The sequence below is a fragment of the Mytilus galloprovincialis genome, chromosome 2, assembly GCF_965363235.1.
Source record: "Mytilus galloprovincialis chromosome 2, xbMytGall1.hap1.1, whole genome shotgun sequence".
Lineage (NCBI taxonomy): Eukaryota > Metazoa > Mollusca > Bivalvia > Mytilida > Mytilidae > Mytilus > Mytilus galloprovincialis.
In genome coordinates, this window is record NC_134839.1 from 107,966,786 (window position 1) to 108,248,119 (window position 281,334).

At 32.1% G+C, this 281,334-nt stretch overlaps 6 protein-coding genes and 2 long non-coding RNA genes across 9 annotated transcripts; 3 read left to right on the plus strand and 5 right to left on the minus strand.

Annotated features, from left to right (window-relative positions):
• The first annotated feature begins 9,010 nt into the window (after positions 1–9,010).
• Positions 9,011–48,288, plus strand: LOC143065312 (RNA-binding protein 24-like). The gene is made up of 11 exons (XM_076238818.1): positions 9,011–9,109; positions 26,439–26,561; positions 26,803–26,894; positions 27,211–27,268; positions 27,726–27,809; positions 28,777–28,795; positions 34,277–34,407; positions 36,028–36,114; positions 36,535–36,585; positions 38,615–38,779; positions 42,337–48,288. The coding sequence occupies exons 1-11, from the start codon at positions 9,107–9,109 to the stop codon at positions 42,724–42,726; spliced, it is 1,203 nt and encodes a 400-aa protein (XP_076094933.1). The 5' UTR covers positions 9,011–9,106; the 3' UTR covers positions 42,727–48,288.
• On the plus strand, positions 19,966–22,057 carry LOC143065311 (uncharacterized). The gene is made up of 2 exons (XR_012975441.1): positions 19,966–20,835; positions 21,639–22,057. It is a non-coding gene; the product is annotated as an uncharacterized LOC143065311 (long non-coding RNA).
• A 3,310-nt stretch (positions 48,289–51,598) lies between the features above and the next one.
• Positions 51,599–158,262, minus strand: LOC143065315 (dynein heavy chain domain-containing protein 1-like). Its single transcript, XM_076238822.1, has 99 exons — positions 158,158–158,262; positions 155,736–155,908; positions 154,345–154,446; positions 153,940–154,027; positions 153,364–153,465; positions 151,212–151,382; positions 150,469–150,559; positions 147,034–147,107; positions 146,599–146,697; positions 146,014–146,163; positions 145,318–145,487; positions 144,812–144,922; positions 144,033–144,080; positions 143,689–143,772; positions 143,244–143,333; positions 142,578–142,658; positions 142,129–142,286; positions 141,532–141,697; positions 140,676–140,908; positions 140,160–140,313; positions 138,848–139,022; positions 137,833–138,051; positions 137,359–137,481; positions 136,742–136,903; positions 135,761–135,826; positions 134,420–134,521; positions 131,671–131,868; positions 130,601–130,789; positions 128,388–128,631; positions 127,880–127,951; positions 126,073–126,108; positions 124,444–124,604; positions 123,275–123,409; positions 121,207–121,302; positions 120,338–120,698; positions 118,955–119,128; positions 118,142–118,361; positions 117,542–117,696; positions 116,701–116,898; positions 115,974–116,230; positions 115,455–115,587; positions 113,769–113,881; positions 111,853–111,966; positions 111,162–111,300; positions 107,911–108,107; positions 107,190–107,327; positions 106,413–106,518; positions 105,757–106,037; positions 105,317–105,517; positions 103,968–104,003; positions 102,209–102,403; positions 100,971–101,238; positions 98,268–98,433; positions 97,809–98,035; positions 96,423–96,588; positions 96,061–96,250; positions 95,442–95,540; positions 95,041–95,257; positions 94,655–94,786; positions 94,083–94,261; positions 93,474–93,657; positions 92,815–92,994; positions 92,357–92,472; positions 91,774–92,026; positions 91,152–91,301; positions 89,997–90,065; positions 88,467–88,499; positions 87,078–87,158; positions 84,975–85,150; positions 84,644–84,737; positions 84,065–84,207; positions 83,011–83,106; positions 82,080–82,251; positions 79,770–79,937; positions 79,125–79,282; positions 78,496–78,705; positions 77,929–78,099; positions 77,474–77,569; positions 77,004–77,066; positions 76,034–76,179; positions 75,150–75,420; positions 74,727–74,849; positions 73,161–73,962; positions 72,383–72,527; positions 70,726–70,916; positions 70,153–70,338; positions 69,288–69,472; positions 68,527–68,839; positions 67,978–68,222; positions 67,179–67,280; positions 66,823–66,921; positions 66,271–66,439; positions 65,260–65,474; positions 64,841–65,021; positions 63,470–63,594; positions 62,749–63,036; positions 61,833–62,002; positions 61,088–61,643; positions 51,599–52,590 (listed from the first exon to the last, which is right to left on the minus strand). The coding sequence occupies exons 2-99, from the start codon at positions 155,891–155,893 to the stop codon at positions 52,228–52,230; spliced, it is 16,458 nt and encodes a 5,485-aa protein (XP_076094937.1). The 5' UTR covers positions 155,894–155,908; positions 158,158–158,262; the 3' UTR covers positions 51,599–52,227.
• A 136-nt stretch (positions 158,263–158,398) lies between these two features.
• LOC143065314 (uncharacterized) lies at positions 158,399–180,272 on the plus strand. Of its 2 annotated transcripts, XM_076238820.1 has the most exons (5): positions 158,399–158,550; positions 163,315–163,578; positions 163,917–164,449; positions 169,169–169,186; positions 178,217–180,272. In XM_076238820.1, exons 2-5 carry the CDS (start codon positions 163,331–163,333, stop codon positions 178,360–178,362), a joined length of 945 nt encoding a protein of 314 aa, XP_076094935.1. In that variant the 5' UTR covers positions 158,399–158,550; positions 163,315–163,330; the 3' UTR covers positions 178,363–180,272. The 2 variants fall into 2 exon arrangements, with proteins under 2 accessions (XP_076094935.1, XP_076094936.1); XM_076238821.1 differs by lacking the exon at positions 169,169–169,186.
• LOC143065313 (uncharacterized) lies at positions 166,825–174,238 on the minus strand. Its single transcript, XM_076238819.1, has 12 exons — positions 174,118–174,238; positions 172,839–173,269; positions 172,425–172,625; positions 172,093–172,194; positions 171,500–171,868; positions 171,015–171,187; positions 170,602–170,732; positions 169,855–169,974; positions 169,431–169,585; positions 168,652–168,852; positions 168,231–168,329; positions 166,825–167,652 (listed from the first exon to the last, which is right to left on the minus strand). Exons 2-12 carry the CDS (start codon positions 173,265–173,267, stop codon positions 167,449–167,451), a joined length of 2,184 nt encoding a protein of 727 aa, XP_076094934.1. The 5' UTR covers positions 173,268–173,269; positions 174,118–174,238; the 3' UTR covers positions 166,825–167,448.
• A 5,370-nt stretch (positions 180,273–185,642) lies between the features above and the next one.
• LOC143065316 (uncharacterized) lies at positions 185,643–188,732 on the minus strand. The gene is made up of 2 exons (XR_012975442.1): positions 188,642–188,732; positions 185,643–185,975 (listed from the first exon to the last, which is right to left on the minus strand). It is a non-coding gene; the product is annotated as an uncharacterized LOC143065316 (long non-coding RNA).
• A 33,615-nt stretch (positions 188,733–222,347) lies between these two features.
• Positions 222,348–233,737, minus strand: LOC143065318 (uncharacterized). The gene is made up of 5 exons (XM_076238825.1): positions 233,602–233,737; positions 228,421–228,598; positions 225,738–225,886; positions 224,750–224,870; positions 222,348–222,602 (listed from the first exon to the last, which is right to left on the minus strand). The coding sequence occupies exons 1-5, from the start codon at positions 233,642–233,644 to the stop codon at positions 222,434–222,436; spliced, it is 660 nt and encodes a 219-aa protein (XP_076094940.1). The 5' UTR covers positions 233,645–233,737; the 3' UTR covers positions 222,348–222,433.
• Positions 233,738–266,215: 32,478 nt separating this feature from the next.
• Positions 266,216–277,558, minus strand: LOC143065317 (uncharacterized). Its single transcript, XM_076238823.1, has 5 exons — positions 277,445–277,558; positions 274,871–275,048; positions 270,281–270,429; positions 267,866–267,986; positions 266,216–266,486 (listed from the first exon to the last, which is right to left on the minus strand). The coding sequence occupies exons 1-5, from the start codon at positions 277,482–277,484 to the stop codon at positions 266,312–266,314; spliced, it is 663 nt and encodes a 220-aa protein (XP_076094938.1). The 5' UTR covers positions 277,485–277,558; the 3' UTR covers positions 266,216–266,311.
• Between the last annotated feature and the right edge of the window lie 3,776 nt (positions 277,559–281,334).

The following is a 281,334-nucleotide window of genomic DNA, read 5'->3' on the forward strand; positions in this document are numbered from 1 at the left end:
TGTACAGAGATTTTTGCCTTTTGTTTAGCATGGGATCAACACAAGGGTAAATTATCCTTAAAAATCTATTTAAAAGTATTTGAAACTAACGTTTGCTTTGTTAATTGTGCCTTCAATTTCAAAAATTAAAATATCTCGTAACTTCATACTACTAATTGAGTATAAAACAAATATATAAGTTTAAAAAAGAAATTTTTAAATTAAACACCTAGATTTAACTTTAAAAAGTCATAACAGTTTAAAACAATACAAATCTACACACACAAACAACTGGCTTAATTTCAACTGATTTTCAACCCGAATCGCTATAAGATCATATATAAGCTCAACTGTGTCGAGGGATCGTATGAGGTTCATTTATTGTCTTGGCGTCCGTATTACAATGACCAAATGTTACCAAATGATTTTTCAAGAGTGAATCTAGGAAAAACAATATTCATCAACAAACCAGACCACTGTCTGTTAAAATGTATTCGAGTTTTTAGTTACAGCCGATTCCATTGAGTATGTAGGCAAAGGTTATATCTTTGGTTAGCTTGCTTGTTAGCTAAACCGTGAAGTCATTGTTAGGTAAGGTCTATACCCTCCTTTCGAATTAGCCTGGTCCTACAGACAGAAAGATGTGTCATTTGTCGGACTAGTCTACTCTTAAAGTAGGGTAGTTTACATAACCTAACAATGACTTTTCTGTTCAGCAAGCAAGATAACCAAAGATATTCCCTTTGTCTACACGCTCATTGAAATCGGCTTTAATATTGCAAATGTTCAAGCAATTAGGGCAAAACTTAGCGAGTAAAAAAAATCAAAATGTCTATCTACCTTGCACTTTCAGAAAATTCAGATCAGATAACGAAACTGGGTCCAGCAACATTTATAAGCAATTTAAGATTTTGACCCTCACAGTTTCCATTCACCACAAATATTCTCGTTACAACGAATCAAATACCAGTTGCAGCCTTTTGTTTATCTATTAATATATGTATACGGATAAAGTTATGAAAGGTTGCAGGGTCACCAGGGTGAGGAGTCCATGTCATCTGAAATAAATGCTAAGCATAGATCTAGAAATCGGCAGATAATCATGACATTAAAAAAAACTCTCTTCTTTTCGACTTTTTTCGAACAAATTGACACATAAAATTAATTATATAGTATTTTGGAATTTTTAACTTGTGTTCAATTCATTGGTTACACCTTTTACTAGGATAACAGTCCTGTCAAGTATGAGCTGGGTAAAATATTTCAGAAAAGAAGATGGAAATGTGAAAGTTTCCGTGCGTCAGGTGCAACAGCATACGAACAGCTAACATGTCTCGTCAGGGTGGAAGCTAAAAAGTCCACGAAAATTTGATTTAAAACCTTTATTCGTTCCAACAAAGATATTGAGATTTTGTTGAGGATTTAACCATCTACGACAACAAAATTTCTTTTTTTTTTAGAATTTACAGCTCTTCTATAAATATATGCAAAGCAAACCATTGATTAAATTGCTTGCTATGATTGTTTGGATGTTTGTAAACGTCAGGTTAGTAGTCTGTTTACTATATACTACAATTTGTTTGGAAAATAAACATTAACTTCAATTCCTGTCAGTTTGTATTTGTCCAATCAAATCCCAGTATGTATTGAAACTCCGCCTACCTATTGTTTGAAAACATCCAAGCGAACATAGCAAGCACGTCAATCAAAGTTTTTTTTGCATGCTTTTATAAAAGAGCTGTACTATATAATGCAAGGAAGCGTTTAAGTCTTTCGCAAAAAAATACTATCAATTTCTTTTTGTCCTATTTAAACTTCCGTACCATTTCCTTCCATTCATGATCATTAAATTGAACTGTAAAATATTTCTTGGTACCTTCTTAATTCCTTTATGAGTCTTATGTAAACATAATTATGACAATAACTGTTGTGAGAACAAGATTCACTGCACACTTTTAAAGTTCTGCTTCATCAAACATTAAAATGTGAACTTAAGTTTTGAGACTTTTTTAATCTACACGATTGGATTTTTGTATATGAGAACATGGTTTATCTATTAGTTGAAAATGCGGCTTTGAACTAACTTTCAGTACCTGTAAGCATTCGTTATTCAATAATGTGTGTCTTTGTGTTATTATTTTATGTAATAAATTGTTGTGTTGATACACCACTGTAACAATGAAGGAGGAAATGAGGAGGGTTGGTTGGGTGGAAGTGGGGAGGGGTATGCGGAGCGCTAACAAACATGTCTATGCGGCATTGGCTTTGATCATTGTTGAAGCATCAATGTAAGGGGCATTTAAAATATCTTAATAAAACTATTCTTATTTTAGATACTATATATTGTTATCTGATATTGGACGAAAGATGTTGCCCTTTTATGTAATTATTTAATACAAGTTACGATCATTTCAAAACACATATTAAACAGCCAAATGGATGCACAAGAGCTAAAATAGGAGTCATAGATCCTATTGACAACAATTATCTGCCCAATTTTATTGATTTTGTAACATTTGTTTCAAATATGACCAACTTCTTATCCAAAATCACCAGCACCGTATCAGGACCCACCAGCACAATGACAGGACCCACCAGCACAGTATCAGGACATGAATAAATTGAGAAAATGCTAAATTTTAATAAATTGCAATGTTTTTTCACAAAATAGTTTTGTCGCGTGGATTGCGGTATAGAAAGCGGACTCTATGAGCATTTTTGTTTTATTTTTTCAGTTCGAGATTTTCTGAAAATGAGCATTTCTGTGTTACGCTTACTGAAAAAGTTTAGAGGGTCAACTTTTTAATGGTTTACATATGAACCCATAAGAAACAAAATTGAAAAATCTCAACCGTTTTCTTCCATTTTTTATGAGTGAAAACGTCAAAAATCATTATTTTCGTCTTTGTTTACATTTTTTCATTGATCACCAGCACCCGTCAGGACCAAATCACCAGCACAGTACGTTCTCTCGCAGGACAACCATACCCACCGTGATATTTATCGTGACCGTTTCACATGAATATGATCATATTCACGGTGGGTATGGTTGTCCTGCGAGAGAACGTTCTGTGCTGGTGATTTGGTCCTGTCAGGTGCTGGTGGGTCCTGATTCTGTGCTGGTGGGTTTGTTTACATTGTATCAGAACGGCAATAAAACGACTGTTTTGTTGCTTAATTTTTCTCTGATGCGTCATAAGTACCATGCATAGTATATTACAACAATAATATATTGCAAAAGTCGTGCAAGTTCGTTAAACGGAATTGTCCTGACGCTGTGCTGGTGATAAGAAAAACGGTCCTGGTTCTGTGCCTTTATATTTTAGTTAAAAGTGGCATATATTCAAGATCATTGATGCTGTACTGTTATTGACTAATTAACTGTTGTCAGCTTTCTTGAAATTGACATTGTTGTGAATCTGTTTACTGTTATTATGAGAGAAAAAAATACCCCTATTTTTTATTTTTTTTTAAATTAACTGTAATCTTATTTATTGGCCTATTAATGGAACCCTTCTTGCCCCCTTTTAAGATAAGAAAATATGTTTACGATTTTCGGGATTGCGATCATTTTGCAAGATCACCAAAATACGTTGTAATTTATACAATACTTATATAAAGTAGATGATGTGGTATGTTTGTTGTCAATGGACAAATTTCCATAAGAAACCAAAGGAAGTATGTGTCAACAACCATACGTCATCGTACGACCTTCAACAATAACCCATAAAATAAAAATGTAAAAGGTTTTGCATAAAAATGGAGAGCAAAAATATAGAACAAAGGACTTTCTGAGCGTTTGAATCATACGTCTTTAGCAGCTTAAAACACATTTGTTTGTGAACAATTAAGTGCTGACTATAAGAATGACAATAGTATTGCGGGTTTGTTTGTTTGGGTTTTTTTTTTGGGGGGGGGAGGGATGGGGGATAAGTTAGAGCGAGGTTAGAGTGAGAGTTTTAAGCTTGGAATAGTTTCCCGTAAGATTTAAAAGTTGTATTTTAAAAGAAAAATGTATCTTATAGCTATTAAGAATCACTTGCTGTATCTGTAAGATTTTTGCAACATATTTTTTTTGTCTGAACGGTTATCAGGTATTTTTTTCGAAAGTTCGATAGAACACTAAAAAAAAATTCACTATTTTATGAAAGGGCAGACTAGAATATGTCAATTTCAAAAATTAAAATATCCCGTAGCTTCATACTACCAATTGAGTATAAAACAAGTATATAAGTTTAAAAAATAAATTCTTAGATTAAACACCTACATTTAACTTTAAAAGGTCGTAACAGTTTAAAACAATACAAATCTACACACACAAAAAACTGGCCTAGTTTCAACTGGTTATCAACCCGAATCGCTATAAGATCATATCTAAGCTCACCTGTGTCGAGGGGTCGTGTGAGATTCATGTATTGTCTTGGCGTCCGCAATTACAAAAAGATCTTTTCTGACATTACTTGACCAAATGTTACCAAATGATTTTTCAAGAGTGAATCTAGGAAAAACAATATTCATCAACAAACATGACCACTGTCTGTTAAAATGTATTAGAGTTTTTAGTTACAGCCGATTCCATTGAGTATGTAGGCAAAGGTAATATTTTTGGTTAGCTTGCTTATTAGCTAAACCGTGAAGTCATTGTTAGGTAATGTATACTTCCCTCCTTTCGAAGTAGCCTGGTCCTACAGACAGAAAGATGTGTCATTTATCTGACTAGTCTACTCTTAAAGTAGGGTAGTTTACATAATCTAACAATGACTTTTCTGTTCAGCAAGCAAGATAACCAAAGATATTCCCTTTGACTACACACTCATTGAAATCGGCTTTAATATTGCACAAGTTCAAGCAATTAGGGCAAAACTTACCGAGTAAAAAAATCCAAAAGGCCAATGTCTATCTACCTTGCACATTTCAGAAAATTCAGATCAGATAACGAAACTGGGTCCAGCAACATTTATAAGCAATTTAAGATTTTTACCCTCACAGTTTCCATTCACCACAAATATTCTCGTTACAACGAATCATTTTAAATACAAAAATACCTGTTGCAGCCTTTTGTTTATCTATTAATATATGTATACGGATAAAGTTATGAAAGGCAGCAGGATCACCAGGGTGAGGAGTCCATGTCATCTGAAACAAATGCTAAGCATAGATCTAGAAAGCGACAGATAATCATGACATTAAAAAAACTCTCTTCTTTTCGACTTTTTTCGAACAAATTGACACATAAAATGGATTATATAGTATTGTGGAATTTTAAACTTGTGTTCAATTCATTGGTTACACCTTTTACTAGGATAACAATCCTGTCAAGTATGAGCTGGGTAAAATATTTCAGAAAAGAAGATGGAAATGTGAAAGTTTTCGTGCGTCAGGTGCAACAGCATACGAACAGCTAACATGCCTCGTCAGGGTGGAAGCTAAAAAGTCCACGAAAATTTGATTTAAAACCTTTATTCGTTCCAACAGAGTTATTGAGATTTTGTTGAGGATTTAACCATCTACGACAACAAGAATTTTTTTTTTTTAGAATTTACAGCTCTTCTATTAATATATACAAATCAAACCATTGATAAAATTGCTTGCTATGATTGTTTGGATGTTTGTAAACGACAGGTAAGCAGTCTGTTTACTATATACTAAAATTTGTTTGGACAATAAACATTAACTTCAATTCCTGTCAGTTTGTATTTGTCCAATCAAATCCCAGTATGTATTGAAACTCCGCCTACCTATTGTTTGAAAACATCCAAGCAAACATAGCAAGCAAGTCAATCAAAGTTGTTTTTTTTTTGCATGCTTTTATAGAAGAGCTGTACTATATGATGCAAAGAAGCGTTTAAGTCTTTCGTCAAAAAAATACTATCAATTTCTTTTTGTCCTATGTAAACTTCCGTACCATTTCCTTCCATTCATGATCATTAAATTGAACTGTAAAATATTTCTTGGTACCTTCTTAATTCCTTCATAAGTCTTATGTAAACATAATAATGACAATAACTGTTGTGAGCACAAGATTCACTGCACACTTTTAAAGTTCTGCTTCATCAAACATTAAAATGTGAACTTAAGTTTTAAGGATTATGTACCCTTGTGTTGCTTCAATGCTAAACATACGGAAATTTTATAGAAAATCCACAGCCTTCATCCTTCTTCTATCATATTTGGCAATCTGATGACCGATAGATATAGGATTATTGCATGCAGTGCTAGCATTGATTTCCTTAAAACAAGTTTATTAATGTAGTTATTGGTTAGAACAAATAAAAATATGGACCAAATCAAGTACACCTTTTAGGGTGCGCTCGACTTTAGTTACTCTGCACGAGGTATTTTGGAATTTAGAGGTTGGTTAGAACTTTTTGTAAAAAATAAACACTAGCACATTATAGAAAAGCAAGTGAGTAATCTATGTTTCAAATTTTATAACAAAAATCTCTTTATTAAAGGCTGTGGATTTTCTATAAAAATCTTGGTTTATTTGCCACAAAGTACTCTTTTTCTATTGAATGTAATGCAACAGTAAATAATAATGCTTTGCATCAAGTTTCCCCCTTGTATATGTTCAAAATGGCCTGTCTCTATTATTCATTATATCTGTAGTTTTGATACAATTGATGCTTAAAAAATTCGTACAAAAATGGCTACAGAAGGGTACTTAAACCTTAAGACTTTTTTAATCGACACGATTAGGATTTTTGTATATGAGAACATGGTTTATCTATTAGTTGAAAATGCGGCTTTGAACTAGCTTTCAGTATCTGCGAGCATTCGTTGTTCAATAATGTGTTTCTTTGTGTTATTATTTTATGTGATAAATTGTTGTGTTGGTACACCACTGTAACAATGAAGGAGGAAATGAGGAGGGTTGGTTGGGTGGAAGTGGGGAGGGGTATGCGGAGCGCTAACAAACATGTCTATGCGGCATGGGCTTTGATCATTGTTGAAGCATTAATGTAAGGGGCATTTAATATCTTAATAAAACTATTCTTATTTTAGATACTATATATTGTTATCTGATATTGGACGACAGATGTTGCCCTTTTATGTAATTATGTAATACAAGTTACGATCATTTGAAAACACATATTAAACAGCCAAATGGATGCACAAGAGCTTAAATAGGAGTCATAGTTCCTATTGACAACAATTATCTGCCCAATTTTATTGATTTTGTAACATTTGTTTCAAATATGACCAACTTCTTATCCGAAATCACCAGCACCGTATCAGGACCCACCAGCACAATGACAGGACCCAACAGCACAGTATCAGGACATGAATAAATTGAGAAAATGCTAAATTTTAATAAATTGCAATGTTTTTCACAAAATAGTTTTGTCGTGTGGATTGCGGTGTAGAAAGCGGACTCTATGAGCATTTTTGTTTTATTTTTTCAGTGCTAGATTTTCTGAAAATGAGCATTTTTGTGTTACGCTTACTGAAACAGTTTAGAGAGTCAACTTTTTAATGGTTTACATATGAACCCATAAGAAACAAAATTGAAAAATCTCAACTGTTTTCTTCCATTTTTTACTGAGTGAAAACGTCAAAAATCATCATTTTCGTCTTTGTTTACATTTTTTCATTGATCACCAGCACCCGTCAGGACCGAATCAACAGCACAGAACGTTCTCTCGCAGGACAACCATACCCACCGTGATATTATATCCCACCTGTACAAATTTCATAGAATTCCATTAAGTAGTTAGTATTTTTTCTTCGTTTATATTTGGATGGTTAGTAATTGTTGTTACGTCTTACACGGCAAAAATGGCATTGTGAACACTGATTTTTTGCTTAATTATGTAATAATACATAAAAAAAATAATTTTTAAATCAGGTTTATTTAATTTTGATTCAAATAATGAATCAAGACAAGTATTTATTTAATAAAACGCAGAATAGATTTTGTTTTTTGTCCTACTCATTCATCAAGAAATGGTCAAATGAAAAATAGACCGAATACCGTGCGTAACGTCAAAAAAATTCAAACGAGAAAACTAACGGCTTTATTTATGGAAAAAAATCAGAAAAAAATGAACGAAAAACAATTATGTAACACATAAAAAAACAACAACCACTGAATTACAGGCTCCTAAGTCAGGACTGAGGTTTTGTGTGTGTAAAACTGAATACTCCTTGCTTTCATTAGGAAAGTTATACCAGTGAATGCAATTACAACCGGGTTATCAAATTATGAGTGATCATGAGTTCCCGGGCCTTTCGTGTGGTGGTTATGTAACAATTTTTTCACGGGCGGTTTTGGTTGGGAATTAGTATCGGTCCACTCGATTAAGTTCAAATATTTATTTTGAGTGTATACGAGTCGGGACTCATTGATGATCGGTCAATGTCGACACGAATTCCTCTGGAACCATCTTTCGGTTGTCCTCTGACGAGGTTGTACTTTTAGTAGTATTTTACAGAATACCCGCAAGTCGTCCTCTTCCTCTAGATTATTGTGATGACCAGGACAATCCCATGACTTTTTAATGTACCCCCTTTTTTTGCATGGTACTGTTATAAAACATAGTTTTTGTTTAATTTATTTACGACTTTTAAAAATGGGACATTTAGAAACATTCTTGTATGATCTTGTGTTAGAAAACGTTCAACTAAAATACGTTAGTTAGTAAAAGTATTTTATTTAAATTAAATCATCCTAATATCATATTCGAAACCGCTTTAAGAGTGGACTATGTAGTGGATGGATATTGCCAGGGGAGTTCACTGCATGGCACCTGGACAATTTTGGGGAATGATAACTGCTCAGCAGGCGCGAAATCATCCGTCACTTAGGATTAGATTATTCCATTTATGATGGGATGGTGGTGGTTTGTTATTTCAAAACTAGTAAATATGGAGGTTCAAAAATAAAAAGGATATTCAAATATCATGATTATTGCATAAATTTTGTCATGATTATTTTTACAAAGTTCAACAGTTTTCCTTTTTTACGTATTTTAGACATACTAAAATGTTCTGAATGACACATCGCCCCTCTTTTAGTTTGGAATATTCCAAAAACTTTTCTTGCACACATTGATTAGATTCGGCTGCAGATCATCGGCTGTTGTTGACTTAGAATCAACTTGGAAAAGTTAAAAGATCACAGAAAATGGTAAGATTTCACTTATAAATAACCTTGATTCATATATATTGTGATTTATAGAATTCATTGGTGTGGTACTTTAATTCAAGAAAAAGTGTAATTTTCCTTGAAAATGAAGATTTACACATTGGAATGTCGTTTATTTTTAACATGGTAATCGTTGAGTGTCAAGAATCTGGATGCTCAGAGAGTTTTTTTCTCGACAAAAAACCTTTATTTCCTGACATAGAAGTGATAGTCTATATATCCGATGTTATTATTTATTACATGGTTTCTAAATGACAGCTACTGTGCATGCTCTCTTTCATATTTTTATGATCAAACGCTTATGACAAGCCCTGTGATTAGAAATATATAGAATATAGTAGCAAACCATTATATTACACCAGACTATGGTTTATTGGCTATTTAGGACAAACTATTGAATTGTGTTGCCTTGTACAGCCTTGGAACCCCTGGTCCAAATAATTGTGACCTGTCAAGGCTATTTTATTTTTTTTTCTGGGATGCCTTTCTTAATATAAAATAGCCTTGCCAGACGCAAGGAGGTACAACTAACATATGTCCTTGCCGTAAGTTGTGATTAAATTTATTTGGACTAGAACTCCCCCCTCAAATGAGGTATATCCCTTAAACAACTTTACGAGGGCCTGTCCCTCAGACAAGGGGTCATTTTGCTGTTGTAGAAAAAGAAAAAATAAGCTTTTATAACTTTAAGGGGGGGGCGAATTTTCAAAATATTGAATATTTGGAACTTTTCTGAAACAGAGATTCACTTATTTTTAATAAGATAGAACTTAAAATAAGTCCGGGATATTATAAATTTCTTGGACATGTTTTGACCATATCATATGCATATAAACCAGATGCATGTGTAATTCTTTGGGGAAAGTTTCTTCAAATAATATATTAAATTATATAAATAAAAAGTGTTTTTTACAACAAAATTTTTATCACTTGAAATATACCCCATTACATTAAGGGGTTACCCTTCATTTCAGGGTTGTTCCCAACCGGTTGACTGTTGTACAAATTGAATAGAATAGAATGGAATATTTTCATTCACCAAATAATGTCAATTTGGGGTCCCTGTTTTTTGAAAATAACATGTTATAACATGATACATGTGATATATCTGTTCAATATAATCGTGTTGTAATATTCGTGAAATTTCTTAAATAATTGATCCAGATTGTCTGATAGGGTTTGGTCATTGGACCACTGCACATTTCTGACACACCCCAAAAGACCACCAACCGCAAGGAAAACAGGATTTTTGCAGAATAAAATGATGAGATTGATTTTGAATTTAGAAGTAAAAGTTTTCATTTTTGTTGAGCCTTAGACTAAAGTGCCAGTGTCAACAAATATTCACTCTGTGGTTTATAAAGTATTTCAATTTTTAATAACTTTCTTAAACTATCCCAAACTTAGACAGAGGTAGCACTCCACAGTTAGGTGTGTATTTTTCAAATATGAGTGCTAGTGTGCAATAAAATTCATTTTTGGATAGCTGAGTATCAAAATAGCAGTCTTCACGACGAGTGGCAGCCCGGGCGGCCCAGGCTGGTAAAATTGCTCTCGGGCCTGTAAAAATCAGACCTACAGGCCAACAGAATCTAAGGCCAAAAAAAAAAATATGTGTGTTTCCTGTTGCATGCCCCAAAAAATTAGGGTCGGTAGGTAGGTATTTTTTTTTTTTTTTTTTTTTTTTTTTTTTTTACTGGCCTGCTTTGGTTGTTTTTTGTGTAGAATTAGAAAAAGGGGCTATTATACTTTTTTTCTCGTTCCTGTGTGGACACTCATCGATTGTTATTGATAACACACTTTGACTGATGGCCATAGCAGAAGACATGCCGTTGTTTGACTTCAATCTGTATCACACAAATGCTTACTGTATTAAAATTTTATTTGAAATCAAACGTTTAAAAGATGCCATTCAAAGGCTATACTAAACAAAAACCGTTTCTGGAAAAAAACGAAAAAAATCCGGATTTTTTTTTTTTTTTTTCCGGGAAAAAAAAGTTAGGGTCGGCGCCAAAAAATTAGGGTCGGTCGGGCGACCGGAAACGCACCTATTTTTTTTTTTGGCCTAACTAAAAATTTTCAAAAATTGAGCTGCGGGCCTGTAGATTTAGCAGTTCAGCGTGAAGACTGAAATAGCCTTCGTATTGGGTAACAGGGTTTATATGAACATCAAGGTTATGTTATAATGTATGTAATATAGGCTGTTTTCTGTATAACAGTCCGTATTTGCATGTCCATACCATACATTGGTCTGGCAATTATCAATGTTTTTTTCCAACTTTTTATCGCACGAACTTTGTGATTAGATTTTACGAAAAAATGAGGTGAAAGACACCCATTTTTAAGCAGTTAAGCTGCTTTATGCGAGCACCCTAGATTTATGTTCTACCCAATAAATGCTGAAATATGTGCCACTTTTATTATCTGGCTGACTATCATGTTATTTATAACTAATTGGACACTTTTGTCATACTTTTTATTCTGGAATATAAAAAATACTATCATAAAAACATTAAATGGTCGTCAATTTTCCCAAAAGTTTTGAAGTTGCACATCGGAAGTAGTGCTCGATAGAAATCCTTCTATAGTTTATTATCCCCTGTGCTGTTGGCTAAGATGCCAAAGAACAATTATATGAAATATTTGGTCGCCAAAAATCTATAAAGATGAGTCGTTTACATTTCCCAAATGGCAAAAGTCGTAGGAATATTGTTTGTCATCGATACGTATTACATACGTCAGTAATCTATTAATAAGTTGGCGGCAATTTCAAATTACATAGAAGACGAAATTTACGTACCTTTTAAATTGAGAGGATTCTGATGATCAGGGCTTTCGGTGGCTTCAAGTGCCGACTACTTCACTGACAAAAATATAAATTCAAAAAGATAAAAAATATCTTTTTCAAATGTTTACAGGCAGCCGAGAGACATGTTGTCGCAAAGTCGCGGTCACGATAAGGCTTAAATTAAAATATTGTTTGTTTGCAGTTTACCGACCGACCCTTGAAAATCCTCCCGACTGTGAAAATTTTATTGCTTTAAATTTGAAGAAATTTTTTTTAATACTTCTATTGACGCGATCCGGAACTTTGGGTCCTTTCCGAAATGATTTAAAATCTGGGTCAATTACGCATTTCAAGTTCGGTTTTTCTTAGCTTCCCGTCAAGCGTTCATGTGACCATTTAATGATAAAGCACATGGACATTGTTTACAGGTATCCATGAAGTCACGGAGGAGTACTTTACGCTGTCATCTCTTTTTAAGACAGATAACAAACAAAAAAGTTTATTAGTAAACTGTTTATACAGATTCAGGCACATGTAATGATGTGTGATGATATCATTGACGATGATGCAGTGGATATTCATAACTGACACGATAACCATTCTGTCTCAAACAAATCGGGTACAGAATCTGTGGAGCCTGACTTTATGGAACCAATTTCAGTGGTTAAATAATTCGACAGCAGCTTGAAGTATGGCATATTTTCTACAAATCGTTGTGAAGACGACAAAGATAAAACCACTCCTCCTTGACTTTAATCTTCATGGATATCTGTAAACACGCCTGTACGGAGGAAGGGCTCATTTGAAATGTTAATGGATATAGATCATGCCAAATCAATAAGAAGCAACCCTAACTACACAAAGATGTAGAGAAAATGAATGGTTAGCTTGAAAAATAAATATACTCTATATTAAATCTATCTTCGATTGCAATGAGTATGCTCCTTTAGGATAAGGGGGGCTGCCCCACTCATTACAATTATTCTCTTTCTTACAATATAAATATATCCAAACTGTGTGGCCTGTGTGAAAACATGTCCTTAGCAGTGGCGGATCCAGAAATTTTCATAAGTTGGGCCCACTGACTGACCTAAGAGGAAATAATAATAATAATGAAATAATCGTAGAAAACTTAGCAGAGTTAAGAAAACATGCTGATTGAAGGAGGTATATGACATATCGTCACTTCGGATTGAAAACATAGCTGTTCGACTGGGTTTAGGTTATTTGAAAGAATCTACTGGTTTTTGGAATATTCTATATTACTATATCGCTTTGAAAAAACAAAACAGGTTTACTTTTGGGAACAGTCTTCGTTAATATCGCGGGGGGGGGGGGGGAAAGGGTACAAATGGGATTTTTTTTTTACAGTCGCCAGCTGGGCGATCAGGATGACTTAATGTATTCGCCCAGCCGAAAATCTGGTCGCCATGGGTGACTGGGCGAGCGTTAAGTTTATTCCCTGTTACACTGTTTGAAAATTATGTATTAAGATATGATGATTGTCTTGATGTGTAGCTGTAAATTAATTTTTAGAAGTTACTGTTTATTAATATTACTATTAATTTTAATGATGACTGTATGTCATTTTATATTTTACAGCGGATTCCATTGAGTGTGTAGCGAAAGGTAATATCTTTGGTTAGCTTGCTTGTTAGCTGAACCGTGAAGTCATTATTTGGTCAGGTATACTACCCTCCTTTCGAAGAAGCATAGTCCAACAGATAGATCGATTGGTTTTCTGTCGATCTAGTTTATTTCTAAAGTAGATTGGTTTACCTAACCTAACAATGACTTCATGGTTCGGCTAACAAGCAAGCTAACTAAAGAAATTACCTTTGGCTACACACTCCATGGAATCCGCTGTAATATTTTATGAGATATTTAAATGAGTAGTTATTGTTGCCCCACTCTATTAGAAATTTGAATTGAGATTATTTTTATGCAGTTAAGCTGCATTATGCGAGCACCCTGGATTTGTGTTCTACCCAATAAATCCTGAAATACTTGCCATTGTTATTATCTAGTTTGTTACTGTGTTATATATAACTAATTTAACACTTTTTTAATACTTTTTATTCTGGATTACAAAAAAAATGACCAGAAAAACCTTAAATGATCGTCGATTTATCCAAAAGTTTTAAAGTTACACATAGGAAGTAGTGCTTATTAAAAATCCTTGTGTAGTTCATTATGACTTGTGCTTTTAGCTAAGATGTCAAAGAACAATTATATGAAATATTTAATCGCCGAAAATCTCTTAAGACAAGCAGTTTAGATTTCCCAAATGACAAGAGTCGTAGGAATATTGTTTGTCATCAATACGTAGTACAACTACGTCAGTAGTCTATTATATAATTCAACTGTTCATGCTGTTGGCGGCAATTTCAAATTAGAAAAAGAAATTTTTGTAGCTTTTCAATTTGGAGGCAGGTGTGCAAATAAGGGGTGGTCCGAGACCTTCCACTTTTGCAAGCGGAATTTCGACTAGGATAGTTGGTTTCTAGCTACGCCCGACGTAGTCTCCTTACATTTGAAAGAAAATAAGAAATTACTTTGCAAACCTTTTCACCATGTTCACCAAAGTCTCCAATTAAACGAGCTAAAAAGTTATTTTTATCATTATTATTCATGACGGCGATGTTCATTTTGTTCAACCGCTAGCTTTATACAGAAAATCGCCGACAAATATTGTATAAATTCGAGTAAAATCGTATCTGATTGACAAAAACAACATTGTAAACACATAACAATGGCGGCCGTGAGGACAAAATTTTACAAAATCGGATCCGATTCCGGAAGCGGATAAGGGTAATTCCGGGTTTGACGATCATTTACAAAATAAATCCAAGCAGGTGAAAAAATACATCTATGCATGGTAAATGAATAAAAACACTAGTATTGTAAACCGAAAGATATATGTAAAAGAAAGAAAAAGCAGAAAAATATTTTATTCAGAAACTAAAAATTACTTTTTGATAAATTTTAATTTAAAAATCCAATACAACGTGACAGCTGGGAACAGTATATCTAACAATATACATGTTCATGGTCACAGTCTAAATTTTCTTTATAAATGATAAATGATGATAATGCATGTGAGATGCTTTTAAAGTGTATACATATTACTGCAATTTCGAGGGGTTATTTGTTTTTTTCTCAATTTTGAAGGGTCAATTAAAGTAGCTGAAAGTTTCATTCTTTATTTTCACAAATTATGCAACTATATTATATATACCTTAATGTAAGTAAATCATATGATATATAGGTGGCATTTTTTGGGCCACTCTACCCCCTCCTGTTTGATAACTTGGAAACGGTCGAGGTCCCCACCCCTAAACCATATGAGAGGCAGAACCAGGATTTTAGGTTAGGAGGGGTGCAAACTTAAATTTCGCCGAGCAGAGCGAGGCTAAAAAAAAAATTGAGGTAAAATTTTTCGGAATTTTCTTTATTAAGCCGAGAACAACCCATGCTTTGCAAATTTAAGGGGGTGCAAGCCCGCAACCCTCCCCCGTCTGAATCCGCCCCTGCATATATTCAAGTATAGGACAATATAATAAATAAAAAATGAAATATAGGGGGAGTCCCTGGAGTTACCCCACCCCCTCCTGTTTGAGAACTTGGAAACGGTCGAGATCCACACCCCTTAACCATATATATTCATGTTTGTGACAATATGAAAAATCAATGAAATATAGGAAGAGTCGCTAGGGGTCACCCCACCCCTCCTGTTTTAGAATTTAAAAATGGTCGAGATCCCCATCCCTAAACCATATATTTTCATGTATGGGACAATATAACAAATCAGATAAAGATTGGGGGAGTCCCTGAGGTCACTGTTCACCCTCCTGTTTGAGAAATCGGAAATGGTCAAGATCCTTACCCCTAAACCATATATACTCATGTATGGGACAATATAACAAATCAATTGAAATATAAGGGAAGTCCCTGTGGTCATCCCAACCCTCCTGTTTGAGAACTTGGAAACGGTCGACATCCCCACACCAAAACAATAGATATTCATGTATGGATCAATATAACTAATTAAATGAAATATAGGGGGAGTCCCTTGGGTCACCCTACCCTTCCTGTTTGAGAACTTGGAAACCAATGAGATCCCCACCCCTAAACCATATATATTCATGTATGGGACAAAATAACAAATAAAATGAAATGTAGGGGAAGTCCCTAGGGTCACCCTACCCCCAGTGGGGGATCCAGAAATTTTCATAAGTGGGGCCCACTGACTGACCTAAGAGGGGCCTGCTCCAGTCACGCTTCAGTGATTCCCTATATAAGCTACCAAATTTTTTCCCTAAATCCTCTGCCTACCCCTACCTGTTTGAGAACTTGAAAACCGTTGAGATCCCCACCCCTAAATTATATATATTCATATGTATGGGACAAAATAACAAATCATTTACATTTACTATGGGCAAGTCAGTCAGACCTCATCTTTGATCCCTGTTGTAGTGAACATTTGTCTGATTCGTGTCTCATAACTTTTGTACTATAGAACACAAACTCAGTTTTCTTTCCAGGGAAACCAGTCCATTCATACTATTACATGTTCATACTACGTCAAATTGAACTTCTAGCAGTCAAATAAAACCAAGGTTAACTACCAAGTAGAACAACTGCAATCATTGGGAACTTGTACCACTGCAGACTCACCATGAAAAATATACATTGATATATGCATTGCTTTTGAAACCTTGATAACATATAAATTATTTGCCTTAATAAATAAATCATTAGATAAACATGAATGTAATATATATGACTGTTTAATGTTGAGGCAACATTGCCACAGTTTTCATAATTACAGTTGCCTTGGTTTTTGGTTAACTGCCTTCAGCGCTTACAGCGCTTTGATTTCAATAAGGAAACAGGGGAGGTGAAAAAAATGTGGGAGGGGGTAAGGGGTAGGGGTTTAAATTTCTTCTTCTTTCAGATTTCAGAAATTAAAACAAATGTTTATTCTGAACAACAGCATGTAAAATTTGGTGTCCCCCAAGGTTCTATACTTGGTCCCCTATTGTTTGTACTATTTATAAATGACCTTCCCTTATGCATTGAATATTGTGAAACAGACCTATATGCTGATCACACAACTCTTCATAAATCTGGGAAAAACATAGAAAACATACATGATGATGTTCAAGAAGATTTATACAGGGTTGAAGAGTGGTGTAAAATAAACAACATGTTCATTAATGCAAATAAAACAAAATGTTTGGTTACTGGAACAAAACAGAAACTATCAATTCAGACTTATCAACCAAACTTGATAATAAATTCAAAAGTATTACAAAATTCTTCATGTGAAAAATTATTAGGTGTTAAAATTAACACACTTAACTGGAAAAATCAAATTGACCAAATTTGTGCTAATATATTATCCAGAATATACCTTCTTTCTAAAATAAAGAAATTTTTAGATATAAAACCATATATGAAAACATATTACAATGGGTATATTCTTCCCTTTATTGACTACTGCTGTATTATTTGGGGTGAATGTAAAAATGAAGGGATAACAAGAATTTTAAAACTCCAAAAAAAAGGGCAGCAAGATTAATTCTAGATGCAGATCCTTTACCCCCTCAGCCCCCTTGTTTAAAAAACTTGGTTGATGACAGTTGACAATAGAATAAAATACCACAAATATTTAATTTGATATAAATGTATGCATATGGAAGCACCAATGTACCTAGTTGAACTGTTCAAAAGTTGAAACTGAAATCAGATACCTTAAGTGGTGTCAGTCAAGGTAATCTGATGGTTCCTAAGCCAAAAGCTGAACTTTTTTAGAAATCCTTTGCTTATTCTGGATCAGTATTATGGAAAGTACTACCACACAAAATGCGTAAAGCTCAAAACACTTTTACTTTTAAGGCCAAATAAAAAAGTATGTGTGGTTCCAGATTCTGGGAACGGATAAGGATAATTCTGGGTTTGCCGATTAAATACAATAAGGCCGTTTTTATTTAATAAGTTGGTTTACGGACATCAGCCCAAAAAACTTCGGGTAGGAGGAGGGGAAAAAAATAAATTTAAACTAGATCTTTCCAGTTTTTGTTTTTTTACTTGGTTTACGGATATCAGCCACAAAAAAATAGGGTAGGAGGAAAAAAAAAATAATTTAAACTTGATTGAAAAGACTTATTTATAGTTCTGTAAAACTTGAAAAGCCTTTTGATAATACCTTTTATTCAGCATCTTTTGTAGGTTTTGTGGAATAAATAAATGCGACAACAAAAACACATCACATAGAACAAGTCAATATTAAAAGACAAAGGCAAATCTAAGAGCATATTGCATGTCAACACCTATAAGGACAGAGCATATCAGACAGTATTTAAAAGTATAAACAGAAATTTACTGTCAGGAGCCTGAAATTCAGTGGTTTAATATTGTTTGTTGGTGTGTTACATATTTGTTAATTTTTTTTAGTACATTTTTTTTCATTTAATTAGGCTGTTTGTTTTCTCACGTAAATTGTTTTACATTTGTCATTTTGGGGCCTTTTATAGCTTATGCGGTATGGGCTTTGCTCATTGAAGAAGGCTGTACAGTGATCTATAGTTATTAATTTCTGTGTCATTTGGTCTCTTTATGAAAAATCATCTCATTGGCAAACACATGTATCAACCCTATAAACATACATCTGACAGACAAAGATTTGTATTAAGTGAAATATGCAATTGATGAAAGCAGTATACATGTTTTTAATTATTAAAAACAAATGTAAATTGTTATTTTTTTCTTTTTTGCCCGACTTTGAGGGCATTTCTGGTATTTGGAATGTTTCCTTGGTCCAAACATGATTGGCATATGGGACGAACAATTCCATACTGGCTTGACCTATGGTTTCATGACGAAGGCATTTCACAAATTTTTTGTATGATAATATTGAATTGTTTAGGACGTCCACATCCAGATGGATGTACACTGGTTCATTCATAGTAAACAAACCATGCCCTGATATCGTCTGGTTCCTAAACGGAAGTCAGGGTTTAAGGATGCGCAAACACGTGAACAGCTAACCAGTCACGTTTCCGGTGCACTGGTTCACGATTTTTTAATGCAGTAATAGGAACCAGAATTACGAAACGTAAACACAAAAATACCGTTTAAAATTTTCTTAGTAAATCGATAAATATGAGGTCGGCGGAAATAATTTTTAAGGGCAAATGTGCGTTTATTTTTATTTGAATTAGCGAAAATTCGGGTCGGCAGATCCGTAAACCAACTTATTTAAAAAAAACGGCCTAAATGAATAAAAATCCAAGCAGATCACAAATTTAGCTATGAAATATAAACACTAGAATTGAAAAACCAAAAGATATATGAAAAAGAAAGAAGAAACAGGAAATAATATTTTATACAGAAACTCTAAATTATGTTTAGTTCACAAACATTGTTATTCCTAGAAACTTATTCCTAGAAAAACTCGTATTGTCAAATTCTTGTACAATATTGAAGTACTGAAAACATAGACTATGCAATTTTCAATACATTTTGCAAGAAGTCCTTTTCATCTCAAACTGTGCCACTTTCACTATACATTTTCATAAAAATAATCCTGAAATGAAAAGTTCACATGCACTACCAGTGTTCTATGATTTTAATAAGGAAAGTTGTTATCAAAAATTCACTTTCCAACAAGTTTTATGAACTTTTCCTGAATTTTAGACTATTATAAAAATGTTTTCACAAACTTTGTTATTCCTTTAATTGCATGTATGATCATGTAGTCAGCATGGTCATTGGACAAAATTGAGTTCCAACTCAAAAAATGTCATATTTCAACTGGAATCAATATAAAAAAAAAATACAATTTACTACCAAGTAACTTCATGACTGATTTACATTATATAAATACCATAACATATAGAAAGTTTTAAAGTTTGTTGTTTATTTGGTGACAATACTATTCTACAGCCTCATTTCAATTTTCTGACAAGTAGCACGAGAACACAATGATAAAATATAATTGGAAAAGTTTGCTATTTATTCTAACCAAATTAAAATCGTTAAAATTTGCATTTTTAAAGGCAGTGCTTTAAGGCCTGACTTTCAAGTCATGAGGTTCATCTTTTCATACGCAATCTATGCAGGGGGTCTTTTGGCCAGAAATAGATCCGGAAATGTTCGAATTTCTCCTCTTCTTTTTATGGTATGATATGGTTTTTGTTTCTTTCATTTACATTGGGGACTAAAGAAACGATCAGTGTGTATTGTTCGTTTTATAGAACTTGTTATTAATGTGTATTTTGCATTATAAGCAGTCAACCTGACTACAAACTATCATTATTTGTATTCCGTGTGGAAAGAGGTCGGGTCAATTTCGAGTGTTATCTGACATCTAAAGATTTTTTAATTAGTTCAGACGTTGATATAACAATGAAAAGTCGACTGAACATGATTAATATTGCATCTTCTATAATTCAAAGCGGAATTCGGTTTATAAACGAGAAACCGTAAAGCGTTTTCAATTTCGGTATTAGTTATGTATGTTGTCTACGTATTATGCTGGTTCCCGGTACTACGTTCCGGGTATTAGCTATTTGATATATCTGATGTGTAACATTACGATCAGGTACCAGCCAATCTACGTGTGTATGTGTACATGATTTCCCGCCAAAATGACCGACTTACAGCTATGGAAAAATAGTCCATAAACGTTCCGTATAATGATATGCAAATTCATAATTAATCGTAACTTTTTTTATCTTTATATAATAAATATAACAAAATGGATTCCACAAAATTGAAAATAGCATTATTTTACGAGGATTTCTAATATTTTTTTAACTTCCGGGCGCAGTAATACGTATGTTTTGAAGAAGATCGAAGAAATTGACAAAGTGAATTGAGAAGGAAACGGATAGATATACCTCCTTGCTATCAGGTAAAACAATTTAAATGTACAGAAAAAACACATTTACTTCACACAAATAGTACAGGCTTAAGCATTTTATTGTCTTATACACGACTGTAGTCTAGTGTTTTTTAAACGACGGCGGTGACCTACAAGGTACGGGTCATACTGGGTCAAGTCTAAATATGTAAACATATCCACGTGCTATTAGGTAGAAAGCATCGTAATGCAATATCTACAATTTTGTCCTCCTTTATACGCCGTTTAACCAGATATATTTCTCTTTCAAATACACTTAAACACGGGTTGTATGTACGTATCTTTTCTAGTGTTTTCTTGTCCTTATTAAAGTTCATTTGTTGATGTTTAAATATTTTTGAACGACTGAACACAGTAGTGAATGAATGCAACAATTATATATACTGAAGACTTGGGCTGTACAATGATAGTGTACGTATATCATACTGATAATTATTCTAGCAGTAATTATGTTAATTTAGGATGTAATGACAGGAATTCATGACCTATGCCTCAGGCTTTCTGAAAAAATATCAATCAGAGGCGGATTTAGAGGGGGGGCCCGGGCCCCCCCTTTTTGGGGAAAAATTTGGTTGCTTATATAGGGAATCATTGAAGCGTGACTGGAGCGGGCCCCCTCTTAGGTCAGTCAGTGGGCCCCCACTTATGAAAATTTCTGGATCCGCCACTGTCAATGACAATGTAAACAGGAACAAAACATTGACACGAATGATGCTCTCTTCTATGTTATAGTTATTTAGGTATGTGTGTTGCACAAGTTTCAAAAAAACTTAAGTTATAAAACTTTTTTTCAGGGCACAAACCCACTTTAAAGAGACTTGTCTACTGCCATACCCATCCTATGTTCATGCACCATTTGCAAGCAAGAGACTGAATGGTTTGCAAAATTAAAAATCAGGACGGTGTCCAATTAAACCAAAAGAACTAAACTGGATGAATATTGTAGGAGAAATCTAGAGGAAAGTTTTGATTTGTGAAATTGGTTTTCCTGAAAAGTCATTCATCCTAGCCTGCAGAAAGGAACTATAACTGTCCACCACCAACTGACGAGCTAATGTTGAGCTTCACATATGGAATTACTCAAATACCATCAATGTCTATGTTTTCAGCACAGATTTCACAAGTTATGACACAGCTGTGCTTTTTTTTTTATACCTGTTAAAGAGTTGTATACTAAATTTTATTTTTTTATCAATAAATATATCTTGTGTCATTTAAGAACTTGTATTTTGCCAAAAGATGCATACTAGTGAATGAAAGTGGTGCAGTTCATTTTGCTTTGGTATTTAGAATTGAATTACAATTGTTCATGTTATTGGAATGCATATAAAAATAAGGAGATGTGGTACAATGTATATACATGATATTTAGTGAGTTAATCAAGCAAAAGTGAATAAGAAATGGGTATAAGCAGTTACAGGTACTATTGTACAATCTCAAACAATGAGAAAAACTCATACCGTAAAGAGAATTTCATATTTACAAGTAAGTTTTGTTTTTGCGTTGAATAATTTTTAGCTCACCTGGCCGAAAGGCCAAGTGAGCTTTTCTCATCACTTGGCGTCCGGCGTCTGTCGTCGTCCGTCGTCGTCCTGCGTTAACTTTTACAAAAATCTTCTCCTCTGAAACTGCTGGGCCAAATTTAACCAAACTTGGCCACAATCATCATTGGGGTATCTAGTTTAAAAAATGTGTCCGGTGACCCGGCCAACCAACCAAGATGGCCGCCATGGCTAAAAATAGAACATAGGGGTAAAATGCTGTTTTTGGCTTATAACTCAAAAACCAAGGCATTTAGAGCAAATCTGACGTGGGTAATATTGTTCATCAGGTCAAGATCTATCTGCCCTGAAATTTTCAGATGAATCGGACATTTCGTTGTTGGGTTGCTGCCCCTGAAATGGTAATTTTAAGGAAATTTTGCTGTTTTTGGTTATTATCTTGAATATTATTATAGATAGAGATAAACTGTAAACAGCAATAATGTTCAGCAAAGTAAGATCTACAAATAAGTCAACATGACCAAAATGGTCAATTGACCACTTTAGGAGTTATTGCCCTTTATAGTCAATTTTTAACCATTTTTCGTAAATCTTAGTAATCTTTTAGAAAAATCTTCTCCTCTGAAACTACTGGGCCAAATTTAACCAAACTTAGCCATAATCATCATTGGGGTATCTAGTTTCAAAAATGTGTCCGATGACCCGGCCAACCAACCAAGATGGCCGCCATGGCTAAAAATAGAACATAGGGGTAAAATGCAGTTTTTGGCTTATAACTCAAAAACCAAAGCATTTAGAGCAAATCTGACACGAGGTAAAATTGTTCATCAGGTCAAGATCTAGCTTCCCTGAAATTTTCAAATGAATCGGACATTCCGTTGTTGGGTTGCTGCCCCTGAAATGGTAATTTTAAGGAAATTTTGCTGTTTTTGGTTATTATCTTGAATATTATTATAGATAGAGATAAACTGTAAACAACAATAATGTTCAGCAAAGTAAGATCTACAAATAAGTCATCATGACCAGAATGGTCAGTTGACCACTTTAGGAGTTATTGCCCTTTATAGTCAATTTTTAACCATTTTTCGTAAATCTTAGTAATCTTTTAGAAAAATCTTCTCCTCTGAAACTACTGGGCCAAATTTAACCAAACTTAGCCATAATCATCATTGGGGTATCTAGTTCAAAAAATGTGTCCAGTAACTCGGCCAACAAACCAAGATGGCCGCCATGGCTAAAAATATAACATGGGGGTAAAATGCAGTTTTTGGCTTATAACTCAAAAACCAAAGCATTAAGAGCAAATCTGACAGGAAGTGAAATTGTTGATCAGGTCACGATCTATCTGCCCTAGAATTTTCAGATGAATCGGATAATCGGTTGTTAGGTTGCTGCCCCTGAATTGGTAATTTTGAGAAAATTTTGCTGTTTTTTTGTTATCTTGAATATTATTATAGATAGAGATAAACTGTAAACAGCAATAATGTACAGCAAAGTAAGAACTAAAAATAAGTCACTATGACCAAAATAGTCAATTGACCCCCTAAGGAGTTATTGCCCTTCATAGTCAATTTTTAACAATTTTCTTAAAATTTGAAGATTTTCAATAACATTTTCAACAGGAAGTACTGTTATAGATAGAGATAATTGTAAGCAGCAAGAATGTTTAGTAAAGTAAGATCTACAAACACATCACCATCACCAAAACACAATTTTGTCATGAATCCATCTGTGTCCATTGTTTAATATTCACATAGACCAAGGTGAGCGACACAGGCTCTTTAGAGCCTCTAGTCTTCTATTGTTTTAATTGCAAATATGGGAAGTGGTTAAAATGCTAATGAGACAGCTGTTATTGCCACAGAGCCTTAATTGAAAACTTCTTTTTCATTCATACCGGTAGATTTTGCCTGGAGTTAGAAACATATCTGCCAACTTTTCAAAATGCACATGGGGGTTTTACGTGAAAGATGGTTCATATAGTCATACAAAACCTTCAAGGGGACCTTCAAATGGAAGCAGGACAAGTCGCCCCACTGGCTAATCGCCCACTTTTAAAAAAACCGCCACAAACTGATTTATCAAATCGCCCCACATGTGAAATTGGTTAAATCATGTTAAATATTACTCCTGCCAACCCGCCCTACTTATAAAAAAACGGTAATATTTAGATTAATATATATATATATAATTAAAAATAAAAACTCGCACCACTTTAATGAAAACTGATCAATACTAATCTACACAGAATACAAACAAACCGAAAATTTATTTAATTACTATTATTGATATACTGAAATTATAATTCTAAAAAAAAAAATGTATTGTTGAAGAATAACTAAGTTTTGAAGCTTGGTTATTTGCATAACAATTGAAAAGAAACCTGTTAATTGTATCATAATGCAATATAAGGAATTTAACTTATATTCAACGGGATAACATCTTTTTCCATAAGTGGGGAGAGTTGGCATTACTAAATTCATCCTAGTTAATAATATATTTATCTAGATTTCACCGATTTCCATTAGGTGGGACCAGTTAGCAGGAGTAATATTAACGGAATTTAACTTGTATACAACGGGATAACATCTTTTTACATGAGTGGGGCGAGTTGGCATTAGTAAATTCTTCCTGGTTAATAATATATTTATCTAGATATTATCGTTTTCTATTAGGTGGGGCAAGTTGGCAGGAGTAATATTAAGGGATATAACACATTTCACAAGTGGGGCGATTTGGTTATCCAGGTTCGGGCAGTTTTTTTTTTAAGTGGGGCGAGTTAGTGAAAGTGGGGCTATTTGCTAATGGGGCGATTTGTCATGGATTCCCTTCAAATATATTCTAATGTGGTTTTTGGCTTCTTCGTGCATAAACAAGCTCATTGCCATTGTTGAATTAATTGTTTTCTTTAAAATAGTCGACAAAATTGCTCTTACAAAATTTCCATTTGGGAGCCTCGAGCTCGATGGGGGAAATACTCTGCAAATACTGACAGTTGGCAGGTATGGTCATCAAAAAAGTTGATGTGTTACTATGTACATATACCATTATGTTACTTGATGTTCTTGCTATACACACAGTACAGAGACTAGTCAATCTTTGTGAACTATTTTTTATGGGAGTCATAGAATATGCGTATACAATCAATAATTAAAAATAGTCTATTTATATTGAAAAAGAAAAGTTCTTATATGTCTAAAGAAGAGGGACGAAAGACACCAAAGGGACAGTCAAACTCATAAATTTAAAGCAAACTGACAAGGCCATGGCTAAAAATGCATTTCATGGCGAGGCACAGAAAATATACTGTAAACAGTAGACTATAGATATAGGTGAACTAGGTACAAAAGAACTCTAAATCTTAAATTCTACAAACCACCTCTGTTCTATGGAAGATAATGATATAACTGGACTAGAAATACACACAACCTGTAATTAACTGCCTTTACAGCGCTTTCGCGCTTTGATTGTTTAACCCATCCAAAAATGAAAATAACTTTCATGAAAATTAACATGAACAATAAAACTTCAGACATTTGAACATCTTATGGTGTCTATTGTATTAAATCACTCATACTTACTTGGTAATATATTCTTGAAATATACTGGTTTTAGTTGAGTGGGATAAATTGGCAGTGGAATCTTCCCATTAAGCCAAACAAATTAAAAGGAAGGCCTGACCAGTCCTTTTCTGCAAGATATAATTGACAGATTTTGTAGGACTGACATAATATTGCTTTGTCAGTACTATGACCAAGATGACTGACAGGTCTAAAAAAGTTTTCTTCGAATTGGCTTATTTTACACTTCTAAAATGGAGTCAAGTGTCAAGCTCTTTGCCAGTGGGGCCAATTGTGTTGTATCTATACATTCTTGATTTTTTTCTGGCAGATTAGATGATTAACTAGATGTCCTCGATTGTAATGCTACCAACACTTCAGGCTGATCAAACATCAGACTTTTCATAATTTACTGGCCTTACTATTGACATTCTTGTATATACTTTTTGTAGTACATTTGTACAATGTACTTGAATCCTACATGTTATTAAACATGTTAAATGCACTAAATTGGTTTTTTTTTCAATTTCAGTCAACTTCAGCAGACATATCCCCTTGCATAACCCCATCAACAACACCTTTGAGTGGGACACATGCTCCAAAATATGGGACAGTGATTCCAAACAGGATATTTGTTGGTGGCATAGCAGCAAATGTAAGTTAATCTATAATTATTGTAATTTAAATTGCTTTCTCCATTTGTTGATATTTTTTTACTGATCAAATGGTCTCATTAGTATACCTAAACATGTACACTTGATTTTGTAGACCTACAATATATACATTTTATATATGTATAACAAGTCCTATTGATATGTTTAAGTCATATAACATAACATTATATAAACTGGACATGATTATTCTATTAAATGCACAAGTTCACTGATTGTTTACAGACAACTGAAGATGAATTAAAGAATTTCTTCTGTGCTTATGGAGCGGTCAAAGATTCAAAGATTATTGCTGATAGAGCTGGAGTTTCTAAAGGGTAAGTAAGAGTTACAAAATATATAGTTTAAGCTCTGTCATGCATATATTCTTATTAAACAAAAGTTCTGGAGTGAAAACCTGATTGCATTTATCACATCAAACAACAAATAATAACACATTGTGCAGATAAAATGAATTGTTACAGGCACAAAATGTAGTGGTCTGAAAATATTCTGAAATTCTGCCAGAATTAAAGCATAGATATTTTAATTGTAAGGTTGTATTTACATGATTAAAATTGTTGTTAAAACTCAAAAATGTGTTCTGTAAGAGTAACTGAAGTTATATGTACAAAGAATTTGTTTTTAACATAGGTATGGTTTCATTACCTTTGAAAACCAGGAAGATGCTGACAGAATAATTAAAAATGAAGTAAGTGGACTGTATATAGTTGGAATATTTCTTAAAAAGAAATCATTGCATTAAAGAAAACTTTTGAAATGTAAAGGAGAAGAAATCTATATTCCAGAATAATTTTTTGTATATATTTATTGTTCTAACAATGTTTTAACAAATGCAAATTGTAGTTGTCAGGAAAATGATTGAAATAGAACTGCTTTTAGTGTGTATGTCTATCCATCTGTTCATCTTGTAGGTCACTCATGCCTACATGTTTTGACAAAAAAAGAAAAAAGATTAAAAATTGTGACAAGACTGAAGAGTTTATATAGCCCAGTTAGTAGTATTAGTTACATTCAAAATTGTCCTGTTTTTTGCTTGCATGCCTTCATTTCTAGATACTTTCTATAAATACTATTGAAGTGTTGCAGCAGGGTATAATGCTGTTCTTATATTCTATTGATTACCTTGATATTGTTCTTTATTTTAGTCAGAGAATTTGGTATTTAGAGACAGAAAGTTGAATATTGGACCAGCAATAAGAAAACAAGTCAGTTTGGAACAAGAAGCTGTGGTTAGTTTCTTTGATATGATTTAAAATGATTTTATGACAGGATTTTTAAAGACTTGTCTTTATTGCAGCTATTGATGCAATATTAGTTACTGACATTATCTGATATCTGAGAGCAAATTCTGTTTTATCATGTTTTTTTTAGTCTTTAATTATTTCAAGACTTATTTTATAATGAACATTTCATCATCTATTTTGTTCTGTTCGTAATTTCAGTATTTAAAAGAATTGAAATTTAAAAAATTTGCTATTTTTCATTTTCGAGAAAAATTACCTACTTAGTTATTTTCCTAATGATGGGTCTGAATATTGTAGCCATCAGAATTTATTATATGATTATAAACATGATAAATGAGGAATGAAAACCAACAATCAATTGAAAGTATAATTTCTTTTTTATAATTTATACTTGTTGTGTTTTTTAATATGACAGATAATAGTTTTCTTGATCAGTGCTATTTATTTTATAATTATTTTGAGGGTCAAATCTTGTACTTGAAAACTAAGGGGAGGCTTGCATGCATGTGTACTGCATAGTTGTTAAAAGCAAAAGATGTTTTATTGCATAAGTTTTAAATTTAAAACCTGGGCTTTCGATAGACTTATTGAAACTTTTTAAATGATGTGAATTGTCTGCATTTGAGCAATATGACATTCAAGTGTAATTCCATTAACATCAGAAATGAAAACTAATAGTCCACAAACAGTGAGTAGATGACAGCTGCTTTCCACTGTCTCAATGTTTTCATGTTTAATTGGCACACGCTTGAAAAATTAAAAGAAATTGTTACCAACATTTTGTTATAGAAACATATTGAGATACTAAACAAGTTTTAAAATATAAATCAATTATTAGTGCCTTTCAAAACGATGAAATATATACTGATCATCACTGACAAAACTTCAAACAGTGATGGTGGTTATTTTTAATTAGAAAGTTGTTATATAATTTGCATGCTTTTTGTTACAGATAATTCCCCGAGCCTATGGTAAGTACAAAGAAGTTTAATGCACACCAACACACTGTGACAACATACTGCATGATCATTACACCTGAGTGGTAACAAACATCTATAAATAGATACCTGATGATGACTTTTACAGATTACTTCTAGATAATAATGATGAAGTGGTTTACCTTGGAATTTATTTACCTTCTATTACATAGGAATAATATCAAATACTAAGTGGCAATAAAAATTACTATTGTAAGAAGCAGGGGTATTGCTGCATTTAAGAAAACTCATTATGGTATAACAGACTTTCTCCTTTTCAAAAGTCCTTGATTTTTTTGCCCCACCTTACCTACGATGGTAGAGGGGCATTATGTTTTCTGGTCTGTGCGTCTGTCGTCTGTCTGTCCCGCTTCAGGTTAAAGTTTTTGGTCAAGGTAGTTTTTGATGAAATTGAAGTCCAATCAACTTCAAACTTAGTACACATGTTCCCCATGATATGATCTTTCTAATTATAATGCCAAATTAAAGTTATGACCCCAATTTCACGGTCCACTAAACATAGAAAATGATAGTGCGAAGTTCAGGTTAAAGTTTTTGGTCAAGGTAGTTTTTAATGAAGTTGAAGTCACATCAACTTGAAACTTAGTACACATGTTCCCTATGATATTATCTTTCTAATTTTAATTCCAAATTGAAGTTTTGACCCCATTTTCATGGTCCACTGAACATGGAAAATGATAGTGGGAGTGGGGCATCCATGTACTATGGACACATTTTTGTTTTTTGTGATTTCACCAGTTACTGACAAATTCATGAACATAAACTGCAACTAAATTTGGCAATTTTTGAGGCAGAGCTATTATTTTGGGGGTATTACTCTTCTCATTTTGATTTATGAATTCAGTAAACACATACTGATAAAATAATTATAAGGGCATGTATCAAGATTCCTATCTGAATCAACATTATTCAGTGGTTACTGAAACTCCATGATTTTTATTATGTCCCGTCTTCAAATGTAGGGGAACAATATATTTTCTGCTCTGTGTGTTCATCTGTTTTGTATCATGTTAACTTTTTGGCTAAATTGCCTTATTGGTCAAGTTTGAAATTATTAAGCTTGAACTTAAATTTCCATTCCTAAGATACCAATAGCAATGGGTCAACTGTATTTGATGATTGTAATGATTGTGCAGTGTACATGTCTGTCTTTCTAATCTAGTCAGGTCTGGATCAGAAGTTGTGTTATTGGATACTTGCATTAAAGTCTTGCAAAATAAATTTCAATCATAATCAGTAAAGCAGGCAAGGTATTTTGGATATTGCACTCTTCAGTCTCTTATTTGTTGTTTACTTTGGTGTTACATAGACTTTGTCATCAATGCAAAGTTCACATGTGTATCCCTGTTTTCTAGACCCTATAAATCAGAGTTAATAAAACTTTCAGAATTTTCAACATTTTATATTGTCAATGTGCACCTCCTATTTTGTTTTTTATTCTGATTATTTTTTGGGTGGAAACATGGATTTTTCAAGGGGTGTGGATGACATTTTATAAGATTTGCTTGCTGTTCTTAAGTTGATGGTTGAAAACATGTGTTTCTATGATTACACAATTTTTTTTTATGTCCTGCTCCATTGTATTAATTTGAAAACAAGATTTGATAGATTGCCATTTAGATCATTTTCATGGAAGACCTAAGGCAAAGCATATGAACAACTACAAGAAACACTTAAGTTATTCAAAAACTTGTACAGTCAAACCTGATTAAACCGGACCCTGAATAAACCGGTTTCCTGTCCATTCCGGCCGAAAATGAAAGTCCCATATTTTCCATTCAAAGTCTTTGATAAAATACCCTTTGTAAACCGGACCTTGTGTATTCCGAATTCCTGTCTAATTATGAAGTCCCACTACTCTTAATGACATTAATTATTACCTGTCAAAACCGGTTTGTCTAATTAATTTCAATGATCGATATGCAATCAAAACATATTTTTTTTATACAATATGGCTTTTCGTGATAATCAATTAATCAGGTGTCAAACTGTGAACCTACAATCGTACAGTAGTGAGCTGTATTATTTATTAAAACATTATAAACGTGTCAATTAAACAAAAAGACACACCGAATATATCTCGGATTGAACTTACGTTTTAACTTGGATAAACAAATTTAAATCCCGGAGTAAGAAATTCACATCGTGATTTCAAAATCCTGGGTTCCCTGTTGTGTACCCCTAAACAAATGACCTTGATAATGAAAAACACCCGGATGACAACAATCAATGGATATTGTACACTGTACGACAACGTTTCGAAAGTGATGAAATTACGTTTGATAACATTCTGGCTTTTTAATCGGCCATTCCAACATTTCAAATTATTGATCATTGGAGTAATTCGAAACTCTCATCTTACAATCCTAAGTCCAAACAACACGAGCATTATGATGCAAATGCAAACAATGAAAAACGAAGTGAAAGTGTTTTAATTTATCAGATATAATTTGCAATCAGAGAGAACTTTCACATGCAAAATGTCGGACGTCACAAGTCATTATCTTCCGGTCAAAACGGAAACCTGAATAAACCGGCTCACTGTCCAAACCGGCCCTTTTTCATAGTCCCGTAGCCGGCCGGTTTATACAGGTTTTACTGTATAGGAATTTCAATATGAAAAAGAAGATGTGGTATGATTGCCAATGAGACAACTCTCCACAAGAGACCAAATGACACAGAAATTTACAACTATAGGTCACCATATGGCCTTCAACAATGAACAAAGCCCATACTGTATAGTCAACTATAAAAGGCCCCGAAATGACAAGGTAAAACAATTGAATTGAGAAAACTAAAGGCCTAATTTATGCACAAAATTTGAACTAAAAACTAATATGTAACATGTAAACTGAATTACAGGCTCCTGACTTGGGACAGGCACATACATACAGAATGTGGCAGTGTTAAACTTGTCAGTGGAATCCCAACCCTCCCTCTAACCTTGGACAGTGGTGTAGCGGTACCAATATAAGAACAAACTATAAAAACTCAAGTCTATTTGAAGCCACTATTTCAATTCACAGTTTAAAACAAACCCTCTTCTTTTATTCACGCAAATGAAAATTTCAAAATATAAGTATTTCAGTTGGAGAAGGGGTCAATATTTTTTTTAATTTCGATGCAGAAATGGAATTTATTTGTGATTGATTGATTGGTCCTTGCTGTAAGTCACCTCATTAGAAGTCTGACCTTTTACAATTTTCTCACTGTTGAATTTTCCAACTATTGGTATGTCATGGGAGATTATTGAGATACTTTATAAAGGAATATACTGTAGATTGAAGACTGGTTATGTTTTAATAATATGAGTACCCAAGTTCTATTTTTATTTTCTGAAAGCAGAACTTAACTAAAAAAAAGCAGATAGTATTTATGATTTGGGATTTATAAGTTATTTAAGATGATCTCCAACGTTTTTAAGATAAGTTGTTTGTAACTTGGTTACATTTTAATAAGTTTCTATATTAAGGAGTGATATTATTTTTTTGTATGAAAACTTACAATATTTTGTTATACAGAGTTACTTGATTTTAGATATCAGGACAGTCACTTATTGTTAAATGATATTTAATTTTGTTATTGTACATGCTAAGCATGTTTTTTTTATTGTATTGCACCTGACACTTTTCATTTTTGCTCAATTACACAAAAAAATACAGTACTTAAATTAGAATGGACTAATGGTGAGGTCTGTTAAAGTAACTATTTCTATGAAAAGTTACCCTTTTTCTTCAGCTTGAAGACAGCACCCAAGAGTATATAAGGTAGTTGATGCCTGAACGTTCAAGCCTGCTGACTGATGTTACTTTGTTTCTGTTCTGTACACACAAAAACACTACCGTTATCTTTTTTGCAGTTTTTTTTGGCATGCAGGGTGCACTATCGAATTGAATTAGTATTTTATTATTCATTATACGATTTTCCCAGGTAAAGAAGACAAATCTAAAACTTTTGGCTATTTTGAAATTTATCTTCTCATAGCAAGGCATTGTAATCATTTATAAAGGAAAATGACAAAGACTTTATTGAAATGATGCATAAAGATTGTATACATTTTATATGATTTACATGTACATTGAGTGCATATATTTGGCAGTTTGGTTTTATTTGAAATTATTTTTAAAAAATGTATTCGTTGAAAGCCTTTGGACTTTTAATTGTATTATTGTAAATTACATGCATACTTCAATCTTTTATGCATCCAAAGCACTTCCATAAATCTTTGTCATGAGTGTCCACACTGCAAAACAACAAATATTTTAGTTATCTTGTGTTGTTAGTTTTAACTTTCAATATTTTCAGTTGCAAAAATTTTTTTCTAAACTAAGAACTGGGGAAAGCGCCATAACAAGTAGTTGTCACTTTTTGGATATAAACTGAAGTTTATTGCATTTTAAAATTGTTGGTTATTACCCATGTTTTATTATATAATGATGTAATCCATGTTGTTGTTTATAGCAGAGTTAGCATGAGTTGGACACCCAACCTTAGCGTAACAACACTTCACTAGTTTGTGTTAAGTCCATCAGAAATCAGTCATACAAGTTCTCTCTAATCCTTTTGATATACTAAGAAAATGTTCTTATTAAACTTTGTCAAAGTGTATTTTATGCACCACACCCTTTTGGTTAGTGTGTAGTATATATAAATTATCTGGTAATATAGACTTGGTCCATCTACTGGGAAAACTACTGTTACGTTGGTAGTTAGATATGTATGACTGGTTTTAAATGGTTTTGAAATTATCTGCATATTGCAATCATGCTAAATATACATATACTATTTGATTTTACTGTCGGGTGCAAAAGGTCAACATTACACAAATGTAAATAGAAAAGTATTTTTTCTTAAAAATATTGTTTTGATAAATAAAGGTAATTGTAAGGTAATCCCCCATAGTTGTAATTTTATTGCATTTGCAACCGCCTCAAAATGAAATTAATTTTATGTGTCTGAAAAAGAGAGGTGAAAACACCAAAGGGACATTTAAATCTCGCAAGTGCTTTTCTGGACAAACCCTCATCAGAAACACTCAAATCTGAACATGTGAAAGCAAGGGATGAGTAAACGGCCAAAAACGTAAAATACTTGTTAAATTTAAGATTTTGATTACACATTTTTTTTCTCAAAAAGACCACCATTAACAAATAATATCTTTCTGTAATAACATTTTGTGATGCAAGAATAAAACGCAGCATTTAATTTTATAATGCCTAAAAAATAAATCTTCATTTGAAGTTGTTTTAATTTATCAGTGAGTTACCCTTGCAACAATTTAAAAAAAAAAATCTGTTAACAACATTAAAGACATAAAGTTTGTTATAAATATTTAAAATTTATAGATAAGCACTTGACAGTAAAATCTGCACCATAAAGCACAACCAATATATATATATAATAGTTTGAATGTATATATATATTGTATGAATTGCTAGCTAACTTTATTTGTAGATCCTACCCTTCCAGCAGGATCTGTCATGTACTCTAATGGCATACCATATACATACCAGAATGGACTTGCCATATTCCAGCCCCCAACAGAAGGAGGCTACCCTATACCTCAGCCACAGGTACAATCACAGGTAAATATTTTCCAGCAGGGGCAGAACTGAATCTAATGCTATACTTTAAAACATTTTTTTTATCATCCTGGACTAATATTTCAGTCCTTAAGGAGGGGAGGTTCCAAAGTCCAATTACAGGTTAGTATTGACTATTCCAAGTATCTGACATTTGCCATTTTTCCTTCATCACATCCATCTGGGGTTAAGTTTGCAGGTTGATCATAAGTAACTATACATGATAGGCAAGGGTCCGGAAACGGTCATATATGCCAGACATGACCGATTCGGAAACTCAAAAGTCCTAAATCATTTATTGGGATTTAGGTCAAATTTTATTTTTCAACAGAAATAATTTCGGTCATTTCGTTGAGATTGAGTTTCAAATCGCCATTTTAAACATATTTTTGTTTTGTTATCGATTTTATGTAATTGAACTGCCACTCCAGTAAAATGTTATAATCCTGAGGGCCCTCCTAATAACTATATTAATGCCTCGGGGAGCTATTGACTAATGATCGCTAATCTCTTTACCTGTGTTTTTAGTTCACACCTGGCTATTAATCACAAGCTTCGAACTAATATTATAAAGAAATTAAAATTCTATACCAACTGTCTTCATTATTTAATTACTTTTCAGCTAAGACAATTGTCAATAATGATTTAAAATTAAATTAAAACTTGATTTAATTTACGGAGAAAAAAGATTTTTTTCACTACTAACACACATGCTTTGTTTACTATGATACGCATGCCTGAAATTCTCTTCCGCAGATTTGACACTAAATCGTAAATTTAAAATGATTTCTTGCTAAATAAAGCAAGTGCAACTATTTTCATTAATATTCTTACACTATTAAAGGTAAATATTAAAAAAACGATGTTTTCCTGTGAATTTGATAAACAAAACTAATCCCGGAAATAAGTCCGGAATTGTTCATTTTAGTATTGTCGCATTACATCCGGTTTGAATTTCGACTTCAGAATCGAAAGAAACGTAAGCGATGACTGAGAAAATTACGATTTTGAGTCATTAAAATCATTTTATTCTTAAACTGTTGCCTTGCCTTAATTGCTTTTGATCGATTTTAGGAAAATGGTAGGATAAATCATGAAGTAATCGCGATCCAACAGTAAAACAAGTTCGTTGATGCTACGAGTATGAGCATACTCGTGCAGTAATGAGATTTTGACAATCTGTTTTTGAAAATGACCGAAATTAGGTGAACAAATTTCCGGATCCTTGATGATAGGTAATTTTTTTGAATTATCAAATGGTTTATAAAGGACTATTGTGTCAGTGTCAATTACCTATAGGCCTTGACCTTGTGGTGATGTTCAAAGTGGTTGGTTAAAAAATGTATAAACCATAACCCTAAGGCCCAGGCCAGTATAAAATACCGTATGTTGGTAAAATTTTCCTGCAAAGATGCTTTGCTTTGCTAGCCATGTACAAATTTCAATAAATTTTATGAAAGACTAATTTAGCGGGCATGCAAGTAAAAAAGTTTTTGATACATGTTGTTTAGACGGGAAAACTGAGTGCTTCAAATTGGTAAGCATTTGTTGCTTCACAAGTTGCACCTGTCACATTGCTCATGCCAGAAGAAGATTTCTGATTGTTATTTTATTTATCTCTAGGCAGCAGCAGCAGCATACTCTACTCTAATGTTACCACAGGCTTCACCACAAGCATACTATATATCGCCTCAGTATGCATATCAGCCAGTAAGTATTTTAGAGGATCTTAAGTCACCAAGTAGATATCTTCTCAAGTCACAATTTGTAAATTAATAGGTCAAAGTAGTCTTGAATAACATTTGGGGGTACAATAAGTCACCATAGTGTCTGGGTAACATACAGGAGTACACAAATTTTGTCTCGATAATATTTAGGAGTACGCAAGTAGATTATTGTAATCATTGCAACTGTGCAAACCAAAAAAGTATTTTCTGGATCTGAAAAATATGAAATAAATCCAGAATTTAATTATCATACTCCACAATCTTGATGGCATGAAGGCTGAATGCTGTAAAAAGTGTACCATATTTCATCTGGAATGTTGTCAAAACTTTGGCATTGTATATATTGGCAGGAAAAGCCCAGAGTAAGTCGTTCACTATTTCATGTACATTTTTCATCTTGTAGGTCACACCACAGTGGGCAACAACAAATGCTCAGTGGAGATGGGCACCACAGGTAAGATTGACCAAATTATTTTTATGACCCATTTATGGCCATTATGTTTTTCCGTCTCGTGGTCCGTTTGCTGTCTAGGTTTAAGTTCAAGTTTTTGGTACAGGTAGTTTTTGGGATACAATTGCTTTCAAGCAATCTGTAGACTTATACCAGTGGCTCAGGACAATGCCCTCACGTCAACCGTTTTATTCTAAACATTAAGGACCATCTCAGATTCTTATGATTGTCTTGGTTTAAAAGGTAAAAACAAACAAAGGGATTGAACTTAAACAACTTTCCTATAATGTTATTTTCATAATCTTTATGTTTGATATTTCCCTTGCCTTATATGCGTGTTTTTAACAACACAGAAAATCAGAATCAAGCAGTATTTATATTTAGTGTTTTTATAAATTTAGAAACACGTAAGAGGGAATTCCCCAGTTGTGATAAAAATGCGAGAGTTCTCTGCATTCCGATAAATCTTATTTCTGTCATATAAAAATGAAGTGGAGTATAACTTATATGTCACCGTTATTAAACTGATATTTGATATTGTACTTCCATAAAAAATAGAGACCCAATTAGGTTTAATATACGTTCTTACTACAGGGTTTGTTAAGGTAATTATGCGTATAGTTTTCTTGACTTCAAGGGGTACTAGGTTAAATGGTTGCTGTGGATTCCCCACTCGATTGATTAATTTATAACTCATGGGATCCTTTCTATGTATGTGTGCGATTGAGGGTTATTGTTGTTGCATAATTTTAAATCATATGCATCATTTAAATTAAAATAAATTAGTCCACATCGTTCAGGTTTATATTTTCAACACCCCTTCAGGCGAAATGGAGTCTTCCATATTATCGTTTCGAGTTGTCTCCCTTCCGGAAGTCACTTCTGTGAATTCTGAATCGAAACATTATGTTGAGAAAAATTAACTCGTTCTGTCAATAAACGTCGTATTATATTAAAAACGATTGCAATTTAAACCGAGGAATGTGTACGGAAAGGAGTCATGATCACTGACCCAAAGGAAATTAAATATTTAAAGAGATAGGAATAGGGTTCCTCCTAGAATTAACGTAGGAAAATTGGTGATAAGATACGAAGTGAAATACTTCTCTCACTCTGAGTCTCAGTGACTGCAGTGGAAAGTAAACATGGAATAGTTAGTACAAAAATAAAACACAATAGGCCTAAGTACATTGTCACACACTTTTAACCAGGCTTTGGCTATTTTGTAACTATTCAGATGACGTAAATTACAGTTTACATGTGCAGTTGAATTAGTTGTGAAAATAATATTATCCAGCTACATGTATACATGTGTCAATGAAAACAATGGCAATTGTATCCCTCAGAGCAATCTGCTCTTTGATTGATGAAGTTGAAGTCAAATCAACTTGAAACTTGGTACACATGTTCCCTATGACTTGACCCCAATTTAACAGTCCACTGAACATAGAAAATGATAGTGCGATTTGGGCATCAGTGTACTGTGAACACATTCTTGTTATTCAACAATTGGCATAAAGGACTTTAGTAGCTTAAAAAAATGCTTATATGTAACACAACACAAGATAACTAGATTTTATCAATTTTTACCTAACTGTCTATATTTAGTCTATTCAAATGGTTAAAATGAACAAAAGTATTTGTCAAAAGACAGCAACCAAACCAAATATAAACAGAATACATTTAAAGGGCTACATAGTCTTTAACAAAAGAATTGTTTTTATACACTGTCAAATTCCCCCAGTCTAGAAAAGATATGATTATATTTAACAGAAACAATTGGAGATTGCCATTATCTAAAAATTATTTGTGAACATTTTGATTATGGAACTTTATCAGTTCAATGGGTATGTGTATATTTTTCAAGAAAGGAATTTTAAATAGCAAAATAGCATCAGAAATGAAAATTTGCCTTAAATTTATGACTAGTGAAGGGAAAAAGAAAACTAGATCTCATATTTATTTATGAAAGTAATGTTTATTTTAATATACATAGTGACTTGTATTAAACTTTTTGTTGAAACTTTTGTAGAGTCCAACCCAAGCAATGACTGGATCTCCAGCTTATTACTACACAACTATGCAGACTGCCTCACCTGAGCAGCTTATGTATGCCCATCAACAGCCACAGTTAACCCTCCCGACAGGTGAGGTGTCTGATCCTGGCACTGCACTGATAGACGCTTCCTCTATGGAGGTAATCCCTCACTATGCATATTAATCCTTTAACCAAGTTACAGAACTTAGAGTCCAAATGTAAATGGTATATGCAGTAAATTAAAACAACTTGGATGGAAAAAATCTCTCAGTAGTATCTCACAGTTCTGTAACTAATTTGCATAATTCATTGTTTCATAAACAAGTGATTTGTATGTTGTAAGTTGTTACAAGCTGAGAACTTCCAATGTTATGTCAGACCTGAAGTATATGTGTATCTGGATATTGTTGTTATTGATACTATTGTGTAAAGCAAACATTACATAAAGCAAGCTGTCCTCTAGGAATGCAGTGGTGCATGGTCTGATCATTCCATTATTATTTATTTCCTTTCGGGTTTGATTGTGATTAATTTGTGATGCCTGCTTGTGTGTTGATTGATATAACTAAAAAGAATATATTTATTTACTATTTATTTATTTCAATGTTAAGTTTATTTTGAGTGTTTGAGTGAATATATTCCTATTTTTGTTTTAATTTGGTTTCCTCCTTGCTTTTAATTATCCTTGGGACATTTTAAGAATTGGATTCAGGATTCTGGATGGTTTTAAGTTTATAGTTTATAGAATCTACTGAAGATGCTATTCTTGATTTTTATTGAGATTTATGTTTGAAGTTTTAATGATGGACAGAAGATGGTTGGGTTGGTGAGACTGCATGTGTGTAATTAATTTCTTCACTTTGTAGGTACGAGATGCTAACCAAAAGTGTGTCATGTCCTACCCATCCATGATTCCAAGGCTATTTACATAAACATGTATTATGCATTTATAAACAATAGTGCATGGTGGTTAACTTTATTGCTCTCTTTGTAGCTTAGTGTAGATTTCTTGTAGTCATATATGGTATTAATCATGTTAATTGCATGAGTTTACAAATATTAGTGCTTAGATATATATATGCAATTTAAAAAAAACATACTTTTTGAACAAAGTTTTGGAAGTAATTTGATGTTCTGGTTGTGATGTTTTGTTTGGTTCAGTCATTAGTTTAATTGAATTGTTGGTTTGTATTTTATAAAACATTGAACAGCTTTTGGGAAATCCAACTCAGTTTAACTTAGTGGTATTTACAGCATTTTTAACCACATCCTTTTTGCAAAACTAAGGGATTCTATTTGACAATGGCTGTGTAAACTGCTTGTATATGGTAATATATTTCAGAAGATAGAAGACCTAAATACTTCATTCCTTGTATACTTGCCTCATGTTCTGAAGTTTCCATCTGTTACATTTTCATTGACCTCATTTTCTTGGTTCAGTAACTTCCTTAGTTTTTTATCACATGCATTTTTTGCACTAATAAGTAATAGCCAGGATAACTATATTTGGTATATTGGGATCAGTACAAGATTTAAATGTCAAATTTTAATGGTTCATTGATCCATGTAAAGCATAGGTCATCTATATATGGTGTATAGAATGATTGTCAAGTGTACATGTCCATCTGGCAAAGTTCATCTCATTTACTATTATTATGGATAATGTTTAGCTTATGTAATACTTATTTTAAAAAAAAGTACCCAGCAAAAAGTGTTTTTATTTAAAGAATAATTCATACAAATTTGTTGCTCTTATTTCTTTCAAATAGTTTTTAAGGAAGGAATAAATGTTGAAAACTACCAAAAGAACATCTGCCAGCTGTCTGTCTTATTGGTGTATATATATATTTTGATATTCTGCATATTGTTTCACCTCACTAACATCTAATATCTTGTCATCAACTGCATATACCATTACTTAAATACATAATGAGCTTTAATTTTGTTTTTCATTAGTGATTTGTTCTTCACAATTAGTATTGCACTAGAGTTTAATGGTGAATATATAGCAAAAACAATTTCTTAAAGATCGTTAACATGAAAAGGCAAGATTATAGTTGATGCTTAGTTTAAACAGCTTTTCTGTTCACATTCATTGTGTGAAATATGTACTACTTGCTGAAGGACATTTGGACAGTGTAAACTTTTTTCTAGGTATTTGTTATTTAAATAATGGTTGAATATACTTCCAAGTAGATGAGTTATTAGGGATAACCAAGGAAGTTATATGAAAAGGAGAGTGAACACTCTGCTTGATACAAAATAAGCATCCCCAGGATAGCAGTTCGATCAGAGAAAAATGATAAAATTATAAAGAAACCTACATGTTTATCACCCATTTGACATGGCCCTCTGATGTACCGGGCTGTTACCGCGAGCAGTTCGGACTATTAGAAAATTGCGTATGTCACGTGATTGTTATCAGTGACTGGGTCATTAAAGTTCAGGTGTATTTTTGGTAACAATGCAGTGTAGAGGTGTTTATGATATGGAAAAAGATTTGACGTGCAATTTCAAAATCAATCGTCTGTCTATGGTGAAAAAAGATAAAGAAATGACAAAGTTATGAGGGTTTAATGGAAAGTTAGTGTGCGATTTTTATTCAACACTGCATTGCTTTAAGCAAAGATTTTCGCTTCACCTTTCAATTTCTGTTGATGAGAATTGGCAGGTAATAATCATAGAAAATATACGATTATGCAAAGTATATTAGTTACGGTGACCGGTAACGACTGGAAGGAATATTTAAATATTAATTGAAACAGAGAAATTTATCGGGAACAACGTAAAAGTGACTTTCTGTTGATATAAACATTGACGACAATAAGACGGATATTCGTTTCATTTCTATGGTAATAAGTTTACTTTTAACATAAAATTTAATTTTTAATTACTGAATAAAAAATATCACAAAAAATCTTATTAAAATGTCAATAATTGTATATCTGGTCAGTTTATGACACTTGGGTGTTTCCCTTCTTACTCGGGTATGTAACTAGGACAAAGTCTCCTTCTGTGACAGAGTCGATCTCAACTAATTAACACCCCCTTACAGAAAAGTCCATAACATTTTATGTGTAATTATCGTCTTCCGTCCTCTCCTTCTCATATAATCTCCTTGGGATAACTATGCAAATTAAATTACAATTTGACAAAAGTTTCAGGGCTTATAATCAAGATATAAGATGCAGCTCAGACAGTTACTTGTCTGTTTATACTAATTAATATATACAAATTTAAAAAATGTGGCTTTTGGAGAAAACAAGATGCAGAAAAAAGCCACTTTAATTCACCAACTATTTAAAAAAAACATTTTCAGGTTTCAGCATCATTGAACATTACAACTGAGTATAATCATTCAAAGAATTTCTGTCTGCCTAGCTTATTTACATGTCCATGAGTTTTTTTGGGGAAATAATTTTTAGTTATTTTCACTACTTTGGTTATAAATTAAGTAAGTCATTTATGCCGACCAAAAAAAAAAAGGCAAACAAAATAATTATTAAATTAAGTAAGTCATTTATGCCGACCAAAAAAAAAAAGGCAAACAAAATAATTATTCTATCAAAAACAAAAAAATAATTTCTGTTCTGAATTAATGAAAGCTTATATATAAGACTAAAAATTATTTGGCAACAAAATATCAGCTAGTATATATGTATAATTGCATGTAATATATTGACACATTAAAGCTTGAGGAATGCACCTTGTTTCAGGGCAGCTTAGTCCCGGTGTGCCCTGCAGACCTGCCCCGCACATATGTCTCTGATGTGCCTGTAGACCAGCCTGTGAGCACCACTGTACCTGTCTATCCGTCATCAGTCTGTTCTTCAACACTGCCCAGTAAGTCTACCACCACTGTACCCTCTGTTGCACCTTACACGAAGAAAACCGTAACCACAATCCCAAGAAGGACATTCAGCAGTCCTACAATCCTTGTAAAGCATGGTCACAAAGTTCAGAGAGTGATGATGCCTGCTAAACCTGTTGCTAACACTGGAGCTATACCTCTATATAGACCTGTTGAGATGGGGGCTGGGGATGCATCTGATGCATGTGCTCAGTACAGCTACCTTGCAACTTCACCACCTCCAGAGTTCAAATGAAAGATACTAACAATTCATGACAATTTTATTTTTTATATGCAGCATGTAATATAATTATCAGGAAAGAAATTTTAAAAGTGGGTATTATTGGTACAGTTTGTTACATGCATATGACTTCTTTTATCCAATCCATAATCATCTTGTTTATTGCATTAAGAATCTCTTGTACTTTTAGAAATGCTTGGTTAATCCTCAAGTTAAGGCCATCTTTTTTTAAACATTTTCAAGAGATGCATGTATTTTTTTTCTCGTTCAAAGAAATTTTTTTTTGGATAAAATAAATGGAACTATTTTTCTTATATGTAAAAGTGTATTTGAAATTAAAAAAAAAAACGGATAGATTATTTAAAGTTGATATATTGTGTAAAGTGTTTTTTTAATTTTCTCATTAGAAGGTGGTCTTAAATTGTAGGTTATAGCATGTCCATGTTTAGAAAATGTCTATAAATGGTTTTCAGCTTTTAATGTCGACTCATTTGATCTCAAGTTTATTGTGTTGTTCATTAAATGATTGTTTGAAAATATAAATGATTTAAATAAGGTTGTATTTCCTAAACAGAATTTATGTGTTATACTTTGTATTGATTAATATTTCGAAAGCTATTGACTGACCGCCTAACCTCCTTCCAAAAGACTTTACTCTTTTTTAAATGTAAACTGCAAAAAAAAGTGGAGCTGAAAGCCAAGTATTTAATTTCCATGGAACATATTAATTTGCTGCTTTTAAAGAAATTGATGAAATGGCACAAATCCTTTAAAGAAGCATTACAATAAACTGCCAGTGCATCTTTCTCACTTTTTTGTTTTACAAATAAAGACCTTGTGATTTTTTTTGGAGTTGTTTCTTTTCATGTTGTCATTTTTTTTTCAGTAAATAAATATTTTCAAAGTTATGAAGATGTTTACATTCATGTTCATGGTGAAAAGAGCAAAATTGCATTTTACAAGTTTTTGTTATAATATTCTTCCACAATATTAATCTGCCCTTAATTTAACTAGCATTGGATTATTCTCTTGTTACTAATAAAAATGTAAAAAAATCATCATAAAAAATTTTGGCTAAAAGAAATAACTCCAAAATAAACTTGCTAGCAGTTTGATTTATGTAGTGAGTAGATGGGTATAGTGTTTGCATCGTAATATTTTAAATGTTCTACATTATTTCATTGATGACTTGGGGTGTAATAATAACATGTACTATAAATTGTTGAATTTTATGTATTTAGGGATGGAAATAAATGCTCCGTTACCTGCAGTGAGCAGAAATTGTACTTGGCTACCTGTTGATAGTCAGCAACATGTCTGCTTAGCCACTGTTAAGAATAATCTTGTATCTTCCCCCGACTAGTACACTAAAGGCACAGCATTAAACACAAACATTATAAAATGTTCTGCATTAGTAAATTTAACAATAGTCAATCATTTTATTTGTTATACTTGTAAAACTTGTGCATTTCATTTGAAGAAAACTTGCTTGTCAATAGATCTTGGAATTGAACCTTTTTTAAAGGATTTTTTTCAACACTAAATGATTTTGCTGCTGTGCCTTTATTGTGTAGGAATGTAAATTATTTATGAAACTCTTTCTGTTTTTTTTTTTTTTTTTTTTTTTATTCTTTTCAAATTCATGACAGCATAATCCAGATTGTTTGGTCTTATGTTAAACATCTTAAAAGTTATGATAAACTGGAAGTTAGATTATTTTAAATTATAGACCAATAGCAGATTTTTATGTAACTTTTATGCTGTTGTTATTAAATTGTTGACTTTTGTTTAAAGATGTGAGATGTGAAGTACATTTTGTACTATATCTGTATTGAACCTTTTAACCCAAAACAAATTTACATACAACGATCATGTATTTTTTACAAATTGTTGTTTGATACATCATTTTTTCTGTAAAATTGTTATTATACAACTAGCTATACAAATGTTTTAATTATTGTAATCGGATATGTTTGTTAATGTATGTTCTTTACGGATAGAAATATTTTATAAGAAAACAAAACTTGTTCCAAGCTTAATATTTTTAATTGTGAAAATTATTAATTGTTTCCTGAGATGAGGTCCTCATTAAAATTCTTATTTATCTTCCCTATTGGAATGAGTGAAAGGAAAAATAATCAAAAACTTGTCTAAAGTAAATTCTGAATTTTAGAAGGTATTGTTTTTGCAGGCAGTATGTTTCATTTTGTCATGGGTTCATCAGTTTTGAAAAGAACTTGTATATTTATATAACTCTTCTTGATTGTCATTTTTGTGTCTTACAAGATCATTCCCATTTTTGTACGTTCATTACAATGCTTTAAAAATTGTTATGTACATTATATGATTCTATGCATAATGGAGAAGTGCCTTGTATAACATGTAAATTTACAGAAACTTTGTACTTTTGTATGATATGATTGTTTGATGTATGTATTGTTGGGTATCAGTGTCATCTTTTTATTTTTGAGATTTCAAATAAATGCATTACAAATGCTCATAGTGTGTTGTAACATTAAAATATATGAAAAATTTGAAGAAAAAAAATGTAGAAAAAAAAATGATGGAATGTAACAGTAGACTTAATTAAGATTGTATTATGTATAGTTATTGACAATTATTATGAATATAGACCACTGCATGGCAGCTACACTGGATATTGGTTCTAGCTGACACGGAGAGAGGTTGTAAAATTTTGTAGTGGAAAATTAGATTTCAAATTTTATTATTATATGTTGGGAATTGACCTGTTTCCAAAAAAGTCTAGAAATGTTGGTCATAAGAAACCTCAAATTAAAAAAAATAATGCATATGGTTTTTTTTTATAACTCAATGGATAGTTTTCATTATTAAACTTTCTACATATATTTTTTTCTAAAGAAAATTCTTTAATTTGTTCATATTTAGAAGAAATTTACTTTATTTTAATTGCTTCTTTTCTAGGAAGCAATTCCCTGACATATTTTCCGTATGCAAAGTGACCTCAGTGTGACCCATCTAGTAAAAATCTGCATGGATGACCTTAAAATAAACTTTTTATCTGATTGTACATGTTAAACATGTGCTCAATATCCATGCTTTTTTGTTGTTGTTGACAAACAGGTGACAATCGTTAAACTTTGGCTTCAAAACACGAACTTTAATTACCTGCCATATTTTCACAACAACACTGACCGATTGAAAAAAAATTTGACAATTATATGAAATTTATGCAAAAAAAAAATGATAAAATCGTGCACAGAAGACTTAAGTTTATGATGTTTGTATGCATTGATTCAAGAATTGGAATAACATTATTTTTCACTGGTCACTCGTTTATCATAACTTTAAAGAAGATTAAAAAAACTACCATCTCATACAGGAAAAAAGAGTTATTGATTACTTTAGTTTAAAAAAAAAGAGTTGTTGAGTGGATATCTCAAGCAATTATTCAATTATGACCTACTATTACAACACCAGACCATAATTTTCAAGAATTTTGTTTTAAAAGTGAATCACAAATACTGAGTTTTGACAGTGTATGACAACTAATTCATTGATGTGTATGGCAGCCTGCATTTACAACCTCTGCTTCAGCTAGAACCACTATCCAATGTCACTCCCATACAGTGTAGATATGTTTTACACAAATAATGTCAGAATTGAGTTTAGCTATTCATCAGAGATTTGTTTTATAGTATTAAGGTGTTAAGATTATTGTCTAGTCCATTGTTAAGGTGCTATTTTAAGTTTGGAAAATTTTCTGATGTTGGGAAATATATATCAACCGTCCAAAAAGACCAGCAATTGTTTTTGTTGCATGGACTTTTTGAACCGTCCAAAATCTGACAATCAAACTATATTAAGAATTTATATTTTTTTTTTATTTATATGTAGTGTTAGTATACCTCTGGTTTATGAATGCTTGTTGTGTGTGTAATTGTCTCATTTCATGAGAATATAATCTTGTCCTTTTTTACTGAATAGATAACCTCCAAACAATTGAATTGGGTTAGACTTTCTTCTAAGATTAACTGTTTAAAGAGTTAAGCCCCTTGGAAATATTAATTATATATAAATTTGCATTAAACTTACATTTCCAGTTGGTTTGTTATGAAATTTTTACCATAGGTTCAGTGTTCATCCATCAGAAATAGGTTGCTCTTTGACTAATACAATAAAATGACATTATGGGTAACATGGTCTCAACAAGCAATAATGATACATCTATATTCTTCAATAATTGATTATGCATCCAAAATACCTCACTGGAAACTGATTTTTGATTTTAAATAGTTGAAATAATAATTAGTGATGTGGGCCACGTCGATAAGACAGTAATTGAAAGTCGACATCTTTTTTTAACCAACTTTAGTTAGCTTCTGCACTCTCTTGACAAATATTTTAGTGTGCATGGTTAAGCTTTAAATTTCAAGATAAATCTACTTTAATGTGTCCTTGAACCTCAAGTACTGCAGTCAAAAAAGCATTATTTTGTTCAGTGAAATTGGACATGTGACACAGTGAGCTAATTGAATATGGTTCATTGTTCAGTTTAGATGAGGGTTTAATTCTGTTATGGCATATAAACTCAGGGTTTGTCTTAACTAGAGGTATAATATTGGTTGTGTGTTGTTGTGTTTGTCATTATTTTGATGTATATTTTGGTTTAAGTTATTTTGTTGGCATAATTTATTACACATTTTGTTTTTTTCCCTTGAATGTGAGATATCCCATTCATTCATTTATATTTTTTTATATTTCATGTTTTTAAAAATGTTTAAACATATTTTTTTTGTTTTAGAAAATATATTTCTATATATACATCCTCCTCATATCTATTGACCTTAATTTTTGTTAAATTTGATGAAATTTCCACTATTATACAAATAAAGAGAAAAATATCATTTATAATCAGTTGAAGCAAGGCCTGACTTGTGCTGCAATAGCTTTGTCTGTAAAGACAGCCTTCTAGCAGACAAAAATAATTTATCAAATCTTTACCTCTACTATATTTAAGACTTTTTAGGGTAAAATTTTCCTTCCAATAAATTTTTTATTACCGAATAATCAAACACCTGAATCATATTTTGAAAGGAAATAGTGCTTGGTAATATATTTTGTAATTTGTATCTAAAGAAAGGCAATTGATTAGGGGGTAACTTTCATATAAAGAAACTAAGTGTCTATTAAGATTGGTGTTTTACTTATTATACTTTTGTGCTTATACAATGTCTTTGAAATCCTATGTACATTCCACATTTTAATGATAAATGTATAAAAACCATAATAAAAATATTTTGAAATTGTATTTCAGTGTGAAAATCAGTATACTATGGAGAAAAACAATTGTCATTTCTTTGCATTTCGTATAAAATCATAAAAAAAAAAAAGATTTAGTGTTATTATGATGGGAATTGCACCTTGATTAAAAGAAATGCTCAGAAATTTTCTTTTTCTTCATAAACTGAGTTGTCTTGTCATATTGTCACAGGGTATCATTAGCCTTACTTGCACATCTTATTGCTTAACCCTGTTTGTGTGAAAATCATGTGTATGTATGTACTATGTATGGTCAAGTAATAAATGTCTTGTCTATTTTGTTTGTTATCACTAAAGCCATTAGGTCTAAAAGAACAGCCAACTAAGGTTAATTTTGCTGAAGGAACTGCAACTTTGGCTTTAGTGCACTTGACAAAATAAAAAAAGAACGGAAATTTACAGAACAAAAATGTATTTTGCCAAAAGCAAATCAAACTATTAGGTATGATGGACCACCAGCTTTTGACAAATATTCAAATCATTGACTTTTATTAGGTAGGATTGACCTCCAGCTGTATTGGAAAAAAAATGTAAGAAAACATGTACATTATTTCAGCATGAATCACACAGCATAGTTTAATAAACTTGAATAAACTTGCATCAGTTAGACCTGTGACTAGAAGCTTGTAAAATATAAAATTGACCAGTCAAGACTGTTTTGTGGTAAATATAAAAAATATGTGGTGTGATTGCCAAAGAGATTACTCTTCACAAAAGACCAAATCTCACTGTATGGCCTTGAACAATGAGGAAATCCCATATCAAAGGCTGCTATAAAAGGCCCTGAAATGACACGTAAAACAAGTTGCTGCCTTGGCATTGGAAGTGGCAAAATACACTGGGTATAATTTCAGAGGGTTTTCCATTGCAAATGAACTTTATATCAACTATTTCATGAAGTCTTTAACTATGAATATTTGACATGCTTTACTGATTGTCAATGAATTTAAGATTGAAAGTCAAACAGTTCAAGGTTTCCCTACAGCTACATGCATCCAACAAAAATGAGGTAAATGTCAGATGTCAAATGAGTGCACCTTGCACTTCACAACATAGCTTTTAAATTTGAGTACAAAACAAATTTAAGATTGATTACCTTCAGTGTTGTTGAGAAACTGATTGAATATGAAGAACGATATAAATTGATAAATGGGCCATTATAGTTGGGTCCAAGGTATAAAGAATGATATAAATTGATAAATGGGCCATTATAGTTGGGTCCAGGTCAATTCAACCCATTCATGACTTTCAAACCTTTTGCAATTGAATCTATAGACAAAATGTAACTGACTTCCAGTAAATGAAAAGGGTGACATGAACCGAAAATGTTCTTAAATGAACAATAAAATTTAGGTCAATGCCAGCTGAATTCTTAATTGAATAATGCGGTTCTTCAGAATTCTCTCTTGTGCATCTTGCAATGGTTCTAATCACTAAATACAATACCTATAGTAAATGGGGAAGACAAAAATTGAATTGAATTGAACAAAGAAAAAGGTAAAAGACATTATAGAGTCACCAATTTGAGAGAAATAACTGATTGTAAAGTGTAAGAACATTTCAATTTCACAATAAATCCTGCAAATAGAGCCACACAAACCTGATCTAAAACCAAAGATGAACTTTGATGCTGGTGTGTCAGTTCTAACCCCCTGGCTAAGAGTATGCTACAAATGGAGCACCAGGAAATGTATACCATTATAAATGCATCATCCTAAATTTGATCACAACAGTGAGAATTAACTTAAAAAAACTACTCAATTTCACAAATTTCACAGATAAAATTGAGAATGGAAATGAAGAATATGACATGACTTGATTATGCAAAAAACAGTTACTGTCGAGCGTGCCACTTTTGTTGCAGAAAGCTTGACATAGGAATAGTCATCAGGCGACAACTTGCTTTTTAAAATCTTTACATTTTAGAAGGTGGAAGACCTGGATGCTTCATACTTTGTATATAGATGCCTAATGTTACGAAGTTTCCGCCAGTCACGTGTCCAGATTTTCATGGTTCAGTGACTACTTGAAAAAATAGTGTTTTTGTAATGTTAAATTCTTTTTTATTATAAGTAATAGGATAATTCTATTTGGTATGTGCGTACCTTGCAAGGTCCTCATGCCTCAGACAGTTTTCTCTTGACCTCGACCTCATTTCATAAATCTGTGACAAGGTTAAGTTTTGGTTATTAAGTCCATATCTCAGATACTATAAGCATTAGGTCTAGTATATTCTGTGTATGGAAGGACTGTAAGGTGTACATGTCCAACTGGCAGGTGTCATACGACCTTGACCTCATTTTGATGGTTCAGTGGTTATAGTTAAGTTTTTGTGTTTTGGTCTGTTTTTCTTATACTGTATGCAATAGGTCTACTGTATTTGGTGTATGGAATGATTGTAAGGTGTACATGTCTAGCTGGCAGGTATCATCTGACCTTGACCTCATTATTATAATTCAGTGGTCAAAGTTAAGTTTTGAGTTTTGGTCTATTTTTCTAAAACGATATGCAATAGGTCAACTATATTTGGTGTATGGAAATGTTTTATGATCTATATGTCAGTCTCACAGGTTTTATTTGACCGTGACCTCATTTTCACGGTTCATTGCTCAGTGATAAGTTTTGTGTTTTGGTCTGTTTTTCTTGGCAATAGGTTAACTGTGTTGTATGGAAAAATTGTTAGCTGTACATGTCTGCCTGGCATAGTTCATCTGACCTTGATCTTATTTTCATGGTTCATTGGTCAACAATAAATTTTCTTGGTTAATGTTAAGTTTATGTTACAGTTGTAATAAAGCCTATCAACATAATATTAATGATTAGTAAAGAAGGCGAGACATTTCAGCGTGTACACTCTTGTTTAGCTGATTTACCTAGTTCTTATGTATCGTTACCCCACTGTCACTGGTTTAAGAGCATTCTCATATACCAACTACATTTGTACATTCTTTATATGTCTCATGCCAGAAGGTTGTGTTCCAATGACTGTAATTGATTATTGTTAACCACAGTTGTTTTTGTTTGATTGTTAAATGGTCTTTGCTTAAATTATGCCACTGTTTTTTTTCTTAAGGTTTTCTTGATATTCTATAGTTTTTTATTAAACAATATAGGTTTTGCTTAATGCTGAAGGTCATAGAGTGACCTATACTAGTATTTAGGAGATAACAGTATTGTATTTTAAGCTCCGACGGCATCAATTGGGGATTTCATGGTCGCAAATTAAGTTTACTGGCGACGCGTTAGCGGAGACAGTAAACGGGTATTTGCGACCATCAAATGCCAAATTGATGCTGTCGGAGCTTAAAATACAATATAGTTATCTCCATTCTAATGAAACTGACAGAAAACAACGTTAAAACATGTATTTAAAATCTGTCATATGCCGTCTGCGTTTGCGTGTACGTCCCATAGCATCAATTGTCAATTGATGCCAAGTAAGAAAGTGACGTTATCCAATCAAAATGAACGTTACAAACGTTGTTGCATTAGAATATACATCCTTGTCCTTGGAACTTTGTTGGATAGTTATCACATTGGCGTCACATCTCCTTCATTTTATTATATTAAAGCAAAATATACAACATATCTTTCATATTTTATTGTCTTAAATAAAACACATCTGATATCACAGATAACCAGTAAATATTATAACTCAAAAACATATCACAAGTTGGCACCACGTTTGGTTCAGCAGGTTGGAATGAAAATGTTGGTTATATATAATAAAAATCAAATTCACATTACAGTACATTACATATAAAAAAATATTGTGTATCCGACTTAATATGTAAAATATTTTAAGTAATGATAAAAAAATAATAAATAAACAAATAAAAGATAGTTTTCAACAAACACAAAATTCAGCAGTATTAAAAGACATAAATTTACAAGATCAGACTATAAAGTTATAAACAAGTAAAGCTATCACAGTTCAGCAGGAATTGTTTGTCATTAAGCACAATTATTACATACAATTTTGTTTTCTATTTAGAAAGGCTGGTTTACAAAAAATCTTCAAAATGTCTGACTGGAACCCAGTTTACACCTCTTACTGGAGGGTCAAGTTTTAACTGTTTTAAGATTTACATTTTATCCTTTCATAAAGATTTAGAACTTATCACAGAGTCAATCCAATTCTTTTTTTTCTATTTTGCATAAACAGCAGTGAAAAATACTGAAATCTTCCAAACTTATAAACTAATACAAATATCATTATTTCTGATTGCTGCTCAGACTACTTGACAAAAATACTCTATGCTGGCACCAAAAACTTGCTGGATCGAATGTTGGTAAAGGCAGATTTGTTACCAGATAATTATCACCATGACTACGAGGATCATCAGAGCAGTAAACTGGACAGTCATATAATGCATATTTTCTTGTAAACTTGGACGGAGAACTGACATCAACTGGTTTTAACCAAATATAAGGCATACTATGAGCTTGTTGATTTTCAGAATCATTTTCCATTAAAATGGCTCGTGTGGAATCCCATAATGCATTGTGCAATCGTAAACCTGTGATGTATACCCCATCTTTAGGTGGTACAGAAGGTTTAATTCCTGTTGGCATCACCTGGAAAAGACAAAAAATACTTTTGAGATGTTTGGATTTAATACTATAATTACCATTGTTGTATATTTTATAGTAATTCCTAAATTGTTAAACAAAAACTAAATGAAGAATGTGTCCTTGGAACACAGATGATGCCCCTGCTTGCATATACCATTATAAAGGGACATAACTCAAGTGAAAATGATACAACCCAAATTTGAACTTGATCTGTGTTTTGTGGTTATAAGCATGGTGTATAAATTTCATAACATTTGGTTGAGGCAACTGAAGTTAGAGACTAATTTTGAGACATACCCATGCAAAAACTTAATACATTTCTGTTGTGGCTAGGACATACAAATTGAGTGTCATGGGAAAATACTACTTTTTGCACAACTCACAATTATATTTTCCCATTTCAATTCTCAATTTTATTATCATTCCCATGACAGATATCATTCTTCTTCTCTCATTCATGTAAGAGACCACACACTTTGTAGAGATACTCAATTAATTTTAGAATTAGAGGAGGATGTATAAACAGTTTCAGTATTTTTTTTCAAAATTTGTAATAATGGTAAAAACATAAAAAGTGATAATCTATGTTTTCATTTGACAGAACAAGAATTTTCCATCACTTCTTCCTATACATCAATTGTGTATCATCCCTGGAGACACTACATTAGATATAACAGCCTCATATACATGTCTCTGGTTATAACTACATAACAATATATCAATTATCTGGAATTGTCATTTAGTTTTCTCTCCTTTACAAAGTGTCTATTCTATTTATTAGATAGATTTGATATAAGCATTATACCTATGTTTTTTGGCTACAGTGTGTATGGTATAGCTGTAAGTTTTGTGTAATTTTCTGCCTCGTTATGTACCTATTCTTATCGTTGGGAATTATGTACCTAGTCTAATCACTGTGGATTAATGGGAATCTATTTTACAGTTCAAGGTTAACTGTCATGGACTTACAGAATTTGTGCCAAACATCATCTGACAAGCTTCACATTCTATATAGGAATATCTATTGGCTTGTGTTCTCATAAAATGTTCAGAAACAAGAATGTGTCCCAAGTACATGGATGCCCCGTCCCCCCTATCATTTTCTATGATCAGTGGACCATGAAAATTGGATAAAATCTCTAACTTGGGATTAAAATTAGAAAGATCTTTTCAAAGGGAACATGTTTATTAAACTCGACCAAAAACTTTCACCTGAACCGGGACGAACAGACGAACGGAATAAGGGATGAACTAATGGACGGACTAACGGACACACAGTCACAGACCAGAAAATATAATGCCCATAAATGGGGCATAATAATAAAAATAATCCTTGCATTTAAATTTGTCATGCTTGTATTCTAGTCATTCATACTCATTTGTCCCAAGTTTCAAATATAAACAATGTTTTAAAAGAATATTGATGGGGTAAAGTGGATTTAAGAAAGGGGGAGGGGGGCGGTTTTTAAAAGCACATTTAGAAGAGGTTATTTGATGTCAAATAGGACTGGAGTATTGCTGTCTGTTAAAAAATATATGGGTTGCATTTAAATATCTACATTATAGACAGACAGACTTCAAATTTTATCAAGATAACCATCTGTGGCCTGCACATGATGTATGCTTAGCTTAGAGGCTTTAAGACTTTCCTAGAATGTATCATCAGCTGATCCATGTTAAGAAATAAATTTGTTTCACAATTTTTCACAATTGGTCCATTGATAAGCACAGTTAATGATTAATACCAAATGACATGTTGATATTTAAATCTATGACACTACTGTAAAGACAAACAAAACCTATTGTTTGATCACTAAAGCAGTATAGAAAACACAGGTTGCTTCACTATGTAGTACACTATAAATATGTAAAGTGAAAGTTCTATAACATTGTCTGGTGTAATCATAACAAATAAAAACTTATGATCAATGCTGTGTGGGAATAATTAGATTAACAGATTCTTTGTGGTTTAATAATAGAACAAGGAACAGAAGATAAAATGAAGTAAATAATCTGATGGTAGCTATTGTTAGGACAAGCAAATATTTTTTTCTGGTATCACATCATTATCTGATAATTACTTTTCATTGATTCTAATGTTAATTAATCTTCAATTTGTTCAACTTAAATTGTTTAAATCCACTTCATTTAATTCTGTTGCATAGGATGTCTCACTGGCATCTATACAAATCTGACCACATCTCCTTATTTTATAAGTATTCTTTAAAAGTAATTTTCATTACTGTAAATAATATACTAGGTAAGCATAAGTATGTTTATTAAGGAAACATAATTTGAACATGTTTATTAAAACTTAACTTTAAGGTATCTGTATATGGCATGGTATTTGTAGAATACTTTTTTTTTTTAAATTTTGTTGGAACCAGAAAAAAAGATTTTTTTAAATGACACCAATTGGTAACAATAAAGTTCAACAGTTTGACAAAAATCCACATTTTATGGAAAATGAAATTTTATGAATATTTTCTTATATCAACAGTGGTTTTGTAGGTCTGGTGAGTCGAAAGACAAAAATGCAACCAAGTTTAGTTGTTTGGTAAGAACATCATTTATGATTTAGAAATTCAAATGTTCATTGTTACTTAATAAGAATATTAAAATTAAATTAAATTTCAATTATAATGGAGTTCTGAAGAGGCTTTATTTAAGTTATACATGTAGTACCGGGAAATCATCTATGTAAAATCTGAACAGAGAATGAAACCATTGAAGTATCCTGGATAAAGTTCCTGCTGTTTCCTGACAGACAAATTAAGTGACAAAGCATGTACTGAATGTAAACATCATTAAACAAATCTGTAATGATTATAACAAATTTATAGAAATACCAAGACAATGTTCACCAACAATTGATGATGATGCTTACAACAATGTACCTTTACAAAAATAATACAACAATTGTAATCTTGTCTTGTTTCATTATTTCTTATGTTTCTATGATAATGATCTACATATCTGTCTCCATGGGGGATCTACAGGAGATCGTTTCTCGAAGTTAAATATAAATTTATTTCTTCACAGAGCAGGCTATCAGTTGGAGTTATATTAAAGAGCTTTTAATAGCATATCTCATAACAATGCATCAACTTCCCCATAAAAAATTCTGTTCCACTAAAATTCTCATAAGGAATACTGCCATATAGAACAGTCTTATAATTGATTGACCATACAAATAGATTTGTGCTTAGATAACTCAATATTGTTGAAATCATTAACCCTACTTAGACCAGAATAATTTTCTTCAAAAATAATCTTGAATTCAGCATACAAGTAAAAATTTCCATCAAATTGCTAACAGGACTGGTACATACAATGAATGCCCTTGTCCTTCCTGGCTTCTTTCATGATGAGTACAAGTCAGGTATGAGGAGTAGTTTTTGTACAGCCTTAAAATGTGTTATGAGAGGGAAGGATTTTATAAAAACTAATTTTATGAAACAAACCTAAACACATTGACTACAGGTATTTAAATTGATTACAAGATAAGTCACCAAGTTATACTTCAATCCAGTTTACAATGCAACAGTTATATCAAGAAAATATACGTTCTCATTTAATCAAATCAAATTTTTTGTTAAAGAAATTATTGATGAAATCTTTGTGCAATTGCAATTTAGAACTATGATATTAAAGTGAAATAAGAGAAGATGTTATCTTTTGAACTTTTCAAGATTAACATATAAACGTTTTAGTAGAGCTGGCAAATTGATATAACAAATGCTTCTTAAAATAAGATACAATTCTGAAACTTTTTTTCTCACTATTATATAAATTATCTATTTTAATTGAAATAACAGACTTTACATAAATACTTCAAAGTGTTTAAAGTGTTCCGAGATATAAATCTTCTTTCTTTAATCTGTACAAGCAGTGATGTAGTGATCTGGTACTGGCTAATTAAAGATCATCCAGTAGAATTGTTAAATAATCACAAAACCATAGATCAGAAACACAGGGAGGAATGATTGAAAAGCATAAGAATAAATGCTGAGATTGAAAAGAAATTTATATATTTTGTGTCTTTCTCCTTATCAAAATTACTTTTATTTAAAAAAAAAAAAGAACTCAAAATATTTTTTTTTAAATTGAAAATGAAATAATAATAGTCCACTAAGAATTATATCCAATTGCTTGAAGTTATTCTTACTGACTACATGCAGTAAAGAATCCAATCATTTCTAAAACATCTAACAGTTCTGACATTACGACAATAATTGAATTACACAATAATTTCTATTTACTGTAGGGGAGGGAAGTAAGCTTGGTTAATAATCCAAGTATAATCATTTTCTTTGACTAATTGTTTCTAGATATTTTCTCTAATCATGTTATCAAAATATTGGAAAGAGGTAAAATCTTTATGTCAATCCAAACTGAACACTTCTTTTTTATAATAAAATACCATTTTGATTACACAAACAAACACTTCATGTCTATTATCTATCCTATTCCTGGGAAGTATCAGTCATATAGGGAAGAGAGGGATAAGTATAAGCTATAATTTCTGCATTTTTGGGCATTTTTTTATGTTTAATATTTCAAAGAAAAAACTAGTTTGAATCATTATTAATTATAATTTTAATCAGAATAATTTTTTTCAGAAGTGTATTTTCCCTATACAATGTAGTTATTTTGCGAAATGTGACTATGGTGACGTTACATTCAAGTGATTTTTTGCAAAAAAAAACAAACAAAAATCAATAAGGCTGTTAGTTTTTTTGTTTGAATTGTTTTTCATTGTTATTTCACAGCTTCTATAGCTGACTATGTGGTATGGGCTTTGCTCATTGTTGAAGGCCTTATGGTGACCTAAAGTTGTTAATTTCTGTGTCATTTTGGTCTATTGTGGAGAGTTATCTCATTGGCAATCATACCACATCTTCTTTTCTTATATTGTGATATTCAGATATCATAATCATATCATATCATTAATATTTAAAGTTTTGTAATGAAAAAAATAGTGAAATATATGTATATATATGAGTGAGTGTAAGGTTTGATGGGAGCATTGATAAGCAGACATAAAGCCAATGGGAGATAATTCTTATTGTTTGTATTTTTTTTGTTCAAAAAAGTTTAATGGGAGCATTCAGACAGAAAGGCAAGTAACCAAGTTTTTAATGTTTGTAATTTTTTTATACGACCGCAAAAATTAAAAATTTTTTGGTCATATATTGGTATCACATCGTCGTAGTCTGCGTCATCATCAGTGTCGTCCGAAGACGGATTGTTTCCGGATAATAACTTTTGAATAAGTAAAAAGAAATCAATAAAATTTTAACAAAATGTTTATAACCACAAAAGGAAGCTTGGGATTGATTTTGGGGGTTATGTTCCCAAAGGTTTAGGAATTAGGGGCCCAAAGGGGCCAAAAACAGCATTTATCTAGTTTCAGGACAAAAAGTTGTGTATTAGTATTCAATTGTTCTGATATTGTACCACAATGTTTAATACCATAAGTAGAAGGTTAGGATTTATTTTAAGGGGTTATTGGGCAAACAGTCTAGGAATTAAGGGTAAAAAACGCATTTTTCTAGTTTCAAGACAATAACTTGTGTGTAACTGTATGAATCTCTGTGACATTGTACCACAAGGTTCCATATAACACAGGGAAGGCTGGGAATCAGTTTGGGGTTAATGTTTCCGAATATGTATGAATAAGGGGCCAAAAAAGGGCCAAAAAGAAGAATTTATCTAGTTTACAGACAATAATTAGGGACCAAAAAGGGGGACCAAAATAATTATTTTTGTAGTTTTCAAAAAATAACTTATGTTTAAGTGTATGAATCTCTCTGAAATTAAACCACAAGTTTCCATACCATGAAGGGATGGTTAGTATTGACTTTGGGGGGTTATGGCTCAAAATGTTTCGGAATTAGGGGCAAAAAAGGGGAAAAACTAGGTATTTCTAGTCATTGGACAATTAAGACAGTGTAAGGGAGGTACATGTCTAATTCTAAAACATTTAACATACAATGTTGGGTAGTTCAGATTTACCTCCCTTACACTACTTGTATATTATGTATAAAGAAATGTCAGGTTTTGGACTAATTGCAAAAAAAAGGGGGTGGTAGTAGTTGTTTTCAATTTTTTTTTTCAAATTTCTCAAATTCTAAATTTTTTGAAAAGTTAAATGAAGAAATCTTTCATTGCACAATATTGCGCAATAGATTTGTAAGATCTTGACATTTGTTTTGTGTCAGAAACTCATATTATGTCAAAAATAATCGCAATGCAAATTCAGAGCTGTATCAAGCTTGAATGTTATGTCCATACTTGCCCCAACTGTTCAGGATTTGATTTCTGTGGTCATATAAAGCTGCGCCCTGCGGAGCACCTTGTTATATTAAAGTTTAATGGGAGCATTGACAGGAAGACAAGTAACCAAGGGTGGATAATCCTAATAGTTTGTAATTTTTCCATTCAAGTTGTAATTATTTGTAATTTTTATATTAAAGTTTAATGGGAGCGTTGACTGGCAAACAAGTAACCAAGGGGGGATAATCCTAATAGTTTGTAATTTTTCCATTCATGTTTTTATTGTTTGTAATTTTTATATTAAAGTTTAATGGGAGCATTGACAGGCAAACAAGTAACTAAGGGGGGATAATCCTTAGTTTGTAATTTTTCCATACATGTTTTTATTGTTTTTAATTTTTATATTAAAGTTTAATGGGAGCATTGACCACTGTGTATCATCGTACAGCGGATATAGGTACTAACCAAGCGGATGTGAGCGATTTTGATCTTACACGGTAACGACAATTTTTGTTTTGTTCACATAATATCAATGTGTACTTCAATCTAATCATAATTGCTGTTTTAAGAAATGATTTGGTCGTAGGTTGATGATAAGAGATGTCTCATTTTTTTCTCAAAATAAGAGGGATTACTTAAACATTGTAAAAGCATGTGCAAATACTTGTCAAAGAAGTTGGCTCTCTTCTCATCCGATATAATTCTATATTCCTTGCAACTCTTTTTCTGATAGAAGGTCAATGTGTGTGTGTAATAAGTATAGCTGTTTCAATAATTGGCATTGAAATCTTTCATACATATGTTATTTTTCGATATTTTATCCCTAAAGAAGCGTTGTGTACGGTGTTTAGCTGACCACATAAATCCTTATGTACGGTGCATAGTTAAGTTGTTGTACACCGTACACAAAAACTTGATTTTCATACTCGTTTATTACCAAAAAAGTTTCAAGGAATGAGTAATCACAGGTAGTTTTATGATTGGTAACTATTACTTTTGCCCTGTATTAGGTTTCTTTCAGATAAAACATGTAAATGTCTCAACAACTGTATCGAAATTGAAAGTTTGTGTTGACATTCACAACTATTTGCGCATGTACAAGTTAATTGTTCTTACTAGAATATCAAAGTTGTTTTATGAATAGGAAAAAATCCATGCGAAAATTATTTGGAGCAGGAATTTCAAATGTTGAGAAATGTACATTGAATATTGATAAAGCAAAACAAAGTTACAGTGTAAGGTCAAAATCGATCATGCCCGCTTGGTTAGTACCTATATCCGGTGTACTGATGATACACGGTGTTGACAGGTAGACAAGAAACTAAGGAGGGATAATCCTAATAGTTTGTAATTTTTCCATTCAAGTTTTTATTGTTTGTAATTATTATATCAAAGTTTAATGGAAGCATTGAAAGGCAGACAAATTACCAAGGGGGGATAATCCTAATAGTTTGTAATTTTTCCATTTTGTTTTTATTGTTTGTAATTTTATATTAAAGTTTAATGGGAGCATTGACAGGCAGACAAGTTACCAAGGGGGATAATCCTAATAGTTTGTAATTTTTCCATTCAAGTTTTTATTGTTTGTAATTTTTATATTAAAGTTTAATGGGAGCATTGACAGGCAGACAAGTAACCAAGGGTGGATAATCCTGACTGTTTGTACTTTTCTGAAATTTCAGAAAACCACCATCCAGTGCAATGAGCTTGTAAATAGAGGACTGATGTTCAATTTGAAAGAATAAATTAATGAATGGTTTTTGTTAAAGTTAAAGCCTTTATCAGAAACACAGCTAATAACTGACTTACAATAAACATTCTTCAGCAGAAAATTGAAAGGGTCCAAAGACTCAAAACCTTCCATTGTAGTCATAGGGCACCATAATCGGTTTTTTTTGACAATAGGGACTGCTTTGATATTGCTTCATATTCACATATGTTCAAAAAAACTTTACTTTAGTTAGGAAATGTAGTTGACATGCTCCAGAACTACTTCATGAAATAATCAATATGTAGTCAAGATAGAAAAAGACAAAACAATCGTATAGTAATTAGTTGTTTTTGGTAACAATTGCATTTTAAAGTGCATTTTGAAATGAAAATAACAGCTCTTTAAAAATCAAATTTTAGTCAGAAACCTTTGTAGGAGTATGATCAGATTTCTTTTTATCAATAGATAACCAGGTATGCTTCTTGTGTTTTTAAGCTGAATAATTCTTACCTGCAATTCAAACTCTACTGAGTTGATATCAACAAAATGTTTTCTGGCAAAGGTCTGCTTGATTGCCTCTATAAATCTGTCAGGCCTGAGAAACATGGAGAGATTGTAAGCAACAGGAGAGGGATCATTCACTAAAGCAGACATGATTTGGATCTTCACAGGAAGTTCTTTTATCCATTTAGTCAGACTACTGCATGATGGGAAAGTTTGAGTTAGCCACAACTGTGGTACTCTATCTCTGTTCATTGAGTGAATGACATCATCATAATGTGATGGTGTAATTATTTCACCTTTTGACCTCCGCTGAAGTAACAACAAATCTGATTGAACAGTCTGAATTATAGTTTTATATCCCTCCACTTCATAATGAGTAAAGACATCAATAGGATACATTTGATTTTTGTTTGTCTCTGGTAATACAGAACATTTCTGTAAAGTAGATATTAGACTTGGTAATATACTGTCAACAGATACTTCACGATAACTAATGGCCGTGTTCACACGTAGTAATAACTCAGGAGCTCCAATCACTTGGATCATATCCTTTATTAGTACCCTGAAAATAAAAAAACAAAACATTTTTATGAAAGCTAACTGATTGAAAGAAGTGTAACTCTATTTATCAACTATTTGTTTCATGGTGATGAACTTGTAACTATTTTTATACTTAATGTACTGTAATTTTCATTTAAAATCTGCTTACATCAAATGTGGTGGTGAATGTGAAGCTTTGTAAACCACTAACCTGCTGTGAGTATACATGACATCTTTATCAGCTGTTTCAGGGAGACCATAGTTCTTGGCTGTCAGTTCCTCCAGTGAGTCAACAGCTTTCTTTAGAGTGAAGTTCTCTGGGGATTCCATCAGTAATGTACTCAGTAAGCCAACAATGTCATTGGACTTTTTCTCTGGGATCTGAAATATCAATAAATTTATAAATGTCTAACCAACTACTGTGGATTCAGTTTTTTTCGTGGATACCAATTTTTGTGGATTAAGGAAAACTTGAAAAAATACTTGTGGATATTTAATTTCGTGGTTTTGCCTAAGTCTGCATAAAAGCCTAAAGAAAATATGTCAATCGTTGAACATTCAATTTTGTGTTTCACCTGTACCCACAAATCCATGAAAATTGGTATCCAACGAATAATAATGAATCCACAGTAACACGAACATTTTATGCCAATATCATTTTATATTTATGAACAAGAATGTGTCCATTGTACATGGATGCCCCACTCGCACTATAATTTTCCATGTTCAGTGGACCGTGAAATTGGGGTCAAAACTTTAATTTGAAATTAAAATTAGAAAGATCATATCATAGGGAACATGTGTGCTAAGTTTCAAGTTGATGTGACTTCAACTTCATCAAAAACCACCTTGACCAAAAATTTAACCTGAACGGATGCACGGACGAACGAACGGAGGCACAGACCAGAAAACATAATAATGCCCCTCTACTATCGAAGGTGGGGCATAGAAATAACATATCTTCAGATACTACCAAGATTGTTACCAAAGACAAATCATTATTTACTTATATAGCTCCACAATATCCAAATTGACCTCTTTCTATGTAATAATCGTTCAAATAATGGCATTACAGCTGTTGTCAAATTGTTTGAAAGTGTAACTTTGAGTAAGTTAAACTGACTAACCTGTTTGCCAGTGGCATACTGAACCAGTATACTGACCAAGGACTGGACAACCTTAGCATCAGTACTATCAGTGCAATGGTCAGAGTAAGCTTTAGCCACCATGTCCATTATTTTTTCTGTCGATGTAGACTTTGACACCACTTTCTTAAAAACATCAACAGCCATGGCCATGTCACTCAAAGTCCAATGGTGGTCATTGATAAATGCATTACGACCATAGAAACTTTGTTGTAACAAGAGAGAATGGAGCAAAGCCAAAGGCATTATTTTGTTTTGCTTCCCAGAAACCTGTAACAGATTAAAACAAATATTAAGTTAAGAACTTTCATTTTAACAAATATAAACTAGAACACACCCATGATATCGCAGGTATGACTGAATTAAAGTATATAACTATGTGTAAGCCTTATTTTAGCCTGGATTTTTTGTATTGGTATTGTCATCTGATAAAGTTATGTTGATTATAAGATGCACAGTTTTCTCTGCTTTCAAAATCTTTCTGTTTGAACCTGCGACCTGGAACCTATCAATTATTGGTAATATTAATTATTAAGAAAACAAAGGGCATGGAATGAAGTAATTTTTAATCAACAGCATTGTCCTATATTAGTCATAAATAAAGTTGAATTCTTTGACTCACAGTTTTACATCATGCTGGCTAACTAATTGGAAATCACAGCATTGTCCTATATTAGTTATAAAGTAAAGTTGAAAAACTTACACTGTCATTAATATGTTTCCAGTTCTGTAGAAGGAATGCCACACTCCTGTATGATTTCTGCATGGTAGATTTAAAGTTACCAGTCTTCTCACATGTCACTTTGATACCATACTGTACAAGAACACCTGCAATTCATATTAAAAAGACATTATAGTGATAGTTAAAACAAATAATGTTTTTTGGCGTAAGATATCATTGTTCCACAGTGAACAGACTAGAGAGCATAAATATTTAGAACACACAATTGTCTTATAAAGCTCAAACAGGACTCACATCTATCAAAATTATAATGTGTCCGTAAAAATTATGTTCTCCTAAAAATCCAAATATTGGCATTCATGAGAGAGAATAAAATTTGTGAAATAACTTGTAACGGAGAAAATATCACTCTTATAAAAAAAAAACTCATTCAGATGTTTATAAGACATTAGACTGATTTTAATATATTAAGCTACTTTTGATTTTAAATTTGCTATAAAGTTTAAAAACCTGCTATAATAGCCTTATTTTGAGATCTTGTTATTAATATTAAAACATGAGCCACAGCTGCATTTTGTTTTGTTAATTAAGATGTTAATGTGTGTTTAAAATTTTTGGGTAAAGCCTGTGCTCAAATCAATTTTTGTTTCCTAACTATGATAACATCATCATGCCTCCTCCTCTATTGTCTGGTTTTAGTGAAGTCCTAATATTAGTCATATGCTTTGTGCAGATTAGTATAATCCACAATCTATTTGACTGATTGATAAATTAGCATTAACAAAATGTCTAGTGAAAAATATCTCATACATATTAAGGGCAATAAACACAATCTGAATGTATTGTGGATATGTTGCGGATAAGGTGTTCCTACTTGGAATGAGTCTACAACTGTCTGCCTGTGTAGTAATCCACAACCTAAATGTATTGTGAATGTGTAATTTTTACCTGGAATGAGTCTACCACTGTCTGCCTGTGTAATAATCCACAATCTAAATGTATTGTGGATGTGTAATTTTTACCTGGAATGAGTCTACCACTGTCTGCCTGTGTAGTAATTCACAATCTAAATGCATTGTGGATGTGTAATTTTTACCTGGAATGAGTCTACCACTGTCTGCCTGTGTAGTAATCCACTATCTAAATGTATTGTGGATGTGTAATTTTTACCTGGAATGAGTCTACCACTGTCTGCCTGTGTAGTAATCCACAATCTAAATATATTGTGGATGTGTAATTTTTACCTGGAATGAGTCTACCACTGTCTGCCTGTGTAGTAATCCAAAATCTAAATGTATTGTGGATGTGTAATTTTTACCTGGAATAAGTCTACCACTGTCTGCCTGTGTAGTAATCCAAAATCTAAATGTATTGTGGATGTGTAATTTTTACCTGGAATGAGTCTACCACTGTCTGCCTGTGTAGTGATCCACAATCTAAATGTATTGTGGATGTGTAACTCATTGTCTTCATCTCCAGTTTTAGAGAAAGTAACCAAGCTATTTACATCATCAGATATATCTGTTTTCTGTCTCTTTCTCTCTTGTTTTATCCATTTACTGTATATAATATCCTGTTAAAAGTAAAGTTACAGGGATAATATATACTACACAAAGATTTAAAATAGCTGGAAAAAAATGTGATTGGAGAAAATTTCAGTTTCTGAAATTCCTAAATCACAAAGTGGTCTGCAAATTTCATTTTTGGATATTTTAATTTTTCAGTGAATTTACATTCTATACAGTCAATCAAAATATGAATAATCTGAGAGAGATTTGTTCAATTAATCATTTATTTTTAAATATATTTACCTTCAGCAAAATATAAAATTCTTGCTCTGGTTCCTCAGCTAGATGATAATTCTGTAAAAGTAACCAGTATCCATTCTGTATACAATCCTCTAATGCATGTCTCACTTCACACATCTGACCTGGTACCCCGAAGTTCATTACTCTTACTTTACCTTCCATACCAATTTCCTTAGCTAACCTCTTCACCTCATGAGTGGGACTAACATAAGAATAGCCTGAAATAATTATAATATAAAAAGACCTGGAATAATTGTAGTATATCAAAAGACAATTACCAAATGAGTATGATATACCTCTGCATATCATTATTTACCCACAAGGAATTGAAAACAGAATTTTAATAATCTAACTGCCAAATGTTTAACCTTTATTTTTTCTAGAGCTTTTGTTTCTTCTAAATTATTTTTTACTTTAAAACAAGTTATAAAAGAGAGGGAACAGGAACATTAAAACTAAAAAACAAACTGCCAAAACGACCTAAAGATACACACAGTATAAACACATCATAGTAAAATAAAGAGCAACATGAACCCCACCAAAAACCACTGGTGATCTCAGATTCATGAACCCCACCCGAAACGACTGGTGATCTCAGATTCATACAGATCCTGCTCAATATGATGCACCTGTATGTTGCTCATATTAGTACAAATCCAGTGATAAGTCTAAAATAATCACTTTTTTAGACAAATGAAACTTATTCTTGAGTTTTGCAACCTTGTTCTGAACACCTATTTAAACAACATCATCATTTGATACAGTACAATCATGATTTCTTCAAATCTGTATTATGGTCCTATTTCCCTGCTTCGTCATTGTTTGTTAGGCATATCATCTTTAACAATGGAAAAGGGGTTAAGTAAAGAAATTAAAACAAAAATGCAAGACCATTGGCCAGCTTTTAGTAAATGTTTAGTCTAGTTGGTTGGAAAAACCCAATGAGCAAAGAATATTTAAAGGTATTATAGATGAGAACAATAAATCTTGTGAGTAAACAACCTATATACTGACCTTTTGTGGCAGATGATGATCCTTTATCATGTGATGTATTTGGCATCATAAACACGACTGGTGTAGTATTGTTAGTGTACGCATAGACATCTCTTATGTTGTAATTGTCTGGTAAACTTCGTACACTACCCATCTCATATAGGGTCATGGCGCTTGCTAACTCACACAGCTGTAAGAAAACATAGTAAAGTATATATTAATGTCACAATCTCTGGCTTACAAGGCTCATTATGAGCAAAGTTCTAAGTCTGAATCTGTGTCAACTGTTTTATATATTAAAGTTTTTGTCATTTGGGAAAGTTAATGTCTTCAATAGTCTTTGTTAAATTGACAAACAACTTTTTTAGGCTACTACCAAATAGTGCTGACATAAATATGTGAAAACCATTAATATTGAAATACTTAGCGATCTAGGATTATGTTATCATTACATAATAACATTTTTCAAAGAAGCTGCTGAGCTCACAACAAATGAACTTAAAATCTTGATTTTACCTAAAGTGATACAAAAACTTCATATAAATATGTGAAAACCAATAATAGACTATTTACCCTTTGAGGTGCACAAATTTTCCACAGAATACATTTCTGGAATACTGATAATTCCTGCATAGTCATACCAGGCACTGGGTTCATTATAGCAATGGGATGCTAAAAACAGTGTAAAATATCATATACATTCACATTAATCAAGACATATAAAAGGTTTACAAAGAAACTGTTGACATAAGAACACAGAAATAGTAATGGTTTGAAAATAGAGATTCTTCATCAAATGAAGAAGGATTTTTTTTTTTTGTAGATGAATAATTTCTCATGTTAAACTTCGTGATATCTAACTTTGGTAGTTATAAGTCTTAGGATTAAATAAGAGCACATGGTAATAAGAAATGATAAGCATCACCTACCTGGAAGTACTCCTGCCACTGTATACCATTCTGTATCAAAGACTTCCTCAAACCATGATAACAATGGTGAAGCTGTTCTAGCACTAAACAATCGATCCATATCTGTAATGAAATTTAATGTAAGCAAAATTAACAATCTATCCATATCTGTAATAACAATTTAATGTAAGCAAAATTAACAATCTATCCATATCTGTAATAAAATTTAATGTAAGCAAAATTAACAATCGATCCATATCTGTAATAAAATTTAATGTAAGCAAAATTAACAATCGGTCTATATCTGTAATAAAATTTAATGTAAGAAAAATTAACAGTCGATCCATATCTGTAATAACAATTTAATGTAAGAAAAATTAACAGTCGATCCATATCTGTAATAACAATTTAATGTAAGTAAAACAGTCTATCAAAATCTGCAATACAGTAACAATGAATATTATTAAAAACAGAAAACAAATCAGTTTACTTTATATTAATGATATCAGCAAAAGAAATCTGAACTTTGGTAAACAACAAATAATATTTCTATATCTCATTTAAAATATCAATATAGGTTATCTGAACTAAAATAGGAGTTTCTTTTACAATATAACAAAAAATACAATATCATTGTAAACCAATAGTTCATAATACACATGTACCAACTATAGTCACAAAAATTGAAAAATGCAATTATTTGTCACTTATAGATGTTTGTTAGTTATACTAAAATGATCTCCTGAGGCCGGATGTAACAACATCATTTCATTATAAAATTTAAACCCTCATACTTCTATACTTGTGCATGAATCCCTACCTGTCCTGCCATCCAGCCTGGTTTACTATCCATCAAAGATAGCTCATCTATTCCTTGTTTATCAAAATTATTAATAAACAAGCTTAATTCCTTGGTTGTGGCTTTCCCAGACATTCTTAACCTTTCCATGGAAACCAGTAACTGAAGCAATTGATAGTGCTGTTCAAACATCATCATAGAGACATATTTAAAGATGGCTGCCGATGAAGCATCTGCTAACTCTTGTGCTCTGGCTTGAGGTGCTCCTGTGTTACAAAACAATATTACAAATGTGACATAATTTTGACCAATATAGTACTGATAATTATACAATGGTTTCTACGTAGTGCAGAATCTGAAAATCTTGTTATAGCAGTAGTAAATGATAAATAGAAGCAATGTTTCGAAAAAAATAGAGTTTACCAATAAAAAACAATCTTAATCTGCATAAAAATTATGTATTTAAAATATATTTGTTTTTTTTGATAATGCAGACCAATAATTACAATATCTCTAGTTATCATATAAAATGCAAAATAATTTCAGGGTCAAAGGTTATAGTTTACTTACCCACACTTCCCTTGCCCCTGTCCCTACTTTTCATCACACAACTAAATATCTCCACAAATGTACTGAATGGTAGATAATAATAAGGATGTAGCACACACATCTTCTTTATCATGTTGTATAAAACAGTTATGTGTGTGATCATTATACGATAGTGTGCAAATTTCTCCTCCAAGTGGTCTCCCATGAAACGAGTTTCTTCTAGTATTTGCTTGTTCTTATGAATTTCCTCATGGCAAGCTAGCAGAGAATTTAGCATGGTCTGATCTTCCAGCAGTGGTCCATCTAAGTTTAAGGTCTTCTCTCGAATCAGTTCCTGTATAGAAAATAGAGCATGATATCTATATTTAAATATATAGCAAGTATGATGTGTCTTTTGGTTTCTTGTGGACAGTTGTTTCATTGACAATCATACCACATCTTCTTTTTATATGGCAAGATGTTTGACAGTTACCTTGTGCATGTTGTGGGACACATAATTTATAAAAAAAGAAAAACTGTTCTTGTAAAGATTTCAATTTTTAAGACAAAAAGGATAACAAAACTATAAATTTCCAAATAGTAAATATCTAGGATTTGTTTTTTGCCTTGTTTGCTAATGGCAATTCACCACAAAATTTACCATACATGAACATTTCACTTTGAAAGTACAACAATAAAGAACACAATAGAGATCTATATCAATCTTCTCCAACACACCTGACCCTAAAATAATCTGAAAAATATAAGCCTTCTACAACCATAGGCAGAAATTAACAACTTACATGTTCTTTAGCTAGCCTTTGTCTGTGTAAGATAATGTCATTTTCATTGGATCGTTTTTGTCCCTCAAATTCTTTCTTCTCTACTTTCATTGTTTCACTGAGTAGGTGGTTCATTATAGCTTCATCACTGAGGGCCATGTTTATTACACACATTCTGTGTATTGGGATACTGTGCAATCCATCACCTACAATATCATATTTATGTGGTAATTAATGAAATTCTAACTGCTGTTTTGAGACTGAAAAATTCTTCTTGTCACTGAAATTTTTTACTGGTCACTTTTAGCATTCAAATACAATACAGTTTTTTATACAATTGGAGTGTATGTTTAAGCAAGGATTTGTATAGATCTTTCTATACAAATCCTTGGTTTAAGGTAGTCTTACTAAATTACAAACATTTTTTTTGTGCTAATTTGAGAAAAATGTGATTCATATAATGCTTTTTTAAAACTATAACATAAAGTATGCCTATAGACCTTTTTTTTCAGGCTACAAGTTTTTGCGAAATGGTCAAATGTTGAATAAATTATACACGAACAAGAACACAACTTTAGTGTGATAGAAAGATCATTACAAGATAGAATTTTAAGATAAAATATCTAAATGTAAGTTATCTCCCCTTATAAACAATGTTGAAAAATTTGAATCATACAAATGTTCTAAATTTTAAAAAAAATGATGTAACAATAAGATAAAACACATAATTTTCTTTCTATAGATGATGTCTTCAGAATGAGTTACATTCCTCACTAAAAATTTGAATACTTTATTACAGTTCTAGATTGTTGAAGACATCCTATTTACTAATACAGTTGTAACATACTATTACTAATAAGTTATCTCCCCTTTCTATTATATTTACCTTTGAGGAAGAGTGGAACAGATGTACTAAGATAAAGTTTGAAGTTTGGATGATATCTGAACTCATATGTTCCAACTTTGATGATTTTATTTCCTTCTTTGTCAACAAAGAAATGCTTCAGCAATAGTCCTCTAAATACTGGATCTAAGGATTTCCTCTCAATATGTGTAATCAGAATTGTTATACCTATAAACAACAAATACGAATGAATTCTATTATAATGTATTAAGACTTTCTCTTTATATTTCTGGTTCTTTTTTTTTTTGTCATATTAGTTTTGTTAGCATTATGATTGACATTCTAACAGCTTATAGGATCAAATATATACAATTCATGTTGTATAACAAATGTATGTAAATTTATACACAAAATAAATAAAATACTGCAAAAAGTACTTTAGTTGAAAATATGGTCATTGTTTTATTTTGACCAGGAGTAACTGCTGTACTTTTTAAGATGTCAAAAACAAAAGTTGAGTTCTGTGACATAAAAAATCTCTACTGACCATGTACAATGGCATTTATAAGTTTACTGTCCAGTGAGGGATCATCAGCTTCTATTATCTCTACTCACCATGTACAATGGCATTTATAAGTTTACTGTCCAGTGAGGGATCATCAGCTTCTATTATCCACAAATTACTGTCCGGGCGATCTAAGTTCTGTTCTGTATGGAGACTGAAGTTTTCCCAACTATTAGTAACAGAGGTCACAGGTCGAAGTTCCTCACTGTTCCATGTGTTACGAGAATGTCTTCCCATTGTGCTGCAATCATAATAAATCAAACTTTTGTCAAATCAAGTGGGTAATGCCAGAGAAAATGCTTGGAGGAGTAATACTAAAATAATGCTTCATAAAATTAGTGAATCAGAAATGCATTTCTGGATTTACCATCATCAGGAACTCTCAAAAGCTAAAAATTACCAGACAAGGATTAAAAATTTCTTTAATACATTTGGAGCTTTAAGACCAAAAAGAGACATAAGAAGAATGAAAAAAGAGGGGCCTACAGTCAACTTTGCCAGTGAGCGTCAGAATATAAGTTTACATTTTTTTTTAACTACAGATGCTTTTTATATAGCATAATTAATGACTACAAAATATTAGCTACTTGTACATCTTTGAAGGTAAACCAGCCAACTAAAGACAATCACACTAATTAAGTTTACACATCAAGACAAGTCACATGAGAAAATATCAGGTTAATAAAAAGATGAATGGTAAACTGACTGAGTTTCAATGAGAGTGAGTGATAAGTAAACATGCTAATGATTTAAGAAGCCTTTAACAAGAAATAATCATTCAAAACAGATTTCTGAAGGTAGATGCAGTATATTGCTGCATTGCTTCTTATAAATATTAAATTTGATTAGCTGAAAACTACTGAATTATAATCCTACTACAAGAAAGAGAGCGATCAGCTGACTTACGACTCGTCTGATTGAAAATGAACTCTAACACTGTCATCTCTGAAATACATAACTTTTCAAATTGTATTTAATCTGCAAACTTATTTAATCTATTATGTTATTCTCATACTTCATCAACTTCTGTCTCATTTATGAATTTAAAAAAAATAATTGTTTCTAAAATAATCTGGAATTCAGGGGATGGGGTAATCAACAATTTACACACTTTTAGTGACATAATTTTAGAACAAATAGATAGGTTATTTAACTTTTTCACTTCTTGAAAATCAACCAACAGAAATAAATCCCCAATAATAATGAAATATTCCTAAAATTAAAACTATGATCAAAATTTTAATAAAATTTGAAATATATTATACATTTATTCTTTTAGGAAAATATTAGCAAAATCTTCATTGAAATGACTTAGGTATTTATCTACCTCAGAGCTGTCATTAGTTTTAAAATATTTGAAATCTAATCATTCTTAAAAAGCTAGGAGATCCTTAGGCAAATATATTTTTCAGGTTAGGTGAAATATTCTATCACTATATTAAAACAATTTCATGATTAAAGAAAAGGTTACCTAGAAAAATCTAGGTAGAAAATAAAATAATGCAAATCAGGTTACTTTTAATGGTTGCTAAATTATCTGGTCTATTTAAATAGCAATGAAGGTAAAACTTATACATCCAGGACCAAAATAAAAGACCTAGATCTTTCTCAACTTCAGACCCCAAAAGAAAAAGTAACAAACTTTTTCATTTGTTATCAAAACCTTTGACAAAATGGATTGATAATAAATGTAGGGTGAGATCTTACCTCTTAGTATAATCTGTAGTAGTGAGAGTATTGGTAGATGCTGTACGGTCATCAGTATACACATCAGAGTAAGTCAGAGTTGTTCCACGACTAGGTGGTAACTGACCAGAACTACTCTTACTTCTGTTGGATTCAAGAGGAATGCCTTAAATAATAAATATCATTTTATAAAATCAGTCAAAAATACTTAAGGAATACTGTAATATTTTTCTGTCTATGTATAACATCAAAAATGTGGTGCACAATAAATAACCTGCGTAGCAGATTATTTTAGTGTGAACCACATTTTTTATGTTACTTGGAATAGAAATAAAAAATATTAGTTATTTCTTATAATTTAAATCTAAATTCCATTTTAAACCGGAGTAAACCATAAAAAAAAACGTTGATGACGTCACAATATTAAATTATGTCTATAAGATGATAAACAAAACAACGTCAGCCAATCAGAAGATGAGTTACATCCAAAATTAAATTATTTCTTAATAGAACAAAGCAAAACATTTCAAGGACAGCTATAATTCTTTTTGTGGAAAGATTTTCTTAATCAAAATAATCTAAAACTTACCAAAATATATTTTACAATTGAGAATGGAAATTGGGAATGTGTCAAAGAGACAAAAAAACAGAAAACTTAATCTTTCACCATCTATCTAGCTTTTAACAAGAACAAATAAATAAAACTGACAATTAAAAAGATAAATAATTATTAATTATTAATTCTAATGTTTTGGCAGAATCTAAACTTGAAAAAATCTGGAAATAATTTTGCACTCACCATCTAATTCATCAGGAGTACTCTCTTGTACATCTTTCTCTGTAAATACATTTTTACTATTCTGAACTGTCTTTACCCATAATTCAGCCTGATTGTCTGGATCAATCAACATTGGCCAGCAGTGCTTACGATTGTGACAACTCACTCTCATCAAAAGTGCATTCTGTATGGAATGTAGGTCAGTTGGTAGATTGGACAGACGCCAATTACTCAACTCATCAAAATCACTGAGAATCTCTTGTAGAGTAAAATTATTCCTGTTCATTAATGTGCTCTGCTCGTCTTCATCATCAGAATCTTCGAACTCAATAGTTTGTGTCTGATCATACTCAAAACTTTCTTGTTTCTTCAGTTCTGATTTGTAATATTTACTGGTATCGTAGACAGCAGGTGGGTATTTATATGTCTTTATTTCTGGTAGCGATGGCATGTCCAGAGTACTCTCACTACCTACACTACTTTCTGTAACAGTACGTGACATACTGCTCGTTGTGTCAAACTCTTTATGTCCATCAAACAAACCCTCTAAGTTTGAACTTAATGGGAAAACGTCTTCTCCAAGTTTCTTTGTCATTTTGTAAATTCCATGTTTTGATCTGTCCTGCCAATCATGCAGAAGTTCTGCCCGCCATTTATCCTCCAGAGGGCCATGATAACAGACACAAGCTGCTGTAATCAGAGCATCACCAGGTGATGTGAGCACATTACGACGGGCCTTTCTCAGCTCTGATTTCCACAAGTAATGCTGCATAGACATATGTTCCATCAGATTCACAGCTCTGGCTATCTTTCTCTCTATGGCCTATAACAAATATCTCAGTGCTAACATATATAAAAATATGAATAAAATAAGATGTATTTTCACTTTTTCACTAAAAATATGGAGATTTTGGTTTCAAGAATATCACAGAACAATATTGAACTTTTGTTCTCAATTTAGCTGTATTTTTTTCCCTGACAATCCTGCATACCATCTGGTATCTACTTTTAAAAGGGAACGCTAACAGCACAAAAATAATGGAGTTGGTTTTGGCAGTTCTTTATTTCTTTTTTTTAAATATCAAATTATGTAAAATATCAGCTGTCTCTTAACCTCATTTTGTTTACTGCAGCAATTTGAAAGCCTGAATACTTCAATAATTGAAACATAATTTGTCAGTCCCCAAATCCTTTTTAGCAATCAAATATTACTACAAATCTGTCAGTTTGTCTACATGTTCATTCCATGATTCTAAACATCACTATGAACTGCATTTCCCAAAAGTAAAATAAAAATCTTTCTTGCAGTAAATTTTACTATATCCCAATTGAATTTCTTCCCCATTGATAAATATCTTGGTATCCCTCAAATATCTTACAACATTACTGTTTAGAAACCCAAGAATTCAATGTGACGTTTTGCAGACGTGGGTAAGGAACTTCTATTGTAACATCATTCTATTGTGTTGTTGGTACTTTATATCTCAATGTGCTACTGCAATACAATTATACAGCTTACAACTTTAGTTTACTTTACAATATTATGGTGCCGTGACCAGGAAACTAATTCCCGAATTACTCACTAACCTGCATATGCCTCTCTATTGTCTTTGCTCTCTTGACAGCAGCTTTATGTGATGTAATCACCCTCTCTAGGGCACTCTTTATTCTGTTAGCTTCCACTCTCAACTGTCCTAGCTTAGCTTGGGCCTAAAACAATAAAGCTGTTATTATTATTTTGCAATGCAAAGACAAAAATTACTGTCAGTTAATTTTAAATATGTCAGGTAAAAATAGTCAAGCTTTGAGAAAATAATGCCTTTAAAGAATTTTTTATCTCCCAAATTTTAACCAAAACAAATCAATTTTGTTATTTTGTAAGTTAACAGATTTTTTTTACCATTATGAGAGATTAAATGATTAAAAATATCATCTTTCAGACTTTGCCCAGTGAACAGATCTAACAAACAAAAAAGTATTTTGTGCATACTTAGCAATTGTTTAACAAACCTGAGTAAATTTATCCTCATGTTCCAGTAAATTACGTAATCTTGGCTGCATGTTACGATGTATGTGTGCATATTTATATACAGCATGTACCCAGATACAAACGTTAGTCGCTGACAGACTGACTTGTTTGACTAAGTCAGGATCAAACAGAGGATTAAAGACAAAAGTCTTCAGTTCTTCAAAGATGTCATTTGGGATGTGGTCCTTGTCAAAGAACATCATCTCTTCCATAAAGTTATCTCTAATCAATAATAACTTAGCATTCTCCCAACTGTAAATAAATATATACAAATATAAATGTCATATTTGACATAAAATGTAAGCCACATTTAAAATCTTCCGGACAACTGTATTGATGGACAAGTGAAAATAATTGGCATATAGACAATCATACCACATCTTCTTGTTATATAGAGGAAATATAAAATTTAACTGTAACCTCTTTCGATTGAGATATTATGCACAAATGAAAGTAATGCAAATGTGATTAAATTTGTAGCATTTACAAATGGTATTCCAAAATGTATATGGTGGGAGATTTTCAGAGCAAATGGTCATAATTTTATTTTTGATTTTAGCTTGGAAGTGAAAAATATAGACCTTATTCATACTATAAACCATATTGATCTCTTAAAGAAATGCTGGTTATGACCTTTAAGAATCTTCACAGAAATCATGTTGGAGAAAATGAGTATGAGAATTGAAATTTAATTATAAAATTAAACAAAATCATTAAATAAGAGAAATAACTGTTTTCCTTTCTGACATCTTATCAATACTTATATGACTTCCAGTAACTTTGAAAAAAAGCTTTAATGACAAAAATGTTCAGCTACTCACTATGGACAATACAGAAAATCTTTGATTATAAAATAAATACTTACTCTTGTGGTACTTTGAATAACAAACATAAAGCTTTGACAACAAATTTGACGAGTTCTGGTGGTTCTCTGAAAGACTTGACTTCCTCCAGATCATTTCTATTGATCACATTAAGGGCTGTCAGAGCTGCTTGGTAGTTAGGGTTCACCTGTTCAAATTCAAAAATTACATGTAAATTGTTTTGTCTGGGTTGTTTCTAAGTAAGGTTATACTGATTCTGTTGTAAGTTAGTTTTAGGAGATAACTGTATTGTATTTTAAATTCTGACAGCATCAATTAGTGATTTGGTGGTCGCAAATTAAGTTTACAGGTAAACAGGTATTTGCGACCATCAAATCACCAATTGATGCCGTCATAGCTTAAAATACAATATTGTTATCTCCTTTCTAATGAAACTGACAGAAAAGATGTCAAATCATACATGTAAACTGAACTTTAAAAACAATGTTGCATTAGAATATGAAATGATATCTTTAATAATTAATTGATATTCATGTAGATATGTCTTTCTATCAATAGCAAAAATATGGAAAAATAAAAGAAGAATAACATGAAACTGGGTTAAAACTATACATAATTATAAATAAACTCAGATGGTTGATTCTCTTTTTTGTGCCACCTCTGCCTTGGATTGCAGCATTCAAGATTTGGTCCAAAGTGTGATCCCATGTTATGGTACTGTATATCCATTTTAAGTCTTGTGTTTGAATCAAATTCCAACTATATGTGCATAATTTCAACTAACTCAAATCACACTAATTTATATAATAACCACTGATTAATTTGGATCAACTAATATAACTGTGGTTTTGTAATAAAGCCATATAAAATGTGCAGGCAATATGCATTCAGCCAAAGCTCACTGAATTCAAATATCTATTTTTTTCAAATACTCTACTAATTGTGGAACCAATATACCAGTGACATCATATTCTAGCAAAATAAACTACACACAAAAAGTTATAATTTTACCCTATACTGTGTCGCAGTGAAATATTCAACAGACTCCGAACTAGGAGATCTCTTGAAGAACGACTGAAGAAAAAGATTTACATGGTACTAGGTATAACTTAAATATGAAATAGTTTTTATTTGCCTGTAAGTCCATAAATGTACAGTATTTCTCATATTGAGTCCATTTAAAATTGTACATTATTTTTGTATTTCTGCTGAATATGTCAGATATCCAGAAAGCATGAAAAAGTTGCACAGAAACAACAATACAGTTTGAAAAAAGAAAAGCATAGATATATGTCCCTTTGCTTATCATCAAGATGTTTAGGTTCACTATTCTAAGGAAAAATTTTGCAAAATAAGAGAAAGCAGAAGAATCGGGATATCACTTTCAGGGCAAAATAATTGATAAAATCAGATTATATACAAATATGACACTAGCAGTTATAAATAGATAAATATCAGATACAATGTAAACAAGTTCTTACCCTATCAAAATCTGTTTGTGCCTCTTTTCTCAGTTGTTCTAGAGGTCCCTGTAAAGCTTCAATTTTCTGTTCTTGGTCTTTACATCTATCCAAGGCCTACAAAAATACAATTTTAACATAGAATCTTTACTTATTGTTACACTTTCCTGCATCATTACTTCTATTAGTAAAACAGTGAGCCCACATATTCTAAGTCTTTCTTTCTTTCTTTAAATTTACATTAAATTATTATATAGTTTCTAGATTTTGGGTTAACATACTGCTGTGCTTATGCTAATTATACTGCATACCAAATATCATTGTCATATCATTAGTGGAAAACCTTTAACTCATCAACACTAACATTGTTTTCAATTGAATTTCTGATTAAAAAATTATGAATGAATACTCCAAATCACATCCAAACTTGTTAGTACAGTAAGCATTTATTCTAAACTTGAGTATAAGATATTTACAGCAATATATTGTTCTTTCTGGTCCTCAACTCTGGCCACCAGATCTTTGATTTCATCTGTAGCAGATTTGTACTTTGGTGTCAGTTCTGAAACTTCTCTTTTGTATTCATTTATGCTTCCAAATGCTTCATTCACTTTACCTAAAGCTTGCTCGTGTTTACCTATATTCTCCTACAAACATTAAAACAAGGTTTAATATGTATACCAGAATCTTATGAGAATAGAACAAGAACTGTCATCCTGATATTGGATACATATAATAGAACAAGAACTGTCATCCTGATATTGGATACATATATTTGCAGGCAGATTTGACCCAAATCACAATGTCTAATCTGACATTTTAGTCCATGTTGCATTTGTATATTTAACAGCATTCTTTGGAAAATAGATTTATATCATTCTAAAATATCAGAATTTTTTTTCAAAAATATAAGCTATATAACTTGATATCTATTATAGAATAAGAAGAATAAGAATATTATATCAATGGTTATTTTAATTCCTTATCCTATTTATGTGTTCTTTATATGTATTAAATAATATCTTATAAATGGCAACACTCACAATTTCCATTTTGACTATATGAGCTGATATTAATCTGAACAAGTGAACAAACTCCATGAACGTCAAAGGAGAATAGAATCTCAGTGGCTCCCTCTGGTGGCAGAACTGTCTTTCTATTACAGCCTTAGATGAGAGGTGCATGTAAGCCATAGCATGGGCTGTCAGTGAAATCTGGTCCAACATTCTTGTAGGATGCCATGGTATAGGTACCTGATGATCAATTATAAAATTCTTGTTAAATTTTAGCCAGCAACAAAATAGATCAGACAAATATTGTATACTTGAATAAACAAAGGATGACACAATAGTTACAGTTTATATATTGATGATACCATGTCAATAGTTACAGTTTATATATTGGTTGGAACATCAATTGCCTATTTGATATAGGTAGACTAACATTTCACATTTTCAATCCACACTTCTGCTAATGAACTGTGAGCTCTAAACATGTGCAGTATGATCTTACTTTTGACATTATCTCTTTATGACAACATATCTTTCTGTAACCATGACTTTTTTGTTAAACATCAACTTATTTTACTAGTTCAACATGGATTTCTGATATATTTGACTCCTGACCATTAATTCATGAATCAAAAATTATCATTTTGATCTTTGCCCCTTACCTTTGTCCTCTGATCCCGGAGCCACACTTCAGCTATCTTGACATAAGCTTCAAATGTCCATGGCTTGTACAGGTCTACAGAAACTGCATGTTTTACAAGTCCTGGATATTCACTAAGTTTACTGTGTAAATTATTGAAATTACTGGAGAAACTATTTCCTGGAGAAAAGTAATAGAATTGTTATTGAACTCACGGTTAGTTCAAAACTTTATCCAGCTGATTCTTGTAATAAATATCACATATATATTTTTTATGCAGAATTCTAAATGTTTGAAAACACTGTCATTAATCTCATTATTCTAATATTTGTTCATATCTTAATAAACTGCTTACAGTTTACATTGAAATAAAAAAATAGTATTTGAAAACAGAATATATCAGGTTTTGAAAATATTAAAACTGTGTTCAAATTCAAAGGAAATTTAACCAGAATTGAAGGCTGCAACTGTTGCCATTTAGGAATTTCCATATAGTAAATCTCATCCTCAGTTTTAATAAAAGTAAGTCAAATGAAGGTGATACCCAGGTGACAGAAATAATTTAATATGTGTTCCCTTTAAAAAAAAATAATTTAAGATTTTGTTCAGAGTGAACAAGGAGAACTGAGACACACAATCAAACAGTGTCAATAGATGATGTTATTACCTTTACTACTGAGACAAACAATCACATGAAGGTTATGTCTGACTTTCTTCAGGAATCGTTCAAATGCTTGTTCTATCTTATCTACTCTCTTGGTCTGGACCCCACCAGGCATCATGTGGGAGACTATAGACTGTATCTCATCTTCATTGTATAGTCCTGGACTTGTACCTAAATTATAAACAACAATAAAGTTAATAAGTTATAAGGGAGACTTTAAAATGTATTATATCGGCAGCTTGACTATTCTTGATAAAAAAAAACCCAGCACTGTGGAAAGGCACTTTATCCTGTCATGATTTCAGACAGTAATGTTGTCTAACAAAAAAAACCAAACTATTTTTAGTTGCTATGACCCTGATCTTAGGTCAAAATCATATGTAATATTACTTTCATAGCATTTCTTTGTATAACAAGAGGCTGTCACAACAACAGCAAACCGGATTTATTAACATTTATTTGTGTCCTGGTAATATCACAAGAACCATAACTGATGAACAGTGAAAGTGAAAATCGTCAATATCAAATTTGACCTCCATTTTCTCATCAGTATCAACATATTAAAATTTGAAAGAGCTTAGGTCGAATGGTTCATGAGTAAATGCAACAACATGAATGGAAACACCATTTTTTTATCTTTCAAGAACCATAACTCCTGAACGGTAAAAGTCAAAATCGACATTATTGAACTTGACCTCCATTTTGTCATCAGTAACAACATATTAAAATTTGAAAAGCTTTGGTTGAACAGTTCACGAGTAAATGCACGGACACGACTGGAAACCCCATTTTTCAATCTTTCAAGAACCATAACTCCTGAACGGTAAAAGTCAAGATCGTCATTCTTGAACTTGACCTGCATTTTGTCATCAGTAACAACATATTAAAATTTGGGAAGCTTTGGTTGAACAGTTCATGCGTAAATGCACGGACACGACTGGAAACGCCATTTTTCAATCTTTCAAGAACCATAACTCCTGAACGGTAAAAGTCAAAATCGTCATTCTTTACCTTGGCCTCCATTTTGTCATCAGTAACAATATATTAAAATTTGAAAAGCTTTGGTTGAACAGTTCATGAGTAAATGCACGGACACGACTGGAAACGCCATTTTTCAATCTTTTAAGAACCATAACTCCTGAACGGTAAAAGTCAAAATCGTCATTCTTGAACTTGACCTTCATTTTGTTGTCAGTAACAACATATTAAAATTTTAAAAGCTTGGGATGAACGGTTCATGAGTAAATGCACGGACAACATTTGGTTGCCGCCTGCCCGACCGACCGCCCGCCGTACATCCCAAATCAATAACCGACATTTTTGTCACAAAAATCCGGTTAAAAAGGTTGCAATCCCAAAGTGGGTGATCAAGCACCTGAAACCCCATAAGACTGGTTGACTGATGGGATACAATCTGTATACTTTTAAATTGTAGTATGGGGTATGAAAATGAACTATGAATATGATTTAATAAAAAAAACAGTTGAAACTCATCAACCAAACATGGAAATTTAATCTAGTCTAAACAAAATAATGTTCCTTGACCCTGAATCCTAAAATACAACCTTTGTTGACATATCTCTATGTATACTTTTCAATGAACCAGAATGTGTACTTTATTATGGAACATTACATGCCACAACCATCAACAATTATGTCTTTTTAGATGAAAACAATTTTAAAGATTGTCAATGAAATGTGTATGCATCTTCAAATCTTGTTCTCCTGTCCCTATCTATTTTCTTAAATAAAAATCTTGGAATCATTTACACATGCATCACTTGATATCTTAATTTCTTAGTACTAATACAACACAGTATTGACAGAATTTTGCCATTGTTTAAAGTATTCAACATGAAATATATAAGTTTCCCATGTATAACAAAATAAGGAAAGATTGTAATATAAAACAAACATATAAACATGCAAAATATGTGAAATGAAAGCGAACTTTGTTTGACTAATAATGATTTGTCTGCACATATGGTATACTTCTCTTTTGATGTATACAGTCCAGGGCAAGTACCTACATATCAATATAAATACATCTAGTCTGAGTAAACACTATACTGTAGTTTCTCTAAGATTGCTCAAATAAATTCTTTCATTTAATATTATTTTAACACATGATAGGAAATACTTGTCTATTTATATTATTTTCTGAAAAGAATTATAAATATTATATCAAAATAACACAAAACAACATCAAATGGAAGCAATTCAAATTTTGATGATAATTAATGAAATTTACTAGATAAGACATTCATTTAAAGATACAAGTTCCTCATCACCATAGAAATAAAATAGACATACCATCAGCCATAACACTGCATATATCTTGGAGACATTCTGATCCCAAGTCTTCGTGTACCAGTAGAACAGAAGGTTTACCCAAAATTCCACTGTGGTAACATGATCTTTTGATGTGTTCTCTTACTATCAATAAGTTTTTACTAGGATCAGACTGGGACTTTGGTTCAAATAGCTGTAAAGAAAGTGTTATACAAAATTATGCTTTAGAAAATATTTGTAGTAATTAATACTGTTAATTCAGAATGTAATGAATAACTAGATATTAATGTGATATTATGCGAGCAACAGTAAAATTAGTTTTATTAATGTTAGTAATGTATGTTACTAAAAAAAAAAATATGCAAGTCTTGAATAAATATTGCAACATTCATCTTTTTAAATTATTTTCTTAAATGGCAATAAATAATGGAAGTAACAAATTCATTTCACCTGTGATACAATTCCCCAATTGTGTAAACAAACAATAATACCTTCACCAACAAACTATCTACATTCTCTTTCTTGAAAAAATCAAACCAATTCCTGATCACCGCCAGTACAAATGTACTAATATCATCAACCTGTGATGTGTTTATCAAATCTGTGACACGACCACATGTATAACTTACCCCTTTACATCTCTTTCTACAGCAGTCGGCGGGCGCTTTCTGATAAATTATATCTTGGGGTTAAGTATTGCCCAAAGTAATTTTATTTTTTTCTATTTCTTATGTGACAAGTGTATATTTTTATTTCATATTTCAATGTATCTCACTTGTAGTTCTAATTGCTTTGGAAAACTCCTTTAACTCAGAGTTTATATTTTCCTTTTAAAGTGTACAAACTATAAAGATTTCATTTGTGGTAAATCGTTTTTCATGAATTATGCAGAGGTATCACAAGAGATGTCTTTAGTTATATAAATATATACTTTAATGATAGGATATCTTACCTTACAGTGAGCTATATAAGCTGCCAGTCTAGCAAGGGTACATCTTCCAGTAGAATAACTCATACCCAACAGAACAGCATGGCCTCCTTGTATTGCCTGTAAAAAATATCAAAATCATAACAACATTTCTAATCAAATTTTGTAATTTATCAGTACCCTTTTAAAGCCTATATATATAGCATTAATCATTCCCAGCTAGATACTGCAAAGGTAAAGTATTACTATTGCTATTTTACTCAAAAACAGTTAATTACCAAATCTTTGAACTAGTCCTACTTCCAAGGAAGGGGGATAACTCTTTCATTTATTTATAATTAAGAGACGAAAGAAATGAATAATTAAGAACAGAAAGAACTTATTTTTCATGTTGCACATGTACTAATTTTGTGTCATGAATAGATACCCCATCAACTATGTTTTTCTATTGAACTATTAAACTCTCAGACTGTAGTTAGTGTTGTTATTTTGCTGGGATGTACAATTACTTGTCCACATTCATTCTGTATGGTTATTTTTAGATGTATTTCTATTTGTATACATCTGATGAGTTTAGCCTTTTTCACCTGATTTTTTTATAGTTTGTTTTTATGTTGAATTGTTACACCACTGTCCCTGGTGAAGAGGGGGCTTCAAACTAGTTTTTACCCTGCCACATTCTGTATGTGCCTGTTCCAAGTCAGGAGCAGGTAATTCAGTTGTTGTATGTTGCTGTGTTACATATTTGTTTTCGTTCAATATTTTATACATAAATTAGGCTGTTAATTTTTCGTGCTTGAATTTTTTGGCTTATTGTTGATGGACGTATGGTGACCTATAGTTTTTAATTTCTGTGTCATTTGGTCGCTTGTGGAGAATTGTCTCATTGGTAATCATATATCTTTTTCTTTCTTGATATCAACAGAGGTTTTCATTGACAAAAAAAAAACAAACTCACATATTTCTAACTGCATGTCTGATGGCTTCAGAAAAAAACACTGTACTTTCAGCAACTTACTGCCTAAATGTAAGTCTGATAGCTTCCGAGAAAACACAAAACCTAAATTCTGTAACTTACCAATACTCTACTAAGCCTAGCTGCATGTCTAACAGCTTCAGAGAAAAACACTAAATCAAGTCTCTGTGAAGTGCCAGCATTATATACATTAAGACATGTAGATAAGGCCTCAGCTAAACTCTCCTCTGTCCCGTCCATATAAGCTGAAAATATTGATTATGTTATATTTATATATTATACATTATCATGCAAGTAAGTTACTTTCTGTTTCACTTGCTTTGGAAATTACATTTGATTTTACAACAACGGTTGAGCAGAGGTTTTGATCTTGAATTTTGCATAAGTTTTTTTGCTAAAATTAAAAGAATCAGCATCTCCATTAATTATGGATTTTAAGGTATAATGTAGTGTGATGAATAATATTTGGAATAAAAGAATTCAAATGAAATCCTATAGATGTATTTCCTGAAATATTGTCTGTGTATCAGTCATCTTAACAGGACATTAATAAAAGATCTTCATAATTGACACCTTCAGAATGAGAAGAAGATTTTTAACAAGTGATGCATCATTTGACAGAGAACTTGTATTCTAGTGAGATATCAAACTAAAAAACACTACACAACATCAGAAAATTACCTTTTTCAATGGCCATTCCAAGTGTTTCTGTATGAGTTGTCATATAAAACTTGGAGAAAATAAAATCAACCAAGCTGGTTGATGATCCTTTCAACTGTAAAAAAAAATTAGAATAAAATGGATAATTCATAACTAAATCCTATTTATTTCAAGACCATAAAAGAAATCTGCTCTGTGATAGCTTTATTTGATAACAGAAAAGAAATAAAATGATAAAGAAAAGTATCAATAATTTAGCTGTAAATTAACAATCTGCTCAAATTTTAATTCATTTGTCATTTTTGAAGGATCTAATTATGTTCATCTTTGTGTAAATTTGTCTTTGACCTACCTCATCCATACTCATTAAGGGTCCAAAGTAAGCTTCATGCTCCCAATCAGCTAGTAGTCCAGCTTTAAATGTTACAGACTTGGAGAACTTGAGACTTCCCTGGCTGGACCTGACTTGTTTCAGATTGATCTGACTTCCTATGTTACCAACTCTACTGGTTAAAGGTGCACCTTGTACTATAATAAAATATCAGATTCAAAACAACAATGTAAAAAAGTTATTATGTATTGAAAGACATTCCATCAATTACTTACAGTAAGCCAGAAAATGAAATGTAGGGTTAAAAATATGACAGGCAACAGTGGACTTCTGATATATCTAAAATTTAAACTAGAGGCTCTAAAGAGCCTGTGTCGCTCTCACCTTGATCTATGTGAATATTAAACAAAGGACACAGATGGATTCTTAACAAAATTGTGTTTTGGTGATGGTGATGTGTTTGTAAATCTTACTTTACTAAACATTCTTGCTGCTTACAATTATCTCAATCTATAATGAACTTGGCCCAATAGTTTCAGTGGAAAATGTTGGTGAAAATCTACAAATTTTATGAAAATTGTTAAAAATTGACTATGAAGGGCAATAACTCCTTAGGGGGTCAACTGACCATTTTGGTCATGTTGACTTATTTGTAAATCTTACTTTGCTGAACTTTAATGCTGTTTACAGTTTATCTCTATCTATAATAATATTCAAGATAATAACCAAAAACAGCAAAATTTCCTTAAAATTACCAATTCAGGGGCAGCAACCTAACAACGGGTTGTCCGATTCATCTGAAAATTGCAGGGCAGATAAATCTTGACCTGATAATCAATTTTACCCCATGTCAGATTTGCTCTAAGTGCTTTGGTTTTTTTTTTGAGTTATAAGCCAAAAACTGCATTTTACCCCTATGTTCTATTTTCAGCCATGGCGGCCATCTTGGTTGGTTGGCCAGGTCACCGGCCACATTTTTTTAACTAGATACCCCAATGATGATTGTGGCAAAGTTTGGTTAAATTTGGCTCAGTAGTTTCAGAGGAGAAGTATTTTGTAAAAGTTAATGACGGACGACGATGACGGCGCCATACGCCGGACGCCAAGTGATGAGAAAAGCTCACTTGGCCCTTTGGGCCTGGTGAGCAAAAAATATACTTGTCAAAAATTTAAAGAAATAACAAAGATTCAATCAAATTTTTGATTGATGTTGTTAAAATATGGAGGTTACTGGACAAAAGTTTACTATGAAACGGCTAAAGGAGGACAGAAATAGAACATCAAGTAATTAGTCAATTCATCAAGAAAATACAAAAAAAATGCATTTATCATAAAGAAGCTGTTTTCCATTTTTCATAACATTCCATGAACGTTTGACAAAGTTATTGATGTCTTAAAACCATTTCTAACCTCAGATTGAACGTAGATATTGTTGCGGTAGACAACAGAATGTAGGATCACTATGTTATAGCTTCCATATCCCAGCAGAGGCAACAAAATGAGAGATATTACAGAAACACTTAACTTTCCAATAACCTATAAGCAAATATATATGCTTCTAGTTTACATGTGATGGTCTTTATCACTTGTAAAGGAGACATACAAAATACAATGCTTCTAAAACAAAACCATTATTCTTATTTTTAAATTTAAGCTCTAGCAAAACACAACTAACAGAAATAATAAAAGAAGAAGTATAGATGTCTAAAGAACTACAGAGTATAAGAAGAAGTTTAATCTACTTTTCTTTCATCACAGTAAGATCTATGTATAGTCGATTCTACGTTCACAAATTTGTTTTCAAGCTCTGTGATATTCTAATGAACTGTAAAAATACTGTTAGAACATGGGTTTATTATTTTAGGAAAATTTAACAAAGAAAAAGGAAATTGGGAAGGACATCAAACTAGGAATTCCAGTAATAACATATGTAAGTAAGCAGGGATAGTTCAAATTTAAAATTATTTTACAATAAAAAATTTTGTTGACTATATCTTATCAATGAGATTCAGTCAAAACATTACCATTCAAATATGTTATCATCAAAGCAATGAACAACACTGTATCTAAGTTTCTTCGTCAAAGGGAGTTAACAATTTTTATCCTTCATTTTATTACAGTTACCTGTTTGATCTGTGGGAGGGGCAACTTTAGTCTTAGCCACACCCATCTGCTCATGCTCAACACTGTCTGTACCGCTTGACTCTGTATGGGGAGAGGTTAAATGTCAGAGGTTATTAGTATAAAAGTTGGAGGTAAACAAATAAAGGAACGCTTTAAAACCAGTTCTATATGATTCTGAATGTATATAATAAAAGTTAGACCAAGTTATTAAAAGTACATACTTGTTAACTTCAAATTGCAGCTTTGGCAATGATCTATGCAATTCCAATATTAGAGAAAATAAGTGTGTGGGGAGATTTTTATTATCCTTGAAAGAGATCCACACATGTGGGTGAGACAAGACAAAGTGAAGTCTTATTCATATTGTTGGGTGTGAGAGGAAACATTTAATTTTGGTTTTCATCATGGGCCCAAAACTTATTTGTATGTACTTGAAATGTTAGAATCGGTCAGTTAATTCTTATGAATAATAGAACTGGTTTCAAACGTTAACATAGAATCTGAAAAAAAGAGGTAATTAAAATCCTTGCCAGAAAAAACAAGTTAAGAATTAACTTTTTCAATCTTCTCTGGAATATCAATATGAAGTTTTCTATTCATCATCACCACATTATATCAAGGCTAGATGTGAGTCAGATTCTATAACAAAGGTTTTCTAGCAAAGAGAAAATGAGAATTGAGTTCTATAATTCAGAATAGACAAATATAAGTTCCCATTATATAGTTTTAGCCATTCATAATATTCAAACTATTTTCTAAGGAAACAGAAATGTATTATATATCATTACAAAATACTGTTCTGAAGTTTCTAATGGCAGTGAAGGTACACTAGCAGCTACAGTTAAACAGAAATCTTATTGGGTAGATATATAAAATGTTCAATCTGTAGTGTGTATTGGGTAGATATATAAAATGTTCAATCTGTAGTGTGTATTGGGTAGATATATAAAATGTTCAAACTGTAGTGTATACTGGGTAGATATATAAAATGTTCAATCTGTAGTGTCTTTTTGTTCTTTTAACCGTCTCTCAATTTCATTAAAGAATTTTAGTACTTATATTTGATATAAGTACTTTTATGTGCAAGTTTATTCTCACTATTGGTAAATTTCAAATATATTTTCATGAACTTCAAGTACACTTAAATTCTTTTATAACAATAGCGGTACTAATAATCATTTGTACTTTCACGAAATAACCGTTCATGAAATGAACTGAAAATAAATAATTTACTCCAAAAACAATAATAATAATCTCTCATCTTTTCCATTTTCAAAAAGGATGATGCTAACAACAAGAGTGTGATATTGAGGTGCATTACAAAATATCTACCCAAAAGGTTAAATGAAGTTAAACAGCTACAATCAGATAAGGGGAGGTCAATCTTACCTTTGTTAGTATTGACTGTTATTCGAGTACTGGCTGGTAAAATGGAATTAAAATGGAGGATTATATATACATGCATATTAGATCACATAAACAGTAATGTTACTAAATGTATAAACAGCTAATTAAGTAAAAACTATTACAAAGTTAACTTTCTACACACATTTTTTAGTTATGTGTTATTTGTTTCTCATGCAAGTAGGTGTTAAAAAACATTACAGATGAAATATACAAGTTGTTCATTTGAAGACTGTTCCTTAGGTAGAAATCTTGAAGCAATGATTCTATTAAATAATTTATTTGTTTCAAAAATTCGTAAGGGTTCCACGGAACCCAGTGTCTCGCCTACTTTTGCTGTTAATCGCAGACTGAACAAAAATGAGGAAAACCATCAATAAAAATTTCCCTCTCGATACTGTCTTTTGATTGAAAGAAGCTTCCAAGTTTGGTAAAAAATCCAGGATAGTTTATGAATCTAATAAATGTTTTATAAACTTTAACTGCAGACTGTATGTAATGTTAACTGGAAGAAAAACTAAGTCCATTTATAAGTAAAATATGGAAAAAGTAAATTTTGTAAAAAAAAAATTTACTTCTGAATAATATCTTATGATCAGAAACAAGCTTTTGTCTAAGTTTGGTAGAAATCCAGGATAGTTTAAGAACATTATAAAAATTTTAAAAACTTAAACCACAGAGTGAATGTTTTGTGTCTGGCAAAAAAACTAAGTCCATTTATAAGTAAAATAGGGAAAAGTGGAAATTTATTTTTACAAAATTTTCTTCTTGATACTATCTTATGATCATAAACAAGCTTCTGTCCAAGTTTGGTACAAATCAAGGATAGTTTATGAAAGTTATTAAAATTTTAAAAACTTTAACCACAGAGTGAATGTAATGTTTCCTCGCAGAAAATCTAAGTCCATTTATAAGTAAAATACGGAAAAGTGGAAATTTATTTTTACAAAATTTTCTTCTTGATACTATCTTATGATCATAAACAAGCTTCTGTCCAAGTTTGGTACAAATCAAGGATAGTTTATGAAAGTTATCAAAATTTTAAAAACTTTAACCACAGAGTGAATGTAATGTTTCCTTGCAGAAAAACTAAGTCCATTTATAAGTAAAAAACGAAAAAAATGGAATTTTATTTTTACAAAATTTACTTCTGGATACTTTCTTATGATCATAAACAAGCTTCTGTCCAAGTTTGGTAGAAATTCAGTATAGTTTAAGAAAGTTATTAAAATTTCAAAAACTTTAACCACAGAGTGAATATTTGTGGACGCCGCCGACGACGACGGAATGTAGGATCGCTTAGTCTCGCTTTTTCGACTAAAGTTGAAGGCTCGACAAAAACCATATCATAATATCAATGGTGTAAAGGTTTATGTTTGCTAAAGGCCCAGTTAACCTTGTGAAAAAAATGAAAATATATAAAATTTCCTACAAACTACTCTGGACATCAAAATATCAATCTACATAAAAGCATAGCTAGTAATTGGGAATAAATTGTGTGAATGTTAAAAATACCTGTAAAATAAGACGATGCTCTGCTTTCTGATTGTTGTTTAGACACTTCTGTAAGTGGTGTTTTTTTAGCTGTAAAACATGGATTAGGCATGCAGTTAAGGTTAGATTATTGTGTTAGCTAACAAACAACTATTAGTTGAAATAAATTTGATATAAGTAACACTCTTGGTATTAAGTATGGTAAAAATTAAGTATTATGAACAAATAAATCAAACATATACTGTGGATTCATTATTATTCGTTGGATACCAATTTTTGTGGATTTCGTGGTTACAGGTAAACCACAAAATTTAATGTTTCACGAATGACAAATATGCTATAGGCGTGTATGTAGACTGCATCAAAACCATGAAAATAAAGATCCATGAACCAAGTGTTTCCCTAATCCACGAAATTTGGTACCCACGAAAATAACTGAATCCTCAGTAACAGGAAATATAGAAATCCAAAGAGACCCTAAATACCAGCTAAAAATATTTACAAACATATATAATTGCCCATTAAAAACTTTGATTTCAAGTGTTTCCACTATGTTTTATATATAGTAAAAGTTGCTACTATGTCATACATTTACTTTCAAGAGTGTCAATTTATATCAAGGGGACATAAATCAAGCTAAGATTATCAATCAATCAAATGCATGATTGTGGTAAAGTTTATCTTACAATTTGTTCTGAAGGGAGAATATTTATAGAGAAGGTTTATGGTGCCATGTGACAGTCTATGAAAGAGAAACTAACAATGCAAAGGAAAGAAAAAATATCTCAAAGGTTCATTCAGCAGGTCAGCTAAAAATAAGATTTCTCTGTTTTATACAATATAAGAGAATAACCTTAAGCTAGTAACATACTGACAACAACAGGTTAAAAATTATAGTTTATTGTCCAATATTAGTTTGTTAAACATTGCACACAGCCATTCAGAAAATGATTTGAAATGACCACAAAAATAGAAACTAATCTAATGTTTCAAATTGATATGTATCATCCCTTACCAAGTTCTAAGCATTCTTAATATTACAAGGCTACAAAGAAGGATTACATGACTAATATCCCATACATAAGGTCAAGAAATTCTTCTTTGTACACAAATAACTACTGATTTTGCTATAACCATAACAAAATAAACAATGCTTGTCCTTGAACTATAAAGTACCTCTGGCTGTATCTATTGTTTCTGTTTCTGTCTCGTCCATTGAATCATCTTCACTACTTTCACTTTCCTCAGACGGGTCTGACTCATACTCCGACTCCGATGTAGGATCAGCATTAGTTGTTCTATTGGTTCCTAACTCTGTATCAGCTCCTAGAAAACGTCAAAGCAATAATTATTAGGTTAAAGCACTGGACTGATGTTCCCTTGTTTCTTTCCAAATTCTATTAGTTTGATGTAATGCAATTGACAAATAGGAAAGAAATAGTACATGAACTGTCCAGTAAGTGGAATCAATAATCTCAAGGTACTGAAAAACCTTAATGGTATATACTATTCACATCTGTATATAAGGACTAAATAATGTTACATGGTCTAGATATGTTAAAAAAAAATAAAAAAAAAAAAAAAAATTGTAAGTTAGGATTACAGTTAAAATATCTCATGCTTCAGAACAAAATTAAACCCAGATTTTGCTTATACCAACCATAGGCCCCAGCAGTATAAACAATGACTGATTAAAACAAAAAATCCTTTAAAAATGTTCTAAACCTACCTGAAGACCTAGTCCTAACTATATCTGGAGATCCCCTTGGACCACCTCTTAAGATTGATATAAACCTACCTGAAGCCCTTGTCCTTACAGTATCAGGAGTTCCCCTTGGCCCGGGTGTAGACTCAGCAGTTCTATGAGTAGATTCTCCTAGAGGTACAGGTGTATCCATGGGTGTGACGAGTTTCTCTGAAGACGTGGTAGTCTGGTCATCGTTCTCTCTTGTTGTAGATACTTCATCTACAGCAGTCAATTCATTATCTTCCTCCTCGGATTCTGGTTCTGATATAGGTGGAGAGGTTGTGGTCTGGGGAGTACCACGCCCCTGTTATATAATATTTAAATGCATATTTAATAGATAATTATTGATGTCAATTTTTGTTCTTTGAGAAAAATTAGTTGATATATTGGATTCACAATTTTACGTTTCATTCATTTGCACTTTTCAAAGTAATTAAAAATGTACCTTTCTTCCCATATTCAATTTTGTAGTTTACCAAAAATAATATTACAAGCCACATTCGATAGTTAAAATTATAAAAATTTTAAAGTTTTGGCAAGCTTGGAATTTTCAACTTTGTAAATTTAACTATCTTGATTGGATACATATACTAAGCAAAAATGTGTTTTGACAATTTTTTTCATTAATACTTACAGTTTGTGAATGAGTTTCTTCAGAAATGGCAGCCATCTCTGATTTGTGATCATCTCTGGGCAAACAGAAATATTTCAGAGCTGTCTCCTCTAAAGACTTTGAAAACCAGTTGGAATCTATAAAATATCAAGAATTTATATGATCTTATTTATATTGTATCAATACGTGACATCTATATATACAATAGTTAAGTATCTATCAATCCATTATATGATATTAGAAATGATGCAGCTATGTACATCAAGAATATATTAATATACTTCATTTAAATATTACTACAAACAATATATCTGTATGGCCTCGGTCATACTTACATTGACATGAAGTATGAATATTACAAATAACCTTGAACTCACAATAACAAATTAGTTTGTCTTTAAGCAGCTTATCAAAATTTAAGAATTTACAAAGTTTCTTCTGCATAAAGTAGCAAAACAAAACTTTGAGGTTCAACCCACCATCAGGAGAAACAAGTCGGTCAGCAAACATCCTAGTACATTCATGACACCAGAGTTGACCTATGACCTTCATCATAGGAGCAGATGACCCTCCCTCTATAACATATCCACCGCTGGCTCCACTGACTGTCCGAGACTTGGACTCTGACCATGATGTCTGTCGGGATACTCTACTGCTTCCTGAGGAATAACACAAATCTTTTCTCAAAATTCTCCATTGCAATTTACATACATACATTGTACATGTCATACAACAATTCTAGTCAGAAGTGGGCCAAAATTTGTCTATCTTATTATAAAGTTGTCATGTATATGAACAGTGTAAAATATTCATAGCTCAAATTTTATCATAGATTTTTTAAAAACATTTTAATGATCTTGATCATATTTCTTTCTTCTTCTTTTTTTTTTAATAATATTATATATTTATTCACCAAATATGCTTGTTACACCAAGAAACCAAGCTTTTCTTGATGTATCCTGTTATATTCCACTGATTACCCAGGTTAGTAATCAGCTGCTGGTATATATGTATATATTATAATAGTATGTATAAATTTCTTGAAATACAATTGTATACCATTTTCTACTCTTTTTACAAGTTATTACTGAAAGCAATGTCCAAGGAGTTTATCAAATTAATGAAAAAATTATCCTACTTGAATCTCCATCCTTTTTCTTTCTCAACATTTTCCTTGACCTTGACCTTGGTGACATCAATAGAATACCATGAACAACTCTGGCCACATCATGCAAGCTAAATAAATAATGGGCATTGGTTGGTGTAGGCCGGAGCTTTTCCTTTATACGACCATACAGGTCCAGCAATCCTAAAGTCATTGCCTAAAACATATAATTTTTATTTATCTAAAATAACATTGTCAATGCTAAATAAATAAAAAAATAAAGTGAGCGAACAGATTTCAATATAAAGATAAGTATTAAAACCTGTTATTATTTTTATTATCAACCAGAATGTCTTTTTCTCTATAAGTTAAATGAAAAATAAGTTTCTTTAAAAGTTCATTAGAAAGTCTTTTCTTTGTGTAAATTTACATACTTTTTGTAAATGCACAACGCTATACACTTTAACAGAATACTTATTCTGGACATAGAAATATCTGCTAACTTTTTCAACTTTATAGTTTTATAAATATACAAAGATCTAAGCAATACACAGTTTTATAAGTTTCTACAATAATATAATAATAATGAGATGTGGTACAATTGCAGATGAGACAACAGTAAATAAACTATTGGTAACATACCCTGGCAAATTCAAAATGGTGCTCTACACTATATGTGGGAAATTCTTCTAGCCAGTTCTGTAATGCTCTACCATGCATACTGAGGAGGGTTTCAGGTGCAGGAGTAAACACGGTTAGATTGACAAAGAGGCGTGTCAGTCTAGTCGACATCACATGACTTGCTTTCCCTAATCCATACCCTGTATGAATAAATACATTTAGATATACAGATATACTCTAAAAAACATCCCTTTTATGGCAACTTAAAAATAAACCAATAGGTCATATGCAAAAAGAAATGAACAAAAAATTCCATGAATCCATTTAGCATTGGAGAATTTACAAACTTCTTTTTGAACAAAACATCCTATGACTTTGTCAATTTCTATTGGCAAAGTTTGGTTGAGTAATTTCTAATTACAGAACATTCCACAAAATGATAAACAAATTAGAATTATTGACCTTTTATTAACCTCAAATGCAGAACAACAAAAGATACAATAAAATCCCTTTCCAAAACAGCTGCTTCCATTGTCCATTATACTGTAGTCCAGTGAATAATATTTCAACTTTCAAGAGTCAAAAAAGTTTACCTGCTACACTAGGTGGCGTTGTAGAAGCTAAAAACATGGCCTCTTCCATGTCCTGGAATTCTTTTCTCTGTCTGTCATAACATCCGCGTTGAGTTAATATTTGACGTAACAATTCCAAAGGTGGCTGATACCCTGTATACAGAAAGAAGTATAACATGAAAGAAAAACATATTGAACTTCAACAAAAATTGGAAAATTCCTTTAAAATGTTTCAATGGTAATTCATTGTAAGAGATTTTTAAACAGCTAAATGATAATTAACTTCATTGCTTCCTATGACAAGGCTTAAAAAAATTAATCAGTAAATCTCTGGAAGTTTAGAACAATAATGACAATAAACTTTAATGAAATGAATAACTACTAACAAGCTTATAAAAGACACTTACCTCCTTCAACATTGGTAGGTGCTGTATTAAGATCATCTATGTAGAACAGATGTGTATGTTTTCCTCGTCCAGCAGTTACTCCTGAGGTTGGTAGGCTGTTAGCTATCTTATGTTTTAGTTCTAAGATATGTGATACCATTGTATTCTGGAAGATTGAACTGGTCATACCTCTGGACATCAGGATATTGGTACTGGTCTGCTTAGACAACACAGTATTCTACAATACAGATAGGAAATGAAAAGAACATAATATGTGACAAAGATTTCCATATAACAATTGACTTTGTAAGTGTTAATCTTTGTTTTGCAATATGAAATGATGAACCCTAACATAGGCCATTTACTGTGCCAAAATATTTGTCTGTAATCAATTATTATTTCAACTTATTCATAATAATTACCTGTATTAGAGTAGTCTTGCCAACACCTGGTAGTCCTGTCAGTAACACAGGGTGTTGAGCATTCAGCATCAGTTCTATTAAGTAATTATACTTCTCAACCTACAAAGTAATTCATGTTTATTTTGATATTAAAAGTTAAAGATTGATTTAACATAAAATTCCCTAAATTGTTACCAAATTCTAAATATTTGACACCTTGATATTAGTTCAATGTATGATTCAAACGATATCATCCAGAATCAAGATTTTTATCAATTTAAAACTGTTGTGATTTAAATCTTCAAACTATGGACTAATAATCAAGAATGGTTGTTCCAAAGTTTGGTTATGATCTAAACAGAATGTCCAGAAACTCAAATTATTGAAACAAGGTTGAGCATTCATTATAATAGAAGTCCGACAAAATCACAAGAAGGCTTTAAAGTATATTAGACATTTGAAGTCAAAACATAGGTTATGGTTCATTAATATTTTTTTCTATTGTAAAGTGGATTTTATAATTTGATTGTTTGTCCTTCTGATTCTCGGTGGTAATAGCTATACACTTATTGATTTGTTTGTTTAAAAATCTTGATATATTGTTTCAGTTACTTTGTAAGCAAAAAACCAAGTAACTTACATCAGGAGTTATCATATAGCCTCCTGCTAAAATCTTAGACCTTTCTTGTTGTTTCTCTCCCCATCTCAAGAATGTGCCTGTGGTTTCGTCTAAACAATAGTCAAAGACAGTCGCTGGGAAAGGGATACGAATAGGATGTGTTGCTCTGTACATGGCATCATGGGAAAACTTGCTGAATTTATCCTTGAATCTGTCATAAAAAAACAAATAAACTCGTAGATGTAAAAATAAGTATAAAAATTTCCTAAATTGTGATGTTTATACAGTAATATGGATTGCAATTTTTTTTTCATTTTCCATTTCACAGCAGAAGAGCTGAAATCCAACATAATTAATACAAAATGTCAGACATTTTAAATCACCTTTCATGTATATGTCCTCCAAAGCTCCAGATGTAGGAAAATGCAAACATTCCTTTCAGAATTTCCAAATAATTTGGTAAGAGGTGCTCTATTTGAGAACTACTTGTCATACGGCTGGTTGCCTGTCGAGACGGTGCCATACTGCTTGGAGTTTTACGATTATCATCTTTAAATAAACAAAGGTAAAACATACTAATTTTTAAGTAATTTCTTTTCTTCAGATGCAAGACAGTTCAAGACATACCCCTTTTAAAGGCATAATATGCATTACTTTATTATTCAATATATTTTAAATCAATTTGAACTAGCAACATGTATGCTTGAGTTAGTAGCATCATAACTTGTTGCTATATTCGTCTGCTGAAACTATTCGGTGTATAATATTTGTTTGACTGTTGAATTTGTTTTTGTAATCTTCCCAGTACTACAGCTTGTTAAGTGGCAGAACACTTGAGTACTACTTGTGCTAACCAATCACAAAATCCGTGTTTCATACCTTAATTGAGCAATAGTACATTTTAAGTTTTATGATTTATAAAATCTTGTGTTTTCATCAATGATCATCATATGCCGACCTTTACATGTTCATTTTTATGTCAGGTTGCCACAGACATTTACTCAATACCTTTTTTTTATATCTTATTTCTGTTTCTATAAGAAAACTAGACCAAAATATGTCAAAGTTTAGTAGTAGTATTATTAAAGCAAAGATAAATAATATTGGAACTATTTTCACACCATCAAGTTCCATTTTATTAAAGCAAAGATAATAGATAATATTGGAACTATTTTCACACCATCATGTTCCATTTTATTAAAGCAAAGATAAAGGATAATATTGGAACTCTTTTCACACCATCAAGTTCCATTTTATTAAAGCAAAGATAAAGGATAATATTGGAACTATTTTCACACCATCAAGTTCCATTTTATTAAAGCAAAGATAAAAGATAATATTGGAACTATTTTCACACCATCATGTTCCATTTTATTAAAGCAAAGATAAAGGATAATATTGGAACTATTTTCACACCATCATGTTCCATTTTATTAAAGCAAAGATAAGGGATAATATTGGAACTATTTTCACACCATCATGTTCCATTTTATTAAAGCAAAGATAAAGGATAATATTGGAACTATTTTCACACCATCATGTTCCATTTTATTAAAGCAAAAATAAAGGATAATATTGTAACTATTTCCATACCACCATGTTCCATTTTATTAAAGCAAAGATAAAAGATAATATTGGAACTATTTTCACACCATCATGTTCCATTTTATTAAAGCAAAAATAAAAGATAACATTGTAACTATTTCCATACCACCAAGTTCCATTTTATTAAAGCAAATAAAAGGATAATATTGTAACTATTTCCATACCATCCTGTTCCATAGACTTCTGTTTCTTCTCAAAATCATCCCTGAGAAACATTTTATCTAATAGAACTGATAAGATCTTTAGGAATGAACTGATTTCCTGTATCCCTGTGTTTACTTCGTCTGATACGGAACCAACATCTGTCATTAGAGCTGAACAACATTCATTCTTAAGAAACTTTAATGTTGGAGGAAATATGTCTCTGCCTAACTCTTCCCATACTTTAAATCTAAACAAAAAATGCAATGTATATAAATAAAAAACCTCATAGACTATCAATTTATATCTTTAAAATACTTACCCAGAAATTTTTTGTTTTTTCTTAAACAATAGACTTTTGAACATTAATGGTTTTTCTTTTACCCCATTTTATTTTGTATTACCTTTTAACTGATCTGATGAACTAAATAAGAAATTAAATGATTAAATAAATGCATTCTAATAACATAGAGAAAACATACGCTGCTGAGGTCAGGACCCATCTTGACTTAGCAGTTGTTCTCCAGGATTCAAACAATGAATTCCAATGCACAGTGTCAGAACCAAAGTTTATAATAACACAACGAGCCAGAGTTGCTGGAGAGGCATCAGATAGATAATTTGTCTCATAAATCAGTGCTGTTGTATCTGGAAAGAAAAATTACATGTTACCTCAGAAAATACTGACTGCTTTATCGATAATCAGATACATAGCAAAATGCATTCAATAAAATATGCATTCGTCTATAATGACTATATATTGTCCATGAAACTATTTTTTTCCCTTTGAAAAAGGCATTATTATGTTGAGAGAATTTCACAAAGGCAGTTTCAAAATCAGATAAAATGTCTTTTAATAATATAAAACTTAGGTGTAGAGGCTTATCACTTATTTACAACAATAATAAACTAACAAATAAGATAAACTGATTGAAATAACAAGAGCTGTCAAAATGACAGTAAACCGGATTCTTTAACATTTATTTGTGTTCTGGCATTTATCAATATTACAAGGACCAAAACTCCTAATAGGTAAAATTTATGATTATCAATATCAAACTTGACTTCCATGTTGTCAACAATAACAACATATAAAGCAGATAGAAAATGACCCTCTAGCAGGACAAACTGTGTGCCCTTAATGCATAAAGTAAGAAAAAATTACTAAGTCCACCTACCTAGGATTTTGAAAATATCTAAAAAAATGAATGAATTGTATGGTTTTCAAATGGAAAGGCAAAAATCAAGCTTGACCTGTTTAAACTTTCAAGAACCGTAACTCCTGAACGGTAAAAGTCAAAATCGTCATTATTGAACTTGACCTCCATTTTGTTGTCAGTAACAACATATTAAAATTTTAAAAGGTTTGGTTGACTGGTTCATGAGTAAATGCACGGACACGACATTTTTTAAACTTTCAAGAACCGTAACTCCTGAACGTTAAAAGTAAAAATCCTCATTATTGAACTTCACCTCCGTTATGTTGTCAGTAACAACATATTAAAATTTTAAAAGGTTTGGTTGAACGGTTCATGAGTAAATGCACGGACACAACATTTTTTAAACTTTCAAGAACCGTAACTCCTGAACGGTAAAAGTCAAAATCATCATTATTGAACTTGACCTCCATTTTGTTGTCAGTAACAACATATTAAAATTTTAAAAGGTTTGGTTGAACGCTTCATGAGTAAATGCACGGACAACATTTGGTTGCCGAGCGTGCCCACCCACCCGCCCGGCCCCCGTACATCCCCAAATCAATAACCGACATTTTTGACACAAAAATCCGGTTAAAAATCATTTAAAGGAAAGGTTTCTATATGTAAGTTTAAACTAGATGATAAATAAAATTTCAATTATTTTGGTGAAATGTTATCTACAGAAAAACCACTGCCACATAAAATAAAATAATCTGCACTTTCCTTTTCAATATAAGTTTTCCTAGAAATAAGTTAAAGTTGAGCTGTGAGCCATTTCTCACAAATGATACCCCTTGTATTTGGTAAACAAAAAAAATCTGGTGAAAGTTTAGTAAAAGTAAATATTTTTTATTGAAATAAGAAAGTACCTTAATACTGTCCTTTCTCATATATTTTTTTAATTCAAATATAGCATCATTCTACATTATATAAATATATACAACAACTTCTAATATAACTAAAACTAAACTGAATTGTAATAAAATATAAACATTACTAATTTCACTTATTACTGTGCAAACCAAGCAGCTATCAGAATTTCAGGATATCTGGTTCCACAAATATGTCTCAAGAAAAATCTCAAATCTTCATGGATTTAAAAGAACTAATGCAAGTAAGCTTAATACAATTTTACTCTATTAGCTAAACTGAAATCTAGTAAGAAGGTGTAAGTTTGAAAATTTCCTAAAAATAAAAAATGAGTACTAAAGAAGAGTATCTCATTAGGTGATAAACACATTAGAATGAAGCTCATAAAAGATGGCTTCCTAATAGTGGCTGAAGCTAAAAATAGCATGCTATGGTTGATTTACACAATAACTAACTAGTCACTGTACCTTCCAATGGTGGCCACACACGTGCCTGTTTATGTCCGTTACGTTCTAAATATAAAGTCATCTTTTTCTCAATAAATATTATATATAAAACCCTAAATCATGTAGGAAACCTCTAATAAAAAATATGTGGGGTAGTCATAACGAAAAGATAGAACTTCTGTTAATGTTTTAATGTTAAAGTGAAAAATATTGAAAGGCAAGGCATTACATTGCCTAAGACCTAGCATTTAGATTCTATTTGTTTTATCTGCATGGTACATTTGGAGATGTAAAGTTAATCTCAAACTTTAAGCATACAGGATCAACAAAATTGCCTTCATAAATGCAAATATGAATTTACAATTTATATCTGTCCGGTTAGAAATGAGGAAAGGAAAAAGTGCCAAATATGATGTAAATGAAATGATAATGGTCAAGGAATGCAACCACAGAAAAAGAAAGGTTTTTGTTCAGTGGAATAAAGCTATCAAATAATTATGAAATGATATTTGTAAAGCATGAAGTTTGTCAAGAATGACTGATTTTAACTCTAAAACATTTGATATCACAGATGCAAACAGAATATCTCTGAAAACAAGGACTTTTATCAACAGAACTATCCCTGTCTGCTATTTTTTGTCATAGCTTATGTTCTGCATATCAATCTCACCTTGCAAATCAACACTTCCCCCATTGGCCACTGATAGTTTATTTTCCTCATCAAATAAAGTATTGATGCTCTCTGTCCAAACAGGGTGCATAACTCCGTCTAATACAATCCAACGTACTAACACTGAAGGGAGATCCTGTCCTTTATTTTTCTTGTCCTTTAAACCACTGATGTAATTTCTTACTGCATCAGATAGAAATGATGAGTCCTTTAGAATCTTGGGAAATAGCCCACCCTGCCATATCCCATCAGAAAAGGCTCCAAGGAACTACAAGTAAAACATTAACACTAAAAACACAGCCAGTACGGAGCAATAATGTCTCAAATCTTCTCTAAATTCTTGGTATAAATGGCTTCAAAACTTGAGATAAGGAATATAATTCCCCCCCTTGTTATCTTTATTGCATGTCAATTGTATTTTTGTGTCATTGAATTAGCTTTGCTCATGAATATATTTTTGGTTAATGCAAAAATATAATACATAAAATTTGCTATCTTAAAAAAAACAACAAAAAAAAAACACTACAAAAATATCTTATTATTAATCAAATGAATGTTTTGTGTTTATCATCTAACTAAATGATGAACAAGTTTGTGTTATTATCACCGCCATCTTTTTTACAATAGTTACAGAAAGTAGTTCAGACGTCATCAATCAAAAAAAAAATAATAATGTCAAGACCCACTACTGAAAGCCCTCTTGACCAATCATATAAATGTATTCCCTAATACTTAAATCATATAAGAATTATTTATTCATGGATCTTTTTTTTTTAATTAATAAGGGGACAACAGTAGAAAAATCAATATAAAATATATATATATATATATATATAATTTCTAATGTACTAATGAACTCAAAATCATTAACATTTTTTCTGACTTTTTTATTTTCCTGTATTTGCTCAGAAACCTCTTTCCTTCTTCCGGTCTCGTTTGTCCTGAGACTTTGAGTATTCGCAACAACAGGACCAACATAGGAAACGTTCAAGTATTTTCATTTTTAAAAATTTTTTTTAACATTAAAAAATGTAAGATTGAGAAAAAAAATAATTGATACACACTTAGTTCCCTTTCACAGGTAATGCCTGCCTCATATTACTATCATACAGTTAGGTTATGGTTTTGAAAGGAAGTTTGACTGATTATCATACAGTATTGATATTGTCGCATACCTATCTGTGGTTTGATATTGGTGAATGACAACGGTATGTCTAACAACCAAATGACTTTCTTACCTCCTGAGGGGAGACTGCTGTTGGATTCAATGTAACAACATCAACTTTAGGATATTCTGCTACTTCCCGTATTTTGTGAACTGCTAAATCTTGAATGGCCTCGGTCACTTTTCCTATGACATTTGTCATCCTCTTTAACTTCCTGAAATTAGTCTTGTCTGCTTTGGGTTCTGGGGCTGATAAGGCTGACAAAAACTGAAGAAAATTTCAATCATAATGAGGATGTATCTAGCAGACTTATAATTTCTTGATTAACCTTCTTTAAATTTACATTTTAAATTTATTTATGTAAAAAGGCTCCCAAATTAGCTTAAGTTCAAAGGGAAAATAGAATAGTACAAATTATTTTTCACAGTCTTACAATCCAGAAAATTATGCATTCATGAAGATTAATTTTACTAATATTTAACTAAAAAAATAGTTTTGATAGATCCTTTATAAGCAGTAGACTTCCTAGGACATCTCTGAACTGGCAGATGAAAAGTTATAATAGAAATAAAAAGCTTAAAAAAACAATATAGCAAAACTATAACTATATTTTACCATACAGATATAAGAATACAGTTCAACAGAAAGATCATTCTGAATAAAGATATACCAATACAATACACTAGTACGAAAATAGAATATAAAGAGCAACGAGTTAGAATATTAAGAGAGAGTAAAAAGCATCTAGCCAGTAATTCTACAGCATGTAACATCTGCATACAAATACAAAAAGCTAATAATACTGGTATGGAACACATTTCAAACTTTAGAAGTTCTACAATTTCATGACATTTCCATTTGCATTTTCCTTAGTTATGACAGTTTAAAGGGCATAGAATGTATTGCTCTGTGACAAGATATGTTTTGTATGCAGCAAAATTTTACAGGAAAGCTTTAAATATCAAAATAAGAAAATGTTGTATGATTGAACCAACGTCACCAAAACACCAAAGGACACTTAGGACTACAGGTCACCTCACTGTGTTCAACAATCAGCAAAAGACCAAGCCTGATGTTATATGATATAAAAGGCTTAGGAATGACAGTGGAACAATTCAAGTGATTTCCAATAATGACAAAAAAGGTCTACTACAATCATAAAATGCCATAGATATCAGGTTTAACTTTACAAGCAGAGGAGAAAATAACATACCACTTACAATCAGATCCCAATAAGCTTACATAATTTACTTAGAAAGTTTACCACTGAAAATTAAACATTGTTTTTTGTACTATGAAGCCCTGACAAACCATCAATGGATTATCCATCTCTTTTAACTTTTAAAATACAAATACTTAGTGCAATGCCCACTGCTTGATTGTCTCCAAATTTGGAAAAAGTGTACAAATTCAGCCAAGTTTAAATGATTGAGGGGGAATCATCACTCTTATTTTTAATTGTCTTTAACTTCCTTAACCTTATGGAAAGAACTGAACAGATCAAAAACATGGACAAGAGAAGGACCATGATGACTAGGAGGTAATCAAAATAATTACAAAACAATAAGGCATATACCCTGGGATAAAAATTGTTGAAAAACTATAACAATCAAAGAATGTGGACAAACTAGTTCACTACAGACACTAGCAAACAATTTACAAGATTTGAGAACATTCTCTTCATATAATAATGATTCAGCTAAAACATTTCTGAATTTATACTATAAAGCTAAAAGAACAAATGTTAAAGAGTATAAAATAGCTAGCAGCAGGTTACAACACATATTATAAAGTTAGTATTGATCACATGGTCAGTCATGTGACAACTTACTTCCTCATCAAGTTCACCAACTTTATCTAAGGTTTCCTGTTACATAAAAAATTACAATTAAATCCTAAATATGCCTACAGTATTGAATCTTACATATATGTTCATTTAAATAAATTTTTATTAAACTGCAATTTTACTAGCAACTAGAACATATATGTACAGTGCATGGGTTAAATCTGAAATATTGGTTTGTTATATATTGAGATTGTAAAAACAAAAAGATATAAGAGTCAAATTAGAGAAGATTTTTCAATGTGTAAAAAATATACAATAATTCACAACTTTAAGCGATAACTAACTTCTACTACTTCAAGCACTGTGACATTAATTTGTAGTTATATATAACTATTGTGTCAGATCACACTTGTGTCAGTGAAAAAAAAATATTCTTAATGTGAGCATGTTTAATTAAGAAATTGACTCAACATATCATATTTAAACTAAAATGTTTTAATGAATAAAAAATTGATTTTAGGATCCAACCAAAGACTAAGTAAATAAAAATATTCTGTTACTCTTCTTCATGTAGATAATTATGTCATACAAAAAAAAACCAAAAACTCTCCAATGTATTGAAAGTATTTACAAAATTTGTCATCTTTAAAATCCTTAAAAAATTTAAATTTATCAGTAGCATTGATTCTATAGACAGTAACACAGACATAAATATAAAGAATTCTAATTATATCAATATCATTCTATGTTGCTCTGATATTACTATACTCTACACAAACCCCCCCCCCCCCTTTTCTTCTTCACAAATCACAAAGGAAAATCGGTGATAATATTATAATGATATTATTCATGCTAGTAATCTGTGTCAATAGTTAATTTCATGCTATCGATGAAAACGAATCTGTTATATATGTACGAAAAGGTCACATGTCTATCATGTGACAACTTACTTCATCACCCATTTCATCCTCACTACTGCCACTTTCATTTTCCTATACGTTAAAAAGTTTGAAACAATTATCAAAAGTGAAATGAATCACCTGAAGAAATTGTCTCCTAACCATTAAACTCAGTACAAAAAAGAATAAAAAATAGAACTTAACATTCACAAAAATGTTGCGCTCCCTAAGCTTTAGCCTGAATGTCAAGATAGGGTGTCAGATATTGAGTAAAATAAATTTTGCTCCAGTATGTATTGTTCTGTCATTAATGTTACCTGTTTTTTATTTTATTTATAAAAAAATGATCTTTTTAGGGTTTCGTTTTTAATTATACACTGGATAAATGAGTATACAAGAAAAAATTATATTTTCATATTTTGTCTAAGATGCTCACAAGTTTAGAAGTTTCTTATTTGGCTTATCTTTTTAATTCTTGTAGAATGTTATACAAACCTTTAGCTTTTTCTTCTGATGGAAGATAAGGTCTCTGTCCGTAGCTAACTCATCTTTGGAATGATCTGGAGCAAACAGGAGATAATTGAGCCTGTTGATAGCTCTGGATAAGGTTTGAGTAGCTGTTGATTTACCACTACCAGATGGTCCAGAAAGGATAATACCCTTTCTCATCTCTATAGCAGAGTTCATATGTAACATCTGAAATATAGGTTTTATGGAAGAAATCTAGTACTATTTTTTCAAGCAAATCCATTTCATTAATTGTCATATAGAGTTCAAACTAAGAAAAATGTATTGCTTATGAAAAATTTAAGCACTACAGTTTTCATTCACAAAATAGTCATCTGGAAAAATTTAGTAAATTGAGATTTGAGACATTTAAAAAATATCCATTGCAATTGAAAACTATATCATTGTATAAACAATATATTACTTACCCTAGCTATCATCTCTTTAGTAAGAACCATATTATCTTCCTTGAACTGTTCCTTCAGAGATTTGACCAGTTCATGGTTATAAACATGTTCTGATGTTCCTCTTGAACTGGCACACATTGGGAACGTATCTCTAAGATGGTTCATAAACACAGTTCTATCATCCTCGTCCTCCAGACTAGGAGATATGACAGCTTTCAGAGAGTATACCATACAGTGTTCCTCTAATGATTTATCTACATCACGTGAAGAATCAGAGCTAGGGATCTCACCGATTTCCCCTTCTGAAAAGTCAAAAATGGCATAAATCATTTAAAACATTTCAAATTTTTATGGTGAAACCTGAAATTTAGCATAAAATGGAATGAATTATACAAATATAATACTTTGAATGAAAAGACATTCTTATGATTTTAAAACATTACACTTTCTTAACAGCAAGGTTAAGTGCAAATGGAAAGCAGCAGTTATACAAACTGGCAACAATGTTTTGTTCATGCATGACTGAGGTCCTCACTCAAATTGAAACTGATTTTAACTACAATGTTTGTGCACTTCTCTGGTCTGTAAACATTTGCAAAGAGAACATTTTGTTAATGTCAGCTGCACATCTTATTTTCCATAGCATACTATATCTTTTTTTTATAATATATCTATACCTCTGAGTTCTTCAATAAACCTTTCATCCCTCAGTTTTGCAGTAGCAACTTCTGCTAAGTTTTTGATGTCCTTTAATCCAAACTGATACTGGGTTTTTCTTGGAAGCTGCAATATTCATCAATAATGGTTATGATCAAATGAGAAATTTGGTGTTACAAAATACAGACAGCAATGCAACAACATAATCAACCATGGAAAGACATGAAGTTAATCAAGTAATAAAGTCATACAACCACCATTTATATGTTTATCAAGGAATGAGCTGTCAAATTGATAGTAACTAAGTTTTCTATATTTCGATAGGCGCTTTCTGGATTATTTGATATGCCATATTTTATTCCTATCTTCCATGCAATCTATCAAGAACCATAACTCCTGAAGGGCAAAATTGTGAAAGTCATTATCAGACTTGATCCCGATTTTGTCATCAGTAACAGCATACTAAAACTTTAAAAGCATTGGCTGAAAGGTTCATTAGTAAGTACATGGAAACAACATAAAATACCATTTTCAAATAAAACAAGGACCATAGCTCTTGAGCATTAAAAGTGAAAATTGTCAATATACAACTTGACCTCCATCAGTAACAATTTAACCTTTATAATCTAAAAATCATAGGCAGAAAGATTCATAACTAAGTTATTAAATTGAAATGACGTAAAGTGCTAAGAACCCTAAATAAATATCTGAGGAAGCATGAAGGACTTTAATATTCATGTCTAGGAAAGCATATAACAGTATCATGTCTTAAATGTTGTATTCATTATGATGTTTACCTGATTTTTTAACATCTTGAGTATAAATGTGATTTTTCTGGCCAGAGGTTTATATTCCTGGAAACCATGACAACACAAAGTTGTTTCTGTTATCATGTAAAAATCTGGTACTATAAGAGCACAAGGTCTCAACAGATTCTGTAATGGAAACAAACAAACAAACATTAAAGAATATGTTATTAAGAAGTTAAATATGAGAGAGTTATAGTGTACCTGCCACATTCCAAAACTATAGGCGTTGGTGCAACAGGAAATCTATCTGCTGTTAAATTGAGATTTGAATAGAGCAAATTTGATAAAATGTTGGTCATCACAAATGAAACACAGTCACAATCTGTAACTGACTATTACACACTTGTTAATTTAACCAAAATTCACCCCCAAGTCTACTACTACCTGTCAAATATGAATAACTTAAAATATATTAAAGACAAATGAGATATTTATATTAAGTTGATTAACTGATAACATATACCTTCTCCCCATTTCATTTATTCTATATAGATTATAAGACCAGACAGCAAAAGATGCCTTTTTCTCTACTGCTGACTCTAAAAATTTCAAAATTGAAGCTTATTAACATTAAAAAAAAAAGTGTGCCCTGAATTCATTTGTAGGCAACAACAAAACCCAGCACACAGAAACATACTTCTGTTGTATGAAGCTTAAACTATCATCATCCTCAGACAGACAGATATTATAATTGGGTTTTATATCATACCTTAAAAACTTCTGGTATATCCACATAAGCTGGATTGCTTGTATTTATGGACATAAAACACGAAAAGTTAGCACTGGCTTGGATAAGCTTCCCATTGAACATGATGTTACCAAGCATCTGCTGCTCATATTCTGTTTCCTGGAGAAGCTTGCTATAATCTGGTGCTGTTGACCTTTTGTTTTTACTTTTAACATGTTCTGAAATAAAACAGGAGTCAATATAAGGTCAGTTATAAATAACATACATGATTCAAACACTAGTTAACGAAAATGATTGAATTTTACTTAGTCAAAGCAGTTCAGAAGATATGAGAATTTTTGGTTCAGAATAATCCTAATTAATATACATGTATCACTTCTGTTTATTTAGAAATGTGTTTATGATGGAAATCCTTTGTATTGTTTTTCAATAAATATTCCTTTTTCCAATGTTGAATTGAAGTCCATAGAAACAATACTGTAAATTTAGAAATTATCGAGATTTTTTTTTGGATGTTACAATAATCGGATCTCAGATTTGATATGTGATACATAAATCTGTATGCTGCTTTTCTTGAAATCACAATAATTGCAATCGCAATAATCAATCTCACTTTTTTACCCATTCTTTGAAAAAAGAATTGTACTCAATAATTTCATTAAATGTTTAAAATCTGCTTCCAACGTTGAAGTCCATAGAAAAAGGTATAATGACTTAGTTATGAATATTTACAGAGCTATCTACAAGAGTATTTAACTCAGCATATATTATTTTTAGGAGTGAAACATTTTGGTTATAGAAATAAAATAAAACTAAACAGTAAAGACTGATCAATAAAACAATTTTAAGACAAAAATGCCACATAAGATAAAGTCAATAATTCAGCAATTAGTAAACGAAACAGACATATACAGGTCGGTTGTTATTATATATTGTGTGCAGTTTTTAGATGTGCATCAATAACAACAAAGTGAAGGAAACAATAAGGTTATGGTAATTCAGGGTTGGTTCTTACCTAATATTTCATCTAGAAATAAATATAACTTGTTGTCAATCAAATCCCAAACACAATATTGAAACATATGGTTCAGAAATATTTGTTATATGAAATTTCAATTGATTTAAATCAACAAAAGGTGATATTGTTTGAATAAAAGCCTTCTTGAAATATGTAACGTATTTATTTCGCTTAAAATCATGGAATACAAATTTCTTGCTCAATAGCTATATTATGGATAACAAATGTTTTCTGGTTTCGATAACAACACAGAGATGTCAGTATATATTTAGGAAAATGCTGAAAATAATTGGAACCTCAACAATGTCGTCATGACAAACATGACAGCAAGTTACAAAATCCTTTGCATATGCGGAAAATATATATACTGCATTGCGAATGTTTAACAAATATCTTATGCAGGAAAAAACATTAATAATGATGGGGTAATCAGTAATATATGCGAAATTCATGTTTCAGACAGGGTATATAATGTGACATTCCAAGATAAGGGTTGACATCCCCATTGCCTTCGACTCAGTGAATATAAACTCTAAGCTGGGAATGTCACATTACATACTCTGTCTGAGACCTGATGTACACATTATCTTCCAAATAATCCATATGCTATGACAGGTCCAGAGCAAGAAGTTCAGAAATGATCATCCTAATCTAATGGCAGCATCTATTTATGTTTTAAGGAGGCTTGCGGGTACAAAAATTTCAGCGAAAAATTAAACATTTGTTTTTTCATTACAAATTTTATTTATTACATTATTAGTTATTACTTTATGATATGGTAATAATTGTAAAATTTAAGCGATTTCTGTAATTTAGTTCTTTTTTATTTTGATATTACAGTAAAACCTGTATAAACTGGCCGGCTACGGGACTATGAAAAAGGGCCGCTTTGGACAGTGAGCCGATTTATTCAGGTTTCCGTTTTGACCGATATTTTGCATGTAAAAGTTCTCTCTGATTGTAAATTATATCTGATAAATTAAGATACTTTCGCTTCGTTTTTCATTGATTGCATTTGCATCAATACACTCGCGTTGTTTGGATTGTGAGACAAGAGTTTCGATTTACTTCCATGATCATTAATTTGAAACGTTGGAATGGCCGATTAAAAAGCCAGAATATTATCAAACGTAATTTCATCACTATTGAAACGTTGTTGTACAGTGTACAATACCCATTGATTGTTGTCATCCGGGTGTTTTTCATTATCAAGGTCATTTGTTTAGGGGTTCAGAACAGGGAATCCAGGATTTCGAAATCACGATGTAAATTTCTTACTCTGTAATTTAAATTTGTTTATCCAAGTAAAAACGCAAGTTCAATCCGAGATATATTCGGTGTGTCTTTTCGTTTAATTGACACGTTTATAATGTTTTAATAAATAATACAGCTCACTAGTAACTGTACGATTGTAAGTTCACAGTTTAACACCTGACTAATTGATTATCCTGAAAAGCTATATTGTATAAACAAATATGTTTTGATTGCATATCGATCATTAAAATTAATTAGACACACTGGTTTTGACAGGTAATAATTAATGTAATTAAGAGTATTGGGACTGCATAATTAGACTGGAATTCGGAATACATAGGGTCCGGTTTACAAAGGGTATTTTAACAAAGACTTTGAAGGGAAAAAATGGGACTTTAATTTTCGGCCGGAATGGACAGGAAACCGGTTTATTCAGATCCGGTTTACTCGGGTTTGACTGTACCTCTATTTCTCCTATTAGTTCAACAGAAAAAAGGACATTAACAAAAATGTATGCTTCTTTGCAGATTGTGAGCTTAAATGAACGGTGACCCATTTTTTTATTTCATTTTTCTATTAAGTATATGATAAAGTTCATTTATAAAAAAATATAGCGAATCCTATATTAAATTTTTTTTTTTATTTATACTCCCCCTTAACATCACATTTAACCTAGAAAATGGTAAAATATCCAAATAAAATAAAAATACAACAAAACACTGTTGATGGCTATGGAAAAACACATTAACACCAAAACATGTTATTATATAAACTATATAAATAGAATCTTTCATACCAAACATTTATTTCTTAACATTATCTCAATTTTGAAAACATTTTGTTTCTTATATAAACAGTAGCATTTTCTTCAATCACACTATAATATTTGAATATGTTAAATATCAGGAAGTCAACAAGTCAAAAAGTAGACAGGTAAACATTTCTATACAAATCCCTTTTGATCAATAATAGACATGTGAGATATAAAATAGTCTTATACCATAGAACAATGGTGGTGGTCTGTTATTCTTGTATAAATCTGATTCTTTGATCTCAATTTCTTTCTCTATTGAATGTCTTCTTCTTCTGTCTTTCTCTGAAACCCAGGCATCTTCAAAATATGTCACTAGACCTTTCTCCTAGGGAAAATTAAATCAAAACATTAAATGACAAATAATATATAGATGATTGTTTTATATTTCTGTAATTTATATTTGTAAGAGAAATGATTGTAACACAAATTATCCTTCCTCAAAAGAGCCTTTGAACATACATAAAAAAAAATAGTCATTGGACTCTCTAATGTTTATTCCTCATATGATATATCATATCCCTTAACCATTTCAACTTTATGTACCACACATAATCAATTCTGTATCCCACTTGAATAATAGTAAAACAGTGCCTAAACTGGAACTGACATCATGTTACTGTTCATAATAGTAAAACAGTGCCTAAACTGGAACTGACATCATGTTAATGTTCATAATAGTAAAACAGTGCCTAAACTGGAACTGACATCATGTTAATGTTCATATATTAAACACTACAGTTGTTGTAAAACAGTATTATAATAAACAGTATTATAATACTTTTACTATGGTAGACTTCTAGACAGGGAATGATACAGTTTAAGGTCTTATTATATGGTTAAGGGAGTAGGCAAGAGATAAAGTATTCTAGGTACTTACATTGAATCCATGAGGCACAGTATTTTGTCTCTCTGTTTTCATAGAGGCTGTAGGCAGGGGATGAAGTGTTGTCAAAGAATTTCTGCGTATAACTTTGTCACCAATGCCAGCTTTCTGTAAGTATCAACCAGTATAAATAAAAAATCTCATAAATATATGCTAATTTGAGATTCCAAAAGAATAGTTCTTTCAAGTTTGCTGAAGATATTAATCCATTATTTATTTTATCTCATACTATATATTATTCATTAAATTCTATCAAAACAAATATTCTAAGAATGTTTTGTTTTGTTTTGGAAAAGCAGTTATGTTTCTTAGATTAAATAACAGTATGTTGCATGAGCCAAAAGAGCTTGATCTCACTGAATCAATTGTAGGCCATAAACTATTGACAACATATTATATATGGTAAGAGATCATTTTACTAAATCAAATTGTACACAAAAAAATAATAAGGGTTTTCTGTGCAACTTGCAGAAGATTTATGATGTTTTAATTCCCTACAAATATATAAGAAAGTCATACAGTTTGAGAAGCTGTTCACTGTAAAAGCAAGCTAGCTAGCATTATGGTGATTTTGTAGGCTAAATATATCATTTATCTATCAGCGCAGAAATATTTGTTACAAAATCTATGTGTGATAATATCTCATAGCATGAATTTAACACTGCTGATATTGTCTATTTGTGAACTCAAAAATCAGTTTTGTCATATCATGCATAAGGCCAATTAATATTAATGTTTTAAAATTTCCTTTCATGGTTTTATCTTTACCACCCTTACCTTTATTTTTAAGTCCATTCCCCTTTTTAAAATCATTTACAAGAGAACAAATTTAACTGTAAACCATTTTTTTGCAAGTGACTGATACTATTAAGATTGTTACAGGAACATTAAACTGTGATAGCTGTGAACATATTGAAATCTAAATTGTCCAGAACAAACATTCTTTGGTGTAGTTACCTCATTGTTGACTTCTAATTATTAATTTCAAAATTTCACTTGCAAGAACACAGGTTCAATGGTTTCTGTTGAAAAAGTTACTGTAGGAAGTGTAAAGTAAAAAATGTCAAAATAAGCTGACTTTAATATTCCTTGGCCTAAGCAGTAATGCTCAATCTGGCTGTTCTAAATAAGGGAGATAACTTGCAATAAAGCTGATATCCTACAATAAAACACTGACATACCACTGAATACATCTGTAAATCAAATCAGTTATAAATGTTATACGGGGAGATAACAAAGGTTACTAAGTTAGTCAATATCCAGGAAAAAATGGATATATTAAAAAATTAAAAACTGCTACAAAAAAGATTAACATAGGAAAAAATAGTTCTGATTTATATCAATGGCATAAATATTATGGAAGCAAAAAGGAAACTGAATAAATTAAAAAACAAAATGGTTATGCATTTCAACATGTTAAATAATTATAAGGAAATAAAAAATAAGCTTAAAAAATATGTATTACAGTAAAACTTAATCTCAATCTCAATGTGATGGACATGTAATATCAACAAGGATGAAGAATAACCCACAATTCTTATCAGTAATTAACTAATTTTCTTTTACATGTGGGTATACAATATAAAGAAGTTTAATTCAATCAGGAAATTACTGCCCGGCAGATTAAAACATTGCTTACATGATACAACTAAACATTTTATTATAAGTTCTTGACCAAATATCAATTTGTCATTCCGAAAAAGCTGAGTAATATGTTATAAAATGTACGGAAGACAATGTGGATAGACTGAGCAAAGGGACAAGGGTCTTATCCTACCAATACAATGAGTGGAGTTAAAATATTTTTAAATTATAATTAGTATTACAGGTATTCCAAGTTTTACTGTAATTTCTTTGTTAGTAGAAACATATTTTATCGAAGCAGTAAAAGTGGATATTTGAGCACTTACTTTATCAAATCTTGGTTGACCTCTAATCTTGTACTGGTTTTCACTACAGACTTGTAATGTCTTCAGGGCCGTCCTGATGTAGTCAAAGTGTTGAGCTGTTACAGACATTAACCCTGTCATATACAAAATATGTGTTGAGCTGTTACAGACATCAACCCTGTCATATACAAAATATAAATTAGTTGCTGCATATCAAGTTATTGTGTGCTTGTTTGTCTTGAAAGACAAAATGCTGTTATATACTGAAAACACAATAATCTTCAAATGAATAACAAATGTATTCTTATTTCTAATTTAGGAATTTTTTATTTTCTATACCTTGAAAACCATCTGACTATAACTGGTTGAGGGATAATTATTTTTCCATGACTGTATTATGCCTTACCTCTAGTTAGTCTGTCTGTGTCATCAAACAAGACGCCAGTCCCTGACTGTACCATGCCTTACCTCTAGTTAGTCTGTCTGTGTCATCAAACAAGACGCCAGTCCCTGACTGTACCATGCCTTACCTCTAGTTAGTCTGTCTGTGTCATCAAACAAGACCCCAGTCCCTGACTGTACTATGCCTTACCTCTAGTTAGTCTGTCTGTGTCATCAAACAAGACGCCAGTCCCTGACTGTACCATGCCTTACCTCTAGTTAGTCTGTCTGTGTCATCAAACAAGACACCAGTCCCTGACTGTACCATGCCTTACCTCTAGTTAGTCTGTGTCATCAAACAAGACACCAGTCCCTGACTGTACCATGCCTTACCTCTAGTTAGTCTGTCTGTGTCATCAAACAAGACACCAGTCCCTGACTGTACCATGCCTTACCTCTAGTTAGTCTGTCTGTGTCATCAAACAAGACGCCAGTCCCTGACTGTACCATGCCTTACCTCTAGTTAGTCTGTTTGTGTCATCAAACAAGACGTCAGTCCCTGACTGTACAATGCCTTACCTCTAGTTAGTCTGTCTGTGTCATCAAACAAGACGCCAGTCCCTGCCTGACTGTACCATGCCTTACCTCTAGTTAGTCTGTCTGTGTCATCAAACAAGACCCCAGTCCCTGACTGTACCATGCCTTACCTCTAGTTAGTCTGTCTGTGTCATCAAACAAGACGCCAGTCCCTGACTGTACCATGCCTTACCTCTAGTAAGTCTGTCTGTGTCATCAAACAAGACACCAGTCCCTGACTGTACCATGCCTTACCTCTAGTTAGTCTGTCTGTGTCATCAAACAAGACACCAGTCCCTAAATGTACCATGCCTTACCTCTAGTTAGTCTGTCTGTGTCATCAAACAAGACGCCAGCCCTGACTGTACCATGCCTTACCTCTAGTTAGTCTGTCTGTGTCATCAAACAAGACGCCAGTCCCTGACTGTACCATGCCTTACCTCTAGTTAGTCTGTCTGTGTCATCAAACAAGACGCCAGTCCCTGACTGTACCATGCCTTACCTCTAGTTAGTCTGTCTGTGTCATCAAACAAGATGCCAGTCCCTGACTGTACCATGCCTTACCTCTAGTTAGTCTGTCTGTGTCATCAAACAAGATGCCAGTCCCTGACTGTACCATGCCTTACCTCTAGTTAGTCTGTCTGTGTCATCAAACAAGACGCTAGTCCCTGACTGTACCATGCCTTACCTCTAGTTAGTCTGTCTGTGTCATCAAACAAGATGCCAGTCCCTGACTGTACCATGCCTTACCTCTAGTTAGTCTGTCTGTGTCATCAAACAAGACGCCAGTCCCTGACTGTACCATGCCCATCATGTATTGGGTCATCATCGGCAGTGTTATGTCTTCATTACAATTGACAGTTACAAGATTTCTACCAAATAACTACAAAATATTTGAATGGTCATTTTTTTATGCATGATTTCAAACAATATGAAAGAAATTTATCAACACAAGTGCACACCCTGAAATGTCTGACCTAGACCTCAGTAAAGCTAATGATCATGGTTGAAAAAAATATATATTTTCAAATGTTTGCTCCAGATGCAATCTTTTCTGTCAAAGCCGGCAAAACTAAAATGCTATCACTGCCTTTAAAAATAAATAATACTTATGAATCATAACTTTGCTTAAATAGTTCATTGTGAATTTCAGATATTGCAGATTAAAAGACCTTTACAGTATAACTTCATTAGTTAGAGCATCAATAAAATAATCTCCCTTCATCAGTTTTCCAGAGTTTATATGGACATAAAGTTAAGACAACATACCTTGATCAGTTCCTTAACTGTTTCTGATTTGCCAACACTAGCTGGTCCGATCAGGGTGGCACATTGGAAGTATTTAAGGGCTTGTGTCAAAGATAAGAAGGCTCTGTCAGTCAATGGTGTAAGAACCAGTCTCTGTATTGGACCTTGATATTCATAATCATAACTAAACTGGTTCCCTAGTTGTTGGAGATAACACAGACTAAAATGATAATCTGTGGATACAGTCGTCTTAGTCCTGGTCAGCATTGGTGGTTCTTCTACAAAAAAAAATACACTTATGCTTCAAAATTTTATAAACATTTATATGTTGAAAATGCTATCAGTTTACACTGGATCAGTGTTTTTTTTTCTGAACTTATAGTTTACCAGCCATGTTTTCAAATTCCCCATGTGAAATTTCAAGCACAAGAGGACCTAATGCATTCTGTCTTAGTTTTCATTCCTTTGAATGTTTGTTTAAAGTACTATTCACAAAATTAATTAAATTGGCAGATTCAACCTAATCAATTATCATATTAATGATGTTTTATAAATTTGGTTTATATGAATTCCTTGTGCAGCCAGGCTATACTTAACAAATGAAAGTATCAGATAGACAGACAGAAAAACTGGTGAACAGACAAGATCTTTGAAGTAAATGACCCCCTTCATAAGTAAGCTATGATAAAAAAAAAGTTTTTCAATAAACTACTTGACTTAATTATCACTAAATAAGTGTAGAACAAACCTATGGTTGCCTCAACTCTTGGTTTGGCAAGAGTTGTCTTTCTTACTCTACTTCCTTTCCTTCCTACTTGAAATGGTAGTATCTCTACATCTACAGCTTCGGTCTTAGCTCGAAGGACAGTGTGGATGTCCATACGATACCTCAGACTGGCCTGCCATTCAAAGTTGCTTTCATCATCAGTTCCATCAGCAATCATTTCTGCAACAAAATAATGTATTGTATGTAAACACACTGGGAATAAATACAATTGTAGTGTATAGATGACCGAGATGACGCTCTGTATTGTTCACTTTTTAATTAAGGTAATCATTATTTTCATGGTTTGTTTGCAGGCTTGTTTTGTCTATTCTCAATGATAAAGAACTTCCAGTGAAGATGCCAAAAAATAAAATAGTCAAATAAATTTGTATTAAAATAAAAATTGAATACACAAATGATGTTAATTATTCTCACTAAATATGAATACAAGTGTTATTTTTTTCTATGTCAAGGTGAAAATGTAAAAACAAGCATTTAAAAATGTATGTATCATATGTATGCTACAACAGAAGGCACATCAAAAAGATTTTCATTCAAAGGGCTATAACTCTGTTAAAAGCCACAATGTCAATATGACATATAAGATTTTTCAACAAGGCTAATTAGCTGTTTTTCAGACTACATTAGTCAACTTGAATGTAGCATTTAATTGTTAGAGAATTCATATTAATGTTTTTTTTTCAAGTGGCCATATTACAGATGTCATTAAGGTCTCCTCAACAACTGAAAAAATCAGAGAAGATTGTAGAACAAATGATATATGTAGACCAGTTTGTGAATCTTATATAAACCAGCAACTTACTATCTAGCATATCTCTCTGATGTAGTGTCTGTTTTATCAGATTACACAATAACACACTCAACCGTTTCATGACATCTTCTGCAACATTTCCCTTCATACCATACGTCTCTCTAAGGACTTCTACATACTGGTCTAACTTGGAGGTGGTATTCATTCTAGCATCACATAAACATATATTAAATAACATTTTTATGGAAGTGGAGTTCATATCATCATGACATTGTGAAGTTACATTAGAATAACAATTTCATAAATCACCCCAACCAGGAGACAGTATTCATCTTATTATAACACACAAAGTTACATTGAAACAATAATTGAAAACCCTGGTATTATCATATAAATATTTCAAAACAGTGTAAATATCATAAATTTACCAATTTTAATCCTTTTCTGTTAATAGTATGAAAAAAGCAAATATAATAGTTTGCAATAATAACAGAATTAATTTATCATTTAGTGATTTTAGACGTTGACAAATGAAACTATGAAATTTATACATCTATTGAACAATACAAGTAAAGTACAGTTAAACAAAAGCTTCATTACTTTCAATTCTAGGATTCATCTAGTAAAAATATTAAATGATTAGTGCATTACCTTAAAAATTTCATTTCCTCAATGTCTGCCTTCTCAAAACATTTAGAAACTGATCTTGCCCAGAGGATAGCTTCAGACACAAGGACACACTGAACAGGGAAACGTAACAGCCAGTGACGGAAGGTCTGTTTAATGTCCGTTGTTATCTCATGTTCTCTAGGTGTTAATGGTTTATCTAACTTGGCTAACTCCTCTAACAGATGAATTGGCTGTCGAGATCCTGAAGACAATCAGATATTGTGTCAACCTTCATTTTATGTTTTCTATTCATTGTAATTTGAGTACATGAACATTTTATTTATATTACTTAATGACTCAGTCTAAATTTGCACAATAGGAAATGTCTGTTTTGGGACATTTTTTCTCTCTTTCTCATTTACTGAAATATAAGCCAAACTTCTCTGTAAGGTAATATTTCTAATTCTAGAAAAAAGTTATACAAAAGGAAATCTTTTGTACTGGAGACCTTGTCATGATTTTGATGAAACTAATTCCTCTACCATTTGTTTCTTAGGAATTTGTAATTTTGTCATATCATATGTTTTCCTTTTCATTTGCCAGATTTTATGAGGTGTATCTTGAGCAAAGTATTTCAAATGATATTTACAGGGTTTTTTTAACATCTAATCAGGTAAAGTCCCTTTACAATAAACAATTTAACCCTTGGTCAGATATCTACAGAAAAAAATATATGGAATGGGTTACACAAAAAGTTATATTTTACTAGAAGTTAAACATCCTGATCCTGGCATAAAAACCTCCATTTTGGCTTATATATAAAATGATATATTTTATAACAATCATCTTTAATACCTTCTTCCATCCTGGCTTGTACACAGCATTGAAGGATAACAGTCATGGTATTCTTCATGTTCTGTTCCAGACATTTAAGCCATTTGGTTGCCTTCTGATGTGCCTGTACTCTGACAAAGAATGGTACATCTTCTTCCAATAATCCCTTCATTCCAGTTAACTCCAGTTTGTCAGCTGAAATGATAATAAAACGACTTTTTGAAATGTGAAATCCCAGTTAATGTTAGATCAAAATGATTTTAACTGTATCTAAATAATCACAATTATCTTTTGACTCTTGTCTTATGTGACTTAAATCATCTTACCTACTGGGTCTTATGTGACTTATATCATCTTACCTACTATGTCTTATGTGACTTATATCCTCTTACCTACTGTGTCTTGTGTCACTTATATCATCTTACCTACTGTGTCTTCTGTGACTTATATCCTCTTACCTACTGTGTCTTATGTGACTTATATCATCTTACCTACTGTGTCTTATGTGACTTATATCATCTTACCTACTGTGTCTTCTGTGACTTATATCCTCTTACCTACTGTGTCTTGTGTCACTTATATCATCTTGCCTACTGTGTCTTATGTGACTTATATCATCTGACCTACTGTGTCTTACGTGACTTATCTCATCTTGCCTACTGTGTCTTATGTGACTTATATCATCTTACCTACTGTGTCATATGTGACTTATATCATCTTACCTACTGTGTCTCATGTGACTTACATCATCTTGCCTACTGTGTCTTATGTGACTTACATCATCTTACCTACTGTGTCTTATGTGACTTATATCATCTTACCTACTGTGTCTTATGTGACTTACATCATCTTACCTACTGTGTCTTCTGTGACTTATATCATCTTACCTACTGTGTCTTATGTGACTTACATCATCTTACCTACTGTGTCTTATGGGACTTATATCATCTTACCTACTGTGTCTTATTGACTTATATCATCTTACCTACTGTGTCTTATGTGACTTACATCATCTTACCTACTGTGTCTTATGTGACTTATATCATCTTACCTACTGTGTCTTATGTGACTTACATCATCTTACCTACTGTGTCATATGTGACTTATATCATCTTACCTACTGTGTCTCATGTGACTTACATCAACTTGCCTACTGTGTCTTATGTGACTTACATCATCTTACCTACTGTGTCTTATGTGACTTATATCATCTTACCTACTGTGTCTTATTGACTTATATCATCTTACCTACTGTGTCTCATGGGACTTATATCATCTTACCTACTGAACTGAAATATATTGTTATGTTCCATTATTATGTATTAACTTTTTTAATTATTTGATAATTTGTACCTGTAATAAACATTCCTAAATACAGAATTTATTTAGACAAATAATCTTTACCATTCAATGCAAAATCCAAATTAGTATTCATGCTTGCTATGCCAGAGGGTAATGCATAACTAAGATCTTGTATTCCAGGGAAAACTTTCATAGCACAGTCCTGCAAAGCTTTTGGGTTTCTAGATATACCCAGAACCTCCACTAGTTCTTCATTGCTGATGAAATAAAGACGTGGGAACTCCATACGAGAGAGTCCCATAAGTGTTTCTAGGTCCTTTAATATTTCTTCTTTAGACTGAATCAAACCAAGAAATAATGTGCGGAGGTTATCTCCCTGTAATAGTCGGTAGCCTTTCTCTCCACGCTTTCTGTTGACAACAGTTAAAACTTTGGAATCATTGGAAACTACTCTCATCCAATCCTAAAATACAGTCATTTAAATGCTTAAAGATTTTCATTATACAATACTTTTATTATAAATTATATGTATGAATTTCAGTGGAAAGTAAAAAAAAACCTTGTTTAAAGTCATAGGTTTACACAAATGTTACCGTCGGTCAATTGCCATCATCCATGCACATTTTATAGAAAAAGGAAAAATAAAACCAAGAGTAAGCATTTCACAAAGGACTGTATGTATACAGACCTCTATAATATTAATAATAATCTCAAGAGGGTAAGTGTACAAACACTATTCTCCTTTGAGGCTTTCACAATAAACTCATCTGATGAACCATGTCTGTATAAACAAACATTATATATATATATAATTCTACAGAAATTTGCACTGCATGCAAATATTGTAAATCTATATTCACTAAAATTGAATTTCTGTAATAATAGTAAACTTTGGACGGAAAATATATAACATCAACAAGCTCTAATGCATTGAAACAATACTCATATCATTATAAAGATAAATAACTTACTTTGAACTGTTTGTGAACATTCTCAAACTTTGAATTCTGTCCACCAAATTTTTTAAACAAATCAGGCCTTTCAAATACTTTGAGAAGGTATAGCCACTGAAAAAGAATTTATAAATTCTGTAAAGTATCAATTAAATTTGTAAGTGTTCCTACTTTTGCTGTTAGTCGCAGGTTCAACAGAAATGGGGGGGAAAAAATATTTAAAATTTTCCCCTTTTGATTGTAAGAAGCTTCTGGTCAAGTGTGGTAAAAAAATCATACGGACCGCGGAACCCCGTGTCTAGCCTACTCTTTCTGTTAATCGCAGGCTCAACAAAAATGAGGAAATAAATCAATAAAATATTCCTGTTGATACTATCTTTTGATTGTAAGAAGCTTCTGTCCAAGTTTGGTAAAAATCCAGGATAGTTAATGAATCTAACAAATGTTTAAAAACTTTTAACTGCAGACTGAAGGTAATGTTAAATGGAAGAAAACAAAATTTCCTTGTAGATACTAGCCTTTGATCATGAACAAGCTTCTGTCAAAGTTTGGTACAAATCCAAAATAGTATAAGAAAGTTATTAAAATTTTAAAAAGTTTAATCACAATGTGAATGTGTTGTTTCCTGGCAGAAAATCTAAGTCCATTTAAAAGTAAAATATGGAAAAATGGATTTATTTTTTTACAAAATTTATTTCTGGATACTATCTTATGATCATAAACAGGCTTCTGTCCAAGTTTGGTACCAACACAGGACAGTTTAAGAAATTTATTAAAAGTTTGAAAACTTTAACCGCAGAGTGAATGTAATATTTCCTGGCAGAAAATCTAAGTCCATTTATAAGTAAAATAGGAAAAAATGAAATTATATTTTTACAAAATTTACTTCTGGATACTATCTTATGATCATAAACAAGCTTCTGTCCAAGTTTCCTAGACCTCCAGGATGGTTTAAGAAGGTTATTAAAATTTCAAAAACTTTAACCACAGAGTGAATATTTGTGGCTGCTGCCGCCGATGGAATGTAGGATCGCTTAGTCTCGCTTTTTCGACTTAAGTCGAAGGCTCGACAAAAACCAGGATGGTTTATGAAAGTTGTTAAAATTTCAAAAACTTTTTAACCACAGAGTAAATATTTGTGGACGCCGCTGCCAACAACGGAATGTAGGATCGCAATGTCTCGCTTATGCTACAAAAGTCACAGGCTTGACATCGTCAAGTCAAGTCAGGAGCCTCTGGCCTTTGTTAGTCTTGTATTATTTTAATTTTAGTTTCTTGTGTACAATTTGGAAATTAGTATGGCGTTCATTATCACTGAACTAGTATATATTTGTTGAGGGGCCAGCTGAGGGACGCCTCCGGGTGCGGGAGTTTCTCGCTACATTGAAGACCTGTTGGTGACCTTCTGCTGTTGTTTTTTCTATGGTCGGATTGTTGTCTCTTTGAAACATTCCCCATTTCCATTCTCAATTTTATTGACAATAAAATGTGTTTAAAGTTCTATAATATTTGAAATATTAACATTAATGTATTTATAGATTAACGTTGATCATTTCAACGAGATTGATTTTCTCGCTTGAGCCGGTATGGCGAAAATGAGAAAAGCAATCGACTTGAGATGATGACCAATGATAATCTATTTATCGCTATTTTGCCTATGAAGACGATGTCAATTTCCTTAGCAATGCCACTTGCCTTCATAATTTCTACCGTTATTTTCCATCTCAAGCTAGTAGCATGATACGAAAATTATCACAAAAAAAGATCAAAGGAAAATGCACAAAATAGCGATAATGTTAAACAATACAATTAAGATATTAAACTTTTCAAAAATAGTCACTTGCTTCTGACAAAAAAAATATGTATGCAAATTGGATTAAAGATTTCAAAGTGGTTAGGTTGCAGAAAGTAGATAAATCTTATTCATCTATCTATAATCTAAAGGGTGAGCCATAGGTCTTCAATATCTTTTTTCTACAGGTAAACCACTTTTAAATTATTTCATACGTTTCTTAGCCAGATGAAACACATGACAGATATTAATTTTCTTGGCTGAAATGTGTAAAACAGGCCTATCATATCGTACCTTTTTCTGACAGGTGAACCAAAGGTCTGTAATTTCTTCCACCTGCTGTAGAGAACTGTTCCAGAATTCTACTGAATGTCTCATGTCTCCCAGATAAGGTGACTGCATCATTCCCTTTATACTGATACGAGTATCCTACAACAAAGAGTCAATATGTTACTAATATAAGTCCATTTTTTCTATCAAGTGGATAGAGTCTGTTTTATGTATATTTACATACACAAATGTAGGACAGAAAATCACAGGACAAAAAGTTACCTACAAAAAGTCATGGACAAAAAGTTACCTACAAAAAGTCATGGACAAAAAGTCACAGGATAAAAAGTCAAGGTTTATTTTTCTTTAAATAGGAAAACACTTGTTCAAATAAAAGAATTTTTGAATTTTTCTTGAACTATAATATATACATCAGCTTTGTAACTAAAATTTATTCAATAAATATTAATAATGATCAAATAATTGTTAAAAAACAAAATGTCAAAGTGGACTGATACTTAAACGGCTTCATGGTGCCAAGAAATATATCCTTTGTATGTTTAACATTGAATAAATTTTCATTTATCAAGGCTAATTAACAGTTTCACAAGACTTTTTGTCCTGACACATTTTGTCCTATCTGATTTGTGAATTTATGTCCTGTGACTATCTGTCCATTTACCACATATAAATATAATATCAAAATATTCAATTAAGCTAACTTTGCTGAAATAAAGGAAGTAATGGTATAAAATACTTAGGCCAAAAAGCAAACATCTTTGAATGACTTAAAAAACTATTCCTCAATAATAAATATGAACTGACAAACTTAAAAGTGGTATTGCAAGAGGTTTTGTAATGGGGTATCTTCATGACGAATAAAGGTAAAAATTGTTGCCACATGACTTTCTAATTTTTGGTGCATGACAATAAAATGTACACTTTCTTTTATAAACAATCGACTGGTTTTGACAAATCACGTTCATTTTTCCAAAATTATGGTAATGATAATTATTAGAGACCTCTGATGAATCATGATAAGGATATTTTGACGAATCATAGTAAAATTTAACTAATTTTCCTCTAACAGTAGTCGTATGACCGTTTGACGCCTGACGGTAAAGGGCATTACTACCCTCTTACAATGGTGGCATGGCACACTTTTTCTATCTTCATAATTGAACTTTCCTTACCTGTAACTGATATTTGAGCTCATCTACTTCAATAAGTTTATAGAAATCATCTTCAGCAACATTCATTCCTTTAGGGGTTCCTGCCAAAGCAGCAGCTCTTTCTTGGCGGTACTTCTCTAACTTTGTACGCCTACGTGGACTTGATGGCTTCTTGGGTGGTTCTAGAATAGAACAAATACTAAAAGTTATTTGGAAGATTCAGAACGATTACCCGTTAATATCAGAGTTACAAAAGAATTATCCAGTATGTGAAAATACAAGTTAAAATAAAGAAAGATATGGTAAACTAGAAATATTCCAAGTATAATTAGATGATCGTTCCTAAATAAGTTATAGAATATACAGAGAAATAAAAGCAATATTAACATCTTGGTATCAATATCACACAATAAACTTTTAAATGATCTGAAGGCAGTTAAATTAAGTTATTTCTGTTCTCTACTAAATGTTTATACTTTATTCATAAGTTTCACTTCATATAAAATCTTTTTTTTTATTTTCTAAAATGTGAATGGAATTGAAATTGTACTGGGTCATTGTCCTGTTACCTTTCCATATTGTATGATTTTTAAAATGGTAATGAATTATTAGTTTAAACACAAATCCATCCCAAATTCATAAATATTAAAAAGCCCCATTTACAAACGGCATACACAATTAATTGTTGTGAAATTTCTTTTTATATAAATGGAAAAAATAAATATTGCAATACATGGCTTTCATTGGAATGTTTCAATTATGATTATAATTACTTATTTGAAAAATAAAAATACTGAGTTATCAATTCTATAATTGTTTTGCATTTCATAATGAAATTATTGTTTTAATTTTTTGTACCAAGAGTAGCTATTTAATAAGTTATCTAAATCTAAGTCTCTAACAGCAAGATAAAGTAGTACACTATTTGCATAGTAAGTCAAATTTAAAAAAAATATGAACAGACAAACAAAGAATATCAAAGTTAGATTTAGAAAAAAAATCAGACAGAAAACGATAAGAATTTTTAATTGTGAACAAAACAGTGCCATAATAAATTTTATCTATAATTTTTTTTCAACAAGTTTTTTTTATTTTATGAGCAAAAGTAATTCTATATGCCCCAAACATACTCATGAATGTGTTCATACAGAACAACTCTGGACAAAACATATCTCATTATCATTTAAACAGCAAAATGAAGGCTTTTTTCAAAAGATTTTTTTAAACATAAACTGTTATAAAAAAATTGGAAAAATTTATCTTGGCACATAAGGGACGACATCAAAAAATCAATGAAGGATAAAAAACTTAATTCAAATAGTTTAAGGGTGGAAAGGGGGGGGGGTCCTATTGCTGCAAGTTTTGTATAAATTGACATCGATTTTACATATATCCTTATTGGTCAATCAATTTTTCCCAAATTAAGTTAAGAGTGGGGTAGGGGGGGTCAGTGAAAAAACTATATGAATTAAGTTTTTTATCTTTCATTGAACTTTTGATGTCGTCCCTCAGATAAGAGTGTTAACAAAATCTGAAACAAAACAACAATGTACATAAAATAATTCTTGTGACAACAATAACAAATGTTTATGGGATTATACCTACAACCTGGTAATATTAAAAGGGGGAGGGATATCACACAATAATTACCAGCAATGCTCTGAAGGTCCAATTCACGTTCAGCTTCTGTTAGTAACAAAGTAAAACTACACTATGTACAATTACAATTATATTATGTATCTAATACACATTCATTCTTCATACTTATATTATGTATCTAATACACATTCATTCTTCATACTTATATTATGTATCTAATACACATTCATTCTTCATACTTATATTATGTATCTAATACACATTCATTCTTCATACTTATATTATGTATCTAATACACATTCATTCTTCATACTTATATTATGTATCTAATACACATTCATTCTTCATACTTATATTATGTATCTAATACACATTCATTCTTCATACTTATATTATGTATCTAATACACATTCATTCTTCATACTTATATTATGTATCTAATACACATTCATTCTTCATACTTATATTATGTATCTAATACACATTCATTCTTCATACTTTTGATGGTCATTATTCCTCTATATCTACTTTTAAATAAAGTACCAATCATACTGGATTTTCATATATAGAACTTTTTATTTAAATGTATTAAAACTCTTTGAAAATAAAATCTCCATGCATCCTTCTTAAGTCTTAAATACATATAAATTGTTGCCAAAATATTTTTGTTTTCAGTGACACTTTAAAGAAATATTTATGTTCAGCATTTTTAGATGAAATGTTACCAACAAAATTATTTACACTGAGCTGTTTTTCTTGATCCTATACAATAAAAATCTACATCTATGTATTTTATTAGTATTACCCAGAAATCTAATATTAACTGTGCAAATACTGCTCTATACCAAGCCCCAAACTTTTCAAAACCTCAATCATACCAGAAAAGAGTAACCTTTTGATATGATAGCCAGTGAATTATTCCTGTATTTTCATTTATCAGTTAAATATTGTTCACACTTCCCCATCATAGCTGTGCATGCATATTTTGAAATAGTATGTATGTGGTCCAAATACTCATATAGTCTGGAACAATAAATACTGTCATACATATATATTACCAATTTGATACAACATACATGCAATGTTTGCCTTGAAATATATATATACTGGTCTTAAATGCTTTATCTATAGTCCTCAACAACATCTACATATTACTAGGGAAATCAGCAAAAATAGGCAAATTTTAATCCAAATTATGTTTTATGATTAAAATGAAAAGCTGAGGTATTTTCTATATACATCAGAATATCAATTACAAGAATACTGTGAATAATTATAAAACAAATTTAGACCCTGTATTCATCAATAATAGAAACATCCGTTTAACAGCTAAAGATATTAATCATATTAATAGTCTTGAAAGAGTCCTAGAAATGAGAGTTCTATTGAAATTTTACTTGTGAAATATATTTTTTGCTGAAAACCCTTTCACAACTACTATCAAAGTTTGCAATTTTGAATTTCTGAGAGTGATAAGTTATACTATTTAAAGTTGATATTTAGTAAAACTTACTTGATAGAAATAGAAATTCTTTATTTGACCAATCATGGATCCTTGTCGTTTTTGAATTTTATTCAATAATTTTTTTATAACAATAAAATGATAAAATACAATAATATAATACTTTTTTCATATATGAACTCATTTTATTGCAAACTAACCAATAAAAAAAATGATATATTCTATTTTCAAAACTTCAGAAAAATCAAAATTGTAAACTACTGTTCCCTAGGTGTTTATAATCTCCTGCAACTAAAGACAAGGTTTCCCATGCATGATTTACCAGTGGTGACTACTTAAAGCAACTATGATATATAGAATAGCCTCCGTGTTGCTGAGTGCATGCACTTTTCTTACCTGTAGGTGGAGTTTGAGCATATCGTACAGTATCATTTTGCATTGTGTACCAGTTTGAGGACAACTCTGGTTCTATAGGTCAATTAAGAAAGGCGGTAAAATAGATAGGTCATTTATATGCAAGTTGAATGGGAACATGAAAATGGGGAAGTGATTTTAGTATACAGATTATAATTACCGGTAATATTATTTCTTATTTGTAAATAAAACCTGTCCAAAAGGATTAATGTTAAATGTAGTGGAGGGATACTGTAGGGTGATTCCTTCTTTTAAAGAAAGTTCAACATTTATATGATCACAACACAAATATCCTAAAAGAATCACACTCTTAAAAAAGGTTAAAATGCTTTCTAATAACAAAGTTCAAACAAAGACTAATCATCTCAAAATAAACATACAAAATTCAATAAATTTAAAAAAGAAACTAAAAATCCTTCACCCAGTAAGAATTTCTACTGAAAACTGAAACAAGGCATAAAACCATGGTAACAGCTACAGTTCGTTTTACCTTTTGAACTCAAGACGCTATCTGGGATATGTTTGGCTAGTTTAAATTCTCTCTCTTCCCAGAATTTACTTATTTGATTGATTTTCAACTCAAGGTCATATTCTGCTATAGCTCCAAGATAGATTGAATGTATTAACTGATCATTCTCTTCCAGGTCATAGGTCAAGAGATCACATACTGTGAACTGTTTGTCTGAATCATATGATTCATTCATGCCAACAAATATGGCCTTCCAATGTCTTTCCTGAAAAGAAGAGGAAAATATTGTACAAAAGTGGCATCTAAACAAGGCAATGTACAGAAAATAAACTATGTACAAAATTAAACCATTTACTATCTTTTACATATTTAAAAAAAAACTTATTATTAGAATTAAGGTTTGAGGATCTAAATTAAAATCCATAGAACTCTTCTATAATTTGTCAAAATGTAATTTATATCATACTTTTATATATTTTTTTAAATTTTAATAAAAAGTAAGGGTCACTGGGCTTTTTTTCACACTACAGGTTGTACAAAATTGTTAGATTTGTATAGATTATACATGAAAAACACAATTTTGTGTGATGAAAAGAAAACTACATCCATAATAGATTTTTAAAAATAAAACAGTTAGGCCGTGTTCACACCAAACGCCATGTACAGTAAACTTGTTTACAATTAGTTTAACGTACTGGCCATTGGTTTCACATTAAATTTGTTCACATCTATACACCTTGTTTAATTACCTGTACATAAGATTTGTTCACATTTGTAAACTCTATGTCATTTAAATGTTCATTGCGTAGTACCGAAAGTAAAGTTTTCGGACAACTTTTCTAGCAGTAAGGAAACGACCATTTGACTTCAAATCAGGGGGAAAGGGGGGGTGTATCGATGGAAATATTCTGAACCCCAATTGGATAAAAAAAGGTCCCACAGATGATACAAAAATATTCTAAATCAAGAGTTTCCCCCATACATTATAGTGTTAAATGTTGAAAAAAAAATTGATTACCAGCATCGAAAAAAAAACGGAATAAAACGTTTGCGCGGAAAAATTTCTGGCTCAGATAAATTATCAAAATACACCCCCCCTCCCCCCTTTTCCTTTTTTTAAGTTAAGTGGTTGCTTCTTTATGATTTGCAGTAGTTTAAAAATAATAAAGATGGTTCGTTTAAGCAATAGAAAACGTAGGCTGCAGCAGCGTGCTTACAGGCGAAGAATATATATTTTTATTCTCATAAAGCCAATGCATTACATCGGTACAGAGATTGAAGGAGAAGAAGGAATGATATATTAGGGATCACTATATTCCTATTTGTTCTGTTTGTTTCAAATGGTATTTCTTCTCCAAGGAGTATTTGGCAAAGGAGGGGGTAATGTTTTTTTTTTTTAAAGGTATTTAACGGATCCGAAATACATGTACTAAACAAACAATACATTTACCTCACACTTTTTAAGTAATGCATTTATGAGTGAATCGTTGTTTGAGTAGACCAGTGGCAAACATTTCTGTGCAAGTCAAGTCGATTCGGAAAGAACTTAATTTTCAAATGAATTATGTGTTCGGCAATGATGCTGCTTTGAGTCTTGATAAGGGCTTAATAAAGGTACGTTAAGTTTAAAAAAAACAAATAAATATATCAAGTTTAGACAAATATTTCCGTAAAGAACTTTATTAATAATTGTTATAAATATCAATTTTATTCAAAAATTGTTTCTTCCTTAAATATACGTGGTGAAACTAATGTTTTAAATGCCTAGTTTTGTGTACACTTAATCTACACAAGGCCTACATCGAGTATAGACTGCATGTAGACAAAACATGTTTTACACTACATGTAAACATTGAATTTTATCAATGGGAACGTAGTTTTGTTTAATTTACGTGTGAGTTACACTTACACAACACCGAGTTTAGGTCAATGTGAACACGGCCTTAGATTCACAACACATTCTATTACAATAATAACTGTATCAGAGTTATCTCCCCTTATATCTGAGTTCCCTCACTATCTGTGGTAAAGTTGACAAAATGCTTATTCATTAAAGATCTAGACCGATTGTTATCTGCTTTTTAAAAACCAAAAACGGAGTAAGCCACCTGAAGTTTTTGCTTATTCACCATTTTAAGACTGACAAACTACCTTTAAGGCATAATTCTCTAGTTTATGAATTATTGATAAATCTACATATGTCTAAGGCGTCATTAATTAGTTGATCTACGTACCTTTAAGGCATCGTTGGCTAGTTTATGAAGAATAGGTAGATCTTTCTTGAATTCATTGAGTGATGTAAACCAATGACTCAGTAATTTTTCTGCCTCTGGCAGTGATGATTTTCTATCTAGATAAGGTTTAAGTTGAGCTGCTGCAGCTTGCCATTCAATCACTTTCTCTAAAGCCTTCTTTATATTCATCTGTAACAATAAGAATAAATCATGTAATATTTTTCAAATGTTTGGAGGACAAATGCATTTATTAAATTTGTTTTTCAAAGTATATAATAACCCCACAACATAATCATGTGCCTGTTAGGAACCTTTGTCAGTAGTTGTCTTGCAACATATCTTAGTGTTGTTTTTTATCATTTCAAGATTTTGGTGTTTTTGGCGGATCTTTTGATATCTATTGTTTAATTTTCCCCCAAGGCTTTCAGGAATCAGGATGATTAAGTGAGTTTGACATTTTGTATAGACATTTGTCTTTCATTGAAGACTATGTTGAACTATGTCTTTTGGTTGCTTGCATTGTTGGTTTTCTGCCTCATTGACATATACTCTACATCCCCTTTTATTGGTATGTATCAAGGGGGTCTCATTGGGGGGTTCTGATCCCGGATCCTGCTTACTGTTTTGTCAAATTCCCGTATCCCCGCTTATACTATACATGTAAGCAATTCTCATTTTTTTGTAATTTCCCGTGTCCTGCTAGACATTATTTCCCGTTTTCCTGCGTCACGCTTACAAAAAATCGACAATCCTGCGACACGCTTAGACCCCAATGAGACCCACTTAAATATGGCCAGATCACAGTACCTTTTACTTTTGATAACAACTTATTGATTAATAGTATATTTTATAATTAAAATTGTAAATAATCCTTTTTCTAAACAAAATTTCTCAAAACATAAATGATATCCTGTTAAAAAAAGATACAGCACATATTTTGTGTTGAAATATTTCAGCAATGATTAATTATTAAAAAAAAAATATAAACAGAGAGAAAAAAAGTACTAGTTTGTCTTTAAATTCTTCTACTAGTTTAGTTCCTGTTGAACATAACTTTTAGAAGATCTCACCTTTTTGAAAAGCATTTGTTTCCAGTCCTTGATAGCATGTCTTGAGACTTCAATATACTTCCATAATTCCTGCAGTACATCTATATTGACTGTGATCTCATTGAGGAAAGTCAAATCATATGGTTCACCTACAATAGCCTCTCTCCACTTACTAGCCTGGTGTAATTGTTTCTGGACATGGTAAAATTTATCTCGGATCTGTCAATATAATACATGTATTAATGAATATGATGTGGTATGAACAGAAATATTTGTATCTGTTAACTTAATTAATGAAAATTTAATACTTTTGCAGATTTCCATCCTGTTTATATATTTTATCACAAGAGTACACAAGCTGATATGTCTCATCTGCTGTTCTTATAATTGAATGAATGTTGAAAGTCTGTTTTAATATTGTCAATGATCCATGAATATGAGGTTAAGGTCAAGTAAACCCTGACAGACAAAGCCAGGAAAACTTAATATTGACCAATCAACCATGAAATGAGGTCAAGGTCATATGAAAACTGACAGACAGATATGAAAACCTAACAATAGTTTGAAGGCCTGTGTGAAGACAATGTAGATTGCAGTTATAAGTTTAAGACAATGTAGATCACACAAATCAGTGGGAAGACAATATGGACTACAGAAATCAGTGGGAAGACAATTAGACTACAGAAATCAGTGGGAAGACAATATGGACTACAAATATCAGTGGGAAGACAATATGGACTACAAAAATCAGTGGGAAGACAATATGGACTACAAAAATCAGTGGGAAGACAATTAGACTACAAAAATCAGTGGGAAGTCAATATGGACTACAAAAATCAGTGGGAAGACAATATGGACTACAGAAATCAGTGGGAAGACAATATGGACTACAGAAATCAGTGGGAAGACAATAATACTACAGAAATCAGTGGGAAGACAATTAGACTACAGAAATCAGTGGGAAGACAATTATACTACAGAAATCAGTGGGAAGGCAATTATACTACAGAAATCAGTGGGAAGACAATTAGACTACAGAAATCAGTGGGAAGACAATATGGACTACAGAAATCAGTGGGAAGGCAATTAGACTACAGAAATCAGTGGGAAGACAATTAGACTACAGAAATCAGTGGGAAGACAATATGAACTTCAGAAATCAGTGGGAAGACAATATGGACTACAGAAATCAGTGCAGTCTTCACGCTGAGTGGCAGCCCAGGCAGCCCAGGCTAGTAAAATTGCTCTCGGGCCTGTAAAAATCATATCTACAGGCCAACAGAAACTAACTAAAAAATTTCAAAAATTGAGCTCCGGGCCTGTAGATTTAAAAGTTCGTCGTGAAGACTGTCTGGGAAGACAATTCGACTACAGAAATCAGTGGGAAGACAATATGGACTACAGCAATCAGTGGGAAGACAATTATACTACAGAAATCAGTGGGAAGACAAAATGGACTACAGAAATCAGTGGGAAGACAATTAGACTACAGAAATCAGTGGGAAGACAATATGGACTACAGAAATCAGTGGGAAGACAATTAGACTACAGAAATCAGTGGGAAGACAATATGGACTACAAATATCAGTGGGAAGACAATATGGACTACAGAAATCAGTGGGAAGACAATTAGACTACAGAAATCAGTGGGAAGTCAATATTGACTACAGAAATCAGTGGGAAGATAATATGGACTATAGAAATCAGTGGGAAGACAATATGGACTACAGAAATCAGTGGTCAGTGGGAAGACAATATGGACTACAGAAATCAGTGGGAAGACAATATGGACTACAGAAATCAGTGGGAAGACAATATGGACTACAGAAATCAGTGGGAAGACAATATGGACTACAGAAATCAGTGGGAAGACAATATAGACTACAGAAATCAGTGTGAAGACAATATGGACTACAGAAATCAGTGGGAAGACAAAATGGACTACAGAAATTAGTGGGAAGACAATTAGACTACAGAAATCAGTGGGAAGACAATATGGACTACAGAAATCAGTGGGAAGACAATATGGACTACAGAAATCAGTGGGAAGACAATATGGACTACAAAAATCAGTGGGAAGACAATTAGACTACAAAAATCAGTGGGAAGTCAATATGGACTATAAAAGTCAGTGGGAAGACAATATAGACTACAGAAATCAGTGGGAAGACAATATGGACTACAGAAATCAGTAGGAAGACAATTAGACTACAGAAATCAGTGGGAAGACAATATGAACTTCAGAAATCAGTGGGAAGACAATATGGACTACAGAAATCAGTGGGAAGACAATATGGACTACAGAAATCAGTGGGAAGACAATTAGACTACAGAAATCAGTGTGAAGACAAAATGGACTTCAGAAATCAGTGGGAAGACAATATGGACTACAGAAATCAGTGGGAAGACAATATGGACTACAGAAATCAGTGGGAAGACAATATGGACTACAGAAATCAGTGGGAAGACAATATTACTACAGAAATCAGTGGGAAGACAATATGGACTACAGAAATCAGTGGGAAGACAATATGGACTACAGAAATCAGTGGGAAGACAATATGGACTACAGAAATCAGTGGGAAGACAATATAGACTACAGAAATCAGTGTGAAGACAATATGGACTACAGAAATCAGTGGGGAGACAATATGGACCACAGAAATCAGTGTGAAGACAATTAGACTACAGAAATCAGTGGGAAGACAATAAGACTACAGAAATCAGTTGGAAGACAATATGGACTTCAGCTATTAGTGAAATAACATACTCTTCTCATTTCAATAAGGATCTTTGAAGCATTTTGTTCTGGGTCTAGGAAGTGTTCTGATGTTGCCATCTTAGCTAATTCTCTTGCTTCCATATCCAGTTTCTGAAAATAAAAAATAAATATAAGAGACACAATTTATACTGTTAATTCTGAATGTCTGAAATGAATAGCTTCTACTGATGTAATGAAGTAAAAATACTTTTCAGTCTAACTTAACTACTTATAATAACCTGCAATAAGCATGCCATCAGGAAAGTAAAAAAAAAAAAGAAAGAAAAAAAAAAAAAAAAAAAAAAAAAATAATTGCAACATATTCCCTGTCCTTTATTCAGAGATCTCAAATCCATTTTACCTAAAAATAAATTAAGAAATGATAATTCCTACTGTTTTTTTTTTAATATTTGATATTTGCTGGCATTATAAGTTTGTATAATTTTAAAATGACAATTGTAATGATTAATTCACTCTAACACATAAAGTCATGTTAATCAGTGACTAAATTTTAGTTTACTAACAATAAATTCAAGTTAAGGCAAAAAACATCTGTTCAAAAACATCACACTCACAGAATATTTGTTTTAATACCAAACAATGAAAAAATCCAGAGCAACATCTAACAAGGCTGAGAAGAGGTAAAATTATATGAATTTATTAGATCTCAATACAAAATAGAAGAACTTAAATGTTTGAAATCTCAGAATGGTAATACACTAAAAACTTTTGGGGTTTTTGATTAATTATTCCAACACATAAAACAAACTTTTTAAAAGTGATCCTTATATCAAATTAAAATGGTCTTGTTAACCTTAAAGTAATATTTATATGTAATATAAGACAAATTATTGGTATTTTAATTCATAAAAGATTAAACAGGAATCAGTCTTTGTCAAATTCTCATAATAACATCAATAAAACCACAAATAATTTTCATAAAATATTGTCTATTGATTTTGCTTCTTTTTTCAGATCTAAAAAATACACCACAGGGAAAGCCAAAAACATGAAATAACCTCCTATTTAAAAATACGACAATGAAAACAATATTTAGTGTACCAAAAATCTTTCTCTCATAGCACTCTACAATGTGAAAGGAGAAAAACAACAGTATTTCCTTAATTGTACATCAACAACACTTTGAGACATGCTAAAAATAGATTAAATCTGTGACTGTTAACATCATATACATTCCCATATCTTGTACTTTTTTCATACATTCCAGTAAACAACAAACCACAACAAGATTTCACCACAAACCTCAAATGTATTAAATGAAAGGTTATTTAGCTAGCTGTAAAGACAAACATATGATTATTAAAGCTGTTCTCATCTTGTCCACAATACCATATAAAGACTGGGATTTTTCAAAGCTCTCATTTTCTGTTTCAAATTCTTGGCTCTGGAAAGTCGCTGTTTAGATATATACATATTTATCAATACAAAACAAAACTATCATTTTTATTCAGACCATTGTATCAAAATTATATTTTGTCTTTTCTTCTTTTTCTACATCAAAGTAAAAAGAAATTTCCCTCCATTCTGATCATGTTAACAGATTTTATAAAATAGCCAGTATCAGTTGAATACCTGATCTATTTACAATTAGATCAATACTTTAAGGTTGTTGGTAAAATTGTATACAAGTTTTGTCTCCCTCCTCCAAATGTCCCACTTGTCTTTTCTATGAAACAAATAATGTCACATGCTACTGGCGGATAACCTCATTATTTTCAATGGACTCAAGCTAGAAGATATCTAACTTTTTCTTTAAAGTCTGGAATTTAACATGGTTATTTCTCAGTAATGTGTTTTGTTGCACTGATAAATAACAAAGAGTGTTTGGTCACTGCTGAGTAACGAGTTAGTGCTTTGAGGATATCTAAGTGCAATGTTTAAGTGGTGCATCATACCTGATGTTTATTTTCTAACTGGTGAGTCATTAGTGAGTCATCAGTGGTGTTTTATTGATTTTTATGTGTGGTACATCATACTTTCTCAGAGATCTCCATGGATGAAATTAAAAGATGGAGGAACTGGTGAGTCATGAGTAGTCATGAAGGTTTAAATGATTTTAATGCATGGTAATCATACCTTGTGTGTATCTTCTAACTGGTGAGTCATGAGTAGTCATGAGAAGGTTTTAATGATTTTAATGCATGGTAATCATACCTTGTGTGTATCTTCTAACTGGTGAGTCATGAGTAGTCATGAGAAGGTTTAAATGATTTTAATGCATGGTAATCATACCTTGTGTGTATCTTCTAACTGGTGAGTCATGAGTAGTCATGAGAAGGTTTTAATGATTTTAATGCATGGTAATCATACCTTGTGTGTATCTTCTAACTGGTGAGTCATGAGTGGTGTTTTAGTATTGACAAATACTGCAGCCTCCTGCATGGTTAACATGAATTCATCCCAGCGGGCCCGCACATTACTGTCATCTCTTTCTTCCTCAGGTGTTAATTGTCTGTACGTCATTCTAACCACCTAGCAAATAAAGAGAGATAATATACACGTATATTGTCATTTTTCAGAAAAAATCTCAAGAAAAATAATTTTGAGACATATCAGCAAGAATAGTGTAGATTTATTAATATTATTTCAATGTGTGTTTCATTTTTTGTTGATTGAGGGAAAAATGTAATTTGATTCACAGAAAGGAAATTCTCCATGAGAAACAATGAATTTATAATTCCATTATTTAAACATTTCAAACTGTAACAAACTGTAACAAATGCCGAAACTAAAAATGTTTGGACAGGCAATTCGGAAAATGTACGAGCAGTTTGAAGAAGAAAAAATCTGTGTGAAAGTAATTTTTAACGTGTATACTAAATAACCAAACATATTGGTATGTTTAAAGTGTATACTAAATAACCAAACATATTGGTATGTTTAAAGTGTATACTAAATAACCAAACATATTGGTATGTTTACTATACCTCAAACAGCAACTTAACATATTCACATCTCTGTTGATATATAGGACTGTTCTTCTTATACAGGGTAAAGTTTTTAGCATATGTTGCAAATGCATTGATCTCATCACTTTTATCTTTCAAACTCTGCAAAAACAAAACAAAAACATCTGAACAAAGGTTTCTGGTTGTGGAAGCACCTATCATGTTTCTGATCAAATGTATAAACAAGGAGCGTACAAAATTGAGATGAAGAATTTCTTGGGAAATATTTTTTTTTAAAGAATCTTATTACACCTAAAAAATCTATTTCTAAAATCATTATTATACCAAAAATTGTTCCATCATAACTATAAGGTACCTTCAACAATTAAAAGTATTTCATACTGTAAAACTAGCATTCATAATACAGATCTAATGTTCTAAGTCGTTATAAAAATGTCTAAAGAACAAATCACTACCTTAACCTGTTCAGAGAAGATAAGAAATATATGTTACCTCAATTGTTTCTTTCATTTCATCACAGAAGTTATTAGCGAGAGTTGTAGCTTCCTCAGCGACAAACATTCCTACTTCTGTATAGATATCATTCAGCCTTGGTATTAAATAATCATGTACAGCTAAACAGTCCACATAAAATAAACCATTCTCTGTGGTGAAGTTTCTCTCAAATATCTTCACTTTCTCTGACCAACTTCTAATGTCATTCAATTTTTGCTGCAATGAATCAGAACAAGTTCAATACAAATATCAAAATACCATTTCAGTAATTATTTTTTCAGCTGAGCTATAAAAAATTGATCCAAGGAGCTTCCACGATAGGTATATTTTTATTTTACCTTACATTACCTTACATTAGCAAGTATCAAAAACAACTATCAAATAACAAATATGTTACCTCAATTTGTATGGAACAACAAATGTGTCACCTCTATTTGTATGGAACAACAAAAATGTCCTTTTGTATGGAACAACAAATGTGTTACCTCAATTTGTATGGAACAACAAATGTATCACCTCTATTTGTATGGAACAACAAATGTGTCACTTCTATTTGTATGGAACAACAAAAATGTCCTTTTGTATAGAACAACAAATGTGTTACCTCAATTTGTATGGAACAACAAATGTGCCACCTCTACTCTATTTGTATGGAACAACAAATGTGTTACCTCAATTTGTATAAACAACAAATGTGTCACCTCTATTTGTATGGAACAACAAATATTTTACCTCTATTTGCATGGAACAACAAATATTTTACCTCTATTTGCATGGAACAACAAATATTTTACCTCTATTTGCATGGAACAACAAATATTTAAGCTCTATTTGTATGGAACAACAAATATTTTACCTCTATTTGCATGGAACAACAAATATTTTACCTCTATTTGCATGGAACAACAAATATTTTACCTCTATTTGCATGGAACAACAAATATTTAAGCTCTATTTGTATGGAACAACACATATTTTAACCTCTATTTGCATGGAACACCAAATGTGTTACCTCTATTTGGAATGCTGGAACTCCTTTGATCTCCTTTAAAGATTTATCACTCCATTTTTTACAGAAGTGATGTATCTCACTAAGCCAGCTATGATGTTTACAGTACTGGTCTATCTCATCTAAAGCTTCTAACATCATGTTTTCTTGAAACTGTATGGCAGCTGAATAAACCTTACTGTAAAAAAAAACCAAAGTACTTATTTGTAAGTGGGGAGATGTGATATGATAGCCAATGAGACAACTAGCCTCCAAAGTCAGAAGGACCAAGTCTGTAAACAACAACAAGCCACCACACAGCCTCCAACAATGAGCAAAACTTAAATGAATTATAAGCTTCATTTCAAAATAAAAATTATATGGTACGTTAATCTTCTTTGATCATAACACAATAGGTCAAATTATCTTCATATAACTAACATTAATATTTTCAGAAAGAGATGTTTTAAGCAATAGATAAGAAATTTTTTTTTTTATCAAAAAAGATTTCTGTGTGCTTACTCTTGTTGTAATTTCTCCTCTAGATTAGCCTTAGTCAGATGACTGTATTGTCCCATAAAGCCTTCTCTTCTAACCACTAGCTGTGTACTTACTCTTGTTGTAATTTCTCCTCTGGATCAGCCTTAGTAAGAGGACTGTATTGTCCCATGAACTGTTATCAAAGAGATATGTCTTGCCTTTTAGTAATTTTGATAATGCAAACCATTTAAAGTCAATAGACCATGACTGAGGGGGTGAAGCCAAATAATCTCCATGGCAATGAGATGTGACAATGCTAATACATCTGCATACCAATTATCATTGACGTACCACAAGTGGATCCCCATAAACTGACCTAATCATAAATTAATATATGTAAAGTAAGCAAACCATTCAAAGCCAATAGACCATGACTGAGGGGGCGGAGCCAAATAATCTCCATGGTAATGAGATGTGGCAATGGTAATTCATCTGCATACCAATTATCATTGACCTACCACTAGTGGTTCCCCATAAAACTGAGCTAATCACAAACTAATACATTGTTGACGCCTTTGCCGCCATCGCCGAAAACATTACTATGTCTCGCTTTTTGACTCCGTCAAGGCGAGACAATAAAACCTTCTCCTCTAACCACTAGCTGTATACTTACTCTGTTGTAATTTCTCCTCTATATTAGCCTTAGTAAGAGGACTGTATTGTCACATAACACCTTCTCCTCTAACCACTAGCTGTGTACTTACTCTTGTTGTAATTTCTCCTCTAGATTAGCCTTAGTAAGAGGACTGTATTGTCCCATAACACCTTCTCCTCTAACCACTAGCTGTGTACTTACTCTTGTTGTAATTTCTCCTCTAGATTAGCCTTAGTAAGAGGACTGTATTGTCCCATGAATCCTTCTCCTCTAACCACTAGCTGTGTAGAATCATCATGAAGTACCAAGTCTGGGGTTGCAATACCTAATTCATCCTCCTCTTTAGATTTTATATCTGCAAAAGAGAATCAGATTATCCTTTATGAATTCTTGTATAAACAAATATAATTTACAATTTTTTTTCAGGGGTGAAGAATTTTATTACGATTTTAAAGTAGGAATTTGTATCACAATAAGTCAACATCAAACATGTTGAACAGGCTTTTCTCTTTTTAGTATCTAAATAATTCCTATAGGGACACTATCACATATGCAATGTTAACTCTCTAAACTATCATCTATCAGATCATATACATATTGATACACCAGGTTATAATTAAACATGAGCTCAGGCAGTTCAAATGATGCCATCTTACTTTCCATTGAACATGAGTGAGCATGTGTACTGAACTTAATATCTTAGATTAGTCCACTTACCGGGCTGAGGTAAATCAGGTACACCAATACCCTCATCATCTCCTCCTGCTATAGATTTAGTAACCTGATTCTCCTCCTCTTCTATAATGGTATCACCTGCCACTGTTTCCCCTGCCTGTGACTGAGCTGGTAACACACTGTCCCGTCTTTGTGAACTTACTGTTAGGGTAGTTAAACTCTCTCGTCTTAAAGAAGCCATAGTGGCAGCAGCTGTACTCTTTCTTCTCTCATGCCTATAATATAATTTGATTGAAAAATTAAGAATAAACAGAGAGTATTTAATTCAAATGGCAAATTAAAACCAAAAAATATTAAATCAAATTAAAAACAACATATTTCTTAAATGTGAAATTTAGGGTAAAGGTCATATAACATATGTCTAACGTTTGTATACTACTCACAATTAATCCTCTTTACAAATTTTGTTGTTCTTTTATATATAGTGAGTTAGGTATAGACCTGATCAGGTACATTTGACCTGAGAACTGAAGCATGAAAAGAGGGTCAACATCAAGTGATAATGACTAGCTGATAAGGTCTTATCATTGATGCCAAATATTGCTAACCTGTAATGCACAGCTGCCAGCTACAGAAAAATAGATCACATCCTAAAATTTATCTTCACATTAAATGAAATTGATGTCTAGAAGGGTAACAAGGTCTTAGCATTAACATTACTTGAAATTGATAATGACTAAAGATATTTCTTCCATAAATGTGTTAGAAGGAGAAAAAAACACTTTTCAACTATTGTACATTAAAAATACAATAAAAACATATATCATAAAACACAGAACTTACTTACAAAACAAAACATAATTAAATAAACTACTGGATTAATCATCTCCTCACTTACTTTTCAGCAGCTTCAGACTTAATATGATCTGTTTCCTCAGAGTGATAATCAGGCAGGGAACCATCTATAGGAATTGCATTAGAGCACAGCACCTTAGGAATGCCCTTCAGAGTACTAGATAATGCTTTTATTAATTTGTCCTTACTTGGTGACAGTCCGAGTGTATCTAAACAAAAATATATTATCTATATAAATTTTAGAACAAGATAAAATTGCATGCACCTTTAAAGTTTGTAAAAATATCTTAACAAATATTTTCATATATTATTCCTCATGGTATATAGGTATTTACTTTACGTTATTTTATTTTGTTCAGACACCTGTCTAATATTGAGGACTATATATTGACCTCTAAATGTCTGTTCTTGTGGTGCTGCCTCATGATATATATTATATCATACATCTCCTTTTATTTATATGCATATTTGTTTGATCCAAAACTTCAGTACCTTTATAAGATAACTTTTCATCACCATCAATTTTCTTTAATCAGACTTTCCAAATCCTGTAATATTCTAACTATCAAACCCAGTTACCAGTTTATCAATAAGAAATCAACTATAAGATCATAAGGTATAATACTATCTGTTTACTGACCTTGCTTTGTAAAAACCAGGAAAACTTTGAAGAAACCTTCTGTTTCTGAATGGTTCTTCAACACTTCATTGACAAACTGTATAACTTGTGTTTTACAAATCTCATACATATGTTCTACAATCAGCTGATCTGTAAGCTTGACAAAGTTACCAAGACGTCTGAAACAAAATACAGAATTATACAAAGTTACCAAAATATCTAAGGAGGTTGGGATGCCAAAAACTTTGAAAAATACTTAGACACATAATATTTGAAATCGAGAATAGACAGAATTTCCATGATTTTAGAACTTTCATCAAAAGTATAAATAAATTATATATAGCGGATAACTTTTGCCTCATGTCAAATTATTAAAGTGATAATTAATTAAACATTTGTAATGGTTATGTATTATAATGTCAACAGTCAATCTTTCAAGTCTAGAAATTATCTAAAAAGAACACACATACCCTGTTTCATTCCTGGCTTTAATAAGGTTAACTTGTCTTTGTTCATGCTTTATCCTCTGCAGGTGAAGGGAGTCTTTAGAACTGGAATATTTAAATATCTCATTAGTATGGCACCTATTACAAACTAAAGAAATCTGACTTTATATTTTATTTTATGACTTTAATATCTACCAAAACAATATCCCCTATTTTTCCTTAGTAATAAATGATATACTTCTTTAGATATCCTGAATCCTTTCTTAACATTTATGTTTAAGTTTAACACATAGCAATTCTAATATTAATCTTATCAAACAAATTATTTGTTCTGTTAAACAACATGGAGAGTATACGTAATTTCAGATTAATATAGTCATCAGGAATCTGATGTTCAGTAGTTGTTCTTTGTTGTTGTAGTTCATAAGTGTTTCATGTTTCTGTTTTTTTTATATAGATTAGACCGTTGGTTTTTCTATTTTAATGCTTTTTCACGAGTAATTTTTGGGGGCCTTTAATAGCTTGCTGTTTGGTGTGAACCTAAGCTCTGTGTTCAAGACCGAACCTTGAACTATAATGGTTTACTTTTATAAATTGTGACTTAGATGGAGAGTTGTCTCATTGGCATGCATACCACATCTTCCTATATCTATACTAATACCTGTTGATATATATAAAGAGGTTACTTACAATACAGCTTTCTTTTTGACTTGTTCTTCACAGTGATGTAGTTTCTTAAATGAAGCTTCAGCAGTAACATCCACCATCATCTTACAATATCTGTAATGGTAATATATTCTATTCAGGATTTCTACAATATTAGTTATGGCGGAAGGTTTTACATTCTAAACATTTTTATGATTTCCTTGCAATCTATTGTTTTAAAGTAACAAAGACATTTCCTACATCGATCTAACTGACATTTATCACATGAAGTCTAGAAATGTAAAAAGAAGTTTACAACCAAAATTATTACAAATACGTGAATCAAGGATTTTGAAAAAGTAGGGGGAAGGAAAGTAGACAATGTTAGGAGTAAAACTTGTAATCTGCCCTTTGGTATCTTATGACACCAGAATTCTGACAGTAAAAGTCAATTCTCTTCAATCAATAAATTATATAATTTTCTACTTACCCAAAGAATTTTTCTATTACTTTCTCTGCTTGCATGTTCTTGTAGTTGACTTCACTCTCAAATTCTGGTAATAAGTATACTTTACTGAAAGACAAACATAATTGTTAAATACAACAGTCATAAAAGAAATTGATTTAAGGATATTTGCTGCTGAAACTAGAATAAATATCATTTCCAGGACTGAATTATTTGTTTTCAATAGAGGATGTGCAACATCTAAAAAGTATGGAAATATATGATAGATTTGTGAATATTTGTGAGATATTTTCCTATGTAAGTAGATTACATTCCTCCTCATATTTAATATATATATATATATATATATATGGGCATTGTGTACTTACTCTTTTTCAATGGGTAAAAATTTAACAGTGACAAGTTCTTTTAGTAACCTGTAAAAAAAATAAACGTTGTAATCTCCAGCTAAAAGGTATTATATCATTAACACTGAAATATACAATGGTAAAATTACAGACACAAGTTTACAGAAGAAGTATAACACCACCCCTGACATAAATTAAATACCAATCCACAAATATGTTAAATCCAAAACCTCAAATGACAGATATGTCAAAATAATTTAGTCAAGCTAATTGTTATTTTGTAATTTATATCAATATGAGTGTTTTACAGTATACCAAAAGAAAAAATATTCACATAATTTTTCATTTTTGAAAAAATAAAAAATATAAAAAAGCTGTGCTTTTTCTATGAATACAGGCATTTTTTTCTCATTTAGCGCTCATGTCTTTTGCAGCCAACATTACAATATGTGTTTTTCTTATTGTTGAAGGCTGTACGGTTACCTTAAATTGCTAACATTCACTTTACTTGAACTTTGGTGGATAGTAGTTTCATTGGCAATCATACCACATCTCTTTATCTTAAATTGGTTTTTTTTTCTAACTATCAGTATACATGTATATATATATAAATTTATATGAATAAAAGCTGATAAATGAATTTATTTTTTGTTAAACTGTCAGATATCCATTTGTTCAAGAACATGTTGTATGTAATTGTTTCTGGAGAATATGTGAAAGTGAACTAGATTTTTGTGGGTTTTTTTTTCTCCATTTGGGTCTACAAGTAGATAACTTATAGAATGACACTCCTCCATTACCTTGAAACCTGTATGAGAGCAGCACCAAATGCAGGAACAGCTTGCAATAATCTATTATTCAGTTTTTCTCTTTTCCTCATAAAATCTAAAGTATTTCTATTGTATCTCCATCTACAAAGGAAACCATCTTATATCAGTACAAAAAACCTATTGCGTTTAAAATAATAATAATTTTTAACAGATTTATATAAAAAATATGTGCCCCATCAACAAATCAACAAATATCATGCAAATTGAAAGCAGAAAAATCCTTTCAACTATAAGGAATGAATGCATTAAAATGTTTGAGAACACAGCTTAAACTTTCTTACCAGCATTTGAAATCAACTTACATAGTAAAATCTTTAACATTTTCTGAACAGTATATTAATTTTTGTACAGATTTTAATCTTATTTATTACACTCATTGCAAAGTAACATCAATAAGGGTACAGAAAAAAGTTATCTCTGATTTTTTTAACTAATTATTTCATTATTTTCTTCTTCATCTAATAAGAAAAACCTACTTTTGAAACATCTTCATGACGAGAAAGTTTTTGAAGAAAGGTATTTTAGAAACAGCGTTCCAGAGGACTGCTTCTCTTTGCCAATCAGATAAACTCATAGTTTCTGAAGGTTGATCTGGGTACACATGTAAAACTCCAAATGTTGAGAATACATAATGTTCTGTGTTCACCTGTAAAATATAAACAAAAATAACATCATGTGTCTAGTATTATCAAGTAGAAAGTTTTACTTCTAGAGATTCTTTGCTTGTCAGCCAGCATTGTTTGAAAAAACAATCATATTATTGATCTATTATTAAGAATGTTTGCATATAATTAAGTTTATTATAAACTGTCATATTTTCATCTTTAAACATCTTTTTGGCTGTTATTCTTTCTTCTTACACACGCATATTTCTTTAAATACAAATTATCTCCCCTTGGGAATCTAAACTGTTGCCTAGAATGCCTACATTTACATATGTAAAAGAGTTCAAAACTTATTCAAAACACACTTCTTCCAAAACAAAAACTTTTAAACTCTGAAAGTGAGCTTGAAATGGCTGTTGTTATAAAATATGTTCCAAGTAAATGTACATGGTTCTGTGGGAATGTTCTTCATTAAAGTCATTTTTCAGTTACACATATCTTTAATTTAAAACAACACTCGATTACAGAAGTATATCAGGTTATAATGTCTTAATAGATATAATTTACCTTGTTTTTCTGTACAGATATCAAGTCATAGGGATTATAATGTCTATGTGGAACTATGTTAAAATGAATTGATTCTATTTTTCCCACATGATGAAGTTTAGCGAAGTATTCTACAGCTTCTCGTCCAGTCATCACAAGTACTTTCTCCTCCTGTAATAAACAAATACTGTTAATCTTTGTCAGTGTATAATGAATTTTTCCTCAGAAAATGTATATAACTGTAAGTATAAAGGTTTTAAAATTCATTTTGAAGAATTTGTCAAGCAGGGTCTTTAAAACACATTAAAATGTTTTTATCTATTACTTTTTCTTCTGAAAATAAAAAGGTTTCTTAAAAAAAACACATATACTAACTTGCTATTGTTGATTTTGAAATTTCATTCACCATGCATATACATTTGTAGAAGTATTCATAAGTTTAATTATGATTTAAACAGCTAAACATCCAGTATATAATAGCACTATGCCGTATAAAATTTTGATGTGGCATGTGTCCCCAGAATTTTAATTAGTTGTCATTATTTTATCTTAATTTAGTTAGATTTCGAAAAATCTTTCTCATAATATTTATGTGTTCCAACTGACCTCAATTCTAGGAGTCTTTTTCTCTTTCTTTCCGTACAGAGACGTCAGAGAACTCCTGGGCGTTGAAGCTTTTGATACTGGTTCCTTTTCAGGTTTTTCCTACAAAGTTAAAATCAAATGATTAAATAATCTTCTGATTAAAAATAAGACTTTGGTCAAATTAAATGGCATACAAATTGTAACATTTTTGTGACTGAAAATCCTCTCCTTTCAATCAAAGAAAAATGCTAGCTTTTTTATATAACTTATTTTTTATGTAATGTAACACAATTGAAATAAAAAATATAACATAGTTCAGTCCAACCTAAGACCACAAGAATAATGTTGGCCTTTACATTAATCCTCCAATATTTCTGAAATTATTAACTAAATACCAATATTTGACCCCTTGGCCACTAACTTATGTAGCATCCTAATATACTTTATAATACTAACTTCATCATCTTCTGGTATTTCTGTCCTTAGTGCCTGTGTTACTGTTCCATAATGCTGACTCCAAATAGACTCTCCTATTTAAAAATAAAATTCTTGTTAATAGGATGTCAGATATTGGGAAACATCATGTTTTTTTTTCTTTTCTGAAAGTGTTTTCATTAAAGAAAGTTAATTGAAATTGAGAATGGAAATGGGGAATATGTCAAATAGACAACAACCCTACCAAAGAGCACACAACAGCCTAAGGCCACCAATGGGTCTTCAGCACATACTTTAATTTAGAGAAGAGATAAAATTGAGAAAGGAAATGGGGAATGTGTCAAAGCAACAACAACCCTACCATAGAGCAGACAACAGCCGAAGGCCACCAATGGGTCTTCAAGTAGCAAGAAACTCCCGCACCCAGAGGCATCCTTCAGCTGGCCCCTTAAAAAATATTTATACTAGTTCAGTGATTATGGACATCATACTAAACTTAGAATTATACACAAGAAACTAAAATTAAAAATCATACAAGACTAACAAAGGCCAGAGGCTCCTGACTTGGGACAGGCGCAAAATTGCGGTGGGGTACAACATGTTTATGAGATCTCAACCCTCCCCCTATACCTCTAGCCAATGTAGAAAAGTAAACACAGAACAATATGCACATTAAAATTCAGTTGAAGAGAAGTCTGAGTCCGATGTCAGAAGATGTAACAAAAGAAAATAAATAAGATGACAATAATACAAAAATAATAACAGACTACTAGCAGTTAACTGACATGCCAGCTCCAGACCGCAATTAAACTGATAGAAAGATTATGTATTTATCATATAAATATCAGGCACAATCCCTCCCGTTAGAGGTTTAGTATCATACTATCATATAAAATATATGAGAAGAACATAGCCCATGTCATGCCAACAACTATGTTTTAAATAAATGTATTTAGTTCTGATGCGAAGACCCTATAAGTGAATCAATATTGAAGCCAAAATATGCAATCTTTAATGACCTGACAACAGTATCGTAACTATATCCCTTCTTAATAAGTCTGTTTAAAACATATTTAAAACAAAGTAACTTAATAACAATACACAAACCCCTACAAATTTGCAAGAAAATGCTGTTTAAAACTATCTGAAATATAAGCAAAAAAAGATGAAAGGTATACATTCTAGATACAGAAAATGAACAAGCCAGAGAACCAAGAGAGTATCTTCAAGCCCCAAGTCATCACACAAAACAAGAAAGTGACTTCAAAATATGAAACAAAATTCTCAAATGAATAAGTTTGTTAATTTCACATTAAACAAGACCACAAGAGTGCACACGCTGAAATGTCTCGCCTTCTTTACTAATCATTGATATATTGTTGATAGTCCTAAATATAAAGCTTTATTACAACTGTCACATAAACTGAACATTAACCAAGAAAACTAAACATTGACCAATGAACCATGAAAAAGAGGGTAAGGTCAGATGAACCATGGCCAGCATGTACAGCTAACAATTCTTCCATACAATAAATATAGTTAACCTATTGCTTATAGTTTAAAACAAAAAAGACCAAACCACAAAAACTTCACACTGGGCAATGAACCATGAAAATGAGGTCAAGGTCAAATAAAACCTGCGCAACTGACATATACATCATAACATATTTACATACACCAAAAATAGTTGACCTATTGTTTATAGTATTAGAAAACAAGTCCATAACTCAAAAACTTAATTTTGACCACAGAACCAAGAAAAGGAGGTCAAGGTCAGATGACACCTTCCAGCTAGACATGTACACCTTACAGGCATTCCATACATCAAATATAGTAGAACTATTGCATACAGTATAAGAAAAACAGACCAAAATACAAAAACTTAACTATAACCACTGAACCATGAAAATGAGGTCAAGGTCAGATGACACCTGCCAGTTGGACATGTACACCTTACAGACCTTCCATACACCGAATATACAAGACCTTTTGCTTCTAGTACAATGTATCCGAGTTATGGACTTGACCACCAAAACTTATCCTTGTTCACTGATCCATGAAATGAGGTCAAGGTCAAGTGAAAACTGTCTGACGTGCATGAGGACTTTGCAAGGTACGCACATACCAAATATAGTTATCCTATTACTTAAAATAAGAGAGAATTCAACATTACAAAAAATTCTTAATTTTTTTTTCAAGTAGTCACTGAACCATGAAAATGAGGTCAAAGACATTGGACATGTGACTGACAAAAACTTCATAACATGAGGTATCCATATACAAAGTATGAAGCATCCAGGTCTTCCACCTTCTAAAATATAAAGCTTTTAATAAGTTAGCTTAGGTAGCAATACACAGTTAGAAGTTTAGTTTCGCATTATGGCCCCTGTGAATTTTTTAAATATGAAAGTTTTTGTACAATAAAATTGATTTTTAGATAATTGAAGAATAATATAGCCTTCTTAGTGGGTTTATATGAACATTAAGATTGTTTTTAACATGTTTTATAGGCCATTTATATGATTGACAGTCCGTATTTTCCTATCCGTACCGTTCATAGGTCCATACATTATTGTAGTGTTTATCAACAAAGATTTTGCGCTCGATCTTTTCAATTCAATTTTATGGAAAAACGAGCAGATAAGCATATGATTTTTTTGGGACCACTTGATAGATATAAACCTATGGATTCAGGAAAGGTATTACTGTAATTGATTGAAATTTTCCTTTAGACCAAATTTTGGAGACTTTTGTGACATGTTCACCCCCCTTTTTTGCTATATTTTGTATCTAAGAAATGCAGATTGTTGCCATGGTTACACCCAAGAGGGATTATATTTCACCCTTATGACCATTAGAAATCAAATCTATGGAAGATTCTCTTTCTATAAGTATATACATGCATAACACACATATAAAGCCTTCTTTGTTAGACAGGAGGGGAAAGAGGGTGTTTAACAATTATGAGTGTCAATTTTAAGTTTTTTTCCTAACTGTGTATTGCTACCTTACGCCGCTGCTGCCCCACTGCCAGATCACTATCCCCAAGTCAACCTTTCTGCGACAAAAACCTGGTCACATCCTGTGTGAGTGCATGAAATTGATTGAAATAACATGTTTACTGAAGCACAACTGATCCTTTCCTTTCTTAATTAGAGACCAAATAAATCTCCACAGCATAATGAGTAATGTAAAATTTCAAATTATCGACAAAAGGGAAGTAAATGCACAGCTTTCATAAAAATTGCCTACTTGCTACAACTCAAAATTATCAAGCTCAAGATCAAATATTTAACCATTCCCTTTGATAGAAGCCAAGAAAAGTTTGACAAAATTATCCTTGTACAATGAGTGTTGTAAAAATTTACTAGACCTGCTTTCTCCTACAGCAAGGCAGGTATAAATGTTAAATTTTGAATGCTTTTTTTCCCCAGCAATATGAGATTGTGTACTTACGAGCAGCTAACTCTGCCGCTACATCTGCAATTGATCTGCTCATATCTCCTATTGTTAATGGTTTAGCCAGCATATATTTATCTTCTCTGTGCTGAAAATATGCAATGTAAATTTTTATTTCTCTGCATGTTGAATGTCTACATCACTTTGGTGTATATATTACAGACAAAAACGGTAAATTTTACATGTTTTATAGAACTAAGATCACGATGGAAAGAAAAACATCAAGACACTTCAGAAATGCAAAATTTATAAGTATTTTTTTTTTTCATATACTATAGCAAGGTTGATACCCCTGCTGGTGGGCTGTCAGTCCATGGAAGTATCATCTTCTCAGTAGTCAGTATTTTAGTACTTACATGATTTATAACATATTTTTCTAAATTCTGTCCATAAATAAAGAAATTAATAATTATGTTCTGTCTCCCTGAGTATGGTTGATCTTTGATTAATTTTTAAATTCTTTTTGATCACATAGTGCTTCACTTGTTTTGGTATTTTTACATTTCTTGCTTTTAAATGTTTGGGTTATACTATTTCTGATGAAGGTTAATCAAGAAAAGCACTTCTGATGCAAAAAAATTATGAAGTGTTCTTTTCATTTGCATTAAAGGTGACTTTTTCCTATTTTCCTAACAATTTTTTCACTAGATTAAGCATGAAGAGTGAAAGTTTTCTTTTGGTCTTTTTTTTTAAATCGTTACAATTATACAAAGAAGTTACAAAACTTGAGGACAACCTACCGAAACATGAGTTTTATACGGATTTGTTCCATCAGGAAGCTGGAAATATGCCCTGGGTGATTGCATGGACTTTTTAGGAGAACCAGCACTGATTTTCATAACTGGAGCTGGAGGAACAGCACAATAATTCCTGGCAGGAAAGGCTCCAATTTGTCGAATCTTATCTACTTCCTAAAAAATAAGAAAATAAAAAATTACTAAAAATTGTACAAAGAAATTGGATATGCAAAAGTCATTTTTATGGGCATTTAATATTAAGTGATGATGGTATTCTTTTCCTCTGTCTGTAAAGATGTTTTTAACATTGAATCAAACCTTTTATAATCAAATATCAGACATGTGACAGAGTTGTCAAGCCACAACTGGAGATTTGGATATTTTCAGCTGGAGTTTGGGCTTCATAACTGGAGATTTTTAATCAACCTTTTATCGACGCACGCAATGGTTTTTTTTTGTGTGTTCAAATTGCATACATGGCATATATCTTCTTTTTTTGTTAACACAGCAATGATTCCATACCTTTCAACACCTGCATAGCCATTTTTACTTGAAAAAATAGAAGATAAGGGGTTTTCAAATATTTATTACTTTGTATAGTTCAAGAGTAAGTGAATAGCCATGATACATAGTTGGCAAAAAGTATCTCTGCTTAAGCTACATTGTCAACTTTTGGTACCACTACTAATCATGCTAGTAACAGAAGGTGTTGAAATGATAAACATTTGTTGTTGGCTTTCTGTTGGGTAGCTGTATCCATATTTGGTCAAGTCATTAGGGCCACCATAGACAGTTTTGCATGAAGTGTAGTAAGCATGGTCTTGACCTTAGGCAATGGACTTGCACCATTTGAACTCAGATCTCCAGGCAGAGTTGAATTTGGTTAGATAATTGGTCTTCTTTAATTTGCTGCTTGAGTATTTGGTGATAACATACGGTTTGCATTTTGTCAAATATCAAAATTTTAGAGGTGTCCAAGGCTATTAACATACTCATATTGGTATTCCATTAGCTTGGATTCCTGGCTTGGATAGAATACAAGCCATAAATATCATATTTGAGTTGATTTCATTTGTCTCTGAGATTCAGTAACTGATCCTTGCAGAATTGCTATCAACAGCATCAAATTAATTACAGCATAAAGTCGTTGTTTATACAACTAATCTGTAGTCAGTATTTCACTTTTTATCATCCTGGTATGTATTAAACTAGCTAGTTATCACCAGGTATTGCCAATTGTCTTTTATTGTTGTATACACAGTGTATTTCTTAACACCTTCATTGATTACAGGACGCTAATTGCATTTTTATCTTTGAAACAAAATCAAAACAGGAAATAGTGTCTTCCTGTTTTCTCAGACTTTTCCGATATCAATTTTGAGTTTCTCTGACTTTTTCTCTGTCTGTTATAAAATTTTGTAAACAAAAATGTCTACTGAAATTTTCGAGGTTGACATATTCAAAAAGTGGAAGATTTCAAATTTTAACGGGAGGGACGGAAGAGGGTCTGAAAAGCGGGAGATTTTGACTCCCGCCGGAAGAATCACATGTATGAAATATGTATATTTTATGGCAAAATGTTCAAAACTTGGTTTTTAGTAGATAGTTGATACAGATATCTCCTTATTTTCATACTAATGGTATGCTTGTTTTTAATATTTGGATGAATGTTTTTGACAAGGAATCAGAAGTTTGACTGGTCAGTTTCCAGTAGGGCTATTTTTGACAAGAAACTAATTCAAAAAGATAAGTTATCGGTAGAAATATTTTTGACTAGGAATCAGCTCAGAGAAGTTACCTGTGACAATGTTAATGACCATGTATCAGTTCAGATAGGGTGGGTTAACTGTGAGAACATAACCAACAAGGAATCAGCTCAGACAGAGAAGCCCCATGCATTTGCATGTTAAAGCATATTCAGAGGTCTATAGGTGGCCTGTTGTAAGACCAAATATCCGTCCCTGTCTCTATCAAATATAATACCAATTTTCTTGTGTCAGTCCAAATTTCCCGACCTTCATCTGTTGCAGCTCCTATAACAGAACCTTTGTTTTGTATTTGTTGTAAAATTTTTCTCATTCTGAACTATGAAATATTTGCTAATGGACATTAAGTAACCAACTTTCAATATATCAGCTCAGAGAAATAAAAATACCTTTGAGAATATCTTTGACAAGGAATCTGCTAACTGTAGATCAAAAAGTTTTTCTTTGTTGTTGTCAGCATGGTGAATCAGTCTTTCTATGTAATGGTACATCTGAAATTAAAAATATTGAAGACGGTTTAATTATGTGGTACTGGTCGCACTGTTTTTTTTTATCTGTTGAATGTTCTTTCAATTCCCATTTCCTTGTGACAATGGTCATAAATGGTGCTTTTGAACTTCCTACATCTTTGTACTTAAGTCAAGTTTAACCCTTCCAGATACATGTCACATAACATTATATTTCGAAACTAGCTTCCAGACGAATTTTTGGCATATTGCATGGTTTTCTCATGGACAAGCCCTTAACTCATTGGCAAAAAAACCAAAAACACACAAGCAAGGCAAAAAATGAATGATGTGAAACCATAGCATCATAATAATATTTCAAAGTCTCTGTCTCGTTACCATTAAGGATGCCTTTCTCTAAATCATCTTGTATGTTGTATTATTGAAATGTGAAAAAGGTTATAATTCCATTTATTTGTTATATCTTTCTATCTACCATAAATATAAAATACAACTTACTTCTGTTTTAAGGTCAAACTTCTCGAGATATACTTTATAAGGTTCTACAATTCCTAAAACTTCATGGAGATAAACCCAGGAATCTCGACTACAACACATAAATATTGTATTAACTCTGTATTAATAATTAAACATGATTTCACATTTAAATCATTTAAAAATATATTTAAGTAAATATTACGTCATTTTAATTTGTTATGTTTATTTCATACTTGGTAGTAAAATACAAAAGCAGATATGTTTATCTGAAAGTAATAAATTTGTGTAAATGTCATATCATAAATAATCTTTCAATAATGTCACTTGTTAACACATTAAAATATTTCTTATTAAAGCCATTACTTCTTTGACAAGACGTACCAGTATAGTATAGGTCATAGTTCAAGGTTGTATAAATATTATTACCTGTCTTGTTGTAAAGCAGTTATAAAAACTGCCACCAGGTCTTTCTTTAACATTAAAACATCTTCTTTCTTCACTTCATTAGCCTCCATACATTTGTTGATTCTATTAAAAGAAAATGAGTTAGTTATACTCTAATTCATATTTCAATTATGACTAGTGTTGTCAACTGTTAACTGGTTGAAGGACGGAATATCGAATACCAAAAATGTTAACCGGTTAACAAGACTTTTTTTCAATTTTGATATATTTGATATAAATTTGTATTTTCTTCTCTACTTCTACCAATACGCTGCCAGCATCAATTAGTTGATTTATTTGCCACTTTTGAATACGCATTTAAAATTTAGACAAGAAATAAGTATTGAAATCATTAAATAGCTATGTTTTATTTAAAAATTGTTGTTGTGGTAATTAATTTGACAGATCAATTGTCCAGTATATAAATTGCTAATGTTAATCCAAAAAACATAAAATTAAGTAAAACTTATCTATCAGCTCAGGGCAAGATCTAAAGAATTCATAATTAGTATACATGTTTTTTTTATCAGTAACTTTAAATCAGTAATACGATTAAATTTTACGATTTACTTCATTATGTCATATTAAAACACTCCACATGATTTTCGTAGACAACAAGAGAAAATGATAGAATCTTCGGTTTCAGACATATCCAATTCTACGATATCAAGACGTTTTTTTTTTAATATTTTTTCAATCTGAAGTTACATGTAGTACAAACGCCATAGTTGATATGGTGTATTTGATTATTAAAAGTCAAACTTTGCCAGGAATCCTCTTAAACAAGCCTTATAATATCAAAGGACAAACATCGATTCATCATATCATAAAAACGTAAATTTATGACATGGATGTACGGTTGTCACATTGATAGGCATACCACATCTTATATCTATGTGTAGGGTACTATCAACTTAAACTACCTGTTAACCGGTTAATCGGTCAAACGATTATCCGAGTAACCTGTTAGGCAAAAGTGTACGATTTGACAACACTAATTATGACTAATTTTACAAATAAGACAACATATATATAATGAAAATTTAAATATGATACTACATCAAGCTTTAGTCAAAATCTTAAAAAGTAAGCTCCAATCCCATGCAACTTGGTCCTGGAATTGATTTAACCATTTATCCTTCAAACTTTTATTTTATTTGCATTGTAAATTTCTGTCTATAGATCCTAAGTTACTTATAATGACTATGAACTTATACATTGTGACCTCATATTAATAGTGATTGTCCATTATATGTGACATATTCAAATAAAATTGAAAACCAATTTTAAAAACTTTGTAATGTAAAGTATTATAATTTATAATTAGTTGTGTAATGTTTGGTATCAAAGAAACCTTATCTTTTCCAACAAACCTGTGTCTTGTTTCTAGTGCCCATTGTGATGCTTTCTGTCTAGGTGTGACTGATTGTGGACCATGCAGGGGTGCTATCAAACTGCTTTGTCCTTCCCTCAAAGCAGGAAGAGAAGGGGTTGTCCCTTTTTCTAAGGACATGTCCACCTTAGAGGTCATGGCTACCTGTTAAGTCTGGCAAATAAAAAAATGTTATATATAGGTCAACAGCAATATTCTAAGACAACAATTAAGCATCATCATAAATAACAGTTTATATAAAATTCACTAAAAAGAAATAAGCAAAAACCAATTTCATACTGTACCATATTTGTTCATATACTACCAGCATGTTTGTCTAAAACTTTTACAACATGAACTTCTGTTAATGCTTTGATATATTACATTGTAAGTGTAACTCATTCATTGCAGGCAAAAACAAAATTAAACTGTATTGATATAATGTATTATCTATTATGTAATAGTTTGCATATATTTTATGTTGATGAAATTATAAAATAAGTATCCTGTGAATGTGTTCGAAAAAAGTATAACGGGACATGAATCTGATAGGCTTATGTTTGTATTTTGTTATATATATTTGAACAGAGCCTGCAGGGAACAATAAGCTATAAATTTGTCATTTTGACTTTTAAATTATATACTTTTTACAGACTTGCGAAATTTATATTCAGCATTAAACACCATTTGACATAAGTTTGGAATGGTACGAAATTAACTGTGACACAAATTTGCTTATAATGTAATGAGTTTACAATGACACAAGATAACTATATATGTACATTTTTGTACATGTAGATAATAAACTTTTTAAAATATTGCTATTTCAGAATCTGGTACATTTGAAATTTGAACTATTGGTGTCATACAAAAATCACCATGATCACATTTCCTTTGTGGCATCAGGCATTTTTATTGTGACCAACACATTGTAAGGGAAACTTTGTGAAGTCCAGCTATGGCAGAAAAATAGAGATATTGCTGATCACATTTATTCAGTTGAATAGCACTCAACCAGATGCTTTCAAAAAGGGGGTATCAGGTCTGTACACTCCAAAACACAAATGCCTGCCGTGTCCATTTGCACCAAATTTTTATTGAATTATCAGTTGAATTATTACTATTAGTTGGGTTTTTAGATGCATATAAAAAAATGTTTATTAAATTATCAAAAGAAGTTTAGGTTTTCAATAATGTATTGAACAGTTTAGACAGTTTAAAAATTACCATTCCCAACTTATGTCAACTTTCTTTAGCAAATGAAATATTTTTTTGAACAGATCCAGAGTGGGAACGTATCTCAGGTGCAAACAATGTGGTGTGGAAGTGACAGGGGGCAAACAAGAATGGAACGAACATCTGTTTTTTATGTACGGCCCCATATTCAGCAGAATCCGGGTCCGTTCGCGCCCATTCACGTTCGCACCCACTCATGTTCGCCCCCTTTCACTTTCGCACTCTACATGTTCGCACCCAAAGTCCGTTCGCACCCTACATGTTCGCGCCCAATTTTAACTTTGTAATTAAGTAGTATTCTTATAAGTATTATTGTTTTCATTGTCTCAAAATAAAGTGATACAGCATTTTTTTATGTTGAATAAATCTTAATTAATCATGTTTTGGATAGTGTAATTTGTTATAAAAAATAATATTCCTTTCTAAATAAAGTGGGATTCTGTCAACGTTTTCTTTTGTGTTGAATAAGTCTTTATCATGTTTTGGTTAGTGTATTACTATAACTTTGTTTCATTGACTTGTTTCAAAATGAAGTGAGATTCTGACTACGTTTTTTTTTTAAGTCTTGAATAAATTTTATCATGTTTTGGTTATAATAGTGTATTGCTATATTTTATTGTTTCATTGTTTCAGATCAAAGGGACCAAGCTGTTAAAAACAATTATTTTTTGTGTTTTTCATTTATAATCTTCAATCTTTTACTCATACCAAGCTATAAATACATTCAGTATTTACACGAAAGCAATTAAAAACAACAATGATGATTTTCCAATTATTCAACTGGAATTTGAATTAAAATTAGGCACGAACGTGTAGAGTGCGAACGGACCTTGGGTGCGAACGTGCGAGGTGCGAACGTGTAGGTTGCGAAAGTATATTGGGCGCGAACGGACCTGATTACCTATTCAGCAGGGGTAGAGCTGAAGATTGAAGCATGCCACCTTACTGCTATAATTTGGAAATCTCCCCAGGACAATCTTCAGCACTTGAACTATTGATGTCAAACAACAATCTTTTTCCATTATAGCGTCAGATATTTGGTGATATTATTATAGTAAAGTATAAAGTGGCAATGCCAATGTCATGGCAGGTGCTTGTCACTGTCAGATTTGAGTAAATTTACTCTACAATACACCAGAAATATGTTTTCATGTGGGGGTCATATCATTTCATTAATTAATTCGTACCCAAACATAGAACAAGGTAAATTGTCCTATCGATATTGTCCTTGTTGTTAAATTTTCGCGTCTGTTGTCAGGTCGCCATGTTTAAAATTTTAAATTTACAGGGTAGCAGTGAATATTATTTTTATCTATATATTGTAGATTCGTTAGAGTTCTCTGAATGCATTGAAGGTATTAATTTGAAAACATTTATTTCGTAATAATTTTTCTTAATCCTGAGTGTTATTTCAAAATTTGATCCAATTAGACGCTGCGAAATTGCACTTCCTGTTTACCCTAGCGCCAGATGAAAATCTAAGTTTTGACTTGCGAATACAAAAAGGCAAAAGATAAATTCTTTAAACATTGAAAAAGAAGAAATTTGAAAACATATTTTCCTGCAACAACCGAAAATAGGTAGCCATAATTTAGCATTAATTCATTTAAGAGAATATCGAGAATGATCCACTGTCTCATTGCAAACAAGTCAAAATTTTCAGTCAAAAATGATATAGTACATATAAATTGCAAATTTATGCAAGCCATAATCTTGCCGGCAAAATATCAATTTCAGAGAGTACGAATGCCCATTACTGTATGGCGTCAAACGGCCATCTTCAGCTAACGTTAGCGTCAATCTGGTTTAAATGTTATCGTGATTGGTCAAAATATCCTTATCATGATTAATCTTTAATTAGTTTGAAAAATTATTAACATGATTTGTCAAAATCAGCTGATTTTTTTATTGTCATTTTATAATCATGCTAAAAAAATCAAGAATTTTTACAGTTCACGCCGTTACTTAAACGCTTTCGGGTCGATCCGGCCCCACGCCAATCATGCCCATATGTAAAGTCGATCAGGCCCCATGTCAATCCGTCCCATATGTAAAGTCGATCTGGCCCCAATAAAAATAAAGATATTTATTAATTGACTTTTGTAATTCATAAATGTTTATGATTTTAATATAATGTAAAAGGTGTACGGTAAAAAAAATAAAAAAGGCCTTTGAGGAGTACAAAACAATTAGGTTGATTATGTTTTTAAGTTTTCAAGATTATATATAATTATATTAAAACGTATATCAAAGAATTCAGACATCAACATTAATCAGCAGTAATTAGCATTTTACTTTCAATTGACTGTGATCCTAACAAGTCTTTCATCTTGTGTAATAACAAATAGCTACATACACAACAGTATAAGCCGATCCCCAAGCTGATATACAAACTTTGTTTTTCTTTGAAGTTCTTAAAATTTCTGAACAAAGTGTTATAGAAGCCTATGATGTTACCTGAAAAAAAATACAATTATTTATTATTATATACACAAACCAGAACTTTGATTAATCAGGATTTGATTAATAATAATAATAATATTTTATTCAATAAAATATCAGGCATATTTATTATTACAATACACAATATATATACCATACATAAAAACAATACTAACACTTAATATGGTAAAATATATTCGCATTTTATGAGTGCAGTATCCTTAAGTGTATGAAACAATTTGCTGATATTTTATCAAGGATAACCCATGAAAGCTCTAAAGCTTGTTTCCAATGGGGTCCCTTCATGTAAACGGCTTATAGTGTTCGGCATACAAAAAAAGATAACACACAAATTAATATGACATAAAAATTCATATAAAAAGTAATATATATAAAAATATGATTAATAATATAAAAAGGAGTCTGATGAAGCTGCACTTTAACTTTTGGTTAAGGTGGCTCCTGGGTACAAAAATTTCAGAAAAAAATTAAACCTTTATTTTTTCATTACAAATTTTATTTATTACACTATTAGTTGTTACTTTATGATATGGTACAAAAAACAACCCATATAATTGATTTGGTTTGGCCCCAGATGACTTTAAAAATTGAAAAAGATCCAAATTATCTCCCTTTGGTGCAAAAATGCCATTTTTTGGCATTAAATTTGAAATATCTTTTTTAACTCATCGGTGACCTATATTTTTTATTATTGTTTTCAAATAAGCTTTACATAAACTAAATAATTGTAAAATTTAAGCAATTTCTGTAATTAGGTTATTTTTTTATTTCGATATTTCTTCTTTTTCTCCTATTAGTTCAACAGAAAAAAAGGACATTAACAAAAATGTATGCTTCTTCCAGAGGCAGATTTTAGCTTAAATGAATGGTGACCCCATTTTTTTATTTCATTTTTCTTTTAAGTATACGATAAAGTTCATTTATAAAAAAATATAGCGAAATCCTATATTAGAAAAAAAATTTGATTTATACCCAGGAGCCCCCTTAAGTGCTCTTTGAAGCTAATTTTGAATTCCTTTATTTTCTTTATTTTTTTAACCTTAATTGGCAACATATTCCAATCTTGTATGCCATTAAAATAAAATGTTTCTTTTTGTTGACTCTTTACTGGAGGAACCCAGAAGTTATATTCACTATTTCGTGTGAAATGATGATGTTAATGTCTCACCTTTGTAAAATATGAATACATATAATTAGGACAATGGTGGTAATAAATATTATGTACATGGTTAAATCTCAATTGTTTTACACGATTTTTAATATTAACATAACCAATACTATTTAAAACATTATGGTTAACTTTTGATCTATATCCAGTGTTTTTATGCCCCACCTACGATAGTAGAGGGGCATTATGTTTTCTGGTCTGTGCGTCCGTTCGTCCGTCCGTTCGTTCGTCCGTCCGTTCGTTCGTCCGTTCGTCCGTTCGTCCGTCTGTCCCGCTTCAGGTTAAAGTTTTTGGTCAAGGTAGTTTTTGATGAAGTTGAAGTCCAATCAACTTGAAACTTAGTACACATGTTCCTTATGATATGATCTTTCTAATTTAAATGCCAAATTAGAGTTTTGACCCCAATTTTACGGTTCACTGATAGAAAATGATAGTGCAAATTTCAGGTTAAAGTTTTTGGCTTCAGGTTAAAGTTTTTGGTCAAGGTAGTTTTTGATGAAGTTGAAGTCCAATCAACTTGAAACTTAGTATACATATGCCCTATGATATGATCTTTCTAATTTAAATGCCAAATTAGAGTTTTGACCCCAATTTTACGGTTCACTGAACATAGAAAATGATAGTGCAAATTTCAGGTTAAAGTTTTTGGCTTCAGGTTAAAGTTTTTGGTCAAGGTAGTTTTTGATGAAGTTGAAGTCCAATCAACATGAAACTTAGTATACATGTGCCCTATGATATGATCTTTCTAATTTAAATGCCAAATTAGAGTTTTGACCCCAATTTTACGGTTCACTGAACATAGAAAATGATAGTGCAAATTTCAGGTTAAAGTTTTTGGTCAAGGTAGTTTTTGATGAAGTTGAAGTCCAATCAACTTGAAACTTAGTATACATGTGCCCTATGATATGATCTTTCTAATTTAAATGCCAAATTAGAGTTTTGACCCCAATTTTACGGTTCACTGAACATAGAAAATGATAGTGCAAATTTCAGGTTAAAGTTTTTGGTCAAGGTAGTTTTTGATAAAGTAAAAGTCCAATCAACTTGAAACTTAGTATACATGTTCCCTTTGATAAGATCATTCTAATTTTAATGCCAAATTAGAGAATTTATTCCAATTTCACAGTCCTTTAAACATAGAAAATGATAGTGTGAGTGGGGCATCCGTGTACTGTGGACACATTCTTGTTTATAAATCTAACACATTTGTTTTGTAAAACTTGTAACTTTTCTTTATATTTTTTTCTGACATCAGCATACCATGCAGAACAGGCATAGTCAAAATGACATTGAATTAAAGCTGTTACTAAAGTCTTTCTTGATTGTTCTGATAAACATTTTGCCTGTCTGTATAGGAACTTCAATCTTGAATTTATCTTTTGAATAATATTATTCAAAAATTTTTCTCCAGAAAGAGAATTATCTAGTAACATCAAAGTTACCAATTTTAGATAATTTACGTTTTGACCCAAACAGAATAGTTTCTGTTTTCCCCAAATGAAGTGATAATTTATTATCAATCAACCATTTGCTACAAGATTCAAGTTTCTTACCCAGTTTCTCCGATATAACTTATAACTGGAAAATAACTTCATATTTTAAATCTGTTGGAGCTGCTAAACAAACAGAAACAATATAACACTCATTTTTGTATCAATTTAAAATAGTTCATAATCTGGTACTCCAATACTTCACTTACCCGTTGTCATCCATCATTGACACTTTTTTCCAATTCCATTTATACTGTTAAAATTTGTCACAAATTCCTCCAAAATCAATATAGTTAATTCATATTTTTATAGGGTCCGGATCGACTTGGGCCGTATCCACGTTGGCTGGATCGATTTGGGCTGGATCAACTTTGGGCCGGACTGACTTCAGGGCAAATTCAAATCGCTTTCAAAATCGGTAAAAGGGAGACAACTTACGATTTTCAAGTCTCACAAGTAAAATGGCGACTGACAATTAAAATATTGAACAACCTAGGACTAATATTATTAATACTGTCATGGTTTTAATGTAATAAATACAATGCGGACTTTGACCATTTAAAGATTTAACTTTCAAAACTAATGAAATTAGACATTGAGCGTCTGTTTGAGTTATCAGTTTACATGATTTTCATCTGAGGATGTTGCATAATCACTCAGCTGATTTTTTAAAAGTTTTATTTATAACCAGTCAATCAATTGTACTATCCGGTAAGACTTTAAAAAAAATTAAAGCAGATCCACATAAGCTTATCACATATCGCAAGCAACAAATTGTATTTAAACTCAATTTCAATTTGACAGCACAAATGGTATGAATGAATAGATAACTAAAATGTACTACATTGTCTTAATCTTTTTATTAAAATTTTTCAATATATACATTTTATACAATCTCGTATAAAACACTGCAAGAACTGTGGATTCATTTATTTTCAAAGGTACCTATTTTCATGGATATTTAATTTTGTTTATTTTGGCAAATTCTGTATACCTTCCTTTAGAAAATTTGTTATTCGTAGATAATTTAAATCTGTGGTTCCACTGTATTTAGTGAACACCCTGATCACCCTGACTATATTCCTTGTATCAAAATTGATTAAAATTCAAACTGCTACGCTTGCGTGAGTATTTGTTATTTGTTTCTGTGCTTCATACAAGCATGACAACTATCTGCAATTGGGTTCATTGCTGAAATGTCAATTTTCTAGCCTTCTTTACAGGTTACAACAAACCAGGATGAGTTTAAGGCCCCGTCCAGTCACTGCCACAGTTACAAAACCAAAATGGATGGAGCCTCAGGTGACAAGGCCTAGATCTAGGTCATTAGAATCCAATGGATCTACTGCATCTCTGACTTCAGTACTTGATCATGACAGTTATGAAAGTTTGGGAGAAAGTGAGGACGAATTACATACAGAGGAAGGGGATCAATATACCAGAAGTGATATAGATAATAGATTACATGAAGACGTTAAAAATAAATGGTAATACCTTGCAATAATTTCTTCAAATATATGTTCAAGATTGGTTCAGATTTATATTATATAATGTTTGTGTAATTTGTTTTCCTCATTCTACCTTTAAGTATCACTTTATACAGTATCAGGATGTGTACTGGTATTTTGTTGGCCAGACCTACACTTCAAAGTTATAACTTCAATGACTGTTGTTGTTTAGCAAGTTTCAAGTTCAAACACTTTTTTTCAAGAGGTGAAAAAGTAAAAGAAATCCAACAGTCCAAAGTTAGAAAATTTGAAGAAAAAAACTTCCTTATACACATGTTATATGAAAATGAATTGATAATTTACTTGTCTTTTTTCAGCATTATATCAGAATCTTCTTCGCAATACACAGAACAAAAAGATCCTCAATTATCTTCATGGGAAAAATGGTTGATTCAAAAAAGTAAAAGTGAAAGGAAGAAACAAAGAGAAATTAGGAGAGCAAAAAAACAAGAAAAAACAATAAAAGAAAAGGAAAAACAGGATAAGGAAATGAAAGAAAAAAAAGCGGAGGAGAGGAGGAAAGAATGGTTAGAACAAAAAAGTTATGAAGAAAAATTACGTAAAAAGAATGATAGACAAAGAAAAAGATTAGAAAAAGACTTAAAGGAAGATGAAAAGAGACGTATAGCTGTTAAAGCTGAGGGTAATTATGATGAGTGGATGGAAAGAAAAAAGAAAGAAGAAAAAGATTTAAAAAAAGAACAGAAACGAAGACAACAAGAAGTAGAACATGCAAAGAAAAAACAACAAATAGACGCACAACATAAATATGAAGAATGGTTGCACAGGTCCAAGAACAGACCCAAATCTGTTCCAAATAGTTTTGGTTATACTTCTGGAAAATTGACAGGTATGTGATAAATGTATCAATGTTGGGGTTTTGAGGGGCTGTTACCAAGGACAATTTTTTTTAGCTCAGGGTACGTGAAAGTGGTGTTTGAGGGATGGTTTTTTTTAAAGAAAATAATACTGCTTTGAAAATAACTGTAAGGAAGCTGTCAGTTAATAAAAAAAGTGTATTTTCACTTACTTGTTATGCTAGTGTTGAAAGCCAAAGGCAAAGATGTATAATTCATCAAACATGACTAAGACCAACTAAAAAGGAATTATTGTTAAGTCATGAACAGATTTCCTGGATCATGATTTTGAATCTGGGGTGGTTGTCCTCATCTTATGGATAATCTAAAAGATTACCAGACTTGTACAATTACCATGATTACTAGAACTTAGGACCTAAACTTCAATTTCTATGCCCCATACCTCCTTTCCTTCATCATGTTCATTTGTTCGTCTATCTGTTCGTTCGTCTGTCCGTTCAACCATTCGTTGTCTGTCTGTCCTGCTTCTGGTTAAAGTTTTTGGTCAAGGTAGTGTTTGATGAAATTGAAGTCTGAACAGCTTGAAACTTACAAATGCTTAGTACAATTGTTCCCAATGATATGATCTTTCTAATTTAAATGCCAAATAAGAGTTTTCACAGTCTACAGATCATAGAAAATGATAGTGCAAGTGGGGCAATCGTGTACTATATATGGACACATTCTTGTTTTAAGGTAATTTGACTTCTATTTTCATTTTTACTTTGATTACTGATCATTGGAAAGATAATAAAAGTTAAAGGAGTTTATGAAGCAATGCATTAATTGAGTTATTGTAATGAGATCAAATCTGCTGAAATTGATGGTTGTGTTATACATTGTACATAAGCACATGTACAAGTTTACTTATTTTAACAGCAATAAAGTTGACACAAAAAATTAATAATTATCAAATGAATAAAAATCAAAGTTGAAAATGTACATTTTAGTTTGTTTGTACCACAAGTTCAGTGTTCATGCCAGTTTCTAGTTTGACTGTACCACAAGTTCAGTGTTCATGTCCATTTCTAGGTTGTTTGTACCACAAGTTCAGTGTTCATTTCCATTTCTAGGTTGTTTGTACCACAAGTTCAGTGTTCATGTCCATTTCTAGGTTGTTTGTACCACAAGTTAAGTGTTTATGTCCATTTCTAGGTTGTTTGTACCACAAGTTCAGTGTTCATGTCCATTTTAGTTTGTTTGTACCACAAGTTCAGTGTTCATGTCCATTTCAAGGTTGTTTGTGCCACAAGTTCAGTGTTCATGTCCATTTCTAGGTTGTTTATACCACAAGTTCAGTGTTCATGTCCATTTCTAGGTTGTGTGTACCACAAGTTCAGTGTTCATGTCCATTTCTAGGTTGTTTGTACCACAAGTTCAGTGTTCATGTCCATTTCTAGGTTGTTTGTACCACAAGTTTAGTGTTCATGTCCATTTCTAGGTTGTTTGTACCACAAGTTCAGTGTTCATGTCCATTTCTAGGTTGTTTGTACCACAAGTTCAGTGTTCATGTCCATTTCTAGGTTGTTTGTACCACAAGTTCAGTAGTCATGTCCATTTCTAGGTTGTTTGTACCACAAGTTCAGTGTTCATGTCCATTTCTAGGTTGTTTGTACCACATGTTCAGTGTTCATGTCTGATTCTGATATTGATAATGTACCCCAGGTTCAGTGTTCATGTCCAATTTTAGTTTGTTTGTGCCACAGGTTCAGTGTTTATGTCTGATTCCTATTTTGATTGTATCCTGGCCCAGGTGTTTATATGATGTTTATGTCTGATTTTGATATTCACAGGTTTAGTGTTCATTACAGATAGTGATTTTGATTTACCCATAGTTCAATGTTTATGTCAGTTAATTGATTATACCCCAGATTCAATGTATATCATATTATGATTTTGATTTTATTGCATATGTACATGTTCAGTGTTAATGTCAGAATCTGATTTTGTTCATGCCACAGGTTCACTAGTACCATGAAAACTGTTTATGTCTGATTCTGATTTTGACTGTACACAGGTTCAGACCTTGTTAACTTAGTACTAGTACTACAAGTTCAGTGCTTTTGTCACATTCCGATTTTGTTTGTAATGCAGGTTCAGTGTGTACCGGTATGTCCTATTGTGATTTTGTTTGTACCGCAGGTTCAATGTGTATGTCCTATTGTGATTTTGTTTGTACCCTAGATTCAGTGTTTTTGTCACATTCTGATTTTGTTTGTACTACAGGTTCAGTGTTCATGTAGAATCTGTTTACCATTTTTAAACATGACAGTCACAGTATGTAACTAAAGGAAATTTCCACATCTCGTTTAGTAACTGATCGTTACTATATACTTCATTTGAAAAAAAAATCAAAGATTTTCTAAAAAATCCTTTAATTTTATTTAAAATAAGAAATAAATAACTATATAACATCAATATAAAGAAAAATCTAAAAGGCTTTATAAAAGTTAGCTACAACAGGTACAAAATGTATATAAGTAACAAAGAGTGTATAAAACAATTAGAACCATTTAAAAGTATTGCAGTAGTTAAGATAAGAATTGAATATGAAATTTTAAACTAGAAGTTAATACAAATATTCAAGTTAACATTGCACTTCACTTTGCTGTAGTTAATTGTATGTAGGTGTAAAAATATATGTTATCATTTGTGACATGCATCGTATTCAATATGATATACATGTAAATGTAAAAACTCTAGATGAAAATTACTTTAAAAAAAAAATAGCAAACATCAAAACAAAGAATAGATTTCAGTTAAGTAAGCTATCACATTTATCTCAGGATAAGAATTAGTTCTAACTTAAAACAGTTATCAGTTTCCTTTCTGTCGTGGTTGTGTATGACAACCCTAAATATAGTATTAATGAATATAATATACCCTTCTACTTTATGCAAGAACACAATTAGTTGTATTAAATGCAAAGCATTAGACAAAGTTATGTTCAAATTATAATATCGTTGTAAGTATGTTTTGTATGTTTGAAGTTTTATGATTCAACAGCTTGCTGTGTAGGTTGTTGTTCTTGTTGAGTAGTCTCCCCTCCCTGAACTTCCTGTTGTGTAGAGAGCTCTTGTTGCTGAGTTTCCTCTTTTCCATCAGATTCCTGTTGAACTGATGGTGGTGACAACTTATCTTTCATATCCTTAATGACATCAGAATGCTCACGATAATCGGAAGGTGTTCTTTTTAACTGAAAAAAAACCAGAAATATAATGAATTTGGTAAATCTTCAAAAAGAAGACTACATGATATATATATAAAGTTATAATTTGAACTTTTTTGTATATATCTAATGGACAATTTAATTTCTATAAGGAGTTGAGATACTTGTACATGTGTAACTGAATGAATTGGTTACTTAATTTCTATATTTTCATTTTAGTAAAATAAGAGATTTATGTGTTAAATAAGCTCCTCTTTTCCTGACATCATAGAATGTGACTTATTACAAAATAGAATTGTGGAGCAGAAACTGTTTACCCTTTGTGAGCATTGATTTCAATCCAAGTTGGGGATAAATGATCAATCTAAATTTTTGCCTAGTATTTTGTTGATTTGTCACCATGTTGTTTGGATTTAATTTGACGTAAGGTTTTTGTTTGTTTTTATTTGACGTAAGGTTTTGTTTGTTTTTATTTGACATAAGGTTTTTGTTTGTTTTTATTTGACATAAGGTTTTTGTTTGTTTTTATTTGACATAAGGTTTTTGTTTGTTTCCTTAGTATCTTTCAGTCCAGTCAACAAGATTTTATTGATAATTCTACATACCACATCTTTGACTGTTGTATCTGCATCATTGGCCAGTAGTAATGTTACTAAATCTTCATTGTTTAATCCCATAGCATAATGTAAGGGTGTTCTGTTCATCTGGAGAAAGATAAAAACCACAAGTCATAAATGCCTAATATTCATTGAATGGCCATATGTCTTGTCCATATTACTGAAATAACTTGATATGAGAAAAATATTGTCTGTATCAGAAGCATAATTCAGATGTTTAAAATTAAAATGTTAAGTTAGAGATGCAGTACAGGTTTTCTCCTGTGTACAATCGTGTAAGGAGGAAAAAATTTCATGAAAAATGACTTACTCATGTTACTAGAGATTGTTTATAAACTCACAGATGATAGACTTTCCATTGGACTAACATTGACTAACTAATAATAATAATAATGACTAAGTGACTTACATGATCTTTACATTTGACTGTAGCAGGGAAAGACTTTGCTATATATTCTACGACATAATTATTTTCTGTTAGCACTGCTATATGTAACGGACATCGACCCATGTTGTCCCTAGCTGTAGCTAATTTTTTACGTTCTAAGGTTTGTTGAACATCTCGTAAAACACCCTTTTGTACAACTGAGAAAACTTCCTGTATTTTTTTCTGAAAAATGACAACATATATTTCACTATTTACATGTACCATAAATTTATAGATAGTTTTAAGGGCAGTCCTTTTCTCTTTTTTTCTCTCACAAAAATCAAATTATACGTAACATTAGTAATAGATAAAACAATTTAATTTACCTCTGACATGCATTTCTCATTGTGAATTTTCAAATGACCGTCCTGACAGAAATTATTTTTAGTTTTCAACATACGCAAAGTTAAAGCAGAAACTATTTTAGACGAAATGATTAATGTACTAAATAAATATCTGGCTGGACAATGAATCCTTAATTATTTTCCAACTTTTGTAGGAGATTATATAATCGAAGGTAAGGTATCTACATAGCTAGGATATATATATATAGTCACAATCCCTTTAGCTAGACATTATTTTCCACAATATTATATAGATTGAAGTGTATGCACAAGGTTAAATTCAATTTAGAAATGTCTTTATTTCAAGATGTCTATTCATGAGGCAGGCAGTATAATAAAAAGTAACCAACAATCAATCAATCAGAGATAAATTTAAAATAAACAGAATTTTCCTGTTTAATAAAAACATTGACTCACCATATAGTCTGGTAGAGAAGAAGTAAATTGTTTTAAGTCCTCTGATTGGTCAGTGATAGATTCCAGAATAGATTCCAGTTTGTCATATCCTTCTAACACTAATTGTTCTAATTCATCAACATTCTCTTCCTTTAACAGATCTCTTACATAATTATCTACAATATACAATTAAAAAGATTTATTTATGTGTATTCATCATATTTAATATATATCACCAATAACATTTCAGCTATTTCATAACCCACAATATATCAAAGTTAAAACAATCTTGTTTTCACAGTCATTGCAATAAAGGATTGGGGCATAAAAAAGGTTATAAGTTCAGTGCATTTTAAATTAGTGTATCCCAATAACAATTCTAAATTGGTTTTTCTGATTTGGTAAAAATGACTAAATGTATACACATGTATACAAATGTACCAACCTATAGCCTGTACATTATCTGTGATTCCAGCCACCTCAGCTATATCCCTAGCTGTCTTTTGATCAGCATCACGTTCAGCAATACTATATCCCATGTTAATCAATGTTCTCATGTCAGCACCTAGTACAAGTAAATGATAACATGAAGTGATTTAGTATACATTTTTATTATACTACATGTAGTACATATTTTTCTTTTTTAATCCTAAAGCTGAAGATTGGTTTAAAATAAGATTGTCTGGTCATGTGGAGCAGTTTTCCATGTTTTAGATATAGAATAAAAATAACATTGTAATCATTTAATATACTTGTGCAGTATGTGTTTTACCCATTGTTGAAGGCATTATGGTCACCTATAGTTGCTAACATTTGAGTTGTTTGGTCTCTGAGGGATAGATGATACCACATCTCCATAATTTATATTACAGCACAAAGTATGTGTAATGTAATATTGGAAATCTTAAATAATGTGTCTCCTTTTTCTGATAGATTTACCAGCTATTGTATTTAGTTGCTTTTGTAGTTGTGAAATGTACAATATATGATGCATAACTCATGACTGACAGAAAAAGATAGACTGGTACCCTCGTGCATTGTGTAAACTTCTGGGGAATATACATGTTTGTTTGTCAAGTCACATTTTATTGGGAGAATTATTCTTCATGTCTGTAACCGAAATGGCTGTAAATAATATCCTCCTACAACATTATTGGGAGATATCCAATAGTATCAAGGGAGATAATTTTACCTTCCTGAGCTGCCAATCTGTGTAACTCTGTCTGTCCTTTACTGTCTTTTTCTTTACTTGGAGTTTCTTCCTCCCCTTCCTCTGTCACAGTCTCAAGATTGGGTCGTTGTGCCAAAGCTGCTTCCTTAGCTCTGTAGTGTAAAACATTGACATTAAGATATATTAACTTACATACAAGAAAGTACTGGGAGATAAAACTCTACTACAGCTTATTATTTATGTCAGACTTTGTGAGATTTTCTTACTCCCTCCTACCCCCTCAAAAAAAAACAAAAAAACCCAAACTATATTCTATATCTTCAAAAACGTTTATTTCCCCCGAAAAAGTTTAACTGAACAAATGTAAATCAAGATATTTCAATACATACAACAACATACATCATACTCCAATAACTACGAAGCGCAATACTTACTTTCTTTGGAGCTCCTCTTGTTCTTTCTTCTTTTTCTCTTCCTCTTCTTTCATTTTCCTTTGTCTTTCTTCTTCTTCAAGTTGTTTCTGTTCTGTCTTTATCCTTTCCTTCCTTTCTGCCTCCAAGACTTTCTCTTCCTCAGCTTGTTTTAAATTTTCGATCAGAGCTTCTTGCTGAAATACAAAATATGTTTCTGATACAGCACAAATCAGCAAAAAAATAACATTGCAGTAAAGGATATGCATGTAATTCAGCACTAGTCAGCCAAAATTACCATGGCAGTATAAGATATGTTTAATCACGATACAATGCAAATGAGCAAAAATTACCATATATATATATAGCAATAAAAAAGACAGAAATTAGCACTTAGATTTGCAGCTGAGAAAGGGAATATTAGATCTAGTATACAATGTATGTTTCCTGATGATTTATTCACCTTAGCCACTTTGACAAATGTTTCCCAATGATTTATTCTGTTTTACCTGCATGTTATGATCCATATTCTCTCTGTATTTATATAGCCACTTTGACAAATACTCGATGGGATCTTTTGGTCGTTTCTCAGCCAACTCAGCCAAAGCAAATGTTAATGCTGATCCTAAATGCTCGGCTACATATTTTCCATCAATTGTTGTTGGTTTGGTGCCAGTACGTGGCCTGGTATCTTGAGAAACATATATACGACGACAATTTCTGGCGCTGCCACAACTTTTCTCTGAGGTTTCTGCTTTTTCCTCTGTCATGTCTGTTGTATCAACAGCACTATCCAAGGATTCTTTGAGTTTTTCCTTCAAAGCTACAACTCCAATTTTCATTGGATCATCATAGTAATCTTTTGGTGTGCAGCCATTCTGAAATGACATACAAATCATCAGTTTCACTCTGAATTCTAAGAAAACACAAATAGTTTATTTTCATCCTGAAATTTGCTAAAATGATTAAGAAATTTACTTGCACTGGGAAAGAAAGACAGATTTTGGTGCAATGTATTATCACAGGAAACAATGGAAAGAATATAGAATATTTCTAATTGAATCAACATTGATTTAATGGTGTTCACACACTGTAAACTTACAATATCTTTGATAGTTTCATCCCCTCCAGCCTCCTTTAGAAGTTCATACATATGTCCACCATCATGTTTCCCTCCTGCGTAATGAAATGGTGTTCTTCCCATCTGTTAATATAATCATCATCATATCAGTCATTAACATTGATCATTCAAATTTAAATCAAACTTAAAAAACATCTATAATATTAGATCATTGTTTTAAGTTCTATCACTTTATAAGACATCAAAATGAATTATCTCCCATTGATTGATTCAAAAGGTTAAATATAAAAATATCAAAAGCATATGACACTAAAGAATTTAGAGATTTTGATATATTTAAGCCATACACTTACCCCATCTTTGAAATTTATTGCATCTTTAAATTCTTTGACCATTTCATGTACTACATCCATTTGAGTCAAAACAACAGCTTTCTGGAAGGGAGGTAATCCAGTTTTGTCTGCAGCCTCTAATAATTTCTTTCTATCAAGTAAATTTTTAAGCTCTCTGACTTTTTCCTGTTCAACGGCCTCATGTACTTGCTTTATCTTTTCCTGCAATTAGAAGGTCTCTCATTATACTTGTAAGAAGTGAATGCAAGTTGCAGATTTTTAAATGTTGTTACTTATTCAAAGATATATATTGTATATATATTGTATGAGTGAATTTACGCACAATTTAAGCAATATGAGTTTGGTAATATTTTCCTTTTTTGACTAAAGTCTTTAAGAAAATTGTATAAATAAAATTGCAGGGGACATATTTACCTGAAATTCAGGCAGTTTAGACATAAAACCTTCTAGATCTTCTGACACAGCTTTAGCCTCTTCAATCGTAACAGGCCAGACTTGCCATCCAGACAAACACAGCTTTTCTAGTTGGTCCATATCACCTTTCAAGATAAGTTCCTTAACGTGAAGATTCAGGGCTGTCTCAGCTTCATCTGAATAGTTACATGTAGAGATAAGATCAGCTACTGTCTGTCCATCACTACCTCGAATTGAAATATCAACTTTCTCTAACAGAAGTTTAAAAATATCAACTGGTACTCCTAATTGGACAGCTGCATGGAGATAGGTTGACCCGTCTGTATTTCTGACGGATGAGTTCTCTCCCTTGTTTAATAGTTCTTTCACATCGTTGATATTTTTATCCTTTATGGCTTGATAAAGTTTACTTGTTTCAAAGTCTGCCATTTCTGAAAATAGTTATAAAATTCATGATCATTTTTTCACCAGTATTCCATTTTAAACCTTTAGACAGTATATTTGAAGACTTTAAAGATTTGGACATATAATTGTAAGAGTGGATTGTTGATATTATCTTATAGTTTTGATATTAAAATGGTTTTGATGTTTCCTTTGCATAAAACAAACGATATACAGTCAGATCTAGTACACTGTATCTAACTAGAAAGACATTCCTTCCAAGCATTGCAATTTGATAAACAGATATATATATATTACTAATATGCATTTTTTGTTGGTTTTTGATTATTTGTTATGTTTGTTTGGTTTTTTTTTTGTTCTTTTGTTGCTGTTGGTTTCTTTTTATTGATGAAGGGGGTTTTCCAGTGTTTGTAAGTTATAGAAAATTATTGTAGAAAATGGATAGTAATTGAAAATATGAAAAATAGCATTACAAATTTTAAAAACTCCATTAATTCTCATCTTCAGGTCCCTTTTTCTTTTTACCGGTATGAATAAAAATTGAAAGATTTGATATATAATCCTAGGCCATTCAGATGTCATTGAAACATAACTAAGTAATTTCTAATTGACACAAAAATGTTGTTATATGTTTTCAGAACCTATAAATTTCATTTAATGAAGAGAAATAATTGTACTGAAATATATTTTATCTAGCTAAAGATAAACTATACATAATGTATAAACTGTCTGTTAAAATATTCATAATTATTCAAAACTCCCCCTATTATTGCATTGCCTATTTACATAAAAGCCTGCTCATGTTTCCAAAATGAAACATATATGCATTACCCCTATAACAAATCACCCATAAAGATCAAGTATAATCTATGATTACCTGTTATAAACAATAGGTGTTTAGTGTAATCCAATGTTCATCAACAATTTACCTGATCAGACAGGTGTAAGGTTGTCAAGTAGATTGTTTACCTTGGTGATCAATGGGGCCACATTGGGAGATTCACGTCATTTAAAAGCCTTTTAAATTTACCAGTAAATAGTATTTATTTTAATTGAATATATGAAAAGGCCTGTAAGTCTTTGAATAGACATATTAACATGATAAAGGATATTAATAATGGGATATTCTTTTTTTAATCAAATTTATATTTATGTATTACAGCTAATATGTAGCATTACATTAGATAATTATTGTTTATTTCAAATATTGTAAGTGGTGTACAAAAATATGAAAGCTTTGCTGTTCAAAAATTATTAGTTGCAATAACCAAATTTTAATATTCAACAGAATTTTGAAAACTAAACCCTTATTTGAACAGTCTGTTTTCATCTGATAAATTTCTACTTTCTAAAGAATGTAACACATAGATAATTATCATCACTTTCTTGTTATTATTTACTCACAGATACTCACAGATACTCACAGATCCTCTTCTGACTGTAGGATTCCGGAGGAATCCTCTTCTGTCAGCTCCTTGTCTAAACTTTTTTTACTTAGGTCTTGTCCGGTCGTGTGTATTTTTTCACTATAATTATATTTTTGTGCTTGATTTTCCCAGTAACGGTCTAATCTGGCTTCAAAACATGGTATTGTTGGTGCTGATACTACTTTTTCTGGTAGACTGTTCCAAATTTCTACTGCTCTTTGTGTAAATGTATATTTTCTTACATCTAGTCTAGATCTTGCTTTATACAATTTGAGATGGTGTCCTCGAGTGTTGGAGTCAGTACACGGTGATATAAAGTCTGATACATCATCATCATATTTTCCTGATAGTATTTTGTACATTTCTATCATGTCACCTCGAGATCTTCTGTAGGCTAATGTTGGAAGTTTTAGTTTTCTAAGTCGTTCTTCATATGTTAATGTTGATAGTCCAGGTATTTGTTTAGTTGCTCTTCTTTGGACATTTTCAATGGCTTCAATTTGTTTCTTCAAATGTGGACACCATACCTGGTTGGCATATTCAAGATGTGGTCGTACTAAAGCTGTGTATAATAATTTAAATGTATTCATATCCATGTATTCCATTGTTCTTCTTAGTATTCCCATGATTGAATTTGCTTTGTTTATCTTTTCATGCATATGTTGTTCAAATGATAATTTGGTGTCAATGGTAACTCCTATATCTTTCTCAGCTTCTACATATTCCATCGGTGTTATTCCTTCCTTCAATGTGTAAGCTTTCTGTTCTACTTTAGATCGTCCAATTCTCATCACCTTACATTTGTCTGGATTGAAGCATAGGAGCCATTTTTCTGACCATTCATGAAGTGCATGAATGTCTTCTTGCAGGTGTTCACAATCAGACTGTTGAAATATACCTCTAAATGCTTTGGTGTCATCTGCAAAAAGGTATGTGTCTGTGCCAATACTGGTGACTTCAGGCATATCATTTATATATAGTACGAATAAAATGGGGCCTAGCACTGAACCTTGAGGTATTCCGCTCGTGACATCTTTCCATTCGGATTTCTCCCCATTAACTATAACTCTTTGTTTTCGTCCTAATAAGAATGATCTAATCCATGTGTTGTATTGTCCTGTAATTTGGTATTTATCAAGTTTGTGTAGCAATCTTAGGTGCGGCACCTTGTCAAATGCTTTCATAAAGTCACAGTATACGACATCCACACATCCTCCTCTGTCTAAAATTTCAGTCCATTTATCCATAACTTGTAATAGTTGGAGTACTGTTGAACGACCGCTTATAAATCCGAACTGTCGTTTACTGAAAAGTTTGTGCCGTTTCATGTGTTCTATTATTTCTTCCCTCACCAAAGATTCCATCAATTTGCATATGATGCTAGTTAAGCTAACGGGTCTATAATTACCAGCTACCTTTTTATTACCTTTCTTAAACAATGCTGTGATATTTGCACATTTCCAGTCTTCAGGAAGTTCTCCGGTAGAAATAGATGTTTGAAATATAATGGCTATTGGAGTAGATATAGTGCTACTTATTTCTCTTAGTACCCTTGGATGTATTCCATCTGGTCCCGGTGATTTGGATATATTCATCTTGTCTAGTTTTTTCTTTATTTTCTCTACATTTATTTTCATAGTTTCTAATGGTGGAACCTTAACTTTCTCTACTTTTGGCATCTCAGTGTCCGTTTCATTAGTAAATACTGATGTAAAGAATTCAGCTAGTACATCTGCTTTCTCCTTATCAGTTGTTGTTGATTCTTTTTGGCTAGCATCCTTAAATAAATCTGGAATACTTGATTTTGTCTTTGTTTTGGACCGTGCATATTTCCAGAATTTCTTCGGGTTTTCTTTTACTTGTTGCGCTATTTGTTTCTCGTATTCTTTTGTGATTTTTCTGGTAATAGCCCGGACTTGGTTTCTTATCTTACAATACTCAGAATATACTTGTCCATCCCTTGTATTTAAATATCTAGTCCATAATCTTTCTTTCCTTTTTATTTTTGATAATGCTTTGCGGTTAAGTGGTACTGGATGGTTGTCATCCTTTTTTCTTTTCCCATTCTGGTTTATTACTTTCTTCGGGATCGCCTCCTCCATTGCCTTCTCTAAAATTTCTCTAAATTTATTCCATTGTTCGTGAACATTACATTTTTCAAATTCCTTTTCCCAGTTTAAATCCAGCATTTCCTTCAATTTTTCATAGTCTCCCTTATCATATTTAAACCTAGTTTTCTTAGTAACGCTAGTCTCCTCGCTAATTTTACATATTAATTCAATAACTGAGTGATCACTTTTACCTAGTGGAGGGTTGATTGTTATATCACTTATAAATTCTTCTTCACTTGTAAATACTAAGTCTATTACACTTGGCTTATCTGATCCTCTACCCCGTGTTGGTGCAGTTATGTGTTGGTACAAATAACAGTCTCGTATTGTCTCTATAAATCTAAATTCCTTACTGTCTATTGTGCCATTCGTACTGCAAGTGTCCCATGTTATGTTTGGAAAATTTAAATCACCAAATAATATAACTTCTGAAAAACGTTTCTTTACAGATTCTGTGAATAATTCGCAAAGTTGAGTAAAGTTCTCTTCTGATCCATTTGGGCTCCTATATAGTGATCCGACTAAAATTTTCTCATTATTACCAACTTGAATTTCGCAAAGTAGATTCTCTTCGAAAGTTGAATTACTTATATTATAAGGTGAATACTTGAGCGAGTCCTTTATGTACATCAACATACCACGGCCCGGTGAACTTTTGCTTAAATTTGCAGATAAAATTTCATATCCATCTATGTTAAATTCAGATATTTGAATATCTCGTTTATAGTTCTTCGGTTTTACTTCTGAAATGGCTATAATTGATGGATTGCTGTCTTCAATTCTTAATTTGAGCTCCTGTAATTTATATTGCGTAAAAGTGTCTGAATTTGTTGTTTACTATACTTGGAAGTTCAGTAAACACTAACAGGATACTCTGACAGAGTCTGACTGGCACTGTAATCTGAGAATTTGCTCTAAAAGCTATAGTGCATTTAAAGATAAAAATGTATTTTAGGTTTTTTTTCTAAATGAAAGGGTAAATCTCAAACTGTAGGTGTGTGATAATGAGGAAAAGTTGTGAAAAATAATAATAAGACTTTTCATTATGAAAAAATAAACTGGGAAAAGGGATTGGAGTTGGTTATTGAATAGAATTAGTTGTCTATAAGTGAAAAGCATTTTGGCTAGTGCTTTGACAAAATAGCTTGGATTTTTTTCTTCCCAAGTTTTTGTAAGACTGAATCACTGAAAAGCTGAGATGTATAAATTGATTAGTAAATGTGATTATTAGGTATAATGGCAGCAGAGTACAATTACATCATGGATTATGAAACCCTTGGAATTAGAAAATAAGAAACTATTATACTATTGGTCAAATCCATAAATATACTATTAAACTCAACAAATATTTTTTGCAAAGAACATTTGCAGCTAGTCAATAGATGTAGATATCAGACCACTATTAGTATATTAAACTAATGATATATTGTGATTTCAGGTTACCATGACACTAATGCATATCCAGTGCCAACATTCTACAATCCATTACCATGGCAACCAATACCTATTCCAAGACAGAAACAAGAGAAAAAAGTCAGACCAAAAACAAAACGATATGTGTGGAAGCCTGAAAAATATTTGTAACTGAAATTTTGTTTAATATTGTAAACTAGTATTATTTATTTATTGTTCCAGCATTTTCAAAGTGTCTTTGAATTCTAAGAGAACATCCCCGGTTGGGAGTATACTATACTATACTCTTAATATTGTTTCCTCGACTTTTTCTGTGTAAGGCTGGAACTTGTATCTTCAATAAGACATAGTTGCTGAAGATATGAGGATCATGATCTAATTAGAGTGATTCTTTACAACATTATAATAGGTTACTGATTTGTTAGTGTACAATATAACATAATACAAGTGTGGGAAATATACTAGCTTTAATTTTAATTTTAAAAGAGACTTTGTAGTAATGTGATTCCATATTAGTTGTAAAACTACTTCGGAAAAATAGGATTCTAGTCCAATATGTTTCTTTCTTAAGATTAAGTGAAATTATTATATAGGATTTATTCATAAGATTATAAATCAAAGCAGTGAAAGCAAGACAGTGTAATAAGTAAAATGTAGATTTTCCAAGTTCAAAGGTTTACTGGTATTACAGAGTAGTGGCGTAGGATTTTTATAAAGACCTTTAGTTAATGATCAGTTTGAAATGATTACAAAGGACTAGAGGTATCTGATTGTCACTGTGTTACCAGTGAAGCTTTCAGTATTCAAAACTCATTATTTTTATATTTAATAGCATGTTCTATTATATAAATATAAGTTGTACACCTTTCAGAAGTTCAGGTCTCCAATACCTTATTTAACCTTTTAAACCTTTTGTAGACCAAATGCACCTCTCTGTATTTTGATTGGTCGATAACTGTTCTCATTTTTTTTTTGAAAAATATATAATACTATAAAAATAAGAAATCCAATAGTCTATTAATTATGAAAAACAATTATTTTATAGTCTAAATTTTTTAAAAACATAATAGGTTTTTTTTTAATTTTATTTTATTGTTAATGCATACCTGCCAAGTTTTCAAAATGCCCATGGGGGTTTTGCATGCAAGATGGCTGCCATACTCCTAAAAAACCTTCAAGGGGGCCTTTAAATTCAGTGTTATGTTGTTTTTTGGCTTCTTCATACTTTTATATGCCTCAATTCATTGTAAAATTAATTGTTTTGTTAAAATTGTGGACATAATTGCTCTTTAAAAATTTCAATTTGGGAGCCTCCATGGGGGAAATCCCCCGCAAATAGTGACAGTTGGCAGGTATGTTAATGTGAATATAATCATCATAAAGCTAACTTTCTCTTTGTTTTCAAATAGTCCTATAATACTATCAATCACATGGGAATAGATGGAAGTGATGATATTACTTAGCAGTACCTTTTTTGTTCAACAAATTATACAATATAGAAAAATTGTTCAAAAGATGAGATTGTGCTCTAAGGTTTTGCTTGTGTTTGAAAGCAGCATTAGCCATGTTAGCTGCCAAATGCATGTCCAATTATTTTATATATATCGTTCTTGTACATGTTTGAAAAACAAAAAAATATTCTCAACTTAGTAGCTTATAAAGGAATTAGAATGTAACTTTAAGTAATTTTAGACTTAGTTTCATAGGATCATCAGTTCTATAATTTTATCAGAAATGAATTTTCCTGTATTGAGGGCAAGCTTTCAAGCCATTTTGTTTAAAGAAAGTCAATGATGTTCTTAGCTTATCATCTGTTTGCAGGCTTTTGTCATATTTCTGGTAAATAGTTTTTATATGTTATTTACTTAGTATCATTCATGTTATATCTTTTCTATATGAACATAAACATGTAAAAGGTTGATTGATGTCAAAGTAGAGATGATTTACAAACATATAGTATGAATGAATGACTGATTAAAAGATAGTGATAGTTGTTGATAGTTATTAGACAATTTGTGTTATTATATTTTTTATTTTGCTAACTCTGTGATATTTAGACAATAAAATTGTACTTACAACCAGTTTGTCTATAGTTATCACTAAAAGTTTGTGCTGACATACTCTTTTCATGGTATTCACATGTTTTTTCCCTGCTTAACAAACCATAGATCGTGTATCATGGTCATACTAAATATTTTCGTTTTGCCTAATATTCAAGAGTTTTATTATCTTTGGTGTTGTGTCATGGTCATGCCCCATATTTTTGTTTTGTCTTAACAGGATTGTAGAGCTGACATAGTGTGTCTTGTGTGGCTATACTCCACCTTTTTAGTTTGGCCTTACATAACAGAGTGGAAAAGCTGACATAGTGTTCTTGTGTCATGGTCATAATCTACCTACTAGTTGGCTTATGTAACAGAGTTGAAGGCTTGAAAAATTGTGTGTCTTTTGTCATGGCCATACTCAACGTTTTAGTTTAGCATTATGTAACGGTGCTGAAGAGCTGACACAGTGTGTTTTATTTTATAATCTACCTTAGGTTTGTTCTTGTGTAATGGAGTTGAAGATCTAATAAAGTGTGTTTAGTTTGGCCTTATATAACGATGATGAAGACTAGACATAGTGTGTCTTGTGTCAAGGCCATACTCAATCGTTTAGTTTTGCCTTATGGAACTGCGTTGAAGATCTGACATATTGTGTCGTGTGTCATGGCCATACTCCACCTTTAAGTGGTTTTTGGTGGAAGAAGACGTCAAGTCTTCTGAAGACCTATGGGGCTGACCATTGAGCCTCCGTATGCCGCATTCGTTTCTGTGTATTACAATTTCGTAACAACTTAGATTCCTGACACCGATTTTTACACATGATTACGCATCTGAATCATTTAATTTGTAAATTAGGGAGCTACCATTTGATTTTTATGGGGGGGCTAGGATGAAAAATTTTGTCCTGGTTTTTTTTTTAGTTGTAATCTCTGTCCTGCCTTTTTATTTTTTACTCTATTCGGTCCTGTCTTTTTTTTTACTAGTTTATCCTGACTTTTTTTACACAAATTGTCATCCTGCCTTTTTTTTTTACCAAGTTGCTCATCCTGCCTATTTTTTTACTCAAAACTCCTGTCCTGCCTATTTTTTTCAAATTTCATCCTAGCCCCTCCATAAAAATCAAATGGTAGCTCCCTTAGGATTGAAAAACAATCACTGTCGTAAATATGACCCTTTTATTTATGTAAATTATTAGATTTCATCTCATCAATATGAACGTTATTTGTTTACTTGTAACCGGATGTTTTTACTGTAGATATTTGTATTACGCATGCGTGAATTTGGTATCGGGACAACTCGCCCTGCTTACAAGTTCGCCCTTGAAGTTACGAATTTGCAATCCTGCAGACAAGAAGATTTTGTTTTTTATAAATAAAAAGGATCTATTTCTTATTTTAAAATTGTTGTCTGTATTCATTGTTTTCCTTTGTCATGTGAATTAGATGCCCTTCTACTTCAAATGGTTTGAATCTATTTATAAAATTATTCAAGACTTAGTTGACAAGAGCAGTACGTTGCTGTTTGGAGAATTTGATTAAACTCTAAATGCTCATAGAAAAAAAATATAATTGAAACTGAATGTACCTCCTTCTGAATAATTTATTGCAATATAAGGGAGCTACCATTTGATTTTTATGGGGGGGGGGCTAGGATGAAAAATTTTGTCCTGCATTTTTTTTTAGCTGTAATCTCTGTCCTGCCTTTTTATTTTTCACTCTGTTCGGTCCTGCCTTTTTTTTTTAGTATATCCTGACTTTTTTTTACCTGAATTGTCGTCCTGACTTTTTTTTTTTGCAAGTGTCTCATCCTGCCTTTTTTTTTACTCAAAACTCCTGTCCTGCCTATTTTTTTCAAATTTCATCCTAGCCTCCCCCCATAAAAATCAAATGGTAGCTTCCTAAATATAAATTCCTTTTGACAAGAGAAATCTGACTTTTGTCAGAAATATTTTTTTCACATGTGCAAAGGTAATCACGTGTGGCAGCCATATTGGTTTGTTTACAACTATGTCAAGAAGCCTCTATAACCATGACCTAAACATAAATAGTCTCTGAAATCGTAAACTTTAAGCAATACTATTTTATCAATCATGAATATTTTCATAAATTTAAATTTGATTATTTAAAGACATAAAATTATAACAATTACGATTTTAGATTAAAGATTCGTCACAGACATGCTTTGATCTATTTATAGCCAAATTAGTTTACCTGTGTGAAAATGTAAATAATTTGTTTACTAAACAAGTAAAGACAACCTATGTATGGAAGATAATAATTTACATAAATACTTCAGGACATTTGATTGATTTTAATAAATATAGGATTTAAAAACTGCAAGTGGAAACAAATTTAATCATTAGTTACATAATCAGCTGATAATTTTTTTTTGCACACATCGTGGTGATGTTATTAATAAAAATCACTCCATCAATCCTCCAGCCCTTTCACATATTAAGCAATAGATTTACTTATTATTGTAGAATATTCAATGAGTATACATTCATCGTCTAATTGAATATATCGGGTAATCAGATATTTTTAGCTGACAATTTGGGTATCCCATTGGCCGGAGTCTACTGTACTACCATAAACATGATAAAGATTGTAAATAGTATTTTTTTTCACTAATTTATTGACAATTTATTGACATAATACTGGTTGTAACATATTTTATTTTTGTATTCAGGTTGGGACCCCCCCCCCCCTTTCCCCCCAATTATGAGTGGTGTCCCTAAAACAAGGGGTCATTTTACTGTTGAAAAAAAATAAAGAACATTTTTAAGATTTTTATTAAACTCAAAAGTGGGAAAATTCATTATATTTGGAACAACTTTTCTAAATGAGGGATCAAATTAATAAAGAAGATATAAGTTTAAAACAACAGAAAATTCTTTTGACATGTTTTGACCATTCAGTACTTAATAGATGCATAGTTCTTGGGGGAAAAGTTTCATCAAATAATATGAATATAAATGACTTTTTTGTGCTCATTTTTTACAGTGGGTTGTAATGATCTTCCAGTAAGGTTACCCCTCATTTGAAGTGTTGTTCCAAACCTGTTAAAGGTCCATCTTTGTGCATAATTCAAAATTGGAAATTTCAACAAGCTTCTAATATTCTTACTGTAGAAATTAAATAAACCCTGGTCTGCTAGCTACATGTATATATTTTCTACCGATTTAATAACTAGAATCATGCAAACAGACTTAAGAAAAAGGCATGTAAGTTCATCATACAAATATGACACTTTTTCTAGACAATCCAAATCGTGCAAAATACTTCGCTAAAAATTGTAACCTTTAAAACTGTTGTTGTGCAGTAAAAACCCATATGGGAACTTTCAAAAGTTGGCGGGTATGTAACATTGTAACAAGTCTTGCTATTTTTATGCTCCATTTATGGGCATTATGTTTTCTAGTCTGTCCGTCCGTCCTGCTTCTGGTTATAAAGTTTATGGTCCAGGTAGTTTTTGATGAAGTTGAAATCCAATCAACTTTAAACTTAGTACACATGTGTTCCTTATGATATGATCTTCTTAATTTTACTGCCAAATTAAAGATTTTACCTAATTTTCATAGTCCACTGAACATAGAAAATGATTTTACGGATGGGAAATCCATGTACTTATGACCTTTTCTTGTTTGAAGAAAAAAAAATACATCATAACTATAATGGAACAAAGCAGCCTGGGTTAGTGGGGCTGCTTTTATGGTAATTCAAGTTACCTTTTATTCACCTTCTTCCACCTCAGAGCTATCAGCTCTTTGATTTTTAAAGGAGTCGAAGACCTGACATAGTGTGTCCTGTACCTTGGTCATATTCAACCTTTTAGTGTGGCCTTACGTAAAAGAGTTGAAGAGCTGACATAGCGTGTTTTGTGTCATGGCAATATTCTTCCTTTTAGCTTCGCCTCATATAAGAGAGTATTTTAGAGTTTTAGTTTGGCCTGACGTTTACTCATTGTTGGAGGCTGTACGGTGACCTATAGCTGTTAATTTCTGTGTCATTTTGGTCTCTTGTGGAGAGTTGTCTCATTAGCAATCATACCACATCTTCTTTTTTATATTTACAGAGTTTGCATAATGTGTCTTGTGTCATGACCATACTATGCATGTTTGTATAAATAGATTTTAATATGATGCAACATAGGCACATTTCTTAAGTCAGTCATTAATGGGATTTGCTTAAAACCTAATGGCAACTAGAAAGTAACAAAGCCCAAACAAAATTGAACACATATATAACAAAAAAGACTAATAAGAAATGTCCTTATTTCAAGATTATTTAACGTTATAATTTGACAAATTTTATAATGCTGGCAACTATTAATTCCTCCCGCATAATGAAAGTCTATGACCACACGTTATCACTACACATTCTACTATTGTTAAGTTGATAAGAAAATTAAGAAAATAAGAACAATCGTTAGTCAACCTTTGAGATGACGAATTTCAGGTTTAGATTATAGTATGTTATAGTATCTTCTGTCTAAACATAGGTCATAAATCGACACATACATTCTGATTTCAGACGTTGTTGTTTGTTGCTGTTGATTAAATGCGTTGTTTGTTTATTGTTTGATACAGTTCTTGTATTGGTATGTTTCACGACTGTCCTAGGATCGGGGGGGTTGTGTACCCACTAACTCACACCACATCTTCCTATATCTATTAACTCATCCACATTTATATGTACCTGTCCCAAGTCAGGAGCCTGTAATTTAGTAGTTGCTGCTTGTTGCTGTGTTACATATTCGTTTTTAGTTCTTTTTTGTGTACTTAAATAAGGCTGGTTGTTTTCTCGTTTGAATTGTTTTACATTTGTCATTTCGAGGCATTTTATATGCGGTATGGGATTTGCTCATTGTTGAGAGTCGTACGGGTACCTTTAGTTGTTAATTTCTGTGTCGTTTGGTCTCTTGTGGGGAGTTGCGATGACAACCATACCTCATCGTTTTTTAATACATATTGAGTGATTGGAGCGGTGACAATGGACTCAAGTTAGATGTCAAAAAGAAATCGATGGAATCGGTTCTAGATTTTACCAATCGTTACAAATACCCGGTGTGTTATGGTTTGACTAATGTCTATTTGTTGTAAAAACTTATTCGATGAAAGTAACTTTACTAGATTTATTACTATTAGATTAACTAAAAAGACAATTAATTGATCTAGAACGAATAATGAATGAACATTGTGCAATAGTTGTGTTATACAAAATCATACATCTCTATATTTTTATTCATTGTACTAGGTGAACTAGAACACGTAGACAAGTTATTTTTAATTATGCAGACTTTGGGTGTAGGTCAAGTTCTTGCAAACACAATAATTGCATTCCTTACGCGTAGAATAATTTTAATGAAACAGCTGTGTAGTAAAAATATAATGCTTATTCATGAAAGGTCTTTTACATATTTAATTTCAAGATAAATGTATTTACTAAACAATAAGAATCTTCATTATTCATAATACAATTTAAAATTAGCAATCCAAAGTAAGCCAATATTGTCTCATTTTATTGTATTGTTTAATGTCTTTGTAACTTTGTCTCATCTCTTTGCACATGCTTCTAGTGCCCTCTCACAATAGCGAATGCAGGCTGTCTTGTTCTTGGCATAGTTCCGGCATGTTAATTGACAGTCAGCGAATCGTAACTGACAACAAGTTGTATTTGCTTGGGCTGGTGACGCCAACAAAGCCAATCCAAGAAAAAACAGTGTAAATATGTATTTGATCTGAAAAATAAAATAGACTGTGTTCATGTTTTAAAAGTTCAGAATAATCGTAGAGAATTTTGGTTACAATTTTTGTATCTTAAAGAATGTACACACTTTGTTGACTGAACTTCTTTTCTTATCATTGTTTTTATTGTCTCGCCTTGACGGAGAGACTATGTCATTCAAGGGGAACCATTAGTGGTAGGCCAATGTTAATTGGTATTCAGTCGTATAAGTAATAGCACATATCATTTCCATGGATATTATTTGGCCCAAATCCTTCTGTCATCATGTTCTATGAATTTTGAAACTTTTGCTTAGTTTACATGTATTAGTTTGTCATTATATAAGTTTAAAATGAACTGCTCAATGCTATTTGGTATGCAAATTTATTGGCAATATAGTTTGAATGGAGATTATATAGCCCCACCCCGTAATCATGGTTCATTGACTTTGAAACTTTTACATATTTTACAAGTTAATGTTTGTGTTTAGTTTGTTTAAAGGGAACAACTTATAACAAGTCAATGGTATTTCGTATGCAGTTGTATGAACATTAGCACATCTTATGTCCATGGAAATTGTTTTGCCATGTACCATGGTTCACAGACTTTGAATATTTGCATAACTTACATTTTCAAGTATTGCTATTTAAATTTCAACATTTGCATTATCAAAATAACAAATAGGCGAGACATATCTCTGTGATAACAGTTTATGTTGAAAGTCTATAAAACGAAGTTTTTTTCTATGAGTATCACATATAGTTAACATTATCCATAATCCATGAAAATAAGGTCATGGTTATATTAGATGAACATATAGACAGCCTTGTATAGCAGAATGTGTCGCATGGGATTTGCTCATTGTCTAAGTCCTAACGGTGACCTGTAGTTTTTAATTTCAGTGTCATTTGATCTCTTGTGAGTAGTTGTCTCATTAGCAATCATACAACATATTTTTTTTACATGTACACCTTACAATCATTACCTACACTAAATATAATGGCCCTATGACTTAACTTATCTGGGGAAAAGAAAAGAAAAAAAAAACCAGACAAGATATGCATTGTTCAATGAACCATGAAAAGGAGGTCAAAGTCAGACGAAATCTGACAGTCGGGCATGTACACGTTAGAATCATTTTATTCACCAAATATTGTTGATCTAAATGTATCTGCGATGAAGACTTGGTTTAGTATTAGATGCATGCATATCTATAATTGGTTGTTATTGGTTTTGAACTGGTTATCGTTAACGTTAACTGCGAGTACTCTCTGATCTGTACTTATGTCTTTTTATTGTTTGGATGTCCAAGTACTCGGTCATTTGTATTAATCTGATATCTGTAGTCTTTATTAACTGATTTTTATAGTTCGTTCTAATTTTGTACTGTAACACCACTGCCCCAGGTTAGGAGAGGGTTGGGATCCCGTCACATTCTGTATGTCATGATGTGCCTGTCCCAAGCAAGGAGCCTATTATTTAGTTGTTGTTTGTTACTGTGTTACATATTTGTTTTTCTGTTAATTTTTTGTACACTAATTTTAAATCATTTCGGGTCTTTTGTAGCTGTTTATGTGGTATATTGGCTTTGCTCATTATATGTATTGAAGACCATACGATGACATACAGTTGTTGATTTCATTTTGTCACTTGTGAGGTGTTGTCCATTGGCAATCATACTACATCTTCTAATTTTATATTTAATACAAAAACTTAACCTTGAATACTGATACTTGAATTAAAGACGAACCCTGTCTGGTGGATATGTATATCTTGCAAGAGTCCCATGCTAGTAAACTAAATATTGCTATCCAATTATTCATAATATGTGAGTATGTCACATGTCAGTGATCCACGAACACGAGGTCAAGATACACGGAGTTATGATAAAACGGAAAGATCGTACCATAAGTTATTTGTATACAAGGTATGAAGCATTCAAATCTTCTACCTTCTGAAATATAAAGCTTTAAAGTATATACAAATCGTTTACGTCACTGTTGCCGCAGTCCCTGACTTGTGTGCTATTTAGGCCAGACTCTAAACCGTAAGCGATCGAACCTTTTTTTTTAAATTCATGTTACATGACCCCTCCTCTTTTGCAAAATCAATAGAGAAATTAAATGCAATCAAGTAGGAGAACAAAACTATGCACAAAACTATTATCATAGGCAACCATAGATATAAGGAGATGTGGCAATGAGACAACTCTCCCAGACCACAACTCTCCGTCCAAGTCACAATTTATAAAAGTAAACCATTATAGGTCAAAGTACGGTCTTCAACATGGTTGTTTTAAATTTCTTTCCATGTAACTTATAGTAAAATAAGATACTGATATCTATCAAACTTGATTGGTGAAACTCATTGTCTGTTCCAGAAATAAAGAATAAGAATCGAGTATTAAAGTGCGGGATAAAATGCAAAAACTGAATTTGTTCAAAATCGGGTAGATTTGTGATGCAGAATTTAACAAACATTGCTGCAACTTGTAAAGTGCCTACAAACAAACTTTGAAGTCGTAGCAGAATTTACAATTGAAGAGTTTATTAAGAGGATTTTTGTTTTAATAACTGAAATATTTACACAGTACACATTACAATATATGTATACCATAACCATGCACCTCCTTATCTTTGAATGTTAAAATGTTTTCATAATTGGTAATGTTTTACTTACTTGCATTTTTAGTCGTAGTGCTTATGTCTTGTCCAAGATATACAGTTTTTAGTGGTAATGATCTCTATTTATATATATATACTTACGATAACAGGTGGTATGACTAGGAAAACAATGCTGTACATGTAGGCCTATTGAAGCCTCTGGTTATTACAATTAATTACTATATTACGTATCAAATTTTCAAATTTATATATGCCAGCTGCATTGCTTGATATAGCCCGTAACAATATTCTTTTAAATGGTAAATTATTGCTATGTGGGTAAATGGGGATGTTCCTTGATTATTGAAGACTGAAAAGTGAGCATTTTGATCAAGCAACTTGCATTCATATAAACATTTCGAACTCATTAACTAATTCAACCTTTTTTCATGTAAAATTCGTATGAAAACTACTATTTTTAGTTTTTTACAACATGAATAGGCACAATTCACCATATATTTGTGGTATACATTAAAGTACTCTTAATTAGTATTAATTAACATGAAATTGTCTGCATTTATTAGTGAATATTTTGAGATGAGACAAGTAATACTTTTATTATCTGAAGTTGACTCCACTTCAGATGATTTTTAGGTATAACGTCATTGGTAAGAAATTCTTGTAAAAAATCATTTACATGAGTGTTACACGTCTAATAAAACCCAAAGAACTGTATTTGTGTGTTATTTTTCTTCTTCCTTACACATGTTAGTTGTAATTGTTTGTATTGTGCCGTGGGTGTAATAATATAGTTCGTTGGTTAAAACATGCATTTACCATTAAACATGATTTTGCCTTGTATATACGACGTAGTTATACCTTGTATATATCATGTACGGCGTAAGTATAAGGTTAAAACTGATTCGAACTTCTTCATTATGTAAATCAAATCCCCTCAAGCATCCTTTACATAAATAAAGTGCATTACGGAATCAAGTGATAAAGTCATTGTCGTAAAAATTCTACGCAGAAGTTTTAATTATTAGCATCATATTAGAATACAGAAATGATTGCATTGTTGTTGGTTTTACGTTACAATCCATTAAAGCCTTTTACTAAATTGTCAACATTATATTGCATCAACTGAAAGTCCATCATTGTTTGTCAATAGTAATTTTGTTCTCGTCAGAGAAGTCTATATAGTAATTAACATTGTATCACACGCCTAAAAAGCCTTTGCAATCTTTAAAATAGTCGGAATCTAAACACTACAGATCAACCGAAACCAAGACACAGATAACTTGTTTCACATGATGAAGCCTTGTAGGTCATTAAAAGTAGAAATCTTTTGGAATATGACAGTTGTTTGCTCTTTCATTCTATTTGATCTGCGTTATTGATTCCACATACCAACAGATGGGATATGATTTACCAAAATTGAGTCGACATTGGAAAATATTACAAACTTAAGGTCAAGTACGGTATTGACTATTTTCATTTTTATGGTTTAGGAGTGATAACACGTAATTGTTTTAACACTTAACCACATAAGTATATAACACGCAGGTTTAAATCATACTTTTTAATTTATTGTAGATTTCCAATTAGTTAACATATAACTGTATTAAATGTTGTGTTGAAACTTCTTCGGGCAAAATTGTTTCAAAAGATTTTGACAAATCTGTCATGTTTAATTTGGGTTTATCCTCTCTGCTTACTAAACGTTTTATCAAGCATATCTGATAGTAATTTCAGAGACTATTATCATTTTCATAAATTCCATCATCCAACGTTTTGTAAAATCCCACTACCATTTTATCTGGGACTTTTATTAATTATAATAGTCACAGTATTTGAATATACACGTAGGATTACTTTTGCCAAATTTCAATATGGTGTTGCACAATAGTCCAAACGGGGACACCAACATCAACTTTAAAGAGCGAGTCTATGGTAAAAAAGACCAACTGTATAGAAAATGTACCAAGTCCATGTACATTTAAACATTTCTTTTATATGAAGATTGGGATTTGTTTGACCATAAAAAGCATTTTAACGTTGTTTTTGTGTCTCTTAATGATAAACAAAAACTGGTTTTTTGATTCACATAAAATTGAGAATGAAAATGAGAAATGTGTCAAAGAGACAACAACCCGACCATAGAGAAGACAACAGCCGAAGGCCACCAATGGGTCTTCAATGCAGCGAGAAACTCCCGCACCCGGAGGATTCCTTCAGCTGGCCCCTAAACAAATATGTTACTAGTTTATTGATAATGGACTTCATACTAAAGTCCCAACTTTACACAGGAAACTAAAATTAAAATCCATACGAGACTAACAAAGGCCACAGGCTCCTGACTTGGGACAGGCGCAAAAATGCGGCGGCGTTTAGCATGTTTTTTTTTTTTAGATCTCAACCCTCCCCAATATCTCTAGCCAATGTAGAAAAACAAACGCACAACAATTGATATGTTTCGTAGTAAAAAGCCTTATTTTGTTCATTCAAATTCATTTATTTAATTCTTAATCACAGGACACTTTCGGGCATAACAAAATTTAACATGTCATTCACACTTTCATGACATTCTATCTCACTCCGCTCGCTCTGATTATGTTAATTTAATATAGTACATTGGAACATACATAAAAAGTAAAATCACAAAAATACTCAACTCCGAAGAAATTCAAAACGGAAAGTCCCTTATAACATGTATAAAATGGCAAATCAAATGCTCAAACACACCAAACGGATAAGAACTGTCATATTCCTGACATGGTACAGGCATATCCTTATTTTCTTATAACCTAGTTGTATAGCTAGCGTAACCTGTCACTTGTATGATAGTCGCATCCATATCCATTATATTGACAACTATGTGTGAAAAAAATAAAAATACATAATAGGTAAAACTGTCAAAAATAGGGGTACAACAGTCAACATTGTGTTATAATCTTATTCACTATAAAAGCAAACAAATATTAACAAAAAAGCACAAAAAGGCATATAGACAAAGCACATTAACAAAAATGAAACTGAGACAAGAATACAAAAATTATCATAGAACACTAACACAATGATGGAATATGTAAACACAGAGCCACGTCATATATCAAAGAAGCACAAACAGGCATATATACAAAGCATATTAGCAAAAACGAAAGACAAAAATACAAAAAACTATTAGAATAATAACACAACGAGGGATAAATAAGTACAGAGTCACGTCTAATGGATATCACAAAAAAGGACTAACAGTAAAAGTAATATTCATTATTGGGCATTGGTACCTTCCGATGAACCTTTTTAGAGAAAGGACGAGACAAGTCATCATATAAGTATATGATTAGACGTAGACATGATTATTTTGTAACCCACATAATGCAGATATCAATTTATTATATAAGATATAGTAATATAGGAATTCTTAGCAATGAACTTATCATATTGTTCTATACTCTTACAAGTTTTGTATAAATTTCTCTCCAATTGATATCTACATTAAACACCTTTAGAATGTATTGTATGGTGTCGTTAGATGATACTTAAAAAAATATTTCTGTACTTAATATTTCATAATTATTTTTATTTTTATAACACACAAATTGTTATGATAAAACAACACACAAGAAAGAATAAAAATTGTCAACGTATTTTTCAAATTGACAAATATTATGTAAGTATTTGTATATTTTCACCTGACTGTAAAATATCTATCAAAGACAACCAAGGACGGTCCTTTCGCATGAGTTCTAAGAACTCCTCCTTGTCCTCCTTTACTTTCACTTGAATACGAACTCCCATGTTAGAAGACCGTGCTTCTTTATATGCCCACAGTCTCTTGTTACCATCCGTGACCCAGTACTTTCCAAATACTTTATACACAGTGATGACATCTACATTCTCTCCATTTACACTGTATCTTAAACTGAATTTCAAATTTTCAAAATAAGAGTTAATTGTTATTGTCTCTTTGGTGTATCGGACATTTAATGGATCAAGGCGTTCAACGTTTCTGGAAGTTGATAATGAAAGGTTTGATATCGCTGCATGAAAATCATTGAAGTTGGAATAGTCTCTTTGTGGACTTCTTTGATCGTAACTTGTAAGGGTTCTAAGCATACTTAGAGTTGAAGTTGTAGAAGGATTTCTTGTTACATTTTGGTTGCTTGTTTCTGAGTATGTCGCTAATGATGCGTCTGGATCTATGCTTGACACTTGATGGTGCCATCGACCAGTTGCAGATTTTCCACGGTAAAATTTTACTGTCCTGCCACCATTTATAGAGTTTAACTTCTTTGGGTTAATATAATGGGTCTCTCTCACATATATTGTCGTGCATTTCCGAAGCTTTTCAAGATGGCGGAACACCCATAATCGTCTGTTATCAGCTGTTACCCATTTCCCGCCCCTCCACATGACGCTAATTGTAGGTATATCGCTGATACTGCATCGTCCTTCCATTAACTCGTCTAATGTTTCTCCTATATTCTTTCCACAATGACGACTTTTTTGGTCAAATCGACTATTTATTTCTGCTTGGCTAAAGTATATCTCTGATGGTCTTAAATCCATTTTCTAAAAAAAAGAGGGTTATAATTAACAGCATTTGAAACATTCTATGAGCAGTTTAAGCTTTCAAAGTTTTCACTTTAGAGTAAACAAAGGAACAAATAAACAAAGTTCAATATCGAAGGACCTCTAAATTGCACACTCATACAATGTCGACATAAAACGTTATTTTACCGCTTCTTCAAATTTTCAAATAGGCTAATTAGTTCTATTTTCTATAATCTAACCGTTGATATTGGATATTGAACATCTAGTTGTTGAATATTGCCTATGCACAGGAAACTTCTAGCTGTTGAATATTGGACATAAAGAACTTAGCTGTAAAATATCTGATTATAAGAACTAGCTGTAGAATATCTGATTTGAAGAAACTAGCTGTAGAGCATAGAAGAAGTTCTATGATATAAATATCGGATGCGTACAGAAATATTCTAGCTGTAGAATTTTTTGAAGATTAGAAGAAGCTAGGCGCAGAACATCGATTAAGTACAAGAATAACCTATCTGTAGAATATCTGATAAGAAGCTAGGTGTAGAACATTGGCTATGTACAAGAAGAAGCTAGTTGTAGAACATTGGCTATGCACAGGAAGAATCTAGCTGTAGATCATCTGATAAGAAGCTTGGTGTAGAACATTGGCTATGTACAAGAAGAAGCTAGTTGTAGATAATTGACTATGCACAGGCAGAATCTAGTTGTAGAACATTGGCTATGTACAGGAAGAATCTAGCTGTAGAACATTGGCTATGTACAAGAAGAATCTAGCTGTAGAACATTGGCTATGTACAGGAAGAACCTAGCTGTAGAACATCTGATAAGAAGCTTGGTGTAGAACATTGGCTATGCACAGGAAGAACCTAGTTGTAGAACATTGGCTATGTACAGGAATAACCTAGCTGTAGAACATCTGATAAGAAGCTTGGTGTAGAACATTGGCTAGTAATGTACAAGAAGAAGATAGTAGAATCTAGCTGTAGAACATTAGCTATGTACAGGAAGAACCTAGCTGTAGAACATTGGCTATGTCCAAGAAGAATCCAGCTGTAGAACATTGGCTATGTACAGGAATAACATAGCTGTAGAACATCTGATAAGAAGCTTGGTGTAGAACATTGGCTAGTAATGTACAAGAAGAAGATAGAAGAATCTAGTTGTAGAACATTGGCTATGTACAAGAAGAATCTAGCTGTAGAACATTGGTTTTGTACAGGAAAATCTAGCTATAGAACTTCGGGTGTGTACGAAAGAAGCTAGTTATAGAACATTGACTATGTACAGGAAGAATCTAATTGTAGAACATTTGTTATGTGCAGGAAGAATCAAGCTGTAGAATATCGACTATGTACATGAAGAATCTAGCTGTAGAACATTGGCTATGTACAGGAAGAATCTAGCTGTAGAACATTGGCTATATACAGGAAGAATCTAGCTGGAGAACATTGGCTATGTACAGAAAGAATCTACCTGTAGAACATTGGCTATATACAGAAAGAACCTAGCTGTAAAAGATTGGCTATGTATACGGAAAATCTATCTGTAGAACATTGGCTATGTACAGGAAGAACCTAGCTGTAGAAAATTGGCTATGTACAGGAAGAACCTAGCTGTAGAACATTGGCTATGTCCAAGAAGAATCTAGCTGTAGAACATTGGCTATGTACAAGAAGAACCTAGCTGTAGAACATCTTATAAGAAGCTTGGTGTAGACCATTGGCTAGTAATGTACAAGAAGAAGCTAATTGTAGAACATTGGCTATGTACAAGAAGAATCTAGCTGTAGAACATTGGCTATGTACAAGAAGAATCTAGCTGTAGAATATTGGCTATGTATAGGAAGAATCTAATTGTAGAACATTGGCTATGTACAGGAAGAATCTAGCTGTAGAAGATTGGCTATATACAGAAAGAACCTGCTGTAGAATATTGGCTATGTACAGGAAGAATCTAGTTGTAGAAGATTGGCTATGTATACGGAAAATCTATCTGTAGAACATTGACTATGTACAGGAAAAACCTAGCTGTGGAACATTGGCTATGTACAGAAAGAACCTAGCTGTAGATATATTGGCTATGTACAGGAAGAATCTAGTTGTAGAAGATTGACTGTGTACAGGAAGAATCTAGCTGTAGAACATTGACTATGTACAAGAAGAATCAAGCTGTAGAACATTGGCTATGTACAGGAAGAACCTAGCTGTAGAACATCTGATAAGAAGCTTGGTGTAGAACATTGGCTATGTACAAGAAGAATCTAGTTGTAGAACATTGGCTTTGTACAGGAAAATCTCGCTATAGAACTTCGGGTGTGTACGAAAGAAGCTTGTTATAGAACCTTGACTATGTACAGGAAGAATCTAGCTGTAGAACATTGGCTATGTATAGGAAGAATCTAATTGTAGAACATTTGCTATGTGCAGGAAGAATCAAGCTGTAGAATATCGACTATGTACATGAAGAATCTAGCTGTAGAACATTGGCTATGTGCAGGAAGAATCTAGCTGTTGAACATTGGCTATATACAGGAAGAATCTAGCTGTAGAACATTGGCTATGTACAGGAAGAATCTAGCTGTAGAACATTGGCTATATACAGAAAGAACCTAGCTGTAGAAGATTGGCTATGTATACGGAAAATCTATCTGTAGAACATTGGCTATGTACAGGAAGAACCTAGCTGTAGAACATTGGCTATGTACAGGAAAGACCTAGCTGTAGAACATTGGCTATGTACAAGACGAATCTAGCTGTTGAACATTGGCTATGTACAAGAAGAATCTAGCTGTTGAACATTGGCTATGTACATGAAGAACCTAGCTGTAGAACATTGGCTATGTACAGGAAGAATCTAGCTGTAGAACATTGGCCATGTACAGGAAGAACCTAGCTGTGGAACATTGGCTATGTACAGGAAGAATCTAGCTGTAGAACATTGGCTATGTACAGGAAGAATCTAGTTGTAGCAGATTGACTGTGTACATGAAGAATCTAGGTGTAGAACATTGACTATGTACAGGCGGAATCTAGCTGTAGAACATTGGGTGTGCACAGGAGGAATAAACTTAAAAATTATCTGATTAACAGAGTCGAGGAGAACATCGACTCTGTACAGGAAGAATCTAGCTGTAGAATATCTGATAAGAAGAAACTAGGTTTAGAACATCTTATAAGAAGCTTGGTGTAGACCATTGGCTAGTAATGTACAAGAAGAAGCTAATTGTAGAACATTGGCTATGTACAAGAAGAATCTAGCTGTAGAACATTGGCTATGTACAAGAAGAATCTAGCTGTAGAATATTGGCTATGTATAGGAAGAATCTAATTGTAGAACATTGGCTATGTACAGGAAGAATCTAGCTGTAGAAGATTGGCTATATACAGAAAGAACCTGCTGTAGAATATTGGCTATGTACAGGAAGAATCTAGTTGTAGAAGATTGGCTATGTATACGGAAAATCTATCTGTAGAACATTGACTATGTACAGGAAAAACCTAGCTGTGGAACATTGGCTATGTACGGAAAGAACCTAGCTGTAGATATATTGGCTATGTACAGGAAGAATCTAGTTGTAGAAGATTGACTGTGTACAGGAAGAATCTAGCTGTAGAACATTGACTATGTACAAGAAGAATCAAGCTGTAGAACATTGGCTATGTACAGGAAGAACCTAGCTGTAGAACATCTGATAAGAAGCTTGGTGTAGAACATTGGCTATGTACAAGAAGAATCTAGTTGTAGAACATTGGCTTTGTACAGGAAAATCTCGCTATAGAACTTCGGGTGTGTACGAAAGAAGCTTGTTATAGAACATTGACTATGTACAGGAAGAATCTAGCTGTAGAACATTGGCTATGTATAGGAAGAATCTAATTGTAGAACATTTGCTTTGTGCAGGAAGAATCAAGCTGTAGAATATCGACTATGTACATGAAGAATCTAGCTGTGGAACATTGGCTATGTGCAGGAAGAATCTAGCTGTAGAACATTGGCTATATACAGGAAGAATCTAGCTGTAGAACATTGGCTATGTACAGGAAGAATCTAGCTGTAGAACATTGGCTATATACAGAAAAAACCTAGCTGTAGAAGATTGGCTATGTATACGGAAAATCTATCTGTAGAACATTGGCTATGTACAGGAAGAACCTAGCTGTAGAACATTGGCTATGTACAGGAAAAACCTAGCTGTAGAACATTGGCTATGTACAAGACGAATCTAGCTGTTGAACATTGGCTATGTACAAGAAGAATCTAGCTGTTGAACATTGGCTATGTACATGAAGAACCTAGCTGTAGAACATTGGCTATGTACAGGAGGAATATAGCTGTAGAACATTGGCCATGTACAGGAAGAACCTAGCTGTGGAACATTGGCTATGTACAGGAAGAATCTAGCTGTAGAACATTGGCTATGTACAGGAAGAATCTAGTTGTAGCAGATTGACTGTGTACATGAAGAATCTAGGTGTAGAACATTGACTATGTACAGGCGGAATCTAGCTGTAGAACATTGGGTGTGCACAGGAGGAATAAACTTAAAAATTATCTGATTAACAGAATCGAGGAGAACATTGACTCTGTACAGGAAGAATCTAGCTGTAGAATATCTGATAAGAAGAAACTAGGTTTAGAACATCTACTCTGTACAAAAAGAATCTAGCTGTAGAATATCTGATAAGAAGAAGCTAGGTTGCACCTCTGGGTGCGGGAATTTCTCGCTACATTGAAGACCTGTTTGTGACCTTCTGCTGTTGTTTTTTCAAATGGTCGGGTTGTTGTCTCTTTGGCACATTCCCCATTTCCATTCTCAATTTTATTAGAACATCGGCTATGAACAAGAATAATCTAACTGTAGAATATCGTTAAGAAGAAGCTAGGTGTACAACATTGGCTATGAACAGGAAGAATCTAACTGTCAAACATTGGTTGTTTACAGGAAAAATAAAGCTAAAGAATATCTGATTAGAAGAAGCTAGGTGTTATGTACATGCATTCTGGTATTGGGTTTGCTCATTGTTGAAGGACGTACAGGGACATATAGTTATTATGTTTTACATCATTTGGTCTCTACTGGGGAGTTGTTACGTTGGCAATTCTATGAAAGAAACTTATATTTGAGATAGTGATATACAAAAGACAGTTTAATATTGTATATTGATTATTTCTGAACTATCTCTTATGTACATCGGAGAAGAACGATTGTTAATCAATCTCAGCCAGGTCGTTTTATACAATAAATTAATGAAATCAACATATCATTATAATTGTAGGACGAAATATATACATACCCTTTATAATCTAAAATGGCGTTATCTTGTTTTATTTTCGATTTTAGAAAATTTTTATATAAAAATTATCGGAAAACACCTTGTCTATTTTTAAATTGTATACGATCAATGGAAAAACAAAATATTGTAATACAGATACGTACAAACTTCCTTGGGTATGGTATTTAGTTCTAAATTTCAAAAGTCAGATAATTATAAAAATTATAGAGCAAAATCAGACAATAACAAATGTTTTCCCTTTACACGATAACTGTGAGCCAGTACTTTGAAAAAAATAATTTTTGGTGATGACTTCTAATATTGTTTTGTTTTTTATTATCATTGAAATTTCAGCCTTATTAGTTGGATAGTGATATATTTGAACACGTATTAGTTATGGATATTACTGAAAACTATTTGATTTTAAATAATGCGTTTTCTAAAGTAACAATTTCCTAGTAGACCCATCAGGAGATAGCATGCACTCCTTCTGCCTTGGAAGATCAAAATCTTTCTTTTTTTTTAAAAAATCACAGGACTTACAGTAAAGTCAAAATAGTCTCAGTTAAGTCACAATACTCACGATAAAGTCACTGTACTCGAAGGAAGTCGACGTACTTTTAGTAACATACAGTATATTGTGGAAGTGAAGGAACATACATGAAAACAATATGTTATAAACCATGAAAGCCAACATCACATATTTAGATCTGAGCGTCACTGATGAGTCTTATGTAGACGAAACTCGCGTCTGGCATATTGAATAATACTCCTGGTAACTATTTACACCGCTGGGTCGATGCCACTGCTGGTGGACGTTTTGTCCCCGAGGGTATCACCAGCCCAGTAGTCAGCACTTCGGTGTTGACATGAATATCAATTATATGGTCATTTTAATTAATTTCCTGTTGTCAAAACTTTAATTTTTCTAAAAACTAAGGATTTTCTTATCACCGAAATAGACTACCTTAATCGTATTTGGCACAACTTTTTGGAATTTTGGGTCATCAATGGTCTTCAACTTTGTACTTCATTGGCTTTAAAACTATTTTGATCTGAACGTCACTATGTAGCCGAAACGCGCGTCTGGCGTATTAAATTATAATCCTGGTACCTTGATAATTATATAGGACTTAGAACGACATTTAGATGCTCTGACGAGACACAAAGTTTCATGTTTGGTGATATCTATATTAGATAAAAAGCAACAGTAGTTTACCTTCTATCATTTATGGGTAGACTTTACATAGATAAATTCAGCCGTATTTGACGTGAAACTGTACTTATGTGTCCCGTCATACTTTGAACCACACCATTATTTTATTTATTATTTTTACTGTAAGTCTGTTTTTTGTTATATCTACTTTACGTGAGTCTGCATTTATGTATGCCGTCATACGACAAAATTATTTTTATGTCTACCTGTGCGAATTTCAAACGCGCAATTTTACACCAGTAATGAAAACCTTCTTTCATTTATGGGTAGACTTTACATAGATAAATTCAGCCGTATAAGAAAAGCAAAATGAGAATGTTAAATTTGATGTATGCCTTTTTGTGCTACTTTGTTACATTTGTTGTTTATGTAGTGATATTAAGATGATAACACAATATTGACTGTTGTACCCCTATTTTTGACATTTTTACTCTTTGAGTATGTTTGTTTTGTTCATGCATCGTTGACAATGTAATGGAATTTGATGCGACTGTCATACAAGTGAGAGGTTTAGCTAGCTATAAAACCAGGTTCAATCCACCATTTTCTACATTAGAAAATGCCTGTACCAAGTCAGGAATATGACAGTTGTTATCCATTCGTTTGATGTGTTTGGACTTTTGATTTTGCCTTTTGATTTTTGATTTTCCTTTTTGAATTTTCCTCGGAGTTCAGTATTTTTGTGTTTTTACTTTTTACCAAATATTGTTAACCAATTCTTAGTATATAACCAAGTAAATCCAATTAAGGAAATCGTACAAACATTATAAGACGCGATATCGGGTATGTCGACAAGATGACTGTACCCTGCTATACATTCATCACCCGACATGTTTATCCAGAACCAAACAAATATGTCTCGATTAAAAAAAAAATTGACAAGACGATATTCCTGGTAACAGAAGATCTTCCCCACTAAAACATGTCGTTCATGCTTTTAGATATAAACACCTCATGTCTGTCATATATTCGATATGGTGACCGCAAGAAAATGTGTATTGTTCCTCCTCATAGCTCTTGTAGAGTAATTATTGTGTTAGGAACAACCCCTTCTAATGAACCAATATAACGTAAACATGCTTTAACGTTTCAATCAATATATGTGAGAGGGACTTATCGAACCTATTAAAAAAATGATTCATTAATTGGTCGATTGGTGTTTAATGCCACTTTAAGAAGTTAGCAATATCCTTTAACTCTACTTTCCGCTATATAGATGACGTTCTTTCACTAAACAATTCAAAATTTGGTGACTATGTGGATCGCATCTATCCCATCGAATTGGAGATAAAGGATACTACAGATACAGTTAAGTCGGCTTCATATCTTGACTTACATCTAGAAATTGACAATGAGGGTCGGTTGAAGACAAAACTTTACGACAAAAGAGATGATTTCAGCTTTCCAATTGTGAACTTTCCATTTCTAAGTAGCAACATTCCAGCAGCACCTGCATACGGGGTATATATCTCCCAATTGATACGATATTCCCGTGCTTGCATTTCCTATCATGATTTTCTTGATAGAGGGTTACTGCTCACAAGGAAGCTATTAAACCAAGAGTTCCAAATGGTGAAGTTGAAATCATCCCTTCGTAAATTTTACGGACGCCATCACGAGTTGGTTGACCGTTATGGAATAACCGTTTCACAAATGATATCGGATATGTTCCTTACGTCGTAACTACAATCCCCTTTCCTTTCATGAATTTGACCTACCGAATTAAGACTATTTACCGGATTTGTAATCACATAAGCAACACGACGGGTGCCGCATGTGGAGCAGGATCTGCTTACCCTTCCGGAGCACCTGAGATCACCCCTAGTTTTTGGTGGGGTTCGTGTTGTTTATTCTTTAGTTTTCTATGTTGTGTCATGTGTACTATTGTTTTTCTGTTTGTCTTTTTCATTTTTAGCCATGGCGTTGTCAGTTTGTTTTGGATTTGCGAGTTTGACTGTCCCTTTGGTGTCTTTCGTCCCTCTTTTAAGGAAAACTGCCAATCTATTCAATAAGGATGGGAGTCGAGCGCACCTGTTACCTGTTGGATTCGAATTCACAACCTCAGTGTTGAAAGGCTAGTGATACAGTAGTTTGAATTATTTGACCATTTGACCAACGATACACTTCAGAAAAAACATCGTGATCCTAGTTTCAATTCGTTCATTGCTGTTAATTTAGAGAAAAATAACAAGGATAATTATTTGTGAAAACTTAATTGTCAAGTTAAATTCAATTACGCACTGAAATTTGAGAGTAGCGCTAAATTATCACTACCAAGGACTAGATTACCTGTTGTACATGGCAAAACCTTTCGGAATTTTCGCATGGTGGTGGATGCATGTAGAGCAAGAAGTTAACTCTGTCGACACAACCGTTCTTGAATCTTTTGGAATTTTATATGGTTTATTTGAACTTGATTTTGTATCTTTTTAATAGAGTTAAGAGATTTGCACATCGATAAACTACTGCCAATTTGTTTGAGGTCATCTATCTTTGTCATTATGAAAGAAACAGACCTCTCAGATATGTACCTAGTGTCTTTGTGTTGTTGGGATGTACAAGTACCTGTCCACGTCCACTTGTATATTTATCTATCTGATGAGTTAGGCCTTTTTCATCTGATTTTTATAGTTTGTTCTTATGTTGTACTTTTATACCACTGTCCCAGGTTAGGGAGAGGATTGGAATCCCGCTAATATGTTTAACCCCGCAACATCTCAATGTATGTGCCTGTCCCAAGTCAGGAACCTGTAATTCAGTGGTTGTCGTTTGTTTATGTGTTACATATTCGTTTTAGTTCATTTTTTTATTAGGCCATTTGTTTTCTCGTTTGAATTGTTTTACATTGTCAATTCGGGGCCTTTTATAGCTTTTTATGCGGTATGGGCTTTGCTCATTGTTGAAGGTCGAACGGTGACCTATATTTGTTATTTTTTGTGTCATTTTGGTATCCTGTTGAAAGTTGTCTCATTTGCAATTATACCACATCTTCTTTTTTTATACTTATATCCTACTGCTTGTGAATACTTTTATTTTGGCATTGTACAAGTCATGTCTTCTTTCCCTAGGATTTAAGTCTTTGATGCCTGTTTTTTTCTTATTAATTGTTTATGGCTTTTTACAAGCTTTCAGTAACTGCGGATAATCTCAAATCGTACTTTGGTATTGATTTGACCTATTGACACAATTTGTATTGCATTTTTGTTGTTCATTGTCCGCTTGTTTTACATTAGACATTTTGTGGCCTTTTACAGCTAGCTGTTCGGTGGGAGCCAAGGCCCCGTGTTGAAAACTGTAATGTGACCTTTCATTGCTTCCTTTTACATATTATGACTTGAATTGTTGGTTTAGTAGCACTGCAAATAATATTCAAAGGGAAGTAAGCACAAACCCATTTCTTTTCCCAACTCAAAGTAAGAGTGATAGTGCTATAGCGACTTTAACAAGAGAAAAATAATGTGAGAGTGATGAAATAATAAAGATGAGACAAGAATTAGAGAAATATGAAGAGAAACCTTGCCAAATGAAAGAGCATTTGGTTGAACCGAAAACATCAGTTGGTACAGTTTCTATGAAGAGATCATTTGAAGAAGATAGCCGCCTAGATATACAGGACCTAGATTTAAGCCTAGAGATGTTGTTTGAGGAGTCTAAGGAGATACAACAGAACACACCAAAGGAGGTAATGGGTAGTGCAGAAACAATTAGCAGGATATAATAGAATATTATCATTGATCGGGTGACAGCAGCTAGCATTGCAGTTCCAATGGTCATTAATAAGATTGTTTTAAATTAAAGATTGGCAACAATCTTTACAATTAGTATCTATTGGAATACTGACTGATTGTTGATGTTTGGCGAAATATTATACCATTAAACCCCAAAACGATTTCGATTAAAAAGTCTAGGACTTTGAAGATACCATCTGCGATGTATTTAGTGTTGGAACTTCCGAATCATTGTGGTTTCCTTCAAAGCACGACTTTTGCATTACATATCATGTATGGATCAGGATCTGATTACCATTCTAGAACACCTGAGATCATCTCGGTTTATGTTGCCCAGCTTTTTTTGAATTTGATTGTTCTTTTATTATCGTTCTTCTCTATTCGTAAACAATGAACTTGTAACTACGAATCCCCTTTTCAAAGATAAATGTTTTGAGTGATTTCAGGACCCCACCCAAAAGTTAGTACAATATTCTGTCACTCAATCGTATTATAGTTCTAATACTTTGTTAAACCCAGAGCCTTATGTAATCTTTAGGTACTATCATCCATCAACACCTGTTACTTTGTTAATATCAGGAGTAATTATTTTCACATAAAAAACAGCTTCATCTTCAACGCTATTTTCTTCATATCCTTGAGTAAAATGAAAGTCTAAGCGTTTTTGAACCAGTTTGTCTACTTTAAAGAATTGAACATTTTCAATTGTTATTAATTTAATTCTGAACACAATTTAGTACATTTCCATTTTATTTTTTATCTGTCAAACCACTTTCAGCGTCAAATTATCTCTTGACCTTTTTATTCATTGTTACACATCTGCACGTACCGACTGAATTATTTCCTGTTATTTTTAGTTTACTGTTACACGTCTGCATGTCTATATTATTACGTAACTTTTAAGTCTGGCATGCTATAAGTTGGTCAAAAACTACACAAGAAACAAATTATAGGTTTGTGAATTATTTGAAATGATAGGCAGTAGTTTTTAAATTTTTTTCCTTTTGATTTAATTTTTCTCATTTGGTCTGACAAAACTAACGTGCACATATTTATGACTTTTGTAAAATTAACTCAGATCATTATAATTGACAAGTATGAAAATATGCTTGCAAATTATCTGATCCAAGATTTGTCGATGATAAGTTTGCTTTGCATGAAAATATTCAGATCCTTTAAAATAATTCAACACTCAGTTCTGATTTGTATCATATATCATGTATATATCAAAGAAGTTTTAAAGACTGCACAACACTCAGTTTTAATTGTATTCACATCTATGTTTGTTTGTTTGCACCCTCGATGTCTGAAAAAAAAAACACCCACAGACAACGCATCATGCATAGACAAATGTTTAATCACAGAAATACTCCGAGGAAAATTCTAAACAGAAAGTTCCTAATCAAATGGCAAAATCAAAATCGAAAACACAAACACATCAAACGAATGGATAACAACTGTCATATTCCTGACTTGGTACAGGCATTTTTTATGTAGAAAATGGTGGATAAAACATGGTTTTAAAGCTAGCTACACCTCTCACTTGTATGACAGTTGCATCAAATTCCATTATATTGACAACGATGTGTGAACAGAACAAACAGACACAATAGGTAAAAATATCACAAATAAGAGTACAACAGCAACACGAACCCGACCAAAACCTTGGGGGTGATTTAAGGCGCTCCGGAATGGTAAGCAGATCCCACTCCACACGTGGTACCTGTTGCATTGCTTATGCTGTTACAAAGCCGATAAATAGTATAATAGTAGGTCAATTCGTGAAAAGGGAACGAAATTGTAGTAACGACATAAGGAACACGAAGTGATGATCCGGAACTCTTGTTTTTTTTTGGTAATTTTGTTTTCAACCGACCTTCTTTGTCAATTTCTAGATTTAAGTCAAGATACGAAGCATACTTAACTGTATTGGTTCACTTTTCGACCGGGTTGTATCTTTTATCTCTAAATAAAGAAAGGCAACAGTAGTAAAACGGAAAGTCCCTGTCAAGTGGCATAATCAAAAAGCTCAAATGAATGGATAACAACTGTCATATTCCCGATTTGGTACAGGCATTTTATTTTGTAGGAAATGGTGGATTGAACCTGGGCCTATAGCTAGCTAAACCTCTCACTTGTATGATAATCGCATCAAATTTCATTATATTGACAACGATACGTGAACAAGACACACAGACATAATAGGTACGAACTCTTAGATAACAACTGCCATTTTCCTAACTTGGTACAGGACATTTCTAAGAAAAAATGATGGTTGAACCTGGTTTTGTGACTATTCAAACCTCGCGCTTTTGTGGCAATGTTAAATATACCGTTAGAATGATAAAATTACATGACAGGAATACAGTACAAATAAATGCATGAACATTCAGGACAGAGAAATACATAAATAAATAATATAATAGTACATTTTGACATGTTAACAACAGAATAACAACGAATACGTAAAATAATTTAGGACAGTACACAAAAACAGCATAATAGAATTACAATCTGTCCGTCACAGGAAATAACAACGCGCCACAAACAGTGACGTTACAGGTAAATTAAAAAAATGGATATAAATCAAGATTAAGTTTGTAATTATGTTATTTGATGTAATTTTTAACAATTACAAGTATATCAATATAGAATTGTGTTAGTAAAAATGCTACTAACTATGTCGGCCTTTTTTTCCAAAAGTGTAAAATAGAAAATTCTGTGAACATAAAATTGAGAAAGGAAATGGTGAATATGTCAAAGCGACAACCACCCGACCATAGAGCAAACAACAGCCGAAGGCAACCAATGGGTCTTCAATGTAGCGAGGATTCCCGCACAGTAGCTTTAAACTAAAATCATACCAATGAACTTGCTGCTTAATCATCTTTGCTATTATAATCCTGGTACCTTTGATAACTATTTACATACGAATATAAAATAAAAAAAAATAGAATCACAACTACAAACGAAAAGACACAAAACAATATTTGATCTATATAAAACTTTGTAACTAAATACACGAACGATGGAAAAACAAATCCCAAGACACGCTTAAAGCAATGGCTGCGAATCAACACCTAGTAAAATAGTCATATTCGGGAATAGGTCACGTTCGGTACTTTAAAGACCAAACGACGTAACTGGTAAACCACAATTTAAGACGTGGAGAACATTTCCTTAGTTAGTTTAGACACAGACACATCGTATGGATCAACCCATTCGTGATGGTGTCCGTAAAATTTACGGAGTGTCATTTTCCTCCTTATATTTTATTGGAGCAGTTTATGCGTAAGCAGTACCTCCTGAATAGGAACTATATGTAAACACCATACGAAAGGCAGACGGTATGTTTCTGCTGAGGCATGGGAAATTGATAATTGGGAAGTTGAAAGCGGTCCGTTTGTCATATATTTAGTGTGAAGTCGTCCCTCTGTGTCAATTATGAGGAAGACATCAAGGTATGAAAAAGTCCTTCTAGTATCAGTAGTATCCTTAATTTCAAGTTCACTATAGATCGTCATTAGAAATTGCTAACCTTAAAAGTTTTAAATCTAAATCTGTAGAAAGTTGAATTGTTCACATCATATTTTACACTTGCTTGGGAAGTCCATTCAGAAGTACACGCTTGGAATACATATCTAATAGTAATTAAAGATAATTGTAAAAGAGACTAAAAAAAAATGATAATAATAATAAAAAAAAGAAATAAACGTACAAAATAGACATAATTTCGAATTCGACAAAAGAACAAGTCGTCGCAGACTAGTACTTGGAAGATTAAATAAAGGCAAGTTTGATATTATCTTTGGAAACAGTCTACCAATTCACAAAAAAAAAAAAAATGAAAAAAACAACATATGAATATTCAAAATCATATAGATATTCAATTTTTTAAACGTTTTCGAAAGAACACATTTAATAACCCTTTAATTTAATAAAGGCAATAGTGATATACCGCTGTTTGAAATTCATAAATCAATTGAGAATAAAACAACAAATCCAGGTAACAAAATAAAACTGAGGGAAACACATCAAATATAAGAGGAGAACTACGACTGAACAGAAACACAACACTAAAATGTGACGCATACAGAAACGAACTATAATATAACAATGACTATTTTCCTGACTTGGCGAAGGACATTTTTAGAAAAAAAATATGGTGGGTTGTATTAAGAGTTAAGGTAGACATAATACATAAGGAATAAAGTTAAGCAAGACAACTTCTTCAGTAATATCATAATGGTATAAAGAATATATTGGAAAATATCTATCATGGATTTATATTATTCACAAAAGGATTGAACTATTATAGATTTGGAAATTCCTACATCTATAAATACATTTGGCACATAATCATCATTGAACATTTTCTGATCATATTCTAATAATGTAATTTTGTTTTAGTTTGACAGATCATCCAAGATCTATGACCGTTCAAGCGAAAAATAAACCTCAATTATTTATAGAATGATTCGAGGATCCAATAAATTTGTTTATTAACGATTTAATGAGCTGCTTGCATTGCAGTCTGTTTATGTATTATTTAGAATTTGGTTTTCAGTATTTTTTGTAGACTGAGTTTACATTAATCTGTTGTCTTATTGTCAATTATTTTAATTATATAGCCAATCTCGTACACCAAACCATTGAAACAGTGTTCTTATGTTGTGCAGTTTCATGACTGTTCTAGCTTAGCGGATATTAAAAAGTATAATCACAAAAATACTGAACTCCATGAAAAATTCAAAACGAAATTGCAAAATAAAATTTCGAAATAAAAGCTCAAACATATCAAATGAATGTCATATTCCTGTCTCATAAAACGTAAAATATAGCCACTTTCAGCGTGTGCCTTTGCCAAGTCATATGTGTGTAGTCTAATGGTTGTCTTTAGCTGAGATTTTGATAGTAGCGAAATTCCAGAATGGTTATCTGTAATTTTTCAGTTCAGTTTTCTTTGTTTTTGGTGAATTGTTATATCATTGCTAATCATAACTCACTCCTAAATCTTATATTGGCTTATGAGATCAAGAGCATCTGTTTTACCTGGGCAATTAATGAATAGAAAACAAATTCATAACTGAATCGCATTTGTTTATTTTGAAATATTATAAAATTATAGCAGCAATAAATCTGGCAGTGGTATTTTTTTTACCTGTATTTTGATTATGAGAATGATGAATGGATATTGAAATTTAATTTAAATTGACGCTGATTTTTTAAATTTATTTTTTACAAGCCATTTCTACAGGTATGACATTATATTTATATTTTTCGAAACTCCTTCATCTATAGATAAATTTTGGACAAAATGAATTGAAAATTTCCAAAACACCTTTGAAAAGTATATCTAAACTTTTAACAGAATAAACACGATTGGTGAAAATCATATTACAAAGAATCGGGAATCGACTGCATCACACACTTTTAACTAGCTTTAAGTTCTGTTTTAACTGCTAGTACTGTTAAACTAGTAATTCGTAGGTGTTGATCTTTTTATAGTTTAGTCGATCTTTTATGTCGTATTTTTACGCCACCACTGTCCTATGATATGGGAGCGTTGAATCATATCAAACGCGAGTAACCCCGCCACTATATAATGTTGCTGTCGCAATTCAGGAATCTAAGATCTAGCGATTGTTGTTGTAATTGGGCATTAATTTATCAAGGGATTAATTGGTTCGATAGACCAGACTGTTGATTTATCTTTTTATTTGGAAATCTCTACTCCGATATTCGTACAATATACTCTAGAGCTATACTATTCAACAAAAACGCACGTGAATACTCACTACTATTCCCGTGCAATGCCAAAGCAAATGACAATTCTGATCCAGATTATCTTTATTAGCTTCCGGTTTTTAGTGGAGTTCGTGTTGTTTCTTATTTATTTTTTATGACTGTTGGTGTAAATGTCCTTTGGTTTTGTGAGTCTTTGTTTACTCCTTGGTTTTGATTGATATTGTCCTTCAGATAATACTGTTAGGTCATCAGTGAACGGAAGAACGCTTTCTTTTTCCTTTCATACGATATTATTTAAAAGAAAAACCCAAAGCCTCATTTATATTGAATCATGAACAAAACCGAATTTCGTAGGGCAACTGGACGTGGACTTTTCAAACAAACAAAAGCACATCTTAACCGCTTCCGCATACATAAGATACCAAGAATATGAATAACCAACATTCTCGTAAAATTTAAGGTCTGTCTTGGATTTAAAAAAAAAAATCACTAAAATATTGCAAACCCGAGAAAATTGGGACAGACATTTTCTTAAGTAGAGAATGGTGCATTAAACCTGGTTTTATAGCTAGCTAAATCTCTCACTTGCATGACAAGCCAACGTCATCTTGTCCTCATAGTCAAAATGAAAGGTTCATTTGCCATGTCAACATATCTTAAACTTCCCGTATCGATTTCATGACAATTGATGATAAAAAAAACAAACAAGTAAGCATTTGTCTCATAGTAATGGCGTTAACAAGCAACGACATAGCAGTCGTTCTAATTGTACATTTGATCATTTTTTTGTAACACTCAGATCGACGTCGGCCTTTTATCGACGTTTGTTTCTCAAATCGACGTCAAAATCTGACTTCACGTTCTCAAATCAGTGTCTAATATTTTTAACCTTCTAATCAACGTCTGTTGTAACGTCACGAATCACAAAAAACGACGTCCGATCAATCAAAAGAGATTCTACTCTTCGCCATAGCAGCTTACATAAACTTGAACGGTTTTCTTATATTGATTTCAAAATAAAAAGACAAACATCAGAACACGATAATAAGACAATCACCGACATCATATTACCATTTTATGCACATGCATATTAATATTTTAGTGAATACAATTCATACTCCCGATCTACGTTGATGATTTACTTTCTTCTTCACATAAATAAAAGGCATTATGTGGACACTGGCCAATTTCTGTTTTGGCTGTTTGGTAGGGTTGTTGTCCTGTTGACGAGTTCCCAATTTCCATTCTCAATTTTAAAGTGTACGACAATGAATCAACAACTCAAAACGTAAAGAAAGGTACAGTAAAGGGCTGTATACAGACTCAAATAATTGTCAGAATAAAAACGTACAGCCAATCGTTGAAAAATGTTATAGTTTTGACTTACATTTTACTACAGTGTTTTAAGTGTCAGTTTCAACCCAGCCTTTAATAAAGTTGTGATTTATATAATAATAATAATAAATACAATATTTATAGAGCGCATTATATTATAAAAACAATTACTCTAAGCGCTTCACATTTAAAAAATAAATAAAATACATAAATACATAAAACATAAATTACAAGGCACCAACTTAAAAGAATCATACAAGCATATAAAAATTAATAAGATACAAAAAAAAAAAGGAAATAAAAGAATAAAAAATGAAAAATGCATGTACCCTAAAATGTACAAAAACAGTAAAAAACAAATGCAGTCAGTTAAAAGTATATAAAATCTGCAAGAAATCTTTAAAAGTAGTTCGAAATTATTGAGTCTTGAGTTGTGATTTCGCTGTGACAAGTCCATAAAACGGAAGTCGATTGGAGAAACAAAAAATTGGACGTCTATTAAGGACCAACAAAAAGGACGTTGATTAGAGGTGTCATACCACCAATTACTCCCTCAATTTTAGAACGTATGTGAAAGTAGGCCTACTCGGACAAAAAATAGTGCATTTGATGTCATTGTTTACTTAAACTAACCAACAAATTGGCAGAAATGAAACTTTTGGTGAAAGAGAAATATATTAAGACCATTTTGAGCTAAAATTTACTTGTTTATGAGTTTGCATTCAAAATTGAGGATTAATGCACTCCATAGTTTACTAATTTAAGATTTCCAGAAAACCAGGGGTTATTTTTAGTGGTACCTCTTTGGAAGACCTTTTCTTTTTTATATGATTTTAAACATCTGTTTCTGGCATGTAGAAAGATGATACATGTACGATTCAGGATATACCTGATTTCTATGAAGTTAAACTTAAGGTAAAATATTTAGAAAGCTGTGAAAATTGTAAAATTTGGTTGAACAGATAGGGACTTTTAATTGGTGGTATGACACCTTAGAGTGGCATAACATTGGCCGTCGATTTGGATTTTTTTTATTGTGACACCTGATTTGGACGTCGATTTAAGGAAAGGACATCGATTAGAGACTGAGCGTCGATCTGAGTATTACATCTATATTTAAAAACAATTATAGAGAAATCAATTATTATACAAAATGTGCAAAATACAAAACTACATAATATCTATACCAAAAGTAAAACAATATCGTATTTCAATCCAAATATTCAATTAGAAAATATGAGGGTACACTTTTCATAACAGATTTTTGTCAACGCAGACTATTCCCTCGATTTGATAAATCTGAAGATGAGAAAGGAATTTTTTAAAAACAGAAAACATTAACAGAGACATGTTCTATACTGATATCCGATGTGAATGACGTATAATTAAAAGTTTAACTTCAATTTAGTGTTGTATATGCATAAGAGAGAATAGGGTCATAATAGGTAGCTCTATCTTATCACTATCAGGAGAATATATAGTTTTGACAGGTTGATTCATTTAAAATACCGAGCAGCACGAACCCCAACGAAAACTGGGGAGGATCTTTGATGTTCCGAAAGAGTTCAGTAGATCCTGCTCCATATGTGACACCTGTCGTGTAACTCCTACACAATACATTGATAAGTTTGATCAAGTGATGATAACTGTGATTTAACATATTGCGTCCTATTCCCGACTGTGACATTTTTACCAATTGTGGATTCGCATTTTGGGTGGTGCATACATAGTAGGAAACGTTTACAAATTTGAAGCAACTGGTTCTGCTTGATATGGATTTTTTTTTGTTTTTTTTTTTTTTTTTATCTTGGTTTGTTTTTCTTAATCGCTTTATGAACTTATGAGATTTGCCACCGGGTCACTATTGTTTCCTTAAATTAGCCGATAAGTAAGGAACGACTTCAAATACCATTTCCGAATTTATTAATAAGACATCATTCAACATTACATCATGGCTGCTAAACATAATGTCATTTGAAAAAAATCCAGATTTCTAAAGCTTTTCAGTTTTCTGTGTTGTGTGTTAAATCGTTCTTTTAACTATCTCCTTCTTTTACATGGTTATTGCTATAACATTGAAGAATAAGCTTCATGATAAGCTCTTCACATTAACATTCCTCTAGATTAACGTTGAGTTTTTACAGTCCTCATTTTGATGTGGAACGTTGTCGTCTTTTTTTTATTTATATAGTTGTCACATTGTTATTACTGTTGGATCGCATATATATATATATATATTAAATGTTGTTCAATCAAGCAAAATAATACAATATTACAAAATTCCATTTCTTTAAACATTTGCAGATTTTTTAAGTGTTCGTATTTTAAAAACTGTTTTTTTTTTACATCATGACTCCTATCTGCGCGTATTCTTACTACTTGACACATACTTTCATATTCTTTTCACAATTAGTGATAGTAATTGGTGTTTCGGTACTGACAAGATTTAAAGCAAACTTGTTCACAATTCCCAGATCATAAAATTTGAAACTATCAGGTTTCAACTCCCTCAGGTAAATTAAAATAAGTTGTATTGGGTTTTGTTGTTTGGATAATTTTTTTGTCAAATAGCTCCTGAAGTTTCATATATATAACATCCCTTCCTTTCAAATGTTTAGATTCGAGCATCCTCCAGAATGGCTCTTCCGACGCACGGAATTTCTTAAGTACTTATTTTTATTCATCGAATAAAAAAACCAATTATGTGCTAGGTGATATGCAAGTTAGTCATTAATGCTTATTATTGAAGATTTTAAATGATGGTTACGCCCACCCATGCCACTTCTTTGATATTATATGTTTGGTTCTAGTTGTTTAATATAACATTTTTGATCCATGATTTGTAAAAATTGTTATACAACTAGCACATGTGCTATAGGCTCTGATCGTCAAACTAAACTGTTTTATCTATTTTAGTTGCCATAGAAGGAAAAATTGCATGGCGCCATATATTTCGAAAATCAATATTAAAAAAAGATGTAAACTAGTATAGTTAAATTGTTTACCTATCAATCTTAATGATAACAATAAATTTCACTTAAAGCAGTTTGATAACAGTAATATGTCAGTTAGAATCATAAGTCCATGTCCTCATCCCTTCTTCTCAAATATCCATACAGTCCGGAAACACTTTTCCATAAAAAACGTTGCAACAGCTTTGGAACTTTTCAAAGTAAATTTGGTGTAATCGTACACAGCAAGGCGTGATGGTGTAGAATACGTACTAGCACAAATACTTTCAACTCTGTTGTATTTTTGACCACCTGGAAGAAGATCGTTATGTATTCTAACATCATTCCCAGTGTTGTTTGCAGCAAATATAAGTTGATTCTGCGATTCAAAGTCGTCCCATACTAAGACTGGTATAACTGTTTGCTTGTACGACTGCAGTCTTATTTTCTCATAATTTCTGAACACCCACAGTCTTCTGTTATTTAATGTATACTATCTTCCATGTACATATCTCACGCGTATTGTTCTCACATCAGAAATCTTCTCTACACCAGCAACCAACTTATCAAGTTTATCACCAATCAATTCTCTATCTTCGAACCGATTCTCTATATATTCTTGGCTGAAAAAAACGTTTGATGGTTTTACCTCCAGTCGGTCTCCTTTAACATAAGCCGCCATATTCACTTGATATAATGCCAATTCTGGTCTATACTGAATACTTGACGAATCAAAATGGAAAATTTTCATTCCAAAAGTATTTATATATTGTGAAATTTTTTATACTAAATTTATATTTTGTCATTTTCTGTTAAATGTCTTTAGCATTTGTAATGCTATTAATATATATGTTCTAATCGTTGAACAAATTCTTGGTTTGGGTGAAAAACAAAATGTTATAAATACACTACAAGTCATTTTAAACACGTCAATAGCAGCTATGCGTATGCTTTTATTAGATACTCTCTATTTGAGAACAGGTATAAGATGTTCTGTAGCGTGGAGATGAGGTAAATGACAACCCACTGTATTAATGTTATATTGAACTCATCTCGTCTAAATCTTATTTGATATCCTGAGTATCAGTAAAAGACAACTGATTTATGTAACAAAAAGAGAGTTGAAAGATAGCAAAGTGATATTCAAAGTCTGAAAACTAATTGATAACGCAATGACAAAGTAGAAAAGCAGCATACAAAACACAAAAAAGAAAAACTAAAGCCTCAGCAACACGAACTCCACCAAACAAATATGTGAAAGCAACTGTAGGCACTGCAAAAACTGTAGACACTAAAAAGAAGCGTGACCGATTGTGTGCATGTTCCAGACCATATAAGTATTTGCACCATATGTATATACGCGTATGGTCATACCATACGTGTATGGTCTGGTTACTTACGATGATGATTGTTGAAAAGAACACACCTGAATTAAGAGCATCAGGAAATTGATTTTTTTTATATATTTAACAATAGTGTAAACCTAAGTGAATGATTAATGAAATAAAATGAATTTCATTTCCATTCAAGCCATATGGTAAAACCATTAAAAATGGTCAATTTTTATTTTGTCTTTTCATTTATACGAAACGCAATATATCGACTATGATTCCAAATAAACTTTTAAACAAGAAGTCATTTGTTAACTCAGATGAAGTTTGTTCATTGATCATCTTTCTTTTCTTTTAAAAAAATTTAAATTGTTTTTAGTAATCAAGTGTGTTCTTTCTCCTATTTATTCGATCTTACAATAACAGACAAATAGTATGAATAGGAGAAAGAAAATATATAATGTGAAGATCGAAATAAGCCTGCGTACGTTTATGACGTTGCAAGGGAAAAAATATTTAGTACACGTAAGCTGTTCCAAATATCATGATGAGGTTGCATTACATAGTGTGCAGCATTTGCAACACCTTAAATCCACCTAATTAATGTCTCGCCCAGCTTCTAACTTTGGTATTGTAATGCAATAACGTCAAGTCAATGAAACAGCAATGGGAACCAAGGCGGCATCGTCTCGTGCCAATATCTTTATCGAGAAATTAGAACAGCGAATTATTAATTCTTCTCTTTTTCAACCTTTCTCTTGGGTCCGATTGATTGACGATATTAACATGAAGTGAGATAATACTAACCAAGAACTATAGTTGTTCATTCTACTTGCGAACGATGATCAATCCTCAATTAAATTCCTTTATGAAATCTCTGACTCTAAGATCACATTCCGAGACAGTATTACGCAAAAAAAAGGATGGAACCATATTTACAGATCTGAATAATGACTTGTCATCCTAAACATTATACAAAGAGCATTCCCTACAGCCTGGCCATCAGAATAAAACAGAGTTACTCCAACAACGATACTGCAAAAAGGCGATTACAAGAAAGAACTTCGTGGTCACTTTAACTACCGGGGCAACAACCAAAAAAAAAAAAAGACATTGCTATAGGTTTCGCTTGTACTAACATCAGTCGACATTAACTTTCACAACATAAAAACAAGAGTCAAAAAGAGAGTGTTGTTTATGCTGACTTACCATCCCAAAAGTTATCACATCTAACCCGCGAAAATTGAAAAGACATCCGAGACGTCCATATCCAAGATGTTTCCCATAATTCACATTGTAATATTGACCTTTTAAAAAATATTAGGAATTTTAGCATTCCAGAGATGATCTTGTGTCAAAATTACTTCTTCAGAATGTGAAAAGAAATAGACCTATAAAACACAGAACCATTGAAAGAGGAAGAAATTGACATACTGTATGAAAAGATGCTTGTAGGAGTTCACAATTCAGAAGCTATGAAATTTGCGTACATTTGTGGAATGTACAAAATGACCTTCGATCAACGCTTTTACACCTCAATGAATTTAGAAAAAAGATACATAAATTTTTTTTTATAAAGAATAACTGGCATGAACCTTCATTAACCACAAATAATCCTCCAAGAAAATGGATCTTTATTCAAAGTTTGTTTTCGCAACTTATACCCAGTTTTAAACCGTACCAAACATAGGCTAAATAAGACTCAGTAGGAATACTGGTGGAGTTCAAGCGCAATGTAATAATAATGTAATAATGTTAACGTTCTCAACACTTTTGTACGTCTCTGTTCACAAATGTAGATAACTGTGAAATTGAAAACTATTTCCAAATTAGCTTACTTAAATTATGAAGCTAATGGTTCTCATAGAAATCACTCCATAATTATGCTGGTACAAATGTTAGACTATACGACTAAAGTGTGATTTTCTGATAATTTCTGAATACTTAGTACCTAAAGTCTGTTTTAATGTAATGTATACCAACTTTCATGAACATTCTTCAAACGTATAGCAGTCTTTATATCAGAAATCTTTTTTAACCAGCAACCACATTATCAGATTTATTACCAATCAATATTCTGTCTTCGATTCTCTTTATACTCTAACTGAAATAAAAGTCTGAAGGTTTAATTTTCTCGTTGAGCATGAACGCCCTTTTTCATTGATATCAAGTCCGTTTTAACAAACTACTTTTTTCAACAATGATTGAAAATTTTCACATGATTTTCTGCCAAAAAGTATTTATATCTTGGGGATATTCAAAGTTTATAATTATCTCTTAGCATTTTATTTTTATCCTTACACGTAGATACCACATCTGTAGTGTTACATAACTATTTATTCTTGAACTATTAAGTACAGATGGTCCCAGTACACAGTTATTTCGTAGTGCATTTCTTTTAGACAATAAATGGAAATAAAAAATCCCACCTGCGATTTCTCATTATTTTTACAGTGTGGTGGACTACTTTTAGAGAAATTATATCAAAATTATAGAAAACTTCATCGGCTCTAACTCAAAATATGGATAATTTTATGTTCAGGGGTCTTGAAATCTTTTGACAGCTTCCGAAATGCTTATTTTAAAATTTTTCAGCTGGACCAAATCACTACTTTACTTTAAAATTCATGAATCAAATTTTTTCACAGTGTAATTTTATCCCCTTACTTGCTATTTGAGGCATAAAACATGAAGAAATAGATTTTGAAGGGGTATAAAAAAGATTAGCAAGCAACAAATTGTCCACACTAGGGACTATATTTGAAGACAAAGAAAATCAAGGGATGAAATTCAAGGGACGATAACTGTGTACTCGGACCAGATGTGTGAAAGGGTTGAGAAGCACAATTAGAAAATAATTGTTTAACCTTTTGATTTTGCTAAATAAAGTTCTATCTCATTGTATTTATTTCAAAGGCTTTCGTAGATTTTTTTTCACGTTTGATTCACAAAACAACTATACAACATTTATTTCTTTGAAATAAAAAAATAGTATTCAAATCATAACGAGTATGAGCCCGTTAAAAATTCACAGCTGCCATATTTTTCATTTTTTCATGGACAGATTTGGATACAACATCGACCAGGAATATTAGGACGAATTTTAGTCGTGATTTTGTCTCCAAGTCAGTATCACATTCATTAAATGTACGAAAATGAACGTTGGTAAAAATAGTGCGATTTTGAAAATTGCCCCAAGTTACTGAAAAAAATTGTTATTTATTAGCTGCAGAAAGAAAAAAAAAAAACATCATTATAAATTTAGACGATAACCAATGTATTGAAGGAATTGACAGCTACAAAAAAAGATTCAAAAGGTCCAAGGAAGAACTGTCCAAAAGTCTGTTGTTTGGGTAGAAGCGTCAGATTTTCTTGTAGGGTGAAACAGTACTACACATCGGGGAAAAAACCCACGTATAGATCTTTGCAATTGTTTTTCTTTAAGACATAGAGTAAAACATGAATACAACAAATAAAGATTCTTTCAAGGTCCAAGTAATTCTGAAATAATTACACCTGTCGTCAACCTTGCTTATATGTTTTTTTCTTAAATAACCATGACTACGCAAATAATACTGTTTAAAATCTACCCAAGAGAGCTAACTTTATTTATATCTTATAAGAAACATCAGTATCTGTCCTTTCTAATATTTGGATATTTCCCATTGCAAAATCAAAGCTAATAACGAATAGAGAGATGATTTTTCGTTCCTTGTTGGTACTTTACTTTATTGCGATGTTCATTTGATCCCTTTTAATTGGATTATTCTTTTTGTAAAAGCGTTTGACAGATATACATAATACATTTTGTATGGAGCGCGGAAGAGCTTCATTCTAAAAAATTGCACACGGTCAACGCTTTTACAATCATATGAAATTACTACACGAAGCATTCAATACTTATAATTACAATTCTGCGCTATGATCATGAAAATTCGATACAATTAAGTTTTTCTTTTATTCACCTGTACACTCTTTTTAGGAAAACGTGTGTCATCATGAATGTTACAAGTCATTTTGAAATGAATGTTAATTTCAAAATGACTTGCGATTGCTTTTAGCCAATCAAAAAACGTTTTATGATGAATCATACATGTAATGTAGTTTTTGGTATGTATATATGTCCCAACGTGTTAGTTTTGTTCAGAGTTTTAGTGAGTTGAACAATATTATTCCATAGATATAAGAATTGGCTTTTCACAGCCTATGGGTTCCTTTTACAAAAACGGAAAGTCAAATCCTAACTTTTACATTAATGCTATTTATAAAGCTCGTAAAATTATATACAATCCATGTAAAGATGATACTTTGTTTGAATAAACTTATTCCTCGGGATATTTATTTTTAACAGCGATGTAATGAAAACAAATCAAGGATAGGTAACGGAGTTGAACACTCATCTGTAAAAGAGAGGATGAAGACAAAAAGATATTCAAACTCATATGTCTATAACAAACAACAGAATCCAAATCACAACACAGAAAATTAAAGACTGAGCAACACCTACTCTATAAAAAAAACTAGGATTGATCTCATGTGCTACCGAAGGGTAAACAGAACCTACCCCACATGTTACACCTTACAGGGTACTGTTACAAAAATGATGACAAGTTATATCTTGTGACTGGTTATTACGCAATAGTGGGGTGGTAGTTGACTCTTTTTAACTATATATCATCACCAAAGTCATGAGACATCGGTCATGTTAATTTTTTAATCTTAAACCTTCGTCGAATTTGAAATTTGAAATTAAAACAAAGTTATGATAAATCATAGACAAGACTGTCAACGGTATAAACCGGGATATAAATGTTTGAAGACGGTTATGTGATGACTACAATTGGAACATTTTCTAATCACCCGCCAAAACAGATATTCCATGGCGGTCAGCCAGCTCGGAACTTTGGTGTTAAAACATCCCTGTGAGAACAACCGTCCACCAATAAAATCATGATAAGAGAAATGTAAGCTTAGAATACTTGATTACAGTGATTGCCGTGAACCTAGCTCCTATGATTTTTACGGAAGCAGCCAATAACTACTGAAAGTTTAGGGGAAATATATGTCAGGGGGATATCTCTAAAACATTCTTTACATTTTCTTCAACTTTCAGGGTGAATACCCCTAGTCATGTTGATCATTATTTATAGTTTACACTATTACACTTTGAACAGCGGTATACTTCTGTTGTATTTATTATAGTCAGATCCTATAGTTTTTGAAACAATGACGATGAACGCGAAAAGGTTACAAATCAACAAATCAGGGGCAAAAACTTCAAAATAGGCTAATTGATTTGAAAATAGTTTTATTGTAGTTAGAAATTGTTGTGCTGTCCATTTTTAGCCTGTCAGTTTTTTTCTGTAATTGATATTGATTTAGAAATATTAATCAAAACTGCGCTTTGATTCGTGTGTCCAATTTTTAGACAAGGCAGTCATGTTGGTTAATAAAAATGAACAAGCTTTGTAATTGACATTCTATAGAATAAGCAGAGAAACTGAAAATTCAGTGCAGTGAGCAGTTTTAGTGGAGAAGGTGTTTAAAGAAAAACTAACAGACAGGTGACAGACGCAGTGATGACAAAAGCACACATTGCATTTCGAGCAAGGTTAACTGATAAACACACAACAGTCATTCATTGAACGTGAATCTGGACCAATGAATTATAAACTCACTCTTAAAAAATTCTGTGCTACCAGACATAAGTCGTTGCAAACTTGAAAAGATTAAAAAGAATTGTGCTACTTAAAAAAAATAAAGATAAAGATGAAAAGCAGATGGGGCCAATCATTTTAGTGAGATAGAAGGAGTAATACACAGTATTTTGTAGACTCCCAAAGAGAAAAGAGAATTCATGACTCATAACAACTTCTCACATTGATATATAATATCTCTGCGAAACTGAACCTAATTGATATGTTTGACATCCTCGAAAAGTGTCTATTTACTTTCAAATAGGAAGATAATACCGTCTTCGAAAGTAGTTGAATTTTATCTAACGCTTAATTAATAAGGAACTTGGAAATAAAAGTTAGAGACCAGATTTTGTTATGCAATATCCAATAGAAGAATATCCAGGATGATGAAATAATTTTTCTAATTTGGTTTTTGGATCAATACTATAAGTTAAAACGCAAAATTTCTTCTCCATTGCTGAGTGTATCAATGTTTAACAAAATCATAGCAGTGCGAGCAAATTCAACGGAATAAAAATCTTATTCACTGTCGATCAAGATATGTATATCAGTGTTGATAAAACTTAATATCACCTTCACTTTAAAAATAAAATTTCAAAAAGCTTTTAATCTTACATATTCATATAACATTATTCCCTGAATGACCTGAGTACCAACGTATGATTCCCTGAATTTGATTTATACTGAATGATTAATGTCAAAATTTTAAGATTCTCTAAATGTTTTTTTTTTTTGCTTTAAGTTTTCAATGATGATATTATTTTCTAGGTCTCTCCTACACTTTCGTGAAGTCTTCAAAGTGTCAGTATTTTGGAAGTAACTTTTAAGTATACGCAGACTATTTGTAATTTTTTAACTTTCTATTTTGAATTGTGTTTTTGATAGATATCAAAACTAAGACATAATTTACCCTACAGATGAAGACTCAAACGAGACATTAATCCCAAATATCAAACGTCAAGAGACAAATTGCAAAAGGTTAAAAGTGACAAAAGGATCAGAAGCTCTTCCAGCATCAAGGAGATGAGAAAGGAAAGTATAAATTGCATAACAAACTTATTTTGTCAAACTAATACAAACATCAGTATCAGATGAAAAGAGTGTCAGGATATTACAAAGAGATATCTCATCACTGAGTGTCAGGAGATTACAAAGAGATATCTCATCACTGAGTGTCAGGAGATTACAAAGAGATATCTCATCACTGAATGTCAGGAGATTACAAAGAGATATCTCATCAACTGAGTGTCAGGAGATTACAAAGAGATATCTCATCACTGAGTGTCAGGAGATTACAAAGAGATATCTCATCACTGAGTGTCAGGAGATTACAAAGAGATATTTCATCACTGAGTGTCAGGAAATTACAAAGAGATATCTCATCACTGAGTGTCAGGATATTACAAAGAGATATCTCATCAACTGACAATGCCATGGCAAAACATGAAAAAAAAACGAACAAAAGAAAAACAATAATAGAAAAAAACACCTCATACAAAAATTAAGACCTGAACACCACCAAAAAACAGAGGCAAAATTTGTATTCAAAACAAAAATACAAAACCAAATAAAAATGTTTTAGGGTCATGCATTTGTTTTGGTAAACTATTATTAAAAGATGAAAATTTTAATCACTCCATGAAAACGTCTTGGTTTCGGTTTCGACTTATGGCGAATGTTTATTAAAAAGCAAAAAATGATTCCCAAGGTTCTGGCACACAAACACTTTGTTCTTCGGAATAATTTCCTCCAAACATATATTATTTGTACTGTTTTAATTCGGTCAAGAAAGCGGTACAAAAGAGAGAGAGAGAGAGAGAGAGAGAGAGAGAGAGAGAGAGAGAGAGAGAGAGAGAGAGAGAGAGAACGAAGGGGGGTTCGAACTAAAACGATAAAAGAAACGTAGTTTGATAACAAAAACAAAAATAAAGATACGGATTGATTTAAATTCTCTTTAGACTTTATTTATTCAGAATGTTGTTATTTCATATTGTTGCCTGATTAAAATACGAGGTTGTGATACGCTACTCTCCTAGAACCATATATTTAACGATTAGACATGCGTCATCTAGATGACCTGTGACCATTTCTGTTATTGACTTTGTACTTTCAGGTGCGCACGAATCAAACTGACAACTACATGATTTAAAACTGTTGACTACAGATGTAAACCAAGATTTAGGATCGTCTTCTCTGCAAAAAATAAATCACACAACAAACAAATTCATTATTCTAGTTTATATATCAGACATTTCCAGCTTTCTCATTTATGTGTACACTTTTTGTTTTTATTTCATTGCAGTTTTTACTTTTTCATGACTTCCTTCTCACAAATATAACGGGAACAGTCGGAATATTCTTTTAAACCCTTTAAAGGGGCACTAGCTACGAGATATATAAAAAATATAAAGTTTGATTTTTTTTCTGTTCAATCAATAATGAAAGTGAAATAGTGAAATAACAATTCACTTTTTGCGTCCAAAAAGTTTCAATTTTGTCAAATGATACAAAGAAACATTGATAATTAGTAATTTACTTGCAAGTGAATGAGTCGACCTCTTTAAATCCGTATTCATGTGAACTTCAATTTAACCCCTAGCTAGAGATTGACAACGCATGCATTGTACGTGTACTGGTTATTCTAAGAAAAAGAATGTCAACAATGAAAGTGAAACTATGGTAAATTATTTGATTACTAATTCGATGCACATAAAATCATTCTTGTACGGTTAAAAACAATGAGAAACATATATTTTTAATCTATAAAATAAAATCAAACAGACCTATAAAAATCCAATTGCATGTGCTGGTTTAATCTATTCATATCTTTATTTATGTTTACATCGCTTATATGGTCATCTGAGGTCAAATCGGTAGGTAATTAGATGGCGTCTGGACTAAAATACACACGAAACGAACCTATATATTATCTACCCCATGCTCTGTAAACTGTTTATTTTAGAGTTTTGATAGTTTGGATAAATGTTTTACATTGTTATAAATCAAATATGAGAATTTGAGTCAAATCGGTGACCATGAATTTGACAGCTAGTGCCCCTTTAAACCTTTTTTAAAACTGCCATAAACAATATACTTTGGCATGCCTTATTTGTTGCATTACCTTTCACTTAGAATTTGAAGTTCTATAGACAGACGCTATAACATCTGCAAAGCCCCACATCAAGGAATATATACACAGTGTACACAGTTAGTTTTACGATATTGGTCATTTAGAAAAGCTTAAATAGCGTTTACTGTTTATTGACTATATACTAGACTGATTATTTATATTTTACACAATCTGATTATTTCAGTTAAAGTATACAATACATAAAATGACGATACTCTTCTGTAGTATGTACAAATGTTTTTGATTCGTTGATTTGTTGAAATAGCGTACATGTTTTCTGTATTACAAAAAACATCATAGTTCGAATTCAAAGTTACATTTGCTTTGATATTTTGGCGTATTAAGCAATGGAATTTGTTTATGAATAAAAGAATGCTTCTATATAAATCTTAGTACCAATTTGAGTGATACCTAAATACAATAAATTCATTTCCCTTATCAATCTTATTGTTATCGAAAGATCGATACAATTGACAGCATCATTAATAATTGATAAATCACAATCAAAAATATGACATCCAGAAGAAAGAGAAGTGATGTTTTAATCGCCGTGGTGGGGACGCGATTGTAGCCCGACAAGTTGAACAAAAATGGCAGTCATATTTGATATAGATATTCAAAAACGTCAACCAAACCATGAAGGCGTCCTTATAACTTTCGAAAAGATAAACGAACTACAGATTCAAAATTGAAAAGATAAATACATAATTCATATAAATGACAAATAACAGAAATGCCGAACCCGAAGTAATATTGAAAACGGAAGTCCCTCGTCAAATGTCAAAAGCAGAACCTAAACAACATCAAACGAATGAATAACAATAATTATTGTCTTATTCCTGACTAGATACTAGCATTTTCTTATCAATAATTGGTGGATTAAACCAGGATTGACAGCTAGCAAAACCTCTCATTTGTATGACTTTGCATAAAATTCCATTATATTGACAACAATGTGTTCACAAACAGACATAGCATGTAAACATTTCAAATAGGGGTACAGCAGTCAACATTGTGTTTTCTCTTTCAAGAAAGGTGTATACACGAAGCTTGAAATAAGTAGATTATTAATGTTAGACACATAATGTCATTACTCTCCGCAGTCGTGGAAAAATTTTATTTGGATTTTTTTTCAAGCAGCAATTCATGTTTGTTCAATTGATTAAAAATCTTTTCATTCACTTGAATTAGAAACAGCAAATATACTTACGCACAATTGAGGGAATCAGGTATACTAAAAGATAAACCACGTATGGCACCTTCAATACAACCAACAAATCCTAGTTGTGATACATGGTTGTTACTAGAACATGTCAGTAGGGCTTTTACATCTGTAATACAAAAATATGGGAAGCAAAGTTTATATAAACGGATAGAGACTTGTGTTAAACGTAAAAAAGTATGGGAAGCAACGTTTATATAAACGGATAGAGATTTGTGTGAAAGGTTCAAAAAAAGTAAGGAAAGCAACGTTTATATAAACGGAAAGAGACTTGTGCTAAACGTGAAAAAAGAACCAAATGATTAATGTTACAGATACTTGACTAAAATGAGTTTCTTTTATGACTATCGGCTATGAAAAACAAATTCACCGTTTTAACCATCCATAAGTATGAAGACGAATCTGTGCACACTCAACCCATTTTGCCGTTACTGTAATTCGTAGAAGAATTATTGTTAAAAAAAAACTAAAGACAGAAACAAATACCATGCACTTATTTGTCTGTTTGTCCTTTTTAATTTTTAGCCATGGCGTTGTCAGTTTATTTTCGATTTATGAGATTGACTGTCCCTCTAGTAATTTTTCGTCCCTCTTTTCTTTGGAGTGACACAATTGATTCTGTATATCAACATAAGACTCATTGCTCCAATGACAGCTATCTCAGTAGCAGAACTGGTGAATTACCTCTCAAATATATATTTCAATATACAATCCTCAAATGAAACATGTTGATCCCTTTGCAATAAAGGTTAATCTATAACCATCGATCGCGAAAAGCAACAATTATGTAATCAATCGACAGTTACTTGAAACGTGTACAGCTAGGTTCATTTCTTCTAACATCGTTCCCAATAATTCCGTTCTAAATCCTATTGTTTACAGTTATTATCCAAAAGAAAATCTGTTTAGCGTAAAACATTTTTTTCTCTCTCAATCAAATGAGAATAACATTTTTTTTATATAGTCGTTAAGTTACCTTTCATTTTCTCGTCTTCACAAAATGACATGGCAATGTTCTTTATATGCGCCATTACCTCCAAATAACGTCTTAGTCGTTCAGTGTTACACAAAGTTGTCAAAGCTGCAATGTTGTTTTCGTAAAATGGAACAATCTTGCGAAACAAGCTAAAGAGAAAAACTTAAAATTGTAGTAAATGTATACTTAACACCAGTAATTAACAAGAGTACACACGCTGAATTGTCTCGCCTTCTTGAATAATCATTAATTTTATATTGATAGTCCTAAATATAAATCTTTACTATCACATTAACTTATCATGATTAAATGAAAATGAGGTCAAGGTCATATAAACCAAACAATAAATACGTGTACACCTTACAATCATTCAATACACTAAGTATAGTTGACCTATTGCTTATAGTTTATAAGAAACAGACTTAACCAAGAAAATATTGACTAATGGACCATGAAATAAAGATTAATGTCAGATGAACAGCTTACATGCACATCATAAAATATTTCCATACACCAAATATAGTTAATCTATTGCATATAGCGTTGTATATAAAAACAAATATCATAAACTTAAATTTGACCACTGAACCATGAAAATGAGGTCAAGCTCAGATGATACCTGCCAGATAGACACGTACACCTGACAATAATTCCATACACCAAATATAGTAAATATTTTTCATTCAGTATAAGAAAAACAGACAAAACACAAAAACTTAACTATAACCACTGAACCATGAAAATGAGGTTTAGTTCAGATAACACCTGCCAGTTGGACATTACATCTTACAATCATTCAATACACCGAATATACTAGACCTATTGCTTATGGTATGTGAGATATGGACTTGACCACCAAAACTTCAAACTCCAAAAAAAAATCACCGCCGCCGCTGCCACCACCGCTGCCACCACCGCTACCGTTGCCGGAGCACTATCCCTATTCCGAGCTTTCTACAACAAAAGTCGCAGGCTCGACAATAAATGACTTCATAATTTGACGTCTAAAAAAGTTAATTTCGTGTTATGGAAGTGTAATATGCCTTAATCGACTAGATATGACTATCTGATAAATTCAGCAGAAATGAGTATAATAAATATAGGTGCAATATATATATATACAGTGGCACGACGTTAACAATTAACATGTTTTTTTCTCTCTATAAATTCAGTTCGTCTCACAAACAAACAAATTCCCCTTGTATTAATCAACTTTACAAAACCTTTTATCAAATGCATATTTAAACGTTTAGAAATAGATGATCAAATGTATGTTTAAGGTCATTAGTCTAAGACAAAATGACAAAGCCATTACTCGACGAAGGTACAAACAACAATCCATAAAACCTACATGTTAAACAACATACTAACAAAAATGGGTGATCTTAGACACTCTTGATTGAAAAGCATGTCCTTAGCGGAACACGTTGAACAGGAACAATTTTAAGCAGTAATAGTTATGCTTAAGTCATATTATTAATTGCAAAAACCATCCTTTTTTGTCTTGGTGTCTTATGTTAACGAAACGCGCGTCTGGCGTACTAAATTATAATTCTGGTACCTTTGATAACTATTTTCACAAGGCACTTATGACAGTAACTGAATGTCGAAACTTCAAGTGATATTATTTTTCGAAAGCTTAACGGACGTTATAATTTATCTCGTTGACCGTTAACCGTTATTTCATTACAGATATCTGCGAGTAATGTATTGTTGACTCGGTTTACTATAAAGACAAATCAAAAACGAAAATTTGAATCCAGAAATGACCAAGCCTCGTTGCTGCGACAGGGTTATCCTCTCCTCCTATGCATGCATCAACTACAAAGCGAATTAACACATCACTTTAAATGTCAAAATGGAGAAAAGGAAACATTCAGAAAAATAACCGATTAGACGACTGTTATTTAAAGATCAAAGACAATGAAAACATTTCTCTAGTGATAATGAAGTTGAAACCAATCAATTAAAATCAATCCAACATCTCGCAGTCTATAGTAGCAAACATTGTTGGGCTTAATTAACGACACAGTATATGCAATGAGTGAATTCAGTACTGTGTAATATAAAGTTATGCGATTTAGAACGTCTGTCGTATATATTTATTACTCATAACTGCGATTGTCAAACTGAAGTGCGATGGAGGCTATCTTGTTGTTTTCTAGACCAAAGTGGGATGGTAGAAATGCTGCAGTGCGATAGACTAAATGTTCTATGTTTTCTATACGTTTCATTGCATTTCCAGTCCTATTTGTAACAGTGTAGTGTTGATAGTAAATAGCTTAGACAAAAAAAAGCTATCGTTCGTACAATCGTTCAGAAATTATAGAAGCTCCATACGAAGGTTATTGTCCATTTAAATCTTTGAAATGGCTGGAAAACGTGAAAGTTGTTTGAAATACATATACGTCAGAGTGAAACAAAATAAGTGAAACATATAAACGGCTGCTGTGATTGAGCAACAAGAGAGAAAGGACCATTGCACTTCGGCACAGATTATCGCATTTCAGCGACCATATAGTCAGATCATATGATTTCGTATGTACGTCATACGAATTTGTACTATGCATGTATTTTTTGTGACATCACAATGCATTCTCAATAGCATGAAAATCCATGAGACAAGACTATATTCTGAAAATTTTTGAAAATAAGAGAATACTTAATTTCAGTGAATTCTCACCCACAATAATCATCTACCATTCTTGGATCCAAATTATACCCTCCCGTCAATCTATCTGTTTGTACATAACTTTCAAAATCTGGTATTGTCTCTTGTGAAGCGAATTTTTCTACTAATTCTCCAATTCTATCTGTACATCTTTGTGAAGGAATGGGTGGTGGTACTGCTTGAGCAAAACCTACAATGAAAATGACACACAGGGGTAGACGTCATTAAATCACCTTAATTTAACCAAAAACCAAACATATTCAGTAACATGCTTCACGTGTCTCTATCAAGAACTTTTTTCTTACGTTATAAGGTCTTTCCACTTTTCGTGGAAAGACCTTTTGTTTTTCTTCTGATTATTTTTTTTTTCTTCTGCCGTCTGAGATGTTTTTCAGTCATACAACATATCGAATGGATTTTTGGCCAATGATGTTGTACAGTAATGGGGGTTTTCAAATCTCACCCTGTGTGACCAAACACTTATTCTTATAGGAGTTATCTCCCCGGGTCCCCATATTCTTGTTATCGCTATATCTCTAAAACCGTAAAAGATTTTAACAAACTGTTTCACCAAACTGTTCGTCTACTCTTAAGAATGATTTGGTTAATTTTGACTGGAGTGATCGGAAGACATCTTATGGGAGTTATTTCCATTTGAAAATTTAAGATAGGCGATATGTTGGATGAATTCACACATTATTAGTCGTAGAGGCCTAAAGTCTTTTGATATGGAGTCCTTGGTCCATTTGAAGGAAATTGAGATCAAGGTGAAAGGTCAAGGTCATGTTCTCAATTTTGAATTTTGCTTGTTATCTTTATTAAAAAAAACCCGTAACAATTCATGATATGATGTGTTTGCCAAATAACTGTTTACAATAGGGCGCAACTTTAACCCGTTTAAGTCGAAGTGTTTTGGTCAACCCTTATAGGAGTGTTCTCCCCTTATGTATTTGAAATAAGTATTACTCCACAATCAAACAAGTGATTGACTTGGGGTATTTTGATTTGAGATCTCTAACCTATGACCTCGATATTGAGGTCAAGGTCAAAGGTCAATTTGACGTTCTAGATTCTGACCTTTGCTAAGAGTTCTTACTGGTTCATTATAAAACAATTCGGTCTTCTGCATTTGGTTGTAGACATTTTATCATGTACCAGTTCAACCGGAAATGACCGGTTTTTTTCCGGAAGTAGCCTATTTCAGACTATTCCTATGAATTTTTTTTTTTTTTTTTTAATATCAGTTTGAAGTATTTAATTACATGAACCAAGAGTGACATTTTCCAAACACTGTTTTTAAATCGATTCTTATTATCGAGGTGGAAAGACCTTCAATTGTTCCTTGACGACTTGGTTTTTAATTATAATTTGTAATTGTAAATAACAATAAAAAAGGGTAAAAATATATATCTTTACTAGGATTTCCAAGCATATTCTGTGACGTGCGCCTTGTCTTATAAAAGAGAGGCGAAAGATACAAAAAGGACTTTCAAACTTATCAGTCGAAAATAAACTGACAACACCATGGCGCAAAAAGAAAAAGACCCTCAGACAACAGAAAACAGACAAACAATAGTACAAAAAAACAACATAGAAAACTAAAGACTGAGAAGCACGATCCCCACCAAAAACTAAGGGCTCAGGTTCTCCGGAGGGAAACAGATTCTGCTCCCCTCGTGTTGCTAATTTATTTACAAACCTGGTAATAAGTCTAAATCGGTAAGTACAATTTTGGGAAAAGGGCACGGGATTGTAGTTGCGATATTTGGAACTTATCCACTATCATCTGTGAAACAGATATTTCATAACAGTCAACCAACTCGTGTTGGTGTCCGTACAATTTAAGAAGGGATGACTTAAACTTCACCAATTGGAACTATTGGTTTAATAGCTTCCTTGAGAGGATCAACCCTCTATCAAGGAAAACATGATAGGAATAACAAGCCCTGGAAAGTCGTTCACCTGGGAGATACATACACCGTATGCAGGTGCTGGTGGAATATTGCTACATAGAAATAGAAAGTTCACAATTGGGAAGCTGAAATCATCTTAATTATCTTAACTAGGGTATTTGTTTTCTTATTATTCTTAAATGATAGCAAAAATTGTGCACATAACGATTTGAGTTAGAAAAGTATCCATAAATACCATCTATGATCACAATCACTTAACCACTGATACTTGATACCGATTAAAGCACAATATAAAGAGTAATCGATTATAGGATATAATCGATGGTAAAACAGATCAGACGATTATTCTGGTATCTGAAGATCTTAGACCGCAATACATGTCGTTAGTGAGCTGCGACACAAACATATCTTATTGGTCAACCCGTGATGGTGACCGTAAAGCTGTTGTAGTATCGATTTCAGACGTTCTTCCTGATAATTTGCTGTATATCATATTTGTATTTCGTTTATAAATTTATACATAAATCTGGTGTTAGTTTTACATTTTTTTATTTTGGAGCCTTCTATAGCTGACTACGCGGTATGGGTTTTGCTCATTCTGGAAAGCAGCATGGTAACCTATAGTTTATAACTTCTCTGTCATTTGGTCTCTGGTGGGGAGTTGTCTTATTGGCAATTATATCACATCTTCTAATTTTTATAACGTAGATAGGTAAACACAATATGATTGGACAGAGGTTGTACTCCTGCTGCGAAATGGAACAATTGCAAATTAAAGTAAACATCATCACGTTTGCTTTACATTCTTGTTTGATTTCGTCTATCAGTGTCAATTAATTAGAAAAGAATAAGATATTAAGCAGACCTTCTAGGTTTGATAGATATAGGGAGATGTGGTGTGAGTGCCATTGAGACAACTCCCCATCCAAATAAAAATATATAAAAGTAAACCATTATAAGTCAATGTACGGCCTTCAACACGGAGTCTTGGCTCAAACAGAACAATAAGCTATAAAGGGCCCTAAAATTACTAGTGTAAAACCATTCAAACGGGAAAACCAACGGTCTAATCTATATAAAAAACGAGAAACGAGAAACACGTATAAATTACATAAACAAACGACAACTACTGTACATCAGATTCCTGACTTAGGACAGGTGCAAACATTTGCAGCGGGATTAAACGTTTTAATGGTACCAAACCTTCTCCCTTTTTCTGAAACAATAGTATAACATCACATTATAGAAAAACACACGATAAAATATCAATTGGAAGGCTTTACTCAATCAAAAAACGTAAATTAACACACTATGAACTGCGATACCTCAATGCAAATACATAGTTAATAAAATATTACGGACAAACATTCAAGGCTAAAAAACAAACAAACAAGTCCAAACAAAGCCATGGCAAGACACCACCGCGAAATACTTAATAACCCTTAGAAAATAATCACTTTTGTAAAAAAACGGTTTTCATAATATACACAGGTAAATGAAAAATAACCTTGTTGATTTAGGTATACTACTTCTGTGTATATAACATTTACCAATGATTAGGAATACCATGAAAGTTCTGTCAAATACATTCTTTTTTTATATCAAGTTTACTGACAAATACTCACTGAAATGTGGGTTATTGAATGACAGGTTACCATTAATATTTATGAAAGCAAAATTGAGAAACTTTGCAAAATGTTTTTTGTCTTTTTATCTTTGTAGGATTCTGATTCATATGAGTACACATACAAGACATTAAATAGGGATGCACAATTAGTACACATTGAAATGAAAATTTGTTTGTTGACAAATCAATCGGTAAAATAGTCAAGCATTATGAGGGTATAATTTTCAATGTATTTGTTGTTTGATGCCACTTTCAGCACTAATTGTACTATTTTGTGGCGGTCAGTTTTTATTAATAGAGGAAGCCGACATGCCCGCAGAAAAACCTTCGACCTCTTGTAAGAAAACTAGCAATCTGAGTGAATGAAGATTGTAGTCGAGCGGACTTGCATCATGGGGGATTGGAACTCACAATCTCAGTGTTGACAGGCTATTGATACAGTAGGTCGACTACTTAGACCTCAGGGCCAGCGAGGCCCTTGAAGAAAGTGAAATAAAAAGTAATAAGGTAAATGCGTTGACCGTATCAGCAATTTGTCACGTATTTTATTCATAGTTCTAGACAAAAAAATCAAATATGAATGAAGATCATGTTGTTCAATGGTTTTTGTATTTGCATTTGATTGCATAGTACCACTAAGGACCAATTAAATGGATGATGTGATGATAAACTCTACCTCCGATCTTTATGAAATGCATATTTAATATCTTTGACGAGATTTGACTCCTAATTGACAACTTTTGTGTATTTATTGACCAAGAAAAAAGTAAGGGTTTTGAAGTGAATGAGTCGACCTCTTTTAATCCGTATTCATGTGAACTTCAATTTAACCCCTAGCTAGAGATTGACAACGCATGCATTGTACGTGTACTGGTTATTTAAAGAAAAAGAATGTCAACAATGAAAGTGAAACTACGGTAAATCATTTGATTACTAATTCGATGCACATAAAATCATTCTTATACGGTTAAAAACAATGAGAAACATCTAGTTTTTTTTATCTATTTTTAATCGATAAAATCAAATCAAACAGACCTATAAAAATCCAATTGCACGTGGTTTAATCTATTCATATCTTTATTTATGTTTACATCGCTTATATGGTCATCTGAGGTCAAATCGATAGTTAATTAGATGGCGTCTGGACTAAAATACACACGAAACGAACCTATATATTATCTACCCCATGCTCTGTTAACTTTATTTTGAACTTCTGATAGTTTGGATAAATGTTTTACATTGTTATAAATCAAATATGAGAATTTGAGTCAAATCGGTGACCATGAATTTGACAGCTAGTGCCCCTTTAAGGTTTACTTATCTTAGGAATAGATTACCATAACCGTATTTGGCACATTTTTTTGAATTTTGGGTCCTCAATGCTCTTGAACTTTATAATTGTTTGGCTATATAACTATTTTGATATGAGCGTCACTGATGAGTCTTATGTAGACGAAACGCGCGTCTTGCGTATTAAATTATAATCCTGGTACCTTTGATAACTATTGGTTATGCAATTTAAACAAATGGTTGAAATTCAGCGAGTCCTGGAACTTAAATGAACAATTAACGTATATAGCAAGCCTTTTAATTCAAATAAAGAAATATAAATAAAAACAAACAACAATAATAATTAGATTAAAATTAACTTACATGTTAACATCAAAACGAACACTATTTTAACAAAATACGTCATCTTTGAACAATCAAATGTCTATTTTTGCTGAGGATCCTCTTATAAGGGGGTGTATATATACTATTAAACATATAAATAAACTCGAATTAAAAACGGCATATAACAGGTTTTGAAATATATAAGCACTTATAACAATCATAATAACTGTGAGATGTCTATGACATTTGAAAGTAGTTTATTGTCCTGTTTTTATATTGTTAATATGTTGTTGTTAGTTAGGATACAATGTGTGTCATATGAAACAACATCCCACATATGCTTTATCGATATATATGTACAGTTTGCAAAAGTATGAACTATTCGAAATACTAAGTATTTTCTTATTCCAGGCATAGATAACCTTAGTCGTATTTGGCACAACTTTTCGGAGTTTTGGGTCATCAATGCTCTTCAACTTTGTACTTTTTTGGCTTTCTAACTACTTTGATTTGAGCGTCACTGATGAGTTTTTTGTAGACGAAACGCACGTCTGACGTATTAAATTATGAGCCCGGTACCTTTGATAATTATTTACAGCTGATTCTTAGTCTTTTCTTATGCTCTGCTGTTACACAACATTCCCAAGGTAGGGGAGGGTTTGGCGCTTAAAACATGTTTACAATCTTAACCTTAATTAATAAAAAACCTTGGAAGTTATGAAACATAACCTAAATAAAATCATTTGTTAACGGCAGGCGACTTAGCCTGATAAAAGAAGAAAACTATGAAAAAATAACAAAAGAAAGTTAATAACAGAAAGTATAACTTTTGATATTAGTATAGTCTTAAGAATATAAAACAAGAATTAGATCATAATTGCAATCTAGTGTAAAAGTATAACACTGACTTATACACTGTGAGGAGGTTATATTCTAAATGCCTAAAACATTACAGAAAAAGGAAAAAATTCAAGAATGATCTGGTTATTAAGTAAACAAGTTAGATAATCTTCAAATTAAAAACAAAATTGAGAAAACTTATTTGTAAAGAGCAAATTGGATTTAATCGTGGATATCGTACATCTGATCATATGTTTGTAATAAATACTCTCATACAAAAATACATTACAACCAATAAATGCATGTTTTGTAGATATTAAGCGTATATTTTGGCTCTGTATGGTTTTTAATAAGATTAAAAATGCTGGTGTCGGTTCAAAAGTCTATAATATACTTAAATCAATGTATAAAAAAGTAAAATCACAAAAATACTGCACTCCAAGGAAAATTCAAAACGGAAAGACCTTTATCTAATGGCAAAATCAAAAGCATGAACACATCAAACGAATGGATAACAACTGTCATATTCCTGATTTGGTACAAACACTGTATTATGTGTCGAAATGGATTTTTTTAGAACAGAGTTTTTCAAGTCCAATATTGTTGTCAGAAAAGGAGAAAGCTCGAAAATTTATTTAATTTATACTTAATTGATTTACCAACTTATTTTGATTCTACGTGTTACCCCGTTACCTTAAACTCAAAGGCCATTAATTGCCGAATGTTTGCTCACCCCGCCTGATGATTTAGTATTATTGTAGTTCAGCGAGGCAGAGTTAAAACATTGTGTAAACAAACTATCCAGCTTAAATAAGTTTGGAATATCGTTATTGTGGTACAACTAAAATAGTTGTTATTAACAAAGCAGGTAGATTAAAAAATATATAAAAATGGTTGAAAAATACTCATATTTAGGGGTAACATTTAGTGCATCAGGTACATTTTCCTATGCCAAGGACGATTTTATATAAAAAGGGCATAAAATGAAGAATTATGTACTCTTATGTTGATTCAATGCTGAACATATGGAAATTTTATAGAAAATCAACAGCCTTTTCCCTTGTATTCTCATATTTGGAAATTCAGTGCTTGATCGGTAGAGGATTATTGCATACAGTGCTACCAACGATTTCATTAAAACAAGTTTATAAATTTAGATATTGGTTAAAATAAATATAAATACGGACCAATCCAAGTACACCTTCTAGGGTGAGCTCGACTTTTGTGAGGATTTGGGGAATTTAAAGGTTATTTAGGACTTTTCGTAAACAATAAACGCTAGCACGTCATAGAAAAATAAGTGAGTATTAAATCTATGAAATCTATGTTAAAAACTTGAGTGCTAGCAAACTGGACAAGTTCTGTAGTTCTCTCTTCATGTGCTGTAGACCTGAGTTCCGTCATTGATATTGCTTTTGATTATCATAAATAAAGCTGATAAGGCTGGTGCAATAGTAATTATGGCCAGAATATGCAAAATGCAGGTGCAGCTCAATGATAATCAATATTATCGAGAACTCAATATATAAAAAACGTTTTTCAAAATTTCCGCATTGTACTACTGATAAAGAAGTTACCTATCTTACTACATTTGAGCTAAAGACAAGCCCTTTTTATGGACAACCTAAAATCCACAAAAGTAAGAACATAGAAACAGCAGTTAATTAATAACAAATTGCGTATATATCGAAATAAAATCCTCAAGAGATTTAGAATTTCGGCCGATCCTTGTTGAACAGCAGTGTTCCACTCATAGATTGAGCAATTACATTGAATAAATTTTGAAACCATTATGTCAATATTTACCTAGTTTTTTTCGAAATAATTTAGTTTTTTTTTTAAACCATTTATCAGCCTAGGTCAAAGAAGATGCAAGTTTCGACGTAACCAGTCTTTACACTAATATACCGCACAAACTAGGATTAAATGCTGTTAAATCATAACTTGAGTCATATAGGCATATCATGGACCAAAGATTTTCGAATAGTTTTTTGTTGCAAGGATGAAAAACCATACTAGATAATAACATCTTTTTCATTGGTAGAACATATTATCTGCAGATCTCTGGTACAGCTAAGGGAACAAAAGTTGCTCCAACAAACGCAACTCTCGTGATGGGATTTCTAGAGGATACAATGTATCAACAAGTTGAAATTGACTTTAAAACAGCTTTTAAATTGTACATTAAATCGGAATGGAAGAGATTGTTTCATTATTTTCAACAAAAGTCTCAATTTAGATAAGTATTATAATCTGATAAACACATTAAATCCATGGATTAAGTTTACCATCGAATCAAGCGAACATAGGTTGCATTTCTGGATATTTTAATTTTAAAGAATGGAACCTTAACCAGAGATATATATCATAAAAAGACAGACACCTACCAATACCCGAATTTTCATTCATACGATCCTTCACACACGAAACAAGACGTGTATGTACAATTGTAAGAGATGAATCCAGGAAGGAATTACGTTTGAATAAACTAAATTCGTTTTTGAAAGAACTAAACTATTCACAATTAATTATAGAGAAGGGAATAGAAAAGGCAAAAGCAATATCAATGACGGAACTTAGGTCCACAGCACATAGAGAGAGAGAGAGAACTACAAAACTTATAACCAACACAATCCGGACATATTCAACGTCGAAAAAGCAAATTTGCCGGTTTTACAAAAAACGAAAAAATAAAAAAAGGTTTATCCTACAGAAAAATTCATGAAAAGAAAAAGACAGCCTCGAAATCTAAAAATGATTTAAACAATGGCTAAATTTTATGACTTAACTGGAATAAAATACAACATTCAAAATGTAATGTACGTATTTCCGTTCTATAATTTGAACGAGTCTAATAAATATAAAAGACTGGCAAGCGAAGCACACTTTATAAAGGTCTTTCAGCCAAAATTAAACGGATCTGCGTAAACACGTTTGATTTATCTCCATTACTATTATTGTCTGATAATAGAAGTACTACTGGATATTATCGTTCTTGTGAGGAAAAACGCTGCAAATGCTGCCTACAGATTTATCACCCATCAGCTTTTCACAGTAAGGCAACCGAAAAAAAAACTATAGGATAGTTTGCAATGTTACCTGCATAAGTATAAATGTTATTTACATTCTAGAATGTTCGGTTTGTGGCCTCAAATATGTTGGTGAGTCAAAGCAGCCTTCCTTTTAACGCCTCAATGGCCATAGGAGTGATATCGTTAAGAAGCCACTTCTCCCAGTTTCAGCATTTCAGACAGTCGGGTCACAAACTTGATGACTTTAACCACAAATAAATAGAACATTAACTGGAGTGATGCCCAGCGACAGGTTCTGGAAAGCTTTAGGATAAAGGAACTAAATGTACATCATCCAAAAAACATCAATAAGAATTACAAATTTGACCTTTTTAACATTTTTTGATTTGAGCGTCACTGATGAGTCTTTTGTAGACGAAACGCGCGTCTGGTGTATATATAAAATTTTAATCCTGGTATATGATGAGTTTATTTAATATTTACTCACTTTGGGATGTAAAAACGATGTTCAAGATTTTGAATTAAATCAATAGACCAAAACCTACCTGAATTACAGAGCTTTTCTACACATACAATTAGTATTGTTAAAATAATTCACAATGACGAAGGCTATTTGTTAAGCCGAAATATTTGTCGACACTAATTAATAACAAAATCTTCGTATAATAGCATCTTATATTAGTGCCGTTGTGCAAATATTTAGACTTATATATAAACAGCTGATTTGCAAGATATATTATCTACTTAGCTATATACATCATATACTGTGTTACAACCCTAGATAACGCCGACGACGAAAGGCATTACTCGACTAAAGAAGCTTTATTAACAAAACAACCGACTAAATCTTCTGCTAGCTATAAACAATGCGTCACCAGCAAGGATCTTGCATTGATCCAGTCTTCTTTCCATTTTAAAGGCCTTTCTGAATCCAACTATTTTGTTGTTATAATGCACACTTTCAAAAATCTTAGTGCAGAAATCACATATCCTGAAATTAACATCTACTTGTATAACATATCTATAAATGTGATTATGGTATCTTTTATCTAAATTTTAATTGGATAAACTTGATCAAGAGTCACGAAAATCCCGTATAAAGCATTAAATAGTTCCATGCTGCTATCTGTTAATCCTTCATAATTACAAGACCAGAAAGGAGAAAAAGGTGTTTTCAGATCTGTGTTGACGAAACGTGGACACAGAATATGTTTTTTTTTATTTTATATATGAGATTGAGAATCAAACTTTCAGATAAAAGACATGACTTTAATTTTCCAATGGTCCATCTTTTCATTTAGCGGCATTCCTGCAGCACCAGCATTTGTTATTATTTTTCAAGATTGGTCAAGGACTAGCGTTTTCTATCCTGTTTACATTGTTTATGTTATAAAGCTATCAGAGATAGCAGTTCTTTCATCAGGTCTATTAATAAGGACATATTAAATCTTTGCATCTCCATATATTTTTAATAAATTTTATTCCCCAAATCATTTATTTTACACAACTGAAGCAAAGCATATTAATTTATATTGCATTTTGTTCAATACGGTCGCTGATATCATGACCTTTCCCTACATTATTAGTACATCTATTCTTTGGCACACTCCCATGTAAGAAATGTCATAACTTGTGTTTTTTGTTGTTTTTTTTTATAATTCTAGTATTAAAGACCTATTTGAAGTTGTTATATCTGTCCTTGACAACAATTTTACAAAATTTGTTCATTTCTGACATATGTTGTTAACATATAATAAGTGATAATGAGAGTTAACTGAACGGATATGAGTGATTGATGAAATTAAACATAAATGTCCAGAATACCACTTCCTTTAATAATTTAACAATTTAAAATCAAACTGATGTGTCGGTCATATTTCATTTTTTTGTCCTGAAAATTATATTAAATTGTGATCTTTTGTAGTCGTGACTAAAATATAATACTTATAGCTCATCCTACTCATTAGAAATATGTCGGACACTATCGATTGAAAAATGCAAATATAATCAAATATTTCAACGCGGAGAAGTATCGTATTAAAAGTATTTGAACAGAATAGTAATACTTCCATGGTTAAACTAATTCCGGGCATTGCGAGTTCTGTTCTGTAGCTATAAAAACATCATGCTGAGAGAAGTCTGAATATTACATTTAAAACAAATACATGTATAACAGAAAAGAAAAGATATGGAGTATCCATTCATTGCACAAAATATATAAATGCAGAGCAAAAATAATTGTGTATTTTGTATGATGATATATTTGAAATAATGATGAATACATATGTTTAAACTAATTATTATCATCATATTAGAATACATAAATGATTGCATTGTTGTTGGTTTTCTTTTACAATCCAATAAAGCCCTTACTTAATTGTCAACATTATATCGCATCAACTGAAAGTTCATCATTGTTTGTCCATAGTAAATAAAGGCAACAGTTAGAAAAGTCTAGTCAGTAAATAATACACGCCTAAAAAGCCTGTGCAATCTTTAAAAGCTTCGGAATCTAAACACTTCAGATCAACCGAAACAAAGACACAAATAACTTTTGGCTTGAACAAGCTGACAGATGGTCTTTACTAGTGCAAATTTCAAAGAGGTTCAACATACAAACACGAACAACACTGTTTGCTATCAAAAGATTTTGAAACGTCCTAGAAATCATATGTTTTAAATACTTTGATGATAGTTTACACATTGATTTGCATCTCTTCTATCAGCCTATTGCTGCCACTCAACCTCATTAGCTTTTAGTAACTGAGAGTACTCTTAGATCGGTATTGTGTGTCTCCTTTTGTTTTGTATGTCACTTATCTAATAAGACATACCCTTATGACTGATTTCTTACGGTTAGTGTTGCACCAGTGTAAATGGTTAGAAAAGGGTTGAACGCCAAAAAAAAAAAAAACCGGCATAATTCCCCATAATCTTAAACTGACTAAACCCAACATATGAACCTACTATCGAGTGGTTGTCACTGTTTGTTGTCTATCCTAATTGTAATTTAAGATTAATACTGAAGTTTGTTTTCCACCTTTGCCGTTCAGGAGCCGTATGACCCTTGAATAATTGGCAAATAGCCATTTATAGCAATTCCGTGCAATAACAAAACAATCGTTGCGTTTCAACTTTGTTCGAAGCCTTGGAGGTCGTCAAAAGTAGAAATCTTGTGGGAATATGACAGTTGTTTGCTCTTTCATCCTATTTGATCTCCGTTATTGATTCCACATAACAGCAGATGGGATATTGTTTACCAAAATTGAGTCGACATTGGAAAATATTACAAACTTAAGGTCAAGTACGGTTTTGACTATCTTTCTTTTTATGTCTCAGGAGTGATAACACTTAACTGTTTCAACAATTACCCACATAAGTATATAAAACTCAGGTTTAAATCATAGTTTTAATTATAGTCCAAACGTCAACTTTAAAGAGCGAGTCTATGGTAAAAAAAGACCAACTGTATAGAAAATTTACAAAGTTCATGTACATTTAAACATTTCTTTTATATGAAGATTGGGGTTTGTTTGACAAAAAAAGCATTTTAACGTTGATTTTGTGTCTTTTAATGATAAACACAATGTTTTGATTCACATGTATTGATATGTTTCGTAGTAAAAAGCCTGTTATCTTATTTTGAATAAATTCAAATTACAATTCATATATTTAATTCTTAATGACAGTACCCTTTCGGGCATTACAAAATTTAACATATCATTCACACTTTCATACCATTTTTTCTCAATCCGCTCGCTCTGATTATGTTAATTAGATACAATACTTTAGAACATACATACAAAGTAAAATCACAAAAATACTGAACTCCGAGGAAATTCAAAACGGAAAGTCCCTTATAAAATGGCAAATCAAAAGCTCAAACATACCAAACGGATAACAACTGTCATATTCCTGTCTTGGTACAGGCATTTTCTTATGTAGAAAATGGTGGATTTAACCTGGTTTTATAGCTAGCGTAACCTCTCACTTGTATGACAATCGCATCCAATTCCATTATATTGACAACTATGTGTACAAAATTAAAAGAAAGACATGATAGGTAAAAAAATGTCAAAAATAGGGGTACAGTAGTCAACATTGTGTTATAATTTTAATCACTATTTAAGCAAACAAATATATAACAAAGAAGCACAAAAAAAAAAAAACATATAGACAAAGCACATTAACAAAAAATGAAAGACAAGAATACAAAAATTATCATAGAATTATAACACAATGGCGGAATGTGTAAATACAGAGCCACGTCATATATCCAAGTAACACAAAAAGGCATATATACAAAGCACATTAGCAAAAATGAAAGACAAAAATACAAAAACTATTAGAATAATAACACAACGAGGGATAAATTAATACATAGTCACGTCTAATGGATATCACAAAAAAAACAGACTAACAGTAAAAGTAATATTCATTAAGACAAATAAAATAATAGCATAACACGTTAATAAGCCGATAAACAACGTCAGAACCCAGAATCGTAAATTTCTCTCCAATTGATATCTACATTAAACACCTAATGTAATGTATGGTGTCGTGAGATGATACTTAAAAAATCATTTCTGTACTTAGATAATTCATATTATAATTTTAAGGAAATTTTGCAGTTTTTGGTTATTCTCTTGAATATTATAATAGATAGAGAGAAACTGTAAACAGCAATAATGTTCAGCAAAGTAAGATCTACAAATAAGTCAAATGACCAACATTGTCAGTTTACCCCTTAAGGTGTTATTGCCCTTTATAGTCATTTTTTAACAATTTTCATAAATTTTTGTAAATTTTTGTAAATTTTTAGAATATATTTACCACTGTAATTACTGGGCCAAGTTCATTATAGATAGAGATAATTGTAGCAACAAGAATGTACAGTGAAGTAAGATCTACAAACACATCACGATCACCAAAACACAATTTCGTCGTGAATTTATCTGTGTCCATTGTTTAATATGCAACAATGTGAGCGACACAGGCTCTTGAGAGCCTCTAGTTTTCTATAACACACACATTTTTATGATGAAAAAACACACAAGAAAGAATAAAAATTGTCAACGCATTTATCAAATTGACAAATATTATGTAAGTATTTGTATTTCCCCAGACTGCAAAATATCTATTAAGGACAACCATGGACGGTCCTTTCGCATTAGTTCTAGGAACTCCTCCTTGTCTTCCTTTACCTTCACTGGAATACAAAGTCCCACGTTAGAAGACCGTGCATCTTTATATGCCCACAGCCTCTTGTTACCATCCGTGACCCAATACTTCCCGAATACTTTATACACAGTGATGGGATCTACATTCTCGCCATTTGCATTGTATCTTAAACTGAATTTCAAATTTTCAAAATGAGAGTTAATTGTTATTGTCTCCTTGGTGTATCGGACATTTAATGGATCAAGGCGTTCAACGTTTCTGGAAGTTGATAATGAAAGGTTTGATATCGCTGCATGACAATCATTGAAGTTGGAATAGTCTCTTTGTGGACTTCGTCGATCGTAACTTGAAAGGGTTCTAAGCATACTTAGACTTGAAGTTGTATAAGGATTTCTTGTTATATATTGGTTGCTTGTTTCTGGTTGTCTTGCCAATGCTGCGTCTGGGTCTATGCTTGACACTTGATGGTGCCATCGACCATATGTAGATCATCCATGATAAAATCTTACTGTTTTTCCACCATTTAGTAGAGTTTAACTTTCTCGAGTCAATAAAAGAGGTCTTTATCACAGAAATTGTTGTGCATTTACGAAGCTTTTCAAGATGGCGGAAGACCCATAATCGTCTGTTATCAGCTGTTACCCATTTTCCGTCTCTCAACATGACGCTAATTGTAGGTATGTCACTGATACTACATCGTCCTTCCACTAAATCATCTAATGTTTCTCCTATATTCCTATAACTTTGAATACTTCGTTTGTCGAATCGATTATTTATTTCCGTTTGGCTAAATTATATCTCTGATGGTCTTAAATCCATTTTCTAAAATTTAAAACTTTTATAATAAACAGCTTTTAAAACATTCTATAAGTTTAAGCTTTCAAAGTGTTCACATTATAGTAATCAAAAGAACCAAATAAACATAATTCAGTTTCGTAGGATCTCTAAATGTTACACTTAGACAATCCTGACATTTAAAAGCTTCTACAAGTAACCACAACTACATACACCATTTTTGTCAAACAGGCTTATTATTTCTATTTTCAATAATCTAGGTGTTCATATCGATCAGGGAAATCTAGTTATAGAATATTGGCTATGAAAAGGAAGATTCTAGCTGTTGAATATCGGACATAAAGAACCTAGCTGTAGAATATCTGATTTGAAGAACCTAGATGAAAAACAGCGGCTATGTACTGGATAAAACAAGCTGTACGATATCGGATCAGTTTTATGTGATGACCATCTGATTTGTACAGAAATATTCTAGCTGTAAATTTTTCTAAAGATTAGAAAAGCTAGGCGTAGTACATCAACTAAGAACAGGAATAATTCATCTGATAAGAAGATAGGTGTAGAACATCAGCTATGGACAAGATGAATGTGTCTGTAGAATATCGGTTGTGTACAGGAGGAATAAATCTAAAGAAGATCCGATTAGAAGAAGCGAGTGAAACATCGACTCTATAAAGTAAGAATCAAGCTGTCAAATATCTGATAAAAAAAGCTTGGAGTAGAACATCGACTCTGTACAGGAAGAATGTACCTGTCGAATATCTGATAAAAGAAAAGCTAGGAGTAGAACTTCGACTCTGATCAGGAAGAATCTAGCTGTTAAATATCTGATAAAAAGAAGCTACTAGTAGAACATCGATTCCGTACCGGAAGAATCTAGCTGTGGAATATCTGATAAAAAGAATCTATGCGTAGAACATTGGCTCTGTACAGGAAGAATCTAGCTGTAGATAGTTATCAAAGGTACAAAGATTATGATTTAATACGCCAGACGCGCGTTTCGTCTACATAAGACTCATCAGTGACGCTCATATAAAATTTGTTACAAAGTTAAAGAGCATTGATTATCTGATAAAAAGAAGCAAGTAGAACATTTGCTCTGTACAGGAAGAATTTAGCTGTCGAACATTGGCTCTGTACAGGAAGAATCTAGCTGTCGAACATTCGCTCTGTACAGGAAGCATCTAGCTGTCGAACATTGACTCTGTACAGGAAGAATCTAGCTGTCGAACATTGGCTCTGTACAGGAAGAATCTAGCTGTCGACCATTGGTTGTGTACAGGAGGAATAAAGCTGAAGAATATCTGATTAGAAGAAGCTTGGTGTTTTGTACATATATACTGTATTGATCTTTTTTTCTTCTTCTTAAACTAGGTACACTTTAGCATGTAGCTGTAGCATGGTAAAATTCAAAAAAGATCAATGAAAAAAAGACATATTGTAATAAATATAGATTAATAGCAATCGAAACGATAAACTTCCTTGAGTATGGAAATTAATCTTAAATTTCAAAGGTCAGAAAGTTATAAAAATTATAGCGTGATCGCACTAAATCATTCAATATCAAAAGTTTGTTCCCTTTACACGAATAACTGTGAAGAAGAACTTTAATAATAATTTTCGGTGATCACTGCCAAGAATGTATTTTGTTCTATTATCATCGAAAAGTCTGCCGTATTATTTGAATAATGATATATTTGGGGTTTTACATAACTATGAACAAGTATTAGTTATGAATATTACTGACAGCTCTGTGATTTTACACAAAGCGTTTTCTTAAGTAACAATTTTCTAGTAGACCCAGCAGTAGATAGCATTCACTCCTTCTGTCTTCGAAGATCAATATCGTTCTTTCGATTAAGTCATAGTACTTAAAAAAAAGTTACAGGACTTTCGGAAAGGTCACAGTAGTCTCAGTAAAGTCGCAATACTCTCAATAAAGTCACAATACTCTCAATAAAGTCACAATACTCTCAATAAAGTCACAATTCTCTCACTTAAGTCACAATACTAGCAGTAAGTCGCCGTTCTTTAAGTAAAATGCAGTAAATTGATGAAGTTAAGGACTGCACATGGAAACAATTGTTATTCCAAAACCATGGAAAATTCAAAACGGAAAGTCCCTGATCAAATGGCAAAATCAAAAGCTTAAACACATCAAACGATTGGAAAACTGTCATATTCCTGACAACTTTGTACAGGCATTTTCTTATGCAGAGAATGGTGGATTAAACCTGGTTTTATAGCTAGCGAACTAGTTTAACATTTCACTTGTAAGACAGTCGTACAAATTCAATTGGAAGCCAATATCACCAATAGGACTTGGAAGGCCATTAAAATGCTCTGACGAGTAGTTTACCAAATACCGTTGATCAATTCTTACTTTACATCAAAAATAAAATAAATCACAAAAATGCTGAACTCTCAAAATTCAAAAAGGGAAGACCTTTATCAAATGGCAAAATCAAAAAGCTCAAACATATCAAACGAATGGATAACAACTATCATATTCATGACTTGATACAGGCATTTTCTTACGTAGAAAATGGTGGATTAAACCTGGGTTTTACCTATCTCTTTTATGACAGTCGCATCAAATTCCATTATATTCACAAAGATGCGTGAACAAAACAGACACAATAGGTAAAAAAGTCCAAAATAGGGGTACAGCAGTCAACATTGTGTTCTAATCTTAATTACCAAGTAAATCAAATTGAGGAAATTGCACGAACATATGAAGCGATTTTAGTTGTGTCGACAAGATAACTGTCCCCTGCTATACATGCATCACCCGACATGCTAATCCTATATCAAGCAAACATGTGGGAAAATCGGCCAATCTATTCAAGTAGGATAGAGTCGAGCGCACCTGCTACGTGTGGGATGCGAATTCAAAACATCCGTGATGAAAGGGTAGTGATACAATAGTTTGAATATTAAGACCATTCGGCCACCGAGGCCCTTCTGAAAAATTGGAAGTTGAAAGTGTGATCCTTGTTTCAATTCGTCCATTGATGTTAATTTATAGAAAAAGATCCATAATAGTTATCAGTGAAATCTTAATTGTCAAGTTACGAAATTTGAGAGTAGCTTCAGAATATCACTTCACAGGAATAGATTACCTGCTGTACTGAGCAAAACTCTCGGAATTTTAGGTCTTGAATGCTCTTAAAATTCTTATTTCATCTCTGACATTTTTATTACATTTTTGTGTTTTGATTCGGGTGCCCTACAGTGTAAACCAAACGGGTGTCTAGCGTAAAAAATTATGAGCCTGGTATTTTGATGAGTTTTTTTTTTTATCGTTATAAGAATACAAAACATTCATAACCCGTGGTATCGTAGTACATCGTAGTTTTGAATGCACTTCTAAATATATAAACAAACTGTATTATCGACTAAAATAATATGTCCAGTTTCGATTATTCCGGATCACATTTAACTTATTTAAAGGGATCCGTCTGCAGCGCGAAGTTTTCTTCACTAGCTGATTGTCTTTGGAGTTTGATATCAAGTGCCTTTGACTAGAACAGACTAAGAAGTAATAACGAATACTAAATCTTAATATAATTCTAAAAAGTAATTTGGTAGTGGTAACTAATATTTCATTGAAAAAATACAGATTAGACAGCTGTTCCGGTATCTAAGATCTAAGACTGAAAAATTGTGGCAAATGATTCCAGACACAGACGAATCATATCGCATTATTTAAATCAATTTATGATTGTGACCGTAAAATTTTGAATATAACTTCCTCATAACTTTGTTGAAACAATTTTTAATTCAGCATCCTTGTTATGTAAACTTTATATGCGGGAACAGTGTGTTACCGCTGTTCACTGGGAAGCTAACAATTAAGAAATTAAAACCAAACATTCCCGAATGTTACATTTTAACTGAATAGATTCGCATGGTGGGAGATGCATGTAGAGCAAGACGTTTACTCTGTCAAAACAACCGTCCTTGATCCTCTCGGAGCAATTTCATATGGTTTATTTAAACTTGATTTTGTATCGTTTTATTAGAGTTAAGAGATTGGCACATCGATAAATTACTCCCAATTTGCCATCGATTTATTTCTTAGGTCATCTATCTTTATCATTATGAAAAAAACCAGACCTTATATCATACTGCCTGTGCACACTTTTATTTTTGCATTGGACAAGTCATGTCTTCTTTGTCTGTTCATAGCGTTAAAACACTAGATCCCTAGGATTTAAGTCTTTGATGCATGATTATTTTCTTATTAATTGTTAATGGCATTTTACTAGCTTTCAGTAACTGCGGTTAATGTCAAATCGTAGTTTGGTATTAATTTGACCTATTGACACACTTTTTAATGCATTTTTGTTGTTCATTGTCCGTTTGTTTTGTGTTATATCTCGTTTCCCTATTTGTTTCTAGTATAACGATAAATATTCACTTCTGTGCTCGTACTATGAACAACAAATTTATTGTTGTAAAAAATATTTCAGTGATCCTTACAACAAAATTATCATATTCAAATAAACCTGTGTACATTATTTAATGTAATGCCATTTTGTTCAAGGTTGTAGTTGTCTTTTCGTTTACATTGTTTTTCCATTCCATCTTTTTTCATTAATATTGTATTAATATTGTGTCATAGATCAAATTTATTCGCTCAGTGAATGTTTACTGGTTTTTGTTAATACTGTTTCAAGTAAGGGTGAAGATTGGCGCGTGTTAAAACGTTTTAACCCGATGCTTTTGTTTGCATCTGTCTTAAGTCAGAAACCGGTTGTTCGGTGGTTGTCGTTTGTTGATGTGGTTCATTTGTGTTTCTCGGTTCTCGTTTTTTATATATTTTAAACCGTTGCTTTTCCTGTTTGGACTGTTTTATACTTGACATTTTGTGGGCTTTTATAGGTAGCGGTTCGGTGGGAGCCAAGGCTCCATATTGAAGACAATACTTTGACATTTCATTCCTTCCTTTCACATATTATGACTTCGATTGTTGATGATCTCATTGACACTCATACACCATCTTATTTCTACGTATAGTTTTACCTCAGCTGTATTTGGAAACACTTTAATTTTAGGAATTGTTGGTCCTCAATGCTGTTCAACTTCGTACTTTATTTGGCCTTTTAAACATGTTTTGATTCGAGCGTCACTGATGAGTCTTTTGTAGACGAAAGGCGCGTCTGGCGTAATATAAAATGTTAATCTGGTATCTATGATGAGTTTATTTGCTAGTATCTTTAATGTCAAAATAAAAACGAGACAGCAATAGGGCTGCATTATTAGTATCCATTGGAATACGAACTGTTTGTTGATGTTTGGCGAAATATCAAACCACCAAATTTAAAAACGATTTCCATTAAAAAGTCCAGGACTTTGAAGATACTCTGCAATGTATTTGAAGTTGGAACTTCCGAAGTATTGTGGTTTCCTTAAAAGTACGACTTCTGCATTACATGTCATAATGTCATATGTGGAGCAGGATCTGATTACCATTCTGGAACAACTGAGAACATCCCCGGTTTATGTTGTCCAGCTTTTTTATTGTTCTATTCTTAAACAAAGAACTTGTAACTACGAATCCCCTTTTCGTACACAAAAATGTTGAAAGATTTTAGCCCCCCCCCCAAAAAAAAAAAAGAAGGTAGTACAATATTCTGTCACTCAATCGTATTCCAGTTCTTATACTTTCTTAAACCCAGACCCTTATGCAATCTTTTGGTAGCATCTTCTACTAACACCTGTTATTTTGTTAATATCAGGAGTGATTATTTTCACATAAAACATTTTCATCTTCAACACTATTTTCTTCATATATTCTGACTAAAATGAAAGTCTAAGCGTTTATCTCCTTTAAAGAATTGAACATTTTCAATTGTTGTTGATTTAATTCTGAACACATTTTAGTACATTTTCATATTATTTTTCATCTGTCATATCACTTTTGCGTTAAATTATCTCTTGATCTTTTTATTCATTGTTACACATCTGCACGTACTGGCTGATTAATTTCCTGTTATTTTTAGTTTACCGTTACACGTCTGCATGTCTATATTATTACGTAACTTTTTAAGTCTGGCATGCTATAAGTTTGTCAAAAACTACACAAGAAATAAATTATAGGTTTGTGATTTATTTGAAATGATAGGCAGTAGTTTTTAAATTTTTTCCATTTGTTTATTTTTCTCATTTGGCCTGACAAAACTAGCGTGCAAATTTTATGACTTTTGTAAAATTAACTCAGATCATTATAATTGACAAGGATGAAAATATACTTGCAAATTCATCCAAGATTTGTCGAAGATAAGATTGCTTTGCATGAAAATATTCAGATCCTTTAAAATAATCCATTCTCGGTTCTGATTTGTATCATATATATCAAAGAAGTTTTAAAGACTGCACACCTCTCAGTTTTAATTGTATTCATATCTTTGTTTGTTTGTTTGCGCCCTCGATGTCTGAACACACATCAATCATAAATACACTTGTATAATAAAACATATATATTATATCAAATCAACAGGCATTTTCATCCATTTTTTTCTTATTTTCACCGGACCATATACGTGATTTATATTTTAGTGTAAGTTTGAATTTCTCTAAGATATTTTAACCCACGTTATTTATTGATTCGAGGTCCAATCCGTTTATAAGTAAATAGCTTGAAACAATATCTCTCATTTTCCCTGTTCTCTGTTATATCTCTTCTGGTTTGCTAAGTTTAATATTTGTAAAGTTTCTTGCTCGGGTCAACACCATTACTGCCAATACTTTAACTTTACGTCGAAAATAAAAAGATCTTGAATATTACTTCCCTTTACACATTTTGTGAATCCTTTTCGAAATGCTTCGTTCACGTCTTCTGAGTTATTCCGATAGCATCTTCATTTGTGATATAGTAACAATGTGAATAAGCAATATTCTATACATAATTTTTACGAATTATAATGATTTAAATCCATACAAAGTTAGTATACAATTTGCTACTATCTTTGTTCAGGGCGGTAAGTGCAATGGAATGTTTACAACAATCCGTTCGAAAACCATAGAATAAATTGTAATGAAGACTTTTTCTAGTTTTAAAAGCGGTAAGAAAAAAATTATGACGATCGCAAATAGTCAAATGCAACAAACCCTGCCATATTGATAACATTCCAATGTAAGAAAAGAGAAGAACTGTATACACAACATCTTTGTAAGATATCCACTCTTCGTGTAATGATAATTTCTGCAACATCCAATCAATAACAAAGAATATTTAAATTATACAATGCTGTCATCAGTGATCTCCCTTCTTCTCATGTATTCATACAGACTGGAAACACCTTTCCAGAGAAACGATGCAACAGTTTTTGTACCATTCCAAGAAAATATGCCGATATGATACATAAGAAGGCGCGACGGTGTTGAATACGTACAAGGATGAATGCTTTCAACTCTCTTATAAGTTTCTCCTCCTGGAAGAAGTCCATTGTGTATTTTAACCTCATCTCCGGTGTTATTTGCAGCAAATATAAGTTGATTTTGTGATTCGAAGTCATCCCATACTAAGACTGGTATAAATGTTTGACTGTAAGACTGAAGTGTGATCTTTTGATAATTTCTAAATACCCACAATCTTCTGTTATCTAATGTATACCATCTTCCATGTACATTTTTCACTCGAACTGTCCTTATATCAGAAATCTTCTCTGTTTCATTAACCAAATTATCAAGTCTTTTACCAATTAACTGTCCATCTTCGAATCGATTCTCTATAGTTTCTTGACTGAAATAAACGTCTGAAGGCTTAAGCTTCAGTTTTTCTCGTTTAGCATGATCGCCCATTTTCATTTGATATCTTGTCAGTTTTAACTAATTTTGACTACTTTATATAACTTTCAGTGAAAATTTTCACATGGTTCTGTGCCAAAAGTATTTATATCTTGTGGAAATTCAAAGTTTATAATTATCGTTAACCACTTCGTTTATCTTTACACGTACAGGCGTCACATCTGTAGTATTACATAACTGTTTTATTCTTTGTATTATTTAAGAATAGATATATAAAGGAATTGAAAAGCGAAACTAGAAAATGAAAAAGTAAGAAGGTATCACGACAGGAAAATATTCATTGGTTTAAAGAAAAAGAACGTAATCCTGATCTGAGAAATAGGCAGACAGGTACGAGTAAAATAAACATACATTTAATGGTAGTTCTGAGTCCAGGTTAAATCAGACACATAAAACCAGTAAGAACACACACTATTTATGAAGGTAGTCCTGGGTACAATTGATTGTAATAATTAGAACATAACTATTATAACATGTATTTCTATGCATTTATGAAAAATTATGGTCATACATCTGCTCGATATAGTGCACTCAATTATGGCATTGCACACGGGCTTGATTTTGTTATACCTCAGTGTTATACTTGCCAATATGCTGGGTTAAGCCATTCCAAACTGAATACAGTCTGTTTTAATGTTGTGTTGTTAAAATGGAGTGAGCGGCGCTAACGGACATTATTAATCTCTACAAATTCTAGATATGCCTATCCAAAGCCAGGAACCTGTAATTCAGTAATTGGTTTCTGATGGAGATTTGTCTCATTGTCAACCATAACTATCTTGCAAATGCAATTCTTCTCCCCATAGTCTTGTTTATTGGTAACTTTTGAGTTAAGATAATACTCTGTATGCGCGCCTGGTGGCGCTATTTTTTTTTATAAGATATTGCTTGAATATGTAGAATATAACACCTTTTTATAGCATTCATTAGCGTGCATTTAATTGCTTACGGTCAACTTATTCGAACTTTGGTTAACAGTTTTCCCATTGACAATCATGCCACATCTCCTTATTTTTATAGTGTATGTCATGTGTTACTGCCTATAGCTCTTATATGTTACTTGTTCCTTAATTTGACAAAATACAAGATTACTTGTATGAGGTAGTGATATCTTTTTACACACAAAGAATTAAAGGCAACAATAGTATACCGCTGTTCAAAAGTCATAAATCGATTGAGAGAAAACAAAACCGAGCGAACACATTAACTATAAGAGGGAAATAACGAAACAACCGAAACAAACGACGATGCAATTTACATAGAAACGAACCATTAGAAAACCACTGCCATTTTCCTGACTTTGTACAGGAGATTTTTTAGAAAAAAATGGTGGGCTGAACCTGGTTTTGTGAATAGCCAAATCTCGCGCTTTTATGGCAATATATAATATATTGCTAAAATGAAACATTACATGAAAGAAATAAAGTACACAAAAACAGCATAATAGAATTACGAACTGTCCTTCATAGGAATATATCAACGCCAAAAAAAGTAACGTCACATGTAAATTTCTCAAAATTTGATACAAATCACGATAAGGTTTGTAATTATTTCATTTGATGTATTTTATGACAATAACAAGAATATCAATATAAAATTGTGTTAGTAATAGTGTAACTTAATATTTCGGCCTTTTTTCAAAATCAAACTGTGTAAAACAAACACCTAGTTGCTTTCAACTAAAATCCTACAAATGAACTTGGTGTACAAATTATCTTTGCTTTAACATACTATAAAAATTAGAATCACATCTACAAACAAAAAAACACAATACAATATCCGATCAGAATTACAAATACAAATTTGTAACTAAATACATAAACCCTGGAAACAGAAATACCAATACACGTCTAATAGCAATGCGAAATCATACTCAAAACAGTCATAATCAGGAAAAGATCATGTTCGGTACTTAAAAGACCAGACAACGTAAAGGTAAACTACAATCAAAGACGTGGAAAGCATGTCCTTAGTTTGTTTAAACACAAACATATCGTATGGATCAACCAATTCTTGATGGAGTCCATAAAATTTTCGGAGTGTCATTTTTAGCTCACCTGGCCGAAAGGCCAAGTGAGCTTTTCTCATCACTTGGCGTCCGGCGTCCGGCGTCCGTCGTCGTCCGTCGTCGTCGTCGTCCTGCGTTAACTTTTACAAAAATCTTCTCCTCTGAAACTACTGGGCCAAATTTAACCAAACTTGGCCACAATCATCCTTGGGGTATCTAGTTTAAAAAATGTGTCCGGTGCCCTGCCCAACCAACCAAGATGGCCGCCATGGCTAAAAATAGAACATAGGGGTAAAATGCAGTTTTTGGCTTATAACTCAAAAACCAAAGCATTTAGAGCAAATCTGACACGCGGTAATATTGTTCATCAGGTCAAGATCTATCTGCCCTGAAATTTTCAGATGAATCGGACATTTTGTTGTTGGGTTGCTGCCCCTGAAATGGTGATTTTAAGGAAATTTTGCTGTTTTTGGTTATTATCTTGAATATTATTATAGATAGAGATAAACTGTAAACAGCAATAATATTCGGCAACGTAAGATCTACAAATAAGTCAACATGACCAAAATGGTCAGTTGACCACTTTAGGAGTTATTGCCCTTTATAGTCAATTTTTAACCATTTTTCGTAAATCTTAGTAATCTTTTAGAAAAATCTTCTCCTCTGAAACTACTGAGCCAAATTTAATCAAACTTAGCCATAATCATCATTGGGGTATCTAGTTTAAAAAATGTGTCCGGTGCTCCGGCCAACCAACCAAGATGGCCGCCATGGCTAACAATAGAACATAGGGGTAAAATGCAGTTTTTGGCTTATAACTCAAAAACCAAAGCATTAAGAGCAAATTTGACGCGGTAAAATTGTTCATCAGGTCAAAATCTATCTGCCCTGAAATTTTCAGATGAAGCGGACATTCCGTTGTTGGGTTGCTGCCCCTGAAAAGGTAATTTTAAGGAAATTTTGCTGTTTTTGGTTATTATCTTGAATATTATTATAGATAGGGATAAACTGTAAACAGCAATAATGTTCAGCAAAGTAAGATCTACAAATAAGTCAACATGACCAAAATGGTCAGTTGACCACTTTAGGAGTTATTGCCCTTTATAGTCAATTTTTAACCATTTTTCGTAAATCTTAGTAATCTTTTAGAAAAATCTTCTCCTCTGAAACTACTGAGCCAAATTTAACCAAACTTAGCCATAATCATCATTGGGGTATCTAGTTTAAAAAATGTGTCCGGTGCTCCGGCCAACCAACCAAGATGGCCGCCATGGCTAAAAATAGAACATAGGGGTAAAATGCAGTTTTTGGCTTATAACTCAAAAACCAAAGCATTTAGAGCAAATTTGACGCGGTAAAATTGTTCATCAGGTCAAAATCTATCTGCCCTGAAATTTTCAGATGAAGCGGACATTCCGTTGTTGGGTTGCTGCCCCTGAAATGGTAATTTTAAGGAAATTTTGCTGTTTTTGGTTATTATCTTGAATATTATTATAGATAGAGATAAACTGTAAACAGCAATAATGTTCAGCAAAGTAAGATCTACAAACACATCACCATCACCAAAACACAATTTTGTCATGAATCCATCTGTGTCCATTGTTTAATATTCACATAGACCAAGGTGAGCGACACAGGCTCTTTAGAGCCTCTAGTTAATTTTTGCTCCTCATAACTTTGTTGGAGCAGTTTCTGCGTAAGGAGCCAATCTTGTACATTGTTCACATCTGATTTTACACTTGCTTTGGAAGTCCATGTAGTAGTCATGCTAGGAATGCATATCTAATAAATGTATAAGAGAAAAAAAATAATGATATTAATAAAAAAAAAACGAAATCAACCTACGAAAAAGACATAATTTCGAGATCAACAAAAGGACAGACTAGTTCTGGTAAAATTAAATAAAAGCAAGTTTAATTAATCATTTGAAACAGTCTATTACTTGATTTATTTCACTTGACTGGGCGGAGTTTAAACGGTTCGCTCATCATAGACCAGTCCATCTATATATAGGTGTTTAAGGATAAGCTCATCAATGAAGTGTCCAGTTATGGTCATTGATCCAGTTAAAAAATGTAAACACTATATATGTGTATTCGCAAGATAAATATGGAGACACAGCTGTTCTTTTAGTTGTAAAACTTGTTATAAGTGTTACATTCAATAAATTGAGGATATAAAAGTTCAACTATGAAGACGGCAGTTGCAAAATATGCATATTTCGTAATTCTATAACATTTAAATATACATTTTCCTTCCTTTTAACTATTATATGCAATACTATACTATATTATTAGTATAATAATCCCAGCTTTATTCCGAATGATTTTGTTGTTGGGATGGGAGGTGGGACAGTTGGATAACTTGAATAAGAGGGAGAAGATACCAGATGGACAGTTAAACTCATAGATCAAAAATAAACTAACAACGTCATGGCTAAAAAAAAAAGACAAACAAAAATTGAACAAAAGAAACAACTTTAAATTCAAATAAGTCACCACCAGAATTATCAGAATATCTTTCGTTCGGAACCATGTATTTCTTTATTGTCGAACGTGCTGCGTTTTCACACTCTGTAGTTTTTTTTTTTATTATGAGGGACAAGTGGGATGGTTACACTGTCTCTCTCTTTTTTTTATTTTGTTCAATACTTTTAATTTGTTTTCAACTTCGATTTACATGTAAAGCATATATAAACTGAAACTAATATTTTCATCACAAAATTTTTAATGTATCACAGACGTTTGAAAATTATACATTGAAAGTAAGTTAAACATTGTCATCATTGTCACTATCACTGTCACCGCTGTCTGCCAGATCAATGATCAATCTCTCCATTTGTTCGTCGATTACAATGTCTCTTTTTCTGTATTCTTCTACGATAATTGCAACATGATGGCAAGTTTTCTCCCAATCAGAAACTGTGATATCTGCCACTCTTCATGCGCAAGTTTTAAAACATCGTCAATCCTGTGGGTAACGTTTCTTGAGGCGACACTTTGTTTTACTTGGTTCCATATCAGTTCTATAGGATTTAGATCTGGATGATAAGGAGGAAGACGTAAAATGTCATGTCCTCTCTCTCTGGCGATATTGTCTATAACATATTTTGGCGTTTGGTTGTTGGCTTTTGCTAAAGCAAGAAGCTGTGGACGGAGAAGTTTATTGTCAAACTGTATTTCGTGTAAGCCTGAATATCTGCTTTGTTGGTATTGGTTGTGGGACATTTGTCAAACTGTACAGAATGGTATGATGCATTGTCCATAATTATAACGCTCTTTTCGGGTAGGTTGCTCAAAAGTTTTTCTGTAAACCACTTTTTAAAGTTCTCACCATTCATCTCGTGATGGTAGTCACCAGTACACGATTTAGCCTTGTAAATCAGTAATGCATTTGGTACAAATCCCAACAGTCCGCCCCCGTGAACGATGATAAGACGTTGTCCGCGGCTTACTGGTTCTAAAACCCCGCATTCATCTTCATGTTGCCAACATTTCTTTGCAGTATATGCAGTGTCAATCCACGTCTCATCTATGTACACCAAGTTCATACCTTTCTTCCGGTAATCTTTTATTCTGTTCAAATACTGAATTCGCTTTTCAACGATGGCATCCTTCTCAATCAGAACCTTTCTCTTTGTTTGAGAGCGCTTCCACTTGAAACCAAGTTCCTTCACAATTTTCAGAAGTAGTGATTTACCCCCTGGAAAATAAATGTCACACTTTAGCGATTCATAAAGTCTATCAATGGTTGGTAACTGACGGCGGACTGTGTAAAATTCATGAATCTTCTGTCTTATGGCACATTTATCGAAGTCATCAACAGGCTTATATGGACCTCTTACTTTCTGTCTTTCTGGTGAAAAAATTCTCCCTTTTTCATTTTTCTCACGTCGAATTTTCCGTATAGTAGCCTCGCTAACCAGGGTAGCTTCTGCTGCTCTTTCTGTGTGTGCTTTTACTGGCGTGGATATCGGTTGCTGAATCTGCGACTCAAAAAACTTTGACACGTTGTAGACTATTTCTTTTGAATGAGAGGAAAGTATTCGCTTACGCTCGGCCATGTTTCGTAATACAGAATGATTTAACAGGATTATAAGATGTGCTTAAATAGTAAATCTAAAAAGCGGCAAAACATTCACGCGTAAACCGAGAATTTCTTTTTTTAAAGCTTGTATTATGATTATATTTTAGGAAGGAAAAATGGGGTGTAAATATCTTATTTTTAATATATATTTTTTTTATAATATTAATCTCAAAATAAGAAATATTTGAATAGAATAATACCAGGGCTGGTACTTTCAAATACTAAGCTATAGCACATATTTATAAATATTTTTTATTTCAAAATTGTTCTAAACCTCCCATATCATGCACTCATCCTTTAGTAAATTCGTTAGGTGACACTGATAGGTGATTAGAAATCAATAACAATTATAACGGAAATCATCCTTATCATACACATCTTCAAATAGACTGTCCTTATGCAAATTAAAACTTAAGCTCCGCCCGATCAGTTGAAATCACATTGGTAATACCTATATCTGACTCAGAATTCATAAAAAAAAATGAAAAAAATGAGTAAAACAACATTTAAATACTCAAAATCATTTAGATATTTAATCTTTTAAACTTTTTCGAAAGAACATAGGTAAAAACCATTTAATTTAATACATACGTTTGAACTAAGAGATAAGGTAGACATAATACATAAGAGACAACTTCTTTAGTAATAACATAATGGTATAAAGAATAGATTGAAAATATCTATGGATTTATATTATTCACAAAAGAATAGAACTATAATAGATTTGGAAATACCTACATCTGTAAATACATTTGGCACATAATTATTGAAAATTTTCTTAGTATATTCTAATAATATTTTTTTTTAGTTTGCCAGAATATCAAAGTTCGATAATCACTCATAACTGAAAATAAAACCCGATTATTTAGAGAATGATTCGAGCATCAAATAATTTGTTTATTCACGATTTAATGAGCTATCTTGCATTGAAGTCAAACCATTGAAACAGTGTTTTTATGTTGTGCTGTTTCATGACTGTTCCAGGTTAGCGGATATAAACAACTAAAATCACAAAAATACTGAACTCAAAGTGCAAAATCAAATGGCAAAATTAAAAGCATAAACATATCAAACAATTATATAACAATTGTTATAATCCTGACTCATAAAACGTAAATTATATCCATTTTCATCATGTGCCTTTGCCAAGTCATGTGTGTGTAGTCTAATGGTTGTCTTTAGTGGAGATTTTGCGAAATTCCAGAATGTTTATCTGTAATTGGTCAGTTCATTTTTCTTTGTCTTTGGTGAATTGTTATATCATTGCTTATCATACCTCACTCCTAAATCTTATATTGACTTATGAGATCAAGAGCATCTGTTTTACCTGAGCAATTAATATATAGAACATAAATTCAAATTTTTGAAATCCATTTCTTCAGGTATGACATTATATTTATATATTTGGAAATTTTTTCATCTATAAATAAATCATGCACAGAATCAATTGAAAATTTTCCAAAACGCATTTAAAATTTTAACAGAATAAACACGATTGATGATCATGCAAGAAATTCAATAAAGAACTTTCAATAGGGGGATCGGAAATTGAATGCATCACAACCTTTTGACTGATTTAGGATTCAAATGTTATTTTAGTATAATACAAAGGATACTACAGATACAGTGAAGTCTGTCTCATAGCAACATTTCAGCAGAGCCTGCATACGGAATATATATCTCCCGATTGATACGATATTCCCGGGCTTGTATTTCCTTTCATGATTTATGTTAGAGGGTTGCTGCTCACAAGGAAGCTATTAAACCAATAGTTCCAAATGGTGAAGTTGGAATCATCCATTCGTAAATTTTACAGACTCAATCACGAATTGGTTGACCGTTATGGAATAACAGTTTCACAGATGATATCGGATATGCCTCTTATGTCGTAACTACAATACCCTTCCCTTTTCACGAATGTGAAGTACCTACTTCATATACAGTTAAGTATGCCTCATATCTTGACTTGCATCTAGAAATTGACAATGTGGGTCGGTTGAAAACAAAACTTTACGACAAAAAGATGATTTCAGCTTCCAATTTGTGACCTTTCCATTTTTGTGAAACCAAGAGTTCCGAATGTTGAAGTGCAGATCATCACTTCGTGTTCCTTATGTCGTGACTACAATCTTGTTCCCTTTTCAGCAAATGACTTACCGATTTAGACTATATACCGGATTTGTAATAACATAAGAAACATGACGGTTGCCACATGTGGAGCAGGATTTACTTACACTTCCGGAGCACCTGAGATCACCCCTGGTTTTTGGTGGGGTTCGTGTTGCTTAGTCATTAGTTTTCTATGTTGTGTCTTGTGTACTATTATTTGTATGTTTGTCTTTTTATTTTTAAGCCATGGCGGTGTCAGTTTATTCTTACTCTCTGAGTTTGACTGTTCCTCTGGTATCGTCCGTCCCTCTTTCTTAAGTTGTAGTTTGAACTAGCTTTAAAAGGTTCTCAAAGGTACCAGGATTATAATCTAATACGCCAGACGCGCGTTTCGTCTACATAAGACTCATCAGTGACGCTCAGATCAAAATAGTTATAAAGCCAAACAAGTACAAACTTGAAGAGCATTGAGGTCCCAAAATTAAAAAAGTTGTGCCAAAACGGCTTAGGTAATCTATTCCTGGGATAAGAAAAATTCAAAGTTATGTAATTAGGAAATTTATAAAAATCAAGTTCTTTTTAAACTACCAGTACTGTTTAACTAATAATTCGTGTGCGTTGTTCTTTTAATATTACATTTTTGTGTTTTGATTCGGGCGCCATACAGTGTAAACCAAACGAGTGTCTAGCGTAAAAAAAATATGAGTCTGGTATTTTGATGAGTTTTTTTTTATCGTTATAAGAATACAAAACATTCATAACCCGTGGTATCGTAGTACATCGTAGTTTTGAATGCACTTCTAAATATATAAACAAACTGTATTATCGACTAAAATAATATGTCCAGTTTCGATTAGTCCGGATCACATTTAACTTATTTAAAGGCATCCGTCTGCAGCGCGAAGTTTTCTTCCCTAGATGATTTTCTGTGGAGTTCTATATTAAGTGCCTTTGATTAGAAAAGACTAAGAAATATAACGCATACTGAATCTTAATATAATTTTAAAAAGTAATTTGGTAGTGGTAACTGATATTTCATTGAAAAAATACAGATTAGACATATTCAAATAAACCTGTGTACATTATTTAATGTAATGCCATTTTGTTCAAGGTTGTAGTTGTCTTTTTGTTTACATTGTTTTTCCATTCCATCTTTTTTCATTAATATTGTATTAATATTGTGTCATAGATCAAATTTATTCGCTCAGTGAATGTTTACTGGTTTTTGTTAATACTGTTTCAAGTAAGGGTGAAGATTGGCGCGTGTTAAAACGTTTTAACCCGATGCATTTGTTTGCATCTGTCTTAAGTCAGGAACCTGTTGTTCGGTGGTTGTCGTTAAATCTCTATATATTCTTGGCTGAAGTAAACGTTTGATGGTTTTACCTCCAGTGTGACTCCTTTTGCATGAGCATCCATATTCACTTTATATTATGTCAATTCTGGTCTATACTGAATACTTGTCGAATCTAAATTGAAAATTTTCATTCAAAAGGTATTTATATATTGTGGAAATTTTTATACTAAAATTATCTTTTGTCCTTTTCTGTTAAATGTATTAAGCATTTGCATTTCATGACTGAAATTGCATACATTTGTATGTTCTAATCGTTAAACAAATTGTTGGTTTTGGTGAACAAGTAAAATGTTATAATTACACTACAAGTCATTTTAAACACGTCAATAGCAGCTATGTATATACTATTATTAGATACTATCATATTGATTTAATAACAGGTATAGTATGCTCTGAAGCGTGTAGATGAGGTAAATGACAACCAAAATATTATTGTAATATCGCACTCATTTCGTCTAAAACTAGATCTTGAGTATCGGTAAAAGACAACGGATTTTTGTAACAAAAAGAGAGTTGAAAGATAGCAAAGTGATATTCAAAGTCGGAAAATTAATTGATAACGCCATGACAAAGTAGAAAAGACCAAAAGACAAACAGCAGTATACAAAACACAAAAAAACAAAAATAAAGTCTCATCAACACGAACTCCACCCAAAAAATATCTGAATGCAACTGTAGACACTGCTAAAACTCTAAAAAGAAGCGTGACCGAATGTTCCAGACCATATGAGTATTTGGACCATACATATCTACTCATATTGTCATACCATACATATATACTCATATGGTCATACCATACATATATACTCATATGATCATACCATACATATATGTCATATATACTCATATGGTCATTCCATACGTATATACTCATATGGTCATACAATACATATATACTCATATGGTCATACAATACATATATACTCATATGGTCATACCATACGTATATACGCATATGGTCATACCATACGTATATACTCATATGGTCATACCATACATATATACTCATATGGTCATACCATACATATATACTCACAGTGATCTATAGTTGTTAATGTTTGTGTCATTTTGGTCTTTTGTGGATAGTTGTCTCATTGGCAATCATACCACATCTTCTTTTTATATGATATAGTCATACCATACGTGTATAGTTTGGTCATTACGATGATGATTGTTGAAAAGGACACATCTGAATTAAGAGCATCAGGAATTGAAATCGTTACTTATATAACAATAGTGCAAACCTCTGTGAATGATTAATGAAATAAAATGAATTTTATTTCCATTCAAGCCATATAGTAAAATCATTTTACATGGTCAGTTTTAATTTGAATTTTCATTTATACGAAAGGCAAAATATGTCGGCTTATGAAATATCTAAATAAACTATTAAACAAGAAGTCCTTTGCTTAACTCAGTTGAACTTGTTCATTCATCCTCTTTCTTTTCGTTAAAAACATCTTTTTGTGTTTTTATGAAACCATACTTTCTTCTATTTTTCAAATTGTTTTTAGTTTTAATTATCAAATGTGTTCTTTCTCCTATTCATTCGATCTTACAATAACAGACAATTAGTATGAATAGGAGAAAGAACATAATACTAGTAACTTTTAGTAAGATTTATTTTAGAAAATGACATAAAAAAGAAGAAAATATATAACGTGAAGCACGAAATAAGCCTGCGTAAGTTTTTGACGTTTCAAAGGAATAAATATTCAGTACAAATACGCTGTTCCAAATATCATGATGAGGTTGTATTATATATTGTGTAGCATTTGCTAACTAATTGCAACACCTGAAATCTACCTAATTGATGGTGTAGAATACGTACTCGCACAAATACTGTCAACTCTTGTTTTCATGTTTTCATAGTAAAACATGAATACAGCAGATAAAGATTCTTCCAAGGTCCAAGAAATTATAAAATAGTTACACCTGTCACCAACCTTACTTATATTTGTTTTCTAACATAACCATGACTACGTAAATAATACTGCTTAAATGTACCCAAGAGATCTTACTTTATTTATATCTTTAAAAAAACGTCACTTTCTCAGATTTTGATATATCAGTTTCCCTTTGCAAAATCAAGCTTATAACGAATAAAGAGATACTTTTTCGTTCCTTGTTTTTTTTTTGTGGTGTTCATTTGATCCCTTTTAAATACGAATTGATTGCCTCTTTTTGTAAAAGCGTTGACAGAAATATATTTTGTATTGAGCGATTACACGATAAACACGATTACAAGTTTTTCTTTTATTCACCTGTTCATTTTCTTGTGTAAAACATGTGTCATCATGAATGTTACAAGTCATTTTAAAATGAATATTAATTTCAGAATGACTTTAAAAGATTGCTTTTAGCCAATCAAAAAACGTATTATGATAAAACATGCATGTTATGTAATGTTTGGTATGTATATATTTCCCAACGTGTTAGTTTTGTTCAGGATTTTAGTGAGTTGAACTATATTATTTTAGAGATACAAGGATTGGCTTTACATTTATTTTGTACCTGTGGGTTTCTTTTACAAAACGGAATATCAAATCCTTTTACTGTAATGTTATTTATAAAGCATGTAAAATGATATACAATCCATGTAAATTTAGTGATACATTGTTTGAATAAACCTATTCCTTATGTAATTTTTTAACAGCGTTGCTATTTACATTCTGAACCTAGCTCCTATGATTTTTACGGTAGCAGTCAATAACTACTTAAAATTAAGGGGAAAATATATGTCAGAGGCCTATCTCTAAAACAGGTTGTTACATTTTCTCCAACTTTCAGGGTGAATACACCTATTCATGTTGATCATTATTTACATTTTACACTATTACACTTTTAACAGCGGTATACTTCTGTTGTATTTATTGTAGCCAGATCCTATAGTTTTTGAAACAATGACGATGAACGCGAAAAGGTTACAAATCAACACATCAGGGGCAAAAACTTCAAAATAGGCTAGTTGATTTGAAAACTGTTTTATTATAGATAAAACTTGTTGTGCTGTCTATTTTTACCCTGTCAGTTTTTTTCTGTAATTGATAGAGATTTAGAAATATTAACCAAATCTGTGATTTGACTCGTTTGTCCAATTTTCAGACAGGGCAGTCATGTTGGTTAATAAAAAAATCTAGGCGAAATAAACAAGCTTAGTAATTGACATTCTAAAGAATAAACTAAAAGTCAGTGCCGTGGGCAGTTTTACAGGAGAAGGTGTTTAAAGAAAAACTAATGGGTGACGGACGCAAAGTGATGGCAAAAGCACACATTGCCTTTTGAGCAAGGTTAACTTAGAAGCACACAACAGTCATTCATTGAACGTTTTACAAAGAATCTGGACCAATGCAATTTAAACTCACTCAGACATAAGTTTTTGCCATCTTTAAAAGATTGAAAAGAACTGTGCCACTTACGACAATAAAACACAAAAAATGAAAGATGAAAAACGGATGGGGCCAATCATATAAGTGAGATAGAAGGAGTAATACACAGTATTTTGTAGACCCCCAAAGAGAAAAGAGAATTCATGACTCATAACAACTGCTCACATTGATATATGTTACCTCTTCGAAATGGAACCCCAATCTGCTTCTGCGTGATAATGGCCACAATCAACGATCTGATTATTATGTCATGACTTAGGTGCGCATACAGACCCCCACCCCCCAATTTGATAATTTAGTTCAGCTTTGTCAGTGAGGCTTTAAAGGCCTCGACTGACGGTGCTGATGCTACCCCAAGAGGGAGAGCGTTCCAATCCCTGATTGTCTCTGGGGGAAAATGAGTATTTCCTGTAATCACTTCTGGTTGCTGGAATTTGGAAACTTTTGTCGTGCATGTTCCTGGACAGTCGTGTTGGTTACATAAGATGACCTTCTTTAGTTACAGCCACTTTGTTGTGTTCTATTTTATAGAGCAATGTTAGCCTAGCGTCTTTTCGCCTTTTTTCCAGAGATGGCCATTCCAGGTGCTCAATCATTTTGCTGACACTTGAGTGATTATGGTGTTTGTTGGAAACGTATCTTGCTGCTCTTCTCTGGACCATTTCTAGACGATCTATTTCGGTTTTAAAGTATGGGTCCCATACTGGACTTGCATACTCTATTATTGGTTTTGCGAGGCTTTTGTATGCATTTTCTTTGACTGAGAGACCAGATTTTGTTATGCAATAGAAAAATATCCAAGATGATGAAATAATTTTTAAAATTATATTTTGTTTTTTCGATCAATACCATAAGTTAACACAAAATTTCTTTTTCATTGCTGAGTGCATCAATGTTTAACAAAATCATAGCAGTACGTGGATATTCAACGGAATAACCATTTTCTTCAGTGTCGACCAATATATGTATAACAATTTTGACATAACTTAATTTCACATTTATTGAAATATTGTGAGTTAATAAAATAAAATTCTAATTTCAACAAGCTTTTAATCTTACATATTCATATAACATTATTCCCTGAATGACCTGAGTACCGACGTATGATTTCCCTGAATTTGATTTATACTGAAAGATAAATGTCAAAACTTTAAGATTCTCTAAATTTAATTTTGTTTTGCTTTGAAATTTTAATGATAATTATATTTTCTATTTTCTCTCCTACGCTTTCATAAAGTCTTAAAAGTGTCAGTATGATAGAAGTATCATTTTAGTATAAACAGACTATTTGGATTTTTTTAACTTTCTATTTTGAATTGTGTTTTTGATAGATCATCAAGGAGATGAGAAAGGAAAGTATAAATTGCACAATAAACTTATTTGTCGAAAGAAAAGAGTGCGAGAAGATAACAAAGAGACACTTCATCAACTGACAATGTCATGACAAAGAGATATCTCATCAACTGACAATGTCATGACAAAACAAGATTACAAAGTGAAATCTCATCAACTGACAATGTCATGACAAAGAGATATCTCATCAACTGACAATGTCATGACAAAGAGATATCTCATCAACTGGCAATGTCACGTGACAAAACATGAAAAAGGAACAAAAGACAAACAATAATAAAAAAAACACCTCATGTAAAACTTAAGACCTGAACACCACCAAAACAGGGGCGGTGCGGTATTCAAAATAAAAATACAAAACGAAATAAAATCGTTGAGTGTCATGCTTTTGTTTTGGTATATTAAAAGATAATAATTTTAATCACTCCATGAAAAAGTCTTGGTTTCGGTTTTGACTTATGGCGAATGTCTTTTAAAAAGCAGAAACTGATTCCCAAATGTCTGGCACGCAAACACTTTTTTCTTCGGGATGTTTTCCTCCAAACATATCATTTGTACTGTTTCAATTCGGTCAAGGAACCGGTTAAAAAGAGAGAGAGAGAGAGAGAAAAAAAGAACGCAGGGGATTTCGAACTAAAACGATAAAAGAAACGTAGTTTGATAACAAAAACAAAAAACAAGATACGGATTGATTTAATTCTCTTTAGACTTTATTTATTTAGAATTTTGTTATTTCATATTGTTGACTGAAAACAATCTGATTAAAATCCGAGGTAGTGATACGTTACTTTCCCACAACAATGTCCATATTTTTAACAATTACACATGCGTCATCCAGATGACCTGTGAACATTTCTGTTATTGACTTTGTACTTTCTGGTGCGCACGAATCAAACTGACAACTACATGACATAAAACTGTTGGTTACAGATTTGAACCAAGATACAGGATCGTCTTCTCTGCAAAAAATAAAACACACAACAAACAAATTCATTATTCTAGTTTAGATATCAGACAATTCCAACTTTCCCATTTATGTGTACACTTTTTTTTTTTATTTCATTGCAGTTTTTGCTTTTTCATGAGTCCCTACTCACAAATATAACAGGTACAGTCGGAGATTTCTATAAACCCTTTTAAACATTTTTTAAAACTGCCATAAACAATATGCTTTGGCATGCCTTATTTGTTGCATTACTTTTCACTAAGTTCTAAAGACAGACGCTGTTACATTTGCAAAGCCCAACATTTAGGAAAGATATACACAGTATACACACAGACACTAGTTTCACGATATTAGTCATATAGAAAAGCTTATATATACAATACATAAAATGACGATACTCTTCCGTATATGTACTATGTACAAATGTTTTTGATTTATTGAAATATGGTACATGTTTTCTGTATTACAAATAACATAAATCGTTCGAATTCAAAGTATAATTTGCTTTGAAATTTTGGCGTATTAAGTAATGTTTTTTTTTATAAATAAAAGAATGCTTATATACAATTCTTAGTACCAATTTAAGTCATACCTATAGCTAAATTCAATAAATTCATTTCCCTTATCAATCTTATTGTTATCCAAAAATTGATAAGGAAGACAGCATTATTAAAAATTGATAAATCACAATCACAAAATTTGATAACCAGAAGAGGAAGGAGTGATGTTTTAGTCGACGTGGTAGGGACGGGTGGAACATTAGTCGCAGTCATATTTGACATAGATATTCAAAAAAACCATGAAGGCGTCTTTATAACTTTCGAATGGATTAACGAACTACAGATTCAAAATTGAAAAGATTATAAATAAATAATTCATATAAAGCTAAAATAACTGAAATACCGAACTCAAAGTAATATTGAAAATGGAAGTCCCTCGTCAAATGTCAAAAGCAGAACCTCAAAAACATCAAACGAATAGATAACAATTGTCTTATTCCTGACTTGGTACAGGCATTTTCTTATGCAATAATTGGTGGATTAAACCAGGAGTGATAGGTAGCTAAACCTCTCATTTGTATGACTTGCATAAAATTCCATTATATTGAAAAAAATGTTTTCACAAACAGACATAGTATGTAAACATGTCAAACAGGGGTACAGTAGTCAACATTGTGTTTTTCTCTTTCAAGAAATGTGTATACACGAAGCTTGAAATAAGTAGATTATTAATGTTTGACACATAATGTCATTCCTCTCCGCAGTCGTGGAAATAGTTTATTTGGATTTTTTCAAGCAGCAATTCATGTTTGCTCAATTGATTAAAATCTATTCATTTTTTTTGGCGGAGATCTGATTCTATACTTGAATTAGAAATGGAAATTATACTTACGCACAATTGAACGAATCAGGTTTACTAAAAGTGAAACCACCTATGACACCCTGAAGACAACCAACATATCCATGTTGTGCTATATGGTTGTTACTAGAACATGTCAGAAGGGCTTTTACATCTGTAATACAAAAGTATGGGAAGCAATGTTTATATAAGCGGTTACAGACTTGTGTTAAACGTAAAAAAAGTATGGGAAGCAACGTTTATACAAGCGGAAAGAGACTTGTGATAAACGTACAAAAAATATGGGAAGCAACGTTTATATAAACGGATAGAGACTTGTGTTAAACGCAGAAAAGGTATGGGAAGCAACGTTTATATAAACGGATAGAGACTTGTGTTAAACGTAAAAAAAGTTATGGGAAGCAACGTTTATATAAACGGATGGAGACTTGTGTTAAACGCAAAAAAAGGTATGGGAAGCAACGTTTATATAAACGGATAGAGACTTGTGTTAAACGTAAAAAAAGGTATGGGAAGCAACGTTTATATAAACAGATAGAGACTTGTGTTAAACGTAAATAAAGGTATGGGAAGTAACATATATAAACGGATAGAGACTTGTGTTAAACATAAAAAAAGGTATGGGAATCAACGTTTACATAAACGGATAGAGACTTGTGTTTAACGTAAAAAGGCATGGGAAGCAACGTTTATATAAACGGATAGAGACTTATGTTAAACGTAAAAAAGGTACAGGAAGCAACATTGATATAAACGGATATAGACTTGTATTAAAAGTAAAAAAGGTATGGAAAACAAAGTTTATATAAATGGATAGAGACTTGTGTTAAACGTAAAAAAGGTATGGGAAGCAACGTTTATATAAATGGATAGAGATTTGTGTTAAACGTAAAAAGGGTATGGGAAGCAACGTTTATATAAATGGATAGAGACTTTTGTGTTCAACGTAAAAAAGGTATGGGAAGCAACGTATATATAAACGGATAGAGACTTGTGTTTAACTTTAAAAAGGTATGGGAAGCAACGTTTATATAAACGGATAGAGACTTGTGTTAAAGGTTAAAAAGGTATGGGAAGCAACGTATATATAAACGGATAGAGACTTGTGTTAAACGTAAAAAAAGGTACAGGAAGCAACGTTTATATAAACGGATAGAGACTTGTGTTCAACGTTAAAAAGGTATGGTAAGCAACGTATATACAAACGGATAGAGACTTGTGTTAAACGTAAAAAAGGGTATGGGAAGCAACGTTTATATAAACGGATAGAGACATGTGTTAAACGTAAAAAAGGTATGGGGAGCAACGTTTATATAAACGGATGGAGACTTGTGTTAAACGTAAAAAAAAGGTATGGGAAGCAACGTATATATAAACAGATAGAGACTTGTGTTAAACGTAAAAAAGGTATGGGAAGCAACGTTTGTATAAACGGATAGAGACTTGTGTTAAACGTAAAAAAAAAATATGGGATGCAACGTTTATATAAACGGATAGAGACTTGTGTTAAACGTAAAAAAGGTATGGGAAGCAACATTTATATAAACGGTTAGAGACTTGTGTTAAACGTAAAAAAGGTATGAGAAGCAACGTTTATATAAACGGATAGAGACTTGTGTTAAACGTAAAAAAAGGCATTGGAAGCAATGTTTATATAAACGGATAGAGACTTGTGTTTAACGTAAAAAAAGGTATGGGAATCAACGTTTATATAAACGGATAGAGACTTGTGTTAAACGTAAAAAAGGTATGGGAAGCAACGTTTATATAAACGGATAGAGACTTGTGTTAAACGTAAAAAAGGTATGGGGAGCAACGTTTATATAAACGGATGGAGACTTTTGTTAAACGTTAAAAAAGGTATGAAAAGCAACGTATATATATACGGATAGAGACTTGTGTTAAACGTAAAAAAAGGTATGGGAAGCAACGTAAATATAAACGGATGGAGACTTATGCTTTTATAAGTAAAATAAGAAATGAAAAGTAAAATAAGGAATAAAAAGTAAAATCAGGAATGAGTTGACGCCATCGAGTCCTTTGTTTACAAAGGAAAGATTAAGAAAATTTTTTTTCTCTTTATCATCTTTTCCAGTGCAGACTGGTTTGAAAAGTCTGTGACTTGCAATATTCGAAATTATAGCTGTAAGTTTGTATTGGTTTGAATTAGGGTTTGTAACAGTGGTTTCCAAACATAAATTAAACAGAGAAAGAAGTTTTGAAAGTCTATAACCATCGATTGAGAAAAGCAACACATATCTTATCAATCGACAATTACTTGAAACGTGAACAGCTAGTTCATTTCTTCTAGCATTGTTCACAATAATTCAGTTCTAATTCCTATTGTTTACAGTTATTATAAAAAGAAAATATAATTCGCGGAAAACATTTTTTTCTCTTTCAATCCATTGAGAATAATAACATTTTTTTATATAGTCGTTACGTTACCTTTCATTGTCTCGTTTTTACAAAATGACATGACAACGTTCTTTATATGCTTCACTACCTCCAAATAACGTCTTTCTTGTTCAGTGTTACACAAAATTCTCAAAGCTGCAATGTTGTTTTCGTAAATTGGAACAATCTTGCTAAACAACCTAAACAGAAAACTTAAAATTGTAGTTAATGTCCTCTTAACATAAGTAATTAACAAGAGTGTACACGCTGAAACGTCTCGTCTTATTTACTAATCATTGTTATTATGTTGATAGTCCCCAATATAAAGCTTTTCTACAACTATCACATTAACTTAACATGATCCAAGAAAATGAGGTCAAGGTCATATAAACCAAACAAGAAATACATGTACACCTTACAATCATCCAATACACTAAGTATAGTTGACCTATTACTTGTTTCTAAGAAACAGACTTTGACCAATGAACCATGAAATTAAGATTAATGTCAGATGAACTATGCCAGGCAGACATTTACATCTTACAATTTTTCCATACAACAACTATAGTTAACCTATTTTTTATAGTTTAAGAAAAACAGACCAAACACGAAAACTCACTGAACAATGAACCGTGAAAATGAGGTCAAGGGTAAAAAAAAAACTGCCAGACTGACATGCACATCATATAATATTTCCATACACCAAATATAGTGTTAGAAAAAGACCAAATGTCAAAAACTTAACTTTGACCACTGAACCATGAAAATGAAGTCAAGGTCAGATGACACCTGTCAGATAGACATGCACATCTAACAGTCATTCCATACACCAAATAGAGTAAACTTATTGCATACAGTATAAGAAAAACAAACCAAAACTCAAAAACTTACAATCATTCCATACACTGAATATAATAGACCTATTGCTTAAAGTATGTGAGATATGGACTTGACCACCAAAACATAACCTTGTTCACTGATCCATGATATGAGGTCAAGATCAAGTGAAAACTGTCTGAATGGCATGAAGACCTTGAAAGGTACGCACATACCAAATATAGTTACCCTATTATTAATTATAAGAGAGAAATTAACTTTACCATAAAATACCACTGTTTTTATGTAGTCACTGAACCATGAGATGAGGCCCTGGCCAATGGACATGTGACAGACTGAAACTTTGTAACATGAGGCATCTTTATACAAAATATGAAGTATCCAGGTCTTCCACCTTCTTAAATATTAAGCTTTAAAGAAGTTGGCTAACGCCACCGCCGCTGCCGAATCACTATCTCTATGTCGAGCTTTCTGCGACAAAAGTCGCAGGCATGACAATAAATGACTTGATAATTTGACTTCTAAAAATTAATTTCGTGTTATGGAAGTGTATTAAACCTTAATCAACTAGATATGATTATGTGATAAATTCAGCTGAAATGAGTATAATAAATATAGGTGCAAGATATATAAATTGGCACCACGTTAACAATTAATTGATTTTCTGTATAAATTAATGCCTCGTTCACACATACATTTAATTCAAATTGATTTCGAATCTTTTTAATTCTAATTGATTGGAATTGGTTAATTCGATTCATCCAATTTGCATTAGAAATACGATTTTGTTAATACGAATTACAAGTAAACGTCGTTTGGACAGTAAAGCGAATTTGACGTGCATTGCAATTCGAATTAGAATTGACGTTAGGACGTAATCCGTTTCAAATGCGAATTAAACTAATTCGAATTAGGTAACGCGAATTGAATTCGAATAACGTGTGAACTCATCATCAGTTTGTCTTTTTGTAACTGCCTAACAAACAGACAAATTCATCTTGTTTTAATCAACTTTACAAAATGCATATTTAAACGTTTAGAAATAGACTATCAAATGTATGTTTAAGGTCATTAGTCGAAGATAAAAAGACAAAGCCATTACTCGGCGGAAATACAAAAAACAGTCCACAAAACCTACATGTTAAACAACACACCAAAAATTGGGTGATCTTAGACGCTCTTGATTAAAAAGCATATTCTTAGTGGAACGCGTCGAACAGGAACAATTTTAAGCAGGAATAGTTATGCTTAAGTCAAATTATTAATCGCAAAACAACAATCCTTCTTTGTCTTTTCTCACAACGATCTCATGACAGTTTATTATAAAGACAAATCAAAATCGAAAATCTACATGAAATCCAGAAAAGAACAAGCCTCGTTGCTGCTACAGGTTAATCCTCTTCTACTATGTATGCGTCAACTGTCAAGCGAATTAACGCCTCAGTTAAAATGTCAAAATGGAGAATAGGAAACATTCGTAAAATAACCGATCAGACGACTGTTATTTAAAGAACAAAAACAATGAAACCATTTCTCTATTGATAATGAAGTTAAAACCATTCATTAAAATCAATCCAACGTCTACTAAAACACTAATTGCGTATAGCTTGACCGAATGTCTAAGTCGCTAAACGATAAAACAGCAAAATGGGTTCGAATCCTGTTGATGAAAGAATAAATAGTTGCTCCTGCTAACATTGCTCGGCTTAATTTACGTCTGTAGTCTATATCTATGCTGTTATATGTAGGATGCTGAACCGCGATGATACTCTTAATAGTGATTGTCAAACTGAAGTGCGATCGTGGCATTGTGACGCGATCTGTTGTTTTCTAGACCCAAGTAGTAATGCTGCAGTGCGATAGACTAAATGTTCAATGTTTTCTATACTTTTCATTGCATTTCCAGTCCTATTTGAAACGTTGTAGTGTTGATAGTAAATAGCTTAGACAAATAAAAAGCTGTCGTTCGTACAATCGTTCAGAAATAATAGAGGCTACATACGAAGGTTATTTTCCTTTAAAATCTTTGCAATGACTGAAAAACGTTTAAGTTGTTTGAAATCCATGTAAGTCGGAGTGAAACAAAATAAGTGAATAAACTCATCATAGATACCAGGACTAAATTTTGTAAATACGCCAGACCAGGGTTTCCCCTGGGTCAATTATTTTTTTCGCCACCTCTCTCGCCAAAACAGTACATGTTTCGCCACTTAATTATTTTTTTCGCCAAGTAACATAAATATATTTTTCGTTTAAAATTTACCTTTTTTTTCTACCCCCCCTACTTCCCTTAAATAAGATGATTTCACGCCATTGTGTCTATGATTATTCTCTCAAACTTATTTTAGAGTCTACATTTCAACAGATTTTTTTTTAACTTAAAAGGGAAAAATATTCATTGTATTTTAAACAACTTTTCTAAATGAGGAGGCCACTATACTTTAATAATAAAAAAGATATAAGTCCTGGAATATACCAAAATTCATGGACATGTTTTGATCATATAATACCAGTATAGTTCGTTGGGAAAGTTTCCTTAAAAGAAAAATACTGATGCCTTTTGTACTAGTTAAGAAGTGGTTTTTACAACAAAACTAAAGCTTTTATCACATGAAATTGATCCCTCATTTCATGTGTAGTCATTATATTGAAGGGTTACTCTCATTCGAGGGATTGTTCCCAACGTTTTGGAAAGTTTTCTTTCCTTGACCATCGTAAATGAAAAAGTTGAGATGTAATTTTATGCTTGAAACACGTGTGTCACTCAAACGACTTTACAGTAGACTCCCTAAGCAATTACCTATATTAAAGTCAAAGGATAATTATAGGTTTAAATCGGAGATTTTTCTTGCATTTGAACATTTTTCGTCACAACAACAGCTTTCTTTTCTAAACTATCTTTAAAGGAGAGAAGACGTCAAAAGTTAGCTTCAAACACGTGCGTCGCAAAGTGGTAAATAAATTATGTATGTGACATTTAGCGGAAGCCATTTAACCATATAATTTTTTCAAACAATACAATCAACACCTTTGTTAATTAGTCCTTTGTTGTCGATAGCTATAAAATGCAATCAGCTGATCATTGATTTTCTGTCCAAATCTTAATGAGGTCAAGGTGAATTCCGAGTATTGTCTGATCGGGGAAAGTCCGAGAAACTCGAAAAAAAAGTAGATAAACAAGATGGAGGAAATAAATCGTTATAAATATTCCTTTCGCCAATTTCTTTCGCAAATGACGATTTGTTATCGCCACAATTATTCCGCCAGCGGAAACCCTGCGCCAGACGCGCGTTTCGTCTACAAAAGACTCATCAGTGACGCTCGAATCCAAAAAAAGTTAAAAAGGCCAAATAAAGTACGAAGTTGAAGAGCATTGACATCTAAACGGCTGCTGTGATTGAGAAAAAGAAATGAGATATATCATCGGGAGATGGTTTTTATCGCAACTGGAGAAAATATTGAATGTCTGGTATTTATGTATAGTTACTTTAAAATTTGTTCAACTGTCATAATAATTGGATATCTGTATATTTTAAACTAGGAATCGAATCACGTGTCATATGGGCCATCGTACATCAGCGAAAGGACCATTGCACTTCGGCACAGATTATGGCATTTCAGCGACCATATAGTCAGATCATATGTTTTCGTATGTACGTCATACGAATTTGTACTATGCATGTATTTTTGAATGGAAATTGTGGCGTCACAATGCATTCTAAATAGCACGAAAATCCATAAGACAAGGCTATATTTTAAAACTATTTGAGAATAAGAGAATACTTAATTTTAGTGAATTCTCACCCACAAAAATCATCTACCATTCTTGGATCCAAATTATACCCTCCCGTCAATCTATCTTTCTGGACATAACTTTCAAAATCTGGTATTGTCTCTTGTGAAGTGAATTCTTCTGCTAATTCTCGAACTCTATATGTACATCTTTGTGAAGGAATGGGTGGCGGCACTGCTTGAGCAAAACCTACAACGAGAATGACATACAGGGGTAGACGTCATTTAATCACTTTATAACTAATAAAACTAACACCTTAATTAAAGAAACTTTATCAAACTTACCAAGCAAGTTTAGTAACAAGCTTAACATGCCTTCGTCAACATCTTTTCTCTTACGTTATTATAAATTGTAATTGTGAATAACAGTAAAAAAGATTTTAGATAAACACCTTTACTAGGATTTCCAAGCATATTCTGTGACGCGTCGTGTTGCTAATTTATTTACAAACCTGGTAATAAGTCTAAATCAGTAAGTAAAATTTTGGGAAAAAGGACACCGGATTGTAGTTGCGAAATTTGGAACCTATCCACTATCATCTGTGAAACAGATATTTCATAACGGTCAACCAACTCGTGTTGCCGTCCGTAAAATTTAAGAAGGGATGATTTAAAGTTCACCAATTGGAACTCTTGGTTTAATAGCTTCCATGTGAGCGACAACTCTCTATCAAGAAAATCATGATGGGAAATATAAGCCGTGGAAAGTCGTTTTAACTAGGAGATACTTACTCCGTATGCAGGTGCTGCTGGAATGTTGCTACATAGAAATGAAAAGTTCACAATTAGGAAGCTTAAATCATCTTAATTATCTTAACTAGTGTATTTTTTTCTTATTTTTCTTAAATAATAGCAAAAATGTGCACATAAATACCATCTATGATCACAATCATCTAACCACTGATACTTGATATCGATTAAAGCACATTATAAATGTGAGTAATCGAGTATTAAATTAAAGTAAACATCATCACGTTTGCCTGATATTCTCCTTTGATTTTGTTTATCAGTGTCAATATCTTAGAAAAGAATAAGATATTAAGCAGACCTTCTAGGTTTGATACTGTTTTTTAATATCAAGTTTACTGACAAGTACTCACTGAAATGTGGGTTATTTAATGGCAGGTTACCATCAATATATATGAAAGTGAAATTAAAAAACTTTGCAAAATTTTTTTGTCTTTATCTTTGTATAAATTCTGATTCATATGAGTACACATACAAGACGTTAAATAGGGGTGCACAATTAGTACCCATTGAAATAAAAAATTGTTTGTTGACAAATCATTTGATAAAATAGTCAAGCATGATGAGGGTATAATCTTCAATGTATTTGTTGTTTGATGCCACTTTCAGCACTAATTGTACTATTTCGTGGCGGTAAGTTTTTATTAATGGAGGAAGCCGGCATGCCCGCAGAAAAACCTACGACCTTTGGTAGGAAAGCTAGCAATCTAAGTCAATTAAGATTGTAGTCGAGCGCACCTGCATCGTTAGGGATTTGAATTCACAACGTCAGTGTTGACAGGCTAGTGATACAGTAGGTCGACTAATTACACCTTTCGGCAAGCGAGGTCCTTGAAGAAAGTGAAATATCATGGTTATAAGGTGAATGCATTGACCGTAGCAGCAATTTGTCAGGTATTTTATTCATAGTTCTAGACAACTGAATTCAAATATGAATGAAGATGTTGTTGTTCAATAGGTTTTCTTTTGCATTTGATTGCTTAGTACCAAGGACCAATTGAATGGATGATGTGGTGATAAACTCTACCTCCATCTTTGTGAAATACATATTTACTATCTTTGATAAATTTGAATTCTAATGGACAACTTTTGTGTATTTATTGACCAAGAAAAAAGTACGGGTTTTGATCTGAGCGTCACTGATGAGTCTTGTGTAGACGAAACGCTAATCTAAAGTATTACATTATAATCCTGGTACCTTTGATAACTAATTACACCACTGGGACCATGCCACTGCTGGTGGACGTTTCATCCCCGAGGGTATCAACAGCCCAGTAGGCAGCACTTCGGTGTTGACATGAATATCAATTATTTTGTCATTTTTATAAATTTCCGGTTACAAAACTTAGATTTTTAGAATTTTGGGTCCTCAATGCTCTTCAACTTTGTAATTGTCCGGTTTGATAACTATTATAATATGAGCGTCACTGATGAGTCTTATGTAGACGAAATTTGCGTCTTGCGTATTAAAAAGTAAAATCACAAAAATACTGAACTTAGAGGAAAATCAATTCGGAAAGTCCATAATCACATGGCAATTATAATCCTGGTACCTTTGATATTTATTGGTATAGCAATTTAGTCATAGGGTTGAAATTCAGCTACCGCATAACAAATAAGAATTTTTTAGTTTAGTTTAAACAATATTTTATTCAAATAAATTGAATTGGATTGGGCTACAGGCATAGCCTATGTAAGCCCTCTCCACTCAATTTTTTAGTAAGATTAAGTAAGAACTTAAATGAACAATAAACGTATATATCAAGCCTTTTAATTCTAATAAAGAAATATAAATTAAGAACGAACAACGATAAAAAAATTAAACTAAAATTAACTTACATGCTAACATCAAAACCAACATTTTGACAAAATACATCATCTTTGAACAATCAAATGTCTATCTTTGTTGAGGATCCTCTTATAAGGGGATGCATATATACTATTAAACATATAAATAAACTCGAATTAAAAATGGCATATATTAGGTTTTGAAATATAATAGCAACTATTACAATCATAATAACTGTGAGATGTCTATGACATTTGAAAAAAGTTTATTGCCCAGTTTTTATATATTGATAATATGTTGTTGTTAGTTAGGTTAAAATGTGTGTCATATGAAACAACATCCACCCATAAATTTACTGTTTGCAAAAGTATGAATTATTCGAAATACTAAGTATTTTTTTAGTACAGGCATAGATAACATTAGCCGTATTTGGCACAACATTTCGGAGTTTTGGGCCATCAATGCTCTTCAACTTTGTACTTGTTTGGCTTGCTAACTACTTTTATTTGAACGTCACTGATGAGTCTTATGTAAACGAAACGCGCGTCTGGCGTACTAAATTATAATCCTGGTACCTTTGATAATTATTTACAGCTGGTTCTTACAGCCTTTTCTTATGCTGTGCTGTTACACAACTGACCCAAGTGGAGGGTATGGCGCTTAAAATATGTTTACAATCTTAACCTTTATTTAGGAAAAACTCGGAAGTTATGAAATATAACCTTAATAAAATCATTTTAACTGCAGCCGACTTAGCCTGATAAAAGAAGAATACTATGAAAAAATAACAAAAGAAAGTTATCAACACCGAAGTGCTGACTACTAGGCTGTTGATATCCTCGGGGGTGAAACGTCCACCAGCAGTGGCATGGTCCAAGTGGTGTAATTAGTTAATAAAGGTACCATGATTATAATGTTATACTTTAGAAGCGCGTTTCGTCTACATAAGACGCTCAGATCAAAACCCGTACTTTTTTCTTGGTCAATAAATACACAAAAGTTGTCCATTAGTATTCAGAAAGTATAAGTTGTGATATGATTATAGTCTTAAGAAAGTATAACAAGATTTTTTTTTAAAAACTGGAGGTATGCTAGATGACTCAATTTGTTTAAATAAGTATGAACGAATACTGTTACATGTTATACAGTACAAGCTGTTGATTTTTCAGAAAATGTATTGATTTACGAGTTTCAGATAATTTCATAGATCTAAGTGAACGAATATCGAAGGTACAATAAAGAAATTGGACAAATATGTCATTGAAACATATTTATGTGACACAACAACATTAGCTTGTACTGCATTACATGTATCAGTATTCGTCCATACCAATTTAAATCAAATAAAGTCGTCTAGCAGGCCTCCAGAGTTTTTGGAAAATTTTGTGTTCACCCCAAGAACCGGTTTGACCACACATAATAATTTCAAGTTTTTTTTGCAATTTACACAGTGTGTATATGTTAAGTATGTTTAAATGAACATATGTTCTCATAGTTTAGGACTTCATTTATTATAGGTTGAAAAATACAGGCAAAGTTTAGATGTTTATTAAGTGTCCTATATTTAGACTGTAGTGGAACCTTAAAATAAAAAGAAATATGGACCAATTCAAGTACACCTCCTAGCGCATCGCTCGACTTAAGTGACTCAGCACGAGATTTTAGGAGGAATTCAAAGGTTATTTAGGACTTTTTGAAAACAATAAAAGCTAGCACGTCAAAGAAAAACAAGTGAGTATTAAATCTATGTTTAAAATTTTGAGTGCTTACAAACGGGATAAGTTCTGTAGTTCTCTCTTTCTGTACTGTAGACCTGAGTTCCGTCATTGATATTGCTTTTGATAATCATAAATAAAGCTGATAAGGCTGGTGCAATAGTAATTATGGCCAGAATATGCAAAATGCAGGTGCAGCTCAATGATAATCAATATTATCGAGAACTCAATATAAAAAAAACTTTTTTTTCAAAATTTCCGCATTGAACTACTGATAAAGAAGTTACCTATCTTACTACATTTGAGGTAAAGACAAGCCACTTTTATGGACAACCTAAGATCCACAAAAGTAAGAACATAGAAACAGCAGTTAATTAATAACAAATTGCGTATATATCGAAATAAAATCCTCAAGAGATTTAGAATTTCGGCCGATTGTTGTTGAACAGCAGTGTTCCACTCATAAATTGAGCAATTTCATTGAATTAATATTGAAACCTTTATGTCAATATTTACCTATTTTTTTCGAAATAATTTAAAAAAATTTTAAACCATTTATCAGCCGAAGTCAAAGAAGATGAAATATTGATAAGTTTCGACGTAACCAGTCTTTACACTAATATACCGCACAAACTAGGATTAAATGTTGTTAAATCATAGCTTGAGTCATATAGGCATATCCTGGACCAAAGATTTTCGAATAGTTTTTTGTTGCAAGGATGAAAAACCATACTAGATAATAACATCTTTTTCATTGGTAGAAAATATTATCTGCAGATTTCTGGTACAGCTAAGGGAACAAAAGTTACTCCAACAAACGCAACTCTCGTGATGGGATTTCTAGAGGATAAAATGTATCAACAAGTTGAAATTGACTTTAAAACATCTTTTAAATTGTATATTAAATCGGAATAGAAGAGATTGTTTCATCATTTTCAACAAAAAGTCTCAATTTAGATAAGGATTATAATCTGATAAACACATTAAATCCATGGATTAAGTTTACCATCGAATCAAGCGAACATAGGTTGCCATTTCTGGATATTTTAATACTAAAGAATGGAACCATAACCACAGATATATATAATAAAAAGACAGACACCTACCAATACCCGAAAGCTGATAAGAATGGTGCAATAGTAATAATGGGCAGAATACATTACCGACAGCTCAATGATAAACAATATTATCGAGAACTCAATATATGAACAAACGTTTTTTTCAAAATTTCCGCATTGTACTACTGATAAAGAAGTAACCTACCTTACTACATTTGAGGTAAAGACAACCAATTTTTATGGATTACCTAAGATCCACAAAAATAAACATTAACAACATTGCGCATATATCGAAATAAAAGCATCAAGAGATTTAGAATTTTGGCCGATTGTTACTTGACAGCATTGTCCAACTCATGGATTGAGCCATTTCTTTGAATTAATTTTGAAACCGTTATGCCAATATTTACCTAGTTTTATTTGCGATAAATTTGATTTTTAAACCATTTACTAGCCGAAGTAAAAAAAGACCAAAGATTTTCGAATAGTTTTTTGTTGCAAGGATGAAAAACCATACTAAATAATAACACCTTCTTAATTGATGGAAAATATTATCTGCAGATCTCCGGTACAGCTATGGTAACAAAAGTTGCGCCAACATGCACACTTCTCGTGATGGGATTTGTACAGGATAAAATGTATCAACAAGTTAAAATTAAATTTGATACAATGTACATTAAATCGGAATGGAAGCGATGCTTTGACGACTGTTTTATTATTTTCAACAAAAGTCCAAATTTACCCGAAGTTTTATTATCTGATAAACACATTAAATCCATGTATTAAGTTTACCATCGAATCAGGTGAACATATGTTACCATTTCTGGATATTTTAATATTAAAGAATGAAACAACCTTAACCACAGGTATATATTATAGGAAGACAAACACTTACCAATACCTGAATTTTCATTCATACGATCCTTCGAACACGGAACAAGCCCTGTCCGGGCCGCAAATAACATTACTAAAAGACAAAACAATTGTTCCAAATACAGACATCAATTGCAAAATGATAACATAATTTACTGTATTGTATGCAGCACTTGCAATGAAGGGTAAGGACAGACTGGTAATTCAATATGCCAAAGAGTCCGTGTTCACAGACAACATATACGAGATCACACCACACGAATGCAAGATGTGAGCGAACATTTAAAAATGGCA

Bases quoted from the DNA above. Each gene is read 5' to 3' on its own strand.
- LOC143065318 (XM_076238825.1), bottom strand. From the start codon at position 233,644: ATGACGTATTTTGTTAAAATAGTGTTCGTTTTGATGTTAACAT. The intron at 228,599-233,601 runs GTAAGTTAATTT...TTTTCATTGTAG, and splicing joins GTTCGTTTTGATGTTAACAT to GTTTTGCTCAAGCAGTACCA. The intron at 224,871-225,737 runs GTAACTTAACGA...TTTGTATTACAG, and splicing joins TGAAGACGAGAAAATGAAAG to ATGTAAAAGCCCTACTGACA.
- LOC143065315 (XM_076238822.1), bottom strand. From the start codon at position 155,893: ATGACCTCTAAGGTGGACATGTCCTTAGAAAAAGGGACAACCCCTTCT. The intron at 154,028-154,344 runs GTAATAATATTT...TATGTGTTGTAG, and splicing joins ACTGCTTTACAACAAGACAG to TCGAGATTCCTGGGTTTATC. The intron at 145,488-146,013 runs GTAAATTATATC...TATATTTTACAG, and splicing joins TATCTGTACAGAAAAACAAG to GTGAACACAGAACATTATGT.
- LOC143065314 (XM_076238820.1), top strand. From the start codon at position 163,331: ATGAGTTTAAGGCCCCGTCCAGTCACTGCCACAGTTACAAAACCAAAA. The intron at 163,579-163,916 runs GTAATACCTTGC...GTCTTTTTTCAG, and splicing joins GAAGACGTTAAAAATAAATG to CATTATATCAGAATCTTCTT.
- LOC143065312 (XM_076238818.1), top strand. The intron at 26,895-27,210 runs GTAAGTAAGAGT...TTTTTAACATAG, and splicing joins AGAGCTGGAGTTTCTAAAGG to GTATGGTTTCATTACCTTTG. The intron at 38,780-42,336 runs GTAATCCCTCAC...ACCTTGTTTCAG, and splicing joins TAGACGCTTCCTCTATGGAG to GGCAGCTTAGTCCCGGTGTG.
- LOC143065317 (XM_076238823.1), bottom strand. From the start codon at position 277,484: ATGATGTATTTTGTCAAAATGTTGGTTTTGATGTTAGCAT. The intron at 267,987-270,280 runs GTAACGTAACGA...TTTGTATTACAG, and splicing joins TAAAAACGAGACAATGAAAG to ATGTAAAAGCCCTTCTGACA. The intron at 266,487-267,865 runs GTAAGTATAATT...TATTTTTTGCAG, and splicing joins CCTGATTCGTTCAATTGTGC to AGAAGACGATCCTGTATCTT.
- LOC143065313 (XM_076238819.1), bottom strand. From the start codon at position 173,267: ATGGCAGACTTTGAAACAAGTAAACTTTATCAAGCCATAAAGGATAAA. The intron at 172,195-172,424 runs GTAAGTGTATGG...TTATATTAACAG, and splicing joins CAATAAATTTCAAAGATGGG to ATGGGAAGAACACCATTTCA. The intron at 169,975-170,601 runs GTAAAATTATCT...TACTTGTACTAG, and splicing joins CAGATTGGCAGCTCAGGAAG to GTGCTGACATGAGAACATTG.